This window comes from Schistocerca americana, chromosome 9 (assembly GCF_021461395.2).
Source record: "Schistocerca americana isolate TAMUIC-IGC-003095 chromosome 9, iqSchAmer2.1, whole genome shotgun sequence".
NCBI lineage: Eukaryota > Metazoa > Arthropoda > Insecta > Orthoptera > Acrididae > Schistocerca > Schistocerca americana.
The window spans coordinates 172,096,640-172,384,997 of NC_060127.1; the positions used below are offsets into that span (position 1 = coordinate 172,096,640).

General features: G+C 44.2%; 1 protein-coding gene across 1 annotated transcript; it reads left to right on the forward strand.

Annotated features, from left to right (window-relative positions):
* Window positions 1–42,331: 42,331 nt before the first annotated feature.
* LOC124550783 (glycine, alanine and asparagine-rich protein-like) lies at window positions 42,332–209,227 on the forward strand. The gene is made up of 7 exons (XM_047125507.1): window positions 42,332–42,427; window positions 87,229–88,153; window positions 147,122–147,226; window positions 173,321–173,507; window positions 192,224–192,545; window positions 206,426–206,533; window positions 209,159–209,227. Exons 1-7 carry the CDS (start codon window positions 42,332–42,334, stop codon window positions 209,225–209,227), a joined length of 1,812 nt encoding a protein of 603 aa, XP_046981463.1.
* Window positions 209,228–288,358: the final 79,131 nt, after the last annotated feature.

Genomic DNA, 288,358 nt, shown 5'->3' on the forward strand with positions numbered 1-288,358 from the left:
ATGCCCGAGGCAGGATTCGAACCTGCGACCGTAGCGGTCCTGCGGTTCCAGACTGAAGCGTCTAGAACCGCTCGGCCACACTGGCCGGCTGCGACGATCATGATGCTGTAAACAGAACCTGGATTCATCTGAAAAAATGACGTTTTGCCGTTCGCGCACCCAGGTTCGTCGTTGAGTATACCATCGCAGGCGCTCCTGTCTGTGATGCAGCGTCAAGGGTAACCGCAGCCATGGTCTCCGAGCTGATAGTCCATGCTGCTGCAATCGTCGTCGAACTGTTCGTGCACATGGTTGTTGTCTTGCAAACGTCCCCATCTGTTGATTCAGGGATCGAGACGTGTCTGCACGTTACGTTACAGCCATGCGGACAAGATTCCTGTCATCTCGACTGCTAGTGATACGAGGCCGTCGGGATCCAGCGCGGCGTTCCGTATTACCGTCCTGAACCCACCGATTCCATATTCTGCCAACAGTCTTTGGATCTCGACCAACGCGAGCAACAACGTCGCGATACGATAAACCGCAATCGCGGTAGGCTGCAATCCGACCTTTATCAAAGTCGGAAACGTGATGGTACGCATTTCTCCTCGTTACACGAGGCATTACAACAACGTTTCACCAGGCAACGTCGGTTAACTGCTGTTTGTGTATGAGAAATCGGTTGGAAACTTTCCTCACGTAAGCACGTTGTAGGTGTCGCCACCGGCGCCAACATTGTGTGAATGCTCTGAAAAGCTAATCATTTGCAAATTACAGCATCTTTTTCCTGTCGGTTAAATTTCGCGTCTGTAGCACGTCATCTTCGTGGTGTAGCAATTTTAATGACCAGTAGTGTATTGGTTTCGTGCCTAAGTTCGTAGCGTTTTTCCACTAATAAGCACAACAGATACACAACAGATGCACGTAACAGAGACTTTAGTCACCAGTAATAAATTCTCCTTCATTATTTATCACAGTCTGCCAACGTTGCAGTAACTTTTTGATTCCGCGACTGTGCAGGTTGGAGAAAAATTGTGTCACGACATTTTAACCATGGATAGCTGATACCCGTAGGAACCAAAGTTACTAACGTTGAGTAGGTGGCAACGCACAGTTTTTTAACTGTGGAAACTTGGCGCCACGCGCTCCTATTGGCCGCAGGGTTGCCATGCTGTCGGATGCTCTGGACAACGCATGACCGCCATCGCTTTGCCTGCCGGAGATCACGCTGGGGCAGTGGCGGAGCGAGGGACGCTTGTATGTGTGAACCGACAACCATAGCGCTGTCAGTCAACCGAAGAACGGCAACTGGGCAATCCCACGGTCAACCGGAGCGCGTGGCGCCAAGTTCCCGTAGTTTAAAAATAGTGCGCTGTCGGCCTACACAACATTACTAATTTCGGTTCATACTGATATCAGCTGCCCAGGGTTAAAATTTTGTGACACAGTTTTCCTCCACCCTGTGTAAATCGGGTGGTTTTGACTCGAGGAACTCGTCGAGCTATGTTCGGAGCGCATTTTCATCCGGAATCGAAGTTCGTTCAAGGTTTTTCGACAGAGAGCGGAAGACCAGGTGAAAATATGAGGGAGCACGATGAGGTAATTAAGGTGGGTGCGCAATGACTTCCCAACCCAACTCCTACATAGCGTTTTTTGTCAGTCAAGCAGATGGCGGGCGAGCTTTATTCTGGAGTAGCATCACTTCATGCGGTCTTCCTGGTCGGTGTTCTTGGATTGCATCTGAAAAACGTCTCAGTTGATGACAATAAATGTCAGCAGTGGTGGTTACACATCGGGTGAGCAATTCGTACCATGCCACACCGTCGCTGTTTGCGCCAGGTCCGTAACATTATCTTCTACGGAGGGCCCAGATCTTTGCACAGGCAGTTGCCGCTTTGTTCGGGATAAACTGTGATTTCTTTTTCTCCTGATAACGTAAAGACACTGTTTCTCGTCACTAGTGACGATGCAGTATAGATGTTGCTGGTGTTGTTCACGAGCCAACTCATGACGAGCAAGTAGACATGCACGTATGGCCACCTGGTGACTTTTTGTGGTTTAGATTTAGGGTAAACGGTGCCCGTAGACCAGGCTTTTGAGCATTCCCCATTGCATGAAAACGTCGCGCGATAGTTGAATGATCACAGTTGACTGCATTTGCCAATTTGCCAGTACACTGACGTTGATGATTGAGGGCTAAAGCGTTTAAACGATCTTCATCAAACACTAAAAGTCTTCCTCAGCGTGGGTGTCACTAATGTCAAAAATGCCCTGTGCCAAATGAGAAAACCACTTTCTTACCGTGCTCTGTCCAATGGCATTATCCCCATATAACGCGCAAATGTTTCTGGCTGTCTCCACTGCTGTCGTCACTCTACTGAACTCAAACAGAAGAATATGTCGGGAATGTTCCGATTTCTCCACTTGTCACTCCAGTTTCTAGTCTCCACAGATTCAAATGACAAAATGACAATATGAAAACTCAAATAGCAACAATGAAATATAAATATAAAATCACCCACAGCAAACCAAAAAACCCTAAGAACTTATGCAGCAACATATATATAGGAACTGCTCTACCAAGATTGTAAAATATATGTCGGCCAATTCAAAGACTAGCACAAGTGGGAAGGCCCCTGAAACTTCGCTCTCATGCGCTACGGAACGTCCCGAGCGCGACAAAATAGATCAGTAAGAGGTACGTGGAAAATTTTGGCTGTGGTTCCTAAGAATGTTTTGAAAGATGTTATCGCACCAGAAGTAGTCCCTCCCTGCCGGAACATCCAGTCATAACGCTGTGTTAAGCCGGATTCACACACGGAAAGAAAGCGTCGCTACAGCTAGTGGCATATTGCAGTAGCAATGCATTCGCATGTGTGAGCTCCCAATTTTCAATGGCGCTACTTAAGAGACGCAACTTTTGTGGCGCCACAAAAATTTCACCGTGTTTGTACTTTGTTATCCAACTTTCCATCCACTCCTCGGTGCTGGCTGTAATTCAAAACACGAGGATTCTGTCGCAGTTATCGTGTAGTAATTACTTCTGCGTTCCATTTGATTTCAGTATCTTTTCATTATATTCCTGAAAAAAGTCGAAAGAGTTATCGGCAGGTATTCTTTCGCAGCTTCTGTAACTACGAGAACAACAGCCTACACTATGTGATCAAAAGTGTCCGAACACCCCCAGAAACATACGTTTTTTATGTTAGGTGCATTGTGCTGTCACCTACTGCAAGGTGCTCCATATCAGAGACCTCAATAGTCATGAGACATCGTGAGAGAGCAGAATGGGGCGCTCCGCGGAACTCACGTACTTCGAACGTGGTGAGGTAATTGGGTGCCACTTGTGTCATACGTCTGTACGCGGGATTTCCACACTCCTAAACATTCCTAGGTAGACTGTTTCCGATGTGATAGTGAAGTGCAAACGTGAAGGGACACGTACAGCACAAAAGCGTACAGGCCGACCTCGTCTGTTGACTGAGAGAGGCCGCCGACAATTAAAGAGGGTCGTAATGTGTAATAGACAGTCCCCTATCCAGACCATCACGCACCAACACCAAACTGCATCAGGATCCATTGCAATTGCTATGAACAGTGGAAAAACGTTTTGTGGAGTGTCGAATCACGGTACACAATATAGCGATCCGATGGCAGGGTGTGGGTATGGCGAACGCCCGGTGAACGTCATCTGCCAGCGTGTGTAGTGCCAACAATAAAATTCGGAGGTGGTAGTGTTCTGGTGTGGTCGCGTTTTTCATGGATGTGGCTTGCATCCCATGTTGTTTTGCGTGGCACTATCACAGCACAGGCCTACAGTGATGTTTCAAGCACCTTCTTGCTTCCCACTGTTGATGAGCAATTTGGGGATGGCGATTTCATCTTTCAACACGGTCGAGCACCTGTTCATAATGTACGGCCTGTGGTGGAGTGGTTACATGACAATAACATCGCTGTAATGGAGTGGCCTGCACAGAGTCGTGGCCTGAATCCTATACGTCACCTTTGGGATGTTCTGGAACGCTGACTTCGTACCAGGCCTCAGCGACCGACATCGATACATTTCCTCAGTGCAGCACCCCGTGAAGAATGGGCTGCCATTCCTCAAGAAACCTTCCAGGAGTTGATTGAACGTGTGCCTGCGAGAGTGGAAGCTGTCATCATGGCTGAGGGTGGGCCAACACCCCACGGAGGGCGCCACGAACCTGTAATTTTTTTTCAGCCAGGTGTCCGGATACTTTTGATCACATAGTGTATGTTTAATTTTTTGTAGCACAATGTGTGTGTGTGTGTGTGTGTGTGTGTGTGTGTGTGTGTGTGTGTGTGTGTGTGCGTGGGTGGGTGGGTGGGTGGGTGGGTGGGTGTATGTGTGTGTGCAGTATTTACATACTAATACTCTACGCCTATCACATAAACTTAACAGATTTTTGGTTGAATAAATAAATACACGTAATATGTAAACTAAAGTGCGAGTCGTATAATCTTTGTGATTTGTGAGACCAAGCACTGTATAAATTATGGATATGAAGGTTGTTTAGAAACTCCCGTTGCAAACTTCTAGGACTTGTAGAGAGTAGTGAGTATATGATATTTCCGTGCTAAACGATTTGACTAGATGTTGGTATTGTATAGTATTGTATTGAACTGGGGACCTAGAAACGACGGAAAGGCTTCGTCCCAGCCACAGCCCTCAGTGGTTCACAACCCCACAACAGGATACAGCAGTCCACTTACACAGAACGCTGAGTTATTGTGTGGTTCGAGCCCCAGTGCCCAGTGGACCCCTTCTTCCCCCCCCCCCCCCCCCCTCCCCCTTGGTAATGCCTCGCACCAGACGAGTGTAACCCCAAATGTTTTTACGTGGTAGAGTACTGGTGGTGTGTGTGTGTATGTGTGTGTGTGTGTGTGTGTGTGCGTGGAGACAGTGTTTGCGCAGCAATCGCCGACGTAGTCTAACAGGCGGAATAAGGGGAACCAGCCCGCATTCGCCGATGCAGATAGAAAACCGCCTCAGAATCCATCCACAGACTGGCCGGTGCACCTGACCTCGACTCTAATCCGCCTAGCGGATTCGTGCCGGGGCCCGACACGCGTTCCCGCCCGGAAAGCAGTGCGTTGGACCGTACGACTAACCGTGCGGGCAGAAGTTGGTAACACGACGACTTTGACAAGCGATTTTTTAGGCGTGACCCAGTACAATCTCTTGCTTTGCAACTTCACTGGTTAAAACCAAATAAAGAAAAGGAAACTTAATCACTTTTCACAAACACTGTTCAACTTAATCCAGTACGACTTCTTCCACTTCGGGTGCGCGGCGTTGACGGCGAAGGTACCCTTTCTCCAAGCTGTTGTGTAATTGTAGTGAAAAGGGTCTGCGATGCAGTCGGACGTTGTGGATAACGATCTCGAAAAAAGCGACGAGCCGCTCGTTTACTACAGTGCTCTTCCCCATACAGGATGATGTAGGTGTACTTTATAAACGTGTACTGAACCACTTTGCTCTAACACTCTCAGACACCTGAATGAGCCTCGAACGAGGTCACAGAGGTAGGACAGACGTTAAATGACATAAACTGACCTGACGTAATCACCTCCCATCACTACTACTCTGTTGCATACCTACCTAAGCAAACAACTGTTCAAATGCGTGATGTCCTTAGGTTAGTTAGGTTTAAGTAGTTCTCAGTTCTAGGGGACTGATGACCTCAGATGTTAAGTCCCATAGTGCTCAGAGCCATTTGAACCATCTTTGTTCAAATGTGTGTGAATTCCTAAGGGACCAAAGTGATGAAGTCATCGGACCCTAGACTTACACACTACTTAAACAAACTTATGATAAGAACAACACACACACACACACACACACACGCATGCCCGAGAGACGACTCGAACCTCGGGCAGGGTCAGCAAACAACTGTTTCCGGACATGGGTTCCTATTCAAGATATGTACTCACTTCCCATTACAAGTCCTTCAAGTTTGTAATTTGTAATTTGCGAACACCTTGTTTGCGGGAAACAGCGCTAGAGTGTGATGTGGCATTTGTTAAATTAAAATCAGTTATTCAAAATTCCTACACTACGAATACGGTAAATTTCTAAATTCTTGAAAGAGTGGCGTCTGTGCAGTTACGCGCCAGCTGTTGGTTGGTTTGCCATAGCAGACAGAATTTTCGTTTTCGAGTGTATATCCGTTATAAATGTGCTCGTGGCACCTGATTTATCTGTAACACAAATCTATTTTCGGATCTATCACTTGCGTTTCGTCTTCCTTGTATCCAACTCTCGTCACAGTTCTAACGCCTTAACCTGCGCTATAAGATTCGTATCCGCCCCTACGAATTCAGCTGGCGCCATGTTGAAAGCTGTGCAACGACGCAGAATTTGTGGCGTCCTGTGTGAACGGTGGATCACGATGCCACCACAGAAGAATCCAAAAGGTGTGGCGTCATATCAGTTGCGTACGTGAATGCGGCTTAACTCACAGACAGCATCGTCCGTTAGTGGCCTTCAAGGCGGCTGATCGTTGTGGGAGGATTGACGTTGACCACCACAGAGGGTAGCTTCCGTCATCGGAGAGAAGTCTTCCCGAAGTAAGAGTGATTTCAGGTGTGCCGCAGGGGAGTGTCGTAGGACCGTTCCTATTCACAATATACATAAATGACCTTGTGGATGACATCGGAAGTTCACTGAGGCTTTTTGCGGATGATGCTGTGGTATATCGAGAGGTTGTAACAATGGAAAATTGTGCTGAAATGCAGGAGGATCTGAAGCGAATAGACGCATGGTGCAGGGAATGGCAATTGAATCTCAATGTAGACAAGTGTAATGTGCTGCGAATACATAGAAAGAAAGATCCCTTATCATTTAGCTACAATATAGCAGGTCAGCAACTGGAAGCAGTTAATTCCATAAATTATCTGGGAGTACGCATTAGGAGTGATTTAAAATGGAATGATCATATAAAGTTGATCGTCGGTAAAGCAGATGCCAGACTGAGATTCATTGGAAGAATCCTAAGGAAATGCAATCCGAAAACAGAGGAAGTAGGTTACAGTACGCTTGTTCGCCCACTGCTTGAACACTGCTCAGCAGTGTGGGATCCGTACCAGATAGGGTTGATAGAAGAGATAGAGAAGTTCCAACGGAGAGCAGCGCGCTTCGTTACAGGATCGTTTAGTAATCGCGAAAGCGTTACGGAGATGATAGATAAACTCCAGTGGAAGACTCTGCAGGAGAGACGCTCAGTAGCTCGGTACGGGCTTTTGTTGAAATTTCTAGGACACCGAGGAGTCAAGCAGTGTATTGCTCCCTCCTACGTATATCTCGCGAAGAGACCATGAGGATAAAATCAGAGAGATTAGAGCCCACACAGAGGCATACCGACAATCCTTCTTTCCACGAACAATACGAGACTGGAATAGAAGGGAGAACCGATAGAGGTACTCAAGGTACCCTCCGCCACACACCGTCAGGTGGCTTGCGGAGTATGGATGTAGATGTAGATCGAGATAGAAGACTGTTCCCATGGCGTATTTCTATTCCCAAAGCAGAGTTAAGGTGTAAGTGATATGAAGATTATGATGTGACTAAATTTGATCGAATAATAAGAAACAAAAACAAGGAGCCATTAATCTAATTACTTACCACTCTGTTCATCACGTGGTCATTGAAGGTGCGGTATCGAATGAAATAAAAAAATTTAAACGAAAGTGAACCTGCCCGGTAAAGTGAAACTGGCGAGAAGGGCCTACCGCCTCTAACACTTACCGCTGTTGCTTCGCAGTTCGTTCGCCAGCGCACTCCAGATGTCGTCTTTCCTCTTGGTATTTCCGTAGTCACTGTGCGACGTGTCGAATAGAATGGGATAGCGCTTGACCGCTTCGATAAGTTGCCACGTGGACATGTTGAGGCGGTGATCGCGGCGCAGGTCGCGGTGCTCCAGAAAACGAGGTCGGCAGCGAACTGGCGCCAAAGCGGCTGAAAACACGGCGCCGCGGCTGCTGTCGCGCCACCACGTGGCGTGTGATCGCGTTACTGTGGCCAGCCCAATTACACGCCACGTGTCACAAAATTCTGCCGCGCCACGCCGGCTGCGGCGTCGCTCTGGGGGTCACCTTGTCAACTGGCAGAGGAAAAAATCGTTTTATCTACTGATCAAATTTGCTACATTCGGTGTCATTTTTCCCAGAACCACTGTTATTATCACAAATTAATTAATACGTATACCAAATTCTTTATTTTTTTGCCAAAGTGCTTGTTTTTGCCAAATTTTGTGATACGTTCTGTCAAACTCGCTATATTTATTTGCCAAATTAAATATATTTTTTGCGAGATTCAGTGTTTTTTACGAAATTGCTGTTTTTTCTTTAGATATTCAGTGCCACTTTTTGGCACATTCTGTGGTAAATTTTACCGCATTCAATGTCACTGTTTGCCACATTCGCTGTCATTTTCCGGTGTCACTTTTTGACACATTCGGTGTCACTATTTCGTACGGTGGGTATCAGTTTCTGCCACAATCTGTGCTCAGTGTTTCTTTTTTTTTCTTTTTTTTTCTGCCGGACTAGTTATGTTTTTGGCAACTTCGATGCTACTTTTTTTCCAAATTGACGTAATTTTTTACCAAATTCGAAGCTACATTTTTCAAGCGGTTCAAATGGCTCTAAGCACTATGGGACTTTAACATCTGAGGCCATCAGTCCCCTAGACTTAGAACTACTTAAACCTAACCAACCTAAGGACATCACACACATCCATGGCCGAGGCAGGATTCGAACGTGCGACCGTAGTAGCAGCGCGGTTCTAGTCTGAAGCGCCTAGAACCGCTCGGCTACATGGGCCGGCTGCTACATTTTTGCCAAATTCGGTGTTGCATGTGTACCAAATTCTGTGTTGTTTATTTTGCCAAATTCGTTCTTTTTTTAACTTTTGTTGTCAAAATTCGGGGGGTTCTAGACAGACTGCAAGTTTTTGCTAACTTCTGTGCTGTTTTTGTCGTACATCAAATTTTTTTGCTACTTTAGGTGCTGTTTCCGTCGTCACATAATCACTGTAAAGTGGGAAATGAACTGTTCGTTTAGGGCTACACACGAACATCAGCGCTGAAGGGATTGGACGTCAAAATGCTGTTTTAACGCTCAGTAATTATCAGGTTGGAATATTAGTAAACTGTCGTCCTCTGTTTTAAGACTTTTTATAAGGCAAAATTACAAATTACTCGGTCTCTCACAAAAGCCGTCGAGTTCGTGTTATTTCAGTAAAAACTGTTAATTTCGCGTTATTTTTCACGTTATCGTTTTCGCGAAATTTTCCTGCCGCTAAAGCGTTCGCAAGATCACCCACTGCAGACTGCGAAACGTGTCAGCTTAGTGTTGTGCCGACACGCTAGGTATTTCATTCCTATTGCGCCGATGTGTACGCGGTAAGTCACGTAAGACGTATGGACCCTTTTATTTCGTGAACGGTTGCACTTATCAAAACGCAGCTTTCGGTAAATGTTAGAGCATCGAGGGGCACATTTTCTTTGGTTTTTTTTTGTTTTTTTTTTTTTTTACGGCTGGTATCACCGGAGATATTTAAGCAACTACTTTTTTTGTAATGTAACCGTATACTTTTTATAACTACATTCGATAGCACTTGAGAAGATTATTACAGTGATACAGCGTTTGTTAATGTTGACGTTGAAACGTGTGGTAAAAAAAATTCGGGAAATGTCATAAAATTTGAGAGCATGGTGCCCGGAATAAGCATTATCGGTGCAAATATTGCCAAGCGTAAATCCTACGCTACACTGTGTGAAAATGTCAACGCATTTGCCTGTTCACTTGTCTGCACCGCAGGGTTCGTCGAATGCAGACATGTACTCCAAGGAGGAGAAGTTGGATATACTAATTTTATATGGTGAATGTAAAAGAGATACCGCAAAAACAGCACAGTCGTATAAGGCTATCCATCCGGATCGCTATGTCGCACGCGCAAGGCAACTGCACGAATTATTTAGACACTAGTGGAGCTAGGCTGCTTCAACGTCATAAAGAGGACTAACAAGATGACGGCAGCTGACAATGAACCTGTTCTGGCTACGACGCTAATGTATGCTCACAGTGGTACGAGACATATTTAGAGGGAATGTGGAATAAGCCAGACGAGAGTCATTCACATCCTACATCGACAGAATTTCCATTCCTATCATCTGTCACTACATCACGCACTCGACGAACGTGACTTCGAACGTCGTACGGGCAGCCGAAAATCCACATAGGGCTTGTCAGGTGCAGCTTCAGCGGCCGTGGAGCGTAAACATACATTGCGGAATCGTAGGAAATTACTTTGTGGGGCGTTACTTCATCCCAGGGGCTCTCAATGGACATCCGTACGCACACTTTCTCACGAACACTCTGCCGGTTCTTCTAGAAGGGGTACCACCGGATACTCGGCAGTGTATGTGGTTGCAACACGACGGTTGTCCAGCTCACTCGTCGCGTGTAGCAACTCAGATACTTAATAAGAACTTTCCTGGACGTTGGGTAGGACGAAATTCTGTCGTCAAATGGCCTGCGAGGTCCCCCGATTTGACTCCTCTTGTTTTCTTTCTTTGGGGAATACTCGAAGCTGCAGTCTATGACAAAGCCACAACCACCCCAGACGGTGTGTGTCTTCGAATCGCCAGTGCGTGCTCTCCCATATCACCCACTGTAATTACATCCTCTCATCGTTCTTTCTACATCTACATACACTACTGGTCATTAAAATTGTTACACCGCGAAGATGACGTGCTAAAGACGCGAAATTTAACCGACAGGAAGAAGATGCTGTAATATGTAAGTGATTAGCTTTTCAGAGCATTCACACAAGGTTGGCGCCGGTGGCTAAGATGAGGAAAGTTTCCAAACCGATTTCTCATACACAAACAGCAGTTGACCGGCATTGCTTGGTGAAACGTTGTTGTGATGCCTCGTGTAAGGAGAAGAAATGCGTAACATCACGTTTCCGACTTTGATAGAGGTCGGATTGTAGCCTATCGCGATTGCGATTCATCGTATCGCGACATTGCTGCTCGCGTTGGTCGAGATCCAATGACTGTCAGCAGAATATGGAGTTGGTGGGTTCAAGTGGGTAATACGGAACGCCGTGCTGGATCCCAACGGCCTCGTATCGCTAGCAGTCGAGGTCACAGGCATCTTATCCGCATGGCTGTAACGGATCGTGCAGACACGTCTCGATCCCTGAATCAGTAGATGGTGACGTTTTCAAGACATCAACCATCTGCACGAACAGTTCGACGACGTTTGCAGCAGCATGGACTATCAGCTCGAAGACAGTGGCTGCGGTTACCCTTGACGCTGCATCACAGACAGGAGCGCCTGCGATGGTGTACTCGACGACGAACCAGGGTGCACGAATGGCAAAACGTCATTTTTTCAGATGAATCCAGGTTCTGTTTACAACATCATGATGGTCGCATCCGTGTTTGGCGACATCGCGGTGAACGCACATTGGAAGCGTGTATTCGTCATCGCCATACTGGCGTATCACCCGGCGTGATGGTATGGGGTGCCATTGGTTACACGTCTCGGTCACCTCTTGTTCGCATTGACGGCACTTTGAACAGTTGACGTTACGTTTCAGATGTGTTACGACCCGTGGATCTACCTTTCATTCTATCCCTGCGAAACCCTACATTTCAGCAGGATATTGCACGAACGCATGGTGCAGGTCCTGTATGGGCCTTTCTGGATACAGAAAATGTTCGACTGATGCCCTGGGCAGCAGATTCTTCAGATCTCTCACCAATTGAAAACGTCTGGTCACTGGTGGCCGAGCAACTGGCTCATCACAATACGCCAGTCACTACTCTTGATGAACTGTGGTATCGTGTTGAAGCTGCATGGGCAGCTGTACCTGTACACGCCATCCAAGCTCTGTTGGACTCAATGCTCAGGCGTACCAAGGCCGTTATTACGGCCAGAGGACGTTGTTCTGGGTACTGATTTGTCTGGATCTATGCACCCAAATTGCGTGAAAATGTAATCACACGTCAGTTCTAGTCTAATATATTTGTCCAATGAATACCCGTTTATCATCTGCATTTCTTCTTGGCGTAGCAATTTTAATGGGGAGTAGTGTATATACTCCGCTAGCCACCAAGCGGACTGTGGCGGAGGGCACAATTCGCGCCAAAGTCTGTTCCAATCGCAGATCGCGCGAGGGAAAAACGACTGTCTGAACGCCTCAGTACGAGCTCTGATTTCCCTCATCTTTGAATGGTGATCATTGCGAGATCTGAAAATTGGTGGTAATAATATATGCCCTACATCCTCGGCGAAGAACCGATTTCGGAATTTAGTGAGCAGCTCCATGCGTCTCGCGCCCCGTCTATCTGCAAGCGTGTCCCACTTCAAACTTTCTTTGAGATTTGTAACGTTCTCGCGATGGCTAAATGTACCAGTCACGAATCTTGCCGCTCTTCTTTGGACTTTCTCAATCTCTTGAATCAGACCCAACTGGTAAGGATACGAAGATGGCATTGGTGACGGTGCAGGTCTCTAGAATGGAATTACAATTAAATCAATACCATTAGCTGCTGACAGACGTTGATATAGATCAACGGGGACAGTTCGGGGCACACATTTTCAAATGGTTCAAATGGCTCTGAGCACCATGGGACTCAACATCGGAGGTCATCAGTCCCCTAGAACTTATAACTACTTAAACTTAACTAACCCAAGGACATCACACACATCCATGCCCGAGGCAGGATTTGAACCTGCGACCGTTGTGGTCGCGCCGTTCCAGACTGAAGCGCTTAGAACCGCTCGGCCATACCGGCCGGCCACACATTTTCAACTGTCACCTTTGATGTATATCAACGCCTGTCAGCAGATAATGGTATGGATTTAATTGTAATTTCAACTGGTAAGGGTCTCATACAGACGAACAATACTCTAAATTTGAACGAACTAACGTCTTGTAAACAATTTCCTTTGTTGAAAGACTGCATCGCTTCAGAATGCTACCCATAAACCGCAACCTAGAGGTCGCCTTACCTGTTACTTGTGTAATCTGTTCATTGCATTTGAGATCATTTCGAATAGTCACACCCAGATACTGACGGATGTTACCGATTCCAAACACTGGGCATTTATTTTGTACTCGTACATTAAAGGGGATTTTCGCCTTGTCATACGCAGTAAGTTACACTTACTAATATTGAGAGATAACTTACAGTCATTACTCCACGCATTTATTTTCTGCAAATCCTCATTGATTTGTTCACAACTTTCGTGCGATACTACTTTCCTGTAGACAACAGCATCATCGGTAAACAGTGTAATGCCTCTGTCAGTACCATCAACCAGATCGTTTATGTAAATCGTAAAAAGCAGCGGACCTATTACGGTGCCCTGGGGCACACCTGATGTTACGCTTGTTCCTGTTGGCATCACCCCGTTCAGGCAACATGCTGCTCCCTCTCTGTTAGACAGCTTTCTATCCAACCGTATATGTCATCGGATAGACCGTAAGCGCGCACTTTTTGGAGCAAGCGACAGTACGGAAGTTAGTCGGACGCCTTTCGAAAGTCGAGGAATATGGCATCAACCTGGGAGCCGGTGTCATGCACAAAGAGGGCCAGCTGTGTCTCGCATGACTGCTGTTTCCTAAAACCGTGCTGGTTTGTGCAGATGAGATTCTCAGAGTCTAGAAAGGTCATTATGTCTGAACACAAATTATGTTCCATGTTTCTACAACAAATCGATGTCAGCGACATTGGCCGGTAATTACGTGCATCCAATTTTCCACCCCTTTTATAGATTGCTGTTCTTTCGAACGATGTTTGCAAACGTGGCTTTCAGTCCATAGTCAATTGTTTCAACACATGCTTAAATGAAGTATAAAGGTTTCTTTTGTAAGGCAAAATTCACGTTATGTGATTTAGGTGGTTACTATATCATTGTTAGTAAACTGTTTATTTCATTTACATGTGCATGAAATCGCACTGCAGTGTTAAATAAATCGATAGCGTTTATTGTACCTACCTGCTAACAATGTCATTACGCAACTGCGTTCAGCATGAAATGACATTTCAATAAGAACAATTTTTTAATAAATGTTTAGTTCAGCTAATGTATCGCACGTGTTATAATTTACAGCAGTGTAGGTGGAAACGGTTGTCTGACAGCATGTGTCTTATCTCTAAGAAGCAGGCAGCCACGTACAGGAAAAGAGAGGTCAAATCTTCCTTCTAACACTTAAATGTTTAATAGAGTAGTTGCTTTTTCCAGCATATAAGACATCTCTACTTTTGATGACTGAACAGTGATTTCTCTGTGTCAGCTCATGTAAATATGGGAGGATACACAAATGTGAAATAATTTTCCTAAGCCCTTTGTATACGCTATATTCTAGCCAACGTCGTTTTTCCATATACAAAATTCCTATGTATGCCTGCATCTAGGTTGTAAGTTAGTTCGCCGGCCGGAGTGGCCGAGCGGTTCTAGGCGCTTGAGTCTGTAACCGCACGACCACTACGGTCGCAGGTTCGAATCCTGCCTCGGTCATGGATGTGTGTTATGTCCTTAGGTTAGTTAGGTTTCAGTTGTTCTAAGTTCTAGGGGACTGATGACCTCCGACGTTAAGTCCCATAGTGCTCAGAGCCATTTGAACCATTTATTTTGTAAGTTAGTTCAAGGTGAAATTGTGGTGTCACCGCCAGACACCACACTTGCTAAGTGGTAGCCTTTAAATCGGCCGCGGTCCGTTAGTATACGCCGGACCCGCGTGTCGCCACTGTCAGTGATTGCAGACCGAGCGCCGCCACACGGCAGGTCTAGTCTAGAGAGACTTCCTAGCACTCGCCCCAGTTGTACAAGCGACTTTGCTAGCGATGGTTCACTGACAAAATACGCTCTCATTTGCCGAGACGATAGTTTAGCATAGCCTTCAGCTACGTCATTTGCTACGACCTAGCAAGGCGCCATTACCAGTTACTATTGATATTATGAATCATGTACCGTCAAAACCGACGTTCTTCATTAACGGATTAAAGTTAAGTATTCCACCAGCTACGTCCGTTTTTCTAAATTCTAATTTCCTTGTCCTGTTCCAGACCTCACGCCAGCCTGCGTGAGCTAAAACGCGTGCCTTTCGGCCTCCTCTAGTAACATGGTGTTGGCTCTCCTGCCAACCAAAACAGAAATAAAGCTTTATTTTCGTAGCAGAGGGTTACCTTACGCTATACAACTACGCAGCATGGTCCAAGACGCATGCTTGCCAGTGGTTGCACCGCAAATGTCGTTTCCGGCCACCGTGCATTCACTTTCTAGGACATTTTGAGAGGTAACAGCTTGTTCCATCTCCTTATAATTAGGTTATTCCTTCGCATTATATTGAATGCTATAGATGTTTGAGATACTTTCATCATTTTTCCAAATTAAGCAAATGTTATAACTCGAATGAAGAAATGGACTATCTATTTACACTCCTGGAAATGGAAAAAAGAACAGATTGACACCGGTGTGTCAGACCCACCATACTTGCTCCGGACACTGCGAGAGGGCTGTACAAGCAATGATCACACGCACGGCACAGCGGACACACCAGGAACCGCGGTGTTGGCCGTCGAATGGCGCTAGCTGCGCAGCATTTGTGCACCGCCGCCGTCAGTGTCAGCCAGTTTGCCGTGGCATACGGAGCTCCATCGCAGTCTTTAACACTGGTAGCATGCCGCGACGGCGTGGACGTGAACCGTATGTGCAGTTGACGGACTTTGAGCGAGGGCGTATAGTGGGCATGCGGGAGGCCGGGTGGACGTACCGCCGAATTGCTCAACACGTGGGGCGTGAGGTCTCCACAGTACATCGATGTTGTCGCCAGTGGTCGGCGGAAGGTGCACGTGCCCGTCGACCTGGGACCGGACCGCAGCGACGCACGGATGCACGCCAAGACCGTAGGATCCTACGCAGTGCCGTAGGGGACCGCACCGCCACTTGCCAGCAAATTAGGGACGCTGTTGCTCCTGGGGTATCGGCGAGGACCATTCGCAACCGTCTCCATGAAGCTGGGCTACGGTCCCGCACACCGTTAGGCCATCTTCCGCTCACGCCCCAACATCGTGCAGCCCGCCTCCAGTGGTGTCGCGACAGGCGTGAATGGAGGGACGAATGGAGACGTGTCGTCTTCAGCGATGAGAGTCGCTTCTGCCTTGGTGCCAATGATGGTCGTATGCGTGTTTGGCGCCGTGCAGGTGAGCGCCACAATCAGGACTACATACGACCGAGGCTCACAGGGCCAACACCCGGCATCATGGTGTGGGGAGCGATCTCCTACACTGGCCGTACACCACTGGTGATCGTCGAGGGGACACTGAATAGTGCACGGTACATCCAAACCGTCATCGAACCCATCGTTCTACCATTCCTAGACCGGCAAGGGAACTTGCTGTTCCAACAGGACAATGCACGTCCGCATGTATCCCGTGCCACCCAACGTGCTCTAGAAGGTGTAAGTCAACTACCCTGGCCAGCAAGATCTCCGGATCTGTCCCCCATTGAGCATGTTTGGGACTGGATGAAGCGTCGTCTCACGTGGTCTGCACGTCCAGCACGAACGCTGGTCCAACTGAGGCGCCAGGTGGAAATGGCATGGCAAGCCGTTCCACAGGACTACATCCAGCATCTCTACGATCGTCTCCATGGGAGAATAGCAGCCTGCATTGCTGCGAAAGGTGGATATACACTGTACTAGTGCCGACATTGTGCATGCTCTGTTGCCTGTGTCTATGTGCCTGTGGTTCTGTCAGTGTGATCATGTGATGTATCTGACCCCAGGAATGTGTCAATAAAGTTTCCCCTTCCTGGGACAATGAATTCACGGTGTTCTTATTTCAATTTCCAGGAGTGTATTTAATTCATAATTGCATAAATGCACTTCCTTTCCTTAATCCCTCTACGTTGGCTTGGGTTAATTAACTTTGAATTTGTATTAAGAGTTCGTCTGCTGGTAGTGCCAAGGCAGAGATGTGGCCACCCTGTAGGTTGGTTACAGCCAACATGAATGGAGATGAGCGTATGGCGTCAGTGGCCGCTAGTTACTAGGCGGGAAGTTCGGCCGCCAAGTGCAAGTCTTACTGAGTGCGACGCCACATTGGGCGACCTGCGCGTCGACTATGGGGATGGAATAATGATGAGGACAGCAAGACACCCAGTCCCAGATGGGAGAAAATCTCCCACCGCAGCCGGGAATTGAACCATGTCCCCCGTGGGTGGCATTCCAACGCGATGACGCTTCAGCTATTGGGGCGGACAGTGCCAACATAAATTTGGAGTGAAGGCAGCGATGATGCACTTGTTTGGCAGGGGTAGTTAGGGGTTGGTAACTGGTTCTCGTCCCCTCCAGAGCGGAGGAGAACGGTTGGTAACGGCCTCCATGACGCGGACACTCTGGGGGAGGCTGTTGAACTGGGCGGACGGAATCGAGGGCGATCTCCGACTTTGCCGCCAAATCCTTTGTGGGGTGATCCTTTTTCAGGAAGGAAGTAGGTTCCTTTTTGAAGTATTTTGCCTGTACAATTAAAATTTTCAGTTATGGTTTCTTTCCCAGAGGTGAGCATGGAGGCTGACGTTATCCATTTGTACGAGGGCGGTTCAATAAGTAATGCAACACATTTTTTTTCTCGGCCAATTTTGGTTGAAAAAACCGGAGATTTCTTGTGGAATATTTTCAAACATTCCCGCTTCGTCTCGTATAGTTTCATTGACTTCCGACAAGTGGCAGCGCTGTACGGAGCTGTTAAAATGGCGTCTGTAGCGGATGTGCGTTGCAAACAACGGGCAGTGATCGAGTTTCTTCTGGCGGAAAACCAGGGCATCTCAGATATTCATTGTGGTGTCACCGCCAGACACCACGCTTGCTAGGTGGTAGCTTAAATCGGCCGCGGTCCATTTAGTACATGTCGGACCCGCGTGTCGCCACTGTGTGATCGCAGACCGAGCGCCACCACAAGGCAGGTCTCGAGATACGGAATAGCACTCGCCCCAGTTGTACGACGACTTTGCTAGCGACTACACTGACGAAGCCTTTCTCTCATTTGCCGGGAGACAGTTGGAATAGCCTTCAGCTAAGTCCATGACTACGACCTAGCAAGGCGAAATTAACCGTATCTGAAGATAGTCTTATTTGTATTATCAAGAGCGATGTACCACAAGGATAGAATAAAGTTAAGTATTCGAGGAGCTGCAAATTTTTCTTATTAGAATTCACTCCTTATCCTGTTCCAGAATTCACGCCCGTCTGCGTTAGATAGCGTGCATTTCGGCCCCGTCTATCTACAAGGTGTTGGCACATTTACCAACACATCATTCATAGGCGCTTGCAGAATGTCTACGGCGATCTGGCAGTGGACAAAAGCACGGTGAGTCGTTGGGCAAAGCGTGTGTCATCATCGCCGCAAGGTCAAGCAAGACTGTCTGATCTCCCGCGTGCGGGCCGGCCGTGCACAGCTGTGACTCCGGCAATGGCGGAGCGTGCGAACACACTCGTTCGAGATGATCGACGGATCACCATCAAACAACTCAGTGCTCAACTTGACATCTCTGTTGGTAGTGCTATCACAATTGTTCACCAGTTGGGATATTCAAAGGTTTGTTCCCGCTGGGTCCCTCGTTGTCTAACAGAACACCATAAAGAGCAAAGGAGAACCATCTGTGCGGAATTGCTTGCTCGTCATGTGGCTGAGGGTGACAATTTCTTGTCAAAGATTGTTACAGGCGATGAAACATGGGTTCATCACTTCGAACCTGAAACAAAACGGCAATCAATGGAGTGGCGCCACACCCACTCCCCTACCAAGAAAAAGTTTAAAGCCATACCCTCAGCCGGTAAAGTCATGGTTACAGTCTTCTGGGACGCTGAAGGGGTTATTCTGTTCGATGTCCTTCCCCATGGTCAAACGATCAACTCTGAAGTGTATTGTGCTACTCTTCAGAAATTGAAGAAACGACTTCAGCGTGTTCGTAGGCACAAAAATCTGAACGAACTTCTCCTTCTTCATGACAACGCAAGACCTCACACAAGTCTTCGCACCCGAGAGGAGCTCACAAAACTTCAGTGGACTGTTCTTCCTCATGCACCCTACAGCCCCGATCTCGCACCGTCGGATTTCCATATGTTTGGCCCAATGAAGAACGCAATCCGTGGGAGGCACTACGCGGATGATGAAGAAGTTATTGACGCAGTACGACGTTGGCTCCGACATCGACCAGTGGAATGGTACCGTGCAGGCATACAGGCCCTCATTTCAAGGTGGCGTAAGGCCGTAGCATTGAATGGAGATTACGTTGAAAAATAGTGTTGTGTAGCTAAAAGATTGGGGAATAACCTGGTGTATTTCAATGCTGAATAAAACAACCCCTGTTTCAGAAAAAAAAGTGTTGCATTACTTATTGAACTGCCCTCGTAGTTATGGAATCAGTTAGTGCCTTCAGCACACGAGAGCAGCAAATGTATGAAGAATCGTATAGTTCCACTTTTAGGAGTAGCGTTTTGCAATTTTAAATTTCTTACTGGTCTTGCTAAAGTAACATCGGGCCTCACCCTGGCTAGTTAGCTTCACACGTGGTCGTAACTGCTGATGAGAAATTTAGACGATGATTCTGTGCGAAACGTGCTAGGATACGCGTGTGTTTTGTGTGAGTTACTTCAGGCTCTAAGAGTCTGACGTAAGCTTTTGACAAATTCATAAATTTTGGGCAAGGATCTTTTGATTCGTGACTACCCTCATTGGCAATCAGTAACCTAGACGAAGCTCCACGTCCCGAATAATTGTTAAATAATAGGTTGTGCATTTCAATAATTGTTTAGATTGAAAACAAGAATGAACAGTGGGGTCAGTACAAAAAAAGTTAGCCATTGGTATCGATGACCCACGTAGAGTTGAAATGTACGGCCAGCGAGATACCACTTCGTTCTTGAAAATAGTTGAGGATGGTTGCGTATGCCGTAAATTGTTAATTTCCGTGTGCCAAATTTTATAAGATGTTTTATTTTTAAAGAACTTTTTTTTTGCGTATACGAGAGATGTTTGTATCTGCTTTGTTCCCCCGTTTCCCGCCAAGAATCGTTGCTATAATTTTGGATAACAGAACGGTGCTGAGAAGTAATGGAGAGAGTGACCATTGAGGAACCGAAGCGCGGTTCATTAATTCATATTGATTCCATCCAAGTAACAACATGGGGTGCGAATTTCAATCACTGTTCAAGCAGATGGACTACAGATACAGCAACGTAGATCCCTCCCCTCTCCCACTGCACAATATTACAAAACGAGACCAGATTTTTGATAGCATAAATACATTCAGTGCGACAGAGTGTTGAAAAGATTTCTGTTAATATGGGCACTTTCAGTGATAGAATTTATTGGTCTTCGCTTTGTTAATTGTAATTACGAGATGGCTTAAGTAGCGAGTAAAAAAATTGTTATAACATTTGTAAAGTTTCTGGGTAAATAATAAAACTGTCATAAGAATTTAATTTTATGGATTCAGTGACTGATCACAACACCCGCATCCTGTGTAGAGAACAGTGTTAGTACTAAATTGAAGTCATGATAACCTGGTGGGAATGAAAATTAACAAGGGTAGAGAATACAGATCATGTTAGAGCGTGGTAATTTGTTACTTGCCGACTTGGTTGCTTGAGCCCTCCCCCGCGTTATCCGTTGCGAAATCTTAATATGATAGCCGCGTGTGGTAGCCGTGCAGTCTCGGGCGCCGTGCCACGGTTCGCGCGGTTCCCCCCGTCGGAGGTTCGAGTCCTCCCTCGGGCGTCGGAGTGTGTGTTGTCCTCAGCGCAAGTTAGTTTAAGTTAGATTAAGTAGTGTGTAAGCCTAGGGACCGATGACCTCAGCAGTTTGGTCCCATAGTCCTTATCACAAATTTAAAAAAAAATTCTTGATATGATAATCGCCTAATCAATTAAATTATAACTTCGGGCCGATCCCCTGGTGAACAAGTTTTGTATGCTTTTCATGTCTTCTAGGTTGCTGAAGGGGAGTTGTCGTTACAATGATTCTACTTGCTCATTTGTTCTTGTGTTGCATGTATTAAGGTTCAAAATGATTCAAATGGCTCTGAGCACTATGCGACTTCTGAGGTCATCAGTCGCCTAGAACTTAGAACTAATTAAACCTAACTAACCCAAGGACATCACACACACCCATGCCCGAGGCAGGATTCGAACCTGCGACCGGAGCGGTCGCTCTGTTCCAGACCGTAGCGCCTAGAACCGCACGGCCGCTCCGGCCGGCATATATTAAGGGAGGGGACCTGCAGAACTAATCTCTTCCTCTTTTCAGAGGCTTTGCACATTGCTTTTCTATTTGTCTTTTCAAATTTATCTGTAATTTGTTAGAGTTAGAATGGCTACCCCTGCCGCTGCGCTTCAGCCGCAAATTGCTCCAGCTCTCGGACTAAATCAGATTTTTCACTTTCGGAACCAGCAAATCGCCACATTGCTCTCTACTGTTCAGCAACTGCTTGCCGCACAACCGACCGATCCAATAAGTTTCACCAAACAATATTCCATCGTTTTGGTGCTTCTATGAAATAGAAGAGGAATGGCTCGAATATCTTACCCAATTCCAGGCCCACTGTCAAGTCCATCGAATTCAAGGTGCTGTGAAATCTCACTATTTCCTGCCCGTCGCGGTAACCTCTGTGTTTCGCTTCCCTACGACGCCTCCCGACGCACTCTCCTATAATGAAGCAGTAGGTGCACTAAGTCAGTATTCCGAACAGCGGATTCAGGTCGTGGCAGGCAGATTTCAGTTCTTTTGCCTTCAGAAAAAGCCATAACAGACTTACCGTCAGTGTTATATCGACTTACAAGGTCTCACTAGGAAGTGTAAATTAAAGTGTAGTTGTGGCAACTTTCATAGTGACATGGTGATCCGTGACACGTTCACATACAATGTCCTGACACTGAACTAGAGAACAGATTCTCAAGTACTCAGGTCCTTCGCTCCATCGAGTTTGCAAATATTAGAACAATTCGATTCAGGCACCATAGCCGCCGATAAATTTCATCAGATCCCGATCTGTCGGGTCGAATCGCCTCTTGCCCGCGACCGCTCCACTCAGTCGCCACAACGAGCATTCAGACAGCCTAGTGAACAAGTAGCAGGCCAGTAACTCTAGTGAAGTCTTATCCTCACTGCTTTGCTCGCCATAAGCGGCAATACCGCCCGTCGCGCAACGCGACAAGTAATTCTTGTGGAAAAAAAGACCACGTTCAGGCAGGTGCAACGGTAAAAGAAGCCAATTCTGCCCGCTCTCGCAACAACAGGTCCCATGCACATTCTGTGAACCCAGTGTTTTCAAAGCCGACTACAGGGTTCTAGCTGTAGTTCAGGTAAGTTTTGCCCTCAGTCTCTCTCAGTACCTCAATACGTCCAAGTGTGGACTAGTCTTCCACAGTGATAGCCGTCGCTCGCACCTTAGCTAGGAAATGCCGCAACACAGCGCGGCATGGACTCGACTAACGTCTGAAGTAGTGCTAGAGGGAACTGACACCATGAATCCTGCAGAGCTGTCCATAAATTCGTGAGAGTACGAGGGCGTTGGGATCTCTTCTGAACAGCACGTTGCAAGGAATCCCACATATGCTCAATAATGTTCATGTCCGGGGCGTTTGGTGGCCAGCGGAAGTGTTTAAACCCGAAAGAGTGCTCCTGGAGCCACTCTGAAGCAATTATGAGTGTGTGAGCTGTCGCATTGTCATGCTGGAATTGCTCATGTCCGTCAGGATGCACAGAGTACATGAATGGATGCATGTGAGCAGACAGTACGCTTAGGTACGTGTCGCCTGTCAGAGTCCAATCTAGACGTGTCAGGGGTCCCATATATCTCCGACTGCTCACGTCTCACACCAGTGCAGAGCCTTCACCTGCTGATATGTAGGGTCCATGGATTCATGACGTGGTCTCCATACCTGCAGACGTACATCCTCTCGATACAATTTGAAAAGAGACTCGTCCGTCCGGGCAACACGTTTACAGTCATCAACAGTACAGTCTTGTTGTTGACGGACCGAGGCGAGGCGTAAAGCTTTGTGTCGTGCAGTCATCAAGAATACACGAGTGGGCCTTCGGCTCCGAAAGCCCATGTCGACGATGTGGCTCGCACGCTGACACATGTTGATGACCCACCATTGAAATCTGCAGCAATTTGTGGAAGTGTTGCACTTCTCTCACGTTGAATGATTCTCTTCAGTCGTCGTTGGTCCCATTCTTGCAGGATCTTTTTCCGGGAGCAGCCATGTCGGAGATTTGATGTTTTACCGGATTACTGATATTCACGGTACGGAAAAATCTCCATGTCATCGCTACCTCGGAGATACATTTGTGAAATGGTCGTACGGGAAAATCTCCACGTCAATGCTGCCTCGGAGATACTGTGTCCCGTTGCTCGTGCCCCGACTATAACATTACGTTCAGACTCACTTAAATCTTAGCAACAACTAAGCCAGACACTTTTTGTCTTATATAGGCGTTGCCGACCGCAGTGCCGTATTCTGCCTCTTTATGTATCTCTGTATTTGAATACCCATATCTATACCAGTTTCTTTTGCGCTTTAGTGTATATTGTGAGAAGTAATGGTTCTGTATCACTCCCTTGAGACAAACCCGAAGTTACTTTCGCGTCTGATAGTTTCTCACCACTCAGAATGACATGCTGTGGTCTGTTTGCCAGAAACTCTTTAGTCCATTCACGCAGTTGGTCTGATATTGCCTATGCTTGTATCCAAGTCAAGGAACACGACATCTGCCTGAGCTCTTGCACCTACTGGCTTCTGGGTCTCGTGGAAGAACTGACCGAGCCGGGTTTCACAAGATCGTTGCTTTTGAAACCCATGTTGACTCCTTATGAGATTTTCGGTCCCAAGAAATGTCATAACAAGCGAGCTGAAATATGTTCCAAAATTGTACAACGTACTGACGTCAGAGACATATTTCTATAATTTTGTGCATCTGTTCAACGAGACCACTTCTTTTTTCCAGTCATTAGGAACGCTTTGGGTCTCTGGTGGCTTCCGGTACACTGCTTTTAGAAGAGGGGTAAGTTCTTATGCGCAGTGGCCTTTCCTCAGTTCAGCGATTTCAGGTACGTTTCTATTGTTTTTTACTCATTTCGGTATCCATCTCTTTGTTGTTCGTTCAACGATTTAAATGAGGCACTATAGTGCGACCTTCAACTGTGGAACACTTTTGCAAAAAGATGTTTAGTATTTTGGCGTTTTCTGCCTTATACTCTGTTCCGATGTATCACAGAGTGTCTGGATAGAAGACTTCGATCCGTTTACTGATTTAACATCCTCAGAATTTGACTCGACTCTTACCTGTCTAAGCGTATTGCAAGGTGCTCCTGAACATTGTCCATTGATGATTAACAGTGCCGGTGCTGGAGATGAAATTTTCGTTTTGACTTGTCAGGTGAATTGAAATCTGTTTCTGTCGCTCTTGCTAAACAGAAAAATCTTCCAACCTTTCTTCGTTATTGCTATTTACAGCCGTTCTCAGTGATGCAGTAACGGCCTTATGGCCACCTTATGACTACCTCTGCTACGCTCAGTCGAAAAGTTCGGTTCTGTTTGCCGCCAGCAGGCCTAAGATGCTATCTTCAGGAGTCGGTTCTCTGCTTATTTATTTTGGTTAATTTTTGGATATATCACTTAGAACAATTTTGCTTTAGTCTCTCTTCCCACTGCCTGTCTTAATCATTTGAGTCTCGAAGTCTATAGCTGGTAAGTTAAAATCGCCACCTAAAACTATTATGTGACCAGATTCTGATGAGATTCTGATGAGAATGACCCTATCACTAAATTTTTGATAGTAACTCACTCACTGCCTTCCCATTCGTAAAGAATGCCACTCCCGTAATACCATTTTCTGCTGCTGTTAATATTACCCTATACTTATCTGAGCATAGATCCTAGTCTTCTTTTCACTTCACTTCAGTTAACCCCACTGTATGTAAACTGAGCCTCAAACTTCTGACATTCCACGACCCGACTTGTAGAACGTTACCCTTCCGTTGGTTATTGATTCTTTTTCTTATGGTCAGCTCCTCCTTGGCAGTCTGCTCCCGGAGATCAGAATGGGATACTAGTCCGGTGATAGCAACACGATAAAAAGATGTTCTGTTTCTTGGACTCCAGTCGAAATTTTTTTATCATTTTAAAGTCATATTGACTGTTAGTAGAACTAGTCACAAAGTTTTGTTGATTTACTTAAATTATTTGATAAATCATCAATTTTAGTGGTACAAACTGGGTCTTCAGACTACAATGAGCTACAGTGACAATCCAAAGAATTTAACGAAACTACATACACATATTAAAGTTGTTCTTTACTCTCCGGGATCTGCTGTGGCCATCCGGCTGAAAAATACAATGAAGCGCTGAAGAAAGTGATATAGGCATGCGTATTCAAATACAGAGATATATAAACAAGCAGAATACGGCGCTGCGGTCGGCAGTGCCTACAGGTTTCTCGCGAAGTTGTTCGGTCGATTACTGCTGCTACAATGGCAGGTCATCAGTATTTTAGTGAGCCTGAACGTGGTGTTACAGTCGGCGCACCAGCGATGGGACACAGCATCTTCGAGGTAGCGATGAAGTGGGATTTTCCCTTACAACCATTTCACGACTATACCGTGAATATCGGGAATCTGATAAAACATCAAATCTCCGAAGTGCAACCCTACCCCAAACTGCTGCAGATTTCAATCCTGGGCCATCAACAAGTGTCAGCGCGCGAATCATTCAACGGAGCATCATCGATATGGGCTTTCGGAGCCGAATGATGAATGTACGACACAAAGAATTACGCCTCGCCAGCCGGGGTGGCCGAGCGGTTCTAGGCGTTGCAGTCTGGAACCGCGCGAACGCTACGGTCGCAGGTTCGAATCCTGCCTCGGACATGGATGTGTGTGATGTCCTTAAGTGAGTTAGGCTTAAGTAGTTCTAAGTTCTAGGGGACTGATGACATGAGAAGTTAAGTCCCATAGTGCTCAGAGCCATTTGAACCATTTTGAACCATTACGCCTCGCCTGGGCACGTCAACACCGAAATTGTTTCTGATTACTGGAACTATGTTGCCTGTCGGACGAGTGTCGTTTCAAATTGTATCTTTCGGATGGACGTGTATGGGTACTGAGACCACCTCATGAATCCATGGACCCAGCATGTCAGCAGGGGACTGTCCAAGCGAGTGGAGGCTCTGTAATGGTGTGGGGCGTGTGCAGTTGGAGTGAAGTGGACCTCTGGTAAGTCTTTCTCTGCCCAGGGATTGGATGTTTGTGTTTTCCTCATCCTTTCATCATCGTCATCATCATCATCATCATCATTATCATCATTCGTGCCAGTGGTTAGACTGGACTGTGTAAAAAATTTGGACTGTGTTAAGTTGGGACTTTGTACGGGAGCTGCTGACCACGCTGTTGAGCGATCCACAACCCAAACATCATCATCATCTGGTAAGCCTAGATACGACTCTGACACCTGGCACAGGCCTAAGCGCCCTGTCTAATCGCCTGCATCCATTCATGTCCATCGTGCTGTCCGACGGACTTGGGCAATTCCAGCAGGACAATGCGACGCCCCACACGTCCAGAATTGTTGCAGAGTGGCTCCAGGCACACTCTTCTGAGTTCAAACGCTCTCGCTGGCCACCAAACTCTACAGACATGAACGTTATTGAGCATATGTGGTATAGCTTGCAACATGCTATTCAGAAGAGATCTCCACCACCTAGTACTCTTACGGAATTATGGACAGCTCTGCAGGAATAATGGTTCAAATGGCTCTGAGCACTATGGGACTTAACTTCTGAGGTATCAGTCCCCGAGAACTTAGAACTACTTTAACCTAACTAACCTAAGGACATCACACACATGCAAGCCCGAGGCAGGATTCGAACCTGCGACCGTAGCGGTAGCGCGGTTCTAGACTGAAGCACGCAGAACCCCTCGGCCACTGTGTCGTCCGTATGGGAGTCCGTTCGGTGGTCAAATGACGATATGTTTGTACGATTCTCCTTTGTGAACAACTTCTTAAAAGCGAAATTTAAAACTTCGGTTTCGCTGTCATTTCTTCAACTGTCACACCACATTGGAGTGAGCATGGACTGTATTAAAGTGGAGAGACAAGAAATTTATCGCATAACTTGACTAAAAGATGGGATCGGTTGACAGAACAAATTCTGAGGTATCACGGAATTGCCATTATGGAACTGGAGGGTAGGGGGGGGGGGGGGGGGAGGGGAGGAAGGAAATTTTAAAAGGAGAGGAAGAGACGAATACAGGAAGCAGTTTGAAATGGTGCAGTAGTTATTCGGAGTGAAAAGGCTTGCACATGATAGAGTAGCATAGAGATCTACTTCTGACCAGCCTTCAGACTGAAGACCACAACACCAACAGGTAGCACCGTCATAAAACTGGGAAACCAGTTCTACCTGCACGATATTAGCGTGAATACCGTCGCCGTAACTTATGTAATAACTGTACGGTTCTGTTGTTATGATATGGTGAACAGAAGGACGATGCTGCTTTCTATGTCTAACTTACCTCTATATGACTACTCTGCAATTCGAAATTAATTAAATTTCCTTTATTTTACGACTATGGTCAAAAATTTTTTATCATCAGACTAACGGTTTCAGTCTATAATGACCATCTTCAGATCATTTTTATAAAGACATGCCCTGATACACTGGACCCATAGTGGCATCGTCAAATGTTAAACACCAAATCACGATGCTACTATGGCTCCAGTATTTTATGACATGTTTTTATAAAACAGATCTGAAGATGGTCATTATAGACCGAAACAGCTAGTCTGATGACGAATTTGTGTCAATAGACGTAAAGTAAAGGAAATTTATTCTATATTCGGGTTAATGTTTTATTCGTGACCATGTCGCAACTCGTCGAAATACAGTGTTTGCCTGAGGATTCATAGAACCATCTCCAAGTTACTTCTCTATCATCATACTCTCAAACAGCACCTGAGAAAAATACTACTCTGTCCTAAATTTTTGTCGTGCTAGGTCTGATTCTTCTTATTTTCACAACCGGAGGAGAAACCAGGTGATTGAATTTTCGTAAAAAGATCTCGCATATAATAAGAAAATTTTTACTTTTAATGACTGGCATCGCAACTCGCGTATCATGTTCCCGACACTCCGTTTTTAGGATTCCGTACCTCAATCGGTAAAAACAGAGCTGTTACAGGGTGGCTTTGTTGTTTGTCTGTCCGCCTTCTTGAATATCCATTACCTCGGGAACAAGACGGCATATCAAGTTGAAATTTGTGTCACCTGTTCAGGTCTATGGTTCTTTGGCGGCATAGAAAATTGAGGCTTCTGAGTCAATGCGATAAAAAGAACCGTCCTCTTTATCACATATTTTGATACCCGCAAACTCACTGATCTAAACCTATAAAGTACACTAAGTGATAAAAAGTATCCACAAACCCCCAAAAACATACGTTTTTCATATTAGGTGCATTGCTCTGCCACCCACTGCCAGGTACTCCGTATCAGCGACTTCAGCAGTCATTAGACATTGAGAGAGAGCAGAATGGGGCGCCCCGCGGAACTCACGGACTTCGAACGTGTTCATGTGACTGAGTGTCACTTGTGTCCTACGTCTGTACGTGATATATCCTAGATCCACTGTTTCCGATGTGATAGTGAAGTGGAAACGTGAAGGTACACGTACAGCACAAAAGTGTACAGACCGACCTCAGCTGTTGACTGATAGAGACCGCCGACAGTTGAAGAGGGTCGTAATGTGTAATAGGCAGACATCTATCCAGACCATCACACAGCAATTACAAACTGCATCAGGATCCACCGCAAGTAGTATGACAATTAGGCGGGCTGTGAGAAAACTTGGAGTTCACTGGCGAACGGCTGCTTATAAGCCACACATCAAGCCAGTAAATGCCAAGTGACGCCTCGCTTGGTGTAAGGGGCGTAAACATTGGACGACTGAACAGAGTAAAAACGTTGTGTTGAGTGACGAATCACGGTACACAATGTGGCGATCCGATGGCCGGGTGTGGGTATGGCGAATGCCCGATGTGCGTCGTCTCGCAGCCTGTAGTGCCAACAGTAAAATTCGAAGGCGGTGGTGTTACGGTGTGATGGTATTTTTCATGGAGAGTTCTTGCACGCCTTAATGTTTTGAGTGGCACTATCAGAACTCAGGACTAGATGAATGTTTTAAGCACCTTCTTGCTTCCCACTGTTGAAGAGCAATTCGGGGATGGCGATTGCATCTTTCAACACGATCGAGCACCTATTCATAATGCACGGCCTGTGGCGGAGTGGTTACACGACAATAACATCCCTCTAATGGACTGGCCTGCACGGAGTCCTGACATGAATCCTATAGAACACCTTTGGGATGTTATGAAACACAGACTTCGTGCCAGGCCTCACCGACCGACTTTGATACCTATCCTCCATACATCACTCCGTGAAGAATGGGCTGCCATTCCCCAAGAAACCTTCCAGCACTTGATTGAACGTACGTCTGCGAGAGTGGAAGCTGTCATAAAGGCTAAGGGTGGGCCGACACCATACTGAATTCCAGCATTACCGATGGAGGGCGCCACGAACTTGTAGTTCATTTTCAGCCAGGTGTTCGGATACTTTTGATCACAGTGTACATCCCGTTGACCAAATCACATGTATCTCGGCAAGAAGCAAGGTTTCACTCTAAAACTAAAGGAAAAAAATCCGAAATTTGTTGATTTGTTATTATAACACACGAAAAAATATTTCTTTTGTCATTTGTTATCTGCCTTTAAAACGTGAACTTGTAACATTCTGGAAGGTCTTGGAATCCTTGGGAACGATATCTTGCAATATCAATGTCGATAACTGGCAAAAACCGTGGAGATCTTTGATTTATGGAATGGAAGAATTAATTTTATGAGGAACCTCCCCATTTTTTCTCGCAGGATAAGGTTGTTATCGATGGACCGGCACCATCGATGGGCCAACTCGATTTCTCTGTAGATGTTGACGATAGGCACACTCTAGCTGTTATTAACTGTACCCCATGTTGCCAAAGATTCACCATCTTAGCGATGAGCTGACGAAGGCGCGAAGCGACAGTGAAAGAAAATACGATTTGCACTGAGTTCCTGTAATTGATTAGAATTAATCATGAAACCTCTTGGTGATGCGGTAATAGTGATTAAATTTCTGCAGCCACCACTGGCAAATACGAGCAATTTTCACCATTTTTTTCATATTCGCAGTACAAAGTTACGAACCGTGCACAGAGACTAGCTGCTGTTCATCAGCGCTGTGCCAATTGTCTTGAATGAGCCATTTAGAATTTTGTCTAATCTTAGGCCTAGGTAGAACACCACGAAAAAAATTTATCTAGGCCTAACAGTTTTCATTATATGTTTTGCAATATTTTGTTAATCAGTCAAAAGTGTGTTCTTTTTTCCGAAGGCGACAGTTCTACTTTTACCATCCCTGGTTTCGAATTGACGTTATTCGGTATTACATGCAAAAAAAAGCTCCTTAAATGGATAATATTAATTGTATTGACACTTATTTAGATGTATATAGGATTCAACAAGTGTTTCACTATAGGCCAATCAAACAAACAGCCCGGCTCAAAGAAGGAAACCAGTCGCCTTGAGTGCGCCAATGACACTTCTTTTTCCTTTCCGATATGCACACATCAACAAAAGTTTTGCGTAACTTCGGTTCCGAGAGTTACGGAACCTCTACAGAAAATTACAATAGAGATCAACATAAACATCATTTCCGCCCTTTTTATTTATCATAAATACCACACATTGCATGCTGTACCACCATACAGGGAGACCTTCAGAGGTGGTGGTCCAGATTGCTGTACGCACTGCTACATCTAATAAACAATAGGACGTGCTCTTGCATTGATGCATGCCTGTATTCGTCGTGCCATACTATCCACAAGTTCATCAAGGCACTGTTGGTCCAGATTGTCCCACTCCTCATTGGCGATTCGGCGTAGATCCCTCACAGTGGTTGGTGGGCCACGTCGTCCATAAACAGCGCTTTTTAATGTATGCCAGGCATGTTCGATAGGGTTCATGTCTGGAGAACACGCTGGTCATTCTAGTCGAGAGATTTCCTTATCCTGAAGGAAGTCATTCACAAGATGTGCGCTGGCCATTGTGGCCGAGCGGTTCTAGGCGCTTCATTCCGGAACCGCGCTGCTGCTGCGGTCGCAGGTTCGAATCCTGCCTCGGGCATAGATGTGTGTGATGTTCTTAGGTTAGTTAGGTTTAAGTAGTTCTAAATCTAGGGGACTCATGATATCAGATGTTAAGTCCCTTAGTGCTTACAACGATTTGAACAAGATGTGCACGAAGGGGGCGCGAAATGTCGTCCACGAAGACGAATGTCTCGCCAATATGCTGCCGATACGGTTGCACTATCGATCGGAGGATGGCATCCACGTATCGTACAGTCGTTACGGCGCCTTCCATAACCACCAGCGACATACGTCGCCCCATATAATGCCATCCCGAAAAATCTGGGAACCTCCACCTTGCTGCACTCGCTGGACAGTGTGTCTGAGGTGTTCAGCCTCACCGGATTGCCTCGATTCACGCCTCCGAAGATGGTCTGGTTGATGGGATATGCGACGCTCATCGCTGAAGAGAACGTTATGCCAATCCTGAGCAGTCCATTCGGCATGTTGTTGGGTCCATCTGTACCGCGCTGCATGGTGTCGTGGATGCAAAGATGGACCTCCTCATGGACGTCGGGAGCGTATTCCGCACAGTTTGAGTCGTAATACGACGTCCTGTGGCTGCACGAAAGCGTTATTTAACATGGTGGCATTGGTGTCAGGGTTCCACCGAGCCATAATCCGCAGGTAGCGGTCATCCACTGCAGTAGTAGCCCTTGGGCGGGCTGAGCAGGGCGTGTCATTTACAGTTCCTGTCTCTCTGTATGCGCTCCATGTCCGAACAACATCGCTTTGGTTTACTGCCAGACGCCTGGACATTTCCCTTGTTGAGAGCCTTTCCTGGCACATAGTAACAATGCGGACGCGGTCGAACAGCGGTACTGACCGTCTAGGCATGGATGAACTACAGACAACACGAGCCGTGTACCTCCTTCCTGCTGGAATGTCTGGAACTGATCGGCTGTCGGACTCCCTCCGTCTAATAGGCGCTGCTCATGCATGGTTGTTTCCATCTTTGGGCGGGTTTAGTGACATCTCTGAACAGTCAAAGGGACTGTGTCTGTGATACAATATCCACAGTCAACGTCTATATTCAGAAGTTCTCGGAACGGGGGCGATGCAAAACATTTTTGACGTGTGTATTTCATAAAAATTAATATTTATGATTTATGTCTATTACAGTGAAATGAAAAAGATAATGTTCAAGTTCCACTGAAAATAAAATGTTTATTGCAGCCTCCGAGGATTTCACTACACATTTTCTTTAGGTACTCATCGATAGCAACCCTTCCCTAGTAAATACTGAGTTGTCTTTCTTTGAACATTTGCAATGTCGTCCTTTAATCCTACCTGGTGAGGATCCCACACCGCACAGCAATACTCCAGAGAAGGACGCACGAACGTTGCCTAGGCAGCCTCTTTAGTAGGTGTATTGTCACGGCCAAACATTGAAAGACAATCGCATTCTCGACCCCCCCTCCCCCCCCCCCCCCGCGCTCCCCAGCCCTCCTCGGTTCTCACTGACTCTGATACATGGTGTCCCACATGAGTAATCATCTCTAGTCGAATTCCTTGTGAAGTGGCTAAATGCACTGCATTAAGTTGAGTGCAGTGTTTTCGTGCTTCAGTTGTGAGATGCTCGTATTGTTGTTACAGAAATGGGACAGTCTGCATTAGAAGAGCGAATTGATCTACATCTGCATCTACATACATACTCCGCAATCCACCATACGGTGCGTGGTGGAGGGTACCTCGTACCACAACTAGCATCCCTCTTCCACTCCCAAACAGAACGAGGGAAAAATGACTGCCTATATGCCTCTGTAAGAGCCCTAATCTCTCTTATCATTGTGGTCTTTCCGCGAAATGTAAGTTGGCAGCAGTGAAATTGTACTGCAGTCAGCCTCAAATGCTGGTTCTCTAAATTTCCTCAGTAGCTACTAATGGAATATTCTACTAATGGAATATTCAAAAATTATAGGATTCTTTTTCCTATTCATCTGCATTAATTTACATTTATCTGTATTTAGAGTTAGCTGCCATTCTTTACACCAATCACAAATCCTGTCCAAGTCATCTTGTATCCTCCTACAGTCACTCAACGACGACACCTTCCCGTACACCACAGCATCATCAGCAAACAGCCGCACATTGCTATCCACCCTATCCAAAAGATCATTTATGTAGATAGAAAACCACAGCGGACCTACCACACATCCTTGGGACACTCCAGATAATACCCTCACCCCCGATGGACACTCACCATCGAGGACAACTTAAGAAGTCTTCGAGCCACTCACATACTTGGGAACCAATCCCATACCCTCCTACCTTAGTTAGGAGTCTGCAGTGGGGCACCGAGTCAAACGCTTTCCGGAATTCAAGGAATATGGCATCCGTCTGATAGCCTTCATCCATGGTTCGCAAGATATCATGTGAAAAAACGGGAGTTGCGTTTCGCAGGAACGAAGCTTTCTAAAGCCTTGCTGATGCATGGACAGCAACTTCTCTGTCTCAAGGAAATTCATTATATTCGAACTGAGAATGTGTTCGAGAATCCTGCAACAAACGGATGTTGGTCTGTAATTTTGAGGATCCGTCATTCTACCCTTCTTATATACAGGCGTTACCTGCGCTTTTTTCCTGTCACTCGGGACTTTACGTTGGGCAAGAGATTCGCGATAAATGCAAGCTAAGTAAGGAGCCAATGCAGTAGAGTACTCTCTGTAAAACCGAATTGGAATCCCATCAGGACCTGGCGATTTATTTATTTTCAACCCATTCAGCTGCTTCTCAACCACAGGGATATCACTATGTCCTCCATACGGGAATCTGTACGAGACTCAAACGGCGGTATGTTTGTACGATCCTCCTGCGTGAAAGATTTCTCAAATGCTAAATTTAATATTTCAGCTTTCGTTTTGCTGTCTTCCGTTGCCAGGCCAGACTGATCAGTGAGTGACTGGATGGAAGCCTTCGACCAGCTTACCGATTTTACGTAAGACCAGAATTTCTTTGGGTTTTCAGCAAGATCTTTTGCTAAGGTATGACGGTGGTAGTGGTTGAATGCTTCGCGCATCGCCCTTTTTACAGCAGCACGAATCTCTACTAACTTTTGCCTGTCCTCATTCTCCCGATCTTTCTTGTACCGCGAGTGCAACTGTCTTTTCTTCCTGAGCATTCTCCGAATTGCGCTGTTAAACTACGGTGGGTCTTTTCCGGCCGTAACCCACTTTTTCGGCACATACTTGTCCAATGCGTGATTTACAATATGTTTAAAATTTGCCCATAATTCTTCCACGTCCATCGTACCGGAAGTAAATGAAGTCGATTCATTTAATAAGTCGGGTGCTAACAACTGCTTATCTGCTCTTTCTAGTAAGAATACCCTCCTAGCCTTCTTGACCGACTTTTTAACTTTCGTAACCATATTCGTAATGACAACATCATGATCACTAATCGCTGTCTCAACACTGACACCGTCGATGAGGTCCGGTTTGTTCGTGGCTACCAGATCTAAAATATTTCCACTACGCGTTGGCTGTCGATTTAACTGCTCAAGACAGTTTTCGGATAATGTGTTCAAAAGTAGTTCACACGACGGCTTGCCTGTACCGCCTGTAATGAATCTATAGACATCCCACTGTATACTAGGTAGGCTGAAGTCGCCTCCGACTAATATAGCACGATCCGGGTACTTCTGCGATACAGAGTGTAGACTCCCTTTGAATGATTCTAGAACTGTCACGGTGGAACCTGGTGGCCGGTAATAACACCCAACAATTAACTTTATTTCTCCTAGCCCTGTTAAACGTGTTCAATAACTTCACAATCACACTCTACTTCGGCCTCGTTGTTGTTGTTGTTGTTGTTGTTGTTGTGGTCTTCAGTCCTGAGACTGGTTTGATGCAGCTCTCCATGCTACCCTATCCTGTGCAAGCTTCTTCATCTCCCAGTACCTACTGTAACCTACATCCTCCTGAATCTGCTTAGTGTATTGATCTCTTGGTCTCCCTCTACGATTTTTACCCTCCACGCTGCCCTCCAATGCTAAATTTGTGATCCCTCGATGCCTCAAAACATGTCCTACCAACCGATCCCTTCTTCTAGTCAAGTTGTGCCACAAACTTCTCTTCTCCCCAATCCTATTCAATACCTCCTCATTAGTTACGTGATCTACCCACCTTATCTTCAGCATTCTTCTGTAGCACCACATTCCGAAAGCTTGTATTCTCTTCTTGTCCAAACTGGTTATCGTCCATGTTTCACTTCCATACATGGCTACACTCCATACAAATACTTTCAGAAACGACTTCCTGACACTTAAATCTATACTCGATGTTAACAAATTTCTCTTCTTCAGAAACGATTTCCTTGCCATTGCCAGTCTACATTTTATATCCTCTCTACTTCGACCATCATCAGTTATTTTACTCCCTAAATAGCAAAACTCCTTTACTACTTTAAGTGTCTCATTCCCTAATCTAATCCTCTCAGCATCACCCGATTTAATTTGACTACATTCCATTATCCTCGTTTTGCTTTTGTTGATGTTCATCTTATATCGTCCTTTCAAGACACTGTCCATTCCGTTCAACTGCTCTGCCAAGTCCTTTGCTGTCTCTGACAGAATTACAAAGTCATCGGCGAACCTCAAAGTTTTTACTTCTTCTCCGTGAATTTTAATACCTACTCCGAATTTTTCTTTTGTTTCCTTTACTGCTTGCTCAATATACAGATTGAATAACATCGGGGAGAGGCTACAACCCTGTCTCACTCCTTTCCAAACCACTGCTTCCCTTTCGTGCCCCTCGACTCTTATAACTGCCATCTGGTTTCTGTACAAATTGTAAATAGCCTTTCGCTCCCTGTATTTTACCCCTGCCACCTTCAGAATTTGAAAGAGAGTATTCCAGTTAACGTTGTCAAAAGCTTTCTCTAAGTCTACAAATGCTAGAAACGTAGGTTTGCCTTTTCTTAAACTTTCTTCTAAGATAAGTCGTAAGGTTAGCATTGCCTCACGTGTTCCAACATTTCTACGGAATCCAAACTGATCTTCCCCGAGGTCCGCTTCTACCAGTTTTTCCATTCGTCTGTAAAGATTTCGCGTTAGTATTTTGCAGCTGTGACTTATTAAACTGATAGTTCGGTAATTTTCACATCTGTCAACACCTGCTTTCTTTGGGATTGGAATTATTATATTCTTCTTGAAGTCTCAGCGTATTTCGCCTGTCTCATACATCTTGCTCACCATATGGTAGAGTTCTGTCATGACTGGCTCTCCCAAGGCCGTCAGTAGTTCGAATGGAATGTTGTCTACTCCCGGGGCCTTGTTTCGACTCAGGTCTTTCAGTACTCTGTCAAACTCTTCACGCAGTATCTTATCTCCCATTTCTTCTTCATCTACATCCTCTTCCATTTCCATAATATTCTCCTCAAGTACATCGCCCTTGTATAAACCCTCTATATACTCCTTCCACCTTTCTGCCTTCCCTTCTTCGACCTCAGTAGACACAATATTTTTGTCAACTGCAATGAACACACCACCTCCTACGGTTTCTAATCTGTCTTTCCGATACACGTCCTAACCCTCATTAAATATTTCAGAACTTCCTATCTCAGGGTTCAGCCAGGCCTCAGTCCCGAGAATAATTTGCGCGCCACACGCTTCCTGGAGGGCAGTAAATTCAGGAACTTTATTCCGAACACTCTGAAAATTTACTGCTTATACCTTGATAGCTGAAGTGCCTTTACACTGAGCGCGTCCTGATTTCCCTGCCTGCACGTCGACTGGTGAGTGTTCGTCAGGACACCACGCACTACTGTCTAGCCTAAAAAAAAACCATGTGCACGCCACAAGTACTCTGCTACCCGAGTAGCCGCTTCTTTTGTGTAGTGCACCCCTGACCTATCTAGCGGCGTCCTAAAATTCCCCACCCAATAGCGCAAGTCTAGAAATCTGCAGCCAAGACCGTCACAGAGTCGACGCAGCCTCTGGTTGAGACCCTCTAATTAATATTGTTGAGTGTTACATACAGACAGGATCCACCAAGGAATGTAAAGAAATGTTTCAAGCGAAGAATCCCGGTAGTAATCTCTCCACGACCAGCACTATTCAGGACCTTTACAAGAAGTGGAGGGCTGCAGAATCAGCACAGAATGTGCAGAAAAGAAGGCGACCGGCAATGAAGTCCTTTGAAACTGTAGAGAGAATTCGCTAGGACATTACGCGAAATCCCCGCAAGTCGGTAAGGAAGTTACCGCAGCAGGTCGTACATCGAGTACTAAACGGTATGAAATTAAAACCCTGTCGTGTGAGTGTGGTGCCAAAGTTGAAATCTGAGGATCCGGAAAAAATAGTTTATAATTGTAACTGGCTGCTAACATAAATTACTAACAGATGCTTGGACCGTTTGCTTTACTTCACCTTAGGTGATGTCAGTGTCCACTTGTCAGGTTATGAATACTCACGTAATTGCATATACTGGTCACAGGACAACCCACATATTCTGCATGAAGAACATATCCGCTCAGAGGAGCTAGCTGTGCGGTGTGCGTTGTCCGGTATGCGCATTATTGGCCCCATATTTTTCCAATTACACCTTAAGCAGTGCCAAATATCTAGAGATCTTTGACTCTTTCTATGCAGAGAAGCTGTATGCAGAATTTCAACAAGATGGAGCAACCGCTCACATCACTAACGTGTTCCCTGAAGCCTGATTTCTCACTGGATGCTTCTGACCCTCAGGGTCCTCGGACTTAATGTCGTGTGATTTTTCTTTATGGGGCACACTAAGAAGCAAAGAGTATGCTGACAATCCTCGTACAATAGACGATCTTAAAGGGGACATTAATAGAAAAATTAACGACATCACGCCTGTAGAAATACAGCGTGTTGCTGGTAACGCCATCACACCAAGTCAGCTATGCCGAGGGCCACCACTTTCGTATAAACAGGAAACCACATGCTTTTAACGTTACTATTACCTATTCTGTTTCAGTTAGTTCATTGTTGAACCTCGGGCATGAGGCGCACTGGTTTTTAGGTGGGACACTTTGCGCACCCATTTGTCATTTATAGCACGCTCAGCTTATTTCGGCTGTTTGCCATATGAAAGTACATAACTTACTCCTGTACTCATAAATTTATCAAGTAATTCGTGTACGCTTTAAAATAACATTAGGCCTATCGCTGTAGTGCCTTGCTTAGGGGCCATGTGAGCTTCTATGTTTACGTACGTATGCCATTAAGGAAACAATGTTATTTTAAAACGTTTATGATTGGTTAACAATGTGTTGCTCTCAGCGGTTTCGTATTAAAATAATACATGTACATTTGTATACTGCCATAAAGGATTACGATGTAGCCTCACGCGTAGCGTATAGGATTACGCACTAGAAGACGGCATCAGCCGACATCAGCTAATCGCAGTGTAAGTAAATGACAGTGATCTTTATAACTGTTCTCCTAAGTGTCCTGGCAGTGAACAAATAAATCAGTAATTAAGTACAACTTCCCTTGCTAACTTTCGTTGAGGAAAGAGTTCATGACATGGTTCAGTTCCAGTTTCGTGTTTATTAAACAGTTGAGTTTACGCCATAGTTCGGTGCTGAACTGAAATTTAGATTTGTGCATTTTCATCACAATCTTTATGCCTTTATTAGTTGCAGCACTGTGACCTAAATGAGGACTGTTGATGTTCGTAGTTTCGTTTACAACAACATTCATTGTCCTGTCCACCCACATAGCGCATCTTAATATGTCGGCTACAGGAACAACTAATCGATTTCTTTCTTAAACATGGCGCTGCAGGCTACATCGTGGTGCAGTATACTGCTGGGCGTAAATATGTTTAGTCGACGTACTCGGATTTGAAGATGGTTTGGCGAAACCAAAATCGTACACTGATTTTGCAAATACATGCGATCTAGAGAGACAATACAATTTGTTGTTCACCTGATTGCAGATATTCTCAAACAATGACAGTATGCTCATTTTTACTTCCTTTTACTTTAAAGGGTGCTATTTTGAATAATTTATAGGGATCTGCAGTGAATTGTGCTCTAGAACACGAACTGACAACACTGAACAACTGTTTTAAACCAGACATTATTGTAAATGTGTTCGTTGGAAGTAATCAAACATCCGTAGAATATCCATCCAGTCGGTACATGGAGGAACATAGACATACTAAAAACTGAAATTCTCCGTAAAATTAATTTTATAATTCGTTCTGAACCGCCTTCCACTTAGCAGGGCCTCCTCGGACAACATTAAATAGATAGTCCATAAAACAGCGAGAATTTATAGCTGTCTAAAGATTGTTTTTTCCAGAGAAATGAGACCTTTTATAACTATACACCTATACAAAAATCACAGGGAAGCTTAAATACGCTCAAAGATACAACGTCTAAGAGATCACACACCTTTCGGAAAACAGTCTTTCGCTTATATGTGAACTATCTGTTTAGACTTACGTGGTCTGAAGATTTCGTACAATGCCGAAAGCCAGTTTACAACGAACTGTAAAATAAATATTGTTGTTGAGCATCAGTACTGTATTATACAGTTTTAATAGTAATTAAAAAAGTTCAAGTTAGTTACAGGTTGTTAACACAAAAATCCATTCCAGTTGTGATGGTTTCCGAATTAAGGAAATGAAATGGAAAAAACGACAATCTCGTTTGTACTGGAGAAGTCAAACCTTGTTTTGAAAATACTTTATTCTGCAGCACAATCCGAATATGGTCTGTGACGGACGTAATTGGTTATTGAAATTATATTTGATTGTACCGGAAAATGAACGTTTTTCAAAATAAAACAAAGCAGCGAATGGTAGCGATGGAATATTTTTGACACAGAATAAACACTAGAAACGAAGCGTCAAATGTGTCGGCACAGGCTTCGGTCACACACGGGATACAAGAAGGAAACACTGTCGCCAGAGATGTATGAACACAGTTCGTAGAAACGATTCTCCTTCCTTCACGGCGAGCGAGCGTCATAGCAGCTTGTTCGGGCGCCATTTTGCTCGGCACTCTTCGCCAGCACGCATGTTCCGAACGTGCCTGCGTCTCCCCCACCGAAGCGCCGGGACGACACGAGACGTTGCCATGGTAACGCGCCATTTCTTCTCGCGAGCGCGCGGTCGGGATTGGGTGAGAGCGGCGGGGAGGGGATGCCGCGCGGAGATGGGAAAGACTGGCTCCCACCCACCGGCGGCGTGGAATCGTCCGGTGACAACTGCTAGCGCGAGGAACGCTATTGGCCGCAGTCCGCCAATCGGCGGCGTAGCTGTGTGAGTAAGTGGGGGAGACTGGCGTGGTAGGGGCTGCGCCGCGCAGTTCAAATCGTTGCGCAGCGCCGAGCGGCCGGTGCGGGGAATGCGGAAGACGACGCCAGCGTCGCAGGCGGAAGTGGTGGGGTCTGGGAGGGGGTGATGGTGGGGGGGGCTGCGCAGACAAACAGCGCGCGTGGTGGGGGCGAAACTGGGCGGACGCTCGGCTCCCTTTCTGGCAGTGTATAAAACCCCTTATAGTATATATCTGAGTCTAATTCGGTTAGTCACTTTTCGTTACGGCGCGCCCGCTCGCTGTTGTGTGAGCACGGCCGGCGACCTTCTGCTGCCCGCCGACCGGCAGCGCCCGCTTTGCGTAAAAAAGTGGCCGGCGAGCGCCGCGACCACCGCAACACCGACGTCGACGGCGCCTTAACGAGATCAGCGCCAGCGGCAGCGGCGGCAGCGGGGGAGACCTGCTCATCTCCCGGCTACGCCTCTAATCACCGGCGCCCAGACAATTCTCTTCGCTTAAAGAGTTTTCCTGACCGACTGCGGGGGATCCTGTTTACCCCGACGCTGGCGGAACAAACCTGGGCCTCTGTGGAACTGTGTCGGCCCCGTTTTCACTCGCATGCGTGTGTTATCTTGATTTCAAGGTACTGAGTCTTACCCGCACGAGCTTGAAAAATAGGCGGTTATTTTTAAATAGCGACGCACTCTTATGTCAAGCATAAAGCCTTTGCGCAGGCCTACTACGTGGCACTTAGCGTGTCATTGACCCGCGTCGGGCGCCAGAGAAACTGACGGACGCTTACAGAAGAAAACTTGGACGAAATGTCCCGACGTGTGAGTGAAGTGCAGCAGGCGTCGAAGTAACTGTCGAACTCGTAAACAACAGCGTAAGAGCTGATCTAGGCTGTCGTGTTCCCTGACCTCGGCTGCGCCAACCGTGGTACGGAATAACGCGGAGAATCAACGAGATTTCCGTAACCAAATTTTCCGTAATTTCGTTCGCCGCCACGCCTCTGCAGGAAAAAAAAGAAGAAGAGGGGGAAGTGAAACTACAACATTCGCTCTCTCTCCCTTTCTCACCCGGCCTCTCAATCACACTAAGCGAGAGAGAGAGAGAGAGAAACAGAGGAGATAGAAAAGGAGTGGACATCTAATCAGGTTAGTTACCACCATTTCTGCTTTATTCTACTCCCTGTTTGACGGTAATTACCTGTCTTTAGCTTAGCGGATCGATTATATCGGAAATCTGTTTCTCAGTAATAATGTTTTTGATGTGGTTGGTGGAGGGAGGGAAAGTCGAGAGACAGGGGTCGCAGGGGGGGATGGAGAAGGAAAGGAAAGGAAGTAAAGAAATGTGATGGCGGAGAGGGGGGCGGGCTGAGTACAAAGTGTAGCTCATCAGTTCTCTCGTACTCCTTCTTTTTTATTTTTTTGCCCTCCCTCATCTGGCTGCTTGACGGGACGGTGGAGGGGAGACGGAGGGGAACAGAGATCTGTGGTAATTGCGTAAGGCAATCAACAACGGCTGGTTTGGCCTTGCTCCGTTTATTAATTGCGTTACGCGCCGTCGGTTGCCTGCGTCGCTACCTCCTCCGACCGCCCCCCCTGCTGGGTCCAGCCGGCAGTTCGAGGCAGAAGACGCGAGCGTGCGATATTCGGAAAATGTGGCGGCTCTGTTTGCTGGCCGAAACGGAGCCGCCGCCGTGTTAAGTAGAGTTTTGCCCGCCGGAGGATAAGAGATCGCTTTTGCACCCGGCATCGCACCGCAGCACACGGGTTTCCGCGCTGTGTGGAGGGGTATGGGGGCTGCCACCCCCACCACCGCCTCCGCCGCCCCCGCAGTGGACGTCCGAGAGCGGCGGCGGTCGGTCGGGACATTCCGCAAGCAGACGCGGGCGCGTGGCCGAAAATAGTATTAACCGCGTTTGCTCGCCAATTTACTCTCACCGCCTTTTCTTCGCGCGACGAAAATTTGCTGCGTGCCATCTTCCGATACCGGCTCGCCATTCCGTGGACTCGTCAAAGAAAAAGTCGTGTGCGCGCTTGATTGGGTGGAAACGTACCTTACGCTCTGCAAATAATGACAGTAGAATGGGATAAACATTAGTGGTAATTATATTTCGATCACCACGCTTCACCTGCGAACATCACAAAAGTGGCTATGAAACGTGAGAGAAAATATTACATGATAGATTTTCACGTGTCATCGCAAGTGGTTGTCAACTAGTTGCGTTTGTCAGCGCCTGACCTCGTCATATAGTTCGGGAGCCCGCTGCTCAGCCTTTTGTGGCACTCCGTGTGACGAGTGTGGATGCATTGTTGGGCAGCGCAAACCTCGCAGGTAACTATACCGTCTTGCTGGTTCATTCTTCTTAGCTTTTCTCTCGAAAACTTGAGATTCGTCATCTTCGTGGTAGTTATCAACGATAAACAGTTTCTTTGGTGTCTTTTCTGTATAGAAACGGTCCTGTGAACATCATTACGGCGAATGCATCACAAAATAATATTTTTTGTCCAAAGGGAGGGGGGAAGAGTGCATATTTGATCGGAAATTATTACCTCGAGACATAAAACCATCTACATGTAAGATTGTTGTAGTTTCTCTATTTTTATTGTACTAAATCGCTTTAAATTTCAAAACCGTTATCCAGATGCAAGTAGCACATGCGCCCTGAGGATTCCGTACAAATTTGTTTGTACGGTATATAGGCCTATTGTCAGTTTATGCATTGCGGGAATTGAAGATTTGGACTTTTTATTTCCTGTTATCGAGGTTGATGCTGGCAAGATATCGGTCCAAAGATTCCAAGACTTTCGAGAATCTCAGTTTCAAGTTTGATGCCGGATAACAATGTCAAAAGAAATATTTTCTTTTCGGTGATGTAATTACAAATTCATAATTTTTCATTTTTTTTTTCCTTTACTTGCTATGTGTAAGCTTTCTTCTTGCCAAATTTTATGATTCTTCGTCAAATGGAAGTACTCTATATGTGTTAATGAGCTGAGTTTGCCAGTATCAGAGTATGTGACGTAAATGGTCAAATCTTTTGATACATTGACTTAGGAACTAATGTTTGTTATACCGCCAACGTACCATAGTACTTAGCATGAGACATAAATTTCAACTTGGTAGGTCCATATGTTCCTGAGAAAAAGGGGGCTTAAGATACGGACGGGCAGACAGTTTCATAACAAATAACAAGAACTCTTTTTCGTATGGTGTAATTACAAATTAGCGGTTTTTTCCTTTGGCTGTAGTGTGTAGCCTTGTTTCTAGGCAGATTTCATGATTCTAGGTCCACAGGATGTACCCTTAGATCAGTGGTCCCCAACCTTTCTCGGACCATTACCCCTGAGTGCCATGAGATATTAGCTAGTTACCCCCACCCACTACCCCCTCTACCCTCCGACTCATCGCTACTATCAGCATTATCGTATAACTAAACTTAAGAACGAAAAAGATCATTCTTTGAATACTTTTATTTTTAAAATGACGGACGATAAATATTCAGTTTTTCCAGGCATTTTATTAAATCATGAACTAATGAGTCTGTGAGACAAGTGGTACTGTTTACTTCTAAAAATCATTTTATAGAAAGATGGAGCAATTCTCTGTGCACCGCACGTGCCATCTACAACTGCTTCTCAGAAAAGGAAGCTAATTACTTACATTGAGATTAGAGACTTATCACAAACAAAATTTCGTCTGTACCAATCCGTTCCCTAGCGACTCTTGCTTCCATGCACATCATGCACCCCCGTTTACAACCAACCAAATAAAAATATGTATACTATACTTATCCGTACTGCTTTTAAATCAATTGACTGCGCGACTCCTTACATCTGAACAGTCAGAACTTGGAAGACTTCAGGCTGCCCACTGTCACTAATAATAATAATAATAATAATAATAATAATAATAATATTGTTTCCAGTAGCTACTATGCTGGTACCGATGTATTCTGGTGTTAAATTGTTCGTTCCACTCTTGGGATGTAATTAATGAGTCAGTTCCTGATTTATTACGGGAACTACCTACAACTCGGAGAGAGTATTTTCATGAGAGATTATTGGGTGCATGTCTCGCTTTCACAGTCATAGAAACATGGTACAAAATACACAGTACATGTATAGTGAATGAACTATGTGAGGAAGATGTTGTTCATAATTTCGTTTCACAAGCTGTAACCTACACCATACCCTACCCCAGACTAATGCTAGAATTTGAAAAATAAATGTAATTATTGCTAACTTATTTAATCAATATTACAGTCTTATGAAATAGTGATAATAGTAATGGTATTAAAAAAATTTCGTTTCGTGGTCAAAATACAGTCGAACCCTTTTATTTTCCCCCCTCAGAAAATTTCGTTTCGCCCTTCATCGGGTAATTATCCACAGATTGGAAACCGCTGCTGCAGGTCTTCATGAGTGAGTTTCCGAGTATCAAAGTATGTGACATAAATGGCTGTATCTTTTGTTTGCACCGAGTTGAAAGCTTGTCATTTTTTCATCGCCAAGGGACTGTAGACATTAATGTGTAGTATAAATTTCAACTTAATACGTCTACCCGTTCCTTATAAAAATGATTCTGTAAAGGCGGACGACAGAAAGACAGAGAAACAACGAAGTGATCCTATAGGGTTCTGTTTCGACCGATTGGCGTATGGATCTGCAAAAGTTCGTAAAATGGAGTTTAACTGCAAATATCAGAAAAGATGCGATCGCGAACTCTTACCCACGTCACAGAGTAATTACTCGTAGTGATAGGGGAATTGTGAGATTCAGAAGGAAAGCTTATATTAAACCAGTAATCTCCACCACCCCCATTTCCTTAAGGAATCGAACTCCTACCTACAAAACGTCTGATTACTTTGTAAATGAGGCAATGTTTTAAATATTTGACGTCTAGAATGTAAAAGCTTTTTTTGTTGAAGACACAAAATCCTAGTTACGTAGGTTTCATTTCTTTCGGATTATTCATTTGTTGACTAATGAAAAAGTCAGAACCTGAATTCGGTAATTTTTTTCAATTAACGCCAAATATTTAACACATTAACTCTTGTATAAAGTAATCAGCCGTTCAAAGCATTTTTATACACTGGAGTTTTATACTGTAAGGAATCGACAATGGGGTGTGGTGAAGTTAATTGTTAGCTTTAGGTCGCTGCCTATCAAAAACTGGATGAATATCATCTGAGAAATTTGCGCTCCGTTTTAACAAAAACTAGGTTTTCAAGCACCTCAATGTTTATTACGTCATATCCCCTGAACTATGTGTTGTACAGACACAAAATTTTGCAGGTACATTCAATTTTTATATGTCGATACTGCCAGCAAGATGTGTTGCAAATAGAGTTAGTTGTGAAGAAGTAATAAATTAAAAGGCCATGCCTTGTGCTGAAATTTTGCTGCATAAGCAACGAAAACGTGGTAAACGATAATTTTTTTGTTTGCTTTTATTATGTTGTGTAGGAGTGTCAGCGAGAAAAACTTTCTAAACGGTTTGAAATTTTGTGTAAAGTTTGATGGAAGTGAGTAAATGCTCTAAATCCTGAATGAACATTACGCCAGTCAGTTACGACGACACGAACGTAAGGACAACACACTACCCTGTCCCTCGAGCGGGGAAAATCTCCGATCCGGCCGGGAATTGAACCCGAGACCCGCCTTGCTTGGTAATTTGCCGCACTAACCGCGCAACTGCCGTGGGGGCAATCTGTGTAACTTGCGTGCAGCGAGCTGCGTTACCTCAAGACAAATCACAGATTAATACTTGACTCACTGTGTTTAAACTTTTCACGTAAGATTACATGTCTTAATGAGTGGGTTATGACTTTATTTTAAATTCTTAAATTCAGTCAATAATTGGCTACGTGAAAAACGGAAGAATCAAGGCTTTTTGCCTCTCCAAACCGCTAAATAGGCAGCCTGCAAACGATACTGTGTGATCTTAGCCGTTTACGTGTAGGGTTATAGGCACAAAATAGTCACCATTTCCACTACCTACTAATTTCTTTTAGGAAATTAAAATATCAAAATGTATTTTATTTGTAGCGCAGAATATGTAACCACTTACATTTTCACATTTCAACAATTTGTAGGACGGTCATTTCTTGGATCATCAGTCGTCTGCTCAGTAAAGCACGCTCCCTTTCGTTCTCTTTGTTTCTTCTTCATTTCTGCTTCTTCTAGCTTCCTTTTCATGGAAGTACTGGTTGGTATTTGTGTTTTTGGTTTAGGAACTGACGAAATTACCATTAAGGAGATTGCTTTTTTAATGGAGATGGTTCAGAATTTTCGGATAGCACGTGAGTCTGATTAAATGCTTCATAGGGCTTTAGTCGCATCAGATTCGTATTCAATCTCAAGCATTCGACGACTTGCTCAGTCGTCATCTTCTAACGATGCTGACGGAAGAAGTCGTCGAAAGTTTGAGATCAAATATACAAATATGACGCGGAAGAAAGAGGGTGAATCATTTATTCAAGAGCGTCTCGTGAAAAAATGCATTGTCAATTCTTCGGATTGTTGTGAGCGATTTGGTACTTCGATACTGGTTGGACCTCATGGTCTGCAAAATCGGAAGAAACTCAGATATCTAATAGACTGCTATATCTGTCTTAACTAGTACGCCTGTCAAATAAATAAACTGCTCACTATAATCTTGAAGTATATTGGGAAATGAGCTATCATAGCCATGTAGTCAAGAAGTTTCCCCGATAATACAGATTTATGGAACTTATTATAAAATTAGAATATACTGTCTACAAATATCATCTTATTGTGCGATTTATAGAGAGCATCATTACCCCAGTAACGCAGTAACGCTATCACAAAAAATGGTTCAAATGGCTCTGAGCACTGTGGGACTTAACATCTGAGGTCATCAGTCCCCTAGAACTTAGAACTACTTAAACCTAACTAACCTAAGGACATCACACACATCCATGCCCGAGGAAGGATTCGAACCTGCGACCGTAGGAGTCGCGCGGTTCCGGACTGAAGCGCCTAGAACCGCTCGGTCACGGCGGCCGGCTAACTCCATCACATTCTGTGTGTTCAGCGGTTATGCAGGCTGATTCGCGAATGTATGCATATATTTTAATATGTTATTCTACAAGCAAAACCAAAGAAAAAAGCTCGTACAACCATAGGTCCGCAAATGTTTAGTTACGGAGTTTCGGCTAATAAATGATTTTGCCGACAATTTAGAAACTTCGCTAATATGAAGCCATCGCAAAACTGTACGAGGTTAAAGTAAAGCACGATTTCCATTTATTTTGTTGTCATTGATCTAGTGAATCTTATAAAACATGTCCCAGACGTGTATCTGCAGTAGTTTTCCGAGAAACAAAGAAAACTGAAACGACCTGCAAAATTACATGATACACATGCAACAAAATGCATTGAACTCGGTGGAGACGTTTTTGAACATTTATTGTGAATGTATTGTGAAATTTTATGTACACTGTACAACTTCCTTAACACTGAGCTTTGTTTTTGTGGTTTAACATGAATTCACGTGTGCTATGGTATTAATAAAAGCAGATTATCTGACACATTCATGCAGTTTCAGTTAACGTTATTGCCATCTTTTTTCCAAAATTAAATTCTCTACAACATCTGTTGAAAACTTTGTGCCATTCTCTGGAATTTAGAAAACAAGTTGGGTCAAGTAGTTAATAAGTTAAAAATTCTACGAAGTTACTTCTTAGCTTCTCTGGATGTTGTGGAAAACTGCTGCAGATTAGATTCAACTGATCAATAACAACAAAATAAGTGGAAATCTTGCTTTTCTTTAACATCGTGCAGTTTTGCGATGACTTCATACTAGCGAAGTTGCTAAATTTCAGGCAAAATCTTTTGTAAGACGTAACTAAACATTTGCGGACCTATGTTTATGTGAACTTTTTTTCTTTAGTTTTACTTGTAGAAAAACGTATTAAAATATTTGCATACATTCGCGAATCACCCTGTATTTAGAAAACAAATGCATGCAGTGATGCAATAAATTACAGCTTTAAATAACATATTCAGACAAAAGCAAGTCAGTAGTAACTGGATACTTACCTTGTTATCTTCCCCCTGCAGTTAAAAAAAAGAAAGAAACAAATAACTGGTCTGTTGTATTTGCCTCACAATCAGGTATTACAACACCTCAAACTGCGCCTGTTTCCCTGTTCATGTTTGTTGCCTGCAGCAAGCTGAACAAAGAAGCGCTGGTCAGAAGTCGTTATGTTCATCGCGAGCTTGAAATAATGGATGCGTACGAATAACCGCCAAATACAATTACCCAACTCTCCCTTAAATGTCCTCGGTGTACTCTTCGCTTTAATTCTCGGCGAAAAGCCGAACTTTCGACAATATCCGTCATTGTCCGCGTCACTAAGGCAACTGACTGTCGGAGAAATAACGGAATTACGCAGATGTAACAATATTATTATTTATTATTGGCTTCTCGCAGACATACATTTTAGATGTCACAACTTATAAGGATTTCCACACAAAGCAAAGTAACATTTAACCATCTTCACACATACATTTTACGGCGCAAATTCTTAAATTGTTGTTATCTTGAAATTGTTATTGATTTGGAATTATACCACCGAGCGAGGTGGCGCAGTGGTTAGACACTGGACTCGCATTAGGGAGGACGACGGTTCAATCCCACGTCCGGCCATCCCGATTAAGATTTTCCGTGATTTCCCTAAATCGCTTCAGACAACTGCCGAGATGGCTCCTTTGAAAGGGCACGGCTGATTTTCTTTCCTGCTGACCTCCCTGTTTGGTCCACTCCCCCAAGTCAACCAACCACCTAATTGTAAATTGATAGCTCACAACGTGTTCTATTAAAATATTTAATTCCGTTCTTTAAATATAATCAACGTCCGCCGTTCCTTTTAGATCAGGGGTACCCAGCCTTTTAGATTGCTTCGGCCGCACTGGAAACAGACGTGTACCTTCAGGCCGCACACACTGTACATAACACTACAAAAAGAGGGAGGGGTGAATCAATGAGAGAAGAGCATCGTGTAGCAGAAATTTCAAACTAAAAATTAACTTTACATAAACGGAATTTTTTATTTTTTTTATTTTGATTATTTTACCAAGTATGTTACAGATAGATGCTCACCTCTTGAGCCGCTGGAACATGCTTTGGGCAGCGTTTGGCCCGCAGGCCACTGGTCGGACACCCCTGTTTTAAAAGTTTTTTGTGTCTGCTTGTGCAGTAAACCTGGATACGGCGTCATATGCACTCCTGGTGCAATCTCTAAGAACTGGGATACTGCAGGGAAGCGGGCATCGAAGAAGTCCCGGAAGTTCCTCTAGATTCTGTGTAAGTGGGCGCGGAAAGTCCATGATTGAGACGCATTCTCACAATGGAAGCTGTTACTCTGTTATGGACGCTGCAAACCACGGCTGTCTCTTTGTGAACTGACGTAAACTTTCGTAGCTTTCCCCTGTTGTTTATAAACTTTCATACTATTCTTTCTGTCACAGGACGATTTCTATTTTTTTATTTTCAGCAGGCAATGTGTTCATTGGAGTTTCAATGTCCCCGTGTCATTCGCTATTAACTGCATCTTTCACTGGTCGACGTGTTGTTTCCTTATATTTAATTCTGGAATGATATTTGATCCACACGGATCGTATAATTTGAGCATTCCTCTTTGATTGGTTGATAGCACCTATTCTGTTAAGTGAAGTACGTGGCGGTGTGCGGTGCACAGCAGGTACTGGCCAGATAAGGCTGACAAAAACTGTCAGGTTCTTTCATATGACTCATAAAAAGATTTTTTTGTTTCAGACTGTTTAAGAATCATCTTAAGCTCGAAAAAGTCAGAAGGAAGAGATTCTAAGCTACATGTAAAGTCAGCTTGTAATATTATGTGATTGCCTTATCATTTTAAATGATTCACTAATCGAGCAGTCGCTCGGCAACAGCTACAGTTAGCAAATAATGTTGCGAGAATGTAAAAGGTGAACGTCCTGTGACGTGACGTGTTTATTGTCGAAGCGCCGTCAGAGATGCACTGAGTTACTGACTTTGAAAACCGCGGCGCGAAAAACGGACAGAAGAAGAACACTTTTACACATTCTTTTGATGTACGAGATATTCTCGACGAACAGTTACTCAGTTACTCATTTTCTCTTGTCTCTTGTAACTTGTGTCGGACGCGCATGCCTTGCCGCCGTATTATTATTGTTAAAAATAATATTATTTTAGTGTAAAGAAAAGTGCAACACTAAAAGTTCAATACTGCATAGCACTAGATATTTTGTGCGACGTGTATGTGAAAACGTCAAAGGAATTGCTTTCATTACGAGAAGAGAAGTGTCAGTCAAAACGGCATACATGTTAAATCCTTCATTGCAGTGTAAGTTCATCTATTAATTGCCATATATTCAGAGTTAAATGGAACTGGTGTATGGACTATTTATTTAGTATAGAATCTATGTCTCACTCCTTCATGAATTTATTTAATTTTCTTTATGTTTCTGCCAAATAGAGAGTTCACAGTCACGAATTCTTTCGTCGAAATCGGACGGAAGTTGCATGCGGCGAAATATTTTCTCCGCGCCATATTCTACTGCTAAATGCATGATAAACTACGGTCTCTTAGGAAATTCATGTTGAGATATTCAAAACTAATTATATTTTGAATAGGCATTTACTCTCCTCTGCAATGCAACTTCCGACTGATCAGACGATCCAACAAGAAACAGCCGCACGCGGTCGGCGTTCGCAAATATATTTCCACCGCTGATTATAGCTAATAATTAGCGACTACGAACGGGGACATTTATAGCTGTATGTTTATGTATACACATTGTGTAAACATATCGTTATAAGCTATCACTATTGGTTATTTATACTGCTTCATTAATAATCAATTAAACTGAATATAGTGAAATAATTAGCAACTAGTTGCATTAAAGGAATTCAGTTTCTTAACCGGTTTCAGGCACTTAGTGCCCTTCTTCAGAAGTTTCAGTCACAGTTTCCAGCCCCATGTTGCGCTTCGCACTAGTATGCCAGCACGAAACGGAGTGCGAAGCTCAACATGGGGCTGGAAACTGTGACTGAAACTTCTGAAGAAGGGCACTAAGTGCCTGAAACCGGTTAAGAAACTGAATTCCTTTTATACAATTGACTGCCGATTATTTCAATACATACATTTGCAGTTGCTGGAGAAGGATAACATACGACCGGTGTGGCCGAGAGGTTCTAGGCGCTTCAGTCTGGAACCGCGCGACCACTACGGTCGCAGGTTCGAAAAGCGGCCTCGGGTATGGATGTACGTGATGTCCTTAGGTTAGTTAGGTTTAAGTAGTTCTAAGTTCTAGGAGACTGATGACCTCAGAAGTTAAGTCCCATAGTGCTCAGAGCCATTTGAACCAATAGCCATTTGATAAACTACAAGGGTTGGAAATTTAATAGTGGCAATTATTTATTTACAGTTCGTACAAAATACATAAATCTTTCAAAGTTTTACTGACCTTCAAAGTAGTCACCAGCATTGTGTATAACCCGTCGCCAGTGATGTGGAAGTCGTAGGATACTCTTAGCAGTGCCATTTGTGTTGATAGTTCGAGCGGCGTGGTCTATTGCCCGACGAATTTGTAGCAGTTCTGAAGCGAATGCCGTGAAGTGTTTCCTTCAGTTTAGAAATCGAGTTGAACTCACGAGGGCTTAAGTCAGGGAAGTGCAGTAGGTGGTACAGCACTTAGCAGCCCCATCAGTCAAACGAATCAGTAACAGCTTGCACTGTACCTGCTTGAGCACTGTCCTGCAAAATGATGGTCAGGTCCTGCAGAAAGTGTCATCACTTCTGTTTCTGTGCTGTTCATTTTTGGAACACAATCTACGACCAGCTTAGAGACAGAAGTGATGACACTTTCTGCAGGACCTGACCATCATTTTGCAGGACAATGCTTAAGCACGTACAGAGCAAGCTGTTACTGATTCGTTTGACTGGTGGGGCTGCTAAGTGCTATACCACCTACTGCACTCCCCTGACTTAAGCCCTGGTGGGTTCAACTCTATTTCTAAACTGAAGGAAACACTTCACGGCATTCACCTCACAACTGCTACAAATTCGTCGGGCAATAGACCGTGCCGCTCGAACTGTCAACACAACTGGCACTGCTTAGAGTATCCTACGACTTCCACATCGCTGGCGACGGGTTATCCACAATTCTGATGACTAATTTGCAGGTCAGTAACACTTTGAAACTCGTATCTACTTTTTACGAGCTGCAAATAAATAGTTGCCACTATTAAAGTTCCAACTCTCGTACTAAATAGTCTATAATTGAACTGTGTTATTTGAAAATGCGTTTCGCTTATTTGTTTCTACACATAAAAACTATTTACAAAATAGTTAAGTTATACAGTCAATTGCGCAAGAAAGTGTACTCCAAAATTTTTAAATGTAACGTCCGGAGCGAAATCTCTGGTTGTGGTCTCGGATCTGTACTCAATGCGCTTTTACACAGTGTGTAGATAAACAGTGTGAGAGTGAAATGTTTGTTCTGTCGGTTGCATTTTAAAATGAGTGCAAAATATCTGAAGCGTCACGAGGCAGTGTTGCTTGTAAATCATCTTTTTTGACCTGGTCTCCTCTTTCAAAAGCCTGGTGTACGAAGCGTGAAGGTTGTTTCAACGGACTGTGAGACGCCCGGTAACAGTGAATTTTTGGCGATGTTTCTCTAACCGCGGTTTTGGCTATTTGCAATTATTTACAGCCAATGTAAACGCTGTAAAAATGTGCAATACTTATCAAAAACGCCTTCTGAGGTACGTTAAAAAGCTATTTGGTTCAGAAGAGGCAAACTGAGCCGACGGTAAAATGGTCCGAAACTTCGCAGCCGTCCCCGTACAGCGTGGAAACAAGACAGTCGGTTGCTTCTGTAATTTGTCGACAGAACAATGCGCATCCAGTGTATGTAACCGGTGCCGGTTCGAGAATCGAAATCATTGCTCCACAGAAGCGACTTATTTGGCTCCCCCCCCCCCCCGCCCCCCCCCCCCCCATTTCTCTTGTACGCTTTCACCCATTTAAATGTTCGCTATTAATTGTGATGCACAGTGTACACAAATTTCATCTTGGGTCCCAAGCGGCGCTACTAATTGTGACACGATCCATATCAGGAATCTTCGAGCTTTGGTGCCTCTGGCGCCCGAAGCGGCGGCATATGTCACTTCGGTTTAAACCGGACTCGTATGTAACCAATGGAGTACTGGCAGGTGTCACCAGGTATTACGTTGGCGCCGACGGTGAAATCGACTATGAAACCCCATTCCCAGCGACTATGTTCGCTTCGCGGCATGCAGCACGTAATAAACTCCTCTTTGCCGCGCGGGGTAGCCGCGTGGTCTTAGGCGTCTTCAACGGTTCGCGCCCCCCCCCCCCCCCCCCCCCCGTCGGAGGTTCGAGTCCTCCCTCGGGCATGGGTGTGTGTGTTGTCCATAGCGTAAGTTAGTTTAAGTTAGATTAAGTAGTGCGTAAGCTTAGGGACCGATGACGTCAGCAGTGTGGTCCCACAGACCTTACCACATATTTCCAAAAAAATAAATTCTTTTGTGATAGATACCGTTTGCACACACACTGCTTACATACACACAAACACATACGCAGCATGGACAACGTTGTTATAACGGCCATCATTATCCCACAAATCTAATAAAATGGTTTCAGTCCGCCAGTGGAACCAAGATTTACGGAGGTCGCCCTCCTTCATGAGGCGAATTCTAGAACTGGAAATTCCCTTTCTGACATTTCCAAGCGCACTTTCTTAGTTGTTTCATGCCTTGTTTTAATGTAGTGATTGTGTATACCGAAGCCGGTACTTATAATAAAAGACAATTAAACAGCTGTTGACAATAGCCTTCAGTGTTCATGCTCAGTTGGAATTCCCTCTGCCCCAGTTGTCACCATTCGTGATATTTTTCTGGAAAGAAAGTGGTTGTTCAGCAGCCCACGGTGCTCTAACGTGATGGAGCTGATAATGATGTAAAAAAAAATCAGTATGAAGTGCCCGCCCACACTCATTGCTGAGTGTGAATTTCGTATTTCCATATTTATCTGTAATTTCCTCATTCTCTTTAGTGTCCCAGCAATTCTAAGCGTGAACTCCAACCCGCATCTCCGCTAACAAGATTTTGTGCTTATTCGGCTGACTGTGTTCGAAATATTGAGCAATTTTTGGAATTTCTGTTGGAAAGTTTCGGTTCATCGTTGTATGAATGGTTCTAAACATTTTTCTTCTCCTGTTATCATATTCTGTCTTTGCTGATTTGTTTTTTGAGCTACCTCATTTTTTTTTCCTGCTAAAATTGTTGATTCTCACATCAGTTCTAAGTTTACGTAGTTTTCTCTTTATATCTGGGTCACCTACACGTTTTGCAGTGGTTGTTCTTCTGCCTTTTACGTCATTGCTCAACTCATCGGTTAAGACGATTTGGATTGAATATGGATCGATGCGTTATGTACCGTTTTCAAGTTACGTTCTAGCACGTTCGAGAATATTCGCAAAAGCTCGATAGCGTTATAGAAAAAAACTTCAAGTTTCTTCCCTTGGTGTGAAAGAGACGGAAGACACATCGGTGACCACGATGTGACAACAACAGCTACAACCACAACTACTATAGTGCACAAGGAGGGAACCGAGGTAGAATCATACACAGAAATCAGTGACATGTGGCGGTTGGTTTTGCAGGTACCGTCAGCTTTACATTACTGCTCAGTTTCAGCTGTTTTCACCTGCACAGAAGACACACGGCACCCATTTATGATGCTACTTAATCTAATAATATATAATCGTTTTATCTATCTATTTTTCTAAATAAATGTTATAATTTAGAATTTTTCACACTTTTCTGCAAGCTAATACTGTCGCTGTAATTCGTCCGCCCACACACACCCAACCCTCACTGTCAAATTCCTTCGTGCCAGAACATTTAAAGCTTCCGGATACGTTCATTGCCCTTTAGAGTTTTCTTTTGTTGGTTTCTGTGGTGCAATTCTCATGCTAACATAGCTTGAACGTATCTAGAAACTAGAAGTGTTTTGCAACGAAGGAAATTTGACACTGAAGGCTGTATAGGGATGTACTGAAGGGTTTATTTCCAAACTGACCTGTATCCGTTTCAAACTAAAAACCAGTCCGTAGTTTCAAAAAAATTATCTACACGATTTCCCTTCACGCTAATCGCTTTTTCGTCTTTTCGGTGCGCAATTGTTTGCACTTTTTTTGACGTATTATTTTCGAAACATAAAAAACACGCTTATGTTTCGTAAATATAGCGGTAGTGCGCCCTCCATGTGAGCAGATGAGAGAAAACACCGATGCCATCTTAAAACAGGAAGAAACGTAGGTAATCACTTATTTACATTAAAAGCGACAAGTGAAATGTTTTATAATCTTCTAATAATACATAACAAAATAAAAGTGTATCATAACTCTGTACCATTAAAGATCCCCCCGATGAAGTGTTAAAGTGAGAAAAGGCGAACGCGGCTGGAAAAAAAAACACAGTGCAGCAAGAGATGGCGCTTTTACTTACAAAACAAATATTTGTGTGTTTGTTGCGGAGGACGGCCACGCAAGGAAACCCGGTATTAAAACTTCATGTGTGTCGTGGTAGTTTTTTACGCATCTCATTATCTATGACGTCGTATCTCCTGATCTTTGATAGGTTGGTCTTTCTTACTCCAATAGCGATTGTTGTCTGATGGTAAGGGATATGTGTACCAAGTTTGGTTGAAATCGGTCCAGTTGTATTCATAATACGTATGGACTACGATGTTCATAGTAACCATAATGCATGAATTTAAACTGCTGGATAATTTCATCAGACGTGTAGAATCAAAATCTGTACGTGTTTATGTTGGATTAGTTTGTTTCCCACATCAGTACAACATTTTTGGTTTTGGAACATACGCCATTTCTGCCGGTGACCTAATTGCTTACACATAATCGTTGCTGAAGAATTTATTTTAGTAGCAACACATTAGAAACGAATCGATTATGCTTGTCTCATAGTCAAAGTACTCCGGGTTTGAGTGTAAATGTTGTTAATTTGTTATCAATCGTGACAAACCTACAATTAAAGCATTTGTAGCGTTACAATACGCTTCTGATGATGTTCACTTAGATTGAGTTGCTCCATCGCTAAGCAGCATGTGGGATGGGGCAACCACTTTCCTCTAGCGAATTTGATCAGCTGTCAGGTTTCCAACTTCCCCTCAGTTCATGTCCATGCAACGGAGATCCATTACATGTGGGGTTGATGAAACGTAATGACTCCGAATTTTACGCGTGAAAAACGTTAAAGCATTTTTCATGAAGTAGTTGCCTTTTTGAACTGATAAAGTATTGTGCCTCTTCCACGTCTTCCGATGACGTGATTGTTGCTGGAGTTGAAGAAGTGCTATCATAATGTTGGTCTACTTTACACCAGCGATACGTGCAATTTTGCTCAAGTTCCTCGGAGGATGTGAACAGCTGTAGCTGATGCAGCGGAGCTCTAGGGTTAGGTGAAATGCTCATAAGGTGTTTGTATACGATAAAAGGGAGCGACAGAGAGAAATTTAAGGGAAGTTAATAGGATGTTTGTAATAAGTGCGTCAAGCTACGTACAGATTACACGTTACCCTACTCGACGACATTGGAAGTGAACTGATCCTGAGAAAGTTTAGTACCGGTAAGAAGAACCGTTAAGGTGCGGTTATACGGACCTTATTTCATGGCAATGTGCGGCCGCAAAAGCGTTGCAGTCAACATAGCTGCAATACACGTCAGTATTGAGGTATGGCCGTGCAATATTGTTCGCTTGGTTCAAATGGCTCTAAGCACTATGACTTAACGTCGGTGGTCATCAGTCCCCTAGACTTAGATCTACGTAAACCTAACTAACCTAAGGACATCACACACATCCATGCCCGAGGCAGGATTCGAACCTGAGACCGTAGCAGCCACGTGGTTCCGCACTGAAGCGCCTAGAACCGCTCGCCCACCCCGGCCGGCTGCAATATTGTTAATAAGGCAATCTTTTGCAGGTATTTGCCTACGTATTACCTTAGTTTTGGTTGTGTTGGTCAGCAGTGGCTGGCGAATATTTCATACGGCCGGAAAAACCCCTGTCCTCGTCTGCATATCCTTGCGACTCACTCAGATCTTTGCATCCTCTTTCTCAAGCCGACAGCTCTGCAATGTCAAGTTATTTAGTCAGAGCGGTGAAACAATATTACTTCGTTTGAGTTCGAAAGACAGCGCTTATGGGCCGGCCGCGGTGGCCGTGCGGGTCTAGGCGCTTCAGTCCGGAACCGAGCGACTGCTACGGTCGCAGGTTCGAATCCTGCCTCGGGCATGGATGTGTGTGACGTCCTTTGGTTAGTTAGGTTTAAGTAGTTCTAAGTTCTAGGGGACTGATGACCTCAGAAGTTAAGTCCCATAGTGCTCAGAGCCATTTGAATGGCGCTTATGTAGAAGCAGTAGTTTTATTTTGTTTTCTACAGGTATTGAAACGTCCCCTTAGAAAAATTATGAATTACTGTGCTGATAAACTTCTACGTAATTTGATGCAAAGAGAGCTGAGTAAAACTGAACGTACTCAGACAGTTCTCTGTTTACTTATTCTGATCATCACTAAACTGACAGACAATATTTTTTTTAGCGCAGCGCAGTCTGACTTTCAATAATCCCTACAAAAGAATGGCCCTGACCAACAATAACCTATACCTTTCATGAATCACTTACCTCACAAAAACCTTCGTTATTCGAACTACTGCAATACAGCGAGCGCCAATACTGCCAGCTAAATAAAAGATTCTAACTACTGAAGGCAATAACTACTCATAGGCATAGTTAGCAAATGATTTTGATAGAGAACAAACAATGTATTTACCTTAATAGTGTTTATAAGTCATAATATCTATATCAGTTCATGACATCCAGTCTTACAAATTTACTGTCACTGATGGACACGTCCAGATCATCCGCTCTCAAAACTCCGCCATCTCACTTCCCACATCCACCAATGCTGGCGGCTCACCTCCAACCGCACAACGCTACGCGCTGTTCACATCCAACTGCCCACCACTACAATAGCAAATATTCCAAAAATGCCAACCAGCCACAGACTGCACACAGCAGTCAGTGATTTTCATACAGAGCGCTACGTGGCGCTACCCACATAAAAACCTAAACAGCCTATTTACAGTATGTCGAAGTGTGCAACCCAAACAACGATAAATTCGTTCGTCTCAATGTTGTTTCAAACTAGTTTAATGAATTACTTGAGTTCTAGCACCAAAGCGTTGCGAACGTCTAGCACTAAGACACTTGCAGTTCAGAAGTTCACTTTTACAAATACTTCAACCTTCAATATGAACCACCAGCAGACGAAAAGTAAAGGGTGACTGCCAGTCTACCTACAGCGGGTGTATATAGTCAGCCATATTGGAATTGCTCCAAACAGCTCTCGGACGAATTATTTTGAACGCTATATTAAAAATAGAGTTTCAGCGTTTTGGAAAAGGAATGTATCTAGTATCAATTCGCGATTTAAAGTTCTAAAAGCAGTTAGCTAGTTAGAAAACAACACGTGCAGAAAGCCTGATTTTTCGTTTTATTGCTAACTTTTTTTCTTGTAGAGAATCGCACTCAATCTCGCTTTCGTCCATTTCACGGCCGTGATATCCGTGTAAACACTTCTCGCCCGGAAATGAATTGTTGCAAACGTATCTGTAACCATGATGTTTCTTTATGAAGTTCCCGACGTTTCCCGGGTATGTATTAGCTCTAATCTTCTATTGGTCTGTCTCCTCTTTCCCCCTCTGCCCTTCTCCACCTGCACCACTTTCTAATCCTCCTCCCCCCTCTCCTTAACCATCTCATCCTCTTCCCTGCACCTATCCATTTCCTTCTTCTCTCTCTCTCTCTGTCCACCTCCTCCTCAGCTCTGTCTGTGTCCAGCTCTTCCTCTCCACATTCTCTCATCGTCAGAAATTTATCACCCTACCACAATCGCAGGCTGGCGGTTCTTACCCTCACTGTATTTCTTTCAGATAGTAAGTAATAAGTGTACTAAGTTTAGTTAAAATCGAACCACGGGATTAGGAGGAGCTTTTTGCTCCATTTACCCACGGCTTTGACAGAGTACGCACGTCTCGTGTTTATTTCACATATATGTAACATATTTCAGGCATATTTGTATACGTATTTCACCTGTAGCTATAGGCAATACGCCCTGCAGTTTCGTTTTCACTCAGCTCCAACTTTATGACGCCATATCTCCTGAAAAATGTGTCGTACAATGATATAATTTTGCAGGTACATTCAGCGGCATAAGTCGATACACTTTGCGAAATTTGCCGCGAAGAGATTTAGTAGGAGAGAAATGACAAATTAAAATGTCACGCATTATGCGGTAGTTTTTCACCCATCTCAGTGCTTATGACGTTATTTATCCTCAACTATATTCTCTACAGTGTTATAATTTTGCAGGTATAGTCAGTGGTATAGGTGAACACTGTCTGTTACATTTTTTGCAAATACAGGTATTAGTAAAGAACTAATAAATGTGTAGGTTCGAGTCATAACTCACATGCTCCAAAACAATGAAAATTGAGATGCCGACATATTCTCATATAGCTTTACACATAGAACATAATTCACGAAACAGTTATTCACATTTGGCACACGATCATTGAGAAAACCGGTGTTAAACTTCATGGTTGGTTTCAAAAGTCTCATGATCCACCGGATCTTGTGAGTTTTGTCCCGTACCTCATCTTGACGAATAAGCGATTAGCTCACTCGGCGCCATTTTCTTGTGTAGTAGTAAATATTGATGGCAGTGGAGTGTGATTTCTGTTCTGTTCAGTTATTTTGGGATATATAATAATACACTGTAGAAGAGAAAGTGGCTTGCGGTCGGAACCAAAAAATGTTGCATATCGAGTCGCAACACGATAGCTTCCGCGAAACCAACGTCGTCCAAACAGCTCAATACCAATACTCACAAGACCCAAAATGGGGATTGTCAAAACTTACATGTTCCATAGCTCATCAACAAAACTCACATGGTCCATAATATAACCTTAAATAATTGTAATTTCTCAATAAGCAAACATAATCTGAAATATACATAATGATTTATAGCCATTGTTCTTGCACATACTGATGTCAATATGTGGGACATGAGCATGACGCTTGTAAAACACGTTTTTAGTCATTTGTGAAAATTTATGTTTTTGGAGCATAGACGTCATGCCTGGTGCAGCAGATTTACTACATTAACAGCGAAAATTTAGTAAGCTAGGAAGGGGGAGGAGGGGGGGGGAGTCAGCGAGAAAATTTTTGTAAGGGTTTGAAATTAATTTTGTTACAAGTCATGAAGTCTTTCATTCTCAAATACTCCATCAATTAAGTCTGGGTAATCGTGCATCATAAGCTGCGCTTCTTTTCCACCCCCACCCCAACGCTCAGATGGTACGTGGTTCTTACCTCCACACCGATTCTTTACAGACAGTAAGTGATAAGTGTACCAAGTTTGAGTGAAAGAGGTGCTTTGGTGTAGAAGCAGGTACGGAACACGCATATTTATATACATTTTATAGCATGTATGGAGTCTTAGTTCATGGTCATTGATGTGATTTGTATTAATCTTCTTCTTCTTGTTTTTGTCCCCATGTCTACACGGGGTCGGCGTGGGGAAAACCGCCTAAAAACCACAATTCGGTTGGCCGTGAAACCGGTTCAAGTCGTAAATTCGGCGGGTGGATTCGTTGCGGGGCAAGCGCGGCTCCCATCATCGCGGGAGAGGCTTGCTTACGCACGTGGCTGTCCTGGTAGTTTCTCATCCGTAATAACCCCATGCGATGAATGAATATGTTGCTGCTGCATGTCATGTGGCCAGCATTGTTACCGTTTAGTATTGCCGGGCTATACGGAGTCGGAGAAAAGTGCCTACCCCTCGTAATCCACGAATACGTTAAGATAATCTTGCTTGTTTGTGATAACTACAGACATAAGCACCAGAGTGCACTGCTACATTTTTTTCAGGCATTTATTCATGCGAACAACACAGTGCACTGATATTAAATTAAACATGTCAGACTTCGTTCATTGTCCTTTCTAACCTGCTGTGAAGATGTTTTGTAATGAAGACAGAGTTTCTGCTTTAAACACGTGCTACAAACGTAGCTATAATTTAATAATAAATGAGTGGAGTAATAATTTTAACACTGTTCTACCTACAAAGAGGGCTGTCTACGGCTTACGGGAACGTTTTGAGAAATGTGTATCTGCAGCAGATTGCCGCATGTGAGGTAGCTCATCAATAAGTGATGAAACTAAGCGTTAAGTTTTACAAGCGGTTGTCCAGAGCCTTACAAAGTCTACTCCTAGGCTATCTGTCTAACAGAATATTTGTAGAACTTCTGTGTGGAGAATCTTACAAAAGACCAAATTCGAACATTTCATATCTAATCTCATACATCGGCTACTGGAAGGCGATTCTGATCGTACGCTTCAGTTTTGCAAGACAATGTCAAATGAATTTATAGACTGTGATAGTTATTTTTAATATATTTGGAGTGATGAGGCAGCCTTAAAATTTTCAGGTCATGTCAACAGACACAACTGTAGTATTTGAAGACAGACCCCCAAAGGATTATTTCTGAGAAGCAGTTAAATGAAACTGGTGCTACTGTTCGGGGTGATATCTCAGCCGTTGAGTAATTTGGCCTTAGTTGTCTGACAGAACAGTAACTGGAGAGAAATACCTGGAAATGTTGACAACTTATGCCATTTCGGGACTAGAAATACCGCACGACGACTTCAACTCACCTTACTTTCAACACGATCGAGCCCCATCGCATCACACAACAGCTGTATGAAACGGCGTTGACGAGGTATTTGGTAGGAAAGTTATTGGACGGCGAAGAGCAATAGAAACGTCACCTAGATTTTCCGAATTTACACCAATAAATGTTCTACAGGGATCATGTTAAACACAAGGTATTAATAACAAAGCCTCAAAAAATTGAAGACTTGAAAGGAGCTATTTATAACGGTTTTGAAGACATTGAGTATAGTAAATGGTTGTGTAAAAAACTACGCTTAAGCGTCCTAGGTCGTCTGGTGTAATGCATAAACAGCGATGGAGAACAGTTTGAGAAAGAATGTTACAAATAATGCTGTAGCTACAATAAACTGTTCAGTTATTTTAAAATTCCAGTTGTTTCTTTTGTGTTCGGTTAGACTATGATGGGTAGTTACTTTTGGGTTACTCTGTATTCAGGGCTTAAAGTCTTGTTGAAGACAATGTCAATAAAGACGGGACGCAAGCTCTGATCGGGGAAGGGTGGAGAAAGAAATAGGACACATCCTTTCAAAGGAACTACCTTGGCATGCCCCTTCGAGGAGTTTATGTTACTCAGGGGAAACCTACATTTGGATGGCCGGACGGGAATTTGAACCATCGCCTCCCAAATGCGAAACCAGTGTCCTTGAACTGAGTCACTTAATTCGATAGGAGTTTTTGCAGCGAGTATTGGCCGTAGCAGACTTCCCTCCTTTTCTCCGTAGCGAAATATTTCGTAAGGTTTCTAAACTGCGAATGTGGATCAAATGCTTCCGGAACTTTCCCCAGAGTCTCAAGGATTTTAAACATCTGTAAAAAAAATTTATACTATTTTTTATTAGCATACGTTAGCAGGCGCAAGTACTTCTATCTGTTTCGATTCAGAGACCAGTAATTGTTTCTGTTCCATTTTTATTATTGCTATATTCAGGTTGTAAAAAGTGATTTGACAGGGAAATATTTAATACATCTTAAGATAAGCAACCCAGTTTACATCATTCGAAACTGGATTGCTTATCTTAACGTACACGAAATATTTTCTAAGCCAGTTTGACGAGGGCTATTCGTTTATTAATGACCGATCGGTTGCGAAAACCAAAGCTGTTTTATTATTTGCAACAGTTAGCTATACCTTCCAGCTATTTCTCTATACAGTCGCCGCTCTGACGTAGATACCGGGTGATCAAAAAGTCAGTATAAATTTGAAAACTTAATAAACCACGAAATTACGTAGATAGAGAGGTAAAAATTGACACACATGCTTGGAATGACATGGGGTTTTATTAGAACAAAAAAAAAACAAAGTTCACAAAATGTCCGACAGATGGCGCTCGATAGCAAAACGTCAGTGACTGCGCATGACAATCGTGTATAAAAAGAGCTGTAATGAGAGAGAGAATCAGATGCGCCAGCAGTCGCAGCATGTTGACGTTACCTGAAAAGGCGCTTTTAGTGAAGCTGTATTATCAGAATGGATAATGTGCTAGTTCAGCGTTACGGTCCTATCACCATAGGAAGGGGATTCGAACGGGTAAAGGTCCGTTGACAAATGCAGCGGTGGCGGGAATGATTTCGAAGTTCGAAGCCACGGGTTGTTTAGACGATAGACCCCGTAGTGGCCGACCGAGCACAAGGCGTAATGCTGCTGAGACAGTTCAGGAAGAAATGGAGACTGTAGCGGGTTCGTCTATGCACGGGAAAGTCAACGCTCGTGCAGTCGCACGTCGCACTGGCATTCCATACACTACTGTTTGATTGGCACTGAGGCGTACCCTCCGATGCTATCCGTACAGAATCCATCGGCATCATGAACTGTTTGTTACCTGGGGATTTAGGGAAGCGGAGGGCATTTGCGGTGTGGGCGTTTCAAAAGATGGCGGAAGATGACGATTGGTTGAGTAACGTGTTGTGGACCGACGAAGCTCATTTCACGCTCCGAGGGTCTGTCAACGCCCACAACTGCAGAATTTGGGCTACCTAAAATCCTAGAACTGTCGTGGAAACTCCATTTCACGACGAGAAAGTCACGGTATGGGTTGGATTTACCACATCTACCGTTATCGGGCCTTTTTTCTTCGAGGAAATGCGTGATTCTGGTTTTGTACCGGTAGCTGTTACCGTGACGGTAAGAGGTACGCCGATATGTTACAGAATCGCATCATCCCCAGCCTGGCTCATAAACACCTGCTGGAACGTACGATGGTTATGCAGGATGGCGCTCCACCCCATATTGCTAGACGCGTGAAAGATCTCTTGCGCGCGTCGTTTGGTGATGATCGTGTGCTCAGCCGCCGCTTTCGTCATGCTTGGCCTCCCAGGTCCCCGGACCTCAGTCCGTGCGATTATTGGCTTTGGGGCTACCTGAAGTCGCAAGTGTATCGTGATCGACCGACATCTCTAGGGATGCTGAAAGACAACATCCGACGCCAATGCCTCACTATAACTCCGGACATGCTTTACAGTGCTGTTCACAACATTATTCCTCGACTACAGCTATTGATGAGGAATGGTGGTGGACATATTGAGCATTTTCTGTAAAGAAATCAGCTTTGCTTTGTCTTACTTTGTTATGCTAATGATTGCTATTCTGATCAGATGAAGCGCCATCTGTCGAACATTTTTTGAATTTTTGTATTTTTTTGGTTCTAATAAAACCCCATGTCATTACAAGCATGTATGTCAATTTGTACCTCTCTATCTACATTATTCCATGATTTATTCAGTTTACAAATTTATACTGACTTTTTGATCACCTGGTATTTATCGTAATGTTGTACCAACTTCCAATACTCTAGCCAAAGAAGGTAGCAGCCTGTGCTTTCTGCCGATTCTACGTGCTGGTCTGAAGCTTGTTGCCTGTGCTAGGATGTTGTCTTCATAGTCAGCTGTTCAATTGAGCAGAGAAGACGGGGGAGCCATGTCCAGTCTGTGTAGCGACGAAAACGCTGCAGGTGCGACTTCACTGCCCCTGCAGCGTGCAGCCGAGAATCACGAAAAAGGAAACGCATGACAGTTACGTTACGTGGGGTTGCATGAAATCAGGCGAAATCTCTCGGCTGGCAACCATACTCGGCGGAAGACATTATTTACTAGGCATTCCTAGGCGCTCTCTATGCACTCAGAACAGTGAAGGGCGGCGTGACGTTATCTATGGGCATACAAACACACTGCCCAACACATCTCTGCAAAACTTGATCAGGTTTTAAATCTGGTTTCAATTTTGCGACCGATCGGACCTTAATAAAGGAATAGCCCTCGTATTTTGCCCACACTGTATTTCAACCTCAGGTCAACAGTTTGTACTATTAGCTGTCTCGACTTATTACCCAGTCATCATTAGATGATGCAGGGCCGTATTCAGTGTCCACTGACCTTTGTGCTGAACCTGTGGTGTCCGATATACTAGGAGATATTCTGAGGCAAGTGAGCAACAAAAACAGTATTTTGGAGAATGCCTGGAATGAAAGGATATAACGCAATATTAAGAGTCCGTTATTTCATTATTTAAAATTTTACTATCCAAGTTTTTTATTTAATAAATAGTGACATGAAAAACTATAAAAAATTAAAATCATAACACTTTTCAACACGATTTACTAACATCATTATCACCAATTATATTTCTTAAACAAAGAAGAAAAATAGTCATGTTTTATGTCTTCCGTCGTTTCTTTGTTGCTCCTAAATTCTGAAAGAAGTGGTTCATCTACGCAACTAAATGAAAGTCTGTTTGTCGTTCTGACGCATACTCAGTTGCCTGCCATTGAAGTTTGTTTTATATGTATAAGAATTGCGGTGTACAACGTTTCCAAGTAAGTTACTATTCTGTACTGCTTTTGCAATAGTTTTTTGGAGCTCAATTTACTTTTTTTTTTTAGCCACAGTCGATTCCATCATACACAAAAGCGCAAGTTTTGTAAGGTTAAATTACCATTTGGACATACTTGCAATTTCGTGATCTTATTACCCCATATGTGTCGTCCCGGAGTTGCAACTAATTGGTTAGCCTTCACAAGGAGACCTGATTTTCGATCTTCTCGAACACATTTCGACTATAAACTTTCTAAAATCCCGAAATTAGCCACCCTGGTGTACGCAGGCCCATTAAGTTCAGTTACAGGATGAGACATAGAACCAGATAGTAATTTAACATTACACAACCTGCGCTTCGGAAAATTTTTCCCATCTACCAGTAAGAGAATAAAAAGTCAACTGTAATGGAGTAACTTAATCTGGGTTTGTTATTTTTGTACACATAAAACAAAGCGATATACTGCTTAATGTTATTTTTGACACTCGCAAATAATGTGATGGTTATATCCTTCTGAAGAAGGGCACTGGGTGCCTCAAACCGATTAAGAAAATAAAATTTCTTTTGTGCAGCTGGTCACTGGTTAGTTCAGTAACTCCTAAAACAAATATTATTGTGAGCCACTGAAGCTCCCTCATAACTAAAAAGAGGCACAAAACAAATAGCCTTTCATTTACTAGCATAGATTGGCCATATGTTCCAGAAAAAAAAATTACATTCATCTCCATGCAAAAATCCCTATTCCATGTGGTAACTATGAGCAAATGTTTGTTAAGCAAATTCAAGATGTCAACTAAGGAAAATTCATGTATAATGTTTTAAAATGGGCTAAAATATTTCCCCAAATAACCAACATTAAAACGAAAGTTTTGAATAACCTTATTGGCTAATCGGTTGCCCCAACTTTTCGTACTAATGAAACTACTTGTACTTTAATATCTTTATAACATGTTGTTGTTATCGTTATTATTATTGTTGTTGTAATCGTCTCCACTCGGACGGATGATATGATGCAACTGCCCACGGTACTCCATCCTGTGCAAGTCTCTTCATCTCCACACAGTATAACTTGTCTTGAAATATCACTTTCAGTATTCAGTTATGCCAAATCGTAGAGCCTGTCTTTTAACGTTGAGATTCTAATTCTTTTTCTGATCAACTTTAGTCATGAAAATATCCTTTTCTTGCCGTTGTTTGTGTTCATTATTTATAAGTACATTCATAGAGCTACCTGGACATTAGGAAAATAGTCTTTGATATTTTGAAGGTCCTTGGCTTGAAAGAAACGAGCCAAGGAAGAAACTGTCTTTTGGAGGAATCAAATTCATTTCAGGGTGCCCAAAATTCCGTTAAACAAAAAATGTTCAAACGTGTGTGAAATCTTATGGGACTTTACTGCTAAGGTCATGAGTCCCTTAGCTTACCACTACTTAACTTAAATTATTCTAAGGACAAGCACACACACCCATGCCCGAGGGAGGACTCCAACCTCCGCCGGGACCAGCCGCACAGTCCATGATTCGAGTGCCCTAGATCGCTCGGCTAATGCCGCGCGGCTCCGTCAACCATTGTTTTAGAAGTCTTAGCGCGTTGCCAACTCAAATGCCACACGTATGACCGTGGATCACAGGGTAAATATGATGCGAGGGGTCGGGGCTTGAGAAGTGAATGCCAACTCAATTCATAACAGCCGCCCACGGAAACACTCAGTCCTTCAAAACCACACAAAATAATTACGTCTCCGACTTTTACTATTATAAGGGGCCCGCATCACAGTATTGTCCGCGGCTGGTGGTCTTGCTGTAGCGTTCTCACTTCCCGCGCACGGGGTCCCGGGTTCGATTCCCGGCGGGGTCGGGGATTTTCTCTGCCTCGAGATAACTGGGTGTTGTGTGTCTTTCATCATCATTTCATCCTCATTCACGCGCAAGTCGCCGTAGTGGCGTTAAAGAACTTGTGGAGCGGCGGCCGAACCGCCCCCCGAGGGGTCCCCTGGCCACCAATGCCGCGCGCTCATTATTATTATCACAGTATTGAAACGAAAACTTTTTTTAATGGTTTGGTCAACAGAGGACAACAAAATTTACATCCTCTGTGTTTCTGTTTTCTTTCTTTCCAGTAGTTTTTTAATTCTTCTCTACGTTTCTTCTCTTCTTTCTTCTGTTCGTATTGAGCCTTTCTTTTTTTCCTTATTTCCTCCGAGAAGCCCCTGAAATGTTTTATTTTTGCTCTCAGCTTTCCTCTGTTTCCCATTTCTTCTTCCACTGTTTCTGTTTCCCTCAGGAGGGCATTAACTTCTTTGGTCGACATCATTTGTGTTGTCGAGCTTCTATGAAAAAAAGTTAAAATTTCTTTTCATTATTATTTTCTCATTCAGTTTTTCAGGTCCCCACTGAATACAACTATTCTCTTTCTCATTGTGTCTTAATCTCCGTTTTCCATTGTCATATTTTGGGCCTAAGTTTTTCCTTACCATTTTCCGTTCTTTCCTTTCTATTTCACGTAATTGTTTGAGTGTTTTTAACGAAAGCATACTAATGCATAAAGGTATTGTGGTCTAATAACAGTGTATTTAACAAAAGCATACTGATGCATAAAAGCATTGTGGTCTAATAACAGTGTTGTCTTGCCAGTGCTCTGAATTTATGGATAAATGTTTCCTATTCAAAATGCTTCAAATGGCTCTGAGCACTATGTGACTTAACTTCTGAGGTCATCAGTCACCTAGAACTAATTAAACCTAACTAACCTAAGGACATCACACATATCCATGCCCGAGGCAGGATTCGAACCAGCGACCGTAGCAGTCGCCCGGCTCCAGACTGTAGCACCTAGAACCGCACGGCCACTTCGGCCAGCCAATGTTTCCTGTTATACAAGTTTTTGTTAACTGGAAAACCGCTTCCATTTTCCTTGGCCTAGATAAGTTATCTTCGGCTGTTCTATTTCACCTAGATATTTATTTTTTTTTATTTTAATTTTTTGTCATGCGGCTCCCTTTCTGGTGCGGTCACCTAGGCTGCGGAATGGAGACGTTCCCTTTTGTAAAGAATAAAGAAAGACGGGGGGCAGCAAAGTTCCCAAATTAAAAATCCAACTAGGTTCCACATAAAATCACTCGTACCTCAGTACGTTACTCGTTCTAAACATATTCTGATTAGTGGAACTTAAACACTTGAGTGCGTAGTGGCATAAAATTGGTAAATATTGAATGGCAAGTATAAGATAAAAATTTGCACATTATAAAATTCACAGAGAATGCAAGCCTTTTCAAAATGAAAAATAGTTGCTCATGGGATAAAAAATTCACTTCAGTTGCCAGTAATTTATATTTGTTGCACGACCGGTTTCGAAGCATAAAACTTCATCTTTAGGTTCCAACAAATAATTATTGAAACACAAATGTATGACGGCCGGCATGGGACAGATGACCTTTGCAGTCTGGTCCCTTCAACCCCCACAAACCAACCAACTAACCAACGGTCGGCATGCTCGAATATAAATGCAGATGCTAGACAATCCCACAAGGTTCCCTGTTGTATTTGACGCCGAACGGCAGCTGTGGATGTCCTGAATACGTAGCAAGTGTGAGTCGCGGTCACAACACCGTTCTGTGTAGTTGTGAATGCATTTTGTCGGAGCTAAAAAAATTCCAACGTGGAGAAACTGTAGGTAATCGTTTGGCGGATGCCTCCGCAAGCAAGGTAGCCGAAGTGTATGGCGTTTCACAGATTTATGCCGCACCAAGGGAAAGCGGAAAAATATCATCCACTAATTGAAGGTGCGGCAAGAAGCCATACCAGAATCATGTGACTGACTGTGTAATCATAACAGTAGTGCAAAAGTGCTGAATAGGTCAGTTACACATCGACTGGTGAATGAGAGACTTTAATATTACGTGTTTCGGGGGTAACATCGAGTTGTACAGATGAACTGAACCCATATCATTGACGTCGATATGCAGGAGGATTTTGGAACATATATTGTGTTCGAACATTATGAATTACCTCGAAGAAAACTGTCTATTGACACACAGTCAACATGGGTTTAGAAAACTTCGTTCTCATGAAACACAACTAGCTCTTTATTCACATGAAGTGTTGAGTGCTATTGACAAATGGTTTCAGATCTATTCCGAATTTCTGGATTTCAGGAAGGCTTTTGACACTGTACCACCCAAGCGGCGTGTAGTGAAATTGCGTGCTTATGGAATATCGTCTCAGTTGTGTGACTGGATTTGTGATTTCCTGTCAGAGAGGTCACAGTTCGTAGTACTCGACGGAAAGTCATCGAGTAAAACAGAAGTGATTTCTGGCGTTCCCCAGGGTAGTACTAAAGGCCCTTTGCTGTGCCTTATCTATATAAACGATTTGGGAGACAATCTGAGCAGCCGTCTTAGGTTTTTTATCGACTAATAAAGCCATATCGCCCAATATAGCCGTCAGAAGATCGAAAAAATTGCAAAATGATTTAGAAAAGTTATCTGAATGGTGCGAAAATTGGCTGTTGACCCTAAATAACGAAAAGTGTGAGGTCATCCATATGGGTGCCAGAAGGAATTCGTGAAACTTCGGTTACACGATAAATCTGTCAAATCTAAAGGCCATAAAATCAACCAAATATCTAGGAATTACAATTACGAGCATCTTAAATTGCAAGAAACACATAGAAAATGTTGTGAGGAAGGCTAACCAAGACTGCATTTTATTGGCAGGACACTTAGAAAATATAACAGACCTACTAAGGAGACTGCTTACACTACGCCTGTCCGTCGTCTTTTAGAATACTGCTGCACTGTGTGGGATCCTTACGAGATAGGACTGACGGAGTACATCGAAAACGTTCAAATAACGGTAGCTCATTTTGTATTATTGCGAAATATGGGAGAGAGAGTCACTGAAATGATACAGGAACTGGCTTGGAAATCATTAAAATAAAGGCGGTTTTCGTTGTGACGGAATCTTTTCACGAAATTCCGATCACCAACTTTCTCCTCCGAATGGGAATTTTGTTGACACTGACCTACATAGGGAGGAACGATCACCTCGATAAAATAAGGGAAATCAGAGCTCGTACGGAAAGATACAGGTATTCGTTCTTTCCGCGCGCTGTACGAGATTGGAATAATAGAGAATTGCGAAGGTAGTGCGATGAACCCTCTGCCAGGCACTTAAATGTGATTTGCAGAGTATCCATGTAGATGTAGATGTAGACGTAGATGTAGATGATGATGAGTTGTGCCGGATCGCGTGATATTAATCTCATTCATTCACTAACTAACGACGTTTAAGTGACCCATTAAGTATTTGTGCAATACTTCTTCTGTTATAAGCCACGCTACGGACGAAAGCGTGTGTCATTGAAGGCGATTGCGAGGAAAAATAAGAGTGCGAAAGCTGCTAAAGCCCGTGCAGAACTGAATACTGTACTGGTGAAACCTGTCAGACCGGAAAAGAAACCACGGAAGGAGCTCCATAAGTACGGAACTCCAAAATCGTTCGTCAGTGATGCAAATGCCCTTAACAGGAGAACTTGAAACCATAACAACCATGAACAATGGAGTAATGGAAGAGAGTCATATGGGCTGATGAGTCTTGCTACACACTGCACTGCCACAGTGCCGTCAAGGATTGTATGGCCATTTTTCGTGATCAGGCCTATCCCATGGTGCAATGTTATTTTTCCTCAATGGTGACACTGTGTTCCAAGACGACATGGCTCCTTTCACAACGCTCGCATTGTCCAGCAGTGGTTTTGTGAGGACTAACACGAATTGCCGCATCTCTCTGGCAACGACAGTCGTCATATCTCAATATTCTTGAGTCTTTGTGCCTTCTTTGGAGAGAAGAGTGCTCGATCGCTATCCACCTCCATCATCATTACCTGAAGAAATCACTATTTTGCAGGAGATTGTTATAAGAGTCCCTTAAAAACCACACAGGACCTGGTATTATCTTTTCCGATACGACTGAGAGCTGATTTGAAAGACAATGGTTTTCCTACACTGTATTAGGCATGGCAGTGTTTTGCGTTTTTGGTGTTTCCTATGTCTGCCCGTCACCTGTAAATATCGCTGCATGATGTTCATTTACAGTACCTGTTTTTTTCTTTCATGCAGATGTGAGTCAGTTATTCCTGCCATAGATTTTTAGCTTGATTATTAAATAAATAAAATTTCTTCTACGGGACATAAGGAATTGTCAGACAGAAACTTTTTCAGTTTGTTTTTATTTATTTTTTTAAATTTATTTATTTATTTAAATATGCAGTCTGTCAGACATTTTACATCTTTGGGGAAGCCATCAAAAATTTTGGTGGCAGCATCGTGCACCGCCTTTTGTGCTAAAAAGAAATTTAGTGTCGGATAATGAATGTCAATTATTTCGATGATTAATGTCATTTTGCTTCTTGCATTGTAAATATCTTCATCAATGTTGCTTCTGAGCAGTAGTGAGTTATTTGTAACAAACTTCTTGAGGGAATAAATACAGTGTGAAGTGAAGCAGTAGTCAAGATGAGTAACTTGTAGAGGAGTGGGTGAACACATATTCCTCTTCCAGCAAGTTCTTTACCAACGCATATATGAATTATGACATAACATTATTCCATACGACATTATTGAATGAAAATATGAGTTACCCCAGAAAATTGTTCCAAACAACATTATTGAACGAAAGTGTGCAAACATACTTACTTATCGATTTGTGTCTCCCCAAAAATTTGGAATGATTCGAAATGCACAAGTGGATGAACAATGTTGCTTAAGGAGTGCAAAACTGTGTTCGCTTTTCAGTTTAAATTCTCATCCACAACAGCCGCGCTACGGGAATTTTTGAAGTTTCCATCGAACTTACTATTTCTTCACCGTGTGTGTTACATTTATCATTGGTGTGTTAACTCTAGATGTGCATATCTGAAATGAGGGCCTTTCTTAAACTGAAAGAAAATCACTCAGTAATACTTTTTAACAACATTATTTGGAATTTGTTCTGTTGCTGCATATATATTTGGATTTATTACTAGTGTCATCTGCAAACAGAACTAATTCTGCTTATTGTGTATATTAGGTAGAAAGCAGTTTACGTACAGGGAAAACAACAGTGGAAGTTAAGTTAAACTCTATAAAATACCAGATAACAAACCAAGCAGTGCTCGTGTATTCATTTTGCCTATTTTCTATTAGAAACGAAAAGAAAAATTAAAGTATGTTAGCAGCGTAATACCAAAAAAATTTCATTTCTATATACTCGTGAAAACACCTTTGAAATTATGAAACCGTCATAGAAATAAATGTGCATAATTTACAAATGTGTAAGTACAGTACCCCAGAAAGTTTCTGTACGCTGAGCGCAGGTGCTTCGTGTGTTGCGTCTATGACAGTGCCTCTTCTTAGTTCCATAGACGACTACTATTTTCGCCTACAGCCATTTGCGCTTCACGGTTGAAAGCGGTCAAAAGCACTGTCAGGTGTCAGGGATTTCCTTAAGTTGAATCGGCTGTATGATTTTCTCAGTAGTGAGGAATAAATGTATTAAAACATCATATATGACGCGGCATTTTTAAACGCACTTCAGTGCCTATGACGTCATATCTCTTGAAGTATATGTCGAACAATGATAGATTTGTGTAGCTGCATTCAGCAGCATACATGGATACAGCCCGCGAAATATGTTGCGAGTAGAGTCAGTAGCAAAGAAGTATTAACGTCATGCTTGATGCTACAGGTTCTCACGCATCTCGTTGTCTATGACGTCAAATCCACTGAACTATGATAGGTAGGTGGTCCTACCCACACAGCGGTTGTTGGCTGACACTAAGCGAAATGTGTACGAGGAGGTTTGGAACATATATACACACACACATATATACACATACGTACATCCATTTTTATAATATGTGTGGATATGATAGGGCTATGTATTATTTGCATGATATAATATTGTAGTTTTCAAAACTTTGTTATAACCAAATAAGGAGCCATCACTCCCTTTTTTATTTTACAAAATCTGATGACGCTACGCCACAGTACCATAGCAAGCCGCAAGGGAAGCCAAAACAACATGATACCGCCCACTGATAGGGTGGTCTAAGTACTGGAAGAACATTGCTCAACATTTTGTGTGCATGGCAGTGCAGAGATTGCAAGCTACTGGACGGAATAGAAAACGGACATAAAATTGTGTATGTTTTCGGACGCCTGAGCAATATATTTGATGCAGTCCTCCTTCATTAAGCCATATTTCATGTACTGCCAACAAACATAACAGTTCTATTTGCATCTTCTGGTCCGCTATAGCCTGCTTGCCGCACAGTATTGGCAACACAGGTTATTTTCACGGGCTAGGCTGACAGTCAGAGTAAAGACGCTTTTGTATTCTGAGTACCTGTTCCGTTGGTCAGTTACCGTAAAATGTATTCAAGTGGCTATGAATGAACACTAAAATTTGTTTGAGTTTTAATTCTGTTTGTTAGTATTTTCTGCTCTGTTTTAAGCGGTGTATGCTACGGATTTTGTGTTAAAGATCGATTTTTCTCAATTTTTTTGACATATACAGTTCAATCTATGTTTTGTATAAATTTTGTCTTGATATCAGCATCAGAAATGCTCTTAAAATATTGAGCATTGGACTCGCAGCCACTCCCGTCTTTTCAGACAAATGGTGATGAAGGTTCTCCTCCTTTCAAAACTCTAATGTATGGACTGCTCAAAAAGGTACGAAATGTCGTAATAATTAAACCGGTTGAAATTTGCATATGCTGCTTTGGGATAACTCAGTGAGACATCTAGGGACGCCAATGTCAACTCCACCTGAAATATTCAAGGCTATACTCTCAGCAGGCATAGTGATGCTCACCGACTTTTTCGACGTCTGACGTCCGGTAGTGATCAAATTACTCGAGCACAGAAAAACCATGATCAGTGATGCGTTCTGTGAGACAATTCCGTAGCCTACTCAAGTGTATCAAGAGAAAACAGCTTGGGCTGCTCGTTGAGGAAGTGATTCTGCTCTATGATAACGCGCGTCCACACGTCTCCAAGGTCGCGGAAAGCGTGATGGCCATGTTCACATGGGAAATGGGAACAGGTTGCACATCCGCCCTACAGCGTGGACATGTCGCCTTGCGACTTCCGTGTGATTGGTCCGCTAAAAAGACACCTCAAAGGGAAGTGTTTCTACTCGGACGACCAGCTGAAGGACACATAGGAGGAATGGATCCTGTCAGAGCCACAGGAATTATGGGGACAGAGTATCCTTCGCCTCGTGAGACAGTGAAGTAGTTGTGCTTAGGTCTCGGATGATTACTTTTGAATAAAGACTTCAGTTATAGCGGCAGTGTCGTTTGGTACCTTTTCTTTTGAACATTGTACAATACTAAAGGTGGCAGGGGTAAAATACAGAGAGCGAAAGGCTATCTACAATTTCTACAGAAACCAGATGGCAGTTATAAGAGTGGATGGGCATGAAAGGGAAGCAGTGGTTGGCAAGGGAGTGAGGCAGGGTTGTAGCCTCTCCCCGATGTCATTCAATCTGTATATTGAGCAAGCAGTAAAGGAAACAAAAGAAAAGTTCGGAGTAGGTATTAAAATCCATGGAGAAGAAATAAATACTTTGAGGTTCGCCGATGACATTGTAATTCTGTCAGAAACAGCAAAGGACTTCGAAGACCAGTTGAACGGAATGGACAGTGTCTTGAAAGGAGGATATAAGATGAACATCAACAAAAGCAAAACCAGGATAAGGGAATGTAGTCGAATTAAGTCGGGTGATGCTGAGGGAATTAGATTAGGAAATGAGACACTTTAAGTAGTAAAGGAGTTTTGCTATTTGGGGAGCAAAGTAACTGATGATGGTCGAAGTAGAGAGGATATAAAATGTAGACTGGAAATGGCAAGGAAAGCGTTTCTGAAGAAGAGAAATTTGTTAACATCGAGTATAGGTTTAAGTGTCAGGAAGTCGTTTCTGAAAGTATTTCTATGGAGTGTAGCCATGTATGGAAGTGAAACGTGGACAGTAAATAGTTTGGACAAGAAGAGAATAGAAGCTTTCGAAATGTGGTGCTACAAAAGAATGCTGAAGATAAGATGGGTAGATCACGTAACTAATGAGGAGGTATTGAATAGAATAGGGGATAAGAGCAGTTTGTGTCACAACTTGACAAGAAGAAGGGACCGGTTGGTAGGGCATGTTCTGAGGCATCAAGGGATCACAAATTTAGCGTTGGAGGGCAGCGTGAAGGGTAAAAATCGTAGAGGGAGACCAAGAGACGAATACACTAAGCAGATTCAGAAGGATGTAGGTTGCAGTAAGTACTGGGAGATGATGAAGCTTGCACAGGATAGAGTAGCATGGAGAGCTGCATCAAACCAGTCTCAGGACTGAAGACCGCAACAACAACACAATACTCTAATAGGAAAGACGTAACATGTTGGCTACCTCCAGAAGAGGCTCGGCGTTACGCATCGTCGCTTGCTGAAGGAGAAGAAATGTGAAGCGCTTCAGGCTGGAAAAACACCACGGGTAAAAGGCAGGCTTGCTGTTACAGTAACTGCGCTCTTCAATTATGAAAACGTTAAGCAGTGGCATAGAAGTACGCAGCCAACCCCGTCAATGGGATCACGTCGTTTTGGCTTCCTTCGCGACGTGCTACGGTACTGTGGTGCAGGGTTATCAGATTTTGTGAAATAAAAAAAAGGGAGTGACGACTCGTTATTTGCTTATGACAATATTTTGAAAACTACACAATTATATTATACAAAAATACATAGCCCTCTCATATCCACACATTATAAAAATGGATGTACGTATGTGTGTGTATATGTGAGTATGTATGTTCCACAGCTCCAGCTAAACATCTTCAACCAAACTTCGTACGCGTATCACTGTCAGCCAACAATCGCTGTGGGGGTAAGAACCACCTACCTGTCACAGTTTAGTAGGTATGAGAAAGACATGCCGTGGCGCCTACGTCACGAAGGTAGTCCTGCGCTCGCTCGCTCAAATCAGCAGACAGACTACGTTTCTACACCTGTTAACTCGTAACTAGGCGTGTCCGTGCAAACGAAAACTGAGTCTTCTACTGGAATCCGCTACTATGGAATCTTACTGTTGTTAGTCCTATAATGATGGGAAGCCCATGGGCCTACTTATAATTTGTTACGGCTGTACTGGCGTACAATAAAATCAAATCATGCTAAAACGTTTATCAGTTGCATAAGGCACCACTTCCAGCATGTAATGAGTATTGTTAAGCAGAAAAGACTAAATGCAGTAAATAAGCTGTTATGTCGTTTATACCGAGTATTGATCTTAAACTAAATTTTGCTGTAGTACTGCTGATCAGTAAGACTTCATAATAGCAGATTCCAGTGGAAGATGCAATTCTCGTTAGTACTTACACGCGCAGCTTCGAGTTAACAGGTTTAGAAACGCATTTTGTCTTCTGAGCTGAGCGAGCGTGCGAGTTCCGGACTACCTTCGTGTCGTACGCACCGCGGCCCGTCTTTCCCGTGGGCCTCGGTCATAAACAGTGAGATGCGTGAACAACTGCCACACCATTCATAACGTTTAAATTTATAGCTTCTGTGCTAATAACTCTATTCGCCATCAATTATGCAGACAGTATTCAAATATGCAGTTAACGCACCTACAAAATCATATAACAGCACCACTCATAGTTCAGGAAACGTGACGTTATAAACACCGTGATCATAGCAAACTGTCGCATTGTGCATGGCGTTTAAACTAATTACTTCTTTGTAGTTAACTCTATTTGGAACATATTTTGCAGCAGACAGTATCTACATGTGCCGCTGAATGTACCTATAAAATTGTATTATTTCATGACACATGTATCAAGAGATATGAAATCACAAACAGTGAGATGGGTGAGAAACTGCCAGTATCATTGGACAATTATTAGGAAAAATACAAACAGTTTAGAGACAACAAGGCATTCTGCTTCGCAATTTGCTCTCAAAAGCTATCTACCGACTAAAATCCAATGCATAATCCGTGCCCTGAAGATGACTGGTGTAGGTACAACAGAATAAATTAGACCTGTTCACATAAGTGCTCCCGACGAGAACCTGTTATGAACGCAATTACGTCCACAGTCAGGTTTCTTGCAAACGCTTATTTACTGGGGAAGCGCCTTCGTGGGAAAACACAAAATGTGAATGACAGCCTAGATAATTTAATGTCGATTAAATGCTCAAAAAGGACATTATCCGGAGTAGATGTAATGAAAATAGGTATCTACGAAGCAATTTCATATTTCAATGAGAGAATTAACGGCAGGTTTGAAGTGCTATAGGGTTTTAGTGTAAATTCATGTGTGTTTGCTGCGAAAGGATTTTACACCGTCGATCGGATAAAAAAAGCTGACAGAGAACTGTTTAACCTAATGTTTTTTATTCCAGTCTTTGATCACAATATCAACTCTTTTGGCGATGACTGGTGTCAGTCAGTAATGACCATCCTCAGATCTTTTCTACGCCATGACCTAAAGAGATAAGGCCGTAATGGCATCGCCAAAACGTATAAATATACTCAGCACAACATCGTCACAAAAATCTAAAATAAGCTGTAGAATAGACTACATCGTTCACACAGTCATTTTTGCAACTGGCACTGGACAGTATTGGATCAGTCTTCATATACGCGACTATGTCGCAGCTGGTGAAACTGTTTAACTTATAAATCCAGGCCAGACAGGTCAGAAGAGGGGAAAAGAGAAACATGGAGGACGAGGAGTAACGATATGGAGCATTTCAAAACGCAGGTAAACCTGTTATATGTTGATATATCTGAACTAAGTTATTAAACTGATTTTTCCCAGTTCTACAATTTTCAAATCTTTTCTGAAAAAATATAGGTGGGAATTAAAGCTGTGAAATATTCGGGAACGACCAGAACACATTGCTGTCCCATTGGCACTAAGAAATTATAATACCTTGAGTTGATTTCTGATTTATGGAATTGTATATGTGCAAAAAATAATTAATTCTGTTTACACAAAATTCTAAACTTGGTAAATAATTAAATTCTAAACGCAAATTAATGATTATAAGTCACTGATCTTGTAACCCTCTTAGAATTTTACGATAAAATTTTCAGACTGATTGCATGATTATAATTTCAGCTACAGATTCTTAAAAGAAGACAATAAAAATATTTTAAAAATTAATGTGTTTGGCGAAATTACGAATCCTGGGCCTTTTACTAAATTTTTGCATTAAAATATAGCTCTTATGCTTTGCATATGCAAGATTTCAGACCTCAAACTTACTAATATTTGAAGGAATATTTAAATTTTCTGTAGAATCCCCGCCCTTAAGCAGACGTTCTGATGAAGAGTTGGAATAAAGTCCAAAACGGCGGCTGTCGTGATAGGGGAGACATGAGTGTTTGAAGTGGTCGCCGTTACACCGTAATGGTCAACGGAACGTCTTCAGTCTCTCTCGCATCAATGAACACTGGGGTGACAAAAGACAAGGGATATCTCCTAATATCGCGTCGTCCTTTTACCAGACGCAGTGCAGGAACTCGACGTTGGAAGTCCCGTGCCTCTATAGCCGTCGGTAATTACGAAAGTGTTGCCGGTGCAAGATTTTGTGCACGAACTCACCTCTTGATAAATATTCTATAGGATTCATTTCGGGCGATCTGGATGGCCACATCGTTCGATCAATTATTCAGAATATTCTTCAGACCAATCGCGATCAATTTTGGCCCTGTGACCCTTCACATTATCATTCATAAAAGACCCATCGTCGAAAATTTAAAATATTCCGAACAGGGCATGCTTTCATAGTTCACTGTCACCTGGAGTTCTCCCTTGAAATCTGTTTCTTGTGTCACTCCGCTTGTTCTTCATGAATGAAAAGATTCGTCCCCCCCCCCCCCTCCCACTTCCACTTCCACTGGAAACGGGGATGCTGAAGAACCAAAGTCCAAGTGCTTTGGATATATAGTTGGTCACCTTGTCCAGGTGCAGAAGAAAAGATTTTAAGCCAGTTTACAACATAGTTACCATATTTGTTCACACGGCTGCTAAGGCAATCTCGATGACTGCTGAGCTCTCCGTATATGTCATCCATGCGAATATTTTCACTTTGGTGAAACCATTCTACTGCCTTTTGGGAATCTTTGAACTCAGTCTCTTCCTATAAAGAAAATGCTACAAGCGATGTATAGAGGTTCTCATCTGTCACATCGTGCTTGTATTACAGGTAGTGAAACATATTGCTATTGAAGCTGTTAATGTCTTCTGTTTCTTTTTTCTTTAAAGGCGCACACAGACTATTTAGGAGTTCTTTTGCTTTGCTGCTCAAACAGCTGTCTGTTCTTCTATACTGGATTTTAGAATTGAAAAGTTTCTTTCGTTTGTACGTGACTAGTACACTTAATTAAGACCTTTCTAAATCTTTAGCTACAACCTCTTGACTTCCGATATTACTTAAGAAATTAAAGTAGATTTCGTGTAACACTGGTTCCTCTGGGTCACGTTTCATGAACAATAGCAATTTTGGACTGTCAGGAATAATATTGAAGTAAATTTTAATAGCTTTCCAGTTCTGAAGCAGTCTGTAAATGATGCTAATGAGAGCCACCAAGCTGGAAAATTCCGCTAAATTTCAGTCTGTTCCAAATTCATGAACTCCAAAAATGATTTTAATTTTTCTCTTACTTTGTCACAGACAGAGAAGTGATTATATATCTTTAAGTCCATATTTCCAACATCAAGACCAACTCTGCCAATTTCAAATGAATTATGCATGACATGCTTTGAACAATTACCTTTTAGTAATTTAAGACTTTTTTAAAAGTTTAATAAGACACAATTCAAAACCAAATAGTGTTTTTCTAAGCTCTGCGGTACCATATCAGTAGTTGCCATAGTTGTTTCCTTAGCACTTTAAACAAAATCTAAAAGTTTATTCTCCACTCTCTTTAAAGGATCGAACTACGGGATACAAACTCGGGACATTTTACGATCCCTTTTGTTTGATATATCGGTTGCCAAGGAAAAAAATTTGAAGTCTTTTCTAGACACCTTAAAATAAATACTAGGTCATTTAGGAGCAAGAACGTGTTTCAAAATGATTTTCACTTTAGTGCGTCCATATGGATGTCTGGAAGGAATTGCAGAATCATTACAAATGTAAGACAAAAGTTTGTTTCCGCAGTCCAGTCTTGAATATCTTAGATTAATCACAGTATAGTATACTAAACCAAATTCACACGCAGTGCTTTCAGCATAATCTTCTTTACCATATGAGTTCACAAAATAGTTCGGTTGTTTATTTGAACTTCCAGAATTTTACTTTTGCTTCATTTAATGTTCCTTGTAATGTGCATGTTGACTCGGGTCAGTTTGTCCACCGTCCAAAATATTAAAACGCTTCCTACACAGCATACAAAACGCTAGGCTGCCGTCTAGTCCTGGCTTAACCCAAGAAAGCATTTCTTCCCATTTCTTGAGATGTATTTGGTTATAGTTGAACTTCTTTCTTGGAGCAGTCTTTGTTGGGTCCTATTTGCCCTCAGACATTTTTAACCTGAAACTACTGTAATTTTCTAGCGAAGTCGAAACACTCTGAAACACCATTGAATGAGACCAGAGACGCTGGAGAAAGCAATTTAAATTAGTATTGTTGGTTCGAGAATGAGATTTTCACTCTGCAGCGGAGTGTGCGCTGATATAAAACTTCCTGGCAGATTAACACTGTGTGTCGGTCCGAGACTCGAACTCGGGACCTTTGCCTTTCGCGAGCAAGTGCTCCACCATCTCAGCTACCCAATCATGACTCACGACCCGTCCTCACAGCCTTACTTCTGCCAGTACCTCGCCTCCTACCTTCTGAACTTCACGGAAGCTCTTCTGGGAACCTTGCAGAACTAACACTCCTGGAAGAAAGGATACTGCGGAGACATGGCTTAGCCACAGCCTGGGGGATGTTTCCAGAATGAGATTTTCACTCTGCAACGGAGTGTGCGTTGATATGAAACTACATGGCAGATTAAAACTGTGTTCCTGACCGAGACTCGAACTCAGCACCTTTGCCTTTCGCGGTCAAGTGCTCTACCATCTGAGTCCTCACAGCTTCAATTCTGCCAGTACATCGTCTCCTACTTTCCAAACTTCACAAAAGCTTTTCTGCGAACCATGTAGGTTGGTTGTTACTTCGTTTTGAAAGCTGCAGCGTTGGCAGCATTCAGGAAATTCATCATAACCAAAGAACCTATAACAAAGTCGTTTTTCAAGAAGATATGTTTTAAGATAATTTTTGTTCCATTAAATATAATTCGTAATAGCCTAAATACAATAATGGATCCTTATTCAGTCCACGTAAACAGAAAAAAGCGGAGGAAGAAAACTTGCGAAGAAACGGAAGACTCAGTCAACAACGGAGTGCCTGGTAGCCCTACGTGGCACAGAGATCACTTGGTTAGTTCTTTCTTTGGATGTTCCTTGGATCATGATTTCGACCTGTGGCTATTGTTTAGTACAAGTCAGTTTCACAATGAAATTGCACTTTCTTACCGAAAAATACGACAACATGCTGAATATTCACATGTTACTCTGGGTACCGGTAGAAAATGAACCCTTATGGATCACTTTGTTGTTTGTCTATTTGTCTGCCCGACTGCTAAAAACCCTTTTTGTCAAGAGCGGGTAGACGCATCAACTTGAAATTTATGTCGCATAATAAAGTCTACGGTCCTTTGGCGAGGTAAAAACGTGAAGCTTCTAAGTCGATGCAATCGTAAGAGACAGCCATTGTTTCACGCTACAGGTAAAGAGATAAGTCCGAAGCTGAACTTTTAGTTACATCACACGATAAATACTTTTTTGTCACTTGTTATGCAATTGTCTGTCCGCCTGGTCAGGCACCTTTTTCACAGGAACGGGTAGACGTGTCAAGGTGAAATGTATATCACATACTGAGGTCTAGAGTCCTTTGGTAGCGTAAAAGTGCTAAGCTTAAGTCAATACAATCAGAAGATCGGCCATTTATGGCACGTACAGAGGGGTCCAGGAAAACGATGATGCTGTTTGACAGCCAGTAGTAATGGAACAAACTGATATACCGTTACAATTCTTGCACGGAAAGAAGGTTCAAATAGTCCCCCATTAACAGCCTTACAACGTCCATGCCGCTGGACTGTTGACAGAACTACGGCTGTCGTTCTTGCTGGTGTAGTGGCCGTCTCCATGGTTTTCTGGTCGCTCATTCAGAGCAGCTGTCTTTGTTGATAAACTTCATTTCTCAAGGTCCCCCATAGGTAGAAGTAAAGAGGTGTAAGGTGTGGAGGCGTTGGTGGATACTCAACAGTCCCTCTTCGACCTACGCGTCATCCAGGTACACTCATGCTCATAAATTAAGGATAACTGCAGAATGTGGTGCCACACAACGTGGCACTACACAAAACTGGCGCTAATAGCATAGGCACACAGGAAACACACACGACACAGATCTGTAAGTCCACGGTATTGGTGATAAGTTGAGAAAACCGTCCCGAAATACATGTGTTACAAAACGCCACTGTTTCCTGCGCATCAGTACAGGATATGATCACCATGCACACGTACACAGGCCGCACATACTCTGGAGCAGGTGGTCGAGCTGCTGCTGGGATGTAGCCCCCATTCTTGCACCAGTGCCTGTCGGAGCTCCTGAAGTGTCGTAGGGGTTTGTAGACGTGCAGCGATACGTCGACAGAGAGCATCCCAGTCGTGTTGGATGGGGTTTAGGTCTGGAGAACAGACAGGCCACTCCATTCGCCTGATATCTTCTGTTTCAAGGTATTCCTCCACGATGGCAGCTCGGTGGGGCCGTGCGTTATCATCCATCAGGAGGAAGGTGGGACCACTGCGCCCTGGAAAAGGTGGACATAGTGGTGCAAAATGACGTCCCGATACACCTGACCTGTTACAGTTCCTCTGTCAAAGACATGCAGGGGTGTACGTGCACCAATCATAATCCCACCCCACACCATCAAACCACGACCTCCATACAGGTCCCTTTCAAGGACATTAAAGGGTGGTATCTGCATCCTGGTTCACGCCAGATGAAAACCCGGCGAGAATCACTGTTCAGACTATACCTGGACTCGTCCGTGAACATAATCTGGGACCACTGTTCCAATGACCATCTACTGTGTTCTTGACACCAGGCTTTACGGACTCTCCTGTGACCAGGGGTCAGTGGAACACACCTTGCAGGTCTCCGGGCGAAAAAACCATGTCTGTTCAGTCGTCTGTAGACTGTGTGTCTGGAGACAACTGTTACAGTGGCTGCGGTAAGGTCCCGAGCAAGGCTACCTGCAGTACTCCGTGGCCGTCTGCGGGCACTGATAATGAGATATCGGTTCCTTGTGGAGTTGTACACTGTGGACGTCCCGTACTGTAGCTCCTGGACACGTTTTCTGACTGCTGGAATCGTTGCCATAATTTTGAGGTCACACTTTGTGGCACACGGAGGGCCCGTGCTACGACCTGCTGTGATTGACCATCCTCCAGTCGCCCTAGTATTCTACCCCTCATAACGTCATCAGCATGTGTTCTTTGAGCCATTTTCAACGCACACTCACCATTACCGCGTTTGAAAACGTCTGCACACTTACTCGCTGCACCGTACTCTGACATGCATCAACACACCTCTGCGTATGTGGACTGCTGCCAGCGCCACCGTGCGACGACCGCAGGTCAGATGCACCGCATGGTCATACCCCGAGGTGATTTAAACCCGCAAACCGCCCACCAGAGCGCGGTTTCACCATGTATCAGCGTTATCCTTTATTTATGAGCATGAGTGTAGATTTTCATCCAAGTAGGCTCTACCACCTCTGTGGCAGTGAGGCGGAGTGCCATCTTTCATTTTCAAACACCTGTCGGATGGCTGGTAAAATCTATGTTTGCAGCCTATGTAGGTACACCTCACCAGTTACGGTACCTTCAAACAACCATGGGCCACTCAAACTGCTTGATGACAGACCACACCACTCGACACCCGGTAGATTTAACATGTTTGTCCACGAGAACGTGAGGATTTTCAGGAGACCGGTACACGCAGTCGTGCTGGTTTAGATTACTGTTCAGTTTGAACTTCGCCTCGTCTGCCTAGATAACTCTCCCCGCAAACCGTTCATCCTCGCGACGCACGCTTTCAAACCACTCGCAGTAATTCCACCTTCGAACCAGGCCGTCCTCGTTCATAGCGTGCAGCGATCTTGGAATGTACACTTTCCTCTTTACAGCCTTCAGAATTCGTCGTACACCTGATCGGCCTAACCCGCTTTCACGTGTACCCAGCTTCACAGATTTTTGAGGTGACCTAGTAAAATCTTGCAACACAGCAGCGCTGGAAGCTGGACTTCTTGCTACTTTTGATTGGCCAGAAATTTCCTTATGCACATCCTCAACAGTTTCCTCGGCTTCACATTAATCCCGAATACGATAATTTGTTGTCCGTGTAGGTGGCTGAGTTCCGTACTCATTACGCCATTGCAGTTGTACTTCTATTATGTTTTCATACTTCCAGCACCACATCAATACGGTCTTGCGTTACTAAAACGACAATCTTACTTCATTCATTGCTGCTCTGTTATTTGCTGGAAAAAGCGCGCCAAGATCTGTTGCGAAAACAATGGACTACGCTACTGTGCAAAATTGCAACGATATGTCATTTTGTTCCGAAGATATTAATTATCAAAGAGTGTCTACATTTTTCTGGACCCCTCTGTATTATCACACTCGCAAAGTCACTCATTAAAACCTATAGGGTGCTTCCCTTGACGCATAATCATGAAATTTGGCGAGGAGCAAGATTTACAGAGCAAGTAACGGAAAACCATCAGAAAATTGTTAATTTTCTCCCGCATTCCTCGTCCAAACATCTGTCAACACAAACACAGTCTTACGCACTACCCCAACTGCTAAATTTCCATGATACCACAGTCTAAGCCCACTGAGCATTCCATTCATGTGTCTCTCTATCTCAATTATTCAGCACACCGACATTTCACTTTTTGACTTATGCAACTGTCCCTCCATCTTTTATCTTTTTTGAAACGTTCATTTGCCATTTCATCTATGTGAGTCTTTTACTTAATCATAAATCCGCCTTTTATATGTTTTAAATTATGCAACTGAATCTATGTCTTTTTATTGAGTCAAGCATTCACTTTGTCAACTGCCGTGTCCAATTTTACAGCATGTTTTAAATGTTTACTCTCATCTGCCTGCAGAGCGGCTACTTGTATCCATTGACAGACCACTCCCTCACCCATGTAGAGCGAAGGGAATAAAATGACAACCAGCATCGGTTGGTTCGAAAGTGGGTGTTAACACGAAACCTGTCACGTAATGAATAAACATCTATTTTATCCGCAACTATGGCTACCTTTTTACATCATAATACAAACAGAGTTGTTCTCCCACAACATACAGCATGCTGGAAGTATGCACTGATGTTTGTGTTCAAATAAAGAAAACGGAAACAATATGTCAGGTGTGGGCTTCGCGGGAAACCTCTGTCTACAAAAGGCTTTATTGTTTGTTAAAGCCAATTTTTGTCTGAAAAATATGTAAAAATTGGAAAGTAAGTAACACCGGTGTTACTTATGTTTTAATGTTTGACCTTTTCAAGAACATTATGTTTTGTATTTTAATGTATGACTTGAGCTACTCAGCTCTTAAATCACTGCTGTACATCTTTGACGATACGTTCTTCATGTAATTACCTTACCTTCTGATGAAGTCACCCTTAGAGGTGACGAAACCTGGTCAAGGTATATAGAAAACCTGTGCAACAGGTTGGCTGATTTTACATATTTTTCAAATTTGTGTATACGCTTGCTGCAAACGTCAACCATGTTCAAAGTTGGCCAATTTTTGTCTTTCCTTCTTGGTAAAACGTAGTGTATTTTTTTCTGTCCAGGGCGGTGTCATTTCGGATCGGTCGGTGCCACCATCCTAGAGGCTACTCCTGGGAGTAGAGCACGACTGGTGACCCGCCGCTGCCGGCGACGCTGGTGTGGGGCCTGGTGCCGGAAGCGGTTCATGCCAAGGCCGGCTGGCAGCCGCCCCCGCTAGCGGACTCCGCCCCCACCTCCGCCCCCGGCCTCACCGTGGAGTTCAAGGCGGGCTCCCCCGAGGGGGCCGACCAGCCCCCGCACCCCCAGCACCAGCAGCAGCACCAGCAGCACCAGTTCAACATCTTCCCCGCCATCTTCTCGCGCCAGCTCAACTTCGCCGCGGCTACGGCGGCGGGCGGTAGCCCCTGCGGCGGCGTCGGCGTCGTCGGGGGCGGAATGCAGTCACCCGGCGGCGGCGGCGGGGGCGGCGGAGGAGGCGGAGGCGGAGGCGCCGGCGCCGGCAACGGAGGCGGCAAGCTGATGGAGGAGCTGCGCGTCGGAGGCCTGCTGGGCCTCGTGGACGACCACCACCACCATCACCACCACCACCACCACCACCTGGCGGCGGCTGCCGCGGCGCACCACTCGGCTGCCGCCGCGCACCACGCCGCCGCCTCCGCCGGGGGCGGCAACGCCTCCGGCGGCGGGGGCGGAGGCGGCTCGGCGTCGTCGCACCACCACGACAGCAAGCGCGGCATCAAGTCCGGGGCGGCGGGCGGCGCCTCCGGGGGCGGAGCGGGCTCCGGCGGCGGCGGAGCGGGCTCGGCGGCGGCCGCGGCGGCGGCGGCGGCCGCGGCGGAAGACTTCTCGGCGCTGTACGCGCTGCCGCCCCCGCACGCGGCGGCGGCGGCGGCTGCCGCGGCGGCGGCTGCGGCAGCCGCTGCCGCCTCCGCGGGAGCGGACCAGACGCCGCCTCCGGCGCAGCAGCCTCCCCCACAGAGCGCAGCCGGGGGCGGTCAGCACACGCCCCCGACGCCGCTCGGCCGCAACCTGGCGGACCACGCCGGTAAGTACTGCGCTACAACGCGTATTCTGTCGGAGTGCCTCGATGTACGTTCGCTTGGATACCTACGTTATCTACTGTTATAACATAATTTATTGCTCAAGAGGGTTAAGAGAATGTGATTATGGGTGTCTGCTACATCTCACTGAGCAAAAATTCAGAATCGTTTATATTACCAAATTATAGTTTTATCTTTCAAAAATGAAGTATACTGCAAAACATCATTACATCGTCATTCATCTACGTAACAGGTAAAGAAATGACCGACAGGTATCGAATCAAAGGGAATACAATCATTCGCCCAGTCGTCCAGGGTGCTCTTCGTTGGACTTCAAGAGTATCCATAATGTGTATGCCCTCCGTGAGCATTTGTCGCCACTTGACACTTACGTGGCATGCTCTGTATCGAGGTCAATTTGTGGTATCAATTACCATTCTTCAGTGAGAGCCATTGAGAGTTCTTGGTGAGTCTGTGGTGGAACAGGATGACTACGTACGTGTTTCTCAAGCATGTCCCACTCCTCTTCGAAGGGGTTTTTGGTCGGGACTCACTGCTAGCCATTCTAGTCACTTCAGTGTCCTGGTTTTGCGAGGCGTCCCTACTGACGCCTTCCACGAAAGTCGTGCCATTAGAACGAATTCAGTGCCACCACCGTTTGCAGCAACCACCACATGGCCCAACAGGCTCTGTTCGATGTACTGCGTGGCGGTAAGTATAAGATCCTTGTAGCTGTCAATACTGATGCCTGCCCACACCATCACAGATCCTTGGGCGTGTCTGTCGATGCCGTGGACAGCATTTGCCATATACTGCTCATCACACTCTTTCCACACACGAACACGGCCATCATTACCTTGCGTCAGAGAAAATCTGGACCCGTCTGTGAATAACACGTTTCACCAGTGGCGAAGTTGCCATTTGACATGGGAACGGCAGAATCCAAGGCGAACTGCGAGGCGATGTCATGTCAAGCGAGGTACTCGAACAGGACTTCTGGGTCGTGAGTTCCTTTCTCGTAATCCGTCCATTACCTTGTGATCGGACACAGCGGCTCCTGTTGCCCTTTTGAGACCGTCCTGCAGTGCTCTGGTGGTATCCGAAAGACGTCGCAAGGCGGAGATGGCCAGATAGTCCGATCTTCACGTTGCGTTGTAATGCCTCGAGGACGTTAGCCTACTCGCCTTGTGTACTGCCCTGCCTCCATGCAGTGTGTCCACTACCTATGGATGACAAATGGAGAGACATTGGCAAGTGCAGCAAAACCAAGGGGAGCCCATCCTTCTTGGATCGAACAGATTGCCCTTGTAATTTTGACTGCATTAAAATGTCGGATTGCGTGTGCTTGGTCGAATACAACGTTCACAAATGACAACTACCGTCTGTGTACCTCAGCAGAGAACACTGGTACTCATTTCCTTCTGAGGGACAACCTCACACTGCAACCCATAAAACAGGCGATATTTGGCGAATGAATTTAGCTGTCGCATACACTGAGAGACAATCTCAAGTTATGTAATAAGACCACAGGTACTGCCTGTATCAAAATACATTTAATATTGTTGTGGACTGACAACACAGCCAGTCCACAGTGACGGGTAACCGGAAGGCACGCGCTTAAACTCACGCAGGCTGGCGTGAGGTCTGAAACAGGATACGTAATGAATGCTATAAAGAAAAGTACGTAGCTGCTGGAATACTTAACTTGAATCCACAATTGGTGAAAATTGGTCTTGTTACTGTACATGCTTCATTAGATACATAGCAAAGGGTAAATGGCGCCTTGCTAGGTCGTAGCAATTGACTTAGCTGAAGGCTATGCTAACTATCGTCTCGGCAATTGAGAGCGTAATTCTCAGTGAACCTTTCCTAGCAACGTCGGCTGTACAACTGGGGCGAGTGCTAGTAAGTCTCTCTAGACCTGCCGTGTGGCGGCGCTCGGTCTGCAATCACTGACAGTGGCGACACGCGGGTCCGTCGTATACTAGCGGACCGCGGCCGATTTAAAGGCTACCATCTAGCAAGTGTGGTGTCTGGCGGTGACACCACAAATATACCGGACGCTAATACACATGTTCCCTAATTCTTTTGAGCACTGCACGTAGGCAGTCGTCATAGAATACAGGGTTATTCGTGAATACCACCACGGTTTCAAAAAGGTGATGTATGTTAGTAAATACAACATCTGCCATAGTATTAATTCGTATTATACGCCGTGGCGTCATTCTTCTGGACGGACATATGTGTAAGAACATGAAGACATATCATCCGCACCGTAATGTCACATCGAATTAGGTCGTGACTATAGACAGGCAGCCTAATGAACTGATTGCCAAATTGAGTTGCTATCGTGCTGTAGCAGCGACTTCAGTGAACTTCACACGCGTGTAGGCGCTTTCTGCAAGACAAACAATATACACATTAGGCATCTGTTATGTGAGTTAAAAACTCAGAGAGTCGCTCTATCCCCCGATACGTGTTGATTTTCTGTACATTTTACAATTTTCAAGCAGCCATTCTCTGAAGCAGGTGAGGGAACTGTAATAAGTCATTTGTGTATACATGTGCATCACATCTAACGATATCCGTCCTATTTGGATAATTCCTTCGCGCTGCATCTTTTTATTTATTTATTATTATAACGATTGTTCGCCTTTAGGAGAGCGATTGGACCTGTATGCATAATTTCATCTCCGGACATTTTTCTCCTTTGTTCCCCAGAAACCCTTTATCCTCTCAGAATGCTCCTTCTTCTTTTCTTCTGACGACTTTTTACCAGGCTGGCGCGATGTTCTTTCCTCAAACTTGAATAAATCCGTACACCTACATCTACGTGATTACTCTGCTATTCACGATAAAGATCTTGGCAGCAGAGCGTTCAATGAACAGCCTTCAAGCTGTCTCTCTACCGTTTCACTCTCGAACGGCACGCGGGAAAAACGAGCACTTAAATTTTTCTGTGTGAGCCCTGATTTCTCTTATTTTATTGTGATGATCATTTCTCCCTATGTAGGTGGGTGCCAACAGAATGTTTTCGCAATCGGAGGAGAAAACTGGTGATTGAAATTTCATGAGAAGATCCCGTCGCAACGAAAAACGCCTTTGTTTTAATGATTGCCACTCCAATTCACGTATCATGTCTGTGACACTATCTCCCCTATTTGGCGATAATACGAAACGAGCTGCCCTTCATTGTAATTTTTCGATGCCATCCGTCAGTCTCACCTGATGCGGATCCCACACCGCACTGAAATACTCCAGAATAGGGCGTACAAGCGTGGTGTAAGTAGTCTCTTTAGTAGACCTGTTGCACCTTCTACGTGTTCTGCCAATGAATCGCAGTCTTTGGTTTGCTCTACCCACAATATTATCTATGTAGAACCATCAGATCGCAATGACATACAGTGCAGCATCGTCCCATCTCTCGTGAGACGCCTGCTATCCGTGTAAGCTATCATGTGTCCGTATTCATACCTCCATTACCTGCCTTTCTAATGCATAGGCTGCATATCCTTGACCTCATAGCATGTGGGTAACTACCTTTACCCCTGTAAGCAGTGACCTAATAACATATATACATCGACTGCGGAGTCATAGATACATCTCGCGCATTATGCACGTCTCTGCCGCCGACCAACGTCTGTGGCGCATTTGCATCTGTGGCCGCATGCGCAGTCGCGCGGTACGCGACTATAAAGGGACGAAGCGAGCACTGGAGCGGCAGTCTTGCCACTCACTCTGAAGATGGCTGGACGGTATACAGCCGAAATATTAGAAGAAGAAGGAGATGTCTTGCGACTGCACACTCGAAACTTAATGGAACAACATATATACTGGCAAAGTGACTTGATGTATTTTCGTATTCACGCCTTCACTACCTGCTGTTATAACATAATCTAAGGCCAACCTCCATTGCATAGCACCTATGGATCACAACAGTAAACACTGTACTATCAGTACATCATACAACTTTTCGCATGACACTCTCCTGGCAGATTAAATCTGTGTGCCGGACCGAGACTCGAACTCAGGACCATTGCCTTTCGCGGGCAAGTGCTCTACCAACTGAGCTACCCAAGCACGACTCACGCCCCGTCCTCACAGCTTTACTTCCGCCAGTACCTCGTCTCCTACTTTCCAAACTTCAGGTAAGCTCTTCTGCGAACCTAGCAGATCTAACACTCCTGGAAGAAAGGATATTGCGCAGACAAGGATTAGCCACATCCTAGGGGATGTTCCCAGAATGAAACTTTTCACATGTCTGTATTTGTACCTATGTTCGTTGTGTTGGCAGAAGAGCCAACACCGTGTTACAAATGGAGGCCGAAATGTCCGCGTTTTAGCTCACGCAGGCTGGCGTTTGAAGGGAAGAACTATACTGACGTGAGGTCTGGAACATGACAAGGAATTAGAATTCAGAAAGCGGACATAATTAGTTTGATACTTTAATCCATTAATGATGAACGTCGCTCTTGACGGTACATGATTCACAATATTATCTGTTCAGAAGACATATAATAACTTGTTATCGCGCCTTGCTAGGTCGTAGCAAATGATGTAGCTGAAGGCTATTTTAAACTGTCGTCTCTGCAAATGAGAGCGTATGTAGACAGTGAACCATCGCTAGCAAACTCGGCTGTACAACTGGGGCGAGTGCTAGGGAGTCTCTCTCTAGACTAGACCTGCCGTTTGGCGGCGCTCGGTCTGCAATCACTGATAGTGGCGACACGCGGGTCTGACGTATACTAACGGACCGCGGCCGATTTAAAGACTACCACCTAGCAAGTGTGGTGTCTGGCGGTGACACCACAATGTTACCTGTTATTATACACTCTAAGAAAAAAAACTAAGCACCACGAAAGGAATATCCAAAAGGGACCGAAATCGGTAGATGCGATGTGCTTGTAGAGACAATCAAATGACGACAATTTATTCAAGAGGAGGAGTTTCACCAATTGAGCAGTCTTTGGTCTACCTCTGGCCCTTATGCAAGGAACTATTCGCCTTGGGATTCATTGACAGAGTTATCGAATGTCCTCCTGAGAGATATCGTTCCAAAGTCAGTCCAACTGGCGTGTTAGGTCGTCAAAATCCCCAGATTGTTGAAGCGCCCCGCCTACAGTGCTACAAACGTTATCAGTGGGGGAGAGATCTGGCGACCTCGCAGACCAAGGTAGGTATTGGCGAGCACGAAGACTACCAGTAGCAACTCTCTCAGTGTGCGGGCGGGCATTATCTTGCTGAAACGTAAGTACACGATGGCTTGCCATGGACGACAACAAAACGGTGCGTAGAATACTGTCGACGTACCGCTGTGCCTGTAAGTGTGCCACAGATGACAACCAAACAAATGGCACACCCACACTTTCATTCCTGGTTGTCGTGCCGTAAGGTGGGTGACAGTCAGGATGTTATCGCACTGCTGTTGGGTCGTCTCGAGGCAGGTCTTCGGCCTGGAATCTCATTGACTGGAGTAGAATTGTCTTCAGTGTTGTCGCGCTTTGGACTGAGGCCCGCTGACCAACGAAGGCGCGTCTGGTGGCACTCCAGGCAGTGGAGGGGTACCACCTTGACTGTCGCTTGTCATACCGCCCGACAACCAGGAGCGGTCGTATAGTGCCATATGGCTCAGGAGGACATCCAACAATTCTATCAATCAATGCCAAGCCGAATAACTGCTTACATAAAGGCCAGAGGTGGACTGTAACGTTGTTCACTTCCTTAATTTGTGTAGCTCTTTCTCTCGAATAAATCAACCAATTTTTCTCAAACTGTAATCGACTGAAACTTCCTGGCAGATTAAAACTGTGTGCCCGACCGAGACTCGAACTCGGGACCTTTGCCTTTCGCGGGCAAGTGCTCTACCATCTGAGCTACCGAAGCACGACTCACGTCCGGTACTCACAGCTTTACTTCTGCCAGTATTTCGTCTCCTACCTTCCAAACTTTACAGAAGCTCTCCTGCGAACCTTGCAGAACTAGCACTCCTGAAAGAAAGGAGCTCAGATGGTAGAGCACTTGCCCGCGAAACGCAAAGGTCCCGAGTTCGAGTCTCGGTCGGGCACACAGTTTTAATCTGCCAGGAAGTTTCATATCAGCGCACACTCCGCTGCAGAGTGAAAATCTCATTCTGTAATCGACTGTTTGTCTGTAGACGTACGTCATATCTACCGATTTCCGTCGCATTCGGATAATTCCTTTGCTGTGAGTCTTTTTTGTCTTAGAGCGTATTTATCTATTTGCCTATTTAACCTGAGCCATCGGCCCCTTCCTTGCATCTAACTAGACACTCAGCATATTTTGCGTTACATTCATTACGATAAGCGTGTTACACGTTACATCTAATACAGTGAATTACGAAAGTTTATTAACTACTATAGCACAGAAAGAGAAAAAATAAATACAGTTTACATTCGGTGATGAGTACAACAATAGAGGCAAGTTACAATAAACTACGAGAGCAAATAGAAATGGACACGAGAGAAGAAGTGAGCGAGATGGCGACAGAGTGTTAGGGTTAGATTATGTACGGAAAACGGAGGATAGCTGAGTATTATTACCAGTCGATCGGGATTTGCGATTAACAGTGAACATTTACTTGAATTACGCTCCACAGAAACGCTACCTTTGATCGAACCAGACTACACATCAGCAGGTTTACATGAGGGGCAGTCAAATGGAAACCAAACACTCGCAGCAACGGGATCATCGAACGGTTCCATCCAAAAAGAATAACCACACGCGCTAAGACATCACTAACAGGACTAACCTCATTGTTCGGTGGCTGTTTATCAGGAACTCTTGTCTCCTGTCTTTCTGCTTTCTTAATATTTTCCAGTCACATGTTATTTTATCTGTTCACTTCTCTATTATTTCTATACTTTTTTTGAAACCCAAATTATCGTTCCACGACAAAGACGTTTTACAGATACAAACGAAACTTTACAAACTTACTACTCAAATTGTGCATCAGCTAGATGCACAACACTTAGAGATCGATAAATTTAAAAATATGGCGAACTGCAGTGTCAGTCTACGCCTCAGTACTGAGCCTAATAGAAGGAGTTTCACAAAATTTGCGGAAAGCCTGCCGTATGTATACGACTATTTCCTACAAATCATCTATCTTTTTCTAACCACTGGAAGAGCAACAGAATGGTTGAACATAATGTAGGGAAGTCTTATGTTTTGAGATTCCTGTGACTTTTAGAGTTGAAATAGTGTTTACTACACTATGAATGAGGTTTCTGAGCTACAAGACTCTTATATTGTGAATCGGTTTCTCTTTGTATTTACTAGGCGAAAATTTACCTCTCTATTTGGCGGCAATGGTCTTACCCACTCATTCTAAAAAACTGTCTACCAGACCGTAATGAGGAACAAACACATACTGTTCATAAGTATTACTGCATTTTATCATTTGTAGACGACTGCGTTGTCAGATATGTGCTTCGATAAGTGTCGTAGTGATGAATACCACTCAGTCCACGATAAGAAGATTGCGGCACTGCATTGACACCAATGGTCATCGTTTCGTACACCTTCTGTAAATGGATGTTCATGCCATCTTTGTGACCTTCGTTGACCTTCAAAGACCTTACTGTTACACATCACTGGATTCGCCTCGGTAGCCGCTATCATAAAATAAGTACCAAACTATAGCATCCCATTTAAAAAAAAAGAAAACAATGTTGACATTCATATCTCTGAAGCGACCATACCTAGCAACAAAAAAGCAACGTGATATTATGGCCCCAATGTCCCAAACTTTTCAGCTCCTATCATACTTTCGGAGTTATTCTTGGTGGCAATACTTAGTGACTCACTCTGTATAATTTTCACACATGTCAGCACATTCCTTTGTCGGAAATTGAGTTATCACAGACTTATTGCAGTCTCATGATATTTCTCCTGTCCCACAGACAAAAAAAAAAGTTCAAATCTTACGGGACTTACGGGACTTACGGGACTTAACTGCTAAGGTCATCAGTCCCTAAGCTTACACACTACTTAACCTAAATTATCCTAAGGACAAACACACACAGCCATGCCCAAGGGAGGACTCGAACCTCCGCCGGGATCAGCCGCACGGTCCATGACAATAGCGCCCCTAGACCGCTCGGCTAATCCCGCGCGGCCATAGCCGAAAATTACCTTGCAAACCAGGTGGAATATTTTTATCGTGGATGATCCTCCCAAGGACCTCGGTAATTGTGTGGGAATATCGCCTGCGTCAGTTGCTGGTATCGACTTTGGTCATTCAGTGCCTTGTCAAATTCTTCTCGAAATGTCACATCCCCCAACATACCTTCATCTGCTTCCTCTTGCTTTTCTATGGGAAGATTACCGTAAGAAATATCCTATGTTGCTATTACCTCAAAGCTCTCCATCTCTCTCGAAAAAACACAGGAGTTATGACTTACTCCAGAGCCGTCACGTTTCATAATTCTCCGTCGCAGCAAGCAGCGCCTCGTCTTGTGAAGCCCCAACAGCTGTCGCGGTTTCCTCCAGTCTGCTGCACCCCCTCCCCCCCCCCCCCCCATCACTCCCTCACCACCCCCTACCACTCTACAACTCACCCCCCCTCTCACCCCTTCCCACGTCGCTGTCGAGCGTAACCGCCACTAATCGAGTTTCCCTCAGTTGCGACTTGAAATTAATGAAAGGAAACTGCCGCCAGCCCGCCGCCTCCCTGCCAACTTGGCAGACCTGGCGACGCCGAGCGCGCGCAGTTGGCAGCACTGCCGAAGTGTCTGCCGGAGCAGGTGCAAGTGGCCGTCTCCAGCACGCGCCGAGTGCAGAGGGGGTTCCCCGTGTGGCACGTGGAAGCACGTGCTATATGCTCGCGTTATCAGCTTCACTGCATTCTCCACCTTTTACTGTGGTGGAGGGCGGCACTGACCTTTAGCCATTTAGACTATGTTTACAATTATCCAGAGTAATATTGGATCGAAAAGATTGATATTTTGACATGTCATAGCTTCATACCTAGAGGCGGCAGGGCTTTATATCCCACAGTATTTTCATACAGATAATTCTCTTACTGAATCATACATATACCGGGTGATCAAAAACTCAGTATAAATTTGAAAACTTAAGAAACCACGGAATAAAGCAGATAGAGAGGTAAAAATTGACACACATGCTTGGAATGACATGGGGTTTTATTAGAACCACCCGATATTGCAAGACGCGTAGAAAATCTCTTGCGCGCGTCGTTTGGTGATGATCGTGTGCTCAGCCGCCACTTTTGTCCTCCCAGGTCCCCAGACCTCAGTCCGTGCGATTATTGGATTTGGGGTTACCTGAAGTCGCAAGTGTATCGTGATCGACCGACATCTCTAGGGATGCTGAAAGACAACATCCGACGCCAATGCCTCACCATAACTTCGGACATGCTTTTCAGTGCTGTTCACAACATTATTCCTCGACTACAGCTATTGTTGAGGAATGACGGTGGACATATTGAGCATTTCCTGTAAAGAACATCATCTTTGCTTTGTCTTACTTTTTTATGCTAATTATTGCTATTCTGATCAGATGAAGCGCCATCTGTCGGACATTTTTTGAACTTTTGTGTTTTTTTGGTTCTAATAAAACCCCATGTATTCCAAGCATGTATGTCAATTTGTACCTCTCTATCTACATTATTCCGTGATTTATTCAGTTTTTTTTAGGTCGGCTAGGGTGGCCGAGTGGTTCTAGGCGCTACAGTCTGGAACCGCGCGACCGCTACGGTACGAATCCTGCCTCGGGCATGGATGTGTGTGATGTCCTTAGGTTAGTTAGGTTTAAGTAGTTGTAAGTTCTAGGTGACTGATGATCTCAGATGTTAAGTCCCATAGTGCTCTGAGCCATTTGAACCATTTTATTCACTTTTCAAATATATACTGACTTTTTGATCACCCGGCATATACATAATTTTAGTTGTAATTGCTCCATACGTACCTACTACTATTACTTGCATGCTTCTGCACTTCTACATCACCCTCGTCACACTACCACCCCTACTGGAGGTATGTACTTCTTATCCATACAGTGCTTTTTTGCGGATAGTAAGTGATATGCTGAAATAGATCCAGTGGTTTACGAGGAGACGTGAAACTTTATATAAAATTACAGTTGCAAATCTCCCATTAACCCAAAGACCATCTCAAGTAACAGTAGACTGCGGTAGTTTTGCTAGAAACTTTGGTCATTAACATCGTTACCGCATTACCTGCAGATAAGGTGTGTTGCATACCTATTGGGCGTTACCTCATTTCGAACTCTTTGTTTCCTTATGAATCGATGTCTTACCAGATTATCCTAGAAACCGGAAGTGGTGAATCACCCAGAAACTTAGTGAGAACATACGTAAAAGGCCAAGAAACTTACGAAACATTTTTGTTCTATATAGTTATCCTCCTGTATGTTACTCAAGAATAAACAGTATTTACAGCAAAACTGAAACTGTCGATGTTTAATTACGCTGTATTCTAAAACTGTTGATTTGTAATGTGAAACAGATGGATGTTGTCGTAAAAACAAAGAAAACAATACAGACTTATCACATAGCACCTGAAAACGCAACGCAACTTCGTCAACAAGTATGTAAAATTAGAAAAAAAAACACACAGACACAAAACAAAAATATATCAAACGTCGCTGCTGTACTTCGTCGGACTTATATGAAACCTGTTTCTGTTATCGAAACTATCAACAATTAACTGTAACATCTTGCCTTTGATCGTGACGAAGAACGTTCTACTGCATACAAAATAACAGTAGGAATTTTAGAGATTTTATGTATTGTGCTAGTAAAGTGTAGTTAAATCAGAAGTAATTTCTTTGGTTACTTAAAAGCGCCAAAGTTAGGCCATCACCTAACTGTTATTACTTATAAAATGGAAGTTATATTTTGTAAGGACATAAAATTCGCAATGGGCTAACACTCAACGGTGTGCAGTTCTAATTACGTGCAAAACAAAGAAAAGACAAAGAGAAGTCGACAGCTCCGAGGTTCTCTTACACATTCAATTATGTTTCTTCCTGTACCAATGCTACCAATACTATAGGCAATCCTATCATTTACTACGTCATTTATGTACTGTACCAGAACTAGCGAACCGTGGTTTTGGTAGAGTGCAACTCTACCCTTGCCGCATGTACTTGGAGATACTAACAAACCTAAAAACATACTACTCCTAATAGCTGTGAGTATATACACACTGGCGGGAAAATAACCGCAACACCAAGAAGGAGCTTTGCGACATAAACGAAAGTTGGTAAGCGTGTTTCTACATGTGACAGAGATAGCACCACTAAGAGGATGCAAGTCAGGTTTACTTTAAATAGGCGCTGTAACGATCGTGACCGTTAGTTTCCGTTGAGAGTGGCTGTGATGCGTTGATGTTAGTCAAGAATGCCCTTAAGGCGACAATGACGGCAACGTTTCAAAAATGGTTCAAATGGCTCTGAGCACTATGGGACTTAACTGCTGTGGTCATCCGTCCCCTAGAACTTAGAACTGCTTAAACCTAACTAACCTGAGGACATCACACACATCCATGCCCGAGGCAGGATTCGAACCTGCGACCGTAGGGGTCGCGCGGTTCCAGACTGTAGTGCCTAGAACCGCTCAGCCACTCCCGGCAACGTTTCCAATGTGTTTGTGCCATCAAGGTAAATGAGAAGTCGGGGTGAAGTTTTATAACCTGTATCTGCAAATGATGTAGTTGACATAGTTGCGGGTACTGCAGGTGGAACAACACTCCAGTTTTCCGCCCGCCTCTTGCTGAGATTTGGACACGTTGCTTTTGTCCGACGCCACGCTTGGTCCGACCACACTGTTTTAAGTGTTTGTTCAGTTACACCGAGCTCCTGGTATAGCCAGATGTGGACCTGTCGACGAGCCATCGCCTGCTACAGGGGTCAATAGCCAATTGACTGTTGCTACCTGCGATAGTTCTATCAGTTTCAGAATAAAATAACTTTTTTCTGACTCGATCAATAAGTGTTACTGTACATGCACATGTCCTATAAATTAGTGACAATGCTGTTACATATTAAAGTGTGTAAAAATAAACTGTGCAGTCAACTAAATGTAAACATGTGACGCTGTCTTTACAGCCGGCCGTTGAGCCCAGTGACGTAAGTGAGTGGATTACTACAGTCCGATGTGTGTTTTATATCCTTACAGGATATAAATTGCGTTTTATAATTAATAGAATTATTATATCGCCTTACTTCTGCGCTTTTATTTAGCGAAAGCACAGTTTACATGCAAAAACATAAAAAATGTATAATTATCGTTGAATGAGATAATAAATCGCTTCAGTAGTAAATAGTTTTGTTGGTTCAGTTATGAGCGGTCTGGGGCGATGATATTCTTACCTTCAGGTGGATAAGACTGCAACAGGAAAATGCAGAAACTGTAATAAGATAATGTATACCACGTGACACATATTTTTTATAATAATGGGGGGGGGGGGGGGGGGAATACACTGCCAGACTGTGAATGTGAAATTGATACTGTCGGATTAGAATGAAACACGGGTGTCGCACCACGTAACCAACAAAATTACCCAAAGAAAGGGGCGGTATAGGCTGCCATTCCTCCACAAACGTTCACACACCTAACTAAAAGTGTTCCCAACAGACTGCAGGCTGTAATGAAGGCGAGGAAAGGACACGACCTGTATTAATGTTCACTAACAGGTGTGAGGATGAAAAAATGTGATTGCTTACAAAAGATTTTATTATGTTTCTCGAAAGTTTTCATTTTTATAAGTACCGTTTGAACAATACTCAGATCCGGTTGTACTGGTTACAAAAGCGAGGCGTCGAACTCATCGGAGAAATTTACGTTACGTCACAGGATTATTTTGTTAATAAACAGGACGCGTTGCTTTTGTAACCGATGTTATCATCTACATCTACATACATAATCCGCAAACCACCGTATTGCGCATGGCGGAGGATACCACGCTCACTATGTAATCAAAAGTATCCGGACACCCCCTGAAACATACGTGTTTCATATTAGGCGCTTTCTGTTGCCACCTACTGCCAGGTGCTCCATATCAGCGACCTTAGTAGTCATTAGGCATCGTGAGAGAGCAGACTGGGGCGCTCCGCGGAACTCACTGGCTTCGAACGTGGTCAGGTGATTGGGTGTCGCTTGTGCCATACGTCTGTACATGAGATTTCCACACTCCTAAACATCCCTAGCTCCACTGTTTCCGATGTGATAGTGATGTGGAAACGTGAAGGGACACGTACAGCTCAAAAGCGTACAGGCCGAGCTCGTCTGTTGACTGACAGCGACCGCCGACAGTTGAAGAGGGTCGTAATAGTAGTAGGTACGTATGGACCAATTACAACTAAAATTATGTATATGCCGGGTGATCAAAAAGCCAGTATATATTTGAAAACTGAATAAAATGGTTCAAATGGCTCAGAACATGGGACTTAACATCTGAGGTCATCAGTCCCCTAGAACGTAGAACTACTTAAACCTAATTAACCGAAGGACATCACACACATCCATGCCCGAGGCAGGATTCGTACCTGCAACCGTAGCGGTCGCGCGGTTCCAGACTGTAGCGCCTAGAACCGCTCGGCCACCCTGGCCGACCTAAAAAAAAAACTTAATAAATCACGGAATAATGTAGATAGAGAGGTACAAATTGACATACATGCTTGGAATGACATGGGGTTTTATTAGACCCAAAAAAACACAAAAATTCAAAAAATGTCCGACAGATGGCGCTTCATCTGATCAGAATAGCAATAGGCAGACGTCTATCCAGACCACCACACAGGAATTCCAAACTGCATCAGCATCCGTTGCAACTACTATGACAGTTAAGCAGGAGGTGAGAAAACTTGGATTTAATGGTCGATCGGCTGCTCATACGTCACACACCACGCCGGTAAACGCCAAACGACGCTTCGCTTTGTGTAAGGAACGTAAACACAGGAAGAATGAACAGTGGAAAAACGTTGTGCGGAGTGACAAATCACGGTACAAAAGGTGGTGATGCGATGGCAGGTTGTGGGTAAGGCGACTGGTCGGTGAAAGTCATCTGCCAGCTTGTGTAGTGCTAATAGTAAAATTCGGAGGCGGTGGTGTTAAGGTGTGGTCGTGTTTTTCATGGAGGGGCTTGCACCCCTTGTTGTTTTGCGTGGCACTATCACAGCACAGGCCTACATTGATGTTTTCAACACATTCTTGCTTCCTTCTGTTGAAGGGCAAGTCGGGAATGGCGATTGCATTTCTTAACATGATCGGGTAGCTGTTCAAAATGGACAGCCTTTGGCGGTGTGATTACGCGACAATATCATCCCTGTAATGGACTGGCCTGCACAGAGTCCTGACCTGAATCCTATAAAACACGTTTGGGCTTTTTCGGAATTCCGACTTCGTGCCAGGCCTCACCGACCGACATCGATACCTCTCCTCACTGCGGCACTCCGTGAAGAACGGGGTGCCATCACCCAAGAAACCTTCCAGCCTGCGAGAGTGGAAGCTGTAATGAAGGCCAACACCATACTGAATTCCAGCACTACCGATGGAGGGCGCCACGAACTTGTAACACATTTTCAGCCAGGTGTCCGGATACTTTTGATGACACAGTGTACCAGTTCAGATCAGATGTCGATTCGTGTGGAACCGAAACTGGTCATTTAAAAACTGAAAGCAGTGTAGACGGGCAATAAAATCTGACGGTAGCTGAAACAAGCGCTCGTAAGCGGCCACATATGCGTCTAGACGTAGATGACTACTCTGCAATTCTGCAAGTGCCTGGCAGAGTGTTCCTAGAACCACCATCAGACCACTTCTGTGCCATCCTACTCTCTAACAGCGCGTGGCAAAAATGAACTTGTAAATCTTTCTGTACGAGCTCTGATTTCTCATATTTTATTATGATCATCATCTCTTCGCATGTAGATGGGCGACAGTAAAGTATTTGCCCGTTCAGAGTTGAACTCGCGTATAATATATGTAACACTCTCTGCCCTATTTTGTGATAATAGAAAACGAGTTGCCGTTCTTTGAACTTTATCGATGTTCTACGTCAGTCCTTCCTCACGCGGCTCCAATACTGCGTAGCAGCACTCCAGAAGAGTAAAGAGAGGCGTAGTGTAAGCCGTCTGTTTAGGAGCCGTGTTTTATAATTGTTTTGTTAATAGATCGCAGTTTTTACAAATTTTTCTCCACAACGTTGTCTATGTGGTCGCTCCAATTTTAGTTATTCGTAAGTGTTAACCAAAAGCATTTAATTGAATGTACAGTCTTTAGATTTGTGTGATTTATCGTGTAACCGAAATTCAGCGGATGCCTTTTAGTACTCCTGCTGATACCCTCACACTTTTCCTTACTGATAGACAGTTGCCACTTTTCGCACCATTCAGATATCGTGTGTAAGCCATTTCGTAATTGGTTTTGTCGTTATGGTAACTTTACTAGACGATAAATGAATTATCAGGAAACAATGTATGGGAGCCGCTCAGACAATCTTCTAAATCGTTTGTGTAGGCTGGGAGTAGCAAAGAGCCTTTATGATTTCCCTGGAGAACACCAGACGTAACTTCTGTTTTATTCAATGATTTTCTGACGATTACTTGCGTACTGTGGCCTTTCTGACAGGAAATCACGAATGCAGTCACAAAATTACCCCGATAGTCCAAAGGCAAGCAGTTTAATTAGAAGTCACTTGCAAAGAACGGTGTAAAAAAATCTTTTGCAAATCTAGAAATATGGAATACATTAGAGATCCCCTGTCGATAACACTCATTACCTCGTGCGAATAAAGACCACGTTCTGTTTCACAAGAACGATATTTTCCGAATTCGTGCTGATTATGTTTCCACTCACCGTTATCTTCGAGGTAATTCATAATGTTCAAATACAGTAGCTGGCCACTGTGGACGAGTAGTTCTAGGCGCTTCAATCCCGAACCGCGCTGCTGCTACTGTCGCAGGTTCGAATCCTGCCTCGGGCATGGATTTGTGTGATGTCCTTAGGTTAGTTAGGTTTAAGTAGTTGTAAGTCTAGGGGACTGATGACCTCATATGTTAAGTCCCATAGTGCTTACAGCCATTTGAACCATTTGGCCCAAATACAGTACGCGTTCCATAATCCTAATGGAAATGGACGTCAGTGATAATGATCTGTAATTCAGCGGGCGTTTTTCCTTTCCTGAGTGTGTGCAATTTTACGGTCGTCGTGTGTTCGGTTGAAAACGATTGCTAAGTATTGTATCAGCATACTCTCAAAGCAATCTAATAGGCGTACAATCTGGACGGGAGGCTTTGCCTTTTTTAAGTAATTTAAGCAGCTACTACTTCTAACAAAGAGAAATCACGGCGTTCGTATTACGGATTTACTCTAGACTTTGTACTCTTTTAATAGTCCATTAGGACAACATAATTGTAAGAAGGCGATTTCGAGAAATTCGTAAGAGAAATTTTACTCGACAATGATGTTCCAGTGCGTTGCGAGCCGCAACAGGGGCTGGCGGCGTTCATGTGATTAGCTCCGTAATCGATGGATCGCTGGATAAATTCCCTCTCATGCTTTTTTTAAATGTATATTTGTTTCATAATTAGTCGTATTGTTTAACACCTATAACTTCTCAAAGTAATATGATGTATTTACAAGAACTTTTATTGAATTTCCAATGTTAATTTACTAATTTTTATCATCACAACAAGTATTATAATTACCGACAAGTAAACGACAAAACGCACTATGTTTTCCTGAAAATTTATGCCTGTCGTGACTTACGAAACCACTTCTATACCGATGGCAACGACCTTGCCGCAGTGGTAACACCGGTTCCCGTCAGATCACCGAAGTTAAGCGCTGTCTGGCTGGGCTAGCACTTGGATGGGTGTTGGCAAGCGGGATGCACTCAGCCTTTGTGAGGCAAACTGAGGAGCTACTTGATTGAGAAGTAGCGGCTCCGGTCTCGTAAACTGACATACGGCCGGGAGAGCGGTGTGCTGACCACATGCCCCTCCATACCCGCATCCGGTGACGCCTGTGGTCTGAGGATGACACGGCGGCCGATCGGTACCGTAGGACCTTGCAAGGCCTGTTCGGATGGATACTTTTTGTACACCGATGAGCCAAAACATTATCTTCACCTGTTTAATAGCGTGGTGCTCTGCTTTTCAAACACAGTACTACATGGATTTTGGTTCTCACGGATTCTACAAATCCTTGACAGAATTCCAGTAGTATATGGAACCAGAGGTCTACACACAGGTCAAGCAAATCCCGCAGAATTACAGTATGGTGGTGTATGACGACCAAGCTCGCGCCAGATATGTGTTCCAATGGGGCGCAGGTGCTGGCTGAGACACCAACGTGAGTTCAGTATAACTCCCCTCAGCTGAATATAGCACGATGCTAGCCTTGCAACACGGACAGTTATCCCGCTGGAAGGTGTCATCATCGCTGGAGGGAGAGACTTCAAGAATAAAACGATGCAGGTGGTCCGCAATAATGTTCAAGTAGTTGAATTCTGTCACGATGCTTTAGATTACCGCCGCAGGTCCCCATAGAAGCCCAACCCAAAGTACGCCATAGTATAATTCTGCCCTCGCCGGCCTGCATCTCTGGCGTGGTGCCTGTTCCGTGCAGCCATTCGCCTGCATGACATCGTGTAAGTGCCCAACCATCGACTTGGTGTAACAGGAAATGCGACTCATTCGACAAGCGACAAGTTTCTATTGATCCACGGTGAAAACTCTCTGGTGCTGTGCTCACTGCAGACGTAACTGATGATGAAACTTCCTGGCAGATAAAACTGTGTGCCGGACCAAGACTCGAACTCGGGACCTTTGCCTTTCGCGGGCAAGTGCTCTACCATCTGAGCTACCCAAGCACGACTCACGCCCCATCCTCACAACTTTACTTCTGCCAGTACCTCGTCTCTTACCTTCCAAACTTTACATAAGCTCTCCTGCGAACCTTGCAGAACTAGCACTCCTGCAAGAAAGGATATTGCGGAGACATTCATTCTGGAAACATCCCCCAGGCTGTGGCTAAGCCATGTCTGCGCAATATCCTTTCTTTCAGGAGTGCTAGTTCTGCAAGGTTCGCAGGAGAGCTTCTGTAAAGTTTGGAAGGTAGGAGACGAGGTACTGGCAGAAGTAAAGCTGTGAGGACGGGGCGTGAGTCGTGCTTGGGTAGCTCAGACGGTAGAGCACTTGCCCGCGAAAGGCAAAGGTCCCGAGTTCGAGTCTCGGTCCGGCACACAGTTTTAATGTGCCAGGAAGTTTCATATCAGCGCACACTCCGCTGCAGAGTGAAAATTTCATTCTGGAAACATCCCCCAGGCTGTGGCTAAGCCATGTCTCCGCAATATCCTTTCATTCAGGAGTGCTAGTTCTGCAAGGTTCGCAGGAGAGCTTCTGTAAAGTTTGGAAAGTAGGAGACGAGGTACTGGCAGAAGTAAAGCTGTGAGGACGGGGCGTGAGTCGTGCTTGGGTAGCTCAGACGGTAGAGCACTTGCCCGCGAAAGGCAAAGGTCCCGAGTTCGAGTCTCGGTCCGGCACACAGTTTTAATCTGCCAGGAAGTTTCATATCAGCGCACACTCCGCTGCAGAGTGAAAATTTCATTCTGGTAACTGATGATGTTTCTCGGTCAACACAGGGGAACGGATAGATAGTCTGACGTAGAGCTCCAATGTCCTGTGAACGGTGTGCTCCGAAACACTTGCGCCTCCACCAGCACTATACTCTGTCGCCTCACCTGCTACAGATCGCTGCCTATCGTGGATTATACTGTGGGGTATCCACCGTAGCACCACCAAGAGGCGTTCAACCTCGCGGTGGACAGTGATGGACAGTGATCACAATGTTTTGCTTCATCAGTGCACCTGCAGTCGGGTAAGATACCGAGAACTGCCTTACGCCTGGACGCTTCAACCTGCAGACATAGGTTTCAACGACGAGAGCAGGCCAGGAATGCGCAAATCAAACGTCGATAAATAAGTGTGTAAACAAATTCATTGACTGTTAGAATATAAGTCAGATTATGAGGTAATGTACGATTAATCGTGGGCTGTGCTTTCGATAATACAAGTTGCAGGATGACGTGTGCGATGCAGACACGGGAAACATCAATTAAAACGGCTTCGACTGCGTGCAGTTTTCTTTCCCGCTCAAGGAACGATAAGAATTTCTACGGGGAAAAAAGCTCGTAGACATTTTGAAAAATTTCTCTTTCTCCCGACAATTTTAATGGAAACCACGCGTAACGCTACATTTTCATAAATATATCGGTGGTAAAAATTAGCAATCTACATTGAATGTATTGTAATAGCATATTCAAGAGAAATAATTTCTCGCTCGTTGTAAGTTGCGTATGAACAAGTCAAAAGGTGCTTGATAAAGTTTTTAACTTGGCTGCACAAATGAAAGTCGCATGATATTTGTCGTAGTAATAGAAATTGGTAAATAGGCAAATAACGTTGGAAGTTCTACAAAGTTCATGCAGATACACCTGTCTTTTCATCATAACACCTTACAAATGTAATATATACGAAATAGTATGATTTTTTTTTTTTTTGGTCATCAGTCTACTGACTGGTTTGATGCGGCCCGCCACGAATTCCTTTCCTGTGCTAACCTCTTCATCTCAGAGTAACACTTGCAACCTACGTCCTCAATTATTTGCTTGACGTATTCCAATCTCTGTCTTCCTCTACAGTTTTTGCCCTCTACAGCTCCCACTAGTACCATGGAAGTCATTCCCTCGTGTCTTAGCAGATGTCCTATCATCCTGTCCCTTCTCCTTATCAGTGTTTTCCACATATTCCTTTCCTCTCCGCTCCTGCGTAGAACCTCCTCATTCCTTACCTCAACAGTCCACCTAATTTTCAACATTCGTCTATAGCACCACATCTCAAATGCTTCGATTCTCTTCTGTTCCGGTTTTCCCACAGTCCATGTTTCACTACCATACAATGCTATACTCCAGACGTACATCCTCAGAAATTTCTTCCTCAAATTAAGGCCGGTATTTGATATTAGTAGACTTCTCTTGGCCATAAATGCCTTTTTTGCCATAGCGAGTCTGCTTTTGATGTCCTCCTTGCTCCGTCCGTCATTGGTTATTTTACTCCCTAGGTAGCAAAATTCCTTAACTTCATTGACTTCGTGACCATCAATCCTGATGTTAAGTTTCTCGCCGTTCTCATTTCTATTACTTCTCGTTACCTTCGTCTTTCTCCGATTTACTCTCAAACCATACTGTGTACTCATTAGACTGTTCATTCCGTTCAGCAGATCATTTAATTCTTCTTCACTTTCACTCAGGATAGCAATGTCATCAGCGAATCGTATCATTGATATCCTTTCACCTTGTATTTTAATTCCACTCCTGAACCTTTCTTTTATTTTCATCATTGCTTCCTCGATGTACAGATTGAAGAGTAGGGGCGAAAGGCTACAGCCTTGTCTTACACCCTTCTTAATACGAGCACTTGTTGTACATATTGTATATGACCCGTCTCGCCCTATAGCTTACCCCTACTTTTTTCAGAATCTCGAACAGCTTGCACCATTTTATATTGTCGAACGCTTTTTCCAGGTCGACAAATCCTATGAAAGTGTCTTGATTTTTCTTTAGCCTTGCTTCCATTATTAGCCGTAACGTCAGAATTGCCTCTCTCGTCCCTTTACTTTTCCTAAAGCCAAATTGATCGTCACCTAGCGCATTCTCAATTTCCTTCTCCATTCTTCTGTATATTATTCTTGTAAGCAGCTTCGATGCATGAGCTGTTAAGCTGATTGTGCGATAATTCTCGAACTTGTCAGCTCTTGCCATCTTCGGAATTGTGTGGATGATGCTTTTCCGAAAGTCAAATGGTATATCGCCAGACTCATATATTCTACATACCAACGTGAATAGTCGTTTTTTTGCCACTTCCCCCAATGATTTTAGAAATTCTGATGGAATGTTATCTATCCCTTCTGCCTTATTTGACCGTAAGTCCTCCAAAGCTCTTTTAAATTCCGATTCTAATACTGGATCCCCTATCTCTTCTAAATCGACTCCTGTTTCTTCTTCTATCACATCAGACAAATCTTCACCCTCATAGAGGATTTCGATGTATTCTTTCCACCTATCTGCTCTCTCCTCTGCATTTAACAGTGGAATTCCCGTTGCACTGATGAGTAGTGTTGAAAAAATATAAATTAAAAAGAAATGAACGGGACTCGATCCGGCGATCCGCTGAATACAGAGTTCTGACCACATGACCGCTGCCATCTCGTGCTCACAAGGGAAACTTCCCATCACACCCCCCTCAGATTTAGTCGTTAAATGTCACAGTGGATAGCCCATCAAAAGATGAACACAGGTTAAGCACTCAAACAGGAATGAGGTGTACTGAACTACGAAAAGGGAGCCAAATACACAAAGTGAACGCTCCATGCCCAACATGTGCAACATCGAGCGGAAAGCAGATACTGTGGCCTCGTAGCTGTGTTGAATTGCGAAGCGGGGGATCCGCCTTCAAAGCTCTCTCACACACCATTTCCTTTTTCATAAAATTACGAACTTTCTATTCGGTCAGTGACGTGTCTGTTCTCCTTCTGAACTCTTGGCAGCTGCCTTACTGTACATTGGGTATAGACTATGAGTCATGCGGTAAGAATATTTTACCGTCGCAAGTAAATGTGATGAATAGTGAGAGCAGGCGACCCGCTTAGACCTCTTACTGAAGTCAAAATAACAAATAAACGAGTGTAAAATACACTGAAGGGCCGAAGAAACTGGTACATCTTCCTAATATCGTGTAGGGTCCCCGCGAGCAGGCACAAGTGTCGCAATACGACGCGGCATGGGCTCGACCAATGTCTGAAGTAGTGCTGGCGGGAACTGACATCATGAATCCTTCAGTGTTGTCCACAAATCTGTAAGAGTACGAGGGGGTGGAGCTCCCTTCTGAACAACACGTTGCAAGGCATCCCAATAACGTTCTTGTCTGGGTAGTTTGGTGGCCAGCGAAAGCGTTTAAACTCACAAGAGTGCTCCTGGGGCCGCTCTATAGCAATGCTGCACATGTAGGATGTCGCATTGTCCTGCTGGAATTGCCCAAACTCGTCGGAATGCACATTGGACATGAACGGATGCAGATGATCAGACAGGATGCTTAGATACGTGTCACCTGTCAAATTGGTGTCTAGACATATCACCGGTCTCACATCACTCCAACTGCACACGCCCCACACCATTACACAGCCTGCACTAGCTTGAACAGTCCCTGCTGACATGCAGGGTCCATGGATTCATGGGGTTGTCTCCACACCTGTACACGTCCATCTGCTCTATACAATTTGAAACGAGACTCGTCCCGCCACGCAACGTGTTTCCGGTCATCAACTGTCCAATGTTGGTGTTGACGGGCACAGGCGAGGCGTAAAGCTTTGTGCCGTCCAGTCATCAAGGGCACATGAGGGCTTCCGGCTCAGAAAGCCCATATCGATGATGTTTCCTTGAATGGTTCCCGCGCTGACACTTGTTGATGACCCAGCATTGAAATCTGTAGCAATTTGCGGAAGGGTTGTACTTCTGTCATGTTGAACGATTCTCTTCAGTCGTCGTTGGTCCTGTTCTTTCAGGATCTTTTTCCAGCCGCAGCGATGTCGGAGATTTAATGCTGTACCAGATTCCTGATATTCACGGTGCACTCGATAAATGGTCGTACTGGAAAATCGCCACTTCATGACTACCTCTGAGATGCTGTGTGCCATCGCTCTTGCGCCGACTATGAAACAACGTTCAGCCTCACTTAAATTTTGATAACGTGCAATTGCAGCAGCAGTAATCGATCTAACAACTGCAGCAGACACTTGTTGTCCTATATAGGCGTTGCCGATCGCCGCGCTGTGTTGTGCCTGTTTACATATCTGTGTATTTGAATACCAGCCTCTGTGGCGCTTCAGTGCATGTTACAACAGTGGAATTCAAGAGTCAAAACTTCCTAAACGGAAGATGTAAGTCTAATATCTTGTGTGGAATAAAGACTGGGCATACACGTCTGGAGATCCCTTTCCTTAGACCTTACTCTTGCAAAAGGACGTTACATTATGATACAGATACAAATTTGAATATAGCGAACTGACACTTCAGCGATCGGACGGACAGTTCATAATTTTGAAGAAATATATATAGGGCTCGAGGGAGATTTGATCAAGGATCTCCCCCCTTCGCAGTCAAACACTGTGACCGCATATACACGACGCCTCGGCCATTGAAGTTCGCTCGATGTTGTACATAGAGCTTGGACGTTTCACTTTCTATTTTGCTTCTTTTGTTGCAGTTCAGTTTACATTCTTACTGTTTTCATGCTTGATCTGTGTTCAGTTTCTGACTTGATATCCACTGGGTCATCTTACCAGTAAATCTGAACGGAATCCGACGGGAGAGTGTCCCCTGTCCGCGTAGCAACGCAGCCGGCCGCTGTGGCCGAGCGGTTCTATGCGCTTCAGTCCGGAAGCGCGCGACTGCTACGGTCGCAGGTTCGAATCCTACCTCGGGCATGGATGTGTGTGATGTCCATAGGTTAGTTAGATTTAAGTAGTTCTAGGTTCTAGGGGACTGATGACCTCAGATGTTAAGTCCCATAGTGCGTAGAGCCATTCGAACCATTTCGTAGCAACGCACGGGCGCGTCTCTGATGCATAAAACTTCCCGTATAATTTTAGCGAAGTCGCGTAAGTAGTACGCCTAACTATGTTGTCCTTAAAAACAATGAAAAGTGTACAAAGTTTGAAGCAAATCCGTGATTCGAACGCCGTGGCTTCCCTTGTAAGCTATTTATGCTGGCATTGGCTCTTGCTTCGAATTCTGGAATATTTGCTTCGTCTTCTTCGCTGAAGGGTTCGGAAAACTGTGCTTACTAACTGCGCTTTAGTGGCCACAGGGTGGCGGTCTGACGCAGTAGTGAAATAGGCACTGGAGGCGAATCGGTTGCGAACTGGCGTACGATATGTGCCACGCGTCCCCTGCGAGTGACTTTGTACACACACTTTTGTAAAGGAAAGAAAGATGACTGTTACTGTTCCGTTATTTTGGAAGTAATACCGTTGCGATCCCACAGAGCGCTTATAGAAGCGCTTCGCCTGCCCGATCCTGCCGTCTCACGCAGAACAGACGAAACGTCGAGCGTGTATGACAACTCGGCAAACGCGGCGGACAAAGAAAAGCCGTCGGTGGGCGGCGAGCGACTGTTTCCATTGTCCGCTGGGGGCAGCCGGGCTGATGGGGTCAAAAGATTGCGCGCGGCGCGCCCGTCAAAGCCCCCTGCTATAGATTGGCTATTTCAGGTAGCCGTAATGCCATCAGCCGCAGACCGCCTCGGCGGGCGCAGATTGCAACCCCCGGGCGAGCGCCGACGAAACACTGGCTGCGCGTCTCTGTTTTGTGGCAGGGCGGCTGGGGGCGTGCGTGATACAAACCCGCCCTCTGTACCGAGATATACTGCGGGTCACAGCGCAGCAGACCTGGAGGCTAGGGGCGACATTAAAGTGGGATCGGGAGAAACAGCCCGGTTAAAACCGATACCGGTACTTTAATTCTTATTAACCGGTATTGTCTGTATCTATTTGGCGTCGGTTGTAACAGGTGTTTCTCATTTTTTGGCCTCCTTGCCTGTAGAAACGAAAGCCTTATACACTACTGACCACTAAAATTGCTGCAACATGAAGATGACGTGCTACAGACGTGAAATTTAACTGACAGGAAGAAGATGCTGTGATACGAAAATGATAAGCTTTTCAGAGCATTCACACAAGGTTGGCGCCGGTGGCGAATCCTACAACGTGCTGGCATGAGGAAAATTTCCAACTCATTCCTCATACACAAACAGCAGTTGACCGGCGTTGCCTGGTGAAACGTTGTTGTGATGCCTCGTGTAAGGAGGAGAAATGCGTACCACCACGTTTCTGACTTTGATAAAGGTCGGATTGTAGCCTATCGCGATTGCGGTTTATCGTATCGCGACATTGCTGCTCGCGTTGGTCGAGATCCAATGACTGTTAGCAGAATATGGAATCGGTGGGTTCAGGAGGGTAATACGGAACGCCGCGCTGGATCCCAACGGCCTCGTATCACTAGCAGTCGAGATGACGGGGATCTTATCCGCATGGCCACGTCTCGATCCCTCAGTCAACGTATGGGGACGTTTGCAAGACAACAACCATCGGCACGAACAGTTCGACGACGTTTGCAGCAGCATGGACTATCAGTTCGGAGACCATGGCTGCGGTTACCCTTGACGCTGCAACCCAGACAGGAGCGCCTGCGTTGGTGTACCCAACGACAAACCTGGGTTCGCTAATGGCAAAAAGTCATTTTTTCGGATGAATCCAGGTTATGTTCACAGCACCATGATGATCGCATCCATGTTTGGCGACATCGCTGTGAACGCACATTGGAAGCGTGTATTCGTCATCGCCATATTGGCGTATCACCCGGCGTCATGGTATGGGGTGCCATTGGTTTCACGTCTCGGTCACCTCTTGTGCGCATTGACGGCACTTTGAACAGTGGACGTTACATTTCAGATGTGTTACGACCGTTGGCTCTATCCTTCACTCGATCCCTGCGAAACCCTACATTTCAGCAGGATAATGCACGACCGCATGTTGCAGGTTCTGTACGGGCCTTTCTGGATACAGAAAATGTTCGACTGCTGCCCTGGCCAGCACATTCTCCAGATCTCTCACCAACTGAAAACGTCTGGTCAATGGTGGCCGAGCAACTGACTCGTCACAATACGCCAGTCACTACTCTTGATGAACTGTGGTATTGTGTTGAAGGTGCATGGGCAGCTGTACCTGTTCACGCCATCCAAGCTCTGTTTGACTCAATGCACAGGGGTATCAAGGCGTATTACGGCCAGAAGTGGTTGTTCTGGGTATTGATTTCTCATGATCTATGTCCCCAAATTGCATGAAAATGTAATCACATGTCAGTTCTAGTATAATATATTTGTCCAATGAATACACGTTTATAATCTGCATTTCTTCTTGGTGTAGCAATTTTAATGGCCAGTAGTGTAGAATCACTTTGCTATCCTTCTGTCCGTCCTCCCGACTGTTAAAAACTCCCTTTTCTCAGTGACGGGTTGGCGTATCAAGTTGACATTTATGTCACATACAAAGATCTAAATCTTCTAAGTCAGTGCATCCGAAAGGTAAGGCAGTTTATGTCACACATTTTGATACTGGCGAACTCGGTCATCAAAACCCATAGGATACTTCCCGTTCATCTAGAGCCATTAAATTTGGAAAGAAGCAAGGTTTCATAGTACAAGCAAAGGAAAAAAAAATTCGAAAATCATAAATTATAATTTTATTACACGAAAATAGTATTTCTTTTTTCATTTGTTATCAGACGTCAGACTTGAAATTCTGCATTCAGGCTCAGTGTATCGCAATGGTGAAAGTCTGACATCAGGCAAGGAATGATTTTACTGCTCATTTGATGCGTTTCGGAATTTATCCATCATCAGATGCCCAGGAGCGATTACTGCACGTAGACATGGCATTTCGAGTTGTTTGTGGAACAAATATTCGCAGACTACTCTGCCAGTGTTTTTTTCAGATACAGCTTGAAACGCCATAACCACGTGCAACATTCGCTCGTGGACATCTGATAATGGATAAATTCCGAAACGCGTCAAATGAGAAGTAAAGTAACTTCTTGCCTGATGTATGATTTCTATCGTAGTGACCCAGTCAGCCTGAATGGAGAATTACTGATCATTATAAAAATGATAGCCTGTATGCTGCATGACTTTATGTCACATTTATGTTACTGAAATTAAAAAATTCTCGAAAATCTTTAAATCCCTGGGACCGATATCCTGCAAGTTTCAATGTTGATTACAGGCAAAGATGGTCGATATTCTCCAATACCGGAGTGGATGAACTGACCGTATGCATAATTAAGTTGGTATGGAATCTTCAGTGCGAAAGTCCTACTCGCAAATAGCCAATAACAGAATTAAAAAAAACTATCAGGCAATTTAGCATAGCAGCGGTACCAAAATTTTTGGGTTTTACGAGGGTTATTCGGAAAGTAAGGAACGATCGGTCGCGAAATGGAAACCACAGCGAAAATCCGATGAAGTTTAGCACAGGTGTGTTGGGCAGTGTCTCTAGTATGCCAGCCGATCGCGTTACGTCGTTCTTTTTAGTGCTAAGCACACAGGGAGCACATAAATGTACCTAGAACAATAGTGTCTCCCGCCAAGTACGAGTACCTGGTGAGAAATTTCGCCTGAAGCTATGCAGCCAACATTACATAACTGTCGTGCGTTTTCTTCTTCAAGACAATTCCCAGCCGCATTATGCAGGGGCAATGAAGATGCTCCTGCATCGTTTTCAGTTGTAAATGTTTGATTACCTACAATACAGCCCGTAATTGTGTCCCTATGAGTTTCATCTCTGCTCACATGAACCGTTGGCTATGAAAAGAACATTTTGGTACAGACAACGAGCTGTAGACCAGCGTAGAGAATTGGCGGCTGCCTCCTACGATGAGGGTATTGGAAAGTTGGTACAACGCTACGACAAACGTCTAAGTCGGATCGGCGACTATGGAGATAAGTAGCTGGAAGTTGTAGCTAACTGTTGCAAAGAAAACAGTTTTGATTTTCACTGTGGTTTCCATGTCGCAACCTATTATTCCTTACTTTCCGAAAAGCCCTCGTAAATAAAACTTTTTTAAAAAACAAGCAATGTTATTCGTAAAATATCCATTGCTTTAAAATAGAGGGAAATGGGATCAGCACTGTTTTAGTAACAAAGGCTCAGTTAGAATATAGCAACAAATACATGACAAAAACCTCCATGCAACATTTCAGAGAAAATAATGTATCTCTTATCGAGTGGCGAGACCTGTTAGACGATTGGGATGGAAAAAACTGACCGGCGAAACCCGTACGGGTAGTTTAGTTCTGAATAACCAGTATTTTTCGGTGTTATTTTGGTCTCTGTTATAACACGTACTTTTTTTATTTTTGCTAATAATCGAGTAAAACACGGAAATATCATTTAGACATAGTAGCGGTGCTAAAATTTTTCGATTTTAAATAACCCTTTCCCAAAAAAGGGGTTATTTTTATTCATAAAATTTACATTGGTTTGAAATATTTCGTTGTTATAGAAAGCGCGAAAAGCGATCAGCGCTATTTTAATAGCAACGCCGACAGAAACTAACAACAAACACACAGCGTAAGAACTAGTACCGCACTGTTTCCTGTGGCCGTGTGTCGTGTGCAAGACTGCCCCCAACCAGGTCTGTCCGGCAATTTCTCCCTGTCGCTGCAGGAATCCCTTGTATTCTAAAATGCCACCAGCCCTTCCCTAGAAATATTTTTATGAAGTAACGTAGGAATGAAGTACAATGGGTCATTTGCTTTAGAAGATAAAAAGATTTCAAACTGCCTGGGAGATTAAAACTGTGTGCCCGACCGAGACTCGAACTCGGGACCTTTGCCTTTCGCGGGCAAGTGCTCTACCATCTGAGCTACCGAAGCTCGACTCACGCCCGGTACTCACAGCTTTACTTCTGCCAGTACCTCGTCTCCTACCTTCCATACTTTACAGAAGCTCTTCTGCGAACCTAGCAGAACTAGCACTCCTGAAAGAAAGGATATTGCGGAGACATGGCTTAGCCACAGCCTGGGGGATGTTTCCAGAAAGAGATACTGGCAGAAGTAAAGCTGTGAGTACCGGGCGTGAGTCGTGCTTCGGTAGCTCAGATGGTAGAGCACTTGCCCGTGAAAGGCAAAGGTCCCGAGTTCGAGTCTCGGTCGGGCACACAGTTTTAATCTGCCAGAAAGTTTCATTTCAGCGCACACTCCGCTGCAGAGTGAAAATCTCATTCTGGATTAAAAGATTTGTCTGTTATTTCTATGTAGTAATACAAGAGCAACGGAATTAAAAACTTAAGAAGAATTCATTCACAGAATACAATAAAAGTATAAAATAGCTGATCTGCTGTCAGTGTCTACATAATGCCCCTTTATTTGCTTGTAGCCCTGGAAAACGGACATATTAACACCAAAATAGAGCTCTTCGACACTAGTTTTCACCATTTAGCACTGACTATTCGTAATGCCGCAATACTGGTATAACCTCCGATTACTGCACGATCTTTTAGCAGAGTTTCAAAAGAATTAGTATCCGTGGGAGACTATTCGTGATTTTTTGTAATATTCAATCACTTTTCAAGGAAAGAAGGAATAGTGGACAGACTAAGTTTTCTTTTATTTGCCTGTATAATTTACTATTTTCATTCTTTGTATCTTGAATCTGAAATGAGTTAAAATTTTTAAGTTTTTTTCGATTTCTACGTTTACTACACGAAATAATAGGAATAAAAAACCGAAAATCATTTACTTCAGAATGAGCTTATTTTGAGCGGTTTTAACAGTTGGGTTAAACTTGTGAGAAAAGAAAACGATGTTGTGTCAGCGATAACCGCTGTCCCTAGACTAGAAGCGACTATAGAGGAGCGGTGGCAAAAACGGACCTATTAAAACGGATGCCGGCACTTTAGTTCTTAATAATGCGTGTTTTTCCGTGTTTGTTTGGTCTCAGTTGCAACAGGTTTTTTTTCCTTTTATTTTCGTAAGTCCGCCTTGATCACACAGATTTCTTTACACTTTATTACCGGTTTCGGCTTACCGCTATCTTCAGATCTGTTACCGAGCGAGGTGGCGCAGTGGTTAGCACACTGGACTCGCATTCGGGAGGACGACGGTTCAATCCCGTCTCCGGCCATCCTGATTTAGGTTTTCCGTGATTTCCCTAAATCGTTTCAGGCAAATGCCGGGATGGTTCCTTTGAAAGGGCACGGCCGATTTCCTTCCCAATCCTTCCCTAACCCGAGCTTGCGCTCCGTCTCTAATGACCTCGTTGTCGACGGGACGTTAAACACTAACCACCACCACCACCACCACCATCAGATCTGTTGTAAATATAAATATTGTGTAAGCGACAAATTAGTCAAGACTAAATCTATACAGTGTTAATGATGCGTGAAATATTAAAATATTTACATCCATTTATAACAGCCATCCATACCGTTGAAATATTCTAATAAAAAAATCATCGTCAAGTGAAACATGTGAGTACATGGTACGTGCTGAAAATACTCAGATTGCGTCAGGCATTTATACAAGAACTTAATGCCAGCAGAGGGCACTTTAGTACATAGTAAACCAGTGTCGCCAATATAAAGATTGAAAAGTAGTATGCACTGTCTTTAGTTAAAATTTTCCTTTGGCTAAATGAGCGTGTGACATTAAAAACATGCTGATATACTACTACATGTGAAATTGGACTCATACTTGAAATCCATAAAAAGCACAACTACTATACAATACAGCCCTTAGCCTGGTTAGGGAACATACAACCTTTTATGAAAGCCAGTATAAAAAGTATAAAGATTAAAATGCAATATGCACTGTCTTTAGTTAAAAACTTTTTCCTTTGGCTAAATGAGCGTCTAACATTAAACTACTATATACTGATATACTATATGTGAAAGTGGACTAGTATTTGTGCTTTTTATGGATTTCAAATATGAGTCCAGTTTCACATATAGTATATCAACATGTTTTTTATGTCAGACGCTCACTTAGCCAAAGGAAAATTTTAACTAAAGACAGTGCACACTGCATTTTAATCTTTATATTGGCGACACTGGTCTACTACAGTATGTAGTCTAACTAAAGTGCCCTCTGCTGGCATTAAGTTCTTGTATAAATACCTGACGCAATCTCAGTATTTTCAGCACGTACCATGTACTCACATGTTCCACTTGACGATGATTTTCTTTATCAGAATATTTTAACGATATGTATGGCTGCTATACATGGCTATAAATATTTTAATATTTCACGCATCATTAATACTGTATAGATTTAGTCTTGACTAATTGGTCGCTTACACAATATTTATATTTACAACAGATCTGAAGATAGCGGTAAGCCGAAACCGGTAATAAAGTGTAAAGAAATCTGTGTGATCAAGCGGACCTGTGAAAATAAAAGTTCCAAAAATAAAATTATTGCTGACTCATTTACAGACTTCATGTCTTCAATTGATAGGTTTCTTTTTCATTTTTTTTACATGAAACTGAGTTAAAATACCGGAAAAAATGTACAATAGCATGAGTGCTAAAATGTTGAGTTTTAAATATTTTTGTTTTTTAACGAGTGATGTTAATTGGTTAAATTTCCATTGCCCTGATATATAGGGAAATTACAGAAGCTGGGAGAGACGATCAGCACTGTTTTAGTAACAACGGCTCAGTTGCCACTATTTCAGGCATAATACCTTCGAGAATGCTAAAACAGCAACAACTGAAACTACGGAAAAGTTAATAAGGAAAACAACGCTCGAAAACCAAAGATACACAAGGGAAACATAAGAGCATCGCAAATCGTATCTTCTAACAGGGCTGTCAACTTGAAAAACAGTTATGTAGTATATGCTCCTCGAACAGGAGTCTAATGATAACACTGGTGTGTGAAAGCAGCGGGGACATGGGTGTGGACGCACACCGAAAGATCTTTCATTTGATTTTGGAACTGCTTCCTGATGTCTAATTCAGTCTTTTAATCACTGTTTTATATCAGTCGATTTTTTTAAGCGGATTCACAGTCAAGTTGCCGACGGTTGGAACTGAAATAGTGGCAACTACTTATTCACTACCGGTACAAAAGAGTTTCATGTTTTCACCTGTTACTGTCCTTCAAAGTAGTCACCAGCGTTGTGTAGAACCCGTCGCCAGCGATGTGGAAGGCGTAGTATACCGTTAGCAAAGCGTGTTCTGTTGATAGTGCGAATGGAGCGGTCTACTGCCTCTCGAATCTCTGGAACAGTTCTGAAGCGAATGCCACGAAGTGGTTTCTTCATCTTCGGAATCAAATCAAAGTCAGAAGGACTTAAGTCCGGGTAGTATGGTGGATGGTACAGTACTTACCAGTCCCACCGATCGAACAGAGCGGTCAGAGCTTGCGCTGTATGCGCCCGCGATTTGTAGTACAAAATGATGGGTGGGTGGCGCAGAAAGGGTCGCCACTTCTTTCGCAAAGCTGGTCGCAGATGTTGCCCTAAAAACGAACAATAATACAGGGTGTCCGAAAAGTCTTCCCCTGAGTACATAAATTGATAACTCAGGCTAGAAGTAAGATACAAATATGAAACTGGTGTCTAATTGTTTACAAAATATCAAAGTTTTTTTTCACACATCAGTAAACTTCCACATGAGCACCCTTGGTAACACGTACCACATCTAGGCGCTATTCAATTTCCGTCCACACATTAGCCAACATCATTGGAGGGATCGATTCAACGACTGTGATTATCCGTTGCCGCAAGGTTTCAAGATCTGGTACACGTGTTCGGTAGACCTCGTCCTTGACAGAACTCCAGGAAAATAAGTCTAATGGGGTTATGTCAGGAGAGCGTGGGGGCCAAACCGTTGGCCCATCACGACCAATCCATCGCCCAGGAAAGGTCATATCGAGATAGGCACGGACGTCCAAACCCCAATGAGGCGGTGCGCCGTCTTGCTCAAACAAGACATCGGGGTGATACTGAAGTAGCTGAGGAACAGCATACAGTTGCAACATGTCCAGATACACTGCAGATGTGATGGTAGCCTCAGCGAAGAAGAATGGCCCGATAATTCGATCGTGCAATAGCGCGCACCAAACATTCACCTTTGGACTGCCTCTGGTGCACTCCATGACCTCGCCAGGGGGTTGTGAACCCAAAATGCGCACATTATGGCGATTGACTACTCCACTGACAAAAAAGGTCACTTCGTCGGTTGGTTGGTTGGTTGGTTTGGGGAAGGAGACCAGACAGCGTGGTCATCGGTCTCATCAGATTAGGGAAGGATAGGGAAGGAAGTCGGCCGTGCCCTTTCAGAGGAACCATCCCGGCATTTGCCTGGAGTGATTTAGAGAAATCACGGAAAATCTAAATCAGGATGGCCGGACGCGGGATTGAACCGTCGTCCTCCCGAATGCGAGTCCAGTGTCTAACCACTGCGCCACCCCGCTCGGTACTTCGTCGGAAAAGGCAATTCGTCTGAGATAACCATCATCATCATCAATATGTGATAGCATTTCGACCGCAAAGTCATATCGACGTGTACTGTCATTGGGCAACAAGGCCTGAACGATTTGCACTTTGTATGCACGAAACAATAAACGGTTGTGTAAAATGTCATGGAGAAAGCTTTTTGGCATTTGTACTTCACGTGAGGCCCTGCGCACCGATTTCTTCGGACTTCGCAGAAAAGACTGCCTTACAGCTTGCACCATGTCTGCTGAGGTTCTCAGTCGACCAGACCTCGGAAGGTCAGCAACCGATCCTGTGTTCTTGAACTTCTCATACCAGGCTTTAATGCTTTTGACATCTGGTGGATTCCTTGCAAATGTTATCTGGGAGTGTCTCTGCACTGTGGTTGGTGTTCGTGTCTCATGGTACCACAGGACACACTGTGCCTTCTCCTGATTGGTTAACATGGCTTCTTGGGCACTGCACCTCATCCACTACTTACGTACTGCGAACCTAAAACAGAAAAAAAACTTTGATAGTTGTAAACAATTCGACATAAGTTTCATATTTATATCTTACTTCTAGCCTGAGTTATCAATTTATGTAATCAGGGAAAGTCTTTTCGGACACCCTGTACTGTGCATTTACCGCCTGCCGTGGAGCAACGTAATGCGTTAGGATAACAGCATCACAGTCGTACACGAGAATCACCATAACTTTCACCATACTGGGGCTCTGACGCACTTTCGACTTTCGCGGCGACCCATAATGACGCCATTCGTTGGATTGGCGTTTCAGTTTTGGCTCGTACGATGTGGCCCATGTCTCATCAAGTGTTATGAACGGCATAAGAAAGCCTCTTCTTCGTTCTCATAGCGCTCCAAGTGCGTCTGGGCAGCGTCATAACGCATCAATTTCTGCATTTCAGTCAAGTCATGTGGTACCCGTCGTTATGAAATTTTTCGCATGCCCAGGCGTTCCTTCAGGATGCGCAGCACAGTCGCATGCGCTTAGCCCATTTCGTGGGCGAGCTCACGAATCGTATGGCGTCGATCACTGTCCACTAACGCGGCAACAGCATGCACTTCTTCTTCAGAGGCGCTAGGACGACCCGCCCGATGCATGTCTTCCACAGTTTGCCGACCTTCGTTGAAGGCTTTTACCCAACGTGGCACTGTTCTCTACGGCAATACAGATTCCCCGCACGTCTTTTGGAGACCTTGATGAGACTGTCGTGCTGTACGACCTCTGGCACATTCAATCTTGATCCAACTCGTTGTTCGTGTTCCGAAAACATAGTGACACCGTTACGTTAGACCTCGCCCTTGCAAGTGACTATGTTTACCTCGATTGTGCGCACGCCGGTGCGTGGGAAGGACGAGTCCATTTGCTCGGAGGTAAGGTAGGTACAGGGTGTTTCAAAAATGACCGGTATATTTGAAACGGCAATAAAAACTAAACGAGCAGCGATAGAAATACACCGTTTGTTGCAATATGCTTGGGACAACAGTACATTTTCAGGCGGACAAACTTTCGAAATTACAGTAGTCACAATTTTCAACAACAGATGGCGCTGCAAGTGATGTGAAAGATATAGAAGACAACGCAGTCTGTGGGTGCGCCATTCTGTACGTCGTCTTTCTGCTGTAAGCGTGTGCTGTTCACAACGTGCAAGTGTGCTGTAGACAACATGGTTTATTCCTTAGAACAGAGGATTTTTCTGGTGTTGGAATTCCACCGCCTAGAACACAGTGTTGTTGCAACAAGACGAAGTTTTCAACGGAGGTTTAATGTAACCAAAGGACGGAAAAGCGATACAATTAAGGATCTGTTTGAAAAATTTCAACAGACTGGGAACGTGACGGATGAACGTGCTGGAAAGGTAGGGCGACCGCATACGGCAACCACAGAGGGCAACGCGCAGCTAGTGCAGCAGGTGATCCAACAGCGGCCTCGGGTTTCCGTTCGCCGTGTTGCAGCTGCGGTCCAAATGACGCCAACGTCCACGTATCTTCTCATGCGCCAGAGTTTACACCTCTATCCATACAAAATTCAAACGCGGCAACCCCTCAGCGCTGCTACCATTGCTGCACGAGAGACATTCGCTAACGATATGGTACAGAGGATTGATGACGGCGATATGCATGTGGGCAGCATTTGGTTTACTGACGAAGCTTATTTTTACCTGGACGGCTTCGTCAATAAACAGAACTGGCGCATATGGGGAACCGAAAAGCCCCATGTTGCAGTCCCATCGTCCCTGCATCCTCAAAAAGTACTGGTCTGGGCCGCCATTTCTTCCAAAGGAATCATTGGCCCATTTTTCAGATCCGAAACGATTACTGCATCACGCTATCTGGACATTCTTCGTGAATTTGTGGCGGTACAAACTGCCTTAGACGACACTGCGAACACCTCGTGGTTTATCCAAGATGGTGCCCGGCCACATCGCACGGCCGACGTCTTTAATTTCCTGAATGAATATTTCGATGATTGTGTGATTGCTTTGGGCTATCCGAAACATACAGGAGGCGGCGTGGATTGGCCTCCCTATTCGCCAGACGTGAACCCCTGTGACTTCTTTCTGTGGGGACACTTGAAAGACCAGGTGTACCGCCAGAATCCAGAAACAATTGAACAGCTGAAGCAGTACATCTCATCTGCATGTGAAGCCATTCCGCCAGACACGTTGTCAAAGGTTTCGGGTAATTTCATTCAGAGACTACACCATATTATTGCTACGCATGGTGGATATGTGGAAAATATCGTACTATAGTTTCCCAGACCGCAGCGCCATCTGTTGTTGAAAATTGTAACTACTGTAATTTCGAAAGTTTGTCTGCCTGAAAATGTACTGTTGTCCCAAGCATATTGCAACAAACGGTGTATTTCTATCGCTGCTCGTTTAGTTTTTATTGCCGTTTCAAATATACCGGTCATTTTTGAAACAACCTGTATGTCAACAACGTGTGCTATCAGCGACAATAGTAGACTCCATTGCATAGTGTCTCCACAGCAGTGTTGCCACTATTTAAGCTCCAACCTACGTAACTTCATTGGCCCGCTCATTGATCTCCTTACTCTCATTTTCACTTCGTTCAGGTTTTGTTTGTCATCAGGCATGAAGAGATACTGGTGGTCCGCAATGATACTCACGTAGTCCGCTGCTGCCACGATACCTTCTGTTACTACCACAAGTCTCATCGGAGCCCAGTCGAACATACCCCACACTACAGTGGCCCTGTTCATATTTCGAGCAGCAGTTCGCCTCGGTCAGGCCGTATCCCGTTCAAAAGTAAAAGTGTTCAAAGAATATTATATTTTTTTTGTAAATTTTTGTTACGTGCTAATGGTAATGCGGGATTACCACGAACGTTGCTTAGAACATAATGTACCGCACTTTTTTTTCTCAGCCGAAAACAGTGCTACGAATGAGAAACGTTACGTATGTACCAGGTGTACCGGTATGAAATGAGCGTTTTTTTGTGAAAATGAAACACTAATTTTGAACTGAAAAGTAAAAACTTTTTATTCAAAGTACTGACCACTGCTTTCTATATATTTTGACCACTTTTCTGGCGATTTGAGGACACCACGCCAATAGAAATGTTCGTCTTTTGAAGCACACGAATCAGACATCCAGTTTTCGACTTCTTCGTAGGAATCGAAGTGTTCCTCAGCCAATGCGTGTTCCATTGATGAAAACAAATGGTAGGCGAAGGGGTCAAGTCTGGTGAATACGGCGGGTGGGGTAGCAGCTCCCAGCCAAGTGTTTTGATTGTATCCTGAACCAGTTTTGCTTTGTGTGCAGGTGCATTGTCGTGTAAAAAAATTACTTATCAAGTCTTCCGGCCCATTCTGGTCTTTTTTCGATCAATGCATAGTTCAAATTGATCATTTGTTGTCTGAAGCGATTAGCATTCACAGTTTCACCGGGTTTTAGAACCTAATGATACACCACACCTTCCTGATCCCACCAAACACAGAGCATTGTCTTCTAGTCGAATCGATTTGGTTTTGCAGTCGATGTTGATGGTTGTCCCGGATTAACCCATGATTTTTCCCGTTTATGATTCTTAAAATAAATCCATTTTTCATCGCCAGTAACCTTTCGATACAAAATTGATTTTTTTTTCATGTCTTTGAAGCAAAATTTGACAAATGGTTTTTCGGTTTTCATCTGTCTTTCATTCAATTCATGTGGCACCCATTTTACACACTTTTGGATCTTTCCCATAGCTTTCAAACGGTCAGAAATTGTTTGTTGTGCAACATTTAGCATTGCTGCCATTTGCTTCTGACTCAAAGTATCATCTTCATCCAATATTGCTTGCAATTCGGCGTCTTCGAACTTTTTTGGTGGTCTTCCACGTTCTTCATTTCTTACATCAAGATCATTATTTCTGAACCGATGAAACCATCTTTTGCATGTTGTTTCTGATAGAGCATGATCACCGTATGCCTCGGCAAGCATTCGATGCGACTCTGCAGCACTTTATTTCAAATGAAAACAAAAAATTAATGCTTTCCACGAATCATCACTTTCTCGCATAAAATTCGCCATTGTTAACACGATGAAAACATATGATGTTGTTTGTTCCATGACTTGATGTATACTAAATATCTTTGACAGATGTCATACCAACCAAACAAAAAAAGATTAAGGCTCGTTCACAACAAATGTTCCCTATCGACACATTTGTATCTTAACGCTCATTTCATACCGGTACTCCTGGTATTATTTGAAGGCTTCTGAGTGAGCGATCCAAGTTTCCGTCACTTCCGACAGATAGCATAGTTGCAAAACATTTTCAAAATGGCGTCTGTAGGTGACGTACGGTACAAGCAATGCGTCGTCATTGTATTTCTCACTGCAGAGAAAGAAACTGTGGGGGATATTCACAAACGTTTGTGCAAAGTCTACGGAGCGTCAGCTGTCGACAGAAGTACAGTTAGTCCCTGGGTACGTAGGGTGACGTCATCAGAAGGCGGTTCGGCGAAGCTCCACGATTTGCAGCTGTCGGGGAGACCATCCGCGGCTGTCACACCTGACATGTTGCTGCTAGCTTCAAATTGTTTGGGGCATTAAAAGATACCATTCGTGGAAGACATTTTGAGGACGATGAGGAGGTAATCCACACAGTGAAAGACTGGCTCCGCCACCTGGACATGGATTGGTACCGACATGGCATACATGTCCTTTTTTTGCGCTGGAGGAAGGCCGTAGATCGTCATGGAGATTACATGGAAAAATAGGGTGTGTAGATAAAACACGATTCTTTCGTGTGTGTAATTCACATTATGTTCAGTAAAGAACTGTCGAAGAAAAAAAATGCGTTGCATTACTTCCTGGGCAACCATCGTAATTAATATCTGATTGTACTTACAAATAATGATCTCAGAAAGGTTGGGAGACACTGCACTAAATGCTCAACAGCAGTAACAAAGGTGTCAACACGTCAGCGCCCATTGAACACTGCAGTACATTCTGACAGTTATCTCCTGGTTTGAGCAGATTTTAAGAATTGGTTTTCTGTCGTTTCTGTGTAGGACTTAAGACGAACGCCAAAATTGTCACTTCAAAAAGTTCTAGGGGTGATTTCGTGAGCCAAAAGCCTTCCATTTAGATCATTTTACGTCTATAGCAACCTCATTTCCATCGGGGAGATATTAATCTTAATCTATGTCTTCAAAAGTAAATTATAATATAATCAGACACACTATACACGCACTGTTAAATATTATGAGAGTACATGACGATGCACTAGCAAATGGAAAAAAGGTCCAGGGCGCTTTTGCACCGGACGTAACGCCTTTCGAAATAATGCTCCCGGTAAATTTTCAACAGCAGAAAAAAGAAAAAAAAAAGCGTTTAGCGGTTCCCATGATGTGAGTAATGAACCTATAATACCTCATAAATTAAATAATGCCCACAAAATGATCGTGCATTCAATTTTCTACCAGATCAGGAATTAAGGACACGCCATTCTAAAATAATTGCACAAATAAGCAGCATTGGAAGTTTTTTAAACCTTGCTGATACTCTGTGGAAAATTTTCCAAATAACCACTCAAAATAACTTCACAGGAACAGATAACTAAGAAATGTATGACTGGCGAAAAAGAAGGAAAGTGTCACTTTTTTTGAAATCCTGACATCTTCCCCACTGCGACGCATAAGTTTGAAACTTGGCTCAAAGATGCCTACGGCGGTCCTCTGTAATACCCTCTGATACTGGAGTGCCTGTGCTGTGCTCAAAATTACGATGCAGTGTTCCTTCGGACATACAATAGTAGTTTGCTGATTGTCACGGCCACGTCCATTAAACATCTATGCGTAACGTTGCAAAGTGACACGAAACGGAACGAACACTTAGGCTCGCTAGTACTAACTTCACTTTATTAGTAGAGTTTTAGGTAAGTGTTCCTTGAAGATGTTGGGTATGACACTCATCGAAAAATTGCGACAACATGATGCCATCCCTGGGCTGATCACCCGAGAAAATTTTATTACCCTCAAGGGGAATATAATAGAGCCATTATTTGTCACGATATATACACTGCTCTGCAGAACTTAAGGATGAGATGGATAACGTAACATGTTGTTGTTGTTGTTGTTGTTGTGCTCTTCAGTCCTGAGACTGGTTTGATGCAGCTCTCCATGCTACTCTATCCTGTGCAAGCTGCTTCATCTCACAGTACGTACTGCAGCCTACATCCTTCTGAATCTGCTTGGTGTATTCATCTCTTGGTCTCCCTCTACGATTTTTACCCTCCACGCTGCCCTCCAATACTAAATTGGTGATTCCTTGATGCCTCAGAACATGTCCTACCAACCGATCCCTTCTTCTAGTCAAGTTGTGTCACAAACTACTCTTCTCCCCAATTCTATTCAATACCTCCTCATTAGTTATGTGATCTACCCATTTAATCTTCAGCATTCTTCTGTAGCACCACATTTCCAAAGCTTCTATTCTCTTCTTGTCCAAACTATTTACTGTCCACGTTTCACTTCCATACATGGCTACACTCCACACAAATACTTTCAGAAACGACTTCCTGACACTTAAATCTATACTCGATGTTAACAAATTTCTCTTCTCCAGAAACGCTTTCCTTGCCATTTCCAGTCTACATTTTATATCCTCTCTACTTCGACCATCATCAGTTATTTTGCTCCCCAAATAGCAAAACTCCTTTACTACTTTAAGTGTCTCATTTCCTAATCCAACATAACGTATTAAAAATCGGTGGAAATGAATGAAAGTGTTTATGTTGCCAGAGGTGTCTCAGTGGTGCACGGAAAGTTGGTTGTCACACGACATGCGGTCACCATCACTATAGCGCCAGATGGGACTGGCCCGGAACACGAAGTAGCTGAAGGAACAGAAAAAGACAGTGTGTATCTAGTAGAGTGCTGTTAACGAGCTCTGTGGTGGTGCACGACATGCAACGTGGCCTGAAGACAGCATCTGGATGACTTCACGCGAGGAAGAATCATCGAGAAACTGGAGGATGGACGAATTGTGGCGAGCGTAGCCCAGTAGATTGGTATTGTTTTACGCGCAAGGATATCTTTCTGGATTACAGGCACTGCTTCCCGAAAGGGGGAAGGTGGTCCACGACGCTCAACTACAGTATTAGACGACCGCTATATTGCGTCAAACAGCGGGTGGAATTGCAGCCGTATTTAACAGGACTGCAAGGCACCCCACCTCCACAGTGGCAGGACTACTTCTTTGCCGGGCGACCAGTACGTTGTCTTCCATTGACAACCACACATCAACGGCAAAATCAGCGATGATGCCAAGATCGTAGGGGCTGGATCAACGCAGGCTGGAGCCACATGCTCCCACTGGAGGATGGTAGATTTACTCTGAGCAGTTATTCCCTCATATAGCCAGAGGTGGAACATGTGATCCACCCGGGAACATCGTCGAATATGATCATTTCCTTTGACCAGATACTATTGTCTTCCCTTTTACTGTCTGTTTTTTGATTCACCAGTCTTCAGACTGGTTTGATGCGGCCCGCCCGGAATTTCAATCGTGTCCCAAACTTCTCATCTCAGAATATCAGTTGCGACTTCTCAATTATTCCTCAATTGTTTGCTAGAAGTATTCCATTCTTTGTCTTTACAGTTTTTGCCCTCTACAGCTTCCTCTAGCACCATAGAAGTCGTTCCATGATGTCTTAACAGACGTCCTATCATCCTCTCCCTTCTCCCTGTCATTGATTTCCACGTATCCTTTTCTCGATCATACTGCTGAGAACCTCCGTATTTGTTCACGCCGGCCGAAGTGGCCATGCGGTTAAAGGCGCTGCAGTCTGGAACCGCAAGACCGCTACGGTCGCAGGTTCGAATCCTGCCTCGGGCATGGATGTTTGTGATGTCCTTAGGTTAGTTAGGTTTAACTAGTTCTAAGTTCTAGGGGACTAATGACCTCAGCAGTTGAGTCCCATAGTGCTCAGATCCATTTATTCGTTCACAGTCTACCTGATTTTCAGCATACTTCTATAGTACCAAATCTCAAATGCTTCGAGTGTCTTTGGTTCCGGCTTTCTCTCCTGACGTGCATTCCCAGAAATTTCATCCTCAAATTAAGGCCTACATCTGATAGTGGCTGACTTCCCTCGGCCAGGAATGCCCGTGATAGTCTGCTTTTTATCTCCTCTTTGTTTCCTCCTTCATGGGTTGCTCCCTTGCTACTTCGTTGATCCCCAGTTCTGATAATACACTACTGGCCATTAAAAACGCTACGCCACGATCATGACGTGCTACAGACGCGAAATTTAACCGACAGGAAGAAGATGCTGTGATATGTAAGTGATTAGCTTTTCAGAGCATTCACACAAGGTTGGCGTCGGTGGCGACACCTACAACGTGCTGACATGAGGAAAGTTTCCAACCGATTTCTCATATACGTACAAACAGCAGTTAACCGGCGTTGCCTGGTGAAACGTTGTTGTGATGCCTCGTGTAAGGAGGAGAAATGTGTACCACCTCGTTTCCGACTTTGATAAAAGTCGGATTGTAGTCTATCGCGACTGCGGTTTATCGTATCACGACATTGCTGCTCGCGTTGGTCGAGATCCAATGACTGTTAGCAGAATGTGGAATCTGTGGGTTCAGGAGCGTAATGCGGAACCCCGTGCTGGATCCCAACGGCCTCGTATCACTAGCAGTCGAGATGACAGGCATCTTATCCGCATGGCTATAACGGATCGTGCAGCCACGTCTCCATCCCTGAGTCAACAGATGGGGACATTTGCAAGACAACAACCATCTGCACGAACAGTTCGACGACGTTTGCGGCAGCATGGGCTATCAGCTCGGAGACCAGGCTGCGGTTACCCTTGACGCTGCATCACAGACAGGAGCGACCGCGATGGTGTACTCAACGACGAAACTGGGTGCACGAATGGCAAAACGTCATTTTTTCGGATGAATCCACGATCTGTTTACAGCATCATGATGGTCGCATCCGTGCTTGTCGACATCGCAATGAACGCACATTGGAAGCGTGTATTGGTTGTCGCCATACTGACGTATCACCCGGCGTGATGGTATGGGGTGCCTTTGGTTACACCTCTCTTGTTCGCACTGACGGCACTTTGAACAGTGGACGTTACATTTCAGATGTGTTACGACCCGTGGCTCTGCCCTTCATTCGATCCCTGCGAAAACCTACAATTCAGCAGGATAATGCACGACCGCATGTTGCAGGTCCTTTACGGGCCTTTCTGGATACAGAAAATGTTCGACTGCTGCCCTGGCCAGCACATTCTCCAGATCTCTCACCAATTGAAAACGTCTGGTCAGTGGTGGCCGAGCAACTGGGTCGTCACAATACACCAGTCACTACTCTTGATGAACTGTGGTATCGTGTTGAAGCTGCATGGGCAGCTGTACCTGTACACGCCATCCAAGCTCTGTTTGACTCAATGTCCAGGCGTATCAAGGCCGTTATTACGGTCAGAGATGGTTGTTCTGGGCACTGATTTCTCAGGATCTATGCACCCAAAATTCGTGAAAATGTAATCACATGTCAGTTCTAGTATAATATACTTGTCCAACAGCCGGCCGGAGTGGCCGTGCGGTTCTGGGCGCTACAGTCTGGAACCGAGCGACCGCTACGGTCGCAGGTTCGAATCCTGCCTCGGGCATGCATGTGTGTGATATCCTTAGGTTAGTTAGGTTTAATTAGTTCTAAGTTCTAGGCGACTGATGACCTCAGAAGTTGGGTCGCATAGTGCTCAGAGCCATTTGAACCATTTGAACTTTTCCAACGAATACCCGTTTATCATCTGCATTTTTTCTTGGTGCAGCAATTTTAATGGCCAGTAGTGTAAGTTTCTGGATGTTTTCATTTCTGCTACAACTAATTACTTTCATCTTCCTTCGGTTTGCTCTCAACACACATTCTATATTTATTAGACTGTTCATTCCATTCAACAACTCCTGTAATTCTTCATCACATTCAATTATGTTAGCAATATTATTAGCGCATCTTATCATCGATATTCTTTGTTTTTGAATTATAATCCCACCTCTGAAACTCACTTTTATTTGCATCATTGCTCCTTCGACGTATAGATTGAACAGGAGGGGCGAAAGAGTACATCCCTGTCTTACACCCTTTTCAATCCGAGCACTTCTTTCTTCGTCTCCCACTCTTATTGGTCCCACTTGCTTCTTGTACATGTTCTATACTAGCCGCCTTTCCCTATATCTTAACCCTATTTTTCCCAGAATTTCGAACATGTTGCACCATTTTACGTAGTCGAATGCTTTTTCCACTTCGACAAATCGTATGTACGTGTCTTCACTTTTCTTTAGTCTTGCTTCCAGTACCAATCGCTATGTCATAACTGCCTTTCTGGTGCCTTTGCCTTTCAAAAAGCCAACGTGTTCGTCGCGTAACAGATCCTCAGTTTTCTTTTCCATTCTTCTGTATATAATTATTGTCAGCAACTTGGATGAATGACCTGTTAATCTGATTCTGCGATAATTCTCGCACTTGTCGGTTCTTGCTTGCTACCTGCAGAATTGTGTGGACGACGTTTTGCTTGTGGATGATTCTTTTCTCGTCGCATGTCACCAGTCTCATACGTTCTACACACTAACTTGAACAGTCGTTTTGTTGCCACATACTACAGTTATTTTAGGAATTCCTGTGGAATGTTATCTACCCCATCTTTATTTGATCCAATATTAGGGTCAAAAATTTAAAGACCCTCCTGAAGATGATGGGAATGAAATTCATCGAAAAATTGCGACAAGATGACGCCATCACTCTGCTGAACATCCGAGAAAATTTTATCACACTCAGGGGGTTTCTTACAGAGCCATTATTTGTCACGATATGTACATTGCTCTGCAAAACTTAAGTATGGAATGGATAACGTAACGTAACGTATCAAGATCCAGGTGAAATTGAATGAAAGTGCGAGAGTATGTTCCCAGAGGTTTCTGCTGTACTGATTCCTGTTTCTTCTCGTGTCACGTAATTAGACATGTTTTACTCCTCATAGAGGCTTTCAATGTATTCTTTCCACCTATCCGCTCTCTCCTCTGCATTTAACAGTGGAATTCCCGTTGCACTCTTAATGTTGTCACCCTTGCTTTTAATTTCAACGAAGGTTGTTTTGACTTTTCTACATACTGAGTCAGTTCTTCCGATAATCATTTCTTTTTCGATTTCTTCACATTTTTCATGCAGGCATTTCGCCTCAGCCTTTCTACACTTCCGATTTATTTTATTCCTATAACTTACTTGTATTTCTGTACTCAATTTTTCTGAACGTTTTTGTGCTTCCTTCTTTCACCGATCAACTGAAGTACACACATCAAAAAAAGTTTTGCATCACCTCGGTTCCGAGAGTTCCGGAACCTGTACAGAAAATTGAAATAGAGATCTACATAAACAGCCGGCCGCGGTGGTCTAGCGGTTCTAGGCGCTCAGTCCGGAACCGCGGGACTGCTACGGTCGCAGGTTCGAATCCTGCCTCGGGCATGGATGTGTGTGATGTCCTTAGGTTAGTTAGGTTTAAGTAGTTCTAAGTTCTAGGGGACTGGTGACCACAGATGTTAACTCCCATAGTGCTCAGAGCCATTTGAACCATCTACATAAACATCATTTCCGTCCTTTTTACTGCTCATTAAAACTACACATTGCATGGTACAGACTTCTGCACTCGCCGGTACCTGTAATACCCAGTAGCATGTCCTCTTGCATTGATGCATGCCTGCATTCGCCGCGATATACTATCCACAAGTTCATCAAGGTTCTGTAGGTCCAGATTGTCCCACTCCTCAACGGCGATTCACCGTAGATTCCTCAGAATGTTTGGTGGGTCACGTCGAGGCTCTCCACCTCGCCCCCCCCCCCCCCTGCCACCGCCACAGACGAATTTACATTAGGTGACATGTATCTGTATATTGAGCAAGGAGTAGGAATTAAAATCCATGGAGAAGAGATAAAAACCTTAAGGTTCACCAATGACATTATAATTCTGTCAGAGACAGAAAAGGACGTGGAAGAGTAGCTGAACGGAATGGACAGTGTCTTGAAAGGAGGGTATAAGATGAACATCAACAAAAGCAAAACGAGGATAATGGAATACAATCGAATTAAATCGGGTGATGCTGAGGGAATTAGATTAGGGAAATGGTTCAAATGGCTCTGAGCACTATGGGACTTAACAGCTATGGTCATCAGTCCCCTAGAACTTAGAACTACCTAAATCTAACTAACCTACGGACATCACACACATCCATGCCCAAGGCAGGATTCGAACCTGCGACCGTAGCGGTCGCGCGGTTCCAGACTGTAGTGCCTAGAACCGCTCGGCCACCCCGGACGGCACGGGAGTTTTCGTGTTATCAGTAGAGAAGCGGTAACGGCGGAGTGTATAGGTCGGGACAGCTCAGTGATTTCGAAAATGAACCAATCATTGGACGTCACTCTAGAAACAAATCGATCAGGCACAGTTCAGCCCTTATAAAGCCACCTAAGCTGCCTATTGCTGACGTGATTGTGAAGAGGAAATTTTAAAGCAACACCCACAGCTAAATAGAGACCTGAAAGATCTCATCTGCGTGATTTATAGGCAGTCGTTTTTCCCTCGCTCTGTTTGCTAGGGGAACAGGGAACGGTATGATTAGTATTGGTACAAGATACCCTACGCCATGCACCGCAAGATGGCTCGCAGAGCATGTATGTAGATGTACACGTACCGACGGACAGGGACAGCCAAGCATTGCGCAGAGTGGTTGTAAAAAATGGCCTAAAATCAGCAGTAGAAATCGCTCCTGATTTGCAAAGTGTTTCCAGCAGTACAGCTAGCGCAATGAGTGTCCGTATGTAGTTAAATGAAATGGGGTACAATGATCGAGCAACTCCTCATGAGCCACACAGTTCTCTACTCAGTGCTAAGCGACATTTGAGGGCGTTGTAAAGAGCCGCGCCACTGGACGGCAGATGATTTCATACGGGATACTCTACCTGTGCTGCTAGAACATGTGCCTTTACAAGTACGACACAACATGTGGCTCATGCACGATGAAGCTCCTGCACATTTCAGTCGAAGTGTTCGTACCCTTCTCAACAACAGATTCGGTGACCGATGGATTGGTAGAGGCGGACCAATTCCATGGCCTCCACGCTCTCCTGACCTCAACCCTCTTGACTTTCATTTCTGGGGGCATTTGAAATCTCTTGTCTGCGCAAGCTCGGTACCAAATGTAGAGACTCTTCGTGCTGGTATTGTGGACGGCTGTGACACAATACGCCATTCTCCAGGGCTGCATCAGCGCATCAGGGATTCCATGCGACGGAGGGTGGATGCATGTATCCTCGCTAACGGAGGACATTTTGAACATTTCCTGTAACAAAGTGTTTGAAGTCACGCTGGTACGTTCTGTTGCTGTGTGTTTCCATTCCATGATTAATGTGATTTGAAGGGAAGTAATAAAATGAGCTCTAACATGGAAAGTAAGCGTTTCCGGACATATGTCCACATAACATATTTTCTTTCTTTGTGTGTGAGGAATGTTTCCTGAAAGTTTGGCCGTACCGTTTTGTAACACGCTGTTTATTTCGTGTTTACCAAATACAGCAGCTACAGAATTTGTGTACACCAACTACCTTGACGTTCCCTCCCGCAGTAAGTTCATGGAGGAAGGCAGTAACGTCTTACTGGAAAACCTGACAGAGCGGGGGAGATATTTTTCTGACAGGAGACTAATTCCAAACAAGAACGAAATTGAAGTGTCGTGCTTTCACATCAGTAATGTGCAACCGCGTCTAAAGCCCGAAGTATACTTCAACAATAACTTAGCTTGCTATAATCCTTTCCCAAAATATTTGGGAATAACAATAGACCGAACATTATCTTTCTAAAAGGCATCAAGAAAACACCGCAGTGCCGGCCGTGGCGGCCGAACGGTTCTAGACGCTTCAGTCCGGAACCGCGCGACTGCTACTGTCGCAGGTTCGAATCCTGCCTCGGGAATGGGTGTGTTTGATGTCCTTACGTTAGTTAGGTTTAAGTAGTTCTAAGTTCTAGGGGACTGATGACCTCAGATGTTAAGTCCCATAGTGCTCAGAACCATTTGAACCATTTGAACACCGCAGCAGAACTCCACACCGGCCATACCATAATATAATCCCGCAAATTTTTCGGTGCCACTTACCATCAGCACTTACTGCCGAAAACTGCTCTCCAGTCTGGTCAAACAGCCACCGCGTGAAGAAGATTGACACCAAACTAAATGAGACAATGAGAATAATTTGTGCCTGTATAAACAGTATTCCCCTTTCTTGGCTACCTGTTTCGAACCATATCGCCTCTCCTCATTTTCGCAGATAGGAAACAATCGTTAAGGAATAAAACAAAGTTGTAGTCGAACCGGTCCTTCCACTCGACAGTGACCCTTCTAACGCAGCTCTGCCGAGGATAAAGCCTAGATCTCCTCCACCACCGTTACCAGGTATTTGAAACACTTTCAAAATTAACGACTTGTGGAAAGAATCGTGAGAGATCTTAAAACCGGCTCAAGCTCCCCCCACTAATTCACTAAAACCAGAAATGGAACTTCCTCGCTACGTATGGAAAACAACAGAATAAGAACATCACACGACATCTTTCGTGATTCATTTTACAAATGGGGGCTAACCGAATCACCGACCTGCGACTGCAGAGATTCTCATCAGACTCTTCATCACATTTATCACTTTGTTTTATACACATTATTTTTATATATTATACCAAATCCGTGTATCCCATATGCTAAATTAATAACCAGTGCGCCATTTATAACCTCTTTATGTCAGCCATCATCACTTATTTTCCTGCTTAAATAGCAAAACTCATCTGTCATTTCTAGAGTCTCATTTAGTAATCTAATTCCTTAAGCATTGCCAGATGTAATTCGACTACGTTCCATTACCTCTGTTTTATTTGTGTTTGTGTTCACCTTATAACCTCTTCTGAAGACACTACCCATTCCATTCAACTGCTCTTTCAAGTCCTTTGACAACTCTGATAGCATCACAATGTAACTGGCAAACCTCAAAATTTTTATACCTTCCGCACGAACTTTAACTGCTTATCCAAATTTCACCTTGATCTCCTTTAGTGCTTGGTCAATGTACAGATTGAATAACAACGGGCTTAGGCTACGATCTCGTCGCTCTCAGTTCTAAACTGCAGCCTTCATACCTCCGAATCTTACAGCTGCAGTCTGGATTCTGCACAAGCTACATATATGACTTTCACTTTCTGTTTTTTTATTCCTGTTGCCTTCGGAATTAATTTTAAGACACCTCTTTTTATCAGTGCTAATAATAAATACTACATTTCTCGTGACCGCCCTCTTGAGAAACCGAGGGTGATGTGAAATCTGTGCTGAATCATCCAGTATCACACGCCTTTGATGTTGCCGTCCTAGTCCACAAACATTTTTCATTTCTATGGAAATCACCGTATGATGGAGAAATGTCGGTGGGCAGTAGATGCTGCACCATTTTAGCTAGTTGAATTGGTCTGCGCGTTCAGTACACCTACTGGCCAAATACATACCCGGGCATCCGTTGTAGATGAATTAGTTGACGCAGCTCCTTTGATCAGTTGACACTTGTTAGTACGCCGAGAGGCCCTGACGCTTACATTTTTCCTGCGGTTGACCTCGTAAGAGACTAGGGCACTTGCCGTGTTCACACATATTACAATTTGGTCAATCCGAGGCTCTTATAGGTAACAACGAAGGCTGACCCATTGTCCAAAATCATCAAAAAATGCAGGTCCTGCAGAGACACATATTTTGTATCCATTTGTGTACAAGTACCATTAAATTTAGGCTCTAAGTTCAGTCGCGTTTACGGATCCTTCAGTTATCTGACCATCAGACACAGTGTGTACGATGCCTGTTCAGAAAATGCCGGAACTTTTTTACGCTTGCCTTTTACGTATTGTGCATGTTCTCCTTCGAAATACTCTCATCCACAGTTAATACACCGCTCCCAACGCCGTTTCCACTTCCGGGAACAGTCTTGGTACGACTCTTGCTGGATCGTTCGAAGCGCCGTCTGCGAATTGTCTTTTATCACGTATATCGTTGCTAATCTTTGTCCTTTAAACGGGGTTTTCACTTTGGAAATAAAAAAGTTGGCAGGGTCCAGGTCTGGAGATTACAGCGGATGAGGCTTTATAGTGATTTTGTATTTTGCGCAACAGACACGTACCAACAGAGATGTATGTGCAGACGCTTTATCGTGATGCAAGAGCCACGAATTGCCTCGCCACATTTCAGGCCGTTTCCTTCTCACATTTTCTCGCACGCGTCGCAACACGTGCCATATATTAACAGTTTGTCCCTGTGGAACGAAATCATGATGAACTAATCCTTCAAAGCCAAAGAAAACTTATCAGCATGGTTTTGACATTTGACCTGACCTGGAGATTTTTCTTTTGTCTTGGAGGACCTTTCCCGACCCGTTGTGAAGACTGAACCTTGGCCGCAACTTCATAACCTTAGACCCACATTTCATCAACAGTTATAAGTCTCGTAAGGAACATCTCGTTCTCATTTGCGCCATCCAAAAGCTCTTCACAGACTGGGAGGTGAAGGTCTTTCTGGTGTTGACTCATGAGCCGTGGGACGAACTTGGCGGCAACACGATGCAAACCAAGATGTTGTGTCAGGATTTCATGACATAATCCAACTGATAAGTACATTCTTCTGCAGCGTCTCGGACAGTCACTCTTCGATTGGCACGCACAATTCCGTTTACATTCGTGACACGAGAGTCGTCGGTAGACTCACCACCGTAGGCTTCCTGCAGCATTTGGTGCGTCTCTGTAAAGGTTTCCTTGAGTTTCACGCTAAATTTAGTGCAGACGCGTTGCTCCTCTGACTCTGCCATCTAGAAATTCGCAAACTGTGCGACACAACGTTCTACTCAATACAGCACTGAACAGTATCTAACAGACATACAACGATGAAACTTGCGGCAGTTACAAATTAAACACAGGCGTGTGCAGTGTTGCCATCTGCATTCTTTCCAACACACCACTGATTCGCAATTTTTTGAACAGACCTCTGATCTTCATATTTCAATGTCCTTCAGGCATGTAAGCACGTCTAAAGGAACAGATTTAGAGTTTTGTTAAATATTACGAAATTGAAACTTCCTGGCAGACTAAAACTGTGTGCCGGACCGAGACTCGAACTCGAAATTGATTCACATTTTGCGAAAGCAGACGCATGCATGCATCTATGTCTTTAAGGACATTATAAAGTGAATACACAGCATATTGGGAAATTCCCGCAACAAACTTGTAGGATTTTTGGAGGGGAGTGAGTACATATTTTAAACAGCAATCATGTGTTGGCGTAAGCTGTCGTCAGCACACCTGTGGACAAAGATGAAGCGCGGTTATCAGGCGCTGGATCATGTGCGCCTATCACGAGAGAGACCAAAGACACACCCACAAGAAACGCGCCGACAGCGTCCTCTCGACAGCATGTACTTAGGCCGCCATCACTGACCGGAGGGTCCTCACTCAATGATCCAGTTTTGCGTCTGTCAGTTTGCTCACAGAACGGGTTTAGTTTGTCACAGCCTACGACAGTACATAGCGACCACATTAGTGACTATAGCGGGACTACTTTACTTCAACCAGAATTGTACTTTACTAGCAGTGAGGAACTGAACTTCGTAATAGCAATATTACCGACATTAATATTACATCAGTCTGCAAGAGGACTATTACTGATGAGCTCGCACCACAAAACGTGGACTCTATTCAAGTTAAGTAAATGTTTTCAGTTCATCTAAATAAAGACCAGTATTAATCCACGTGTCCATTTGTGTTGGAAAAAGACGATACCGCGCACCAGGAACTACATTCAGCCGGCCGGAGTGGCCGAGCCGTTCTAGGCGCTACGGTCTGGAAGCGCTCCACAGCTATGGCCGCGGGTTGGAATCCTGCCTCGGGCATGGATGTGTGTGATGTCCTTAGGTTAGTTAGGTTTAAGTAGTTCTAAGTGCTAGGGGACTGATGACCTCAGAAGTTAAGTCCCATAATGCTCAGAGCCATTTGAACCATTTTTTTGAACTAAATTCCCCTGCTTCCTTGCCGTACAATACTCTACAAACCCATGTGAGGAAGGTACCGTTTCCATTCTACGACGGTTTCAGTTCAGATGTTTAACAGTCAGGATTTCTGTGTGAGGAACTCAGTAATGCAGAACAATTAGTAGGGAACAATTCGAAAGGAAACATAACGAAACATCTATTTATCACGTAAGCACAAGTTTTGCTTTAACACTTAAACACTACGTGTTTGCAGTATTCCAAAACAAAAAAGGTAACGGTATGCTTTACGTACAGAACAATACTGGTGCATTACGACAGCGGCTCGATGCGGTGAGCACCAACGCTGTTACAGACATTGTACCTACGAAGCATGTTCTGGTACACACTCTCCGTCTCTTGAGTTTGGAGTGCTGCCGGCAGAACTCTTGCCGGCAGCTGTTCCTCTGTCTCTACAGGAGTCTCGTAAGTTAAACTTCGCATACGACCCCACAAGAAATCGCCAATAGAAGTTATATCCGGCGATAGTGGTGGCCACGCGGTTGGACCATCCCGCCCTATCCATCTTTCACCACATCATCTGCTGAGATGTCTCCGAACCGCACGTGAGAAGTGAGATGGCGCACTAGCATGCTGAAATCGCGTTTCCTGACGGACAGTCGGTGGCACAGCTTACAAGAACGAGTCTAGTACGTTTTTTTTAGGAAGATCAAGTATGCAGGACCAGTTGGTTTGAGCGGAAGGAGGTATTGCCCAATCACATGACTGTCCAGAATATCTGCCCACAGGTTAAAACAAAACCGGTGTAGAAATCCCTGAGTTTGCTTGGCATAAGGCTTCTCGTCTGCCCAGACATAGCCGTTTCCGGAATTCAGAAGACAGTCCTTAGTGAACTTACACTCATCTGTGAACAGATCTCGACGTGGAAACAGGGCGTGCCATTGCAGCGGTAGAGGAACCACATGCAGTAGTCAACGCGTTGTGAAAAATCGGCTGGACCCATAGCGTGAACCCTTTGTAAGGACGTCCCATACGATACTGTAACTAACACCCATTGCAAGCCCAATTGTTTGAGTTCTCGTTGACGGGTCCTGTTCAACACATTCTTCAAATATAGGCGTGCGACGTTGCAATGAAGCACTACAGTCCTTACCTCCTTTTTCCTCGAAGCCGCTGCATAGTTTGGGCGAAAAGTTTGTGTGATGGCGTTCGTGATACAGTCGACTAGCAACCCTTCCGTTACCTCGAGCTTCGCCATAGACAAGGCACATTTCTCTGTATTCCAAAAATGTGTGCCGAGACATGTTTACTGTATCGGAGACACACATGCACTGTATAGGTCTCTCGGCAAGGCGAACGTCAAGTGACATCAGGCTACAGTCTGAAGTAGTACGCATCATATTATCTGCCCTAATGCATACAATGACCTTTCCCTCAGCAGACGCGGAAGCGCTACACATCTGTACTGAAACCGTCGTAGAACGGAAACGGTACGTTTCTGCACGTGGGTCCCTATTCAAAATATTGTGTACTCACTCCCCTCTACAAGTCCTACAAGTTTGCAATGGTAATTTCCGAACACCCTGTGTAGACACTGTATAAACAGACATTGTAACCATGAATTATGTATCTCTTCCTGCACGGTTTAAAATGACGATAAAAATATTGGTCTCCCACTGTGCAAGAATCACGATATGCGTGAGAGTAACGCTTCTGCGCTCCCCCACGTACAAAGCTTTGAATCGCCATAGGAAGTGTGATCGGATGGCCGAAGTGGTTAAGGTGACCACTCGCGATATGCAGGGAATACGGGTTCGAGTTTCGGTCCGGAATAAATCTTCATCTGTCGCAAACAACTGACGTCAGGCCGGATTTGCAAACTGCGAATCAATTTCCTAATATACACCACAGTGAACTTTTGAAGAGATGCCGTTCTAGTGATTCCAAATACCCTCTGCGAAACTAATGTTAACGCTGTACTGTCATACATACATACAGACTTCTTTTTCCGAGTGCTGTTAGCAAGTGGAAGAGGAAAATGGTGGTGGTGCAGTGGGGTCGGGGGACGGGGGTATAGATAATAAATCCTAAGGACGAATCTTTTAGGAAAAATTTAAATGATAGAACTTAATCACTAAATCTCTAATCATTGCATCACTAGAAAAAGACAAATGAACAAGTTACATTGGCTCAAAGGTATTTTTTTAAACTGAACAGAAGAAAACTAGAAAGAACTAAAACAATAAAGAAGTCGTGATTCTTCGCTTAATACTTGGTTAAACAGCTCTTTACGTAAATTACTGCAGCACACGTGGATGGCACAGAATACACGAGTTTGGCCAGTCGCGCCTGAGGAAACTTCTTCCATTTCTCACACAATTCTTCGTAGAAAGCCTCCTTTTTGGTGAGTTTAGTTGGCCAAAACATCCATCCGGCTCACCCAAAATATGTTCTATGGCGTTTAAGTCTTGACATTGGCTTGGCTATTCGAATATCTTTACTCTGTGCTGCTTACGAACTGTCTTCATATGGCCACAATTGTGCTTCGAATCGTTGCCATGTTTTAATTGCCAATTACGAAGCATATTTCGTCTTCCGTGAGGTATCGTAAGGTCAGTTAATGTTTCTCTGTACTGTTGACTATCCATTACCCCCATGATTTTTGGCGAGAGTACGCTCGCCACTTCGCGAGAATGAGTCCCAACCCATGGTAGTTCCTCCTACGTGATTGATGGTGAATACTTGCTACTTTCTGTCATTCATCTCGTTTTTCGGCTGTCAGACATAGTGTACCCCATCTGAGGAGAAGAGATGAGACTTGCGTTCATCACTGCATAGAATTTTTGCCAGTCTTCAGTGGTCCGTGGAGCGTATACCATAGCAAACTATGGTCTGGCCTTTCACACTTATCATACGTTTTCGAGAAGATCATCTACCTATCGCATCTACAGCTAATAAGCATGTCGAAACATGGACTTCTATCCCGTGTTTTCCCTGTAGATCATCGCTTATTGGCCGAAAACATTTTTTTGGGATCACCCGTCGATTGTCTTCGGATAATGCTATCTTATTTTTTGGGTGATTTTTCGGGACCGACCACTTCTTGCATTATTCTCTATACCACCCCCTCCCTTTTTTTTTTAAACCGGACGCAGACACTCACATGCTGTTGTGAGATGGCAAACACCCAAGGACCGAGTGTAGTCTACATTCAGCGTTGTTTGAGACAGCTGGTCTGGAATCTACTGAATATTCTCTAGTTTTAGTCAGTGCTGCAAGTAAATGAAAATATCAAAACGTTTGCATGATGCAGTTAGGTTTCTTGCAGTCTTTCCATTCTACAAAATACACTGGTGTCCAAAATTAAACCAGTTTTGCAAGGTTGTATTTATTTTGCCACAAAACAGTGCAAACAGGTGATAGTAAAGAATACAGAACACAAACAGCTGCAAAATGCGTAATGGTAGACAAAAACGTTTTCCATTTTTTCCAAATTAATGGATTTGCACACACGTTCTGATAACTGATAACTGTGCTCAATATGTAGAGTGACCACCTCTGACAGAAACACAGCCCTGACAACGACGGGGCACGCTGTGAATGGTGTCGTCAGTTTCACGCTGAGGAATGACTCTCATTCTCCCTGCAGAGCTGTTCACACGTCGGTGGATGCTGACGTCTCCCTAGTGCATCCCTGACGTGCTCTGTGGAATTCAAATCGGGAGAGCGGCAGGCCACGCGATGCGTGCAATATCTTCTGTTCCCACGGAAACATCAACCACCTGTTCTGTATGAGGGCGAGCATAACCGTCCATCGTTACAAAGTCTGGGCCCACAGCACCTCGCAAAACCACACTGAGTTCGATACCTGTCAGCAGTTAAACCTTGCTGATTCAGCTACACAATTTCATGAATAGGTATTAGAGCGGTCGAGTGGTCCCCGCCCACACCATTACGGATCCTCCTCGATATCGGCCTCTTTCCACAATGTTTTGGCCCCGAACTCCTGTTCCACGTCCCTCCTAATGTTAACCTCTTAACGTATGTACAGGGTTATTACAAATGATTGAAGCGATTTCACAGCTCTACAATAACTTTATTATTTGAGATATTTTCACAATGCTTTGCACACACATACAAAAACTCAAAAAGTTTTTTTAGGCATTCACAAATGTTCGATATGTGCCCCTTTAGTGATTCGGCAGGCATCAAGCCGATAATCAAGTTCCTCCCACACTCGGCGCAGCATGTCCCCATCAACGAGTTCGAAAGCATCGTTGATGCGAGCTCGCAGTCCTGGCACGTTTCTTGGTAGAGCAGGTTTAAACACTGAATCTTTCACATAACCCCACAGAAAGAAATCGCATGGGGTTAAGTCGGGAGAGCGTGGAGGCCGTGACATGAATTGCTGATCATGATGTCCACCACGACCGATCCATCGGTTTTCCAATCTCCTGTTTTTAAGAAATGCCGAACATCACGATGGAAGTGCGGTGGAGCACCATCCTGTTGAAAGATGAAGTCGGCGCTGTCGGTCTCCAGTTGTGGCATGAGCCAATTTTCCAGCAGAAGAAAAATGGGCCGTAAACTTTAAACCGTGAGATTGCACAAAACACGTTAACTTTTGGTGAATTGCGAATTTGCTGCACGAATGCGTGAGGATTCTCTGCCGCCCAAATTCGCACATTGTGTCTGTTCACTTCACCATTAAGAAAAAATGTTGCTTCATCACTGAAAACAAGTTTCGCACTGAACGCATCCTCTTCCATGAGCTGTTGCAACCGCGCCGAAAATTCAAAGCGTTTGACTTTGTCATCGGGTGTTAGGGCTGGTAGCAATTGTAAACGGTAAGGCTTCTGCTTCAGCCTTTTCCGTAAGATTTTCCAAACCGTCGGCTGTGGTACGTTTAGCTCCCTGCTTGTTTTATTCGTCGACTTCCGCGGGCTACGCGTGAAACTTGCCCGCACGCGTTCAACCGTTTCTTCGCTCACTGCAGGCCGACCCGTTGATTTCCTCTTACAGAGGCATCCAGAAGCTTTAAACTGCGCATACCATCGCCGAATGGAGTTAGCAGTTGGTGGATCTTTGTTGAACTTCGTCCTGAAGTGTCGTTGCACTGTTATGACTGACTGATGTGAGTGCATTTCAAGCACGACATACGCTTTCTCGGCTCCTGTCGCCATTTTGTCTCACTGCGCTCTCGAGCGCTCTGGAGGCAGAAACCTGAAGTGCGGCTTCAGCCGAACAAAACTTTATGAGTTTTTCTACGTATCTGTAGTGTGTCGTGACCATATGCCAATGAATGGAGCTACAGTGAATTTATGAAATCGCTTTAGCCGTAAACAGAACAAGAGGTTCGTAAGTACACTGGTGTCCAAAATTAAAGCAACAAACTGTTTTATCTTCGTTCTGTGTCTAATTCACAATCTACATCTACATCCATACTCCGCAAGCCACCTGGCGGTGTGTGGCGGAGGGTACCTTGAGTAGCTCTATCAGTTCTCACTTCTATTCCAGTCTCGTATTGTTCGTTGAAAGAAGGATTGTCGGTATGTCTCTGTGTGGGCTCTAATCTCTAAGATTTTATCCTCATGGTCTCTACGCGAGATATACGTAGGAGGGAGCAATATAATACTTGACTCCTCGGTGAAGGTTTGTTCTCGAAACTTCAACAAAAGCCCGTATCGAGCTACTGAGCGTCTCTTCTGCAGAGTCTTCCACTGGAGTTCATCTATCATCTTCGTAACGCTTTCGCGATTACTAAAATGATCCTGCAACGAAGCTCGCTGCTCTCCGTTGGATCTTCTCTATCTCTTCTATTAACCCTATCTGGTACGGATCCCACACTGGTGAGCAGTATTCAAGCAGTGGGCGAACAAGTGTTCTGTAACCTACTTGCTTTGTTGTTCTGGTTACCTGCACTGAGCAATTTATACATGTAACCGCGGCGAGGTCGAGGAGTCTTCCGTCAGAACAGACGATTTTTTTTATTCTGCGTACAGATGAACACTCCGACCACCCTACTAGTTCAACTAAAAGCCGGCAGGGGTGGCCAAGCGGTTGTAGGCGCCCAGTCTGGAACCGCTAGACCGCTACGGTCGCAGGTTCGAATCCTGCCTCGGGCATGGATGTGTGTGATGTCCTTAGGTTAGTTAGGTTTAAGTAGTTCTAAGTTCTAGGGGACTAATGACCTTAGAAGTTAAGTCCCATAGTGCTCAGAGCCATTTTTTTTACTAAAAAATACTTTAGAGAGATACTGTGTATTCGAAAATGGCTTGCGGAGTTTACATATACATGTAGGTGCGGAACAAGTGTAATTCAAGATTTAAGTGTCAAGAGATGTCTGTGGCTTGTACGTAGTGGTTCTGTGCAGAAAGTGCTTACAACCGCACGAGTTTTCCGACACGCTTAGCATACCCGCCAGCAGCGGACGGAGCCCAGGTAGGTACTCGCTCAAGATAACTGCCAGGTAATTCTATCAGATACCTGGAAATTGGCCCGTAATGCAGTGAAATTGAGCTTTGGTGGTCGGTGGTTTTGGGTAGCGGGTTGGTTTTGGCGGTCACTCCGGGGCGTGCCTGCAGGGAGGGGCGGGAAGGGGAGAGGGGGGGCGGCGGTAGAGGCAAATGTATACAAGTGGGAGAGGGGGGAGAGAGGGCGTTCATGATTCGCAGAGTGGCTGCCTTTCCGGGCCCCGTTTTTAATCCGCTTAGCGGGGGCAATAACAGCAGCAAATAATACCAGAAATTTTGGCAGCCGGCGAGATTAAAAATGCCGGGTCGCACATGCGTCAGCCCCCGTCTCCACCCCCACCCGTCCGCCATCCCCCCTGCTCCATCGCCATATATTTTCGTGCCGTTTCATTCTGTTCAAAAATAGCGAAACAGCAACGGCGGCGCCAGCGGAGAGTGCACGAAGCAACGCAATTACTCTTAACGAAGAAATCTCATTGTTTCGAGAGCTTTGTTTTTGGCGGTAAAAAAGGTTTTCCTGTTTAGTGTGTTTTAATAATTCAGTTTCGCTGTTGCAGTAATGGGATCAGTTACGTCTGCATTACACGCCGGGTAGGCACGGAATGATGGTCGGAGCAGCAGGGGGTTGGGGAAAGGGGGAGGGGGAAGTTTTACAGGGGGCGGGGTGGGCGAGAGGGGTGTGGGGACGGCAGAATATTTTTGTCGTCGTTTTTTCGCGACTGCGCGCTGCAGCGGCGCAGGTAAACGCAGCCGTGGCTCCGCCGTACACACTGGGGATCGGCCAGCTGTGTGTGATTAGGCGCGGACGTGGCTAGTCCGGGCTGCTGCTGTAGCCGCTGCGCGGACGCCGAGCCTGCGGCGTGGGCCCGCATGGACGCCTTCGTGCGCGCCGCCGCCGTCGCCGGTGAGTCTCGCACCCTCCGCCACACACCGCAACGCCTTTATAGCGGCGCAGAAACCGCGCCGACTTCGCATTTAGCTCCAGTCTCCTCCCTCCGAGGAGGAACTTGTCTACCTTTTGTCACCATGACATTTTTTGTGTCTAAATGTCAGCTGTTATCCTTCATAGAGTAGGACTGCACGGAAATTGTTATGGGAGCGCAGCATCTTACTGGCAAATATAATGAGAAATACTTTCCCTGTCAGGGTCGCCAAGTTTCAACAGCTACGCTATCTGATCAAAAATATGTGAACACCTACCAGTGGACATTGATATCCGGCGCATCCACCCTTCGCCTTTATGATGGTTTGAAGTCTGCTGATTTTACATGAGTTATCTGAATGTCTGTGGAGCCCATTCTTCCTCAAGAGCCAGAGCCAGAGGAGGGAGTGGCCTGAAGCAAAGCCGACTTCCGAATTCATCCCAGAGGTGTTGCATTTGGTTCACGCTGAGTCTTTGGGTAGGCTAGTGTGTGGTGTCACTGCCAGACACCACACTTGCTAGGTGGTAGACTTTAAATCGGCCGCGGTCCGTTAGTATACGTCGGACCCGCGTGTCGCCACTATCAGTGATTGCAGACCGAGCGCCGCCACATGGCAGGTCTGGTCTAGAGAGACTCCCTAGCACTCGCCCCAGCTGTACAACCGACTTTGCTAGCGATGGTTCACAGTCTACTTACGCTCTCATTTGCCGAGACGATAGTTTAGCATAGCCTTCAGCTACGTCATTTGCTACGACCTAGCAAGGCGCCATATTCAGTAATTAGAATGGATTCTGAACAGATGATATTGTGAATCGTGTACCGTCAAGAACGACGTTCATCATTAATGGATTAAAGTTAAGTATGAAACTACTTACGTCCGCTTTCAGAATTCTAATTCCTTGTCATGTTCCAGACCTCACGTCAGTATAGTTCTTCCCTCCTCACGCCAGCCTGCGTGAGCTAATACGCGTGCATTTCGGCCTCCAGTTGTAACACGGTGTTGGCTCTTCGGCCAACACAACAGCTAGTCCATTTCAGGAATTTTTTATTGTCCTGAAGCCACTGCCTCATAGATGTCATGGTGCACTGTCATGCTGATACTGTCACCGATTCTGAAGTGTTTCTCTGCTGTACGCAGTACACAATGTTCTAATATGTTTCCATATCCTTCTGCATTTAGCGTTATCCTAAGATCGAAAGGAGGATCATACCCCAAACACGAAAAACAAACCCACAACTTAACTGCATCTCCTCTGTACTTCACGGCTGGCACTACACACGATGGCAGACAACGCTTTTCGGGGATTCGCCAAACACAAACCGTTCCAGCGTGATTCATGACTCCAAATTACTCGGTTGCAGTCATCTGCCATCCAGTGGCGCGGCTCTTTACAACGCCCTCAAATGTCGCTTGGCACTGAGTAGAGAACTGTGTGGCTCATGAGGAGTTGCTCGATCATTGTACCCCATTTCATTTAACTACATACGGACACTCATTGCGCTAGCTGTACTGCTGGAAACACTTTGCAAATCAGGAGCGATTTCTACTGCTGATTTTAGGCCATTTTTTACAACCACTCTGCGCAATGCTTGGCTGTCCCTGTCCGTCGGTACGTGTACATCTACATACATACTCCGCGAGCCATCTTGCGGTGCATGGCGTAGGGTATCTTGTACCAATACTAATCATACCGTTCCCTGTTCCCCTAGCAAACAGAGCGAGGGAAAAACGACTGCCTATAAGTCACGCAGATGAGATCTCTCAGGTCTCTATTTAGCTGTGGGTGTTGCTTTAAAATTTCCTCTTCACAATCACGTCAGCAATAGGCAGCTTAGGTGGCTTTATAAGGGCTGAACTGTGCCTGATCGATTTGTTTCTAGAGTGACGTCCAATGATTGGTTCATTTTCGAAATCACTGAGCTGTCCCGACCTATACACTCCGCCGTTACCGCTTCTCTACTGATAACACGAAAACTCCCGTGCCGTCCGGGGTGGCCGAGCGGTTCTAGGCACTACAGTCTGGAACCGCGCGACCGCTACGGTCGCAGGTTCGAATCCTGCCTCAGGCATGGATGTGTGTGATGTCCTTAGGTTAGTTAGGTTTACGTAGTTCTAAGTTCTAGGGGACTGATGACCTTAGAAGTTAAGTCCCATAGTGTTCAGAGCCATTTGAACCAAAACTCCCGTCCTCCTTCAATACTGGCAGGTCCACCTTGCGCGACATCTAGCGGTCAGTTCCGCATTACATAGGGAGGTCCGGAAACTTTTGAACAGATAGCGTCAGCGATGAATCGACTCTCCTCGTCACAGTCTCCAAGTCTCAGCGGCTCCCTTAATTCATTATTTACATTCCTTCAGTGAATTTCACTCAGCTTTTGAGAAATCATGATGCAGTACAACATCTGCTTTGTGATTTCATTAAAATAACCAGTTTCGATCGAACAACACACAGTCCTCAGGTATAAGCTCGTAGTTTACATCACGATAGTATGTTGTTTGACCAAAACTGGCTGTTTTAAAAAAGTTACGTTTACCAGTTATGGTTTCCTCAGTTCTGATGTAAAGTTTATGCTAAGCTCATTTGCTACTCCCTCCAATCACTTTCTACTTTCTTCAGTTTACTCTCAAACTCATCAGACTGCTCACTCTGTTCAACTGGACCTTCTATTCTACCTCATGCTTCAACGTCTTCAGCAGTTTTTGTCAGTCATATCCTTCCACCATGAATTTTAATCACACTCCCGATCCTTTCTTTTATTTCTGTCATTCCTTCTTCCACATGTAGATCAAACAGTAGTGACGGTAGATTTCATGCCCGTTCTCCACCCCTTTTAATCAGAGCATCTCGTTCTTGGTCTTCCATAGTTATTGTTCACTGTGGTTCTTATAAATATCGTGCATTACGTGTCTTTCCTTATACCGTACACCAATTTTCCGGAGAATTTCCAACATTTTGCAATTGACGTATTCTATGAACGTGTCTTGAGTATTCTTGTCTCGCTTCCATTATTTACCACAGTCAGGACTGCCTCTCTTGTTCCTTTTATCGTTAAGACACAAAAGAATTACAGATCTTGGCTGCAAGTGGCCATTGATTGAAATCAATAGAGAATGTTCAAAATTTGTGCTCGCCTGGGATTCGAATACAGGTCTCCCGATTACTAGGCAGTTACTCTGACCGCTCAGCTATCCAGACACAGCGGGCACTGCAAATGTATGGGCTACTATTCTGTTCTTTCGGAGACCCAGGTTCGAATCCCGGTACGGCACAAATTTTCAGCTTTCCCCACTGATTCCAATCAATGCCCGCTCTCAGTCAAGGTCTACAGTTCCCTTCTGTTTTAATTCATAGTAGTTGCTGAATCAAAAATAAAGTCAGTTCTTTCGGACATGTCCTAAAGAACAAACACCGCCTATACAAACCTTTTATATTTTCTGAAGCCAAACTGAGTAGTGCGAGCAGAAAATGACTGCACTCGACTCCTGAAGCTGTCTGGTAGAAAACTCGATTATGAAGCAGTCTGGTGGACGGATCTGTAACTTTCAAGATCAAGGAATCGGTTGGTAGCCACCATTGGGTGTGGAAGTCGTGTACCCTCATGGAGCGGAATTGGTGTTTCTTTAGCGTACATCTGAAGTGGAGTTGTATGTGAGCTTTCCCTGGCCAACAAAGTTGCTTTTGAAATACAGAGAGACTACAAGAATCAAATATGTGTTCACTTGTATGGGAATGGAATTATATTTAATCATCTTCCGGCTTCTGTTAACGATGTTTTTATTAGTAGGTCACATTCAGTAATAAGCTATTTAGTTAGTTATTCATAGATCGTTTATGAAATGATATCAGATATAATCTTAATTGAAAAATGTAACAATTTAAAAAAAAGCTAATTCATGCATACAGTAATACTATATTGTACACTTGTCATTTGTATCACATCATTCGTCATTCCCCATCTTACACCCTAACACACGCTACATTGGAATTTGGGCATGCACGCACACACACACACACACACACACAATTTCGACTGGCAACAGGGCCTTCCTACATTCAATCGAATTCTCCGTGTCGTTCCCTTGGCCTACCTGAAGAAGTTCGAGTCAGCACCTCAACACAATGAATAAAATGTTGAATTCAGAATGTGGTAAAAACTTAGAATTTTCCATCACAGGAGTAAGATTTTACTGTAGGACTCATTAAACTGAGTTTACTGTGGAATGGCAGTCATTCATTGCTAAATAATATAAATTATTATGGTTCACCCTCTGTGTTCTCCAAATAATCCTTGACTTCGCAGTTTATTAAGAGGTATCCTTTCACTGACTTTTAAAAAAGTTGAATTCTGTTGTCTCTTTAATCTCTTTGGGCAGCTTATTGTACAATTTTTATTGTCTCGTAGGAAATACTGTTCCGTGTTTCATGGTTGCTTACTCTCGGTGAACGTAAGACTGCTATAGTTTAGTTGTTGTTCCATTCTCAAGGATGCTTCTGTTGTAACGTATGTACTGATGTTTCTCTTGGTGTTCGCAACAGTTTGGTAGATGTACCCATACGGAGCAGTTACAATCCCCAGCTGTTCAGGACCACCTTTACATGGTGCTCAGTTACTATTTTTAGTTTTACGTGTACATCTGCAAACATGCTCCGCAAGGTACAATACGATGGTTGGCGGAGGGTACCTCGTACCACTAGCAGTCATTTCCTCTCCTGTTCGATTCGCAAATGGAGCGAGGGAAAAACGACTGTCTGTATGATTCCATGTGAGCCCTGAGTTTTCTTGCCTTCACGGCGCCCACGCGATATACATGTTGGTAGCAGCGGGGATGTTGTGCACTGAGCGCAAATGGCGGTTCTCTAAAATTTCTTAATAGTATTTCGTTGAGATGCAAAACTAGCGTCGGCTGCCATAGACGGTTAGAAGTAAACGTAGGTTTACTAGTAGCCCTGGACTGTTACGATAGTAACCACGTTGCTTGTGCGATAAGTGTGTTGCACACCATTCACAAACCGAGTGAGGATACACAGGGTGTTTTCGTAAGAGCGTGCAAAAATTGAACAGCCGGCCGCGGTGGCCGAGCAGTTCTAAGCGCTACAGTCAGGTTCGAATCCTGCCTCGGGCATGGATGCGTGTGATGTCCTTAGGTTAGTTAGGTTTAAGTAGTTCTATGTTCTAGGGGACTGATGACCTCCGATGTTAAGTCCCATAGTGCTCAGTCTTTTGAGCCCAAAATTGAACACGACATAGAGGATGCTCTACTGAACAATTAGAGATAGGAACCAAGGGCCGGAGAAGCCTTGTTAAGGAGATAAGAGAAAAAAAAATCAAATTACTGTGCAGCTTTTCATTTACATTAGTAACAGTTAACTGAAAATGCCGTGATTGAATGCCGATGTACCATTTGTACTGTATCTTACAAAATGTGCTGAAACTGATGATCTTCATCCCCAATGCAAGCATGACATCGGCGAATAAGCTTCTGACGCAGCCTGACAAGTATCCCTGGTGTTTGTCGGATCACACCACAGGCAGCTACAGTTCAGCCAACAGATTCTATTTCCGTATCCTCTGGCGTCTCATACACAAGTGACTTTAGATATCCCCATTGGAAATAATCAGAGGGGTTCACGTAAGTGATCTCGCAGCCATGGAAGAGGACATCCCCCTTCCAGTTCAGCGACCAGGAAATACTTCCCAGAAATCAGGTTAGACCTCCTCCTTTCCTCGCAGGAAATAAAGAATGTACACGTAAATAAACAGTACAATACATGTAAACTTGTACGCATGTTAGTTGTAAATAAGCTGGAAAACTGTAATATCGGACAAAGTGGTAGTCAAGTACACTTCGACAGTGTTCTCTCTGTGTCCTGTTACACTTTTTGCACACTCTTACGGAGACACCGTGTGTTAAGGGCCGCGTAACGTACGGAACGTATTTGCTCTACAACGTTATCCCTCAATCAGTTACCTATAAATAAACAGTATTTATTGAAAAATTGAAATTGTCTATGTGTAATTCAAGTTTTATTTGCAAATTGTTGATCTGTAACGTGAAACGGAGGATTGTTGTTTCAAACATGTAAGAAAGGCAGTACAAATGTGTCATGTTGTACCAGAAATCGCAATTTCCTAAAAAAAAAGTGAAATTTTAAAAAATTAAAACAAAACATATGAAACATCGCTTCAGTACTTCGACGGAATTGTATAAAACATTTTCCTGTTATCCATAAAATCTTTCGCACTTTTCGGTAACAACAATAAACATTTTGTAACTTAACCGTATTTCTGTATCTCTCTGAATGAATCTTCTTAAAACTGCGTACCAAAATTTCTCCTAAATTATTACGAGCCACACTAATTCCTAACTGAAACTAGTTCACTGTGCAAAAGCCTGACTATACTGAATTATACAAAGACTTAATATGGTTTGCCCAACACTCTCTACAAATTGAAGTTAACTTTTTGTATAAAAATGCAACGCTACCTAGAATGTAACCTGACTTCTGAAATAAATGTGCAACTCGACTTGCGCAGAAGTTCCTGGCCTAAACTATATTTTCACTTACCTCTTGTCTTTGCAAACGTCTTTTTGCGGATTTAAGCAACGCACAGATATTACAGCAATAGTCAAAGATTACTCAGCTACATGATTTTGCGCCGTTTGAATTATGTGTATCGATATTTACGTAAGAAACAGAATTTACCGTGTGACCAAAATACTATTCATATGCCCACACCTTGCCTTTCATAATGATGATGAACGTTCCTCTGAGTATAAAACAACACTAGTAACTACATACATTTTTTTGTGTTTGAACATTTGCATCAAAACTAACTGCTTTGGTTGCGTGTAAGTACAGGAGTCATTTGACGAACTAATTTCTACATTTTGTTGAGATATAAAATATGCAATGGACTAACACTGAGCGAAGTGCGCTTGTAGTTATGTGAAAAACAAAAAACAAAGAGAAGTCGTCTGTTCCCAGTTTTTATCGCATACGCTTATTTATGTTTCTTCCTCTACCAACGCCACCAATACTGCCGGTAACCCCTCCATTTACTACGTCATTTATGTACTGTATCAAAACTGCCGAACCAAAATGTTGAAATAGTGCAACTCCAGTGTTACGCGAAGAGAACGCCTTCTTCTCTCCAGGCATTCCCACTTGAATTACCGGAACAGCTGTGTAACGCGAGCGTATTGATATAACCCACCAGTAACAAAGCCAATAGCACAGGTATGAATTGCTTCGATGTCTTTAACCCTACCTGTTGTGGATCCCAACAACTGGACAAGTACACAAGAGTGGGCCGCAGAAGGTTATGTATGGGGCCAACTTTGTAGATGGCTTACACTTTCCAAGTATTCCTCCAGTAGGTCGAAGTCTTCAACACACTTTACCTACAACCGACCATACGTGCTCTTTCGAATCCATATGTCAATTTACAATGTTACACCTACATACTGTCCACAATTAAAGTTCCACTTTCAAAACGCCTTAAACAGAGAACCACTGCTCAGGATGACGTCAAATTTGAACAGCATATTATTGATGCAGGAGGAAACGTCATGGAACAATAGTTCTAACAGAATGCCGTCTATTCGCGGGGCTTGTTTCGACCTAAGTCTTTCAGTACTACGGCACATTCCTTCGCGGCATCATATCTCCCATTTCATTTTCATCTACGTTCTCTTCCATTTCTATAAAACTCCTGTCAAGTACATTTCACTTGTATAGACCCTCTACATACTCCCCACTCTTTTCACCTTTCCCTTCTTTCCTTAGGACTGCTTTTCGATCTGAACTCTTGACAGCGATACAGGTGATTTTCTTTTCTTCAAAGGCCTCTTTAGTCTTCCTATTGGCTGTATCTACATTTCCGCCAGTGATATATGTTTCTAAATCCTTACGGTTGTGCTCTAGCCATTCCTGCTTAGTCATTTTGCTCTTCCTGTCAATCTGATTTTTAGACTTTTTATTCCCTTTCGCCTACTTCATTTACTGCGTTTTTATATATTCTCATTTCATCAGTTAAATTCAGTATTACCCGACGATTTCTACTAGGCCTCGTCTTTTTACCTATTTGATCCTCTGCTGCCTTCAGCATTAACAAAGATAAAAACTAAAGATAAACCAGTTTTTATTGAAAACATATTTACAAGAAAACTGTATATGTAGTAAAATACTTCGTTAGGAAGTTCGTATTAACAATATGCATTAAAGACTTTTAAACTGACATGAGGCTGGTAACTGTTAGTAACACAGCCACTTGGAGTTGCACGGTACACGATAAGAGCTGCTTAAATTACGAAAAATATTGTAAATGGCATATAAGTGTTTATTTCAAATATCAGTATCAGTATTATGGAAAATAAAAAGTTGTATAGGACAATGCAACAGCAAATACTAGGTACATTTTTGTGTGTAATAGATGAAAAATAGAGAGAAAAGTGTTATAGAGTCTACTCTGAGGAATAAAACGGCTCAACTTTAGGCATTCCTAAGTGACGGCTTTACACCATTATTTTTTTTATTACGTAATTCCCACTGTTCGTTTTGAATGTAACCGACTTTAAAAGAAAGGTGTTTGCAAATATCTAAATTTTCAAGAATATTAAGTCTAAAGTCTTTCCTCTATGTGTGAAGCATACTGACGTCCCGAACTTCTTTAGGCATGTGGCCTGTAATTAATAAATTATCGGCGAAGGATGCATGATATACGTTGGTACCGAGTTTTTCCTAAGAGATGTGCTTCGAACCTAACAGAAATTGCTCTCCTATTTGTCCGATACAATCTGCTAAATTTGTAGACGTACAAATTTTGAAATGGGGAATGCCCTGGTTTCAAATTATAAATAAGATTATTTTTTAAACTATTATTAGTAGAAAAGGCTACACTACAGTCAAATTTGTTTTGGTGGGGACGTTGAATCCTGTACGACATAGATACTAAGTGGTCCAACTAAAACATTCATATATCTTTACGTACTACACGAATGTGTAATAAAAAATGGGGGTTCCTATTTAAATAAACGCAGTTGATATCCGTTTGACCTATGGCAGCGCCATCCAGCGGGCCAACCATAGCGCCATCTGGTTTCCCCCTTCAAGCTAGACAAGTTTTGTTCTTTGTAGTTTTTTCGTTTGACGCTTATTTCGTGAGATATTTCGCCCGGTCACGAGCAATGGACCACCCTGTATTTTGTACTCAATACATTGTTCATTTCATTCAACTCTTCCTGTAAGTCTTCACTTTCACAAAAATAGTAATGTCATCACCTAATCTTATCAATGATATTGTTTCATCTGGCCGCGCGGTTAGAGGAGCCATGTTGTGGATTGCGCGGCCCCTCCTCCCGGAGGTTCGAGCCCTCCGTCGTGCATGGGTGTGTGTATTGTTCTTAGCACAAGTTAGTTCAAGTCAGTTCAAGTAGTCTGAAAGTCTAGGGACCGATGACCTCAGCAGTCTGGTCCCTTAGGAATTCACACATATTTGAACATTTTTTGCTTCACCTTGAATTTTAGTTCCACTCTTGAACGTTTCTCTTATTTGCGTAATTCCTTCATCGATGTGTGGATTGAACAGTAGGGGCGAAAGACTACTTCCCTGTCTTACATCGTTTTAATCCGAGCACTTCGTTCATGGTCTTCCACTCTAATCGTTTCCTCTTGGTTTATGCACATATTGTATATTACCCGTCTTTCCCAATAGCTTAACCCTATTTTTCTCAGGATTCCGAACATCTTGCACCATTTTACATTGTCGAATGCTTTTTCCAGTTCGACTGCTGTAGCAAGAACTATTTTGTATTGCGAACGTCCGCATGAGAAACGATACGAGGGTTGTTTATAGCTTGGCAGAAGCGGTGAGGGGTACTGGGGTGGTGGAAGTGTTGGCCGGGCGGGGTGTGCTGCAGGATAACCACCGCCGCCGCCCTGGAGACTCGAAGGGAGGGGAAGCAAGTGAATTTGCGCGAGTTAGTGACTTGTCCGTGGCGCGCCGCCCGGCTTGTTTACATGTTTATCATGTAAACAAGGTTCCGGAACTGGGTTTCTGTGACTGCTCCCTGATCCTAGTCGGCTCTCCCTATCCCGTAGTGTTTACAGTCACCGCAGCGTCGCGCTTCTGTCTCCTGCTTGATGAAGGGCAAGCAGCCGTGCGAAATCTACATCGACATCTACGTCTGTGCTCCGTAAGGCATCTAATGGTGTTTGGCGGAGGGTACCGATGTCGTTTTCTTTATCCCTGTCCGATTCGCGAATGGAAGCACAAGTGTGGACTACCCTTCCCGTACTTTCTCATAGCTCTGATTTTTTCGGTCGCGCTCATTTCGCGAAACGTAATCATAAAGGATTCGATGATCACCTCGTTAAAAATCAAACTGAAATCGCGAAACTTGATGATGGTTTAGTCTTGCCCTACGTATTCGCCCATCATATTTGGTCGAATGTTTGAGCGGAGTAAAAACAAGACATCCTCGAAATTATACAATGGATTCTTGGATTTTTGTCTTAATTTTCATACCGAAAAGAAGATTTGGAAGTGGATAAATAGGGTATCAAACTGCCCAGCGTGAGGTCTTGATTAAAAAAAAACTTGAAAGTCATCAGAGTAATTAAGAAATATGTAATTAGTTAATTGAGGGAAAATTTAAGAATTTCACTAATAGCTGTTGTTAGTTATATAAATCAAGTGTCAAAAATATCATATCACAGCATAAACTGAAATTTCTGAGCTTTTCTTGTTCCATATACTATTAATTATGATAGAATACCGGTCAATATATAATACTGTTAATGTAGTTATTAGAGTAATTCAGGAATACAGAAACGCAAGTCACTTAGGAATGATATAAATAGGAAGTGCAGGGAAGCTAAGTCGAAACGGCTACACAAAAAGTGTCAAGAGAGACGGGTGTAGTCTTTCGGCCCTCCTGTTCAATTTATGCATCGACGAAGCAACGATGAAAATAAAAGAAAGGTTCAAGAGTGGCATTAAAATTCAAAGTGAAATAACATCAGTGATTGAATTCGCTGATAACATTGCTACGAACGTGAAGGATAATTACAGGCTCAGTTGAATGGAATGAACAGTCTAATGAGTACAAAATACGCATTAAGAGTAAATCGAAAGAAAGATGAGATGTAGCTGGAATGAAAACGGCGATAAATTCAACATCGGAATTGGGGGTCATGAAGTAGGCGAAATTAAGGACTCCTACCACCCAGTCAGCAAAGTAGCCAATGGCGGACAGAGCGAGGAGGACATAAAAATCAGACTAGCACTGGAAAAAAGGTATTCTTGCCAAGAGAAGTCTACTAGTATCAAAAATAGGCCTTAATTTGAGAAAGAAATTTCTAAGAATGTCTCTATGGAACACAGCATCGTACAACAGTGTGAAAACCAGAACAGAAGAGAATCCAAGCATTTGAAATGTGGTGCTTCAGAAGGATGCTAAAAGTTAGATGGACTGACAAGGTAAGGATTGAGGAGATTCTCTGCAGAATCGGCAAGGAAAGGAATATGTGGAACACACTGGCAATAACGACAGGATGGTAGGAAATACGTTACGACATCAGGGAATGACTTCCTTCGTAGTAGAGGGAGCTACTTAGTGTAAAAGTTTTAGAGGAATACAGAAATTTAAGGACGTCCAGCAATCAGCTGAGTCCGTAGGTTTCAAGTGTGGCTTTGAGATGATAATCTTGGCACAGGAGAAGAATTCGTGGTGGACCGCATCAGACCAGTCAGCGGACTGATGACAAGAAAATTTTCTGAAGAAAACTTTTTAAAAAAGCCACCAGACGTTCTGTGAAATGATTTGTCCAAAAGTAAGAAATTAATCAGATTAGAGAAACGTGTGGCGTAGCTTTGAATGAAGTTCCAAATCATCACAGCAGCTGATGTGTCATTTGAGAATGTGAAGTTCAATAATTAATTTAGAATCTTCGAATTTTAAGATGTACTACAGTATATTTATAAAAAGTATTTGGTTCGCTCTATAGTCGATTTTTTTTCCTAGAGAGTTAAAAGCATTGTTGACCGCTGCAAGTATTAAAGATGGCAAGTTGGCTCTCTTCCTGCACTTCCACACAATTGTGGCTGACAAGTGTCTCAGTCATTCCAGTTTCACTTAAATTAACAAAAGTCACCTTTTGTAATTACTGAATGCTACCACAAGGGGACATGGAGTTTGTTTTAGGATTTCCTATCTGTTCGCACCTCCACTTTATTTTCTGGCTACTGTTGGTGTATCACACAAGACCTAGACGAGCTCGGAATAAAATGAGTGAATTTTTCAACGTGTTACATAAACCAAAGCTTAATATTTGGTTGATGCGTAAGTTCGTATTACATTCCATAAGTTTAATGAGCACAACAGGTACACATGAAGAGACTTTAGTCGTCAATAACATATTCTCTTTCACTATTTACAACAGTCTGCCAACGCTAGGGTATCTTCTCGATTCCGCGACTATAGAAATCACGTGGCTTTGAGGCGAAGTCGTCGAGTCATGCTCGAAGCACATTTTCATCCGGAAAGGGCTTTACATCAAGGTTGTTCGATAGAGAGCGGGAAAGGTGGAAATCTGAGGGCGCAAGATCAGGCGAATAAGGTGGTTGCGGAATCAGTTCCCAGCCCAACTCCTGTACAGTCTTTTTGTCAGTCTAGCAGAATGCGGGAGGGCGTTATCGCTGAGTAGCATCAGTTTGTGTAGTCTTACCGGTCATTGTTCTTGCATTGCGTCTGCAAGACGCCTCACTTGCCGGAACATTATCAGTTGTGGATGAGCGCAGGTCTTTGTACAGGGGGTTGCTGCTTTGTTTGGACTCGGACATTCCTTTCTTTGCCGGCCGCGGCAGCTGAGCGGTTCTAGGCGCTATAGTCTGGAACCGCGCGACCGCTACGGTCGCAGGTTCGAATCCTGCCTCGGGCATGGATGTGTCTGATGTCCTTAGGTTAGTTAGGTTTAAGTAGTTCTACGTCCTAGGGGACTGATGACCTCAGATGTTAAGTGACATGTGTGTGTATGTCAATTATTATCCGCAATTTAGTTATATTTTTGTTAATTTGGCAGTAGTGTCGTTTTACGTAGATGACGCATGCTTTGTTTATTTGTTGTTATAACTCTTCAATTTTCAAGCTGCTAGGTTAGTTTCGTTATCGCTGCCGTGCTGTTAATCATGGCTGCTCCGCTGTCTGTTTGCACCAAAGAAGAGCAACTTTCAGTGATCCGTTTTTTGTGGTCGGAAGGCGTATCAGGGGCCGACATCCATCGAAGACTTTCGGTACAGGACGGGAACAGAGTTTTGCCACAACGTAGTGCCTACGAATGCATTGAAAAATTCCGAAATGGTCGCACACGTGATACACACGATGAAAGAGCCGAAAGACCGTTCACCACCCCAAATGACGAAACCATTGAGCGTTCACGAGAAATCATTCTCTTCGACAGACGATTAACTATTGGCGAAGTGGCACATCCTATGCAAAATAGTCACGGTTCTGCTTACGAAATCATCCACAACAGACTTGGGTTTTATAAAGTTTGTGCAAGACGGGTCCCAAAACAACTCAAACAGTTCCATAAACAAACGCGCTTGGACATCTGCAAAAAACATTTGGATCGCTATGGTAACGAAAGGTGAACTTCTTATGCAGGATCATTACTGGTGGCGAAACATCGATCAGTCATTACGAGCCGGAGAGTAAACGGAAGAGTATGGAATGGAAACATCCAAGAAGAAATTCAAGACCCAACCGTTCGCAGGAAAACTAACGCTTCCGGTTTTTTCGGACGTACAGGGTCCAGTATTGCAACATCGTTGAGAAAGGGACACCACAATAAACAGTGTACCCCACAGCGAGATGCTTACTGCCAGGCTAAAGCGTGCAATTCGAAGTAAACGCCAAGGATTGATGTCAAAAGGTGTTGTGTTGTTGCAGGACAATACCCGTCCGCGTACTGCTGCCCACACTGCTGAAACGCTCCAGAAACTCAAATTTGAAGTACTGGATCATCCTCCATACAGTCCCGATCTTACCCCTTCTGACTATCACTTGTTTGGTCCACTCAAGCAGGCTTTAAGTGGCCGTCGATTTGCTTCGGACGAAGCAGTGACAGAAGCAGCGCATTCCTGGCTCGCACCTCAACTAAGAACCTTCTTCTATGAGGGCATCAGGAAGCTTGTACAACGCGACGGCCCAAGTGCATTGATACGCAAGGAGACTATGTCGAAAAATGATGTTCTTGTAAGTTTCCTATTTGATTACAATAAAATTTTGTAACTACTTTACTTGACTTGCCTCCTCGTAAATGGTGATGAGCCATACATTATTACGACTGATCTCCGCGATACTAAATGTCGTCTGGTGCCATTCCGCTCACATGACGCAATATGAAAGGGCTGTAACCGCATGAGAGACGAACGGGGAATCATTCTATTGACGATACGGGCCGGTAATGGGGAAATGCACTCAAATAAGTGACCCTGACAAAGGACAGTTTGCTACGGCCCGGCGCCAGAAAACGAACAACTCGGAAATGGCGAAGCTGGTCGACTGCTCGCGTGCTACTGTCGTAAATATCTCTGGAAGGCAGTCGAAGGATTTTGGAAGGGCTAGTGGGCTACAAGGTATTGGACGTCCACGCCTTAGTAACAGCTTGCACTGTACGTGCTTGAGCATTGTCCTACAAAGGACAAAATGTCCTGCAGAAAGTGTCATCACTTCTGTCTCTAAGCTGTTCAGTTTTGGAACACAACCTACGACCAGCTTAGAGACAGAAGTGATGACACTTTCTGCAGGACCTGACCATCATTTTGCAGGACAATGCTCAAGCACGTACAGTGCAAGCTGTTACTGATTTGTTTGACTGCACTCCCTTAACTTAAGCCCTCGTAAGTTCAACTCTATTTCTAAACTGAAGGAAACAGTTCACGACATTCGCTTCAGAACTGCTACAAATTCGTAGGGCAATAGACCGCGCCGCTCGAAGTGTCAACACATCTGGCACTGCTAAGAGTATCCTGCGACTTCCACATCACTGGCAACGGGTTATACACAATACTGGTGACTACTTTGAGGGTCAGTAAAACTTTTAAACACGCTACTATTTTGTACGAGCCATAAATAAATACACTACTGGGCATTAAAATTGCTACAGCATGAAGATAACGTGCTACATACGCGAAATTTAACAGACAGGAAGAAGATGCTGTGATATGCAAATGATTAGCTTTTCAGAGCATTCACACAAGGTTGGCGCCGGTGGCGACAGCTACAACGTGCTGACATGAGGCAAGTTTCCAACCCATTCCTCATACACAAACAGCAGTTGACCGGCGTTGCCTGGTGAGACGTTGCTGTGATGCCTCGTGTAAGGAGGAGAAATGCGTACCATCACGTTTCCCACTTTGATAAACGTCGGATTGTAGCGTATCGCGATTGTGGTTTATCGTATCGCGACTTTGCTGCTCGCGTTGGTCGAGATCCCTCGTATCACTAGCAGTCGAGATGACAGGTATCTTATCCACATGGCTGTAACGGATCGTGCAGCCACGTCTCGATCCCTGAGTCAACAGATGGGGACGTTTACAAGAAAACAACCATCTGCACGAACAGTTCGACGACGTTTGCAGCAGCATGGACCATCAGCTCGGAGACCTTGGTTGCGGTTACCCTTGACGCTGCATCACAGACAGGAGCGCCTGCGATGGTGTACTCAACGACGAACCTGGGTGCACGAATGGCAAAACGTCATTTTTTCGGATGGATCCAGGTTCTGTCTACAGCATCATGGTGGTCGCATCCGTGTTTTGCGACATCGTGGTGAACGCACATTGGAAGCGTGTATTCGTCATCGCCATACTGGCGTATCACCCGGCGTGATGGTATGGGGTGCCATTGGTTACACGTCTCGGACACCTCTTGCTCGCATCGACGGCACTTTGAACAGTGGACGTTACATTTCCGATGTGTTACGACCCGTGGCTCTACCCTTCATTCGATCCCTACGAAACCCTACATTGCAGCAGGATAATGCACGACCGCATGTTGTATCCTTTCTGGATTCAGACAATGTTCGACTGCTGCCCTGGCCAGCACATTCTCCAGGTCTCTCGCCAACTGAAAACGTCTGGTCAGTGGTGGCCGAGCAACTGGCTCGTCACAATACGCCAGTCACTACTGTTGATGAACTGTAGCATCGTGTTGAAGCTGCAGGGGCAGCTATACCTGTACACGCCAGCCAAGCTCTGTTTGACTCAATGGCCAGGCGCATCAAGGCCGTTAATACGGCCAAAGGTGGTCGTTCTGGGTACTGATTTCTCAGGATCTATGCACCCAAGTTGTGTGAAAATGTAATCACATGTCAGTTCTAGTATAATATATTTGTCCTATGAATACCCGTTTATTATCTGCATTTCTTCTTGGTGTAGCAATTTTAATGGCGAGTAGTGTAGTTGCTGTTATTAAAGTTCCAACCCTCTTATTTCATGCCAATCGGTCAAGAGTGGCGCTAGTAGTGCCACTACGAGGACGTAAAGCAGGTTTGCTTCAAATACGCGCTGTAATGTTCGTGAGCGTTAGTTACCTCTCACATTGGACGTAGTAGCCTTCAAGACAACGAAGACGCCGTTGCCAATAGCTCTCTGGCCTTGAACGAGGTCGTGTAATAGGGATACGAGAAGCCTGATGTTCCTTCCGATTGGAAAGACTTGGCAGGAATGTAGCCACTGCACATGACTGGTGAGACGTGTCGTCACAGGACGGTACGGTCCGGAGGGCGACGAGACACTACCGAGAGGGAAGACCGTGGCGTTCGGGCTATGGCTCTGGCGTCTGCAGCAACAATGTTGACGCCACAGTGACACAACGAACTGTTACAGATCGGTTACTTCAGGGACAGCTCGAGCCAGGCTCCTTGAAGTGAACATTCGATTGGTCCTAAACTACTGCCGTTTGCGACTTCAGCTCTGTCACGCTAGAGGTGATTGGACGGCGATGTAGAGGTCTGTTGTATTTTCTGATGACAGTGGTTCTGGCTCGGTGCCAGTGATGGCCAGTAGTGTACATGATTACTCTGCCATTCACAATTAAGTGCGTGGCAGAGGGTTCATCGAACCACCTTCAAGCCATTACTTTACGTTTCCACTCTCTAACAGCGCGCGGGGAAAAGAAGCACTTCAGTCTTCCTGTGCGAGCTCTGATTTCTCTTATTTTATCATGATGATTGTTTCTTGCTGTGTAGGTGGGACCTAACATAATATTTTTGCATTCGGAGGAGGAAGTTGAAGAAATTTCACAAGAAGACTCTGCCACAGCGAAAAACGCCTGTGTTTTAATGACTACCAACCTAATTCACGTATCATGTTCTTGCTCTCTCTCCCGTATTCCGCGATAATACAAATTGAGCTGTCGTTCTTTAAACTTTTTCGATCTCCTTCGTCAGTCCCACCTCATGCGGATCCCACAACGCACAGCAGTACTCCAGAAGAGGTCGGACAAGCGTGGTGTACTCAGTATCTTCAGTCGACCTGTTGGATTCCCTGCGTTCTACCAATAAATCGCAGTTTTGGTTTGCTTTACACTCAACATCATCTATGTGATCGTTCCAATTTAAGTTATGCCTAATTGTAATGACTAAGTATTTAGTTGAATTTACAACCTTTAGATTTGTGTAATTTATCGTGTAACCGAAATTTAAATGGTTCAAATGGCTCTGAGCACTATGGGACTCAACTGCTGTGGTCATAAGTCCCCTAGAACTTAGAACTAGTTAAACCTAATTAACCTAAGGACATCACACACATCCATGCCCGAGGCAGGATTCGAACCGAAATGTAACAGATTTCTTTTAGCATTCATGTGGATATTCACATTTTTCATTATATACGGTCGGTTGCCACTTTTTGCGCCACACAGATATCCTGTCTAAATCATTTTGCAGTTGGTTTTGATCATCTGATGACTTTACAAGACGGTAAATGAAGCATCATCTGCAAACAATCTAAGACGGCTGCTCAGATTGTCTCCTATGTCGTTTATGGAGATCAGGAACAGCAGAGGGCCTAAAACTCTTCTTTGGGGAACGCCAGACATTACATCTGTTTTACTCGATGACTTTCCGTCAATTACTGCGAACTGTGACCTACCTAGCGGGAACTCATCAATGCAGTCGCGCATACTTCATAGGCACGCAATTTGATGAGAGGACACTTTTGTGAAGAACGGTGTCGAAAGCCTTGGGGAGATCTAAAAATGCAGAATTAATTTGACGATCACTGTCGATAGCAACGTACTTAACTCATTAACACGCAAGATCACAGGTTAGTGTAAGTGCGAAAAAAGTCATTGAAAATGTGAAATGCTGGTGTATCACCAAAAATAGTAATGTTATCACCTAATCTTATCAATGATATTGTTTCACCTGGCCGCGTGGTTTAAAGGCGCCATGTCATGGATTGCGCGGTCCTTGCTGCCGGAGGTTCGAGTCCTGCGCCGTGCATGGGTGTGTGTATTGTTCTTAGCATGAGTTAGTTTAAGTCAATTCAAGTAGTCTGTAAATCTAGGGACCGATGACCTCAGCAGTCTGGTCCCTTAGGAATTCACACATATTTGAACATTTTTTGCTTCACCTTGAATTTTAGTTCCACTCTTGAACGTTTCTCTTATTTGAGTAATTCCTTCATCGATGTGTGGATTGAACAGTAAGGGCGAAGGACTACTTCCCTGTCTTACACCGTTTTAATCCGAACACTTTGTTCATGGTCTTCCACTCTAATCGTTTCCTCTTGGCTTATGTACACTACTGGCCATTAAAATTGCTACACCACGAAGATGACGTGCTACAGACGCGAAATTTAACCGACAGGAAGATGTTGCTCTGAAATGCAAATCATAAGCTTTTCAGAGCATTCACACAAGGTTGGCGCCGGTGGCGACACCTACAATGTGCTGACATGAGGAAAGTTTCCAACCGATTTCTCAGACACAAACAGCAGTTGACCGGCGTTGCCTGGTGAGACGTTGTGACGCCTCGTGTAAGGAGGAGAAATGCGTAACATCACGTTTCCGACTTTGATAAAGGTCGGGTTATAGCCTATCACGATTGCGGTTTATCGTATCGCGACATTGCTGCTCGCGTTGGTCGAGATCCTATGACTGTTAGCAGAATACGGAATGGGTGGCTTCAGGAGGGTAATACGGAACGCCGTGCTGGGTCCCAACGGCCTCGTATCAGTAGCAGTCGAGATGACAGGCATCTTATCGGCATGTCCATAACGGATCGTGCAGCCACGTCTCGATCCCTGAGTCAACAGATGGGGACGTTTGCAAGACAACAACCATCTGCACGAACAGTGCGACGACGTTTGCAGCAGCATGGACTATCAGCTCGGAGAGCATGGCTGCGGTTACCCTCGACGCTGCATCACAGACAGGAGCGCCAGCGATGGTGTACTCAACGACGAACGTGGTTGCACGAATGGCAAAATGTCATCTTTTCGGATGAATCCAGGTTCTGTTTTGAGCATCATGATGGACGCATCCGTGTTTGGCGACATCGCGGTGAACGCACATTGCAAGCGTGTATTTGTCATCGCCATACTGGCGTATCACCCGGTGTGATGGTATGGGGTGCCATTGGTTACCCGTCTCGATCACCTCTTGTTCGCATTTACGGCACTTTGAACAGTGGACGTTACGACCCGTGGCTCCACCCTTCATTCGATCCCTGCGAAACCCTACATTTCAGCAGGATAATCCACGACCGCATGTTGCATCCTTTCTGGATACAGAAAATGTTCAACTGCTGCCCTGGCCAGCACATTCTCCAGATCTCTCACCAATTGAAAAAGTCTGGTCGATGGTGGCCGAGCAACTGGCTCGTCACAGTACGCCAGTCACTACTCTTGATGAACTGTGGTATCGTGTTGAAGCTGCACGGGCAGCTGTGATAGGCTATAACAACGTTTCACCAGGCAACGCCGGTCAACTGCTGTTTGTGTATGAGAAATCGGTTGGAAACTTTCCTCATGTCAGCACGTTGTAGGTGTCGCCACCGGCGGCAATCTTGTGTGAATACTCTGAAAAGCTAATCATTTGCATATCACATCATCTTCTTCCTGCCAGTTAAATTTCGCGTCTGTAGATATGACCAGAATGCCTTTCTAGTTTCGGTCAGATTTCGAGACAGAGCTTCGTTGTGGAAACTATTAAAAGCTTTTCGCATTGAGGTTCTTGCTTAATTTCGAGCTTCAGTGAAACATAACCTATCTTGGAGATTTTGTGTTGCTATAAATTCGGTCACCTTTTATCGTTCCTTCTGCAACAGTGTTCTGTCCTGTTTCGTGTACCACGGGAGATCAGTACCATCTCATATTAATTTATTGGGCATAAATATTTCTACTGCCTCAGACGCAATGTCTGAATTTAAACCGCATCTGGTCTACACTTACATAGTTAGTTGGGAAGGAGTGGAGGCTGTATCTTAGGAAGACGTCAAGTGAACTTTTATCCGCTTTTATAAATAGAAACATTTTGCGTTTACTTTTATTGGATTTGGTAAATTTTTGACGATGTTTTATATCTACCATTGGCTTTGAATACATATTTTTGTCAACAAATCGAGGGAAGATAAGTCAGCAACAACTATAATTGTATGAGTAGGGTATCTATTTGTGACGCGACTTATGTTTTCTTTCAACTCTTGAGTAACTGTATCATTTGAAAGGGGGTGGGGGGAGAGCGTTGGTAATTTATTCCCGTTGTCAAGTATAGATTGTTTGCAGTTTATGCTGTCATTTAACGTCATGTAAAGTCATTAGATGATCAAAAAGAATACAAAATAACTTTAGAAAAGATATCTGTACGGTGCAAAAATTGCCAATTGATTCTAAATAGTAAAAAGTTTGAAGTCATTCACATCAGCACTAAAGGGAGTCCGCTACATTTCAGCCACACGATAAATCACACAACGGTAAAGGCTGTAAACTTGACTTCCGCAAACTCAGGCAACGAAACAATTCATTCTCAATAAATGACAATTTGTACCAAGACTGGGATTCGAACCCAGGTCTGCTGCTCACTAAGCAGATGCGTTAATGATCTGTGCCACCCTAGCACAGTCGTTGGACACAACTGCACAGACTACCCAAGCACGTCCCCCCCCCCGCCCCCCCCCCCCCACCGCAATCCAAACCACCATGTACCGCGCAGGCCGGCCGAAGTGGCCGTGCGGTTAAAGGCGCTGCAGTCTGGAACCGCAAGACCGCTACGGTCGCAGGTTCGAATCCTGCCTCGGGCGTGGATGTTTGTGATGTCCTTAGGTTAGTTAGGTTTAACTAGTTCTAAGTTCTAGGGGACTAATGACCTCAGCAGTTGAGTCCCATAGTGCTCAGAGCCATTTGAACCATTTTTTTTTTTGTACCGCGCACTACCAAAGAAGCGTCGCCTAGCTCTTTTCCTTCTTTTTGCTCGCCGCATCACGCGAAGCCCCGCACGAGATGGTGCGACGGGTGCTCTGCGCTGAATGGTCATATTATCTTTCAAGGCGCATATACATTGAAGCGCCAAAGAAACTGGTATAGGCATCTGTATTTAATTACAGAAATATGTAAACAGGCAGAACACGGCAAGGGCCTATATAAGACAACAAGTGTCTAGTGCAGTTTTATACATTAAGAGCTATGAACACTGCTTCCGATATTGTGCAACTCATCTCTTCTACTGCAAGCTCTTTGCTTTCCATAGTTTTGGAGGAGGTACAATGGACTAAAATATGAAAAAAATGTCCAGTACATATGGGCTCCAAGTGCATAGCTTTTAACAGCTATGAATTTTGGTTCATCTTCAATATTGTGAAACACATCTTGTCTACTGTAAGCTCTTTGGCTTCCATATTTTTTGAGAAAGTAGAATGGACTAAAATATGAAAAAAAGTCCAGTAGATGTAGGCTCTAAAATGTATATCTTAAGAGCTATAACCACCTGTTCATCTTTGCTACTCTCAAACATATCTCCTCCGCTGACCAAGTGCCCATAGCTCTTAAGGTATAAATTTTGGAGACCGTTTTCGCTATACAATTTTTCCTTGCTTTGGTCCATACTACCACCAGCGAAAGTAGCAAACCCTTGAATTTTAGTAACACTGTCAGTGGTAACACCACGATTTTCACTTACATCTTTCGGCTCGGTCATTTCTAGACATGGACCCCTAACCTGAAATTGATACATTTTCCCTTGTCCATCATGCCTGAAAGTAGTAACACCACAACGGAATCACCGTGTAGATTACTCGTTTACCTAATGTATCTTCCCTTGTTCTGTTGATATATTTTCTCCATTTCATACGGTCTTGCTCCATATATGTTCTCTTTAATTTAAACAGTATGTATTAAGTTGTTCTCTAATAATTTTGTTCTCCATTTGATCTCTGACTGTATAGTTTATTTCTAAAAATTTCATTTCAATCGACAACATTCTTCTTTTGATTTCTTAATTAATGTTCAAGTTTAGCTTCTGTATGTTAGACCAGAGGCAGCCATTTATTCGTGAAAATGTAGCTTTGTATCCTTCCCTGTCACTCAGAATTCTGTGTACTGCGCCACATATGAGTTGAAACTTATTTGCATTATTGGGTCTACAACTTTGCTTCCGCCGTTTTGCAATAGACGGCTGTAGCGGCATGTCGGGTTCGGGTGGTTGGTCGTAGGTGTAATACAATAAGCTTAGGCCTCTGTAAACATAATGCCATAAAAATATTAGGCGAGTTGTGATTGCATGATAAGGTTATTCTCGATTAAGTACGTCAACTTACGTACGCGTTTCTCGCCATTTGCGGGAAGTTTTAATTTTCTGCTTTAACGTGAAGAAATCTGCGGCTGTGGCTCTTAAAATGCTGGGTAACACCAATGGTGATGCAACTATTAGTGGGAGAACGTACAGGGAATGTCTTCAACGACTTAAGAATGGTGATTTTGATTTCAACATCTACATCTACATCTACATCTACATCCATACTCCGCAAGCCACCTGACGGTGTGTGGCGGAGGGTACCATGAGTAGCTCTATCTGTTCTCCCTTCTATTCCAGTCTCGTGTTGTTCGTGGGGCTCTCATATCTCTGATTTTATCCTCATGGTCTCTTCGCTAGATATACGTAGGAGGGAGCAATATATTGCTTGACTCCTCCGTGAAGGTATGTTCTCGAAACTTCAACAAAAACCCATACCGAGCTACTGAACGTCTCTCCTGCAGAGTCTTCCACTGGAGTTTATCTATCATCCCCGTAACGCTTTCGCGATTACTAAATGATCCTGTAACGAAGCGCGCTGCTCTACGTTGGATCTTCTCTATCTCTTCTATCAACCCTATCTGGTACGGATCCCACACTGCTGAGCAGTATTCAAGCAGTGGGCGAATAAGCGTACTGTAACCTACTTCCTTTGTTTTCGGATTGCATTTCCTTAGGATTCTTCCAGTGAATCTCAGTCTGGCATCTGCTTTACCGACGATCAACTTTATGTGGTCATTCCATTTTAAATCACTCCGAATGCGTACTCCCAGATAATTTATGTAATTAACTGCTTCCAGTTTCTGACCTGCCATATTGTAGCTAAATGATAAGGGATCTTGCTTTCTATGTATTCGCAGCACATTACACTTGTCTACATCGAGATTCAATTGCCTTTCCCTGCACCATGCGTCAATTCGCTGCAGACCCTCCTGCATTTCAGTACAATTTTCCATTGTTACAACCTCTCGATGTACCACAGCATCATCCGCAAAAAGCCTCAGTGAACTTCCGATGTCATCCACCAGGTCATCTACGTATATTGTGATTAGCAACGGTACTATGACACTCCCCTGCGGCACACCTGAAATCACTCTTACTTCGGAAGACTTCTCTCCATTGAGAATGACATGCTGCGTTCTGTTATCTAGGAACTCTTCAATCCAATCACACAATTGGTCTGATAGTCCGTATGCTCTTACTTTGTTCATTAAACGACTGTGGGGAACTGTATCGAACGCCTTGCGGAAGTCAAGAAACACGGCATCTACCTGGGAACCCGTGTCTATGGCCCTCGGTGTCTCGTGGACGAATAGCCCGAGCTGGGTTTCACACGATCGTCTTTTTCGAAACGCATGCTGATTCCTACAGAGTAGATTTCTAGTCTCCAGAAAAGTCATTATACTCGAACATAATACGTGTTCCAAAATTCTACAACTGATCGACGTTAGAGTTCTATAGTTCTGCACATCTGTTCGACGTCCCTTCTTGAAAACGGGGATGACCTGTGCCCTTTTCCAATCCTTTCGAACGCTACGCTCTTCTAGAGAGGATGTGCAAATGGCTCTGAGCACTATGGGACTCAACTGCTGAGGTCATTAGTCCCCTAGAACTTAGAACTACTTAAATCTAACTAACCTAAGGACATCACAAACATCCATGCCCGAGGCAGGATTCGAACCTGCGACCTTAGCGGTCTTGCGGTTCCAGACTGCAGCGCCTTTAACCGCACGGCCACTTCGGCCGGCCTTCTAGAGACCTACGGTACACCGCTGCAAGAAGGGGGGCAAGTTCCTTCGCGTACTGTATGTAAAATCGAACTGGTATCCCATCAGGTCCAGCGGCATTTCCTCTTTTGAGCGATTTTAATTGTTTCTCTGTCCCTCTGTCGTCTATTTCGATATCTACCATTTTGTCATCTGTGCAACAATCTAGAGAAGGAATTACAGTGCAGTTTTCCTCTGTGAAACAGCTTTGGAAAAAGACATTTAGTATTTCGGCCTTTACTCTGTCATCCTCTGTTTCACTACCATTTTGGTCACAGAGTGTCGGGACATTTTGTTTTGATCCACCTACCGCTTTGACATAAGGCCAAAATTTCTTAGGATTTTCTGCGAAGTCAGTACATAGAACTTTACTTTCGAATTCAATGAACGCCTCTCGCATAGCCCTCCTCACACTACATTTCACTTCGCGTAATTTTTTTTTGTCTGCAAGGCTTTGGGTATGTTTATGTTTGCTGTGAAGTTCCCTTTGCTTCCACAGCAGTTTTCTAACTCGGTTGTTGTAGCACGGTGGCTCTTTTCCATCTCTTACGATCTTGCTTGGCACATACTCATCTAACACATATTGTACGATGGTTTTGAACTTTGTCCACTGATCCTCAACACTATCTGTACTTGAGACAGAACTTTTGTGTTGAGCCATCAGGTACTCTGAAATCTGGTTTTTGTCGCTTTTGCTAAACAGAAAAATTTTCCTACCTTTTTTAATATTTCTATTTACGGATGAAATAATCGATGCAGTAACCGCTTTATGATCGCTGATTCCCTGTTCTGCGTTAACTGTTTCAAATAGTTCGGGTCTGTTTGTCACCAGAAGGTCTAATATATTATCGCCACGAGTAGGTTCTCTGTTTAACTGCTCAAGATAGTTTTCAGATAAAGCACTTAAAAAAATTTCACTGGATTCTTTGTCCCTGCCACCCGTTATGAACGTCTGAGTCTCCCAGTCTATATCCGGCAAATTAAAATCTCCACCCAGAACTATAACATGGTGGGGAAATCTACTCGAAATATTTTCCAAATTATCCTTCAGGTGCTCAGCCACAACAGCTGCTGAGCCAGGGGGCCAACAGAGACATCCAATTACCATGTTTGAGCCTGCTTTAACCGTGACCTTCACCCAAACCAAATCATTTCACATTTCGGATCTCCGTCAATTTCCTTCGATACTATTGCACTTCTTATCGCTATGAACACGCCTCCCCCTTCACTGCCCAGCCTGTCTCTGCGGTATACATTCCAACCTGAGTTTAGAATTTCAGTACTGTTTACATCTGGTTTCAGCCAACTTTCTGTCCCCAGTACTATGTGGGCATTGTGGCCGTTTGTTAATGAGAGCAGTTCTGGGACCTTTCACAGCAATTATGAGCTTCAGTTTCACCACAAGATAAACTACTTCTAACAGCAACAAAAACGTCACAGCCCACTGCATTTAAACGCTGTTGAGCCCTTTGCAAAAGTTTTTCGGCTAAACTTATTTCTAACCTTAGCCAGCTTCCGGTCGCAGCCTGATTGTTCGGAGGTGCTGATTAAGTCTTTACCCCTCGTTCTGCCTGGTCACTGTCGGAGCAGCGCCCCTGAGCGCGACAGGACGCGACCCCGCCGGCGCGGGCACCTGCGGCCGACCGGCTCGCCAAATGTTCCGCAGGCGGACTTGGCAGCCTCCCCCGGCCCTGGGTGGGTCGGTCCATCTGTCGGCTTTGTCGGCGCGCGTCCAGCCGTCCCCCCCACACTCGACTCCTCCGCACCTGCGCTGCTGCCCCCAGAGCCCAGGGCGACACTCCACACACTCACTCCACCACTCTCACAACCCCAGCCCTGCTCACCACTCCTCATGAATAACACACCCTCCGCCCTGTGTAATCGCCGTGCTCTGCACATTGTAACGCGTCTTTTATAAGCCTGTAGGGACGGGGTTGTCTGGCGAGTGATTATGGGACCCGAACCTCACCAGCAAAGTAATTTTATTCGCGTTCAATACGGATTGAGAAACTGCTGTGGTTCCGCTCTACGAAACATTAAACAAGAACCACTCTTGTATTCTCAACGTAACTGCACCTGTACAACAGCGATGTGACCAGTTATCTCCCATACGCAAAAAATGGTTCAAATGGCTCTGAGCACTATAGCAGTTAACATCTGTGGTCATCAGTTCCCTAGAACTTAGAACTACTTAAACCTAACTAACCTAAGGACATCTCACGCATCCATGCCCGAGGCAGGATTCGAACCTGCGACCGTAGCGGTTGCGCGGTTGTAGACTGGAGCGCCTAGAACCGCACGGCCACACCGGCCGGCACTCCCATACACTGTTGACGTTCCCAACCATCTGCAACTACACACACCGATGGATAAAACAAATGCCAACACCAAGAATAATCAATGTACAGTGCTGAAATTAGTACAAGTAACGTCTAAATCCACATCTACACTACTGGCCATTAGAATTGCTACACCAAGAAGAAATGGAGATTATAAACGGGTATTCTTTGGACAAATATATTATACTAGAACTGAGATGTGATTACATTTTAACGCAACTTGGGTGCATAGATCCTGAGAAATCAGTACCCAGAACAACCACCTCTGGCCGTAATAAACCCTCGATACGCCTGGGCATTGAGTCAAACAGAGCTTGGATGGCTGTAACGGATCGTGCAGCCACATCTCGATCCCTGAGACAAGAGATGGGGATGTTTGTAAGACAACAACCATCTGCACGAACAGTTCGACGATGTTTACAGCAGCGTGGACTATTAGATTGTAGACCGTGGCTGCGGTTACCCTTGACGCTGCATCACAGACAGGGGCGCCTGCGATGGTGTACTCGACGACGAACCTGGGTGCACGAATGGCAAAACGTCATTTTTTCGGATGAATCCAGCCTCTGTTTACGGCTTTATGATGGTCGCATCCGTGTTTGGCGACATCGCGGTGAACGCACATTGGAAGCGTGTATTCGTCATCGCCATTTTGTCGTATCACCCAGCGTGATGGTATGGGGTGGCATTGGTTACACGTCTCGGTCACGTCTTGTTCGCATTGACGGCATTTTGAACAGTGGACGTTACATTTCAGATGTGTTACGGCCCGTGGCTCTACCCTTCATTCGATCCCTGCGAAACCCTACATTTCAGCAGTATAATGCACGACCGCATGTTGCAGGTCCTGTACGGGCCTTTCTGGATACAGAAAGTGTTCGACTGCTGCCCTGACCAGCACATTCTCCAGAACTCTCACCAATTGAAAACGTCTGGTCAATGGTGGCCGAGCAACTGGCTCGTCACAATACGCCAGTCAGTACTCCTGACGAACTGTGGTATCGTGTTGAAGCTGCGTGGGCAGCTGTACCTGTACACGCCATCCAAGCTCTGTTTTACTCAATGCCCAGGTGTATCAAGGCCGTTATTAAGGCCAGAGGTGGTTGTTCTGGGTACTGATTTTTCAGGATCTATGCACCCAAATTGCGTGAAAATGTAATCACATGTCAGTACAACTATAATATATTTGTTCAATGAATACCCGTTTATCATCTGCATTTCTTCTTGGTGTAGCAATTTTAATGGCCAGTAGTGTAGATAAAAGTTCTAGTTGGTGCGCTGAGTGGCAGCTAGCTCTAATTGTATAAAAAGTAAGTTAATGCTGATGAATAGGGAAAACGATCCCGTAATGTTAAAATACGCTAATAGTAATGTACTGCTCGACACAGTCACTTACATTAATGTGAATGCTGGACTTCGGATTGCTGCAGCAATTTTGGGAGTGTGTGGCTCATCTGTAAACAGAACGTGTATGGAACACCATTCCGACCCATTCTTGAGTACTGCTTGAGTGTGTGGGGTACCTACCTGTTCGGAGTAAATTAAGTCACCGAAGCAATTCACATACGGGTTGCCAGATTTGTTACTGGTAGGTTCGAACAACACGTAAGTTTTATGGAGATGCTTCAGGAACTCAAATAGGAATCCCTGGAGGGGAAGTGACATAGTTTTTGAGGAAAACTATTAAGAAAATTTAGTGAACCGTCATTTAAAGCTGACTGCAGAACGATTCTACAGTCGGCAACCCACGTTTCGCGTAAGGACCACGAAAATAAGAAAAATTAAGACTCATATGGAGGCATACAGACAATAGTTTTTCCCTCTCTCTATTTGCAAGTAAATGACCAGCACTGATACAGGGTACTCTCCGCCACGCACCGTACGGTGGCTTGCAGAGTATGTATGTGGGTTAGATGTACTACTTATCATTGCATAATTTTTAGATATCAACGCAATGTACCTTAAAAATGTAAATGTGTTGTGTATCAACCGTTGGGATAAAACACATTGGGATTTAGTTCGTCGAGCACATGTTTTTCGGATCGAGTGAATCAGTTATATCAAGAATGTCTCCTTCTTGGATAAATTTCTGGGGTCGCGCATGCGTGCTATCTTTCTTCTAGACGAGTGTCTAGAACAGTCTTGATTTTTTTTAACATAAATACCTACAGCCGCAGTTTTAATACCTATAAACACATCAAAAAAAGTTTTGCATCACGTCGGTTCCGAGAGCTCCGGAACCTGCACCGGAAATTGGAATAGAGATGAACATAAGCATCATTTCCGCCCTTTTTATTGCTTATGAAAACCACACATTGCATATTGTACCACAACACAGCGAGACCTTCAGAAGTGGTGGTCGAGATTGCTGTACACACCGGTAACTCTAATACCCAGTAGCACGTCCTCTTGCATTCAAGCATGCCTGTATTCGTCGTGGCACATTATCCACAAGTTCATCAAGGCGCTGTTGGTCCAGATTGTCCCACTCCTCATTGGCGATTCGGCGTAGATCCCTCAGAGTGGGTGGCGGGTCACGTCGTCCATAAAAAGGGCTTTCAATTTATCCCAGGCATCCAGAATGAGATTTTCACTCTGCAGCGGAGTGTGCGCTGATATGAAACTTCCTGGCAGATTAAAACTGTGTGCCCGACCGATACTCGAACTCGGGACCTTTGCCTTCCGAGGGCAAGTGCTCTACCATCTGAGCTACCGAAGCACGACTCACGCCCGGTACTCACAGCTTTACTTCTGCCAGTATCTCGTCTCCTACCTTCGAAACTTTACAGAAGCTCTTCTGCGAACCAGAACAGAAGAGCTTCTGAAGGAGAGTACCGGGCGAGAGTCGTGCTTCGGTAGCTCAGATGGTAGAGCACTTGCCCGCGGAAGGCAAAGGTCCCGAGTTCGAGTCTCGGTCGGGCACACAGTTTTAATCTGCCAGGAAGTTTCATATCAGCTCTTCTGCGAACCAGAACAGAAGAGCTTCTGTAAAGTTTGGAAGGTAGGAGACGAGATACTGGCAGAAGTAAAGCTGTGAGTACCGGGCGAGAGTCGTGCTTCGGTAGCTCAGATGGTAGAGCACTTGCCCGCGGAAGGCAAAGGTCCCGAGTTCGAGTCTCGGTCGGGCACACAGTTTTAATCTGCCAGGAAGTTATCCCAGGCATGTTCGACAGGGTTCATGTCTGGAGAACATGCTCGCCACTCTTTTCGAGCGATGACGTTATCCTGAAGGAAGTCACTCACAAGATGTGAACGACGGGGCGCGATTTGTCGTCCATGAAGACGAAGCCTAGCCAGTATGCTGCTGATACGCTTGCACTATCGTTCGGAGGGTGCCATTCACGTATGGTACAACCGTTACGGCGCCTTCCATGACCACCAGAGGCGTACGTCGGCCCCACATAATGCAACCCCAAAACAGCAGGGAACCTCCACCTTGCTGCACTTGCTGGACAGTGTGTGTAAGGCGTTCAGCCCGACCGGGTTGCCTCCAAACACGTCTCCGACGATTGTCTGGATGAAGGCATACACCTCACTCATCGGTGAATAGAACGTGATTCCAATTCTGAGCGGTCCATTCGGCATGTTGTTGGACCCATCTGTATCATGCTGCATGGTGTCGTGGTTGCAAAGACGGACCTCACCATGGACGTCGAGATTTAAGCTGCGCCTCATGCAGCCTATTGCGCACACTTTAAGTCGTAACACGACGTCGTGTGGCTGGACGAAAAGCATTATTCAACATGGTGGCGTTGCTGTCAGGGTTCCTCCGAGCTAAATCCGTAGATAATGGTCATCCACTGCAGTAGTAGCCCCTGGGCGGCCTAAGCGAGGGACGTCATCGACAGTTCCCGTCTCCCTGCATCTCCTCCATGTCCGAACAACATCGCTTTGGTTCACTCCGAGACACCTGAACGCTTCCTTTGTTGTGAGCTCTTCCTGGCACAAAGTAACAATACGGACGCGATCGAACCGCGGCATTGACCGTCTAGGCATGGTCGAACTACAGACAACACGAGCTGTGTACTTCCTACCTGGTGGGCTGACTGGAACTGATCAGCTGTCGGACCCCCTCCGTCTAATAGGCGCTGCCCATGTTTGGTTGCTTACATCTTTGGACGAGTTTAGTGACATCTCTGAACAGTCATCGTCTATCTTCAGGAGTTCTGTGAACCGGGATGATACAAACCTTTTTTTGATGTGTGTATTATTTAACTTTCAGTTTCGGTGCCCCTTTAGCACCATCTTTACGCCCGTATGCCCGTAGGTAGATAAGTGATTTAAGCACCTGTGCTATTACAGGGCTCACAAATTACGCGGATCATGACTGTGTCTTTGTTAGATGTCTAAAGAAACGTTTGAGAAATGCACGGAAGCCAATTGAAATTTGTTATCCTTATAATACACTACTGGCCATTAAAATTGCTACACCACGAAGATGACGTGCTATAGACGCGAAATTTAGCCGACAGGAAGAAGGTGCTGTGATATGCAGTTTATTAGCTTTTCAGAGCATTAACACAAGGTTGGCGCCGGTGGCGACACCCACAATGTGCTGACATGAGGAAAGTTTCGAACCGATTTCTGATACACAAACAGCAGTTGACCGGCGTTGCCTGGTGAAACTATGTTGTGATGCCTCGTCTAAGGAGGAGAAATGCGTACCATCACGTTTCCGACTTTGATAAAGGTCGGATTGTAGCCTATCGCGATTGCGATTTATCGTATCGCGATATTGCTGCTCGCGTTGGTCGAGATCCAATGACTGTCAGCAGAATATGGAATCGGTGGGTTCAGGAGCGTAATGCGGAACGCCGTGCTGGATCCCAACGGCCTCGTATCACTAGCAGTCGAGATGACAGGCATCCTATCCGCATGGCTGTAACGGATCGTGCTGCCACGTCTCGATGCCTGAGTCAACAGATGGGGACGATTGCAAGACAACAACCATCTGCACGAACAGTTCGACGATGTTTACAGCAGCGTGGACTATCAGCTCGGAGACCATGGCTGTTGTTACCCTTGACGCTGCATCACAGACAGAAGCGCCTGCAATGGTGTACTCAACGGCGAACCTGGGTGCACGAGTGGCAAAACGTCATTTCTTTCGCATGATTCCAGGTTCTGTTTACAGCATCATGATGGTCGCATCCGTGGTTGGCGACATCGCGGTGAACGCACATTGGAAGCGTGTATTCGTCATCGCCATACTAGCGTATCACCCGGCGTGATGGTATGGGGTGCCATTGGTTGCACGTCTCGGTCACCTTTTGTTCGCATTGACGACACTTTGAACAGTGGACGTTACATTTCAGATGTGTTACGACCCGTGGCTCTACCCTTCATTCGATCCCTGCGAAACCCTACATTTGAAACAGGATAATGCACTACCGCATGTTGCAGGTCCTGTACGGGCCTTTCTGGATACAGAAAATGTTCGACTGCTGCCCTAACCAGCACATTCTCTAGATCTCTCACCAACTGAAAGTGTCTGGTCAGTGGTGGCCGTGCAACTGTCTCGTCACAATACGCCAGTCACTACTGTTGATGAACTGTGGTATCGTGTTGAAGCTGCATTGGCAGCTGTACCTATTCACGCCATCCAAGCTCTGTTTGACTGTATGCCCAGGCGTATCAAGGCCGTTATTACGGCCTGAAGTGGCTGTTCTGGGTACTGATTTCTCAGGATCTATGCACCCAAATTGTGTGAAAATGTGATCACATGTCAGTTCTAGTATAATATATTTGTCCAATGAATACCCGTTTATCATCTGCATTTCTTCTTGGTGTAGCAATTTTAATGTACAGTAGTGTAGCATAGATGTTTAGGTGATTTATCTACATAAATAATAAAATTCAAGACTTATACCAGCCGCAGTCCCGCTACATTTGCATCAGATGGAAGTGCAGTGTCTTCAATTTTGTACTGCATGTGATGTTATCCTCGTAACTTCGTTGAAGTGCCCGTGCAGAGGTGGAGACAACTAGTGTCCCAGCCAGGTGCTGGCACGGTCAGAGCGGGGACCCGGCTGACGGCTGGTGACGGCCGCGGCCTAGCACTGACCACTGCGGCGGGCGGAGCAGCGCTGACCAGGTGCGGGCGCCGTGTGATGGGATTAGGGCCGCTGATCCCCCGGCAGGGCCTAAGTTTCGACGCCGAGCCCATTAGGCAGGCCTGCGCTAAACCCGGGAACAGCTGGTCTGGCCGCGTCCAGTTGGCCGGGCTCGCCCTCTGTCCTCTGGGACTGTCACAGCTGCTGCCCACGAGGCACCTGGCGAGACAGCACGTGCCGCACACATCTACGTCAACAAATGTAGGGGAAAGTTGCCTCCACTGTACCTTCTCCTAATTAGTACCACTACTACAGAATTCATACCTCTTATACCGTCCGACATTTGATGAAGTCAACATGAACTGCGTGCTTCTTGGAGCCATATTGTCAACTATGAGTTCTGTGTCCTGAGGCTCAGACCGTTTGAAAACAACGCTGATGTTGTTCTAGTTTCCACCTAATCTCTGTGCACCTGTTATGTTTTATTTGTAGGTGACTGTATATGGAAGAACCTTAGTTTACAGACTGTCCTCAGTTTGTACTAGTTTGTACGAAACTAACAAAGAGAAAACAACGACGTTGCCTATAATGTACCGCTCTAAGTTTCCGATATTGTACCAATACAAATTAGGAAGCTTGCTCGTATAGCGAGCTTTAAAATGAATTTAGATTGTTAGTGCAACGTAATGTTTATAATGGTGTGGTGAATTTCCTAGTGTATTCTTCATCACAAGTAACTAATTAGACAATTATTTTGTTGTTACAGTATGGTAAGAGAAAGGCGCTATAGAAAGTGAAGGATAGATGAGATGCATTCACCCATAACGTTTTATGCTCCATCGGACAAATGCCGTTGGAAGGGTCCATTTCGGAGGAGGGAGCTTCATGATCTGGGAATTGTTTTAGTGCATTACCTGGGTGATCCTGTCATTCTGGATGACACAAGGGATCAATACAACTATGCGTCTATCCTTGAGGACCATATCCACCCTTACATACAGTGTTTTATTTTTTTTTTATAGGTGCGATGGCATCTACCAGCATGACAACGCAAGGCGTGTCACGTACCTCGCAGTGTACGTGCGCGTTATGAAGAGCACCAGCATGAGTTTACCATACTCCTCTGACCACCCAATCTCCCGGATTAAAACGCTTTTGAGAATCTATGGGACCACATCGAGCAGCCTGTTCGCGCCATGGATCCTCAGCCGAGAAACTGACGCAGTTAGCCACAGCACTGTAGTCGCCATGGCTCCATACCCTTGTCGCTACCTCATGCAGTCTCGTGCCGCATTTGTCGCAGCAGTTCTAACTTTAAAATGTGGCTATACTGGTTTCTGACAGGGGGTCGCAGTAACATGACTAGACCATCTAAGTGCTGTGCACTTTCGCCAACCTCTTCCAAGAAATGAAAAAGAAATTGTACAACTAGGTACAATACGACAAGGCATTTCTCTTAATTAATGCCGGCCGGTGTGGCCGAGCGGTTCTAGGCGCTTCAGTCCGCGCGACCACTACGGTCGCAGGTTGGAATCCTGCCTCGGGCATGGATGTGTGTGATGTTCTTATGTTAGTTAGGTTTAAGTAGTTCTAAGTTATAGCGGACTGATGACCTCAGATGTTGAGTGCCATAGTGCTCAAACCCATTTGAACCATTTTCTTTTGTTAATTAATGCAAGGAGAAAAAAATAGATGGTCATCTGTTAACATCATTAATTTGTTGGTCTCGCCTACATTATGCTGGACGACGAATGTTCATCAGACTTGAAAGTAACATCAGGCATGTCCCAAGTGTTGTGTTGGCAGAAGAGCCAACACCGTGTTACTAGAGGAGGCCGAAATGCTCGCGTTTTAGCTCACGCAGATTGGCGTGAGGAGGGAAAACCAGTTAGGAACATCTTCTACGTACTTCTCTACATAGTGTCGTAGTGTTGCATCAACTTTCCAGTACCCTCGTCATAGAAAGCACTGCCTGTGCTTTCGGCCAGTTATCTGCATCAGGCATGTCCCAAGTGTTGTGTTGGCAGAAGAGCCAACACCGCGTTACTAGAGGAGGCCGAAATGCTCGCGTTTTAGCTCACGCAGACTGGCGTGAGGAGGGAAGGACTATACTGACGTGAGGTCTGGAACATGACAAGGAATTAGAATTCAGAAAGCGAACGTAATTAGTTTGATACTTAACTTTATTCCATTAATGATGAACGTCGCTCTTGACGGTACATGATTCACAACATTATCTGTTCAGGAGGAGGAGGATATTAGTGTTTAACGTCCCGTCGACAACGAGGTCATTAGAGACGGAGCGCAAGCTCGGGTGAGTGAAGGATGGGGAAGGAAATCGGCCGTGCACTTTCAAAGGAACCATCCCGGCATTTGCCTGAAGCGATTTAGGGAAATCACGGAAAACCTAAATCAGGATGGCCGGAGACGGGATTGAACCGTCGTCCTCCCGAATGCGAGTCCAGTTATCTGTTCAGAAGACATAGTAACTGAATATGGCGCCTTGCTAGGTCGTAGCAAATGACGTAGCTGAAGGCTATGCTAAACTGTCGTCTCTGCAAATGAGAGCGTATGTAGGCAGTGAACCATCGCTAGCAAAGTCGGCTCTACAACTGGGGCGAGTGCTAGGGAGTCTCTCTAGACTAGACCTGCCGTGTGGCAGCGCTCGGTCTGCAATCACTGATAGTGGCGACACGCGGGTCCGACGTATACTAACGGAGCGCGGCCGATTTAAAGGCTACCACCTAGCAAGTGTGGTGTCTGGCGGTGACACCACACCAAGGATGCGTAATAGGACATCTAACGGTCCAAAGAGAAGCACATCATTGAAGAAAGTAGTCACCCAACGAGTCATCACGCTAATGCGCTACAAACGCCCTTCTAGACTTCATAAAGTCCTCAGTACAATTGCACCATGCTTAGCAATCACCTACAACCGCACGGTAGTCGAAATATCAGGTCACGCCAACGCTCAAGAAGGGAAGTACGAGTTATGTGATGAATCATAGGTCCGTATCATTGACGTCCATTTGCTGTAGAATTTTGGAACATATACTGTATTCAAATAGTATGAACTACCTCGACTGAGAGCATCTGTGGATACACAACCAATACAAATTCAGAAAATACCGTTCTTGTGACACTCAAGAGCCCCTTTATTCTCACGAAGTACCGAGTGCAATCAGCAGGATATGTCAAATAGATTCCGTATTTTCGGATTTCTGGAAGGCTTTTGACCCCGTTCCTAAAAAGCGACTTCTAATCAAATTGCGTGGCTCTGGAGTATCGTCTCAGTTGTGCGAATCGATTAGTAATTTCCCGTAAGAAAGGTCACAATTCGTGGTATTGACGGAAAGTCATCGATTAAATCAGAAATACGATGGCTGTCCAGAAAGTAAGTTCCGATCGGTCGCGAAATGGAAACCCGTGGCAAAATCCGGTAATGCTTTGCACAGATGTGTTGGGAAGTGTCTCTAGTATGAACGTCGATCGTGTCGCGTCCCTCTTTTCTGTTTTGAGTGAACAGTGAGCACGTAAAGATGTGTAGGGAATAGCGTCTCACGCCAAGTATGAGGACCCGGTTAGAGATTTCGCCTGTGTCATGCAGCCCACATAACACAACTGTCGAGCAGTTCCTTCTTCATGCCAGTTCTCGGCCGCACACTGCAGGGGCAATGAAGACGTTCCTGCAGCGTTTCCGATGAGAAGTGTTTGGTCATCCACAATACAGTCCGTAATTGGCTCCCCCTGAGTCTCATCTCTGCTCACAAGAACCGCTGGCTATGAAGACAAAATTTTTCCACAGACAACGAGCTGCAGACCAGTGCAGATAACTGGCCGAAAGCACAGGCAGTGCTTTCTATGACGAGGGTACTGGAAAGCTGATACAACCCTACGACACTATGTAGAGAAGTACGTAGAAGGTGTTCCTAACTGGTTTTCACTGTGGTTTCCATTTCACGACCCATCGCAATTTAATTTCTGGACAACCCTCGTAATATGGGACGCTCCCCAAGAAAGTGCGTGTGATCTACACTCCTGGAAATGGAAAAAAGAACACATTGATACCGGTGTGTCAGACCCACCATACTTGCTCCGGACACTGCGAGAGGGCTGTACAAGCAATGATCACACGCACGGCACAGCGGACACACCAGGAACCGCGGTGTTGGCCGTCGAATGGCGCTAGCTGCGCAGCATTTGTGCACCGCCGCCGTCAGTGTCAGCCAGTTTGCCGTGGCATACGGAGCTCCATCGCAGTCTTTAACACTGGTAGCATGCCGCGACAGCGTGGACGTGAACCGTATGTGCAGTTGACGGACTTTGAGCGAGGGCGTATAGTGCGCATGCGGGAGGCCGGGTGGACGTACCGCCGAATTGCTCAACACGTGGGGCGTGAGGTCTCCACAGTACATCGATGTTGTCGCCAGTGGTCGGCGGAAGGTGCACGTGCCCGTCGACCTGGGACCGGACCGCAGCGACGCACGGATGCACGCCAAGACCGTAGGATCCTACGCAGTGCCGTAGGGGACCGCACCGCCACTTCCCAGCAAATTAGGGACACTGTTGCTCCTGGGGTATCGGCGAGGACCATTCGCAACCGTCTCCATGAAGCTGGGCTACGGTCCCGCACACCGTTAGGCCGTCTTCCGCTCACGCCCCGACATCGTGCAGCCCGCCTCCAGTGGTGTCGCGACAGGCGTGAATGGAGGGACGAATGGAGACGTGTCGTCTTCAGCGATGAGAGTCGCTTCTGCCTTGGTGCCAATGATGGTCGTATGCGTGTTTGGCGCCGTGCAGGTGAGCGCCACAATCAGGACTGCATACGACCGAGGCACACAGGGCCAACACCCGGCATCATGGTGTGGGGAGCGATCTCCTACACTGGCCGTACACCACTGGTGATCGTCGAGGGGACACTGAATAGTGCACGGTACATCCAAACCGTCATCGAACCCATCGTTCTACCATTCCTAGACCGGCAAGGGAACTTGCTGTTCCAACAGGACAATGCACGTCCGCATGTATCCCGTGCCACCCAACGTGCTCTAGAAGGTGTAAGTCAACTACCCTGGCCAGCAGATCTCCGGATCTGTCCCCCATTGAGCATGTTTGGGACTGGATGAAGTGTCGTCTCACGCGGTCTGCACGTCCAGCACGAACGCTGGTCCAACTGAGGCGCCAGGTGGAAATGGCATGGCAAGCCGTTCCACAGGACCACATCCAGCATCTCTACGATCGTCTCCATGGGAGAATATCAGCCTGCATTGCTGCGAAAGGTGGATATACACTATACTAGTGCCGACATTGTGCATGCTCTGTTGCCTGTGTCTATGTGCCTGTGGTCCTGTCAGTGTGATCATGTGATGTATCTGACCCCAGAAATGTGTCAATAAAGTTTCCCCTTCCTGGGACAATGAATTCACGGTGTTCTTATTTCAATTTCCAGGAGTGTATATAAACGATTTAGGAGACAATCTAAGCAGCGACCTAAAATTGTTTGCAGATGAGCAGAACCAGTTGCAAACTGATTCAGACAAGATATCTGTATGGTGCGAAAAGTGGCAGTTGACTCTAAATCACGAGAAATGTGAGATCGTCCACGTGAATAGTAAAATAAAAACCGCTAAATTTCCGTTACACCATAAATCACACAAATCCAAAGGCTGTAAATTCAGGTAAGTACTGATGGATAACAATTACGAATAACTTGAATTGGGAGGATTACGCAGATAATATTGTGGGGAAAGCAAACCAAGGACTGCGATTTATTGGCAGAACATTTAAAAAATACAGCAGATCTACTAAAGAGATCGCCTGTACTACTCTTGTCTGTCCTCTTCTGGAGTATTTCTGCACTCGTATGAGGTCGTTACTAGTTAGGATTGAAGGACGATATCGAACAATTTCAAAGAACGGCGACTCGCTTTGTGTTACTGCGAAAAAGGGTAGAAAGCGTCACGGAATATGATAACCGAGTTGGGGGGTGGCAAAAGCGTTTTTAGTTGCGACTAGTTCGTTTCACTAAGTATGAATCACTAACTTTTTCTTCCGACTGCGAAAATATTTTTTTGGTGTCCAGAGAGATATTATCGTCATAATAAAATGTGAGAAATCAGGGTTCGGGCGGAAAGATTTAAGAGTTCGTTTTTCCAGCCCACTGTTCGAGATTGGGAGAATAGAGAAACATAAACGTAGGCTTCCGCGGCCATTGTCGCAGTGAATAAAATTTTTCTGGGCTTATGACCGCATTGTCAGTATATATAAAACTACCGTCCTTTCAGTCACTGTTTCAAGTGATCTTCTTCAGGGTCTTTTTGTTTACTGTGAATGAGAAAACTTTGTTTCTTATATACCTGCAGGCGTCGCTGTTATCTAATTCTGATAGGCTGTTAAGGATGAAGAGGAAGATGTTAGAAGGTCTTTATTGGCGTTTTTATTATTTCTTATCATTGGTGGAAACCCGACGTCTAGTCAATTCATCACATCGTATAATCTAACGTTGAGTGCTTCACACAGTAAGACAAGCAATACAGTTAGAAACTTTGTAGATACCTTGAGGCAACCTAACTGACGGCTCGCAAATCACCGAAACTTTATTCACCCAGTAGCTGAGAAGAGGGCACTTAGCAACTTCCATCAAACTTTACACGTATTTTTAAATCTTTCAGAAACTTTATCCTACTGATAAACCCACCCACTCTAAATGGTCAAAGAAAAAACGGTCATCATTCACTACAATTTTGCTGTTCATGCAGTAATTCTTCAGCATCAGGCGTGACGTTTTAAGTTATTATTTCTTTACTACTAAATCTATTCGCAACACATTTTGTAGACGGTATCCACATGTGCCACTGAATGTACCGGCAAAATTATGTCATCGTATGACACATTTTTCAGGATATATGACGTCATATATGACTGACGGCATTGGGCGAGCCAGTCGTGACAAAACTCTACCATCTGGTGAGCAAGATGTATAAGACAGGCGAAATACCCTCAGACTTCAAGAAGAATATAATAATTCCAATCCCAAGGATACCAGGTGTTGACAGATGTGAAAATTACCGAACTATCGGTTTAATAAGTCACAGCTGCAAAACACTAATGCGAATGCTTTACAGACGAATGGAAAAACTGGTAGAAGCCGACCTCGGGGAAGATCAGTCTGGATTCCGTAGAAATGTTGGAACAGGTGAGGGAATACTGACCTTACGGCTTATCTTAGATGAAAGATTAAGGAAAGTTTCTAGCATTTGTAGAGTTAGAGAAAGCTTTTGACAATGTTGACTGGAATACTATCTTTCAAATTCTAAAGGTGGCAGGGGTAAAATACAGGGAGCGAAAGGCTATTTACACTTCGTACAGAAACCAGATGGCAGTTATAAGAGTCGATGGGCATGAAAGGGAAGCAGTGGTTGGGAAGGGAGTGAGACACGGTTGAAGCCTATCCCCGATGTTATTCAATCTGTATACTGAGCAAGCGGTAAAGGAAACAAAAGAAAAATTCGGAGTAGGTATCAAAATCCATGGAGAAGAAATAAAAACTTTGAGGTTCGCCGATGACATTGTAATTCTGTCAGAGACAGCAAAGGACTTGGAAGAGCAGTTGAACGGAATGGACAATCTCTTGAAAGGAGGATATAAGATGAACATGAACAAAACCAATACGAAGATAATGGAATGTAGTCGAATTAAGTCGGGTGATGCTGAGGGAATCAGATTAGGAAATGAGACACTTAAAGTAGTAAAGGCGTTTTGCTATTTGGGGAGCAAAATAACTGATGATGGTTGAAGTAGGGAAGATATAAAATGTAGACTGGCAGTGGCAAGGAAAGCGTTTCTGAAGAAGAGAAATTTGTTAACATCGAGTATAGATTTAAGTGTCAGGAAGTCGTTTCTGAAAGTATTTGTATGGAGTGTAGCCATGTATGGAACTGAAAAATGGACGATAAATAGTTTGGACAAGAAGAGAATAGAAGCTTTCGAAATGTGGTGCTACAGAAGAATGCTGAAGATTAGATGGGTAGATCACATAACTAATGAGGAGGTATTGAATAGAATTGGGGAGAAGAGGAGTTTGTGGCACTACTTGACTAGAAGAAGGGACCGGTTGGTAGGACATGTTGTGAGGCATCAAGTGGTCCCAAATTTAGCATTGGAGGGCAGCTGGAGGGTAAAAATCGTAGAGGGAGACTAAGAGATGAATACACTAAGCGGATTCAGAACGATGTAGGATGCAGTAAGTACTGGGAGATGAAGAAGCTTGCACAGGATAGAGTTGCATGGAGAGCTGCATCAAACCAGTCTCAGGACTGAAGACCGCAACGACAACAATATGACGTCATTAACATTGAGCTGCGTGGAAAACTAGCTTTTTCTTAAAAATCAGCTCAAATTATCCAGCGTATACTCAACAAGTGTTTCATAATGAGAGATCTTAGCAACTTCCAACAAATTTTACATATAATTTCAAATCTTTTATAAACTTTTTTCTCACTTACATGTATAACCTCAAATATTTAAATCATTAACTGTCATTTGTAGAGTACTCACAAGTTTGCGTGGGAGTTCGATTTTCTTAAAGTACTGGGATCACGACCAAGTCCCATAGAAACAAGAAGTTGTAGGGATATTGACTGATGCGCATCACACGCTGTTACAAATAGTGTGATTAGTATATAACCTAATTACTTTCAATATGTATACATGAACAAAGTTTGTAAACTTGCTGATTTCCATGTCCCAAAGTGTGATTTATTCATAGGACATAAGTAGTTGGTCTATATGCTTCATCGGGTCTACTGTAGAGGAAAGGGGGACACAGTGTAACAGAAAAGTTATTTTCTCCAATTTTGGAAAACATATTTGTGAAGACATTCTTCCTTTTAAGCATTTTTCTTTAAGGATCTTTTAGCAGTCATTTGAAGCTTACATACTCGGAGTGGCTTTCAATTTGATTTGCCTACCGAGAATGTTATGTGTGAATGTAAACTGTTACAGTGTGCGCCAGAGCGGGGCAGAGTGTAATACGTACTGGCATACAGTGTAACAGGTATAAAAAACTACATTGGCGTAACTTGTATTATTCAAGTGCTTCAGAGTACAAGCTGCAATTAAATGCCTGATAAAATTCATATTTAGAGTCTTTAAAAATAAATTCAATTTTTTTACAGTATTCGTCGAATATTAAAGCTTTTTAGACTGGCATCATAATTAAGATGTCCGTTCTCCCTTCTGGATTTTCCCAAGATAAGATGTTTTGGTAAAACCATTATCATACTTTTTCCTTACACGTACGTTGTATAAGATATATGAGGATGCACAAATCCATTTGCATTTTTGGCTCCTCTACGGAAAAATGTCACTTCATAGTTATCATAATCATCATCCTCATTCGTGATCACCTACCCGATACAGTGAAATGGACTCTTGCCAGGAAACCATGTTAAAACACGATCACCTCGCACAGCTGTTCTAAAGAGTTCTTCTTGGCTCTCATTTTGACGTTTAATACGGTATGATACACTAGTATATGATTATGATCGTAGTTCTCAGAATTACAGCAATTGTTGATTACTGTAAACAAAAGAAAGAATATTTTATTGTGATAAAAATTTATTTCACATACCTCAAAACACTTTTTCTTCACTACATATCAAATATGAATGTTAATCACTTCCATAGTACACTGGCCAAATAGGGTAACAAATGACGTTTGCAAATAGGTTAAACACAAGGCTGCTAAGGTGATAAATTACTCAGATCCAAATGTTACTGTGTGCTCCATGTTACACGGTACCTCACCTCCACTTACACATTTCTTCAGTTTAAGTTTTTAGCAACGTGCACATCTTATAATTTAAAACTTTTGTATTGTTTATTATCTATTACTGTTGCTACTGTACGTTAATTCGGCATGCGGAATTTTTAAAGCACAAATCTGGTTGAGGTGTAGTTTCTCAAATGGTAATCCAAAACTATTAATTAAGAACTTTCACATAGACATAATTTACTATTGCATACGCTGATGCTTATGTACTTGCCTTGACCGTCAAAAAAGTATCATTTGAAAAAATGAATGATCATTTGTAAAAATGAATGATCTTTAACACAGTGCGGGGAAAGTAGCGGCCCCATGATGGATTCCTGTGGAGCACCCGGTGTACTTTATCCCATGTGGCGTCCCTCAGAGAATTGTTCAACTGCTCACTGCGATTCCTGAGTTTTGATTGGGATGATCTATGTCTTAAGTAAAATCAGTGCCTTCGTAAGGCATTATTGACGTAATGAAATGAATTCGAATGCTGTGAGTTAGATTCTAGCGAAAAAAAAACTTGAGAGCTAGTCCTGACTTCTGCACACTTCCAACATTTCAGTTTTTGAGCCACTCATGTTTTTTTCTGACTGTAGCTTCGAACATTAAACTGTGTCTTTCCACTGCCGCGTTGTGTTTTTCCATTGTCGCATTGTATCAGTTTGCGTTTCACTACAAAAGTACTTGTCACACAGCATCTCCCACCCTTACTCTGTCATGACCCAATCCTCCTTTATGACTGTGCACCATCGCACAGCATCACCCCAGTAGGTAAAGCTGCTTTGAGATTCCCAACATAGCTTTTTGTACTATACAGCAATCCAGTCCATGAGTCTCTTAGTCTTCCTTATTCCTCTGTACAATTGTAGCGGCACTCTCCAGTACCATTTGCTGCTAGTCATCGTCCAAACTTTCCTTTTGGCACTAGACATCAATGAGTTAATCGACGTCCATAGCTTCCCTTACACCCCTGCACCATTTTAGCCACTCCCCAGTAGGACTAGCATATTGCTACCATTGGTCCCTAAAAAGTCTCACCGTTCCCATTACCACAATACTTCAGCCTCCACTGTGTTCCAACACCATTGTAAATGTACTCTTCAGAATACCTACCATGCTGCTAGCCTTGGTCCCTGCAGGCCAGCAATATTTGCTTTACTGCTTGACATCGTCCCTACGCTCCTTTGTGCCCCTACACTTTTATAGAGGCATTCTCCAGTGCCTCCACACTGCCAGCTTTGTTCCTTGAAGACTTCCATCATTCCCATTGCCATTCGATATCAGAACAGCGATGACCCTGGTCTTTCTCTACAGTTGTAGAAGATCTCTGAATTAAAACCACTCAACTGCTATGCTTGGTATCTACAGATTGCTGATGTTCCCCTCTTGACCCCTGATCCATGATGGTCCTAGCCTCTGGTGTACCTCTGCATCTTTGCAGAGACTTTTCCTTGTAGAGCCATCACTGTGCTAGTTCAGGTCCATTTAAATGCCCAACATTCCTTATCTCTCCAAACATTAGACCCATGTTGATCCTGACCTCCTCATACCCCTACACTAGTGTAGAAGTACTCTCTTCTAGGACTCCCATATTGCTAGTCTTGTTAATTGCAGACCTCCAACATTCCTTTTGTACATCAGACCTGTGAGGATCTTGGTCTTCCTTATGTTCCTGTACCGCTGTAGAGGCACTCTGCCATAGGACTACCACGCTCAGAAATCCAAAAATTTCAAAATTCTCTTTGGCACTAAACATCATTCGGATCCACAAGTATCTTAGCCCTATTCTTGCCCCTGCACTGCTACAGAATCCCTCTCCAGTAGGGCTACAATGCTGCTAGCGTTAGTCACTCCCAACATTTCAACATTCTCTTTTCCACTAATCATTCATCAGATTCATAAGGAGCCTACCCTCCTTTGTGGCCCTGCACCACTTTAGTGTCACTCCACAATAGGAGAGCAGCTACCAACCTTGGTCCCTGTAGAGCCCCAAGACTCCGTTTGACACAAGACATCTCTCAGACCATCGATGATATTGACCTCCCTCATACTCCAAACAGAACCACCTCGCTGCTAAGATTGGTCCTGACAAACTCCTAACACCACATAGCTATCTGATCCATGACGATCCCAGCTCCCCTCGTACCCATGCTCCACCCTTCTCATGCAGGGCCACCTCGCTGCTACCTTTCGCTCCTGCAGACCCCCAACATCCTGTTTGGCAGCAGAGCTCAGCCAGAGCCTCGACGCCCCAGGCCTCGCTCGCGCCCCTCCACCATTGAGAGATCCGTTGGCGGTGAGCGCTGAGCGCCCGCCCTCTGCAGACGGCCGGTGGCCACTGTGTGCTGCAGGAGCCGAGGGCGCCTTCAAGAAGCTCAAGCCGGAGCCGGCGACCGCGGCGCTGCTGGGGGGCGGCTCTGGGGGCGGACCGTCGCCCGCGCCGCCCCCGCACGCCGGCCACACGCCTACCACTGCCTCCTGCCCCACGCCCGCGCGACGTCGCCACAGGACCACCTTCACCCAGGTAAGCGACCAACGACACTCTACTCTGGTTTACGTCTTGTGATCCTTACTGCATTCAGCACTACCTTCTTTCGCACTGCGGTGACTAAAACAGTTATGATGTACGTGAAATGTATTATTCATCTATATATGCCAATGACCAAAATGAAAATTTGTGTCGGATCGGTACCGGAAGCCGAATTTCCGACTTTGCACTAGCGGTCACTTAAGAGTTTTGGCTACCCGTGCACGACTCAAGGCTAAACCTAAACTTCCAAACACAGCTGTTGGTTGTTCATACTCGTAGCTGTGAATACAATTCGTGTATTCTATAATGGCTGTGGTCCCTTGCATGTCCGAAGGCACCCACACAAACACTGCAACATCGGATTTATCTGCCAATACCAGACAGTGACTCTGAATTAAAATGTCCTCCCTCATGCGAGAATTTCATAATATGTGCACGAGTAAGGTTGCGACACAGGAACGATAACATTTGAAAGTTCGGATCTGGCTGTGAGTCACGGACACATAACCAAAGCCTTTAAGTGGACTGCCCGCATAAAGCAGGAAATCCAGGCTCGAGCCCCACACACAGATAGCCAAAGCCATTAAGGGGACCACCCTACAAATCACGAAATCCTGGCTTGAGCCCCACGCACAGATAGCCAAAGCCGTTAAGGGGACCGCCCACGCAAAGCAGGAAATCCGAGTTTGATTCCCAGTTCGGCACAAATTTTCATTGTCCTCATTCCCTCATACAGCTGATGGAGCTTCGTATTCGCAACTGCTGGGGAGCTCATTGTATCCACATAGTGCCCTATTTGTCCTATTTGAAGCTTATTGCTGGAGTGTCTTGTACTTACTAAGAAGATACCATTATGATGACCTCGAAAAGATTAGTCATCCACGGATTCTTGTGTTTAGTTAAAACCGAATTGGTTAAAATAATAATTACAAATACGGGGTGATCAAAAAGTCTCTCCGCAGTGCCGTATGGTTGTTAGCCGCGCGTGCCGTATGATTGTTCGCCTGCCTGGGTTACTTCCCTTCAAGTGGACTCTCCCAACATTCCACTTTTTCGTTTATATCAGCCAGCGTCAGTAGCATCTTTGGTGTGTGTCGTTACGTGTTGACGTGAACGTTTAAGTTTAGTTCCTTTGTTTCCTTGTTGCCACTGTCAAAATTCTAACCATTGAAGAATGTGTGTTTTTAGTCGAACAAGTGTTCAAAGCTGGCAGTAAATACACAGTTTCAGTTCGTCAAACATTTGATTCAGTTTTCTCAGAGACAACACTCCCACATCGCGACACTGTGCGAGATTTGATTAACAAATTTCGATGTACGGGTTCAGTGACAGATGCACCGAGAAGTGATCGTCCTTGTGTTTTGTCCGAGGATAAACTACTCGATATTTCCGATAAAATGTCCATGAGTCCGAATAAGTCAATAAGAAAACTCGCCCAGGAAACCGATGATAGTGTCGGAACGGCCCACACAGCTGTAAGGAAAAATTTAGAACTTTTCCCATACAAAGTGACGTTCGTGCAAGAACTGAAAAATACTGGTTATGGCAAAAGACTGCATTAGTGTCAATCGTTCAAAAATTTCGTTCAACAAAATGGAAGGGATATTCTTAATGAAAAGTTGTTCACTGATGACGCGTGGTTTCATTTATCCGGGTACATGAACTCGCAAAATTCTCGTATGTGGAGTACTGTAAATCCATTGTGTATTCATGAGGAACCACTTAATTCTGTGAAAATAGGAGGTTGGATTGCAATTTCTAGACGTCGGATTGTGGATCCTATATTTTTCAACGAAACAATAAACACACAACGATACTGCAGTGATATTCTGTATCCATTCATAGGAGACCTCGTGTGAAGTGAAATACGGAACGGTTATTTTCAACAAGATGGTGCGACCGCGCATAAAGCATGCGTTTCAGTGTCACTGCTTGTTGATGTTTTTGGTCATCGCATAATTTCACAGGGACTTTGGCCTCCACGATCGCCTGACCTAACACCACCTGACTTTTTATCCTGGGGTGCAACGAAAGCAATTGTCTACAAAAACCGTCCAAAATCCATCAATGAATTGAAAACTGCAATATCCACTTTCACTGCTTCTGTTACAGAAGAAATGTTACAGCTTGTGTTTGGAAACATGATTAGACGAATTTAATAGTGTATTCAACAACAGGAGGGACACTTTCAACATTTAACCTGAAAATTTGTAAGTAAAAATGAATAATCAAGAAATTAATAGCTTGTATTTCACTGAGTTTCATTTCGGTATATTCACCGTGGGATACGGCACGCGCGGCTAACAATCATACCTCACTGCAGAGAGACTTTTCGAACACCCTGTATTAAGAAAAATTGTATTCTGCAATAACGAATGAATTTATACTTTTTAATGTACCTAAAATTATTATCACAATTTGCGTTTTAATATCAATGTAACATCTTTGAAAGTTATCTTTGGTACATCATGGTCTTTGGTAGTAAGTTAGCGCGATGTGTTGTGAGCAGTTGTGGCTGAGTTAGCGATTGAGTTGGTAACGTAAAGGACTTGTAACGAACAGTACCGCTGTTAATGCATCTGTTTCAAGACTATACCAAGTTACATACAAAAGTTTGTGAGTTTTATCGGTATGACGGCTAAGTCTGTGGAAAAATGCGTGGAATCTCACAAAAATATTTCAGTCATTTCTTAGCAAGCCCTGACCTCATTTTTTGGCATACGTGAATGTGATTTAACTATCCCTGCACACTGACGCCCCAACAAAATAAGCTGAAACAAAATTTCTCCTGTTTTCCACTACATCATTGCAATAAATGTGCTATTCACATAAAATGCAATGATAATCAATTCATCTACACAAACCATTTTTAATTACTGGTCAACAATAATCGTGGATTTACAGCGCCTACCTACTTACATGAAATATACAACATGTCAGAGGTTCATTAAAACTAGAAAATAACAATCGCATGTCGCAGAATTTATGACGGGAAGCCTCCTTTCCGAATTAATGCTGGTTTACTGTCAACAGTGATGCACAGCTTCAGTGTATTCACAGAGTGGCATCGCCTTTGTTCACAAATAGTTTTGGTCAAGCGACCACCATCAAGTCACGGGTTAATATTACACTAGGTTAACGGAACATTACTTGATGTGAAATACGTGGTTCTGCAATTGATGATAATTATGTATTTATTGTAAAGGAAGCTTCCTTTAACCCGATCTAATGTTAACGCGTTACTTGAAGACGGTCGCTTGGCCAAAACTGATTGTCCGTGGGTAACCACGCAATTACAGCAGCTTCTCGTGGCCGGTGAAGCCAAACTGTTCATCCAATAATTGGCAATCGGACTTTTGGCAGGTAGAATTAATTACGTAATTACTAGGCAATTTTAAGTAGCGGAAGCGACACATATTCATGGAGCTTTAGACAGCCCCAACACACACACACACACACACACACACACACAAACAAACAAAAAAAACCAATCAGCACCAAAACACATGGAACAGCAGAATTAAAAATTTCAGGGGAAAAGAGGCACATCACAATTTAAATATCAACGCTGATCACAACGGCTTATATCCAATCAACGCTGTCGAAATCACTTCGTTAAAAAAAACAGTATCGCCAACAATAACGAAACAAGATTAATTCACTCACGCATTCGCGTAAATTCATCTGACGGAGAGCTGAGCAAAGTAACCAGGCGAAGGTATTCCCGCTTTTTAAGTTAAGTAGCAAGAGACGGCAATGCGTAGAAATGAGTGATTGCAATTTGCAACTGGTTAAGTATAATATCGACTAGTTTAATTACCTCAGGATTACATTAAGTACATTTAACACTTGAAGTTTCTCCAGGTGGCCACTCAAAAATAAGGGATAAAAACTGCTTTATATATATATATATATATATATATATATATATATATATATATATATATATGGTGAGTCGCCTAACGTTACCGCTGGATATATTTCGTAAACCACATCAAATACTGACGAACCGATTCCACAGACCGAACGTGAGGAGAGGAGCTAGTGTAATTGTTTAATACAAACCATACAAAAATGCACGGAAGTATGTTTTTTAACACAAACCTACGTTTTTTTAAATGGAACCACGTTAGTTTTGTTAGCACATATGAACATATAAACAAATACGTAATCAGTGCCGTTTGTTGCATTGTAAAATGTTAATTACATCCGGAGATATTGTAACCTAAAGTTGGCGCTTGAAACCTCCGACGTTCAGTTGCGTGTTGTAACAAACACGGGCCACGGTCGGCGAGCAGCATCTGCAGGGACATGTTTACGATGACGACCGTGTTTACGAGTGTGGCTGTAGTGCACTGTCGTGGTTTGGTCTAGCTGTCGCAGTGTCCGCATGCAGCGCTTGCTGCTATTGTTATTCTGCATTCGTCTCCGCACGCCGACCAACTGTAGTACACCGTGTTACCAGACGTCTGTGATAGTGTAGTGTTTTAGGAACTGTGAGCATGGTGTATTCGAACTCTGAAAAGGCGGAGATGATACGCATCTATGGCGAGTGTCGACGAAATGCAGCTGAAGCCTACAGGGTGTATGCAGAACGGTACCCGGACAGAGAGCATCCAGCGTGCCGCACATTGCAAAACATCTACCGCCAACTGTATGAAACAGGTATGGTCGTAGCACGCAAACGGTCCGTAACAGGCCCGTCACAGGAGAAGCGGGTGCAGTTGGTGTGTTAGCTGCTGTTGCCATGAACCCATACATGAGTACACGGGACATTGCGAGAGCCGGTGGAGTGAGTCAAAGTAGTGTCATGCGCATACTCCATCGTCACCGCTTTCACCTGTTTCATGTGTCGCTACATCAGCAATTACATGGTGATGACTTTAATGGCTCTGAGCACTATGGGACTCAACTGCTGAGGTCATTAGTCCCCTAGAACTTAGAACTAGTTAAACCTAACTAACCTAAGGACATCACAAACATCCATGCCCGAGGCAGGATTCGAACCTGCGATCGTAGCGGTCTTGCGGTTCCAGACTGCAGCGCCTTTAACCGCACGGCCACTTCGGCCGGCGATGACTTTAATCATCGCGAGTAATTCTGTCAATGGGTATTAACAGAGAATGCGTTGCAGTTCTACCTGTTTACCGATGAAGCGGGTTTCACAAACCACGGGGCAGTGAATCTACGGAACATGCATTACTGATCGGTGGACAATCCTCGCTGGCTCAGACAGGTAGAGCGACAGCGACCGTGGACTGTAAATGTATGGTGCCGAATCATTGGCGACCACCTCATTGGTCCTCACTTCATTGCAGGGGCCCAAACAGCTGCAACATACATCGCGTTTCTACAGAATGATCTGCCAACGTTGCTCGAAAATGCCCCACTGGAATCGCGTCGACGTATGTGGTATCTGCATGATGGTGCACCTGCACATTCCGAAATTAACACTAGGCTGACCCTTGACAGGATGTTCGACGGGCGTTTCATAGGACGTGGAGGACGCATAAATTGGCCAGCCCGTTCTCCTGATCTTACACCTCTGGACTTCTTTCTGTGGGGTACTTTAAAGGAGAATGTGTACCGTGATGTGCCTACAACCCCAGAGGATATGAAACAACGTATTGTGGCAGCCTGCGGCGACATTACACCAAATGTACTGCGCGGTGTACGATATTTCATTACGCAAGAGATTGCAATTGTGTGCAGCAAATGATGGCCACCACATTGAACATCTATTGGCCTGACATGACGGGACACACTCTACTCCACTCCGTAATTGAAAACAGAAACCACGTGTGTACGTGTACCTCACCCCTCATGGTAATGTACATGTGCGTCAGTGAAAAAGACCAATAAAAAGGTGTTAGCATGTGGACGTAATGTGCTGTTCCAGTCACTCCTGTACCTAAGGTCCATCACCGTTCCCTTTGGATTCCTACGTAATTCGGTGCTCTCCGATATACACGATCGAACAGCGGAGGAGTGGTACTCAAGCGTTAACTTTAGGTTACAATATCTCCGGATGTAATTAACATTTTACAATGCAACAAACGGCACTGATTACGAATTTGTTTATATCTTCAGATGTGCTAACAAAACTAACGGGGTTCCATTAAAAAAACGTAGGTTTGTGTTAAAAAACATACTTCCGTGCATTTTTTTATGGTTTGTATTAACCAATTACACTAGCCCCTCTCCTCACGTTCGGTCTGTGGAATCGATTCGTCAGTATTTGATGTGGTTTACGAAATATATCCAGCGGTAACGTTAGGTGACTCACGCTGTATGTATATAGAACAAAAGAAGTTCTGCATCACCTCGGTTCCGATTATTCCGAAACATGTACGGAAAACTGGAAGAGAGATCAACATAAACACCATTTCCTCCCTTTTTCTTGCTCATGAAAACCAAACATTGCATGTTGTACCACCATACAGCGAGACTTTTAGAGTTGGTGGTCCAGATTGTTGTACACACTGGTACCTCTAATACCCAGTGGCACGTCCTCTTGCATTGATGCATGCCTGTATTCGTCGTGGCACTCTATCCACAAGTTCATCAAAGCACTGTTGATCCAGGTTGTCCTACTCCTCAATGGCGATTCGGCGTAGATCCCTCAGAGGATCACGTCGTCCTTAAACAGCCCGTTTCAATCTACCCCAGACTTGTTCGATAGGGTTCATGTCTAGAGAACATGCTGACCACTCTAGTCGAGCAATGGCATTATCCTGAAGGAAGTCATTCACAAGATGTGCATGATGGGGGCGCGAATTGTCGTCCATGAAGACGAATGCCACGCCAATATGCTGCGGACAGGGATCGACTATCGGTCGGAGGATGGGATTCACGTATCATATAGCCATTACGACGCCTTCTTTGCCATCAGCGGCGTACGTCGGCGCCACATAATGCCACCCCAAAACAGCAGGGAACCTCCACCTTGCTGCACTCGCTGGACAGTGTGTCTAAGGCCTTCAGCCTTACCGGGTTGCGTCCAAACACGTCTCCGGCGAATGTCTGGTTGAAGGAATATGCGACACTCATCGGTGAAGAGAACGTTATGCTAATCCTGAATGGTTCATTCGGCATGTTGTTGGGTCCATCTGTACCGCGCTGCATGGTGTCGTGGTTGTAAAGATGAACTTCGCCATGGACGTCGGGATTGAAGTTGCGCGTCATGCAGCCTATTGCGCACTGTTTGAGTCGTAACACGGCGTACTGTGGCTGCACAAAAAGCGTTATTCGATATGGTGGCGTTGCTGTCAGGATTCCTCCAAGCCATCATCCGTAGGTAGCGGGCATCCACTGCAGTAGTAGCCCCTGGGCGGCCTGAGCGAGGCATGTCATCGACAGTACCTGTCTCTCTGTATCTCCTCCATGTCCGGACAACATCGCTTTGGTTGACTCCGAGACGCCTGGATACTTCCCTTGTTGAGAGCACTTCCTGGCACAAAGTAACAATGCAGACGCGATCGAACCGCGGTGTTGACCATCTAGGCGTAGTTGAACCACAGACAACACGAGCCGTATACCTCCTTCGTGGTGGATTGAGAGGAACGGATTAGCTGTCGGACCCCCTCCGTATAATAGGCGCTGGTCATGCATGGTTGTTTACATCTCTGGGCGGGTTAGTGACTTCTCTGAACAGTCAAAGGTACTGTGTCTGTGATAGAATATCACAGTCAACATCCATCTTCAGGAGTTCTGGGAACTGGCGTGATGCAAAACCTTTATATATATATATATATATATATATATATATATATATATATATATATATATATAAATTATTCGCACTTTTCACAGATAAAAGTGAAACTGTGTTCCTCAGATCCTGTACTGAATTCGTGGGCCCAGAGCGAGCACAATTCGGACTAAAGCAACTGCTCCTCTGGTCCTCAATTTGAAAACTTTTCTTCAAAGTAAGTGCTCTCTCTGTCTCCATCACTGTCGTCGAAACGAGGTCTTCTAGGGTTGTGTTTCATGCTCTTCGCACTCTTCTTGTTTCTGCCTTTCTTTTCTTTGGCAACTTTTTGCTTTCTTTCATTTTATTTTTCTTCTGTTTCTTTATTTTCCGTTTCTGGATCATTCTAACAAGGACATGCAGCAAGTACCGCCGCCGCCACCTTCTTTCGGCCGCTGCAGCTACTTTTACCGCTGCACGAAGTGAGCAGAACTAACCGCCGAGATGACCGCTTTGCCCGCAGTGATGTCATTATACAGAAATTGTATACTCTCTAATAGCGGGACCGAAATTTCAATAACTATAGTACGATTATGGAGTCATATATTACACAGCACAGCAAACAGTTTAGGCTTCACGGCATGACAGGGCCCTCCAGGGAGAATAAGCTAAAGCAATTCCCACGCCATGCCAGTACACCATAGCCTTCAGAACCCCAGTGACCACTTTACCGGACACTTCCTTACTCCTCATTTTTGTCACACAGCAGTTGGGAAAAATGATTTTATAGGCGTACAGTTTTGTTTCTTGGAACTCATATTTAAATCGAATGTATTTTTGCGGTATTGCTTGGATATATAACGTTGTGACAAGTGTTAACATTTCATCGAGGTGTTTAGTGCATCCTTGCCTATGAGAATTTTTGCTGTGTTTTGGTATTATTCCTATGGTGCGTCTCAATATACATGTACGAGCATAACTTCATTCCATGACATAACACTGTCTGTAACTTACTTACATAATCCTACCCGCGGATAGTCCGATTGGCTGTCATTACAAATTCTAGACCTTTCAAGCGGCATTTACTGACGTTAAAGCGTATCACTGCACTGCAGTAATATATTATTTTGAGTCATAAGTTACGACGACGGATCTTCATAGGCCTACTTCAGTACTTGTGTACAATTGCTAGTTCTGTTCGTGGACTGTGCGTATGCCGTAGTTGGTAAACAATGTTGGTACTGCAAAAGCGGTTACGTATGTTAAGGAAAAAAGCTGTCCCGACGCAAACTTGTTCCTTCTGTCATCAGGAATTTATGACTGCATAATGTGTAACTGACCAGCCTTTCTCAATAAAATATGTACAAAACATATTTTCCTGGGACTGGCTATTAACTGTAGAAGGCACATTGTTATCTCCCTGGTGTAACGAATAGAAATATGTACCAGGGCAAGAACTCGAACTTTGATTTACTATTTGAATCGATAAAATCAGAAACTCCTTATGTCCACATATTTTGCGAAATGGGATAATGGCGGATTATGTATCTTTGAAGGCAGCGACATTGATTGTGATAGGAATACCTCATGTCCACTTAATTGTTTCCATGTTATGACATGGTAAACGTTACCGTTTTGTTCAGAAACGTCTCGTGTCCAGTCAAATGACGCATTTCTACCTTTAGTGAGTGGAAATATCATTCTCTTTGTTTTCTCGTTGATTTCATTGGTAGTTTACTTTGTTTTATAAGGTTGTTGTACCTGAGTGCTAAACAGTTGACAGTTAATAATATACAGGGTTATTATAATTAAAGTTAAACTTTCAAACCGCTGTAGAAATAACACCACTGATCAGAATGTCGTCAAATATTGTCGGAGAAGGGATAAAACGTATGGCAGAGGGAAAAAAAATAGTTACAAACTGTAGCAAGAGATGGCGGCTGTAACCATCATAATTTAATAATTGTCGACTACAAATGACAAATGAATCATATACCAATGCCTAAGTCGTAAGTGTGACGTTAGACAAACTGTACTACTCAGTGTGCATGGGTGTACAGGTGTGATACTGTTTGTTACGTAGCCCCATCCACCAAGGCAAGGGCCGCGCGGGATTATCCGGGCGGTTTAAGGCACTGCAGTCATGGGCTGTGCGGCTGATGAGGGTGGAGGTTCGAGTCCTCCCTCGGGCATGTGTGTGTGTGTGTGTGTGTGTGTGTGTGTGTGTGTGTGTGTGTGTGTGTGTGTGTCCTCAGGATAAGTTAGGTTAACTAGTGTGTAAGCTTAGTGACTAATGACCTTAGCGGTTAAGTCCCATGAGATTTCACACACATCTGAGCATCTGAACCAAGGTAAGTTCATATAACATTGGATGGGAAAAATTGGTGTTTAAGTGCCCTGAGGCAAGAAACCGCGTAAAACGCATCACTCACATCGGTTTTTAACTGTCCAGAGGCCAAAAACAGCATAGAAAGCATCAGTCAAAATCAAATCGGATTATTAATTTCCGTATGACTGGCGCTAAACATTTTCAATATGCTGCCCACCGTTTTCTGAAACAAGTTAAAACGGAGAAACAGCATGTTCCACAACTGATCAAAATGTTTCCGAGGTCACGTTCAGAATGTGTTGCGCAATGCCGGCCTTGAGTGCAGCTAAGTTCGCAATCGGAACACTGAACACAACATCTTTCAGACAGCCCCACAGCCAGTAATCACACGGATTAAGATCAGGTGATCGGGACGGTCAGGCTGTAGGGAAATGGAGGCTGATAATTCTAGAATATCAGAAATGGTGCTTTAGCAGCTGCTTAACTGGATTTGCAATGTGCGGAAGTGCGCCATCTTACATAAAAATCATCCCATGCACACATCCACGCTGTTGGAGAGCTGGAATGACGTGGTTTCCCAAAAGACACTCACAGCGCTTACCAGTGATGGTACAGGTAACGCGACCGGAAGCACCTGTCTCTTCGAAAAAATATGGCCCTATGACAAATGATGCGGTAAACCCGCACCTCACAGAGAACTTTTCATGATGAAGTGGTACTGGCTGATTTGCGTGTAGATAGTCCGTTGCCCATGTCCGACAATTCTGTGTACTGACATATCCTGTCAGATGGAAGTGGGCTTCGTCTGTCCAAAAAATCTTCCACGGCCAACCATTGTCCACTTCCATGAGAGCAAGAAATTCTAAAGCAAATGTCTCTCTTGCTGGCAGGTCAACAGGAAGCAACTCATGCACACGAGTAATTTTGAATGGATAGCAAAGAAGGATCTTTCGTAGGATTTTACGCACCGTGCTCATGGGTATGTCCAATGTTTTGGCAATTCTCCGTGCGCTTCACGCTTGCACACCACCACTCGTCTCCTCCTGCATTGCTGTGGGCTTTGCTTCCACTGACGTCGAATCAATTCGTTTCCTCCCTCTAACAGGTTAGACACCAAAAGAACCCGCCTTGTCGCATTTCCGAATCATTTTCTCCAGACCCACAGCATTCATCGAACCAACGCCTTTTTTCAAACCCTTCAGTGTCCGGAACTTCTGCAGAGCGACGTGTGCACAGTCATCATCCTTGTATTACAGCTTTACGAGCAGAGCGCGATCCTCCATTGGAACAGTCATGGCGAACGTCGCAGACGCGAAAGGAGGAAAAGCCGCGTACCCAGCGTGTTTGTACCAGCTTCAGTGGGTTATGCGGGTGACAGACGTTTTCATGTATGTATTCCGCCGCATACAGCGCCATCTATTGACAAAATTTTCAAATTATTTGTTTTTCTTCTGACAACATTTCCCCCCTTCTCCGATAGTATTTTGTTGCAATTTGATTTCATTATGACCAGTGATCTTATTTCTATAGCGTTTTGGAAGTTTAATAATAATCACCCAGTACATAAACGTTATATGACTATATTGAAATTAGTATGACACTCAGTTTTCATTAAATTATTACATTGTTTTACTATTAATTGAGCATTGTTGAAGCATTTCTAACATGAGTAATATAGAACCACGAAGAAAGAGAAGGAAAGGCTTCTGCAACAAACGGAAATATGATGTTATAAAGGAAGCAAGACTGATAAACAGAAAATACACAAACTAGAACGGGGAGGACGTTTAGGCCAAAGCTCATGGTTTACAATGCAGCACATATTGTGCATTATTTGTTTGTTGATACATTAATAAATCGCACTAAAACGGTATTTGTTGCAATTGATTTGATGTAGAAACCCTCATGCCCACACTGTTGAGAACAAACCGCTCATGTCCAGTAGTTATACATACTAATATTTCGGTTCCTGTTATAGGCATGCGCAACCTTTTGGATTTAGAATAACATACCCTGCAGTATAAAATGTGGGATTTTTCTCAACGGTTTTCAGTTAATGGATCTTCTGATAATCACGTTTTTAGCTTCTCTTGAAACGTTTCTGGTACTGGACATATTGGGTTTCTGATTTTATGAATTCGTTTATGCTCTAGATTACGAGTGAAGAGAAGGAGAGAGGCACTATGGTGTGAAGAGGGAAACGAACTATTCCTTACGTCTTTTATTTATTTATTTATTTATTTATTGTTCCGTGGGACCAAATTAAGAAGTCTCCATGGTCATGGATCGAGTCAATACATGAAATTATAACACGATAGTAGAAACAGATAAAATGAAATATAAGAAACATATTGAGACGACAAGTCGTAAGTTTAAATAAAGAAAATCAACAATGTAACACTGGAATTTGCTAAATTTTTCAGCTCTTCCAGGAGCTCCTCGACAGAATAGAAGGAGTGAGCCATGAAAAAACTCTTCATTTTAGACTTAAGTGTTTGGGCTTCTGTTAAGATTTTTGAGTTCTTGTGGTAGCTTACTGAAAATGGATGCAGCAGAATACTGCACTCCTTTCTGCACAAGAGTCAAGGAACTGCATTCCACATGCAGATTTGATTTCTGCCTAGTATTAACTGAGTGAAAGCTGTTAACTCTTGGGAATAAGGTAATATTGCTAACAACAAACGACATTAAAGAAAATACATACTGTGAGGGGAATGTCAGAATTCCCAGACTATTGAATAGGGGTCGACAAGACGTTCTCGAACTTACACCACATATAGCTCGAACAGCCCGTTTTTGAGCCAAAAATACCCTCTTTGAATCAGAAGAATTACCCCAAAAAACAATACCATACGACATAAGCGTATGAAAATATGCGAAGTAGACTACTTTTCGTGTTGAACTGTCTCTTATTTCAGATACTGTTCTAATGGTAAATAAAGCAGCATTTAGTTTCTGAACAAGATCCTGAACATGGGCTTTCCACAACAGCTTACTATCTATCCGAACGCCTAGGAACTTGAACTGTTCCGCCTCGCTTATAATATGCCCATTCAGTCTGATCAAAATATCGGTTCTTGTTGAATTGTGAGTCAGAAACTGTAAAAACTGAGTCTTCCTGTGATTTAGCATCAAATTATTTTCCACAAGCCACGAACTTTTTTCATGAACTACATTATTACGCACAAGATCCTTCACTAGCAAGCTGGTGTCATCAGCAAACAGAAATATTTTTGAATCACCTGTAATACTAGAAGGCATATCATTTATATAAATAAGAAACAGCAGTGGCCCTAGCACCGACCCTAGGGGAACGCCCCACTTAACAGTGCCCCATTGGGACTGAACATCACTACCATTCTCAATATTGCGGAGAATTACATTCTGCTTTCTGTTCTTAAAGTAAGAGGCGAACCAGTTGTAAGCTACTCCCTTTACTCCATAATGGTCCAACTTCTGCAGTAATATTTTGTGGTCAACACAGTCAAAAGCCTTCGTTAAGCCAAAGAAAACACCTAGCGTTCGCAACCTTTAATCCGTCCAAAACCTTACAGAGAAAAGAGAACATAGCATTTTCAGTTGTTAAACCACTTCTAAAACCAAACTGTACATTTGACAGCTTCATAACTTCCGTTCTTCCACACCAAACTCTCCCCCTCTCCACAGCTGCTACACGCATTGCTCTCCAAGTTGTCCACCCCATCTCTCTACACTCCTACTTCTGTCTCATGCTCCGCAAAGTCCTGATGCTACGTGCAGGGGGCAGAGGAGAGTGAGGAGTCAGTAAGTAGCTCTGACGGCAGGCCTCCCTGCTTGCCGGACTGCTCATTCTGAGACGTCTTGTGATTCCCGCAGGAGCAGCTGGCTGAGCTTGAGGCGGCCTTCTCCAAGTCGCACTACCCGGACATCTACTGCCGCGAGGAGCTGGCTCGGACCACCAAGCTCAACGAGGCCCGCATACAGGTAGGACAAGCACGCCGACTACCTATACCGCCTAGCTGTGGCTGAAGCCACAACTCCGAATGTAATCTTATACAGTGAACAACGCGTTCACTGCCACCACAACCTACATACATTGTTTATACTGTATCTTCACTGACAAGTCTTGATAATTGCCATTGCTTTATTCCATAACAAGTTGTATTAAGGTTTTTTTAAAACTGAAGTGACTTCGCTATGGCAGTGGACATTAATGTTCCAGGTGAAACGGCCATGATTGAAGATGCTCTCGTAATCTCTATATACTTTATAAAAGGCAATGTCCTTTCTGACTTACTATTCATCCCCCAGACAAAATCGCTAAGGAATGTGGAGCTTACACTGTGTGCGTCATTTAACAAGTTATCTTTCGAAATACCAACTCTAAGGGGTGGAACACAGATGACGAATTTAAAAAAAAAAAAAAGTCGTTAATAAGACAATTTTGAAGCTAGACCTACGAAAATTGGTATTCGCTTTCTCGGACAGAAATAAAGAAGTACATGTTTCAGTATTTTTGGAAATTCAACCCTACGGGGGTTAAATGTTGCGTGTAAGCTTTTTGTTTTGGAAATATATCACCATTAGAAAACTACTAAAGTATTTTTGAAGCTACATTTATGAATACTGGTATTTGACTTCTCCATTACAATTAAAAAAATACGTGTTTCAATGTTTTTGGAAATTGAACCCCTAAGGGTGTGGAAAAAGGCAATGAGAATTTTTATGACAACATTTTGTTATGAAAGTATTTTAAAGCTAAATCTATGAAAAATTAAATTTGACTTCTCAGCCAGAAATAAAAATACACGGGTTTTACTGTTCTTGGAAATTCAATCATTATGGGGTTGAAACGGAAGATGAAAGTTTTTATGGAAGTATTTCATTTTGCAAGCATTTATGAAGCTAAAGCTATGAAAATTTATATTTGGCTTTTCGGTTAGAGATGAAAAAAATTTTGAAGCTAAATTTATGAAAACTGGTATTTCAGTTCTCAGCTAGATATAAAGAAATATTTCTTAGGGGATGAAAGTAGCTATGGCAATATCTCCCCGAGAATGCAAAAACTTCGGCTCCAGCTACCAGAAACTCTTTTTGGTTAGAAATACCTTAGGAACAGACCATGTTCATATGGTCTTCATTATCGTGAAAAACTTAGGTGTTGCAATTTTGAACGGCATAAAAATTCGATTAAATAAAAACAAAAAAATTCTTTGCAGGCCATACAGTCTAAACTAGTAAGTGAATAATACCCAAAGAAAATAGCATTACAGAATAAAATTCAGTCATCACTTGGAAATATATTTTTATTTCGTTTTACCGTTTTCGAAAAGTCAATTTATCATCTTCAGAAACTTAGTACTGGTTTAGCACATGTCAGTATCTTCTTCATAGAAGCATAACGACATTATTTGTCCAAAAATATACATATTGTATGTCATTATTGTAAAATTACTGTAAATTATCAATCTGTTTTTACAAAAATGGCATGCAATATATATATGTATATATATTTGGACATACCGTCACATTTTGCTTTTATGAAACCAATACTAAGCTTCTGAATATGACAATTTAATTTGTCGAAATCAGTAAGGCAAAATAAAAGTATATTTGAAACTTCCTGGCAGATTCATATCAGCGCACACTCCGCTGCAGAGTGAAAATCTCATTCTGCAAAAGTATATTTGTTACTGAAGACTGACTTTTATTCTGAAATAAATACTACAGCTGCTGAAGACTACAGCCAGGAACAAAATAAGAAGTAATATTACCAAGTGAATAACAATCCTCAGCAATGATTAGTCATAGACGCGCGCATATAACGCAACAGAAATTCTCTAGACACATGAAATGATCTGCTATTCATTACCGTGGCCTTGCAGTGTAAGTCTCTTACAGAGCGCAATAACGGTACTACGAAACAGCTGCTGCCCAGGAACTTTCGAGACGAACTTACTTTCCACAATTTGAAAATACTTTAATATTGCTAAGAAATGCTTCATATTTGAATAAATTGCTCGGAGCAGAAGTGGTTCCAATTGAATCAACAGTAGAATTAAAACACGGTAATATTTCTGCAATGACCTCTGTATGGGACCTCAGTGCAAGCTTCACGAGTGTTTAGTGCTACCGTATACCAAAAGCAGTTTAATCGTTTCAATTAAATTAATGAAAGGAACGAAATAGCATTAAATAGTTGAAAGTTTTTTTCCAGTTTCATGGCTGTTGTTTTATCAAAAAAATGGTTCAAATGGCTCTGAGCACTATGGGACTTAACATCAATGGTCATCAGTCCCCTAGAACTTAGAACTACTTAAACCTAACTAACCTAAGGACATCACACAACACCCAGCCATGTTGTTTTATCATATAAAACATAAATGCGCTACACAGAACAACTAGATTAGTATAAACATTTTCGGTACGCCCTGTCTTGCAGCTCTCAATTATTGGAGAAGTGAGATTTTAACATCAAAACTTATTTTTAATTAGATGTAACTAGTTTACCCGCTTTCAAGTCACGTACTTGTATTTAAGATATGATTGGCGTGGACAGTTCTGTTTATGTCATCAGACGTAAATGTACTTCATATCTTCGTTATCCAGCCTGATGTGATCCACGGGACAACAGCATGTACACAGAAGGGAGAATTTGTTCTTGTTGGATTACACTGAGTGTCACGTTGACTTATTTACCGTAGGCGTTATCGTAATTTTTCTTCAGTCAGATTGAAGTTACGTGATTTACGTTCTGTTCTCGTCACAATCATACAAAGACCTACCCCAGAACGTGGATTTGTGTAAAATATACAGGTTGAGTCACTAACTATTGCCACCTAGAATGACTCCGAAATTATGACAGTAGCTGAAAGATTTGTGGGATAAATGTTGCATGGGACAACGGGGCCCGTAATATGAAGTTGGTTTTTTGTTGCCAGGTGAGGTTGCGTCAGAGATATGAAGGTCAACTTTGTTTTTTTTTTTTTTAATGGGATGCTATAGTTTGGTACTTTTTCTGATAGTGGCTATCAAGACGAATTCAATGATGTGTAACAGTAAGGTTTGTGAAGGTCAACGAAGGTCAAAAAGGTGGCATGAAGGTCCATTTACAGAAGGTGTTCGAAGTGATGTCCATTGGTATCAATACAGGCTGCAATCTTCTTATCATGGATTGAGTAGTATTCCTTATCACTTTGTAAGTAGGCTGTTTAGGTTTTCTTATTGGCAATGTTACGTAGCGCTCTGTATGAAAATCGCTGGCTGTGCTGTGTGCAGTCTGTGGCTAGTTTGCATTGGTGTCTGCCACTGTAGTGTTGGGCAGCTGGATGTGAACAGCGCGTAGCGTTGCGCAGTTGGAGGTGAGCCGCCAGCAGTGGTGCATGTGAGGAGAGAGATGGCGGAGATTTGAAATTTGTAAGACTGGATGGCATGAACTGCTATATATATTATGATTATTAAGGTAAATACAGTGTTTGTTGTCTATCAAAATCTTTCATTTGCTAACTATGCCTATCAGTAGTTAGTGCCTTCAGTAGTTTGAATAATTTATTTAGCTGGCAGTAGTGGCGCTCGCTGTATTGCAGTAGTTCGAGTAACAAAGATTTTTGTGAGGTAAGTGATTTGTGAAAGGTATAGGTTAATGTTAGTAAGGGCCATTCTTTTATAGAGATTTTTAAAAGTCAGATTGCGTTGCGCTAAAAGAAAATATTGTGTGTCAGTTTAAGCACAGTCCTGTATAATTGTACAAAAGGGACGTTTCATAACTTCTGTACTTATCGAACCACGTGCTCTGACAATTCTCCCTCGCATATCTTCAGGTGTAGTTGGAACGTCTTTATAAACAATATCTTTTACGAACCCCCACAAGAGAAAATCCAGAGACGTCAAGTGTGGCGAACGAGCCGGCCACGACACATTTCCTTCTCGCCCAATACAACGATTTGGGAATTGTCTCTGTAACTCATTTCTAGCCATCAGACATGTATGTTTGACCAGAAACATATGGTACACATTTTATAATGGGAGTGTTACATGAAAAACGTAAATTCTTATCCTAGGCGACACAATTATTCGCATAAAGCACGATGTCAACATAGTGAAAAACATACATTATAGTTGATGAAATTGGCATTGAAGTGTAGTATTAAATGGCATACAAAAACTACAATAGGAATTAAAATTTTGTGTCAGTATTGTTTCCTAACGCGGAAGCTAAAATTAGAAATGTAATCAAGAGTTGGAGGATACTGTACTGGGAAATGATAGTTTTGCCAGTATATGTAGTACTTCTCATAATATTTCCTTGCACTTAGAAAATTTGCAGAGGGCCAAGTCTTCCACATTAATATTTCTATTCCGTCTGAGGAAATTTAGTAAAAAAAAACTCGAAAGATGCTGTTCACTAATTGTGGACCAAGCGAAGTGAAGCAATAGTTAGCACACTGGACTCGCATTCTGGAGGACGACGGTTCAATCCCGCGTCCGGCCATCCTGATTTGTGCTTTCCGTGATTTCCGTAAATCGGTTCAGGCAAATGCCGGGATGGTTCCTTTGAAAGGGCACGGCCGACTTCCCTCCTTCCCTAGCGGGCAGGTGTGGCCAAGCGGTTCTGGGCGCTTCAGTCTGGAACCGCACGACCGCTACGGTCGCAGGTTCGAATCCTGCCTCGGGCATGGATGTATGTGATGTCCTTAGGTTAGTCAGGTTTAAGTAGTTCTAAGTTCTAGGGGACTGATGAACTCAGATGTTAAGTCCCATAGTGCTCAGAGCCATTTGAACCATTTTTTGACTTCCTTCCCTATCCCTCCACAGTCCGATGAGACCGATGACCTCGCTGTTTGGTCTCTTCAACCAAGTCAGCCAACCAACCAACCAACCACTAACTGTGCTCCTTAGTGTCCAGAGTAGCTAGGTGAGAGAGCTAAACTATCTGTCAGCAGTGCAGTCTTGATTGTGGAATTGTTATGCTGTTTTTAACTGATTCGACTGTCAGTGCTTGGCAGGACATTGTACAGGGCTACTACAAATGATTGAAGCGATTTCATAAATTCACTGTAGCTCCATTCATTGACATATGGTCACGACACACTACAGATACGTAGAAAAACTCATAAAGTCTTGTTCGGTTGAAGCCGCATTTCAGGCTTCTGCCGCCAGAGCGCTCGAGAGCGCAGTGAGACAAAATGGCGACAGGAGCCGAGAAAGCGTATGTCGTGCTTGAAATGCACTCACATCAGTCAGTCATAACAGTGCAACGACACTTCAGGACGAAGTTCAACAAAGATCCACCAACTGCTAACTCCATTCGGCGATGGTATGCGCAGTTTAAAGCTTCTGGATGCCTCTGTAAGGGGAAATCAACGGGTCGGCCTGCAGTGAGCGAAGAAACGGTTGAACGCGTGCGGGCAGGTTTCACGCGTAGCCCGCGGAAGTCGACGAATAAAGCAAGCAGGGAGCTAAACGCACCACAGCCGACGGTTTGGAAAATCTTACGGAAAAGGCTAAAGCAGAAGCCTTACCGTTTACAATTGCTACAAGCCCTGACACCCGATGACAAAGTCAAACGCTTTGAATTTTCGGCGCGGTTGCAACAGCTCATGGAAGAGGATGCGTTCAGTTCGAAACTTGTTTTCAGTGATGAAGCAACATTTTTTCTTAATGGTGAAGTGAACAGACACAATGTGCGAATCTGGGTGGTAGAGAATCCTCACACATTCGTGCAGCAAATTCGCAATTCACCAAAAGTTAACGTGTTTTGTGCAATCTCACGGTTTAAAGTTTACGGCCCCTTTTTCTTCTGCTAAAAACACGTTACAGGACTCGTGTATCTGGACATGCTGGAAAATTGGGTCATGCCACAACTGGAGACCGACAGCACCGACTTCATCTTTCAACAGGATGGTGCTCCACCGCACTTCCATCGTGATGTTCGGCATTTCTTAAACAGGAGATTGGAAAACCGATGGATCGGTCGTGGTGGAGATCATGATCAGCAATTCATGTCATGGCCTCCACGCTCTCCCGACTTAACCCCATGCGATTTCTTTCTGTGGGGTTATGTGAAAGATTCAGTGTTTAAACCTCCTCTACCAAGAAACGTGCCAGAACTGCGAGCTCGCATCAACGATGCTTTCGAACTCATTGATGGGGACATGCTGCGCCGAGTGTGGGAGGAACTTGATTATTGGCTTGATGTCTGCCGAATCACTAAAGGGGCACATATCGAACATTTGTGAATGCCTAAACAAACTTTTTGAGTTTTTGTATGTGTGTGCAAAGCATTGTGAAAATATCTCAAATAATAAAGTTATTGTAGAGCTGTGAAATCGCTTCAATCATTTGTAATAACCCTGTATATAGAACAAACGTAAATGTCGTATGGTATTGTTGGTTGGGATAACCCACGGGGTGGGTTCAGCCGTCTGTCAGTGAAAGTGTTCTCCTTCTCACACACTGACCCTTTCCCTTGTGGATATGTGAGAGGTGTGTTGTACACTTCGTTGTAAAGCGCAGGTGAGTGGAATGGATGCGTGTATTGTGTAGTGGTATGTTTGCCTGGTGCGATGATGACAATGAGGGAAGGCAGCGGATGAAACTGGCCTCCGCGCACGGTCTACTTCTCCCGAGGGGTCGGCGAGCTTGACGTCACCATCCGAGGGACGGATCACCGTCAACAGTGTCGCAAACCCTCATTTCATGAGACACTCCGGAGAAATTTTGAATCTAATCCAGGGTATGGGCCCGAAGATTGATGACCAGGAACTGTACGACACGGACAAATATTGACGAGAAAATTTCATCCACAACCGGGATTCGAACCGGCGCACCTCCGAGACGGTCGCCATGGTACAGGCTTGCGTAAGCGATCTCGGCGAGAGAGAGAGTCTTATACTGAAGTAACTAAAGGAACCACTTTTTTGGCTTCTTTCATAAAACTTTAATTTCGAGCTATGTTTCAGATTGTCAGGTCATTTTACAGAAGATAAATGAGTCCAAGATATACTTACGAGAAATGATAAAAAGGTGTTTAGTTTAGTAATAAAATTATAAACAGCCGACCAGTTGCAATGGATAAAGAATTCTTTACCTAGGTTTCGACAAATATAAATTTGTCTTCTTTAGAAGGTGGCGGTAAATCTCAGATTCTTACACCCTTCTCCAGTTAAATTTAATAAAACGTTTCTTATTACGACAGTTCCAAACGTAGCAACCAAAGAGATAATTTCACTTTTTTAACAGTGAGTTTTAATAAAACGTTTCTTATTACGACAGTTCCAAACGTAGCAACCAAAGTTATAGTTTCACTTTGGTTGCTATGTTTGGAACTGTCGTAATAAGAAACGTTTTATTAAATTTAACTGGAGAAGGGTGTAAGAATCTGAGATTTACCGCCACGTTCTGAAGAAGACAAATTTATATTTGTCGAAACCTAGGTAAAGAATTCTTTATCCATTGCAACTGGTCGGCTGTTTATAATTTTGTTACGTGGAACCATTGCTATTGTGCAGCTATGTTTAAAATACTGTTTAGTTTAGATAATTCTACATCACGTATAAGGATTAAAAATGATTTTCGCCCGGAGCTCACTAAACTTTAATTTTCCAGACCATATTTCACTTTAAAGTACACCAACTTTTGTTAAGTACTTCAGGATTTGTGGTAATGTAAGAGACACTTTGTAACCTCCCCCTCACTTATCGACCTTAATGACAGTGAAAAATTAAACCGCGTGTACCTAATGGAAATTTGGGAAAAGCAATCGTCAGCGAAGTCAATTTGTCAGTAAAGAGGGAGGAAAGGGTTACATCTAAATGAAAGGAAAAATGCAAATGAAACTGGTGGAAATTAATTTTGAAAAGGGGTAAAGTTAATAAAGAAAGTAAATGTGCGGCCGTTACGTTAACAATTAACTAGCGGTAATTAGATATTTGAGATTTGGGGGAAATTATGGTCGACAGTCCTAAGGGCAATTACTATAGTAACTGAAAAAAGAAAGGTTATTACACATATAATTAGCACTAGAAGCGTGGCAACTGAAGGTTGACACGTGTAGTGTGAAAACTGAAAGTTTGTCAGAAGTAATAAATTTCGCTACACTCTGACTTAATTTAGCAAAAGAATTATTAAAACCGGAAAATCGAAAGTTAATTTAGTGACTGGAGTTAATAGTGAGCTTTCTTTCTGAAGCACATCGAAATTCAGTAAAATACGGTTAGTCTTGGACTACCTCAACAATCATTTCAAAAGCTACTTGAATCTACGCAATTGAGAAATAAGAAATTTAAATTTGAACTTAAATTAAATGATTCTGAACAATTAACAATAGTAAAATTTAGTACGTACCAAGCTGAGCTGCAGTCACAGGTAACTAAAATACGATAACGAAACTCGCACTTCTAATTTGTGCTTGTGCAATCTAAATATTGTAGCTAGCTATGAATACCTTAACTGAACTTTGAAATTAAAGCAGTGAAATCGAATGATGCTGGCGTTTGAATTTCAACGACACTCGGGCTCATTTCGGAAAAGGAAGGGACCCTGCTTGGCAATGCAATTGGGACAATGAGCAACAAAGGTTCATGCTAAGTTGCTGTAATTTTGTGATGCAACAATTTTAAAAGTTTGAAAAGCTGAGGTCTGCCATACAGTTCTAAAACTTTATGTGCTTCCAGTCTTCCTTGTTGGCTGATTGAAGGTTTGAAGCCGTCGATCGAGGAGATGGCGACAGTCACTCATTGTCGGCCGTCGCTGTTGCAGAAGCTGGATGTTGGCGCGCCTTCTTCTCGACACGGTCACCAGACGAAACGGGCTCTTGATGTGCGCCAGCTAATGCTTCCCGTCCGCGACACCATGTCAGAAATTATCATCGCAAGTCGAGCGCAATTACATGCTGCCAAACCCCGAAAGCGCGGCAACTCGCGGGAGCTTCACACAACACACCTGCTCCACTGCACCACCCCAGCCAGACTCTCCCTCTGCCCGCGCTCCACGCGACAGAGTTAACACTACCAAAGATCCTAAACACTTTGGTTCTCCACACGACCTATCGACAGCATAGTTTTCCGTAGGCCAGACCCAGCGTAAAAACACAAATAATATTTACAAGACAAACCAGTTATACATCGACATAAATGCATAAATATATACAAATAGTAAAACAATTACAATATACAAAGACACAGAAACGTTATATCTTCAGGTAACAAAATAAGGAAAAATATTTGCAGTGCAATAGATGGAAATAGGAGGATATGCATTTCCGGCGTTACAACTTCCTTCACAGCTTTGACGAAAATCGCTTTGTTAATGTTTTTCATAACAGTGAAAACTGCTTTGATGTGGACTGTCATTGTTTTCTTTAAACCTGATTCAGCCGAGTTAATCAGGGAGTCTAACAAAGAGTAATTTAAGTGGAACTCTCTCCGTCCAAACAGACCCCGAAAGGCCCAACGGTACCGACCGACGGCCATGTCAGCCTCAGCCGACAAGTGCCACTAGACGCGGATATGGAGGGCCATGTGGTCAGCGCACAGGTCTCCCAGCACTTATCAGTTTACGTGACCGGAGCCGCTGCTTTTCAACCAATTAGCTTCACAGTTGACTTCACGAGGGCTGAGTGCACCCCGCTTGCCAACAGCGTTTGAAGGACCGAACGATCGGCCATCCGAGACGTAGCCCAGCCCGACAGCGTTTAACTTCGCTGGTCTGAATGGAACCAGTGTTACCATTGCGACAAGGTCGTTTGCTCAGTTAAGCGCAGTGGCCACAAAAATATTCGTATGATGAATTTGTCTAGCAGAAGTTGAAGGCATGTCGATGTGCCAGTATCTAGAAATGGATTTAAAACTAATACTTTCTGTAGTCCCATGGATTACGTACCACCTGCAACTTTACGCTTGTAGCCACTGTACCTGCATCTCGGCGCCAACGTACGTGTTGACATCATGCAGTCTGATGCCGCCGATATCAGGGTGAGCAGTGACTTTATTCCCACCCAAACATCAGGCACCCATACCTACAAGCACAGCTACTGAAATGATTACAGTTCTATTCCGAAAATACGCACCGATTCAGTTCAAATGGTTCAGAGCACTACGGGACTTAACATTTGAGGTCGTCAGTCCCCTAGAACTTAGAACTACTTAAGGAGGGTAGGACGTCAAACGGGCCGACTTGGAGCAGGAGAGACATCTCAGTACATTCTAATTTCCAGTGTCTATACTTTTACAAATAAATTCATAAGACTTTATCAGCATCACCAGGAAGGATTCAGGATTTACGCTGATCGTAGTGGAAGTTCGAAAACGTAACAAAATAAATTTTTTTTACGTGCGAAATTTTATCATTTTTTCACTTACTAATGGCTGCATTTGTTGCTATAGGTACACTTTTCTTCATAAGTTAGAGAGATTCTTCGATGAATTTTGTACAGCATACATACCACACTCACAGGTGTATAAAACTCTAAAATTTATTTAATTTATGAAAAAACGAATGAACTGTTATATTTTAAACTTCATGTTTAGAAAAAACACAGATTTTATAGTTAATTACCTCAAATTTTACCACAGTTTTTAATAGATTTGGAAAATTCTAGAGTTTCATACACCTTTAAGTATGGTTTGTATGCTGTGCAAAATTCATCGAAGAATCTGTCTTACTTATGAAGAAATGTATACCTATAGAAACAAATGCTGCCATTAGTAAGTGAAAAAGTGATGAAATTTCACACGTAAAAAAATTACTTCTTTATGCTTTTGAAACTTCCACTGCTATGAGTGTAAATTCTGAATCCTTCCTGGTCATGCTGACAAAGTTTTATGAATTTATTTGTAAAAGTATAGACAGCGGAAATTGAAATGTCCTGTGGTGCCTCTACTGCTCCAAGTCGGCCCGTTTGACGTCCTACCCGCCTTAAACCTAACTAACCTAGGGACATCACACACATCCATGTCAGAGGCAGGATTCTAAACTGCGACCGTGGCGGTCGCGCGGTTCCAACCTGAAGCGCCTAGAACCGCTCGGCCACTGCGGCCGGCACCGATTCTATGAGACACACAATCATTCAACTTTGAAGATCGTTGTGCAGTGTTCCTAGCTTGTGACATCCTGCTCTTAAGCATAATAGTGTGTCGCAGAGCACCAGATACGGATAGGTGAACTGCGATGTCTGGAGTTTTAGCGCTGACTACTCTCACTGAAAACCTCTCAGGAAAACTGGAGCGCCCCGTCGAAGACACTGTGCAGGAACTGTTAAGCCGCAAAGCCTGACTTATGTCCTATGGCGCAGTAATACTAAACTGCGCACTATATTGTTCCGCTTGATGCTTGCGACGCTGCTGGAGACCTTCGTAGCCGCACTTACAATTGGTATCAAACTGGATGCGCCTGCCTGTATAGGCTGATCCGCTCAACATCTGTCTCTGCAAGGAAGTCTAGCTTGCAGGGATGCCACTCAGGCTCACAACGCCCTGAACGGTCTACTACGAGGTGCATTCAAGTTCTAAGGCCTACGATTTTTTTTCTCCGGACTGGAAAGAGATAGAAACATGCGCATTGTTTTAAAATGAGGCCGCGTTCATTGTCAATACGTCCCAGAGATGGCAGCATCGTACGGCAGATGGAATTTTACCGCCAGCGGCGAGAATGAGAACTGTTTTAAATACTTAAAATGGCGACGTTTTCCTTACTTGAACAGCGTGCAATCATGCGTTTTCTGAATTTGCGTGGTGTGAAACCAATTGAAATTCATCGACAGTTGAAGGAGACATGTGGTGATGGAGTTATGGATGTGTCGAAAGTGCGTTTGTGGGTGTGACAGTTTAATGAAGGCAGAACATCGTGTGACAACAAACCGAAACAACCTCGGCCTCGCACAAGCCGGTCTGACGACACGATCGAAAAAGTGGAGAGAATTGTTTTGGGGGATCGCCGAATGACTGTTGAACAGATCGCCTCCAGAGTTGGCATTTCTGTGAGTTCTGTGCGCACAATCCTGCATGACGACCTGAAAATGCGAAAAGTGTTATCCAGGTGGGTGCCACGAATGCTGACGGACGACCACATGGCTGCCCGTGTGGCATGTTGCCAAGCAATGTTGACGCGCAACGACAGCATGAATGGGACTTTCTTTTCGTCGGTTGTGACAATGGATGAGACGTGGATGCCATGTTTCAATCCAGAAACAAAGCGCCAGTCAGCTCAATGGAAGCACACAGATTCACCGCTACCAAAAAAATTTCGGGTAACCGCCAGTGCTGAAAACATGATGGTGTCCATGTTCTGGGACAGCGAGGGCGTAATCCTTACGCATTGCGTTCCAAAGGGCACTACGGTAACAGGTGCATCCTACGAAAATGTTTTGAAGAACAAATCCCTTCCTGCACTGCAACAAAAACGTCCGGGAAGGGCTGCGCGTGTGCTGTTTCACCAAGACAACGCACCCGCACATCGAGCTAATGTTACGCAACAGTTTCTTCGTGATAACAACTTTGAAATGATTCCTCATGCTCCCTACTCACCTGACCTGGCTCCTAGTGACTTTTGGCTTTTTCCAACAATGAAAGACACTCTCCGTGGCCGCACATTCACCACCCGTGCTGCTATTGCCTCAGCGATTTTCCAGTGGTCAAAACAGACTCCTAAAGAAGCCGTCGCCGCTGCCATGGAATCATGGCGTCAGCGTTGTGAAAAATGTGTACGTCTGCAGGGCGATTACGTCGAGAAGTAACGCCAGTTTCATCGATTTCGGGTGAGTAGTTAATTAGAAAAAAAATCGGAGGCCTTAGAACTTGAATGCACCTCGTACTTCACGAAGACAGCAGTTTGATCGATTGTGCTTTGTTCATCAGTGGGTTCAAACGAATTACAATGATACCAACGTGAAGCTTCTAGACGAACACCGATCAGGTTTCCGTAAACTTCGCAACACGATATCTGTCTTAATAAAGATTACAGATGACCTGAAGCCTGCCGCGGATGCACAAGAGGCGACTGTCAAGAGCCTCTTAGAATTCAGCAAAAGTCTTTGACACTGTCAACTTTGACATTTTACTGGACAATCTCAGTAATCTAAATTTCTCAGCAAATGCAGTTCAGTGATTTCGCAATACCTGACGTCTCGTCAGCAATGGGTCATGGCCAGTGCCATCAAGTCACCTCTACATCTTCATGATTACTCTGCAATTCACAATTAAATGCCTCTGTGACAGTTCATAGAACTACCTTCAAGCTATTTCTCTACCGTCCTACTCTTGAACACTGCGCAGGAAAAGCGAACCCTTAAATACTTCTGTGCGAGCTCCGATTTCTCATACATTTTATTATAATGATCATTCCTCCCTATCTAGATGGTCGCCAATAAAATATTTTCAAACTCTGAGCAGAAATTTGGTGATTGAAATTTCACGAGAACATCCTACCGCAAGGAAAAACGCTGTTTTTTTATGGTTGTCTCCAATTCATGTATCATATCCGTGGCGCTCTTTTCCCTATTTCGTTGTAATACGAAACGAGCTGTCCTTCTTTGAACTTTCTCGATGTCCTCCGTCCATCCTATCTGATATGGATCCCACATCACGCAGCAGTACACCAGAAGAGGATGTACAAAAGTAGTACAGACAGTATTCTAGACCTGTTGCATTTTCTCAATGCTCTGCCAGTATATCGTAGCCTTTGGATTGCTTTACCTACGATATTATCTACGTAATCGTTCCAACTTAAGTTATTCATAATTGTAATCTCTAAGCATTTAGTTTGATTTACAGCTTTTAGATTTGTGTGAGTTGTGTAACCGAAATTTAGCAGTTTCCTTTTGATACTAATGTGAATGAGTTCAGGCAAAAAGCAGATACTATCAGACGACCCTCACTCAGGGTTCCGTATTAGTTCTTGTACTCTTTTTCTTGTGTGTCAATGATGTGTCCTCAGCTTTGTGCTACTGCAAATATTACATGTACGCTTATGACCTCCAGCTGTATCTACATGTAAAACCAATAAAGCTGCAGATACCTATGGCGAATCCTAGTGCCAACCTGTGCGCACTATCGAAATAGGCGCGGGATATAGGGTTAAAACGCTGCCTATCCAAACCCCAAGCTGTACTTTTTGGCATTCTGCTCTCACTAGCCCGAAATATGGGGAATCCCTACCACACTTTAACCTACATGGGACTAATACCGACTTCTCTCCCTCGGTAAAGAGTCTAGGCCCAATAATAGATGAAAATATAAATTGGGCTGAGCACTTATTTGCAGTATGCAGGAAGGCATCAGCATCTCTCCATACTCCATAAAAATAAAGCTCTTCCCTCTTGACCCGCAAAAAGAAACTCGTACAAGCGCTTAAACTTCCAGTTACTGATTACAGCGGTGTTATCCTGAAAAGCCTTTCTCAGAGAGCTCACAGCGCTTTGAGGAGGTTATTAATGCCTCTGTTCGTTATGTCTATGTCTTGCCCAGATTGTAAACACCCGTCCCGGTTGCATGCACACAGCGCACAGATTTATACACACTGTATCTCCTCTATTATCTGATCAACGCAGAGAAAAACCCTTTCCGTTCGACACCATCGCTCAGCCACTCTCGAAGTCGTTCACAGTACCATGAAACCGGCTCTGGAGTAATATGCTGCGTTATATTAGACAAATGAATAACATCTCCAGCTTCAGAAGACAGTTAAGGCATATCTACTGAAGCCAGAAAAATTATTACAATAGTCCCACACTCGTTACCTTTGTACATCCTTCTTTCCAATCAGATCTTCCTCATTTCCCACAGTCTCCTTGAGCTTCGTTTCCCCAAAACACGCTGTATCAGAAAACTTTCGTTTTCTACACTTATAAATTCTTTTTATATCTACCACTATCAATATTGTTTTATTGTAATTATTGTTATTATTATTATTTTTTCTTTCTTTCTTAGTTTGGGTCATCTAAAGACCACGCACCAATTTCACTGCTTCCTTCTTTGTTGTTCTTTCCTTTTCCTCCAGTATTCTTTCATCTTTTCATTATGTATCCTTTTTCTCTCCTCGGACCATTATGACCTTGTCTTCTTCTTCCTTCTGCCTTTGAATCCTTCCATTTTTAACACTTTCCTCTTGAAACTCTGTCTTTCTGTTGCATCTTTTTCACTTATGCTGTTTCTTTCCAAATCTTTCCTAACTTCTTGAATCCAGGCAATTGTTGACTTCTTGTCTCAAAGATATTAAAAAATCTCTTTGGTTAACTTGTTACTGTTCATTCTGTATAAGCGTCCAAAAAGTAGCAGTCGCCTCTTACGTAGTGTTTCATTTATGTTTTCTATGTTGCGATGAACTTCTTCATTGCTTCTTAATTTCCATACCTCTGTATTTTTTGGTGGTCGAAGTATTATTATTATTATTATTATTATTATTATTACTATTAACACTGTTAGTAGCAGCAGCATCAGTACTACAGCATTAACTATGTAAGTTCGTAGAGAGTATTATTTACTCACATTGTCGTTGTAGAAGCTCAAATCATTTTTATACTGTTTGTGATATTAATTTCTTATTTATTAGGTAACTATGATGCGAAAAAAATACTGTTTGTCAAACTCTGGTCCATTGTAAGAGAGGGTCTGATGGACCTAATCAGATTACGTTTAAGAAATAAATAAGTGATTAATACATGCATTAGGTTTGTTGTAGTCTTTTAGTCATTAAAATACCAACAAATAGAATGAGGGGTGAGGTCTTGACGCCCTCCTATCCCCTTCTCCCTCCTGCCCCTCTATCTAAGGGAGTCACTGGGTTCAAACTAATCCCTGAATGGCAAGGTTGTAGCATGAAAATTTACTCCCTACTGATTTGAAAGTAAAGTATCAGAACATATTTTTACAGAAAAACCACCTTGAATATTAAATGAAGTTGTTTCAGCTAGAGGAGTCCCTAGGTACTGTTCGTTACATGTCCGGTAACTTGGGGCCGAAAAGGATATCCTCTATGCAGCTGTTTGGCAACATACTGGACTCGCCACAAAACTAATTTAGGAGTGGCGTTCAATAAGTAATGCAACACATTGTGGTTTTATTCAGGATTCCAATACACCATATTATTCCCCATTCTTTTGGCTACAAAAGCTTATTTTTCAATATACTCTCCTTTCAATGCGACAGCCTTACTCCACCTTACTGGGAGGTCCTGTATGCTCGCATGGTACCACCCTACTGGTGGACGTCGAAGCCAACGTCTTGCTGCGTTAATAACCTCGGCATACGCCACTACTGCTCACCGCAAAGAGCATTCTTTTTTTGTCCAATCAGATGGAAGTCGGAAGATGCGATGTCGGTCCGAGGGATGGATGAGGAAAAACAGTCCAATGAAATTTTGCGAGCTCCTCCTCTCGGATGCGCAGAATTGTATGATGCCCTGCACTGTCATGGGGAAGGAGTGGTTCGTTTGCATTTTTGTGAAGTTTGCACAATACAGTTTCGAACTGATCGTTGCACCATCAGGGAGGACAGCAGACAGATTTATCCCTTCAGTATCCTAGAAGACCGTCGCCATAACTTTACCAACTGAGGGTGTGGCCTTGAACTCTTTCTTCGGATGACAGGTGGCGTAGCGCCACTCCATGGACTGCTCTTTTGTTTCCGGTTCGAAGTGACGAACCCATGTTTCATCGCCTGTGCCGATATTGACACAAAATTGTCACGACCAGTCTCGCAACACTCGAGGCATTTCTGCATAGATGGTCCTTTGTTGCTCTGTATGGTCTTCCGTCTTGCGGCGAGGAACACAACAGGCAAAGCCTCTGAGCAACCCAAATGGCGGACGGTGTATCAGCACTACCAACAGTTGAACGGTTGAACAGCGGGGTGTTCCATTGTGATCCGTGGCTCACCTAGAATGAGACTGTCCACACGTTCCAACACGGCAGCGATCACTGCTTTGCACGGGAGGCCGGCACGCGGAATATCGAACACGTTTGCCCGAATCGATTGACGATGATGACTGGCGCCCCGCCCAACGACTCACCGTGCTTTTGTTCGCTGCCATCGTCTCCGTAGACATTCTGCAAGCGCCTATGAATATCTTCGATGCTCTGGTTTTCCGCCAAAAGAAACTCCCTGCTTGGAATGCAGCTCCTATACGGACGCCATTTTGAAGCCTATGTGTAGTGCAGCCACCTATCGGAAATTCGTGAAACTACAGGGGCTAAAGCGGAAATATTCCACGATGACCCACAACAAATTCCGCATGTTTCAATCTAAACTGGTCGAGAAAAATAATGAGTTGCATTACTTATTGAATGCTCCTCGTATTTTGTATCGTTTGGTGTTTTAGTTGGCCGGCCGGTGTGGCCAAGCGGTTCTAGGCGCTTCAGTCTGGAACCGCGCGACAGCTACGGTCGCAGGTTCGAATCCTGCCTCGGGCATGGATGTGTGTGATGTCCTTAGGTTAGTTAGGTTTAAGTAGTTCTAAGTTCTAGGGGACTGATGACCTCAGATGTTAAGTCGCATAGTGCTCAGAGCCATTTGAACCATTTTTGTTTTAGTTGAGTTCGCCAATGAATGTGGAAAATGACCAGTTGACCTGCAAGGAGCATAACCGTTACTGGTCAGCTCGACTGCCTGCAAGACGATGATTCCGCATTAGCTGCGTGAACTGAACTGGACTGTAACCTGAATGGGGTGTGTGTGGCAAAACGTGACTGGTAAATAGACAGGCCGATAAGACGGGCCCGCCCTGGGGCATCAATGGATAGTTAATTTGGTAATGGTAATGGAGAGAAGTTTGTCCTGTAACACCTCGGTTCAGTTTACAGTGATAAAAGCTATAGAAAGAATAATTTAAAATTAAGAATAGAATTTTTAGAGGGGAAAATAGTGTAGAATCAGAGTTCGGTAATTGCAGATCAAAATTATAGTATATCAGCAAGTAGTTTAACGTCTAAGCCACGGAAGCTCCGTCATGGAGAAGGCAGTGACGTTAAACTCTTGTGGTGAAAAACCTATAAAAAGGCCTGATCGTCATTATTACCGTCTTTTTTCCTTGATTGTTTCGTTAAAGGGCGGCGAACCCGTGTCAGTCAGCGAGACAATAATTAGATTCATGATAAACTGTTAGAATATTACGGAGATTAAAAGTGATGTAGTGTACGATCTCTGACTGTTGGTAGCAACGGAGTATTAAGGGGATTTTAGGACTTTAGTGCTAGATTGGAACTTTAAGGACATATAGACGACAGAAACTCAAATTATCTGCTGATACGAGTGAATTCAGAGGAACCGGTATTCAGATATTAACGTGTGGACTTTTGAAAGAGTCGTGTGCCATTAGTTGCGAATCTGGACGTAGAGCGCGTGCATATCGGCAAAAGGCTATGAACCTTTTAAATAGACCATCATCCACCACCAGCTTAATCCTTGAATATAGAGTGAAAGTGAAATACAAGAGTGTTGTACTTATTTCATGTACCTAGTACTAATCAGTGAAGGTTCTACGGAACCAAAGCTATTCAGCAGTAAGTCAGCACCATCTAGCGGAAAGCGTAGACATTAACTAACAAAGTAACTGAAATGAACGTTTACGTGTTTTACGGACAGCGTAATATAAAGTTTTGTGACTCTTTGACGTTCCCACTCCCTCCGAAAGGTGGCGCAGGGCAAATTACTAAATAAAAGCGATATTTACAAGACTCGCAGTAATAGCAAAGCACAAGGCCCGCACCTCATCGGAGAGTCGTCGCTGTCACGTCGGGAAGTAAAGCCCGAAAACCTACCTACGATACGTATCTACGGGCAGACGTCGACGTGGAGTACCTAAAAAGGGAACCACAAGAGAGTTGGGGATGCTTCAGTGCGTGGGGAAAGGGTGGGAAAGGGGGTGAGGTAACAATGGTAGATAGACTCTTAAGGTCGAAACCAGTAAGCTGGTTCAAACGGATGTAGATTTCAGTGATTCCAGTAGCCATCCAGAGCTCATGGGGCTTGCACAGTATAGAGTAGCGTGGAAAGCAATCCAGAGTGGAAACCATAACAGCAACGTTCTACTTGATTTCTCAGGTTTACTCGGCGTTTTATTGACGGACTCGTTCCTTTAGTTTAACCGAGTTTGTTTCCTTCCACACAATATTTAGACGGTTGATCGAATCGCTTTATTCAGTTGTTGCAACCTGGGCTCCTATGTTTACTTGCAGCATGGATTAGAACCAGGCTGTGGACAATAGCTTACACATATATATCGATCTTACGAATATAACTGAGAGGAAGATGAGTGATATTCTCAGTGAGTCAAGCTCACCACGTGACGTCATTAAGGGTGTCAAAACGAGAGCAGCCGGGGCAGGCCCTATATGGCCTTTCCTAAGGTACACAAAGACAGGCCGAACACCTCAGCCTGCACCCTTGACCCAAATTAAGTTTGGCATCCCGCGGTGTGTTTTGTCCTAAGGTACCAACGACTACATAATTTCTTGCTGGATAAAGTTGACGCAGGTGTGTGTGTGTGTCTGAGGGGGGGGGGGGCGGTTGCACAGTAGTTGCGTATAAATAGAGAGTCTTGTACTGGATAGACAGGTGTGAACAGCTCCATCAGACCAGTCTTTGGTCTGAAGACTGCAAAATGGACCCTTTAGTTTTGGGCTGAGGATAGAGGCAATGATGATGGGGAAACTATCTGTTGACTGCTAGAATCAGTAGTCATTCAGCCACTGCCCGTGAACAAGTTGATGCCTGGAAATGGCGCGTTAGCCTCACGAGTGCTACTGGTCTCTGTCTTGATTGGGACAGGCGGGGTAGGATGCTCCAGCGACCATTAGGCATGTAATGGAGAGCAGCTCCGTGCCTTTCAGACAACTCACCCGCCGATGTACACTGACCATCTCTCTCTCTCTCTCTCTCTCTCTCTCTCTCTCTCTCTCCCTCTCTCTCTGGAGCGGCGCATATCCGGGCCGGGAGCCGCCAGGGTAGATGGCGCTGGCGTCGCGGTAATCGCATCAGCGTCCGCCAGAGGCGCGCAAATCGCGTTAAAGCCCGCCGCTTTATATTCGGCTCTCTGGTCCGGCAGAGTCCGCCGGCCGGGCCGCGGTCCGCTACACGCCAGTTTTGTGTGAAAACAGCTGCCCAATTATCGGACAATATCCGAGCGCGCCGGAAAGGGTCGCCACTAACGACCACTGATCCCCTGGCCTCGGGCAGGGGGGGGGGGGGGGGGGGATACAAGCCGCCTCGTGCTCGGTGCCACTCGCATGATAAGCCGTAGTCTGAGCCGAAGTACAGGGTGGTTATAATTAGACTTTCACTGTCTGAGAGGGCATCCATGAAAAACGACTGATCAGAGCACAATGGAACTTTGGGAAACGTTTGTTACAGGCCTATATCACTAATGTCGATTTGCAGTAGGGTTTTGGAACATATACTGTATTCGAACATTATGAAGTACCTCGAAGAAAACGATTTATTGACACATAGCACGGTTTCAGAAAACACCGTTCTTGTGAAACGCAACTAGCTCTTTATGCTCATGAAGTAATAAGTGCCGTCGACAGGGGATGTCAAATTGATTCCATATTTCTAGATTTCCAGAAGGCTTTCGACACCGTTCCTCACAAGCGTCTTCTAACCAAACTGTGTGCCTACGGAGTATCGCCTCAGTTGTGCCACTGGATTCGTGATTTCCTGTCAGAAAGGTCACAATTCGTAGTAATAGATGGAAAGTTATCAAGCAAAACAGAAGTAATCTACAGTGTTAGAGGCCCTCTATTGTTCTTGATCTATATTAACGACATAGGAGACAATCTGAGTAGTGGTCTAAGATTGTTTGCAGATGATGCTGTCATTTACCGTCTTCTAAAGTCATCATATGATCAAAACGACTTGCAAAATGATTTAGATAAGATATGTGTATGGTGCGAAAAGTGGCAATTGACCCTGAATAAGGAATAGTGTGAAGTTATTCACAAGACTACTAGAAATCAGCTAACTTTCGATTACGCGATAGGTCACACAAATCTGAAGGCTGTAAATTCAACTAAATACTTAGGGATTACAATTACAAATAACCTCAATTGGAACGATCACATAGAGAATATTGTAGGTAAGGGCAAACCAAAGACTGCGATTCTTTGGCAGAACACTGAGAGGGTGCAACAGGTCTACTAAAGAGACTGCTTACACCACGCTTGTCCGCCCTATTCTGCAGTATTGCTGTGCGGTGTGGGATCCGCATCAGGTGGGACTGACGGATGACAACGAAAAAGTACAAAGGAGGGCAGCTCGTTTTCTATTATCGCGAAATAGGGGAGATAGTGTCACAGACGTGATACATGAATTGGCGTGGCAATCATTAAAGCAAAAGCGTTTATCGTTGTGACGGGATCTTCTCATGAAATTTCAATCACCAGTTTTCTCCTCCGATTGCGAAAACATTCTGTTGGCACCGAACTACACAGGGAGAAATGATCATCACGATAAAATAAGAGAAATCAGGGCTACCACAGAAAAATTTTAGTGCTCGTTTTTACCGCGTGCTGTTCGGGAGTGGAACGGTGGAGAGGCAGCTTGAAGGTGGTTCATTGAACGCTCAGCCAGGCACTTTATTGTGAATAGCAGAGTAATCACGTAGATGTAGATTTAGATGTAGATGTAGATGTTTGTAAGGACATGCGAAGGAGAAACAACGGACAAACCATGGAGGGACACATTTTAATTTCAACAGAAGGGATTAACACTTGTTTCTTGCGTGCCATGTTTACGTTCCGGGCTACAGACATTGCTCAGTGTGACGACCATCTGCTTGCATGACAGCTGCTGCACAAGCATCTCAGGCGAAAACATCTCAGCTGGGTACCTCCTTCGCTATGTTCATCTTCAACCTCCAACTTACGTCAGAGTCCCGTTGATAAACCTGTCATTGAGGTAATCCCACAGCCAGAAATCACACGTATTGAAAGCTGGTCTTCTTGGTTGCCATGTAGTTCGGAAAGATCGGCCAATGATTCGGTCTCTTCAGATGTGCTACGGAGTAAGCAAGTGACCTCACAACCAACGCGCCTATAGTTGTAGCATTGATAATAAAAGCTTTGCGAGTAAAGTCCTCTTCACCTTGTCCAGACCCATCTTGACTGTCTGAAGCTGTAATACACACTGATGCTTATATTTCAGCCACATGTGGGCGAACCAGTTCCGATTGAAGTCAGGAAACCCGGTATGGAATAACAGCTAAATAAGAGAAGAGGACACCTTCAATCTTACAGGGGCTTGGAAAAAGGAATGGGAGAATTCAGGCAGTAATTATCACCTTATAACTGACCCCTCAAAAGCGCTAAAAGGGTTTGACTTTGCTAGGAAGGACTGGGTTAAGTTCAACCCTATCCGAAGTGGCCACACTAGATGCAAGGTTTGTCAACTTGGTGCTCTAACAACACATATCAATTTCGACAGAAAACAAAACGTGTTAATTTTTAAACTGGTGAAACAATTCACGATGGTATTTATTCACATTTCAGACTTTTCGTACACCGGGTGAGGCCTATGTCAGTCGCCGGATAGGCGAGGTATATAACCCAGTGTGGGTTACATACCCATGTAGACGAAGAAGCAGAGAGAATTTTTTTCGACGGGGAGAAATCACAAAGGGAGCCCCAAATGGGGATTCGTTGGTAACCCAAGCTGTGACTGTGAAGCACCTGAGCAAACTGTGAACCACATCACAAAAGTGTGCCCTACTAGGAAATTCTGTGGATCAGAAGAGGACTTCATAGAAGCTACACCTGGAGCTATGAAGTGCGTCCAAGAACTGGTCATCGAGGTGTAACCAATAGCTTCTAGTCTCGCATGATACACGTCATATTTCTGTATATCATATCACATTGACCACTTGCATGTATAAGAAATACTTTTCATTCACTAGTTCATTATTTTAACTATATATATATATATATTTATTCCTTTGCATCGTTATAACAATTTTTGTATGTATGCTGCTGGCATGTCATACGATAAATAATAAATATATATATATATATATATATATATATATATATATATATATATATATATATTCCTTTGCATTGTAATGACAATTTTTGTATGTATGCTGCTGGCATGTCATACGATAAATAATAAATAAAGCTTTCCATTATCATTCATATTCATCAAGCAGAACTGATACTTCTTTCAGATGATACAAGTGACATACATCATTGGCCAAATGCATTGAGGACTCAAGGCAACTTTGAGTGTTGTGAGAAATAAGAAAATTAAATAAATAGAAACAATTTGTTCGAGGTTATAATGTTTATAAGTAACACAAAATCAATATTGAGTGGGTCCATCTTTTGCCTTTATTACAGCAGAAATACGCGTCCACCTTTTGCCCTTATTACAGCAGAAATTCGTTTTGGTAGAGAATATCGTAGCTTTTTACAATCTTCCGCACTCACGGCGTTCCACTTTCGGCGCAGGTGGTTTTAATTCTTCTTTTGACTTTATTGTGTGTCGCCTGACTTTGCGCTTCAATAAACTCCTTAAATGTTCAGGTCAGGTGATTGGGCAGGCCAGTCCAGAAGATCGATGCTGTTTTCCCGAAGCCATGTCATTGTGCGGACAAATTTATGGCAGGTTGCGTTATCGTGCTGGAATTTAACGCCACCCATGTTTGTATCGGCAAAAAGGGTTGTAAAAGAGAGCAGTAAAGCAGATTCTAGAAGGTCTGTGTACTTTGTGAAATCCACGCGGCCTTCACATAGGCAGCGCTCATGCAACCCAGATGATGTAGCTCCCTCCGCCATGTTTTGCAGTACATACTCTGGGTTACATACCACGCCCATCCGGCGACGTACATAGGTCACACCCGGTGTACCAAAAGTCTGAAATGTGAATAAATACCGTAATGAATTCTTTCATGAGCTTTTAAAGTAATACATTTTCTTTTCTGCCCAAGTTGATATGTGTTGTTAGTGCATCTCCTTGACAAAACTTCCTGAATGTTTGCTTCCTCAGACCACACGATATTTGACTAATCTTTTTCGGTGAACGTTTGGTGTTTTGCAGCCCACTTATACCATGCCCTTCAATTCTTGTCAGAGAACGATGGCTTCTTCTTAGCTTTACGGCCTTTTGAACCAGCCTCTTGAAGTCGTCTAAGAGTGGTGCGAACAGATGTTGTTTTGGCAAAACTTTCAGGAACTCAGCGGTGAGATCTAAAGAGGTTTTCTCACTATTTTTTAACGACTCTCTCAATATCATTCGGTCCTTCGGTCTGTTGTGATCCGCTTGCACCAGTTTCTGGGCCGATTAACATGAGACCCGCTCATGGCGAATCGCTCAATTGCATATTGTACAGATTGCAGTGAACATTTCACTGTTCTGGAAATCCCCACCTGAGATTTCCCTTGCTCATGCAAAAATCTTTCTCTGCGATCGTTTTTCTGAACAAAGTTCGTTTCTTGTATGCGTAATGCAGCAGTATCACAGATGCCACAGATCTAAACAGCGAAATAGCACTATATCAGTGATATGTGTCCATAATGAGCGAATGTAGCGAACTGATTAGCACGCCGAAAAACGTTCAAATGACACATTTTATTACAGCAGATATTTTATTGTTGGCTTTGAGGTGTATCATTATTTATGGCCTTTTCCGATGCCCACAAACTACTTTTTAAACCAAAGAGTTTATTTACTGTTTTGTGTATTGCAAACGTGCAAAATTTCTAGGGTGCTCAATACTTTTGGTAAAGGGTGTAATAAATGCCACGACAAAGACTGCAGCAGAAGAAATTCTTAATGTGTTTTTAGAAGAATATTGAGTGTTTCTCTGTAAACTGAGTTTCCTCCAATCACACCCTACCATGACACAGGGTTATACCGGATAGCTGCCCACATCACGAAACCAGGAGTAACATCGTAGTCTCTCCAGAAAATTGGGTGAATGGAATCTCTCTCCGAGTTGCTGACATAACCGCCATGGTGATCATTCGGGATAGCGCAGAACCCCAACTCACCACTGAACACAATGCGACGCCATTCCATGCTTCGTGGTCATAGCGCCACTCCAAATGCAGAGATTAGATTAGATTATATTGTTTTCGCTCCATAGACCCAAAAATGAGATGGTTCTCGTGGATGTGAAGCAAGTCAGAAAATCTAAAATATATAAAACATAAAACATCTGAATATAATACTCACTACCCTGCCCATTTGTCAAAACATGTGAATACATTATAGCGTAGTGGAACTGCTAATATTTACAGAATTGTTATACTGTCAGAATGAAACATAGTTATGCACTTTTGATAAATTTATCTTACATAAAATACCTTATCTTGACCGTTGTGACAAAGTGCTGTCAAAATTGAAATCGAACAGACTTTTTTACTTAAGCTGGTCTAACAGTCCCTGTTAAGATATTCATCTATAGAACAGAAGGAGTTGCCTATCAAAAACTCTGTTTAAACTACGCTTTATCTGAAACCAGGTTTTTAGTGGTAGCTGACAATTTATTGAAAATGAGTATTCCTGAGTATTGGACGCATTTTCGGACCAAGATGATTTAGGCCATTATGTAGATTGTTGTTATGCCTAGTATTGACACTATGTATTGAGCTATTGGTTTGTAACAGAGACATATTACTTGCAACAAAGTTCATTAAGAATTTTGTTTTTTAATTTGTGGTAAGTTCGTATGCGGAGATCATCGGTCCCTAAGTTTACACGCTACTTAGTCCAACTTTAACTAAGTAACGCTAAGGAGAACACGTACACCCATGCGCGAGGGAGGACTCGAACCTCCGACGGGGGTAGCCGCAAGAACCGTGGCAAGACGCCCCAGACCGCACGGTTACCCCGCGCGGGGTTCATTCAGAAATAAATATACTGAGGAGCAGATGTTAGTATACAAAATTTCTTGACACGCTTTTGCACGCTAAAAACTTTTGCTCGGTTGAGGAGTGATCCCAAAATATGAACACATATGATACACTCCTGGAAATGGAAAAAAGAACACATTGACACCGGTGTGTCAGACCCACCATACTTGCTCCGGACACTGCGGGAGGGCTGTACAAGCAATGATCACACGCACGGCACAGCGGACACACCAGGAACCGCGGTGTTGGCCGTCGAATGGCGCTAGCTGCGCAGCATTTGTGCACCGCCGCCGTCAGTGTCAGCCAGTTTGCCGTGGCATACGGAGCTCCATCGCAGTCTTTAACACTGGTAGCATGCCGCGACAGCGTGGACGTGAACCGTATGTGCAGTTGACGGACTTTGAGCGAGGGCATATAGTGGGCATGCGGGAGACCGGGTGGACGTACCGCCGAATTTCTCAAGACGTGGGGCGTGAGGTCTCCACAGTACATCGATGTTGTCGCCAGTGGTCGGCGGAAGGTGCACGTGCCCGTCGACCTGGGACCGGACCGCAGCGACTCACGGATGCACGCCAAGACCGTAGGATCCTACGCAGTGCCGTAGGGGACCGCACCGCCACTTCCCAGCAAATTAGGGACGCTGTTGCTCCTGGGGTATCGGCGAGGACCATTCGCAACCGTCTCCATGAAGCTGGGCTACGGTCCCGCACACCGTTAGGCCGTCTTCCGCTCACGCCCCAACATCGTGCAGCCCGCCACCAGTGGTGTCGCGACAGGCGTGAATGGAGGGACGAATGGAGACGTGTCGTCTTCAGCGATGAGAGTCGCTTCTGCCTTGGTGCCAATGATGGTCGTATGCGTGTTTGGCGCCGTGCAGGTGAGCGCCACAATCAGGACTGCATACGACCGAGGCACACAGGGCCAACACCCGGCATCATGGTGTGGGGAGCGATCTCCTACACTGGCCGTACACCACTGGTGATCGTCGAGGGGACACTGAATAGTGCACGGTACATCCAAACCGTCATCGAACCCATCGTTCTACCATTCCTAGACCGGCAAGGGAACTTGCTGTTCCAACAGGACAATGCACGTCCGCATGTATCCCGTGCCACCCAACGTGCTCTAGAAGGTGTAAGTCAACTACCCTGGCCAGTAAGATCTCCGGATCTGTCCCCCATTGAGCATGTTTGGGACTGGATGAAGCGTCGTCTCACGCGGTCTACACGTCCAGCACGAACGCTGGTCCAACTGAGGCGCCAGGTGGAAATGGCATGGCAAGCCGTTCCGCAGGACTACATCCAGCATCTCTACGATCGTCTCCATGGGAGAATAGCAGCCTTCATTGCTGCGAAAGGTGGATATACACTGTACTAGTGCCGACATTGTGCATGCTCTGTTGCCTGTGTCTATGTGCCTGTGGTTCTGTCAGTGTGATCATGTGATGTATCTGACCCCAGGAATGTGTCAATAAAGTTTCCCCTTCCTGGGACAATGAATTCACGGTGTTCTTATTTCAATTTCCAGGAGTGTATAATAGAATGAAATTAAGCTAATTCTGCAAGCTTTTTTATACTTATATCTCCTACAGCTGATATCATTCTCACTGAAAATATAGACTTGTTCAGGCGCTTCACCAATTCTGTGGTATGCTCTTCCCAACTGAATTGCTGGCCGGAGTGGCCGCGCGGTTCTAGGCGCTACAGTCTGGAGCCGAGCGCCCGCTACGGTCGCAGGTTCGAATCCTGCCTCGGACATGGATGTGTGTGATGTCCTTAGGTTAGTTAGGTTTAAGTAGTTCTAAGTTCAAGGCGACTGATGACCTCAGAAGTTAAGTCGCATAGTGCTCAGAGCCATTTGAACCATTTGAACCAACTGAATTTATTATCGAGTTGCAATCCCAGAAATGTCACACTGTCAACCTCTTCAGTCTGTATGTATTCGCATGTTAAACACATGCTGTAAGGAAATCTCTTACAGGTTCTGAACCGCATATAGTGGGTCTTTTCCAAGTTTAATGACAGTGAATTAGCTTTAAACCATTTATTAACGCCAGTGAAAATTTGATTAGCAGTCATTTCTAAATCTGTACTTGACTGGCTACTTATTGCAATCTTTGTATCATCTGCAAACAAAATAAAACCAGTATCTGGCAGTGTGGCCGTTTGTGCTGTGTTGTCGACGGCAGCCTAGGCATTGGAAAGTAATTCCGTGCTCCGGTAGCTGACAGTCTAGCGGTGGCAGGATGACACGGGGAATCCCTGAGTCCTCACGTGTTACGTCTCACGCGACTGTGAATTGGTACCATTTCTCAACAGGACATGGCATGTGTCTCCTCGAACTGTCTGCGTGATTTTGAGATATTCGCGTGGCCAGCAAATCTCGAGATCGGTTCTCAAGAGAGCATTCCTGCGACCAGCTCGGACGGCAGTCTCATCCCAGCCCCAGTATCAAAAATACTGAGGACCAGTTAGAACAGAGACGGGGCAGCTTGTCAAAGAAGAGGATACAGCTGCTTTATGACAATCTCACCAACCGGATCAGCGCATGCGCACAGGCCAGACGGGGTGCAACGTCACACTTACAAGTGGACTCAAAGTGCGAAGTTTGACTCGATATTGCAGTAACATCACATACCCTCCAACCCGCTAACTATCAATCCGTTTCCTGCTCCCTTTCTGGGCACTGCAATTTTTTTCGTCAGGCAGCGAATTTTATGGTAACTAAACAAATTACTACTATTATTATTATTTATTATTTTCGATTATTACCTTTTAATGGAACGATTGAACTTCAGTAGTCATGACATCCTCTTCTTCCTTCGTTCTTCCCAAATTCTTTTCATGTACTCTCTGCGCCCTCTCTTGTGTTCTTCCTACCATTTATTTCCTGTTCTACTCACAGAGTGTTTTTCTTTAAGTGTATCTTTCTTTATGATGTTCCTGAACTGTTCTCGATTGTTTAAGTTGTCTTGTGTGTTTCCTAGTTCCTTACTGTCCTTCAGTGATCCACTTTGTCTTGTTTTTGCTAGTGTTTGCTATGTCAAAGAATTGACTTGTGAGCCTGTTCTTATTCATCCTGCTGATATGTCCATAATATTTCATCCTTCTATTTCTAAAGATGTCCGTTGCTGTTTCGCTGTCTTTTTAGATTTCTCTTGTTGGCCTCTTGATCAAAATTACTTTACTAGACAGTGGTCCATATATTTATTTTTATTATTATTATTGACGTTAGGGCCCTAGTAGACTTCGCACTGTTCAACGAAGGTCACTTTCAGAGTTTTATTTTAGCTTTTCCATGTGCCGATATCACTTTCATTCTCTCAGAAGGGCCCCTTATCCACTATTCAGATCTTCTGTTCTCCGACGGGCCCTCTATGCATTCGTGAATTTTTCGTTTAAAAATGTTTTTTTGTGGCATACCAAGTTATATTATCCCCGCTCCCTTGCGGACTTTTATTTCATGGTACCCTGTTTTTTGTTTCTATTTCAGCTTTATTATTTTCTATATATTTTCTTGTTATTTCTATCCGAATCGTACTCATCCGCAGACGTTGAATATGGGAATGACGACAAGGCATTTCTGACAGGGGGGAGGGAGGGGGGTGGGGAGACTGTGGCAGTAGGATATCCCTCTCCAAAAGCGAACGCTGGTTCTGCACCTCTGTGTAGGCTCAAAATGTGTAGGAAGAAATGCATGAAGCAGATAAATGGGCGGAGATAGAAATTACTGTCCGATTACGTTGCTGGCGATAGATGACTAAGTACACTAACAGTTGTAAAATACCTAGGAGTAACTGTCCGGAGACACGGAAAGTCAAATGGTCACATTACTCTAGCCACAAAATGCAAATAATTAGTCATATCCAGAATATTTAACACTAGTACTGTTTAACACCGTCTCTAGTCGTTTAGAAAGAGAACTGTACGGCACTGACCTCTTACTTAGCTTGCATTTATCGCGAATCTCTCGCGCAGCGGGATGTCCCAACAGACTGTAAAAAAAAGTCCATGCGACTCCAGTATATAAGAACGGTAAAAGAATGGCCTCTCGGAACTACAGACCAGTATCCATAACATCGGTTTGCTGCAGAATTCTAGAATATTTTCAGAGTTCGATTGTAATAAATTTCCTAGAGACCGAAAAGCTTATGTGAACGAATCGACACAGTTCTGGAAAGCATCATATACTGTCAACTATGGATGAGGGGCAACATGCAGATTCCATATTTCTAGATTTTCGAAAAGTGTTTGACGCGTTACACCACTGCATTGTATCAACCAAAGTGTGAGCATACGGGATAGGTTTCCAGATACATGAGTAGCTCGAAGATTTCTTAAAAGAAAGAACCCTGTGCGTTCTGCTCGTCGGCGAGTGTTCATGGCGTCGAAGATGAGTGGCTGCAGGACGACAAAGTTGATTTAGTTGGTGTGATGAATGACACCTAGTTCACGCCTAGTTCTGTTGTAGTTGTTGTGGTCTTCAGTCCTGAGACTGGTTTGATGCAGCACTCCATGCTACTCTATCCTGTGCAAGCTTCTTCATCTCCCAGTACTTACTGCAACCTACATCCTTCTGAATCTGCTTAATGTATTCATCTCTTGGTCTCCCTATACGATTTTTACCCTCCACGCTGCCCTCCAAGGCTAAATTTGTGATCCCTTGATGCCTCAGAACATGCCCTACCAACCGGTCCCTTCTTCCTGTCAAGTTGTGCCACATACTCCTCCTCTATTCTATTCAATACCTGCTGATTAGTTACGTGATCTACCCGTCTAATCTTCAGAATTCTTCTGTAGCAACACATTTCGAAAGCTCTAGTTCTAAATGTAGAAAAATGTAAGTGAATGCGGATGAGTAAGAAAAACACACCAATAATATACAGCATTATTGGGTCCTTCTGGACACAGTCATGTCGTTTAAATATTTGGACGTAACGATGCAAAACGACATGAAATGGCATGAGGATGTAAAGATTGTAGTGGGGAAAGCTTATTGGGAGAATTCTGGGAAAGTGTGGTTCATCTGTAAATATGACTGAATGTACGACGTTTGTGCGAGATGTTCTTGAGTGTTGCTCGAGCGTTTGGGATCCGCACCTGGTCAGATTAAAGGAAGTCGTCGTAGTAACTCAGGGCCAGCAGCTAGGTTTGTTGCCGGTAGGTTCGAATGACGCGCAAGTGTTACAGAGATATATCGGGAACTCGAATGGGAATCCGTAGAGGGAATGCGACGTTCATTTCGACGAGGAACGCTAGTGAGAAAATTTAGGGAACTGGCATCAGAAGATGATTTCCAAACGATTCTGCTGCCTCCAGTATGCATTTCGGGTAAGGCTAGCCAGAGTATCAGGCCGCCGACACGTGGAAATCTGGCAACACAGAAGCAGCTGCTTCTGATGATTTCCTGATCAGGCTGAGCGTTGTCCAGCGGCAGTCAACGATAGGGTTCCCGGCATTCCGTCTGCAGGTTTGGCTGCGTCCGCCGGCCGGAGTGGCCGTGCGGTTCTAGGCGCTACAGTCTGGAACCGAGCGACCGCTACGGTCGCAGGTTCGAATCCTGCCTCGGGCATGGATGTGTGTGATGTCCTTAGGTTAGTTAGGTTTAATTAGTTCTAAGTTCTAGGCGACTGATGACCTCAGAAGTTAAGTCGCATAGTGCTCAGAGCCATTTGAGCCATTTGGCTGCGTCTGCTCAATTACAACACGTCGGACAGTATGCGATACACCATCAGACTGGGCAGCTGTGTAGTGTTGGTGATATCCAACCTCAACAGCTCCTTTCTGCCATTAAGTTGTCAGTGTTGAAAGTTCACTCTACAGTGCTCCAGGGCGACCAGTGCCTTATTATTCAGTCTATAGAGCCAATTTTTCTACCCGTCAAACAACGAATCGTTAGCGGCGAAGAAAATCCTTGAACTCTATCAGACGTACCATTCAGACGAGCTGTAAAGAAGGGCTAATGGCTTCCTGCTACGAAACGCTAGAACTGACGCAGCAAAAATAAACCGTACAGCCTCTGAGGACACAGCATTGCAATTAACTGCTTACGACTTTAGCACCACCTAACATGAGAGTACATTGCTTTTATTATATTTTTGACGTAAGGAGTGACAAAAGGAACATTCTGCTTACTTGAAGATAATTATTTTGAAATTACATTCCTGTTGTTAAGTGCTGAAAAACACATGCAGCTTAACATAATCACGGTAAAAAGATTTTCGGCTGCATAACGTGAGTACAAAAGTTTCTCGCAAGAACACTCTTTGTGCTTTTTCACGAGGGGAAGGAAACAGAAAGGCCCTTTATGAAAGGAGAGTGTGCAGGAAACATTGTGAAAAATAAGAGCAGATGAGACAGTCCCCGGTAGTTAATGGACTGGGGCAACCTTATGAGTCGGACAAGAGGACGTTAAATATTTTCAGAGGGGCCGTGCCGCGAAAAAGAACGAAATTACCCCGGGTTTCCGTACCAGAGACAAAAGATTCCCCAGCTGACAGTCAGGGGTCAAGATTAACCTGTAAAACTGAGCGTCGACTCTGACACGTGATGGCTGCTGTGACGTCAGCTATTGGTGAGCTCTAAATTTGATTTCTGTATCGTATTATTTGTTGTCATAATTCCGTTGGTTCAGCAAAATTTGTTTTTTATTCTATGCTGTATATGAAAGACAAACTATTTCTTCTGTTTCGGAGACCATTCTAGTATCCGTACTTCGCCTACTTACCGACCTTTTAAGGATTCCGTAGGCCCCACATCAATCGATAAAAACGGAACCCTTGGAGGATCACTTTCTTGTACGTCTTTCTGTCCGTCTGTTGAGACTCCCTTTTTCTGAGGTAGGGGAAGAGGTACTAAATTGAAATCTATGTAAAACAACTTAAGCCTATGGTCCATGGCGCTGTAAAACTTGTGAATTAATGCAGTTGAGCGATACAGCTATTTATGTCACAAATTTTGATAGTCGTAATCTCACTCATCAATACCTGTATATGAAATATCTACATACGTAATTAAGTTTACAAAGTTTTGCCACTCCATGGCTTGGTGCTACAGCAATCAGTATGTAGGATGAGGAGAAGAAAACAGTTTTGGTTGCGATGTTGAGATTACTATTTGTTTACTCATCAATGACGCGCGTTTTGCCCAATTCAAGGCATATTCCGACTGACCAACATTAAAATATAATCGAATTAGAAAGCCGTGACTCTGCGTTCGGATTGGACGAAATTAAGAAAATTAAAATCTGGACTTACCGATAAATGTTGGTAAGAAAGTTATGGATTTCGTAATACAGCGTCCGCAAAATAAATTGCCCTCATCATGTGCAAGAAAAATAGTTGAAGCAAATATATGCTCCCGTCACGTATTAAAAGCATGACATCAAATGACCTTCAAATAAACGGAATTAATTAAAGAAGCAGAATCTGTAAGCGATCATTTTCTTGAAAGTTGTAGTCGACAACGCGAGGAAGGAAAAAACGCAAACAGATGCGAAGTAGATTACCTTTCTGGGTCTAGCATTTGACTATTATTTGGCCGGTGCAACCGCTCTTTAGAGAGTGGGTATTCAGAAACGAATATTAGATTAAATTCTGTAGTACGAAATGACCCAAGAGCCGAAAAACGGTAATTGTATTTCGAATTAATATTTAGTTAAAATTTTACAAAGAGTAGATATTTCAAATAGAGTAACCCAAAGTCCCCCTCCCGCCCCTCCCCCCCCAAACCCCCCATGAACCATTAACCTGCCTTTGGTGGAGAGCCTTTCGTGCCTCAACGATACAGGTGGCTGTACCGTAGGTGCAACCACAACGAAGGGGTATCTGTAGAGAGGCCAGACAAACGTGTTGTTCCTGAAGAGGGGCAGCAGCCTTTTCAGTAGTCGCAGGGGCAACAGCCAGGATGATTGACTGATCTGGCCTTGTAACACTAACCAAAATGGCCTTGCTGTGCTGGTACTGCGAACGGCTGAAAGCAAGGGGAAACTACAGCATTAATTTTTCCCGAGGGCATGCAGCTTTACTGTATGGTTAAATGATGATAGCGTCATCTTGCGTAAAATATTCCGGAGGTAAAATAGTCCCCCGTTCGAATCTCCGGGCGGAGACTACTCAGGAGGACGTCGTTATCAGGAGAAAGAAAACTGGCGTTCTACGGATCGGAGCGTGGAATGTCAGATCCCTTAATCGGGCAGGTAGGTTAGAAAATTTAAAAAGGGAAATGGATAGGTTAAAGTTAGATATAGTGGGAATTAGTGAAGTTCGGTGGCAGGAGGAAGAAGACTTTTGGTCAGGTGATTACAGGGTTATAAATACAAAATCAAATAGGGGTAATGCAGGAGTAGGTTTAATAGTGAATAAAAAAATAGGAGTGCGGGTTAGCTACTACAAACAGCATAGTGAACGCATTATTGTGGCCAAGATAGACACAAAGCCCATGCCTACTACAGTAGTACAAGTTTATATGCCAACTAGCTCTGTAGATGATGAAGAAATTGATGAAATGTATGACGAGATAAAAGAAATTATTCAGGTAGTGAAGGGAGACGAAAATTTAATAGTCATGGGTGACTGGAATTCGTCAGTAGGAAAAGGGAGAGAAGGAAACATAGAAGGTGAATATGGATTGGGGGGAAGAAATGAAAGAGGAAGCCGCCTTGTAGAATTTTGCACAGAGCATAACTTAATCATAGCTAACACTTGGTTCAAGAATCATGAAAGAAGGTTGTATACCTGGAAGAATCCTGGAGATACTAAAAGGTATCAGATAGATTACATAATGGTAAGACAGAGATTTAGGAACCAGGTTTTAAATTGTAAGACATTTCCAGGGGCAGATGTGGATTCTGACCACAATCTATTGGTTATGAACTGCAGATTGAAACTGAAGAAACTGCAAAAAGGCAGGAATTTAAGGAGATGGGACCTGGATAAACTGAAAGAACCAGAGGTTGTACAGAGTTTCAGGGAGAGCATAAGGGAACAATTGACAGGAATGGGGGAAAGAAATACAGCAGAAGAAGAATGGGTAGCTCTGAGGGATGAAGTAGTGAAGGCAGCAGAGGATCAAGTAGGTAAAAAGACGAGGGCTAATAGAAATCCTTGGGTAACAGAAGAAATATTGAATTTAATTGATGAAAGGAGAAATTACAAAAATGCAATAAATGAAGCAGGCAAAAAGGAATACAAACGTCTCAAAAATGAGATCGACAGGAAGTGCAAAATGGCTAAGCAGGGGTGGCTAGAGGACAAATGTAAGGATGCAGAGGCTTGTCTCACTAGGGGTAAGATAGATACTGTCTACAGGAAAATTAAAGAGACCTTTGGAGAGAAGAGAAACACTTGTATGAATATCAAGAGCTCAGATGGCAACCCAGTTCTAAGCAACGAAGGGGAGGCAGAAAGGTAGAAGGAGTATATAGTGGATTTATAGAAGGGCGATGTACTTGAGGACAATATTATGGAAATAGAAGAGGATGTAGATGAAGATGAAATGGGAGATAAGATACTGCGTGAAGAGTTTGACAGAGCACTGAAAGACCTGAGTCGAAACAAGGCCCCGGGAGTAGACAACATTCCATTAGAACTACTGATGGCCTTGGGAGAGCCAGTCATGACAAAACTCTACCATCTGGTGAGCAAGATGTATCAGACAGGCGAAATACCCACAGACTTCAATAAGAATATAATAATTCCAATCCCAAAGAAAGCAGGTGTTGACAGATGTGAAAATTACCGAACTATCAGTTTAATAAGTCACAGCTGCAAAATACTAACGCGAATTCTTTACAGACGAATGGAAAAACTGGTAGAAGCGGACCTCGGGGAAGATCAGTTTGGATTCCGTAGAAATGTTGGAACACGTGAGGCAATACTAACCTTACGACTTATCTTAGAAGAAAGATTAAGAAAAGGCAAACCTACGTTTCTAGCATTTGTAGACTTAGAGAAAGCTTTTGACAACGTTAACTGGAATACTCTCTTTCAAATTCTGAAGGTGGCAGGGGTAAAATGGAGGGAGCGAAAGGCTATTTACAATTTGCACAGAAACCAGATGGCAGTTATAATAATCGAGGGGCATGAAAGGGAAGCAGTGGTTGGGAAGGTAGTGAGACAGGGTTGTAGCCTCTCCCCGATGTTATTCAATCTGTATATTGAGCAAGCAGTAAAGGAAATAAAAGAAAAATTTGGAGTAGGTATTAAAATCCATGGAGAAGAAATTAAAACTTTGAGATTCGCCGGTAACATTGTAATTTTGTCAGAGATAGCAAAGGACCTGGAAGAGCAGCTGAACGGAATGGACAGTGTCTTGAAAGGAGGATATAAGATGAACATCAACAAAAGCAAAACCAGGATAATGGAATGTAGTCGAATTACATCGGGTGATGCTGAGGGTATTAGATTAGGAAACGAGACGCTTAAAGTAGTAAAGGAGTTTTGCTATTTGGGGAGCAAAATAACTGACGATGGTCCAAGTAGAGAGGATATAAAATGTAGACTGGCAATGGTAAGGAAAACGTTTCTGAAGAAGAGAAATTTGTTAACATCGAGCATAGATTTAAGTGTCAGGAAGTATTTTCCGAAAGTATTTGTATGGAAGTGAAACGTGGACAATAAATAGTTTAGACAAATAGAGAATAGAAGCTTTCGAAATGTGGTGCTACAAAAGAATGCTGAAGATTAGATGGGTAGATCACATAACTAATGATGAAGTATTGAATAGGATTGGGGAGAAGAGGAGTTTGTGGCAGAACTTGACTAGAAGAAGAGATCGGTTGGTAGGACATATTCTGAGGCATCAAGGGATCATCAATTTAGTATTGGAGGGCAGTGCTGAGGGTCAAAATCGAAGAGGGAGACCAAGAGATGAATCCACTAAACAGATTCAGAAGGATGTAGGTTGCAGTAGGTAGGTACAGGGAGATGAAGAAGCTTGCACAGGATAGAGTAGCATGGAGAGCTGCATCAAACCAGTCTTCGGACTGAAGACCACAGCAACAACACACCGTAAATAAGTAGTGCTTCCACACAGTCAAAGATTTTCGATATCAGAAGGTATCGTCTGTGAATATAATTAAAACCGTTTGTGGCAGTAAGACTAATGATGCTTCTCTGTAGTTTGCCCAGGGAGAGAGCAGGATTCGAAGCAGAATTTAAACAAAGACCACGCCCCTCACATGCATGGCTCGGAGTGTTTTCCCCACCGCCTCAGACGGTAGTTCAGCCACGTACTCCTCAGAATTCTCTTGTCCCCCTCTCCCCCCCCCCCCCCCCATTGCACGCTCGCAATCCCCATCCCCCCCACACACTGGGGCGGCGCGATGAACCAAAGGTTCTGTGTGATCCAATAAGGCGGGCAGTCGTGAGTGAGGAAGGCAGCCAGGCTTTGCTCCCCCTCCCCCTCCCAGCTTCCTTTCACAATTTTCCACCCCCGCTGTCACACCCTCCCCCACCCTCCCTTACGTCTTATCATCGACAACCCTTGGCGACCCGCGGTCCAACAGGCCCATGACGGATGCAGGTACGTCAACGCTGCGATAGGAAGAGCACGTCTGGAGCCATAACTTTTCAGTATGGGAGGTTGAAAAATTTGCGAATCTAATGGAATTTTTATTATTAGTGTTATCTGAATTGATCAGCTCAGAATCACATGAAACAGCTGATCTATGACATTGTACTCATATTCGTCGGTGGGTAGTGCAGAACAGATGAAATTGGCGTGCTGTAGTTTATGCATAGGCTCTCCAGTAGTTCTTTACAGAGTAAAAATGTAATTATAAATTTTTCGGTATGCTGCCTCAGTTACTAGTACTTGTATGAACAGTGAGAAAGCCTGCATATGCAGTCGACAGAACACAGTGTAGAGCAACTGCCCTCCGACGCAAAAATGCTGTGATGTGGTTTCCGGCCACGAGTTAAGCAGGACGTTTTGTTAACAGCAAGTACAGTACTGTGAATGAACGGAACAAGGTAAGACACACAGTGAAAAGCGTCGTCCCCTGTTGAGTTCTGGAGATATTTTCAGTGCGTTTGAGATGTAAAGTTACACGGGGGTAAGAAATCAATCGAAATGCAATTAGTGCGTAACGCGGACCGGAGAGCCTGGGTCCATTGCACCAAACTACTCGGAAAATATCGCTGAGAAACCTCCGAGATTTTATCGCTGCAGTTCGATTCCATCCTGTACAGGAGACCTCCATCATGCTGAATGTAGGTTGTCTCTCACAGGCGACCTTATTACCAACTACAAGTAATCAGTCGCCACAGTTCGTGATTTTACGCGAAGCCGACATTCATAGTTTATTTAATTTAATTCCTTCTTCCCTTCTACTAAAATAATCACGATGTATAAAAATTTCTGTGGCTTGTCTATACAAGAGGACATAATTATGTGCATCTACATACATACTCGCAAGCCACCAAACAGTACCTGGCGGAGGGTATCAAACAGACCGAGGGAACAACGGCTGTCTGCGTACTATCACATGAACCCTAAGTTACCTTCTCTTCGCGGTTCTTTCGGAAAATGTCCTTTAACAGCAATAGAATTGTTCTGCAGTAAGCCTCAGATGCCAGTTACCTAGAGATTCTCAATAGCGTTCGACCAAAAAAATGTGGTTATCCTTCCAGAGATTACAATCTTAATTCACGAAGCATTTCCGAAATACTCGCCGGTTCATCGAATCTACCTGAGACAGATCTTAACAGCGAGCCTCTAAATTACTTCGACGCCTCCGATTAATCGCTCTAGTACAGATCGGAAACACTCCAGCACTACTCAAGAATGAGTTGCACTTGTTTTCTGTACGCGGTCGCCTTTGTACATGAGTCACGCCTTCCTGAAATTCTCCCGACAAAGCGAAGTCAATCAGTCGCTTCCCTATTAGCGACCATACGTGTTCGTTCCCTTCATGTCGCTTGGCAACGCTATGCCTAGGTACTGAATCGACGTGACTGTCAGGCACCACACATCTAGTACTGCATTCGAGTACGGGCCTGTTTTTCCTACTCACCTGCAGCAACTTACATTTTTCTACATTTAGAGCAAGCTACCATTCAGCACACCAAATAATTACTCTGTAAGTTAACTTGTAATCTCCCACACTCACTCAACGACGACAGTTTCCAATACACTGAGCGTTGTCAGGAAGCAGTCGAGTATTGCTTATCACCCTGTCCATCAGACATTTACATATGCTGAGAAGTAGAGGAGTCCTGCCACTCTTCCTCGGGTGAACAACCGATGCTACCTCCTCCCAGATATGATCAATAATGTTCACGTCTGGGGAGTTTGGTTTCCAACGGAAGTGTTTAATCTCAGAACAGTGTTAATGTAGCGACTCTGTAGCAATTCTGGACCTATGGGGTGTCGCATTGTCCTGCTGGAATTGCCCAAGTCCGTTGGAATGCACAATTGACATGAATGGATGCAGGTGATCAGACAGGATGCTTACGTACGTGCCACTCGTCAGAGTCGTATCTAGACGTATCAGGGGTCACATATCACCCAAATTGCACACGCCCCACACCATTACAGAGCCTCCACCAGCTTGAACAGCCCCGTGCTGACACGCGTATTCAATGGATTCATGCGGTTGTGTATTTACCCGTAGACATCCTTCCGCTCGGTTACACTTTGAAAGGAGACTCGTCCGACCAGTCAACATGTTTCCAGTCATCGACAGTCCAACGTCGGTGTTGATAGGCCCAGGCGAGGCGTCAAGCTATGCGTCGTGCAGTCATCAAGGATACACGAGTGGGCCTTCGGCTCCGAAAGCCCACATGGATGATGTTTCGTTCAATGGTTCTCACGCTGACACTTGTTGATGGCCCAGAATTGTAATCTGCAGCAATTTGTGGAAAGGTTGCACTTCTGCCACGTTGAATGATTATCTTCAGACGACGTTGGTCCCGTTGTTGCATGATCTTCTTCCAGCAGCACCGATGTCGTCGATTGGATGTTTTACCGAATTCGTGATATTTACTGTACACTCATGAAGTGGTCGTACGGGAAAACGCCCACATCATCACTACGTCGGAGTTTCTGTGTCCCATCGCTCGTGCGCCGACTGTAACACCACGTTCAAAATCATCTTGGTAATCTGTCTTTCTAGCAGCAGTAAGTGGTCTAAAAACTGCGTCAGACACTTGTTGTCTCGTACGGGCGTTGCCGACTGCAGCGTGGTATTCTGCCTGTTTAGATATCTCTGTATTTGAATACGCATGCCTGTACCAGTTTCTTTGTCGCTTCAGTATAAAATGAGATGTAATGTATTAAATATGATTACTCACCTTCATATTAGGTACTTAAGTGTCCTCCGCCCACGTGAACAAACATGTGAACAGCTTGAAGAGATATGCGATTGCAGTCTTTCTCGGCGTATTCCACTGATGCGTTTTTCTCGGGTTTGTACCCATCATCTTCTGGCGAAGAAGATAATGGGTACGAAACTCATTGAAACGTTGCAACAAGACGACGCCACCACTCGGCTGATAACCCGAGAAGTATTCATCAGCTTGAAGACATTCATATATACCCTTCTTAGTTCTTTTCTTGTGATGCTGTTGATGACATCCTGGATCCTGATCTCGAGTTCTTCAATTGTGTGTGGATTCGTTTCCTATACTCTTCCCTTTAACAGTCCCCACAAGTAGAAGTCACAGATGGACAAGTCTGACGACCGAGGAGGCAACAAGCCTTTGGTGATTGTTCCCCCTGGTGTAAACATCTCAAGCACACGGGACAATTATGCAGCTGGTGTGCGGCGTGTTGCACTGTCCTGCTGAAAGTAACATAGCTGACGCTCCTCTTCTGTCAAGTCTGAATAAAACTCCTCCGGGATTCCCAAATACGCGTCACTGTTCACTGTTCTCTCAACGAATATGGGCCCCATAACACGTGTGGCGGTGATAGCAAACCAAATACCAAACTTCTCGTCATAAAAGGGTATCTGGCGGATGGCGTGTGGATTTTCTGTCGACCAATACTGGTTGTTTTGGGAACTTACGTAGTCACACAGGTAGAACCACGCCTCTTCACTCGTGAAGAGCCATGAACAGAAATGCACTCTCTTCTATAGGTCAGGCTCCTTCAGGTCCTGCACAACACTTGCCGGTACGGTTTTAACTGCAGTCTCCTTAAAACACGCCTGTAACTTCTCTCTCGCGCATGACCCCGTTGACTCAGTCTCCTTGTTGAGTAACGAGTACTTCTCGCCTTTGTCTCCAGCACTTGCCTCTTTAATTCATGTGTGCAGACAGGTGGTCGTCAGTTCCTGGGCGTTTCTTCAATCGATCCTGTACGCCGACATTTTTCAATCAATTCCTGTGCGGTGCTTTTAGCTGGTACATAACGCACTGGAAATTTCTCCTGAAACAAATTGCTTCCACAAAAGATCCAGAGCGAATAAACGCTCCCACAATGACAATACGCTCGGGTAACGTGTATTGCATTATCACACACTCACACTAACCCGGCTTGACACAACGTGGCCTTTTTCTCACCTGGTTTCGACAATGTTCACTGGATGCGGTGTCAGCTGCCTTACACAACAACAAAGTTCTGTGTAGTGTCGGTACATCAGAGGAAATGGTTACTCGTGCGCGACAATTTGGAGGGGGGCGTTACTCGTTTTCTGTTATTAGTGACGCGTGGGCAAGCACATTTTCTTTGCGTACGACGAGCCAGTTTTACGTGCTGCACCCTACATCACTCACGAATTTAACATAATAACAAGTCATACCCCCAGACATACTAAGAGTTACTTTATATAGGAGTCGTTAATGGTATATGATGCCGTGTAAGTCTATCTCCTACGGCTGTGTATGTACTGAAGCACCAAAGAAACTGGCATAGGCATGCGTATTCAAATACAGAGATATGTAAACACGCAGAATACGGCGGTCGGTAACGCCTACATAAGACAAGTGCCACTCAAGATGAAACGATATTGTTTAACAGATGGTCAAATTAAAAGCAAGGGCGGTATCATTAAGACTGCAATGGGAATTTCACTGTTAAATGCAGAGGAGAAAGCGGATTAGGTGGAAAGAGTACATTGACGCCTCTATGAGGGGGGGGAGTTGTCTGATGACGTCATGGAAGAAGAAACAGGAGTCGACAGTGAAGAGATAGGGGATACAGTACTAGAATCAAAACTTAGAAGAGCTTTGGAAGACTTGAGCTCAAATAATTCCTTCGCAATTTCTTAGGTCACTGGGGACGCGGCAATAAAACGACTGTTTACGTTAGTGTGTAAGTTTGTTAAATTAAAAAAAAAAAAGAAAGAGAATATTAAGATCCTGGTTTCGGAAAGAGGAGTATGATATATACAACAACTTAAAATTGAAAGCTGGAAAATAACTTTGTTTAAAAATATGTGGGAGAACAAAATCCACACAACTTATACGTCAAGGCTGGCGTCTTTTACATAGCTCGTAAGCAAATAATACCCATACATACGAGGTGCGACAATGAAGTGATGAAACTGAAGTGAAAAAAAATGTTACTTACCATTTTAATCAAGTTTAGTGTTCTTTCCTTCAGACTAGTTCCCTTCTGATTGCACACACTTTTTCCAGCGCTTTTGCCATTGATGGGAACATTTCTGAAACATCTCCTGTAATATCCTCCACGACCCTCGTCACAGCTTTTTGGACATCTTGTGTTGTTTGAAAATGGTGTCCCTTGACCGCCTTGGAAATAGAAAAAATCGCACGGAGCGATATCTGGTGAATAAGGTGGCTGTGGTGGTACTGAAATTTGTTTTGAGGTTAAAAATTGCTGTACTGGCAGAGCAGTACGGGGTGGTGCATTATCGTGATGCAGAATCAAATTATCACCAATGTTGGCACGGACACGAAGAACTCTGTTAGGAAGTCTTTCTAAAATTTATTTGTAATAATATTGGTTAACTGTTCGTCCAGGAGTCACCCACACTGTATGAACAATTCCCTTAGAATCAAACAAGCACACAAGCATGCATTTCACTTTTGACTTTGACATGCGAGCTTTTTTTGGTCTGGGTGATCCCTTTGAGCACCATTGCTTACTTTGGCGTTTTGCCTCTGGATCATACTGAAAAAACTAACTTTCATTACCAGTGATAAAACGGCTCAATAATTCTGGATTGATTTCCGTTTGCCCCAACAGATCGGCTACCACATTTTCCCGTGTTTCTCGCTGTTGTGGTGGGAGGTTTTTGGAGACCATTTTTTCACAAATCTTTCTCATACCAAGATCTTCAGTTATTATTAGACGAACCGTTTCTCGATTGATGTTCAGTTCTTCTGCAATCATTTTCACGGATAATCTTCGATCAGGTCGTACGAGTTCACGCACCCTGGCCAAGTTGTCATCCGTCCGTGAGGTTGATGGTCGTCCACTGCGGTCTTCATCTTCAACATTCGTTCTGCCTTCACTAAACATTTTATGCCAAAGAAAACCTTGAGCTCTTGACATAACCTCCTCTCCAAAAGCCTTCTGAAGCTTACCGTAAGTTGTCGTCGCGTTTTCACCCAATTTAACGCAAAAAGAAATGGCATACCGTTGCGCAATATTATGCGGTTCCATTTCCGTTCAAATGGTTCAAATGGCTCTGAGCACTATGGAACTTAACAGCTGTGGTCATCAGTCCCCTAGACTGAGAACTACTTAAACCTAACTAACCTAAGGACATTACACACATCCATGCCCGAGGCAGGATTCGAACCTGCGACCGTTCCATTTCCGTGACGAGAGACACAAACACGTGTTAACTTATTACAGCACAACTTACGACTGAGCAGTTGCATCGATGTGCCGCTTGGACTAGAAGCAGCTTATACACCAAGGTCAAAGATGTTGTGCCTACGCAAGCCTGCAGGGTTGACACATCTTGCAAAGAAAATCAGTCTCATTACTTTGCTGTCGCACCTCGTATGTCCAACCCGTGAAGTAAAGCAGTTACTCTTGTAGAAAAGGGGTGGTACCTCGCAGCCAATTTTTTGTACAAGAACGCCTGTGCGGCCGAGTACTTGTCACACGCCAGTATGATGTGGTTCAGATTCGCCACCGCCGTTGCATCTTCTGAACGGAGGAGGTTGGCTCCGGAGAGGTCATCCAGAGAGAGCCGTATCAGACCAGTTAGAGGACTGACGACGAAAATAAAAAGCGTGGCCACTCACTAGCTCATGATTTGTGTAGCACTGCTCTAGACTTGGCGAGGCCTGTGGGCTGGAAGCCGTCGTTCCCCAGATCTGCTCGCCCCCTAACAGGTGGCGGATGCTGCCCGCCGTTATCTCGTTAGCCCTCTACCCTGCAGACCGCGCGCGCCTTAAGCCGCACGAAAGCTGCCCACTCCGCTCCCCCACAGGTAATGCACTCAAAGCCCCCTAGCTCTTAGCCCTCTCAATCTGGCATCTGGTCCTCCGTCCATCCACACTGCGGCGATGGCGCAGAGGTGAGATAGTGTAGCCGGGAGGGCAGAGGATCAATCCCCGTCTCGCTATCCGGATTTCTCGCCATCTGTACTTTCCTTAAATCACTTAACCCTTTCGTGGGCAAAATTATTCAGCAGTTTTTTTAATGAATGGAGAGCAGATAGTAGTTAACAGATAGGTATATTTATCATACAGAATATCAAATTTGCTCCAACTGTGAAAGTCAGGTCACACAACAAGGCGGGAAGTATTCTTCCCACTGCCCTTCCTTGGAGTTAAATGACAAAAACAACTTTTTCAATATATGTCATATTTATTTGATAAATTTACTTCTCTTGTTACAATGATTGTTCACAATTACTTGCCATGAAATTTTCTGAAACATGGATCTATGCAAAGTGGTATTTGACAATATGTACAAACACAGTGAGTGCTCTTTTCCGCAGCATTGGTACTACAATGACGACACGTCCAGTAGGTTTCTCCTAAAATGGGTAGATGCTCCACTACAGCCACATGACGAAAATCTTCAGGTACTTTACCCCTTTTTGCCAGAAAGACAGGTTTTTGTCCACGCCTCTTTTGGGATGAGAAGCCAGCGATCAGTTGTCTGGCTAGATGGATCCTGTATGTGAGCTGATCATGCTGTCGACTTTCTCTTTTACTTATTTTCCACAGGATAAAACTGTTCACTGCAGCAACGACCACCAGGAAATAAAATATTCTGCGCCACCATTTTACAGAACGTCTGCCAATAGCATACCTTCCTCGTAATTGGTCAAACTTATCGATAACACCCACTATTTTGTTGTCTTCTGCCACAACTTCAGGACAAGAAATCTCTGTACTAGTACCATCCTTGTTTCTCTTTTCCCTGTGGCTGTTTCTCATGGGTCATAAATTGAGGACAGAAAAGTGAGTCGACGGTTATCCATCCATTTTACTGCTGAAATGGCTCCTTTTGTTTCAAACTGGAATTCTCCTCGTTCCAATTTTACGTTTTCCTTCATAAATTTGAATAAATCAAAAGTATTTACCTTATACTATAGATTTGAGGAAAAAATCACTCAAACAGCACTGAAAGGCTCCTCTACAGAGCAACACTCAGCTATACAATGCCTCTGCGCGAAGGTACAGCAAAAACTGCGGGAACTTCCGATTGGAAGTAGTACCCTATACTGTTCACTAGGTGGTAGCACCATAGGGAGGTGGGAACTGTGAATCCCACGGGACTAGCAGCGAGTTCATTGTAGTGGGAAGCATGTTTCCTACGGCTCACGAAAGGGTTAAGGCGAATTCCGGGATGGTTCAGTCTAAAGAACACAGATTATTTCTTTCTCTGTACTTCCCCAGTTGTAACTCCATCTTTAATGATATCGTCTTAGACGTGCCGTAGAGCATTACACTTCCTCCCCCTCCCCCCCCTCCCCCCTCACCAACTTTTCCATCCGTACTGAGCTTCCAATGACTCCTTCTCCCTAGTTACCCCTCCCCCACCCCCTCCAGCTTCCCCAAAGTACAGTTTGCGCCTGTTCTTGTCTCGCCTTAAAATAACCCTAGTACAGCTGCAATTTACGTAGTGGCTGTTCGCTTTCGCATCGAATTGTTCGGCCGACGTTTGATTATGACCATATCTGATTAACAGCATCCTGTTCCACCTTTGGGACGCAATGCACAGTGCCGGCTTAAGGCCCAAGCCACACACTTTGCACCCTTGTGATGCATATATACAGACTGAAGTCACGAATGTCGGTTTAAGATCAAGCAGGTACTTTTTGATGCACATATGAAGATTGAGTCTGAGGGTATTTCGCCTGTCTCATAGATCTTGCTCACCAGATGGTAGAGTTTTGTCAGGACTGGTTCTCCAGTCCTAGCAAGACTCTACCATCTGGTGAGCAAGATGTATGAGACAGGCGAAATACCCTCAGACTTCAAGAAGAATATAATAATTCCAATCACAAAGGAAGCAGGTGTTGACAGATCTGAAAATTACCGAACTATCAGTTTAATAAGTCACGGCCGCAAACTACTAATGCGAATTCTCTACAGACGAATGGAAAAACTGGTAGAAGCCGACCTCGGGGATGATCAGTTTGGATTCCGTAGAAATATGGGAACACGTGAGGCAATACTGACCCTAGACTTATCTTAGAAGCTAGATTAAGGAAAGGCAAACCTACGTTTCTAGCATTTGTAGACTTAGGGAAAGCTTTTGACAATGTTGATTTGAATACTCTCTTTCAAATTCTGAAGGTGGAAGGGCTAAAATAGAGGGACCGAAAAGCTATTTACAATTTGTACAGAAACCAGATGGCAGTTATAAGAGTCAACGGGAAGGAAAGGGAAGCAGTGGTTGGCAAGGGAGTGAGACAGGGTTGTAGCCTCTCCCCGTTGTTATTCAATCTCTATATTGAGCAAGCAGTGAAGGAAACAAAAGAGAAATTCGGAGTAGGTATTAAAATCCATGGAGAAGAAATAAAAGCTTTGAGGTTCGCCGATGACATTGTAATTCTGTCAGAAACAGCAAAGGACCTGGAAGAGCAGTTGAACGGAATGGACATTGTCTTGAAAGGAGCATATAAGATGAACATCAACAAAAGCAAAACGAGGATAATGGAATGTAGTCGAATAAAGTCGGGTGATGCTGAGGGAATTAGATTAGCAAATGAGACACTTAAAGTAGTAAAGGAGTTTTGCTATTTGGGGAGCAAAATAATTGGGGATGGAGCAAGTAGAGAGGATATAAAATGTTAAAATGTAGACTGGCAACGGCAAGGAAAGCGTTTCTGAAGAAGGAAAATTTGTTAACATCGAGTACAGATTTAAATGTCAGGAAGTCTTTTCTGAAAGTATTTGTATGGAGTGTAGCCATGTATGGAAGTGAAACATGGACGATAACTAGTTTGGACAAGAAGAGAATAGAAGCTTTCGAAATGTGGTGCTACAGAAGAATGCTGAAGATTAAGTGTATAGATTACATAACTAATGAGGAGGTATTGAATAGAATTGGGGAGAAGAGGACTTTGTGGCACAACTTGACTAGAAGAAGGGATCGGTTGGTAGGACATGTTCTGAGACATCGAGGGATCGCCAATTTAGTATTGGAGGGCAACGTTGAGGGTAAAAATCGTAGAGGGAGACCAAGAGATGAATACACTAAGCAGATTCAGAAGGATGTAGGTTGCAGTAGATACTGTGAGATGAAGAAGCTTGCGCAGGATAGAGTAGCATGGAGAGCTGCATCAAACTAGTCTCAGGACTGAAGACCACAACAACAACAACATGCAAATTGAACCGACGAATGCAAACTTGTACCAAAGCTGGGATTCAAAACCGGGCACTCTACTCAATACGCAGGTGCGCCAATCACTACGCCACCCTGGCGCAGTGCCTCTGCACAACCGCACCTATTACTCCAGCACGCCTGCATCCTCTGTCCAAATTCCCACTCACGCTTCAGACCACATGGTATTCCCCCTAAACTGGAACGGCACTGCAGATGCTCTCAAACTGTGTTGAAACAGCACCTCAGCACCGAAAGAAGCTGGTGATCCTGCCTGAGACCCAGGCACAGATGATTTAACCAAATGGAGCTATATGGTTCCAGTGAGCAATCCCGGACTTTGTGAAAATTTTCATTCTTCGGCCTGATTTGTTCCCTTTCAATGTAAATAAATGACAAACATTATGAGAAAGTATTATTTTTTGAGGTTCACGGCAAATTTACAAGTCTCTATTTTATAAAATTCAAAACGGCTTCCTATTTTCCCAGGTGTTTTACCAAGCACCGGCCGGAGTGGCCGAGCGCTTCTAGGAGCTACAGTCTGGAACCGCGCGACCACTACGGTCGCAGGTTCGAATCCTGCCTTGGGCATGGATGTGTGTGATGTCCGTAGGTTTAAGTAGTTCTAAATTCTAGGGACTGATGATCATTGCAGTTAAGTCCCATAGTGCTCAGAGCCATTTGAACCATTTTTTTTGTTTTGTTTTACCAAGTCTTTAAAAGAAACAAAAAACAAAAACAAAGACATGCATAGAGACAAATGTTGTCTCGATAAATACATATTTAAACTTTTTAGTTTGATTTTTGTGTATATTTCTTTAAAACAATTCAACTTACCATTAATCTGCTATACCTGAGCCACAGAGCTAACCTTTCTCTTCTTCAAAGATCTCATTTCCAAAGGCGCGAGTCTCTCTAGCCGCAGTTCCAGCCTCGACTATGCTCTACACCGAGCGCTGGTCCGCACGCTCGAGGCGTTTCTCGTCGGTTTTCGTGACGAATGAGCAAACCGCGGTGTCGATAACGACTTCTGTGGGGCACCCGTAAATCCGGCCGTTAAAAACAACGCACTCCAGACTGTTAGCGCCGGCCGAGGTGGCCGAGCGGTTCTAGGCGCTTCAGTCCGGAACAGCGAGACTGCTACGGTCGCAGGTTCGAATCCTGCCTCGAGCATGGATTTGTGTGATGTCCTTAGCTTAGTTAGGTTTAAGTAGTTCTAAGTTCTAGGGGACTGATGACTTCAGATGTTCAAGTCCCATTGTGCTCAGAGCCATTTGAACCATTTTGAACCAGATTGTTGGCAATTTGGACGACTTTTACAGTCGGAAACGTGTGTTTTGGAGCGTAAGTCAAAATTAATGAATTCAGTGCTTCATTGTGGTTCTGCGTATAGGTCTCAAGGGATCTCTCCATGAAATTGTTGTCATTATGATGTTTGTGCACATTATCAATGGTTTCATTAACGTCACTCTTCAGTGACAGGTTGTGATAAAAAGTATCCAGTGTCCTGTTCATCTCACCTTACTTCAATTCAGACCAACTTTCAGAACAGAAATCGTGTTGTAGATTGCCATTCGTTGAATTCGTGTGATAAATTGCCGCCATAAGCGCTTTCCTCATCTCAGTTTTGTCGAAGGATATATTGACGGAAAAGCGCAACACCTATGCCGCTATTTTCTTTGACCTAAAATGTTACAATAGCTTTACGGAGAAGAAGATACCGATTGGAGTTGTAAGCAACCTAAGAGCCGAGAGACGCTAGAATGGGTTTATGCGCGCTTGCATTGAAACGTGTCCGGACAAAATTTTTTTGATCCGACATTCTTAAGGCTATAAGGAGTCAAGATATTAAAAAAAACTAATTTTTGAAACCTCGAGACCGGAAAACCCCCACAATAGCGTCGAAAGTAACTTCATTGGGTAACGATGAACTTTTGACTTTAACGCCCCTTCTTCGAGCAGGGAGCTCATAACCTTGTATTGAAAAAGAAATTTTGTTGACATTTATCCAAATAATTTTGTAAATTTATGAATCCCCTTGACCGCATCTCTTTGTGAAGCCAGTGGTGAAAAGGTTGATGAAGACATACCTTCATCTAACAATTTCTCAAGAACGATTGTGTGCACTATGAACAGCAGCCACTGAACGCGGTACCTTGAAGTCAGGAGATTCAGATTATACATCGGAAGATTTTGCTAAGTTAAAGGCTACGAAACTGTTAAAAATAATGTTTTTGTCCAAGGGAAAAATTTTTTTGTTATGTAACTGAACAACTATAGGAAATTATACAAGACTTTATTATTGAAGACAAACTTCTTAATCTTTTCCTTTGCAGTTGCATACACAAAAATTTTTAGAATGTTTATCAGTTTTCAACAACTGTCATAGCAGTGTGTACTTACTCGGAAGTTTTGTTCGCGCATAACATACAACTTACGCAGTTAAACACTGTCTTGTGTTCAACACTTCAGTATAAAATTGGATGGGACTTTGTTTTAGAAGTCCCTCTCACCTTATGTGATGGTAAATGAAATAATTTGCGAACTATGGAACTGAAACTTTCCGTATTAAATTAAAAAACTAACAAATTTCATATTGAAACTTCCTGGCAAATTAAAACTGTGCCGGACCGAGACTCGAAGTCGGGACCTTTGCCTTTCGCGGGCAAGTGCTCTACCAACTGAGCTACCCAAGCACGACTCACGCCCCGTCCTCACAGCTTTACTCCCGCCAGTACCTCGTCTCCTATTGTAATTTAGTTTAATATGTAACATACGTTTACTGAACCCAGAGCAACACAATGGGGCTAGTTCTTTCTGCTTTAACTAAAATCTTTTAAAGATGTCAGGAGTTACCTTAAAACGGAAATCACTTGTCTCTTAATATGTAGCTCTGGGATGAGATTCAGAAATTTGTGTTACAGAAAAATATTTACGTAGAACTTAAAATTTGAATTATGGCAACTTCACAGATTTATTTTAATTAACTTATTTCCTCTATCACTTCATCTTATGCCTGTGATGTTGGCATAGGTAAGTTGAGCTTCTGTTGTTTCCGTTGGATTGCTGTTGATTCTGATGAGAACAACCCTGTCATTGAACTGTTCACTACAAATCACTCAGTACCCTATCTTCCTATTCTCAATTAATGCTACTCCCATTATATGGAAGGGCATACTATCATTTGAATTTATAAGTCTGCACAGTACTGCAGTCTCACGTCGCCAGCACAGAGGTGACTCTCAAAACCCCATCAGTTATGCATAGTCATCTGAAGGAGCCATCGTCATTTTCTAAGTGACGCTACCCCAACACTTTGCACGCGTTGCGCTCAAATTTTAACAGTCCGCCACTTCCTGACGGACTGCCCATTTTTTAACCGTTTACGTAGCCGCTTGGGTTTGCCGTCTCAGTTACCGGCCGTTTTATGAAATGACGCGCGGGCTGTCGACCACGTTTAATTTTTATCCGCCAAAGTGATATGGCAAAGGCCATTTAATTTTTAGTTTTGGATCTTCGTTTCTGTATGGTGTCTTTTAGCTCTTTCTCAACGTCCCTGTTTTTAGCTGTCTTCTCTTATGTCACTTGGGACTGACGTATAGTCATTTCTTAACTCCTCTCTGTCTCCGTGTTCTATAGTTTTGACTTGGGCGCGTATGACCCCAGTTGTTTTTTGCGCCCTAAAGCGAAAAAAAAAGCCAACCTTGTCTCGCAGTCATCTTTTGTACGGTATCGGACCTTCTGCTCTAACGAAAGTTCTCACTTCATGTAGTTGCAAGAAATTTACATACCGAGTTAGGTTTTCTGGCATAATTACACTGAAAGAATAGTTAATTAGTAGCAGATTCCCATGGCGACAGTTGCTTCGCTAGACACCTTGCCAACTTTCGTGAAATGGCGTCTAGGTTGGCACAGTGGCTATTTAGTGACCAAAATGCCCACTCTGACCTTTCGGTTTTACTGTTGTTTCTGTGAACAAATATTGAATGTAACTATAATAAACAATGAATCATAAAAAACAGTAATAGTAATAATAATAGTAATAATAGTAATATTAATAACCATAGATATAATAACTTATTATAATAATAAATAATAATTATTATTAAATAATACAAAAATTTAATTTTTCCATACAAATAACCGCAAAGGCGAGAGTCGATTGTGTCATCCAGGTGGCCCAGAGAGAGGAGCCCAGACAGCGAAAAATCTTTTCAAAACCGCAACCTCCTATCGAGTACCAAGGAACACGTGGAAAAGGATGGTGTTCAAGAACAATCTACGCAGTGCTGGCAACAATAACGTATTTGAAGGATCTCAGTCCTTTTTTACCTGAAAACAAGAAAAGTAAATTTAAAAGCACCCGCCATTTTGGAGAGAAGACTTTTCGGCAGAATTTAAAGTAGCCGTGTGGAATAATCTTCCTCATAATTTTAACAAGAATACCAGGATGGCTGTAAAGGAGTGGTTTTGGGTAAGGGTTTCCAACAATGAGGTCGAGGTCAAGTGCACAGTGCGCTATTGGCGAGGACGAAAATGACTGTTTGTGCGAAAACTGGGCCTTTTGACTCACCTATTTTATCTTTCTCTAGTGGTTACTTCCGCCTTGCTAGGCCCCTCCCAGAGATCTGAATGAAGGACTAACCCAGAATCACTTGCCAGTGGATAGATCATCATGCCTTTGTTAACATGATTTTATTGGGTCACTTACTTATGTTTGCTCATTTGGTTTTAAACTAATCTTCAGAAGAGCTAGAGACTTGAAATTTTAAACACAGCTTAGAACTAGACGACAATGCAATTGTGGGGGGATGGGGGGGGGGGGCGGTGAGAAGGCACACACCTGCAACAGGAGAGGAGGTGGAGGTCAAAGTGAGGTGTCGAACAAGGATAAGCCAGAGCGCCGCCTGCCGGTTGGAGTTTCTGCACGCCGGCTGTGCTTAGCAGGTTGCGTCACGGCCCCCACAGGCGCAACGTGTGGAGTGAGTCTGCGGCAAGTCATTATACTGTATTTAGAGCTGCACCTCTTTATCGCCTGAGGCAACTTCCACCAAACTGGGCACACGTATCACTTGGAAGCTGTAAAAAAATTACTGTGATAGCAAGACCCCCTCGAACCGCTACAACTGAGAGTGGGGCTAATAATGGGCGATTATGAGCTCACAGACGCCTGGAACAATTTCAACCACATTTGGTATAAAAAATGACGTTTCTTATTAACACAGTCTCTTGTCTGTTCGGTACAAATTTGTCATTTTTTATATCAGATGTGGTTGAAATTGCTCCAGGCGTCTGAGGGTTAAGCTTTCATATCACTCAATATTACCTCCACCCTCAGTTGCAGCGGTGTTGGGGGTCTTGCTATCACTGTAATTTTTTTTCCAGTTTCCAGGTGATACATGTGCCCAGTTTACTGGAAGTTGCCTAAGGCGTTAAAGAGGTACAACTCTAAATCTAATGAGTTGCTGCAGACTCGCTCCACACATTGCGCCAGTGGTGGGGGTGGCGGTGGGGGGGGGGGGGGGCGGTGACGCAACCTGCTAAGCATAGCCGGCATGCAGGAACTCCAACTGGCAGGCGGCGCTCTGGCTTGTTCTTCTTATACACACCGCTTTGACCTCCACCTCCTCTCCTGTTGCAGGTGTGTGGTTCTCACCCCCCCCCCCCCCACACACACACACACACACAATTGCATTGCTGTCATCATTTCTAAATGGAAACAGAAATTATTTATTAAACTTCTATTACAGGGCTGGCTAGAGGCGAAACACATCCCATACTTACACAAAATATGCATGTAAATATTTTATATATAGGTTTCGATACGTCATGTAACATAAATTGTATGAACGTAACGAAAGAAACAATAAATAATCACAATATGCAAGCTTCTGCACCCAGTACCTGCGTTCTTGCTGATTTGCATTTTGCGGGTGTAAGAACGAGGTCCAAGTCGTATATCTCTACCCATCGATTTGTCTTCAGTTATGGAGACGACATCAGAAAACAGATGCTGCCTCAAACAAGCTCAGCAAGTCGAACTATTTGAACGTATCCACGCGGTTCGTGACGTCATCAGAGCGCTGGCAAAGATCGTCGGGCTGCATATACATGTGTTTATGGAGCTTGGATATTATAGTGGGAAAGAGCTGGCTCTGTTTTTTCTCTTTAGCACTTAGTCCAACAACTTGTCAAATTTCAATCTTTCTTCTTTTCATTTAAGTTTTTTTTTTAAATTTCTATGGTCTAAAAAACAACAGTATCGCAGAAAAAAGTTGGTGGCTCATTGGTCCCTGTGAATGATTTCATAGCCCTACCACTTATGAGGGGTAAAGTGTCCATATGAGCTACAAAAAGAAGCATTAAGACCCACCTGAAGGAGCACAAGAAGAAATGTCACGTGAGCAACACGCGCTAATCTGTGGCAGCAGGCTCGAAGTTATGTGGGTGTTAAGATTGCATAGGTGAACGTTATATGTATATATACTCGTATATAGAGGATAAAGCTGTATTCTAAATACGCACACAGTCTGAAAAGTGTGTTGTAGGGTAGGTTTTGCTGAGAAATAATTGTTAAGAAAAAAGTTCGATATGTTGCGCAGTTTTCGAGTTAATTAGCATTGAAGTTAGCCATCCGGCTCAGAACGCACGTAAATTCAAGCGGCCCGCCATAGTCGTTGTCACCAAACGTCTCCTTCGTTTGGTTTCCTGAAGTCGAACAAGAGAGTGGTATAAAAACTGGACACGGGACAGAAATAAGGATCGTACCCGAGTAAAGTGAGCAGACTTGTGCATTGTCATCTACGCTGTGAGAGCAACTGACACTAATTGTATCTGGCGAGCCGCTCGAATTCGCGCGTGCGACGGCCTGATTGGCAAAATTCAATTCTGAAATGCCGTAACGCCCGATTTATTTCTTAGAAATTGTTTCTCAGCACAGCTTACTCTGCTACACTTGTACAAGCATTTCAGGCTGGTTTGCAAACATATTGTTAGTGTTGATAATTCATTTATTGATTATGACTATTCTTAGATCGATTTTGAAATAAAGGTTCCATCACCAGACCTACCTGACAAACCAGTTACTTCCATAATACTCAACGTCTGAAACGTTCACCCAACTCCTCGTTGCAGATTGCTTCCGGGAGCAACAAAAATTTGATTTTCGGCATTTTTACTAGCTTTGTAAATTTCGAAAGCTGTCATAAAGTATTCATTAGCGGTGTACTTCTCTGTCCAAAGTTTAACACAGAAAGTCAAGTATTAAAGTCAGAAACTGTTTATAAGTTCTGAGGCAGCGTCAGCGTAACGCATAACACGCCAATTACGCAGTCTATATTCGTCAAGTATTTGAGAATGACAGCTCTTAGCGACTTCCGACACACTTTACAATTGCTGTTTTACTCACAGGAGTTCGATTCTTGAAAGAACCAGAGAATCAGAGGGGACGGGGTTACTAGTCTATATCTATTCGATGAAAAATGCCTATGAGTGGAAAGCCAATAACAAAAGGCGTGCGAGTACTACAACTTTACTATGTAAGTTATGCCTATGCACACAGAACAATAACTGACTGTGCTCCTGTTGGTATGTTTCAGTCTCTCCCTCTTCCTCTCTCTCTCTCTCTCTCTCTCTCTCTCTTTCTCTCTCTCTCTTTCTCTCTCTCTCTCTCTCTTCCTCCCTCCGTCCCTCCCTCCCTCCATCCCTCCCTCCATCCCTCCCTCCCTCCCTACTTCCCGCCTTCTCTCTCCCTTTACCGGTATCATCATCATTAATTACGATCAAAAGTGGCCCGCCAAGTGTAGGGTAGAAACAATCCCTAAAAACAAAGTTTTTGAAATTCGTTCGGATACTGTGCTAAGCAGTTTGTTGGAAGAAATACATGGTTCTCAGCCAGCTGTTATAGAGTAATTTTACCTTGATATCACGGGCGGTGGCAAGGGCGGGGGGCTATGCCCCCCCCCCCCCCACCAATGAAGTATCATATAACACTGGATAAAATGACTTCAGAAATCAGCAAATATATTAGTTCAACAGATTCAATCATTTTTTTTATAATTATGCAACAATATAGGTTGCAATGTATTTCAAATACATTTTAACAAAAGAATAAGAGCGGAAAATTGCTTACTATCTAAACCAAAAATATTATTCAACTTAAAATGGGCGTCTTATTACTTATTAATATACACTGGATGTGTACTAAAATACAAGTACCACTTACAATAATCATGAAAGCTAAATATAATAAACGAAAAGCACCAGATTGCTTTTGTTCTACAATATCACTTTTATTGTAAACCGGTTTTCGGCTTACAAGGCCATCTTCAGACACTTACAATAAAAGTAATATTGTAGAACAAAAGAAAACTGGTTCAAATGGCTCTGAGCACTATGAGACTTAACATCTATGGTCATCAGTCGCCTAGAACTTAGAACTACTTAAACCTAACTAACCTAAGGACATCACCCAACACCCACTCATCACGAGGCAGAGAAAATCCCTGACCCCGCCGGGAATCGAACCCGGGAACCCGGGCGCGGGAAGCGAGAACGCCACCGCACGACCACGAGCTGCGGACGAAAGGCAAACTGGTGCTTTTCATTTCTTATAATGTTGTTCTATCAAGAACCGACGGAAGATTCTGTTAATATGAAAGCTAAATATGCTGGGTATGCCTCCCAACACTTAAACTGCTGACCCCAGACAAAAACTTCGAAATCGCCGGACATCTGGGTCAAATCGTATTGTTTTCCCGGGCTCGCAAATTCTGTAGCACGTTTTTACCCGGAACTCCAAAACAGTTACCAGTTTGTCGGTGGAGGAACCCAGCTCTCCTCTCCTTTTGTTAAGCGATATTCCATTCCCCCAAACCCCCCTTCACCCCCCCCCCTTCCCGCCATTAGCCCCCCTCCCCCCCCCCCCTTTTGACCGACTTCTAGAACCGCCCCTGCTTGATATATTACAGATGCAGCGTGTATTGTACAGCAACAATGGGGTTTGTTGTATGAACCAATCATAGGTCGATACCGCCGTCAACGGTGCCTCGCACTTGGGAACGGAAACGCACGTTTCCGACAGACGTCGAAAGCGGTCGCGCGTGGAGCTGGCGGATCCAGTGATGCGCGCCCGTTGAGCCACTACCAGCGACCTCTGCTGCCGCAATGTGGTTCAAATGGCTCTGAGCACTATGCGACTTAACGTCTGAGGTCATCAGTCGCCTAGAACTTAGAACTAATTAAACCTAACTAACCTAAGGACATAACACACATCCATGCCCGAGGCAGGATTCGAACCTGCGACCGTAGCGGTCGCTCGGTTCCAGACTGCAGCGCCTAGAACCGCACGGCCACTCCGGCCGGCGCCGCAATATGGGCTGGCTGTCGACAGCTGCACGACCCAGGCTGTCGCAGTCTCCGACAGTCTTCAGACTTGGTCAGCCTTCGACAGTTCGCTCATGTATTTACAGTGGGATTCTCACACTGCACAACACTCTTTAGGTTGCTTCTTGTCATAGCTAGACTTAACTGCTGTTCGGTCTTACGTAAAGTTTCTTCACAATACGTGGAGAAAGCTACAAATTAAATGAAACTTCCTTTTACTCCTTTTGCATGTTCGCTAATCATTTCTGCTCATGCCCAGCTTGCCTACGACGACAGCTGCTGCAGCTGTCTGTAGCACACCTCTCCTTACAGTTGTGTGCAAAGTAGTATACAACACAGTCTTACATCCTCAATATCGCGTGTACAATAAAAAGAACTTCAAAGAGAAGCACACCGGCTCTCGAGCAATATACGTACTCTTTTGATATAGCCATTTTCAGTGTGGGTTGTGACGTAGTAGAAAGCAATTTGTTAAGGACAGCTGTCAAAGACATCAGACAGTACCATAAGCGGAGCGATGTCATAATCAGAACCACTCGCTCTGTTATGCGAGTTAGGCTATTTAGCATGTAACTTTAATTTTGGTATTGTAGGACAAAATGCTATTTTCCATTGTGGAATTCAGATCGAGTGCCACAAAACATATCTCAGTACTGACCAATAATCCAAATCTCAAACGTGTTGACTGACTCTCCTTTTCATTAACTACATTTTTGCTGATGTTGGTTTTACAGGCATTAGGCTGTGGACCTGGAGATACCATCAGGACGTCTAACGATAGGGTATTCACACAGTATATAAAGCAACAAGAAGGGAGCGTGAACATTTGAGCACAACATGGACTTACACCTGCTGCCTGCCAGAGCGAGAGTGTATAAAATTACTAGCGCATGCAGTCAAGCGTACGTAGGAACTACAAAAGGCAGCGTTAAAAGCCACCTTAGGGTACATAAGAGGATTGTCAACTGGGGAACGTGGACAAATTGGGAGTAGCAGATCATGCGCAGGGATCAGGGAAGCACCAAACCCGGAAAAATTTGTGGTAAGTTCTATAGGACCAAACTGCTGAGGTCGTCGGTCCCTAGACTTACACATTACTTAATCTAACTTAAACTAGCTTACACTAACGACAACACACACACCCATGCCCAAGGGAGGACTCAAACCTCCGACGGGGCGAGCCCCAACAAATCGGTCTCTCAGTCGCTGTGGTTCTGGCAAGGTCTAATCATTACTATGCTAGAATGTACAGAGAGGCCATAGTAATTCAGAAGCAAAGAGAAGTAGATCTGACAGAAAATAAGCTTGAAATTAGCTAGGATGGGTGCCGTAGCGCTAACAGAGCAAACAGCGCTAGCTCTTCCCCACTATAAGCGTCATAACACATAGATGCACCACTCCGGAATCTTAGCCATCGGTCTGATAACGTTACGAACCGACCGTTACCTGGATGTACATACTGACACTTTGACAGCTTTTTGAATCATTATAGCCTCTGATGTTGTCTCCAGCAATGGAAGACGAAACGTTAGGCGGACAAATGTCTCTTGGACCACTGTCCATGAAACGAAAAGCACAAAGATCCCAGCGACGCGGTCCAGTCATATCAATGTGGCAGCCGCCTGTGTTCGACGTCAACGTGCCATAACCACTCACAGTCGGTGACAGCAGGTGGCAGCACTAGCAGTGGAGGGTATATAAAGCTTGTCGGTGAGACGCGGATAACAGTGCAGTGCGGAAACGGAGCGATTCATCTGACATCCAAAAGGACATGATGTTGGCTTTCGGTTCAAGGGTGGTAACACTTCCGAAATGGCTTAGTTTACAAGCTGATCAAGTGCTGCCGTGGTTAAAGTATAGTCCCTATCGTGAATGACGGAATGACGCCGTTCAAAACCGGCGCCGAGGGAAGTGTGGTGAACCACGAGTGAATAGATGTCTCCGCCTAGAAGAACCAAGGGCCTACTAACATTGTATCCTCAACGACCGTTCAGCCAGTACCTCAGCTGGGCGTGCTGTGAGTGGCGAGAAATAGCCTTTGCAGATGAATCAGGTTTTTTGCTGCCTCGGACAGTTGGTCTTTGGCGAGCACGGCTGAAGCGTCTGAAAGCAAAAGCCCTCAACAATCGTCAGAAGTGTCCGAGCCGGTAGGCATCACTGGGTGGTCTTGTCGTGGTGGAACGCACAACGGGTCAGGACAAGTACGGACCTATCCTTGGGGACCATGCCCAACTTGAGATACAGCTCGTTTTTTTCCCTGGCACGATGACATCTACCAGCAGGACAATGCAACATGTCAGAGAGCTCGCAGTGATGATGATGCCGTGTGGTTAGGGCCTCCCGTCGGGTAGACCGTTCGCTGGGTGCAAGTGTTTCGATTTGACGCCACTTCGGCAACTTGCGCGCCGGGGGGAATGAAATGATGATTGATGATTAGGACAACACAACACCCAGCCCCTGAGCGGAGAAAATCTCCCACCCAGTCGGGAATCGAACCCGGGCCCTTAGGACTGCCATTCTGTAGCGCTGACCACTCAGCTACCGGGGGCGGACAGCTCGCAGCGTATGTGCGTGATTCGAAGATGTCTGCCCCGGTAGCTGCGCGGTCAGTACAGTGGGTTACTAAGCGAAGGGGCCCGGGCTCGATTCCCGGCCTGGTAGGGGATTTTTCTCTGCTCGGGGACTGAGTGTCGTGTTGTCCTTACGGTCGTAACTTCATAATTGACTTTCCACTATTGAGAAGACTGAATGGGCACGTCCCGAGAACCAATATATTAGAAAAAGAGCACCAGAGTAAGTTTACGATACCCTGAGGATTTACCTTAATCGAGAATCTATGAGACCACCTCGATCGGCCTTTTCGCTCTGTGTGTCCCCAACCACAACTGGACAAGGCACTGGAGTCGGGATGGCTCCACATCCCTGTCGGTCCCTTCCAGAACCTAAGTTTCCTTCAAGTCTCGCAGTGGTCCACGCTGCCCGAACGTGTTGCTCAGCCTTTTGACAGGTGGTCACATTAATGGATTGGACAGTGTGAATAGTTAACGTAAGGAGATTTCGCCTCCAACGAACACAGCAAAGCGGCACGTTCACAATACCCGGCCGCTGTAACCGAGAGGTTCCAGGCGCTTCAGGCCGGAACCGCGCTGCTGCTACGGTCGCAGGCTCGAATCCTGCCTCGGGCGTGGATGTGTGTGATGTCCTTAGGTTAGTTAGGTTTAAGTAATTTTAAGTTCTAGGGGACTGATGACCTCAGATGTTAAGTCCCGTAGTGCTTAGAGCCATTTAGAACGTTTACAATATCAGTTCGTAACCGTACTGGGTGATTCGCCTAACACTCTCTGAATCAGTATGTCATAGCAGCACGGCGACACGGGTTTCGTATTTAAGTGAACTACACTACTGGACATTAAAAATTCTACACAATGAAGATGACTTGCTACAGACGCGAAATTTAACCGACAGGACCAAGATGCTGTGATATGCAAATGATCAGCTCTTCAGAGTATTCACACAAGGTTGGCGCCGGTGGCCACACCAACGACGTGCTGACATGAGGAAAGTTTCCAAACGATTTCTCATACACAAACAGCAGTTGACCGGCGTTGCCTGGTGAAACGTTGTTATTATGCCTCGTGTAAGGAGGAGAAATGCGTAACATAACGTTTCCCACTTTGATAAAGGTCGGATTGTAGCCTGTCGCGATTGCGGTTTATCGTATCGCGACATTGATGCTTTGGTTAAGATCCAATGACTGTTAGCAGAGTATGGAATCGGTGGGTTCAGGAGGGTAATACGGAATGCCGTGTTGCATCCCAACGGCCTCGTATCACTAGCAGTCGAGATGACAGGCATCTGATCCGCAATGCTGTAACGGATCGTGCAGCCACGTCTCGATCCCTGAGTCAACAGATGGGGACGTTTGCAAGATAACAACCATCTGCAGGAACAGTTCGACGACGTTTCCAGCAGCGTGGACTATTAGCTCGGAGACCATGGCTGCGGTTACGCTTGACGCTGCATCACAGACAGGAGTGCCTGCGATGGTGTACTCAACGACGAACCTGGGTGCACGAATGGCAAAACGTCATTTTTTCGGATGAATCCAGGTTCTGTTTACAGCATCATGATGGTCGCATCCGTGTTTGGCGACATCGCGGTGAACGCACATTGGAAGCGTGTATTCATCATCGCCATACTGGCGTATAATCTGGCGTGATGGTAAGGAGTGCCACTGGTTACACGTCTCGGTCACCTCTTGTTCGCATTGGCTGCAGTTTGAACAGTGGACGTTACATTTTAGATGTGTTACGACGCGTAGCTCTACCCTGGTCTACGTCTGTTCAATGGTGGCCGAGCAACTGGCTCGTCACAATACGCCAGTCACTACTCGTGATGAACTGTGGTATCGTGTCGAAGCTGCATAGGCAGCTGTACCTGTACACGGCCGGCCAAGCTCTGTTTGACCCAATGCCCAGGCGTATCAAGGCCGTTATTACGGTCAGAGGTGGTTGTTCTGGGTACTGATTTCTCAGAATCTATGCACCCAAATTGCGTGAAAATGTAATCACATGTCAGTTCTTGTATAATATATTTTTCCAATGAATACCCGTTTATCATCTGCATTTTTTCTTGTTGTAGCAATTGTAATGGCCAGTAGTGTAGTTCCGACGCATTAGCAACAGAGGCGCGGTGTATTATCCCTCAGCGCAACAACACTGTTGCTGAGCTCTGCTATAAAATGTGACGTGAAGCGATTGGATACGATACGGGCTGGCGGCGGGGAAAAATGCCTGATCTGCATCGCTCGCGCACACACACACACACACACACACACACACACACACACAGGGGCTGTCATTCGGCGGCGTCATAACTGTCAGCACCTCACGGAGGGAGGGAGGAGGCGTCCACCCCGTGCCGTCACGGCCCAACCCACGCCACGGCGTGCCATGCCATCGCATCGCTCGGGCGGTATTGGCACCGGCAGCAGAACAGCACTTCATTAGGGCGCTTTAAATTGCGTCGATGGCGGCGCTACAGTCGCTTCCACCGCACAACGGACCGCCGGCGGGCCGAGTAGGCACGCCGCTTGCGTCGGAACCATCCGGAAACAATCGGCGACGTCCGACACGCCGGAGGGAGGTAGCTCGTAGGCATGAAAACTGTACGAGGACTGATCAAAAACTTCCGGAACATCCGAAATTTCGTGCCAATGCTGTGTTGGAGAGAAATACGATTGGCATCCCTGCACACGACTGTGCTGAATGTGTAACTGCAGGAAGTTTCATTGTTGTATGTCTGCTGGTTGTTGTTCAGTGCTGTATAGAGTAGAATGTTGTGCCGGACAGTTGGCAGAGTTATAGGAGCAATGCGTCTGCATTAAATTTTGCGTGAAGCTAAGGAAAATGTTTAGTCACACCAAATGATGGGCCGGCCGAAGTGGCCGAGCAGTTCTAGGCGCTGCAGTCTGAAACCGCGAGACCACTACGGTCGCAGGTTCGAATCCTGCCTCGGGCATGGATGTGTGTGATGTCCTTAGGTTAGTTAGGTTTAAGTAGTTCTAAGTTCTAGGGCACTGATGACCTCAGAAGTTAAGTCCCATAGTGCTCAGAACCATTTGAACCAAATGATGCAGGAAGCCTACGGTGATGAGTGCTCAAGCCACACTAGGTGTTGATCTTTAAAACTGCTCACAATAACCGGTTTCTGAAGTAACCGATTTTCTGTTTTTGTTATTTCTGTCTGAGCTTGAAAATGTAGATCACTTTGGTAGACTTCTGCGTTGTACTGGTAAGTTTCAAGGTGTGCAGAATCAAAATATCAAATAATATATTAAAATAAAAGAAAACTTATTACATCCAACATTCGCTTTTCTCGAAAAGTAAGAAGGGGTTGAAATCCACAAAAAGTTGCCTGTACTCTCCCACTGACTCTAATTTTTTTGAAACTCTGCTCAAAAATCATGTTGTACTCGAGGATCAATTTCCGTATCGAGTTTTCCGTTTCCATGGATTACAAGCAGATAAAGGAGTATTATGTAGACAGAAGAAGCAGATCTGCTACTTTCTGTTGTTGTTGTACCAGCGAATGTATTGTTAGATTTTTACTTTGTTACTGTTGTCATACTATCCTGTCTCTCTTATTATTTCATAGAAATGGCAGACAAATGTTCAAATGTGTGTGAATTCCTATGGGACCAGACTGCTGAGGTCATCGGTCCCTAGACTTACACACCACTTAAACTAACTTACGCTAAGAACAACACACACACACACACACACACACACACACGCACACACACACACACACACACACACATACCCGAGGGAGGACTCGAACCTCCGGCGGGATGGGCAGCGCAGTCCGTGACATGACGCCTCAAACCGCGCGGCCACTCCGCGCGGGGCAGACAAATCTTTAATCCTTTGAAGCGAAACGAGCAGTGAACATTATTAGTACTACTTTGTAAAACGCTTACAGAATACAACCAATGTTCGGTGACGACAGCAAGAAACTATCTGCTTTGCTGTTCCTTATCTATATAAACGATTTTGGGGCCAATCTAAGCAACCGTCTTGTTTGCAAATGACGCTGCCGTTTATCGACTAATAAAATCATCAGAAGATCAAAACAAACTGCAAAACGATTTAGAAAAGATATCTGAATGGTGCGAAAATTGGCAGTTGACCCTAAATAACGAAAAGTGTGCTAAACGGAATCTGTTAAACTTCGGTTACACAATAAATCAGTCTAATCTAAAAGCCGTAAGTTCAACTAAGTACCTAGGTATTGCAATTACGAACAACTTAAATTGGAACGAACACATAAAAAATGTTGTGGGGAAGGCTAGCCAAAGACTGCGTTTTATTGGGAGGACACTTAGAAAATATAACTGACCTACTAAGGAGACAGGCTACTCTACGCTTGTCCGTCCTCTTTTAGAATACTGCTGCGCGGTGTATCTTACCAGATAGGGCTGACGGAGTACATCGAAAATGTTCAAAGAAAGGCAGCACGTTTTGTATTATCGCGAAATATGGGAGAGAGTGTCACAGAAATGGATTTGGGCTGGACATCATTAAAAGAAAGGCGTTTTTCGTTGCGACGGAATCTTCTCACGAAACTCCAATCACCAACTTTCTCCTCCGAATGCGAAAATATTTTGTTGACACCGACCTACATAGAGAGGAACGACCACCACGATTAAATAAGGGAAATCAGAGCTCGTACAGAAAGATATAGCTGTTCATTCTTTCCGCGCGCTATACGAGATTGGAATAAGACAGAATTGTGAAGGTGGTTCAATGAACCCTCTGCCAGGCACTTGAATGTGATTTGCAGAGTATCCATGTAAAGGTAGATCACGTAGAGGAAGTGTGAGCAAGGCTGGCACACTGCACGTAGACACGTACCTTATAAGAGTCAACGCCACACGGTATACCAGCTACATTGTTCTCTCAGCAAATGCTGCACCGATTCTTACGACGTGTCGTGTGTTTGTTGCTCGTTTCTAACGGCGTTGTTACAAAAACAGCATTGATCGCTTTTCCAATATTCTATAATAACCCCGTATTTCAAAGCGGTTTAAATTTGATGGAAAAGTTTTACTCAAAAACAAAGTCTTAGCACTGCTTCTATGGCAAATTGATAAATCGGTTTAACCCGTTTATTTGTATAAAATTTAAAGAAGCTGTTGTAACCGATCCCTAACAAATAGCGAAAAATGCCGGTTATTCAGAACTGAAATACCGGTATCGATGTCAACAGGTCGGTTTTCCTCATCCCTATTCCAAAATTGCTCAGCATTTCAGATTAACAGCATCTGTGAAGTGACCCGCCGTGTTTGCGTGTTTCCTATAATCGTGCGCCAGCTGGCAGCGGATATGGCAACAGTGTAGTGGCAAGTGACGCACGTCAACTATCAGGTAATTGTAATCGGACTATAGTTACTGCACTGACGTGGCTTAGTACAATCAGTTTCGGAAATTTCTGGGCGGTCGATGTAAACGCTTTTAGTGAAATAGCGGTCTCCGGAGGGCACCGTGCCACCTTTGGAGGCACGGTTGTACTCAGGTGTAGACTTGGCCACTGCTTCTATGTTTCGATACAGTGTACCGATACGTGGAACTGTTTCAGTGTTTCGGAACGGTTGTGGTTCACTGTTCCGAAACAGTGGTGTTTCATTCCGCCCCTGTCTCGGACCAGATTCGATCTCGAGCCAGACACGGAAACTGTATCGTTGTTTCAAAATAAGGCTGTTTCAGTCCACCTGTGCCTGGAAGGGACTAATTGTATCGAAACAGTGATGTTTCATTCCACTCTGTGTCGGACGAGATTCGGGCTCGGCGCAGGTACTGAAACACAACATACCACTTCATGAAACTCTTTCAAGAGTGTCGAAATCTTTTTGACAAGCAATAAGCATGAAGCTTAAGATATCCGAAAATAAAGCTTTGTTTCTAGCTGACTGTCCTGTTTCGAAATGGCGAAACATCTGTTTCATAAACACTAACCAAACAATAAAACAACGCATACTATTCACATTCAAAATAATAAATATGTGAAAAATCATTCAGTTAAATTACACTTTTTTTATAACATACGCTTCTCTGTTCACGTACAGTAATCATATTAAGAAACAAAAGTAAGCCTACAACATTTTGAATAAAAAAAAGGCGTAGAGTGACAGTTATTAGACATATACATAAATTTGATGTAGGTATAATTGCAAGCAATCTGTTTGACAAATCACTGATAGTGTAATGGTGTACGGGAAGGGCTGGGAAGCATGGTGAATTTATAGTAACAGTTCGAAACACCTTGAAAGACAAAAAAATTTCCTGTTATATGTTGTTATTTATTCGAATTATTTGGCGTTATTTGTGAGTCTATAGTCACTGTGCCTATTATCCACAATGATACCCTTTATGTAGATGGAAATTAGCAGGATGGGTATATTACCCATACTAACGGAATGTGTGTTTCTGCAGTTTGCTCCCACCTCCAGTTCCGTTCGTGGTGGTTCTTCTGTCTTCAGCTATGGCTGTCCTCAGCCAATTGAAAAGTATGAAAGTCACGCGACACGAAAGCAGCGCATTTGCTGCATGAAATACGAAACTGCCAAGACGCCTGCGTGATAGTTTCATACTATCTGCGACACGATTGGCGCTCTCGCACCTCATTTGTGTTTATATGGACATACTTATACAGTAGACATTCAAGATGATAAAATGTGTAGGTTTATTAGAATACAAAACACAAACTGTTTCACTGTTTCGAAACAACGTATCGGAACATTACATTGTACTGTTTCATTTGTTTCGAAACAATTACGTGTTTCAGTTTGCCCATCTCTACTCAAGTGTAACTTTCCAGTTGTAGCTGCATCTCAGGAGGTGCAGTACGTCGACGATTTGGAGAGCCTCCCGTGCTTTAAGCGCTCGCCGTCATGTACCGTGTAGTGCAGAGCAGAAACGCTGGCTTTGCAGACGCGTTTGCGCGGTCCTGCATCGCCACAATTGCATATTTCCCCCTTATTGCATCGATACAGTGCGCCATCCGGCCATGTTGAAACGCGGTTAGAGGCGGGGGTGGTGGGAAGGATGAGCGGGAGGGGACGGTTGGCGGGGGAGAGTGGACGCGCGCGTGGGTGTGGTGGTGGGGGGGGGGGGGGGGGGAACTTCGGGCGCCGTAGCTGTGCCGCGTGGAGGGGGTGGGGTGGTGGGGGGGAGACACAGCAGGTGGTGGGGGTGGGCGCTGAAGGCAGGGGGGGTGGGGGGAAGCTACGAATAGCAGAGGCAGTGTTGGGCCCAGCGGACACAACGAGGTTTTTCGGAGCCGGCAGCCGCGCCGCTTTGTGCGGATTCAGATCAAAACCGCGGGACCCAGTCCGGAAATTTTGAAACGCACGCTATCGGTGGTCGCTGTGCTGCGAGCTGACATTAATACTCCACCCGCGTCTGTCGTCATTTCTTTCTCTCTCTCTCTCTCTCTCTCTCTCTATGTACACCGACCCCTCTGCGTTTGCGGACGTACGCCTCTTTTATGTCGACTACAGAACAGTGGCGCATCACGCGAATGCCGTGAACACGGCTGAAGGGGCACACGCCTAACAGTTCAGTTGCAACCAGCCCCGTTACTCCGAGAAATACCGGGCCACTTCGGAAACGTTTTGCATTCCGCAGCTACACTGCTGAGCGACCATAAACAGCGCAACGTACACCTCCGGCCATTAAAGTTGCAACAGCATGCGTACGGCAAGCAACAAACATCGAACTGACATGAAGTGGTGCCTACAAGGGAACCTCCCCATCGCACCCCCCTCAGACTTAGTTATAAGTTGGCACAGTGGATAGGCCTTGAAAAACTGAACACAGATCAATCGACAAAACAGGAAGAGGTTGTGTGGGACTATGAAAAAATAAACTAAAATATACAAACTGAGTAGTCCATGTGTAAGATAGGCAACATCCAGGTCGGGGTGAACCAACGAGCGCCATGGTCCCGTGGTTAGCGTGTGCAGCTGCGGAACGATAGGTCCTTGGTTCAAGTCTTCCCTCATGAGAAAATTTTAATTTTTTGTTTTCAGACAATTATCAAAGTTCAGGCACTCACATATAATCAACTTCGCTCTCCAAAATTCCAGGACATGTTCAGATTTGCTTGGACATATGCAGGATTTGACGGTCTACACACGGAAAAATTTGAAAACGTTAAAAACATATGTTTTGACAGAGCACAGACAAAACTGTGCGACTGTGAAACTGTTGCATTCATTTGTTGCAGTTTATGTGATAAACTCTTATGTTTTCATCACTTTTTTGGGACTGATTATCACATCCACAAGAAAACCTATATCGGGCAAGGTAGAGGAATCTTTTTACCCATTCACCAAGTGTCCAAGTTAGGTGGGTCGACAGCATATTCCTGTCATGTGACGCACATGCCGTCACCAGTGTAGTATAGAATATATCAGACGTGTTTTCCTGTGGAGGAATCGGTTGACCTATGACCTTACAATCAAATGTTTTCGGTTTCCATTGGACAGGCACGTCCTTTCGGCTACTAATCGCACGGTTTTGCGGTGCGGTCGCAAAACACAGACACTAAACTTATTACACTGAACAGAGACGTCAATGAACGAACGGACAGATCATAACTTTGCAAAAATAAAGATAGGAAACTTTTCACTCTAGGGAAGATTTGAACCAAGAACCTCTCGTTCCGCAGTTGCTCACGCTAACCACGGGACCACGGCGCTGCTGAACGCGGACTCTCCTAGATATTGCCTATCTTGCACATGTATATTTTTGCTTAGTTCTTTCATAGTTCCACCCAACTTCTTCCTGTTTTCTCGATTGATTTGTGTTCAGTTTTTCAAGGCCTATCCACTGTGCCAACTTATAACTAAATCTGAGGGGGGTGCGATGGGGAGGTTCCCTTGTTAGATAAGCAGATGATAAGCATTTCAATGACCACACTAAAGCCGCCGGCACACGGACTGTGCATCCGAACTTTGAGCGTCGAGCGTGCCGAGTTTCTGACGTCATAGCGTGGAATAGCACGTTCGGAAGTCTTTCCGAATGTGCAGAGCAGTATCTGGTATGTCAGATATTCTGAGCGTGCGTCTGAGCGTTGACCAATCAGATGGCACAACGCCACCTACGTCACACGCACGCCGTCTCCGTTCACTACAGGGTTGTGAGGCGCCATATTGGCATTCAATGGCTGGCTCTGAGCACTATGGGACTTAACATCTATGGTTATCAGTCCCCTAGAACTTAGAACTACTTAAACCTAACTAACCTAAGGACAGCACACAACACCCAGCCATCACGAGGCAGAGAAAATCCCTGACCCCGCCGGGAATCGAACCCGGGAACCCGGGCGTGGGAAGCGAGAACGCTACCGCACGACCACGAGATGCGGGCGTATTGGCATTCATTTCAAGCCTATATGTTCATATGCCGTTTCTGAACACCAGCAAATTGAGAATAACTGGAAAACCCATTGTTACTTGTGTGTTTCGTTCAAATAAAATAAGGAGAAACATCGTATTCGTGGCAAAAGAATTATTGTAACTTGCGTATTGTGAGAGTAGGCTATTTGAAGCCAGTGACAGACTGAAGATCCACCCAAAACGCATTATTCTTGGTACAATTTGTTATAATTTCAATTAGTAATATAATTATCTACGATTAACGTTTTTATCAAGGGGGAAAACAATTTAATTAAATATAAGGAGCTTACTGTTGGTCTAGCGTAGTGAAAAGCGTCTCTGCTACCTAATGAGTTTTTTGTTGGGGCGGTGGTTCGTGTCTCAACACTTCCATTTTTTTTCCCCTAACATTCGCGTTTTTATTAGGTTCTGATACTTTATTATTAGTTTAATATAAGTATATCCTATAATATTTTATGTTATGTAAATATAAGTTCACCTTTTTGGCTTAATCTACAGGACAGCTTGCGCTACTTGTATAAAGATATTTTGCTCCTTTTTCTTTTACGGTTCGTAATTCACATGTTGCAAAGATTCTGCTGCGTGGGTAGGAACAGTGATCAAGTAAGACTGACCTTGGGGTTTTACTAAACTGTGGGACTGATGATGGTTCAAAATGGTTCAAATGGCTCTGAGCACTATGGGACTGAACTTCTGAGGTCATCACTCCCCTAGAACTTAGAACTACTTAAACCTAACTAACCTAAGGACATCACACACATCCATGCCCGAGGCAGGATTCGAACCTGCGACCATAGCGGCCGCGCGGTTCCAGACTCTAGCGCCTAGAACCGCTCGGCCACTTCGGCCGTCGGTACTGATGAAATAATATTTATGTTATGTGGAGAAGTATTCCAAATTTGTACCGCACTGCTTGTAATGGAACTTTTATAAGCCTGTGTCCTTATTGATTTGACATGGTACTTTCCTTTTCGTGGACGATGGAGGAAATGTGCGTTTTAATAGGGCTAACGTGGGAATTTTACGCGCGTCCGTTGAGTAAACAGTGTGATTTACGAACTAGAAACACCCCTCAACTGCCGCTGGAGTGCGTTGCGATCGCGTACACCACGTTGGGGCCCACGTACCGTATGCACAAGTCGCACCGTTCCTGAGTGTTCAGCAGCACGTTGAAGTTGGCACGCGCAATGTTAACGTTCGACAGCACGGTCCGTGTGCCGACGGCCTTAGGATACGGTGAGAGGAGCCTGCCCCGCATCGAATCCGCCTCGCTAACTAACAAAGAAGCCGCTTCAGCCACCATTTACAATATAAACAAACAATCAGCGTGAAGAAAAATGCATTTTATTGTCATGAATGTGACATCTACATCAATGCGGCCACGCGTCGAAAAGCTGAATAACCACCTTCTGCAGTGCGGACGACTGCGAGACGTGCAGGAAGAGAGCCGGAGAGGTTCTGGACGGAGTCGACAGGGAGGTGAAACCATGCTGACTCCACTGTCGTGGTCAGCTCCGCCACATTCTGGGTTAAGGATTCATGGCGCGGACGACCCGATCGAAGTGCTCCTACAGATTGTCGACTGGGTTTATGTCCGGGGAGTTCGGTGGCCAGGGGAATACGGAAACTCGTCCTGATTCTATTCAAATGACGCGCGTATACTACGTGGTGTGCGATACGTTGCATTGTCCTGCTGAAAGATGCCATCGTGTCGAGGTAAAAACAAGCTGCATGTAGGAGAGGACGTGGTTCCTAAGGGTGGATGCATACTCGTGTTGGTCCACTGTGCCTTCGAGAACGACGAATTCACCCAGGAAATCCTCTCTGGCCTTGACCCACCCGATCATTGTTGCAGGGTGTTCACGTCGCACATGTTAACTGCCATCTGTCCGTTGGAGCATGTAACGTGATTTAACTGATATCCAGTTCCAGTACTGGCTTCCAAATTCCAGCCTTTGTCGTAGACGAACAGCAGTCACCATGGGTGCATGAATCGCCCGCCACAGCAACTTCCGCTGAACGGTCGTTGGCGGCAGCACATTCGCTCATATGAGTGGTCAGTTTCTCAACAGTTGCACATACGAGGCGCGTTTGAAAAGTCCGTGCTAAAATAAAAACTACTTACGTGTTTGGGGTAAACCTTTTTTATTTTTCGATATAGCCTCATTTTAGACTATACACTTCGTCCAACGCTGTTCTAATTTGTTCATCCCTTCCGAATAATAGGAATTGTCCAAGTCTGCAAATAGCTATTAGTTGCTGCAATCACCTCCTCGTTTGGATAAAATCTTTGTCCCGCCAGCAATTTCTTCAAATTGGGGAACAAACAGTAGACCGAAGGAGCCAAGTCTGGAAACTAGGGGGGATGTGAAACGAGCTGGAATCCTATTTACATGAATTTTGTGACCACTACTGCTGCGGTGTGTGTTGGTGCATTGTCGTGCTGGAAAAGGACTTTTTTGCGGCCCAATCGCCGGCATCTTTCTTGCAGCTCGGTTTTCAAACGGTCCAATAACGATGAATAATATTCACCTGTAATAGTTATACGCTTTTCGAGATAGTCGATGAGGATTATCCCTTGCGAATCACAAGAGACAGTCGCCATAACCTTTCCGGCCGAAGAAATGGTCTTCGCCTTTTTTGGTGCAGATTCTCCCACGGTAACCCATTGTTTAGATTGTTGTTTGGTCTCAGGAGTATAGTACTGTATCCCTGTTTCATCCACAGTGACGAAACGATGCTTAAAGTCCTGCGGATTCTTCCTGAACAGCTGCAAACCATCCTTGCAACAAAAAATGGTTCAAATGGCTCTGAGCACTATGCGACTCAACTTCTGAGGTCATCAGTCGCCTAGAACTTAGAACTAATTAAACCTAACTAACCTAAGGACATCACACACATCCATGCCCGAGGCAGGATTCGAACCTGCGACCGTAGCGGTCACGCGGTTCCAGACTGAAGCGCCTTTAACCGCACGGCCACACCGGCCGGCCATCCTTGCAACACTTCACACGATTCTGTGTTTGGTCAAGCGTGAACAATCGCGCAACTCATCTTGCGCATAGCTTTCTCATGTCCAAATGTTTATGCAAAATATTATGTACCCGTTCATTTCAGATGCCCACAGCACTAGCAATCTCACGAATCTGAACTCTTCTGTCATCCGTCACCATACCACGGATTTTATCAATGATTTCTGGAGTCGTAAGTTCCACAGGGCGCCCAGAACGTTCAGCATCACTTGTGCCCGTATGGCCACTCCGAAAATTTTGAAAACACTTATAAACTGTTGTAATGGAAGGTGCAGAGTCACCATAATGTTTATCAAGCTTCTCTTTAGTCTCCTGAGGCGTTTTGCCTTTCACAAAGTAATGTTTAATCACCACACTTAATTCTTTTTCGTCCATTTTTTGACAATCACTCGACTTCCTTGATTCACACGAATGCCAAACACACAAAAAAATAGACCAATGTGGCTGAAACTTGGTGTGCGTTCTTTCCAAAGTTGCTACTAATTAAACATGACCTCGATACACACCGGTGGTGCCATCCCTCGGTCTTTGCACGGACTTTTCAAACGCCCCTTGTACGAGTATATTCGCCCGTACACATCTCCCCTGTCATCTGTGGCCCATGCTGCACCGTAGTTGCCTCGGAGCCGGTTTTGGATAGCACCGTTTTGGCATGCGCTGAGTACTTTAACCACGACGCCACGGAAACAATTTCAGAAGTTAACCGTTTCGGAAATGCTTTCTCCCTTCGCACGGAAGCCAATACTCATGCTATTTTGAACGTCAGATAAATCACTCTATTTCCCCATAACGACAACGACTTTACTGTTTTCCGCGTCCGCCCGACACGTTTTATATACCCTGCACTGCTAGTGCTACCACTCCAGTCTCTGAGTGGCTATTGCGTGTTGTCGTTGAACACGGGCGGGACCGTCAGCACCATTTTGTTTTACCGTCATCTTTCGTAAGAGTTCCTACTGTCTTTGCGGTAGTGATCTTTTGCCTCCAGTTCGTATTTTTCTCTCTGCCCACTATTTTCTTCGTTATGCACTATCTTACGAAGGAATGAAGTAGTTGGCCTGTATATCGATTCATGAGGGAAGTTGAATGTGTCCAGACTTTGACAAGGAGAGTGCCGTCTTGATTATGCTAACATTCAAAATGTTCAAATGTGTGTGAAATCTTATGGGACTTAACTGCTAAGGTCATCAGTCTCTAAGCTTACACACTACTTAACCTAAATCATCCTAAGGACAAACACACACACCCATGCCTGAGGGAGGACTCGAAGCTCCGCCGGGACCAGCCGCACAGTCCACGACTGCAGCGCCCTAGACCGCTCGGCCAATCCCGCGCGGCTATGCTAACATTGTATCGAAATTTATGGACTGTAACTGAAGATAGGAATAAATGTCTACACTGGCTTATGGTGAGACTTATCCCTTTTTTTACAGCGTCCGGGTAGTTCTTTCTAGATAGAATTATTGCCTGCTCTTTTTTCCCTTTCAGGATTAAAATTTTATGGCATGATTCGTATTGCCAGTTAATGGTGCAGAGATATCGATTGCCAGCAATCGGTCTCGCGTTTAATAGTATTTTTCCTCTCTCTCTTCTCAGCGATAACAGGCCCTGTAGACCACGCGCTGCATCAACGATCTGCTACCACCACCTTCCATCTCTCGCAGCCTCTCTCCACCCCGTGCAAATTCCTAATGCTGCCATGTCTTTCTCTACGTCATCTTTCCACCTTGTACGACGTCGGCCCAGTGGTCTCGTTGCCTGGAGAGTGCCTTCAAATGCTTTCTTGGTGATCCTCTTGTTTTCCATTCTGGCCACATGTCCAGCCCATTGCAGTCTCCTACTTTTTAATTTCTGGATGATAGTGGGTTGCCTCATTAACTGATGAATTTCATTGTTCTTTCGAATTCTCCGTACAGCATTCTCCAACACAGGTCCCCAGATTTTGCTCATTACTTTTCTCTCGAAAACATTCAGTTTTTCTCTTTCATTCTTTGTAAGTGTCCAGCTTTCTGATCCGTAGAGTACTAGGGGGCAGATGATAGTCTTGTATACCTTCATCATTGTGGTGATTGACAAAGCTTTGCTTTTTAGTGGCTTAATGAGTACAGACGTCTTGACCCTGAGGCTAGTCTTTCGTTTATATCAATTGTTATGATATTTTTACCGTTGATTTTCCTACTATTTCGAAATTTTTATCCACGACAACCATTACCCACGCAATCGAGCACCTATCTACAAGCCACTCGAAGTATAGTTCACTTGCCAGCCGCTATGTGGTTTCTAGGCTGTTCACCATTTGACTCATCCAGCTAGGTGAATCTCAATCTGGAACCCACGCCCCTCTCAGATGTATGCTACACAGCCAATTAAAATGACGTTCTGACACTTGAACACCGACGTACTCTAAAAGGAGACAGATGAGGGACGCAAGATTTCGTCCGCAGACCGCTGTGGCCGAGCGATTCTAGGCGCTTCAGTCCGGAACCGCGCTGCTTCTACGGTCGCAGCTTCGAATCCTGCCGCGGGCATGGATGTGTGTGATGTCTTTAGGTTAGTTAGGTTTAAGTAGTTCTAAGTATAGGGGACTGATGACCTCAGATGTCAAGTCCCGTGGTGCTTAGAGCCATTTCAACCATTTTGAAGATTCCGTGACCGGCGGGGTAGTGACGTCACCAACAGCATCTGGCCACCCACTGTCATTAAGATTGCCTCAGCTCGTGCAATAATGCAGATCCAGTAAAAGGAACGGGAAAAAGTTATCGTAGAGGGAATAGATGTAGAAGAAAAAGAAGAGGATTGCGCCGCTTAGAGACCGCCGTTTGTTGTTTCGCCATACTTCTGCACGCGCTGGTCGGGACCTCGCGACTGTCATGCGAATATGAAGCGTATCACGACTCTACTGCCCGAGAGCACACACGAATTCGTCGCTCGGCCATGCACGAGCGTATCACCTGTTGTGAAAGTAGTAATTCAGTGCTACTAACAGTTTATCCAAAACATCCATGCTAGCAGAACAATGTTTCCCTGTTGTAGTATTTTGGCGTCAACGGCCTTGCGGCAGAGGTAACACCGGTTCCCGTCTCATCACCGAACATAAGCGCTGTCGGGCTTGGCTAACGCTAGGATGGGTTACCGTCCGGTTTGCCGAGCGGTGTTGGCAAGCGGGCTGCACTCAACCCTTGTGAGGCAAATTCAGGAGTTACTTGATGATAACTAACGGCTCCGATCACAAAAACTGACAACTGTGAGGAGGGCGATGTGTTGACCTCACGCCCTCCGTATCCGTATCCAGTGTAGCCCATAGGATGATACGGCGGTCGGTCAGCACCGTTAGGTTCTTCCGTGACCTGTTCGGACGGAGGTTTTGTTTAATTTTAGTTCTGTCGTTAGTTTGATGCAAGACACTTGTTGTCCTAAACCTAATACAGTGAAATCTAAATAACTTTGGTGTTTCTTCACAGTCTATATAATTATGTAAACAGAATCTTCAGTCTGTTGTTGATAGAACAACATCGTAATAAATGAAAAGCACCAGTTTACTTTTGTTGTACAATATTACTTTTATTGTGTTAACCGGTTTTCGGCTTACAAGGCCATCTTCAAACATTTACTGAGTATTGTCACCAAAGAAGCTACAATGTTTGCAAACAACATTGGAAGAGAAGTAGCACATCTAGACTGAAACAGAAACATACAGTAACATCTCTGACAGTGGGTGGTAATTCAATCAAAAAATAAAAAATTGAAGAGTAAATAAATAAAAATGGAGTAGACAGGAAAAACTTTAACACAAAATAGGAACAGCATGCCTACGTAACAGTTTCTATCAATAATCAAAACTAATAAAATAAAATTAGTACTTGACAAAGCTACATCAGGAGGTATAAAACATGGAGAGTGATACACAAACCAATTAAAAGAAGAAACAATTATCAATGTAACTACAGAATACATACGGAACTTAAGCAATATGAGTCAGATAAACAGAAAATATAAATGTAGGAAAATCTAGGTTTTTGAGGGAACATACTGTAAATGCAATCTTTGAGAGTGTGGTGGTACTGCATTTTAACATTAACATCACATTCAAAACTGTGGCTATGTAACAGTTTCTATTAAATAAATGAACCAAGTAAAATATATTTGGTGAGACAACTATAAGAGATGTTAAACATGGGTGCTAATACAAGTACCAGTTAAAAGAAAGCCTTAACAAGTTAGTCGAGCAGCGGTCATGTACCAAATAGTTTTATCTTGTGACGTCGGTTTTACATATCTTATGGAAAAGAATGCCCATGAGACCACTTATTTTTTTTTATTTTTGTGACAATGATTTCGTATCAGCTGGTCTGCCTCATGTATCGTTATATCCAAATGGTTTATATATGTTGTTAGTCTACATTCACATCTGATGATGGCACCTTTAGTGTGTTGAAACCGGTCATCCAGCAAACAGCATTTAAGCGATCTTGGCTTCTGAATTATTTCTACATTATTTTCTCGTTTTTCCCACTGAGTTCGAATACCTGCTACATCATTAAAGCATAAAATTTATCAAATATATGCTAATCAACACATCTGTAATGTGCGTAAAAAGGCACGTCTTCTTATTTCCGGTTGCGTTCTACATACAAAATCCTATTTTCCGTTGCAAATAAAAATTTTCAATTACGATCTCTTATAAAAGATTGTAATGCACCTGGAACCAGGACGAGCCCCTCACGTTACGAGCAAGGACGTTAACCCAGTACCATACTACTTGTTGGAAAACGTCAACCCTTTTTTTTCTAGCATATTAAGCTTGGCCGATTTTCTCGAGAGTTTTATGCGAGTTGCATCGAACTTTCAATAAACGTAAAAAAATCCAGTTTTCATGTGGCCCTTTGTTAGAGAAAAAAAAGCAATGTGGTCACATGTACGAGGTGCATTCAAGTTCTAAGGCCTCCGATTTTTTTTCCTAATTAACTACTCACCCGAAATCGATGAAACTGGCGTTACATGTCGACGTAATCGCCCTGCAGACGTACACATTTTTCACAACGCAGACGCCATGGTTCCATGGCAGCGGCGAAGGCTTCTTTAGGAGTCTGTTTTGACCACTGGAAAATCGCTGAGGCAATAGCAGAACGGCTGGTGAATGTGGGGCCACGGAGAGTGTCTTTCATTGTTGGAAAAAGCCAAAAGTCACTAGGAGCCAGGTCAGGTGAGTAGGGAGCATGAGAAATCACTTCAATGTTGTTATCACGAAGAAACTGTTGCGTAACGTTACCTCGATGTGCGGATGCGTTGTCTTGGTGAAACAGCACACGCGCAGCCTTTCCCGGACGTTTTTGTTGCAGTGCAGGAAGGAATTTGTTCTTCAAAACATTTTCGTAGGATGCACCTGTTACGGTAGTGCCCTTTGGAACGCAATGGGTAAGGATTACGCCCTCACTGTCCCAGAACATGGACACCATCATTTTTTCAGCACTGGCGGTTACCCGAAATTTTTTTGGTGGCGGTGAATCTGTGTGCTTCCATTGAGCTGACTGGCTCTTTGTTTCTGGATTGAAAAATGGCATCCACGTCTCATCCATTGTCACAACCGACGAAAAGAAAGTCCCATTCATGCTGTCGTTGCGCGTCAACATTGCTGGGCAACTGCTACGGTCGCAGGTTCGAATCCTGCCTCAGGCATGGATGTGTGTGATGTCCTTGGGTTAGTTAGGTTTAAGTAGTTCTAAATTCTAGGAGACTGATGACCACAGATGTTAAGTCCCATAGTGCTCAGAGCCATTTGAACCATTTTTTTACTTGGCAACATGCCACACGTGCAGCCGTGTGGGTGTCCGTCAGCATTCGTGGCACCCACCTGGATGACACTTTTCGCATTTTCAGGTCGTCATGCAGGATTGTGTGCACAGAACCCACAGAAATGCCAACTATGGAGGCGATCTGTTCAACAGTCATTCGGCGATCCCCCAAAACAATTCTCTCCACTTTCTCGATCATGTCGTCAGACCGGCTTGTGCGAGCCCGAGGTTGTTTTGGTTTGTTGTCACACGATGTTCTGCCTTCATTAAACTGTCTCACCCACGAACGCACTTTCGACACATCCATAACTCCATCACCACATGTCTCCTTCAACTGTTGATGAATTTCAATTGGTTTCACACAACGCAAATTCAGAAAACGAATGATAGCACGCTGTTCAAGAAAGGAAAACGTCGCCATTTTAAGTGTTTAAAACAGTTCTCATTCTCGCCGCTGGCGGTAAAATTCCATCTCCCGTACGGTGCTGCCATATCTGGGACGTATTGACAATGAACGCGGCCTCATTTTAAGACAATGCGCATGTTTCTATCTCTTTCCAGTCCGGAGAAAAAAAATCGGAGGCCATAGAACTTGAATGAACCTCATAGAGGCACAATTATATTCTATTCCTGATAACTTTTATTCATAAATTAATAAACTTTCTAGGTTCATCGTACGTGTAGGATACCGTATGCAATACCTTGAGGCCATCTCAGTACATCGAAACATGCTGCCATCTTAATATCGTACGCCTATAAAACCCTGGTCATATCGCGAAAACTAGGCATGAGCAGTGGTCAAATTTAACCATGGTCAACTCTCTTGTTTTCCCTTGATCGAAGTGGGTGCACCAGAATTTTGCGTTCAATAGGGTTAAACGTCGACTTTACTGTTGTTAATTTTAAACCGAGGTTGGTGCACTCGGCCATGAGTGCCTGCAGCGCGTCGTGTTTTGTGCCTGTCAGTGGAAGAACTTCCCTGTCCACCCATAGAAGGCAATGAAAATGTAGTCCGTGGTCGAAAGCGCCGATTACGGCGGTTACAGTCATTAATGGCAGACGCACTGAAGGAAGAGGTCCGGGGTTGTGAGCGCCACCTGGAGTCCGACGCATGGAAATGAGAGGGGCCAGGCGAGTGGTTACGACTGCATGGTGACTGCCTCTCGCGGTATCTGTTGAGCACCTCTTGCTTGGTACACAACATCACAAAACTTGGACCTGGAAATTGTCTTGTTTGCGGCAAGACAAGTATCCACATGGGCAGTGAGAAGACATCTGGTGCAACAGAGACAGTCAGCATGGCAACCATTGTTGCGGCTTCCTTTGACGTCGCCTTAGGGAGAGGAGCGCCGATTGGGTGTGTCCAGCGGTAACACTGGACCACTGGACACTGGAGCGGCCCCACGTCGTCTATGAAAACGTGCTGGTACTGTGTGCTGCATCACAGTGGAGATAGCCAAGGGTGGAGGCTCCAAGGACTGCGTTCGTCACCATCGCACGGGCCCAGAAGATGGCGTGTTGGTTGTGGGTTCCACTGGGTACACAACACGACCACCTCTCGTTCGGATACCACTGTGCTTCTACAAACCGTGGGGCGCGACCCCCCCGGGGGAGGGGGCCAGTAGCGTTCAAGGGGGGCGCATTGTATATCTGTATACAGGGTGTTACAAAAAGGTACGGCCAAACTTTCAGGAAACATTCCTCACACACAAATAAAGAAAAGATGTTATGTGGACATGTGTCCGGAAACGCTTAATTTCCATGTTACAGCTCATTTTAGTTTCGTCAGTATGTACTGTACTTCCTCGATTCACCGCCAGTTGGCCCAATTGTAGGAAAGTGATGTTGACTTCGGTGCTTGTGTTGACATGCGACTCATTGCTCTACAGTACTAGCATCAAGCACATCAGTACGTAGCATCAACAGGTTAGTGTTCATCACGAACGTGGTTTTGCAACGTTTACAAAAGCGGGGTTGGCAGATGCCCATTTGATGTATGGATTAGCACGGGGCAATAGCTGTGGCGCGGTACGTTTGTATCGAGACAGATTTCCAGAACGAAGGTGTCCCGACAGGAAGACGCTCGAAGCAATTGATCGGCGTCTTAGGGAGCACGGAACATTCCAGCCTATGACTTGCGACTGGGGAAGACCTAGAACGACGAGGACACCTGCAATGGACGAGGCAATTCTTCGTGCAGTTGACGATAACCCTAGTGTCAGCGTCAGAGAAGTTGCTGCTGTACAACGTAACGTTGACCACGTCACTGTATGGAGAGTGCTACGGGAGAACCAGTTGTTTCCGTACCGTGTACAGCGTGTGCAGGCACTATCAGCAGCTGATTGGCATCCACGGGTACACTTCTGCGATTGCTTCATCCAACAATGTGTCAATCCTCATGTCAGTGCAAATGTTCTCTTTACGGATGAGGCTTCATTCCAACGTGATCAAATTGTAAATTTTCACAATCAACATGTGTGGGCAGACAAGAATCCGCACGTAATTGTGCAATCACGTCATCGACACAGATTTTCTGTGAACGTTTGGGCAGGCATTGTTCGTGATGTCTTGATTGGGCCCCATGTTCTTCCACATACGCTCAATGGAGCACGTTATCATGATTTCATACGGGAAACTCTACCTGTGCTGGTAGAGCGTGTGCCTTTACAAGTACGACGCAACATGTGGTTCATGCACGATGGAGCTGCTGCACATTTCAGTCGAAGTGTTCGTACGCTTCTCAACAACAGATTCGGTGACCGATGGATTGGTAGAGGCGGACCAATTCCGTGGCCTCCACGCTCTCCTGAACTCAACCCTCTTGACTTTCATTTATGGGGGCATTTGAAAGCTCTTGTCTACGTAACCCGGGTACCAAATGTAGAGACTCTTCGTGCTCGTATTGTGGACGGCTGTGATACAATATGCCATTCTCCAGGGCTGCATCAGCGCATCAGGGATTCCATGCGACGGTGGGTGGATGCATGTATCCTCGCTAACATTTCCTGTAACAAAGTGTTTGAAGTCACGCTGGTACGTTCTGTTGCTGTGTGTTTCCATTCCGTGATTAATGTGATTTGAAGAGAAGTAATAAAATGAGCTCTAACATGGAAAGTAAGCGTTTCCGGACACATGTCGACATAATATATTTTCTTTCTTTGTGTGTGAGGAATGTTTCCTGAAAGTTTGGCCGTACCTTTTTGTAACACCCTGTATAGAAGGCAATGTCGTGCCTCACTGATTGACTGACTCGTCATCACCCAGTCGAAACCGCTACGGATAGGTTCAAATGGTTCAAATGGCTCTGAGCACTATGCGACTTAACTTCTGAGGTCATCAGTCGCCTAGAACTTAGAACTAATTAAACCTAACTAACCTAAGGACATCACACACATCCATGCCCGAGGCAGGATTCGAACCTGCGACGCTACGGATAGGAACTTAAGATTTGGAGAAAGTGTGGATCTAATACTTTAAGGGTCACTTAAGAAGGATTTTTCGAAATTCCAACCCTAAGGGAATGAAACTGGGGGTGAAATTATTCATGAAAATATTTTATTATGAACGCCTTTTAAAGCTAAATCTATGAAAATTAAAATTTGGCTTCTCAGTTAGAAATAAAAAAGAAATGTTTCACTCTTTTTCGAGATTCAACCGCTATGGGGTTGAAACGGGGCACGTATGTTTTCATGGAAATATTTCATTGTGCAAGCATATTTGAAGTTAAATCTATGTAAATTTAAATTTGGCTTGTCTGTTAGAATTAAAACATATGCATTTCACTGTTTCTGAAAATTCAGCACCTAAGAGAATGAAATTGGTGGTCAAACGTTTTATGAAAATATTTCGTCGCGAGAGCATTTCTGAAGCTAAATCTTTGAAAATTGGTGTTTGGCTTCTCGTTTAGAGATGGGAATACACGTGTTTCACTGTTTTTGGAAATTCAAGCCTTAAGAGCGTGAAATAGGATGATCGACGAGCCTAAACCGCTAAGAATGAAAACTTGAAGATTGGAGAGGATGTGGACCTTATACCTTAGGCTTCGTTTATGAAAGGAAAGTCCGAAATTCCATTGGTTCAAATGGTTTTGAGC

Bases quoted from the DNA above. Each gene is read 5' to 3' on its own strand.
- LOC124550783 (XM_047125507.1), top strand. From the start codon at position 42,332: ATGGGGGCTGCCACCCCCACCACCGCCTCCGCCGCCCCCGCAGTGGAC. The intron at 42,428-87,228 runs GCGCGTGGCCGA...TCCTGGGAGTAG, and splicing joins CATTCCGCAAGCAGACGCGG to AGCACGACTGGTGACCCGCC. The intron at 192,546-206,425 runs GTAAGCGACCAA...TGATTCCCGCAG, and splicing joins ACAGGACCACCTTCACCCAG to GAGCAGCTGGCTGAGCTTGA.